Raw genomic sequence first — 248,760 nt, 5'->3', positions numbered from 1 at the left:
TCACTATTTTTATAAAAGTGATTGTTATTGTAAGAATTTCAAGCAATATAAAAGATAAAAAGAAGGAAACAAAAAATTCCTCAAATCCTTAGTTTCCACCCAGAAATGACTCACACCAATATTCAAAAATAAACATAAATGAGAAAAATGTGAAGAAAATGGATATTTGGTTAAAAGTTTGTTTTTTCTAGTAATGTTATGAGTCATTAAAAATAAATTTACAAAATGTTAACAAACTGCTTTTATCATAAGGCAAACTACTGCTATAAGTATTTAAGCTCACCTCTGGTTAGTTTGCAGTATATATTCTTCATATGTAAATACTTTCAGTAGTTTGCAGGCAAACTACTGCTATAAGTATTTAAGCTCACCTCTGGTTAGTTTGCAGTGTATATTCTTCATATGTAAATACTTTCAGTGTTTGCTGGTTTACAGAACCTGAGGTACTCTGGTTTCCTTCCTGATAGTTTGAATGCCACCTTTATTAGATACTATGGTGTGCAAATAGTCTCTTTGAGAACTATAACTGGTAGGCAGCAGACTATGTACAATGAAAATTTGTTCTGTGTTGAAATCAAAGCATAGTATGCCCTTCTTCTGGGATTCACTTATTTGTTCAGCAAGTAAGTGCTGGCTGCACTCTTGAATTTTCCACAAATTCTGCCCTTTAATAATTTACAGTCTAGTTGAGGAGTTAAAAAGTGATCATTACAATAATAACAAAGGCATTAATGAAATGTGATGAAGATTTAAAAGAATAAAAAAAAAATCACAGAGGCAGAGTGAAATCAGGAATAGGTTGAAGAAAGGTGAATTTCGAGTAAGGCCGGAAATAAAGATAAGATTTTGACGGGTAGATGTTGTTGGGAAGGCTTCTGTTTTCTTATATGTTATATGGAAGTAATAATTGTACCCAACTTCTAGAGATGAGAGACTTACGTGAAATAATGCATGTTAGTCACTTCACACATTACACTGGCATGGTAGAAGGGTCCTATAAATGCTTTTTCATTGTTATTAATGAGGAAAACGTATAAAACGAAAAGAATCACTGAAGGAAAATTGATATTTCTGATTGTGGTTTTAAGGGTTAGTTTTCCAGAAACTTAAAAAAAAAAAAGATTTCTGAGGAGATGGCTGTCTAGGCATGCTCTTCCAAAGCCAGTTGTTTGCACAAAAAGTTGTAATCAGAACTTTTTCTTTTAATCTTTTCTGCTAGCAGCAAAAGGGAAGAGGCAAATAACTTTTAATGACTGATTAGAATGTGGAAACCAGAAAAACACTGGGTAGAGGGCCCCGAGGGGAGAAAACTGGGGAGATAGTTGCCTTAATGCATGTTGAAGCTTCTTTTTGGCTGTCTGTTTAGGGTGTGCTAGAATTGATCTTTCTTCAAAGTATACCTTAGACAGGTGCAACTGTAGCATCTGTATCTGCTTTTTAAAACACTACGTATTACTGAGATATTTACAAAAAAAATTAGCTAGTTTTATGGGATACTTATTATGAGTTAGTGCTGGGATTAACAAATAATAAGTCAAGCCCTGTCAATTTCCAAAACAACTCTGTAAGGTGAAAAATACATTACTTACATATAAAAAGCTGAGACTTAGAAAGGTCCCATATCTTGTCACTATGTTCTTTGGCTTATCTTTAACGATCTGTATTATGTGTCGGACACTATTCTAGGAGCTACAAATACATGAGTGAATAAAACAAAAGATCTCTGCTATCCTGAAGCTAATACTCAAATAGAGGGAGGCAGACTATAATCAGAATATTAGTAAGATTATTAACAAGAAAATATCACCTAGTGAAAAGGGCTATGAAGAAATAAAATAGTACTATAATAGTGAATAACTGGAGGTGCACGGTGCTGGCTTCATGGATGAAAGGTTAGTGCAGTCACACAGTGCCCTGGGATTACAGGGGCCCTGCTCTTAGTTTAATGCTCTACTATCACTGTCTTAAAATACTTAATAATTTTGTCTTTAGATTTGCATTTTGTGAGGGAAGTCTGATAAAACACTGGCACATGTGAGTTAGTAGAGGACATAGGGCAATATCCATGTCCTTCATTCCTTGTCACACCATTGTTATATAACTTTTGTGAGGCCCTGTGAACATAGACTTCTGGTTGAGCCACAATGTGTGGCAGTTCAGCGAGATTCAAAGCCAGTGGGAATATGAGGTAAATGTGCTGTGTGTGACTAAGCAGGGATGTTGACACCTGGAGAGGCTATGCTTCCCTCAAACCAGAACTTGCTTCAAATAAAAAAGAAAGCAATGGCATTCTAAGAAACACACTACCAAAGAACTCTATCTTACCCTTTCTTAGTCATCACTTCCCTGTAGTTAACCACTAATGATGATGTAAAAGGAAAGGCAAAGACAGGGAAAGGTGGTTCCTCTTCCTTTCAGTTCTTCCTTACTCATCTGTAAGCCAAAGGTAGAAAGTGTTAGTAATATGTAGATGAATCAAGAAGTGAATTAAAAAAAGTTGAGTTAGTTTTGTGCAGTTTTTTCACAGTTAAGAGTGAAATTCACATGCATATATGTATTACACAGTAGGAATTATATCATTTCGATAATTCCACATGAGTTAATTGTTCTTTATTCATATTTAAAACTGGCATGCACAATTTAAAGATGAGTGGTAAAACTAATGCTAATAATTAAAAATTTTAATTTTTCTTAATGGAAAATAACACTAAATAGCAAATAAAAAACATCATGACAAGTTGAGTGAGAGAGTTTAGAATCTGAAAAGCTTTATATTTTAGCATCTTTAACAGGATTTTTATACGGCTTTCCTTTTTCTTTTTCTTTTCTCTTTTTTATATTACTTTTCTAACAAGACACCCTGCATTTTCATTTTGCACAGGGCATGCAAATCATGCAGCTGGCCCTTGCAGGGGTGCTGCCTCAGACTGAATGATCAGGAGAGACCTCTCTGAGGAGAGGAGAGGAATTTAAGTTGATACCTAAAAGACCAAGGGGAGCCCAACATGGAAAAACTGGGGGAAAGAGCATTCCAGGGAGAGGCAATGGCTAGTACAAAGTCCCTAAGGCAGGAAAGAAAAGAACTTTTGTGTGTTTAAGAAATAGAATGAAGGCCAGTATCACCACAAAGTAGTGGTTAAGACTTAGAGTAGCAAAAGATAAGGCTAGGAGTGCCTAGGAGGCTCAGTAAGTAGAGCATGAGATTCTTGATCTCAGGGGTTGTGAGTTCAGAGCTCCATGTTGGGCATAGAGATTACTTAAAAAACAAAACAGAACAAATGAAAAACAACAACCAATTAAAAAAAAAAAAAGTTTAGAATCTGGAGAGGCCAGAGTGTGAAGTATCCTAAAGTCTAGGAGAATTTACTCCATTTCTGTTAGGTAGCTATTGGAAGGTTTCAGTCAGAGGAATGATATAAATGACTTAGGTTTTAAAATTGTACTCTTGTTACAATTTCAATTGTAACTCTTGTTACAATTTCAATTATTGCACTAATGGATTTCTAAATTTGTCATCTTGAACTATACTGTAAGCTCCTTGTAGACCCTGACAGCCTTAATTCTCTCCACATCACTAGTGTCCAACATTGCTGGTATATAGCAGTCATTTATTAAATATTTGTTGACTGAATAATTGCAGTAGGATTTAAATGACTCTTCTGATAAAACGCTCTTCCCTTGCAGTTTTCTTCAGCTTAAGATAACTAATTCGGTAAGCTGAAAGGAAAGGGGTTATAGCAGCTATAAAAGAATCTGAAGTGAATACAAAATAGACAATTAATTTACAAATTTTGAAACTTGGCAGAAAACTACTTAGTCATCAGAGGAAATCTGAATTTTTACACAGTTTTCCCCTGAAATCACATACAAAGCCACAGCTATTATTGGTACTAATGTTTTGGTCAGAAATTTCAACCCATGGCTTGGAACTGAAGCTGGGTGGATACATATTTTGATTGGTTTGCATGCTATGTAAATGTGGTGCTGAATTAGTTGTTGATGCTGTCAACTAAGGAGTTTTCACATAAAGGTCTGATTTTTCTCTATCTCTTGAGAAATAACAAACATACAAACAAAAAGCTTGGCAGCAATGGGTCTGCATTCCAGTGAGCCAAAGCTGAGGATGGCCACTGCCTTTGTAAGGGGCTGCGTGTTCTGTTTTATCTTTCCTCACTCTGCCTGCTCAGACACACTTAAGTGACCTGCCTGGTTGTTGCCTGGTAGCATTTGTGTTCCTGACATCTCCTACTGAGACATATAGATACTGGTGCTATTTTATTTTTTTTTTTTTTTTTTTTTTTTTTTTTAAAGATTTTATTTATTTATTTGACAGAGAGAGAGAGAGATCACAAGTAGGTGGAGAGGCAGGCAGAGAGAGAGGAGGAAGCAAGCTCCCTGCTGAGCAGAGAGCCCGATGTGGGCCTTGATCCCAGGACCCCGAGATCATGACCTGAGCTGAAGGCAGAGGATTATCCCACTGAGCCACCCAGGCGCCCACTGGTGCTATTTTAAATAAGATTTTTTTTAAAAGGTCTTAAATTATATATATTTCACTTTAGTTTTCTTGATAAATTTGCTTGGCTTTACTTGCCTTCCTGGCAGCTTTTATCAATCCAAGAAGGAAGGAGGCCCATCCAGAGCCACCCAGTTAGGGCTGGAAGAAATGGTGCTGATTTATTCCTAGATAAATACTGAGGGGAGGCTCTCTAGGGGGCGGCCAGACAGTTTGGCCACTAATTTGGTCTACAGAAGGATACTCACCGTCTCTGCTCTCTTTATCTCTTGGTCACATGTCTGTTGAGACCCAGGAGTATGGGGTTCAGGGACAAGAAACTTTTAAAAGAATATAATTATATATCACACTGGCCTCCATTTAAGACCATTAAACACTTCTTGTTTGTCCCAGAGTGTGCCGCCTCCTCCGACCCACTCTGCTGGATCTCTGCTGTTTAGAACGCTTAGGTGTGCACATGTAGGATGTCAGTACCTGGGGGCCTGTGTCTTTATTTGGATGGTGCCATTTAATCTATCCTGTTTTGTATGAACCCACATGTTTATTTAGAGAAATGTATGTGGCACTCCACAAAAGATACTCTGTGGTGAAACTCATAAAGGCTGTTGCCACAGAGCTGTCTAAAGGCATGTGGAAGCACAATAGTCACAAGCAGACACCACAATGGTTCGATGTTGATAGAATCCCGGGATCGGGAGGTGCCTTCTGAAGGCCAGGAAGGAAAAAAAAAAATCCGTTTGTGAGGATTTACTACAGAGCAGGTCTTGGTGGATATTCAGTGCTGGGAACGCTTGGCAGTACCAGGGTGCAGTTCATTTACCAGTGTACAAAATGACTTCACAGAAACGCATTCAGGAGCCTCGGAGTAAATCGTTTCCATGTTCTGTGTGGGCTGGTAAACGGGCGATGCACCGCTGAACAGCCCAGCTGCCCGGACAGTGGCCAAACCAGGGAGCCGGCTTAGCACGACTGACTGACTCCAGGGAGGGAGGGCGATCAGCCGGGGGGCTGGGGAAGGGGGTCAAAGTCCACGCTGGAGAGAGGACAACAATCCCAAGGGTGGAGACAAAGCCGAACCACAGTGGCAGCGGACTGGTTCCTGGCGCTGCGCTCGTGCACCGAGCTCCGATTTTAGAAAGGACGCAGGCAGCAGGGCGAGCACCCGCCGCCGCGTTCTCACAGAAGAACCTGGAAGGGCGCACGGGCTCGCCGCCCTCGGGTGTGGGCAGCCCGCGGCCGGCATCCCTCCCCCTCGCGCCTCCCTGCCCAGCAGCGCCAGGCAGTGCCCGCCGAGGGCAGGGCGGGGCGCCGGCCCGGGGAGGGCGCGCTGGGGCCGGGCTGTGCGGCCGCCGCTGACGCAGTGCGGGGCCGGCAGCCTTGAGTGGAGTGTTCGGCCCGGCAGCCGGCAGGCCGCGTCCCCACCGGAGGGGGCAGGGCGCACTTACCGGCCGTCAGGAAGCCGCGGGCGGCCTGCTGGCTCCGCCGCTGCCGCGGTTGCCATTCAAGCGCGCCTCGTCCCCGCCCCAGATCCTGGGGGGTGAGCGGGGGAGAAGGGGCGGGCGTCCGCCAGTCGTGAATCACCTCCTCCTCCTGCCTCAGCGCCGCCGCCACCTTTCCATTCAGTCGCCCAACATGGCTGGAGCGCGGCGGAGGTGAGCTGGCCGCCCCCTGCCGCTCCAGTCTGCTGAGCCCGAGCGCCGCGCTGCCGGCGGTGCCTCAGCTCTGCGGTGCAGAGGCCCAGCGGCCCCGCTTGTCGCTAGCCGCCAGCATGTGGGGTGCCCCGGACGAGAGCTCGGTGCGGGTGGCTGTCAGGTGAGGACGGACACGGCGGCGGCGGCGGCGGCGGCGGGTGGACTGCGGGCTGGCGGCGGGCTTAGGGCACCGGGAGGACGCGCTCCGGTCGCGAGCGGCGGCTGCTGTGGTGCGGAGATCTGAGGGGGCGGTCGGGCGGGAGGCTGGCGGCTGGGTAAGCTGAGGCAGCGGCTCCCGGCCGGCTTCCGCGCGCGGCCGGGTGCTGCCGGAGAGACCCTGCCGCCCGCCTCCCGGTGGCGTTTGCAGGTAGCGGGCGGCTGCGCGACGCCGGGTCCCCGGGGCGCCCGGACTCCTCGGGGGTGCAAGCGGTCGGCGCCCGCCCCCGCCCGGTCTCGCACCCGAGGAACAATCGCCTCAGGTGGGGCGGCCTTGGGCGATGGCCTGGCCGGCTTTGCCCGGAGGAGCTCTCTCCGTCCTGGGCTGTGGTGTTCTTTCGATTATTTAGAGAGTGTCTGTCATACGTGTACATGCAACTCAGGCCTTCTGAGGCAGGAGACAAAGCATCAGACTGACAGCGCTTCCCAACGCAGCATTCTAGATGCCTGTGCAAATGGAAGTCTCGTGAAGCATCACAGGACAAACGTAGCACAAGCGTATGGGTGTAGGAGACACATCTGGCCTCTTAGGCACTGGGATGGGAATTCGCCTTAAGAATTAGATTCCCTGGTGATAGGTCTGTAGAAGGAAGAAACTCTTCAGCAAGTGGAAGGGTTAAATGGGTGGCTGGGTGAAACATCCTGAGGTTAAGCAGGGTGGATACAATATAAAATTATACATGCCTGGGTGTGAGTTTTGAAATACCGGATACATCAGAATTGTATTTTGGTCAAAGCCAGGTACACGAGTGTTGAATGTAATTTAGGCTGTTTTGATACGTATCAAGAAGCAGCGCTCTGACAGTTGCTTATGGAAAATTGCAACATCATCACTGAAATATTAATGAAGCGTTCATGATAGAATAAGTGCGTTGCTTTCACAGCTCTCTGAGGGTCTACTATGAATCTGCTTCTCTTTATATTTAAGGATTATGAAAACAGTGTCCTTGGAGAAATGTGAAATTAATGAAAAAAAAAATCCTCCACTCATGTAGCCTTTCTCGAAAGGTATTTTAACAATCCTGTCCTGTCAGCATTATTATTTTAGTGGCAAATCTTGATTAGGCATAGAAATGGCATCTTTAATCAGTTTTAAGAATTGTATCTTTAATCAATTTTAAGAATAACGTGAATTTTATTTTATTTTTTTAAAAGTTTATTTATTTAAGTGATGCCTACACCCAACTTTGGGCCCCAACTCACAACCCTCCCCCCCCCCAAGAAGAGTCATGCTTTTCCGACTGAGTCAGCCAGGAGCCACAGAATAAGATGAATTTTAAAGATTTTTTTTTTTTTAACAGATCAGGAAATGATTACCCTTGGAGGTGACAGTTTTATGACTGTTTAGAATCACCTGTTATAAAGCTTTTGAAGTTTTAATTTGGTTAATTTTGGGGGGGGGAGGCTACTTATCCAATTGTTGGATTAGTTTATTTCTCCTAATTACTGCTACTACCTCTCTTTTGGCCTTTTAATACTCTTTAGTAACTGTACCATGGCAGAAACCCAGTAAGTGGTAGTTTTGTTAGTGGGTCCAGTCAAAGAAGGTGCAGAAGGAGCATAAAATAGTAATGAAAATTGAAAATTAGGCTGTGAGAGAAATCATTTTTAAAGATTTAAGATTTTTATTGGTGAATTCTCTAGAATATCATATGCTAGTTTTATTTGCTGTGCTATTAAATCTGATACTGCTTACACTGAAGGTGAGCAGAGTCATGGATGACCCTAAAGTATTGTTGGCACATAAATAATTTCTATTTGATTTATGAATAAAATATATTTATAAATGATTTATACTTGATTATGTTTATACTTTTTAAATAATAGGTGTGGTTCTGTTTGGGAAAGGTTTATAAAAATATTAACAGAACTTGGTAAGCTGCACTGTAAAGGTCCTTTTTTCTTTTTTCATTAAATACACTGAATAGATCCACTCTCTAAACTTATTTTACATAGGGTAATAATAGCTTATGTTTTTATAACACTTTGGATTTAGAAAGTGCTTGGAGACATATATTTTCATTTACAACAAATATTTGTTGAAAGTATAACCTCATCTCTGATTATTCTGATTCTGAGCAGTCATTGTTAGATACATGTCATGTGCTAAGAGTCAGTGCTGTTAAGATGTTTTATATCATGGAAAATCTCATTTATTCCCCATAAGAATCTTTGATTTAGGTTCTGTTATTATGACCATTTTACAGTTGAGACACTGAAATATCAAGTGACCTGCTTAAAGTTAAACTAGTAGCTAGTGATGGAACCAGTGTTCCAACCCAGACAAATTCTTAACCATTAAACCTGCATAGATGAAAGGCAAGAACATACTTCACAAAACTTTATTTAGCTTAAAGTCAGTTGCCTTTTCCTGGTTCTATACTAGTTCAGTTACAAATGAGTGGCTTTGATAATTTATGTATACCTTGATATTGCTAGAAAAGATAAAACTCAGGAAGAGAGGACCTAAACTTTTAAAATTATTTCCTCAGATTCTCTTTAATCTTTACAGTGATCTCCAACCTGACCCTAGTTTGTGACAGGCTTCAGCAGTAGGATAAGTCAATCAACACAGTGAAACAAATCAACAGAGGCATTTGATCTGCTTTCCTCTTCACTGAATAATGTAATAACAGGTATAGGGGATTGACTCCACTGTGAAATGCAGAAAGTGTCCTAAAGGTTCTTGTGTTTTGTTAGATGCAGAGAGTGTTAAGGCTGATGACTCTATTTTAAGATTTCTCAAAATAAGTGCATGGGTCATCTACAACTTTGGGGAATAGAAGTTCAAAAGAAAGTTTCTTATTTAGGGAGAATATATATATATATTTTTAAAGATTTTATTTATTTATTTGACAGAGAGAGATCACAAGTAGTCAGAGAGGCAGGCAGAGAGAGGAGGAAGCAGGCTCCCTGCTGAGCAGAGAGCCCGATGTGGGGCTGATCCCAGGACCCTGAGACCATGACCCGAGCTGAAGGCACAGGCTTTAACCCGCTGAGCTACCCAGGCGCCCCTAGGGAGAATATTTTTAATTCAATTTCTGAAAATGCCTTTTGGCAGGGTATATTTTAGGTATTTTGCAGGGTATCTTTCATTGGGTTGGATATGGATTCAGATAACAACCCTACTATTCAACCCATGTGGCTATGGAGCATTTGAATTTGATTAATGCCACTGAGGAACTAAATTTATCATTTTATTTAACTTTAATCAATTTAATTTTAAACTTAAAAACTGGTCCTTGATTTAGTTTTAGGATAACTTTTTTTGTTTTTTAAAGATTTATTCATTTATTAGAGAGAGAGAGAGAGAGAGAGAGAGAGAGGTGGGGAGGCTGTGGGAGAGGAAGAGCAAGAATATCTAGTAGACTTCCTGCTGAGCAAGGAGCCTGATGAGGGGCTCTATCCCACGACCATAAGATCATGACCCTAGCCAAAATCAACAATCTGATGCCTAACTGACTGAGCCATCCAGGCACCCCATTTCTGGATAATTTTTGAATATTCTTTTTTTTTTTATTTTTAAAATTAAAAAAAATTAAAAAAAAAAGATTTTATTTATTGAGAGATCACAAGTAGGCAGAGAGGAAGGCAGAGAGAGAGAGGGGGAAGCAGTCTCCCTACTGAGCAGAGAGCCTGATGTGGGGCTCGATCCCAGGACCCTAAGATCATGACCTGAGTCGAAGGCAGAGGCTTATCCCACTGAGCCACTCAGGCGCCCCATTTTTGAATATTCTCGAAACAAGTTGGTTATATGGATCTACTTTTTCAGCTGTATAGTTTATATAATCTAGATACTGATAGAGTATTTCTGATGAAAATTTAGCGTCATACTTGACATATATAAGTGTAATATATACATTGAATTTCAAAGATTAAATAAGAAAAATGAATGCAAATATATCAATAATCTTTGTATTGATTGCACATTAAAGTGATATTTTGGTACATTGAGTTAAATAAAATATTATTAAAATTAATTTCACCTATTTTCCTTTTTAAAAATGTGGCTACTAAAAATTGAGAGCCAAATATAATATTGCTTACATTGTTTCTATTGGTTAGTACTGATCTATAATTTAAATATAGAATAAAACTACACTATTTATCAGCAGGATAAGTCAATACATAGAAACAAATCATAGCCACTCCATCATAGATGAACCACACCTTTAGATCAAGAAAATGCCAAAATACTAGGTGTCTTTTTTTAGAATGGTTACACACACACACACACACACACACACACACACACACATAGAAAGCAGCGTTCCCCACCCCCCCCCCCGCCCCCCGGGTATATAGGTTTAGAAAGATAGTGATTATGGCCTCAATACGGTAGCTGAATTCTTAGAAAATGTGGTAAGTTAAATGGATAGCTTAAATAGATGTCATCAACAAAAATGAATGATGAAGTATAGTATATATTCTGTTCTTAATATATAGGTAGGGCACCTGGGTGGCTCAGTGGGTTAAGCTTCTGCCTTCGGCTCAGGTCATGATCCCCGAGTCCTGGGATCGAGTTCTGCATTGGGCTCTCTGCTTGGCGGGGAGCCTGCTTCCTCCTCTCTCTCTCTCTCTCTCTCTCTGCCTACTTGTGATCTCTCTCTGTCAAATAAATAAATAAAATTAAAATATATATAGGTATACTGAATTGAACTGTTCAATTAAAACAATAAGATCAATTAAACATTTGAATTCTAATTTAAGACATTAAGAGGTGATGTGCCTTTTTGCTTTCCAGGCTATGAATGCTGACTTAGCAAATCTGAAATTTTTTCCTTTTAAAAAAATTTATTTACATATTTATTTTTGAAATATTTTATTTGTTTGAGAGAGAGAGAGAAAGAGAGAGAGAGAGAGAACAAGCTGAGGAGAGGGGCAAAGGGAAAGGGAGAAGCAGACTCCCTGTGTATCAGGGAGTCTGACATGAGGCTTGATCCTGGGACCTTGGGATTATGACTTGGGCCAAAGGCAGATGCTTAACTGACTGAGCCGCCCAGGCACCCCCCAAATTTTTCCCTTTCAAGAACTTTAGCTTGCAGAATATGTCAAGAGCTGGACAAAAATGGAGATACAGAGAGGACCATTGTGTTTTTGTGTCATTGTCTATGTGGTTGTGAGCTAAAATGTCTTTGCTTGACTTTGACAGAAAACTGTACATATCCTTGACAATCAGTTTGGATTAGTGTGTAAGGTAGTCTAATTGGGTTTCAGTTTGCTGTGTTTTTACCTTACTAAAGCAATTTTAAATAGTGGCATTGCTCAGTAGGCTTATGACTGGTTGGACAGTCAAAAGGTCAGTTTTAGATCTGTCACTGGCACTGATTTCCATGGTGACCTTTCTGGACATTTCTTTTTCCTCATGCTGATGTGGCAGTGTGAAGGTATTACAAGTTGTAAGAGCTTTGCATATCCAGTCTATTAGATATGTGATTTTGTTGTTAGTGAAACTATTGGCTTTATATTGACAGGAAGGAAGTTTTTAACATTTCAAGCTTGACTTTCCCAACAATCTATTTACTTTGGGTACTCTTGTTACTGAACAGGAAACATTTCGTCTTTTGTGGTTGCTTTTTCCCACTGGTTATAAGACACGTACAATATTTTATTTAATCTACATTAAAACCCTGTGAGGTAGGCTGGCCAGATATTCTTATTCCTATTTTACAGATAAAAAAATGAGTCATAAAGGCACTAGGTGACCTGTTCAAGGTTTCTTAGCTACTAAGTACCAGAACTGGAACTCAAACTCAGGCTTATCTTACCTATTTCTGTGTATTTTGTTTTTGTTCTTTGTTCATTTGTTTTAATTGAGGTATAGTTGACATATAACATGTTAACTTCAGGTGTGCAACATAATGATTTGAAATTTGTGTACATTGCAAAGTGATCAGCACCCTTAGTCTAGTTAACATTTCTTATTTCTGTTCTTAAACATATTTCCAAATGTTTTCAAAAACATTTTATGTATTAAGTTCATGTAATAAGGATCTTTCAGGCTGAAATGCTTATATACATGTGATTTGAATTATTTGAAACAATTTAATGTTTAGAAAATACAGAAGTAGGTAAGTGAGGCTTTTAGAGATATTTATTTATTGAAATAGATGGTTTCCTGGTGTTTGGTCATTTGTTTATTCCTTTTTTCATGCAACAAATATCTATTAAGTGTCTACTATGTGCTGGACACTTTTTTCTTAAAGATTTTATTTATTTTCTTATTTATTAAAGATGTTATTTATTTGAGGGAGAGAGAGATGAGCATGCAAGAGGGGGGAGGGGCAGAAGAAGTGGGAGACAGAGAAGCAGGCTCCCAGCTGAGCGTGGAGCTTGACGTGGGGCTCTATCCCAGGACCCTGAGATCATACCAACTGAGCCACAGCAGCACCCCTTAAAGATTTTATTTTTAAGTGATCTGTACACCCAAAGTGGGCCCTGAGCTTACAATCCTAAGGGAGATCAAGAGTCACATGCTCTATAGACTGAGCCAGCCAGGGACCCCATGACCCCATGCTGGACACTTGTCTACTGCTGAGGATATATACCATGTATGACATGCATGGTCCCTGCTTTTACATCCCTAGCAGATGAGACTCTTTAAATGAACAAAATGTGTTAGAACTAACACAAAATATAATCAATGGTGTGAACTAGAAATGGAAGATAATTGTTTCTAGTTTTTATTTCTCTTTCATATTTATTTATTTATTTATTTATAAAAGAGTTTATTTATTTATTTGACAGATAGAGATCACAAGTAGGCAGAGAGGCAGGCAGAGAGAGAGAGAGAGAGAGAGAGAGAGGAGGAAGCAGGCTCCCTGCCGAGCAGAGAGCCTGATGCGGGGCTCAATCCCAGGACTCTGGGATCATGACCTGAGCTGAAGGCAGAGGCTTTAACCCACTGAGCCATCCAGGCGCCCCTTCTCCTTTATTTTTTTAATAGAATTTTTTAGTTACTATGATTCATTAAGAAGAGTGATTTAAAAAATGAAAAGTGTGCCCTGATTCTAAAGTATTTCAAATAAAAAGTGAACTTCAAAGCTTATGCATTAGGGGGATATTATTTACATCATGTCCTACTTGATAAAATATACATGCCCCACTTTTATGTCTTTGTAGTTGGATTAGGAAGTAAGGGATATGAAAGAAGAGCTGGTACGTGATGTTAGTTGAAAGTCAATGAAATTATTTTATTTACAAAATATGAGTTGATATGTTTTCCTCAGGTATGGTTTATTGAATTTATGAAGTGTGATAGACCTGTTTGTTGTTTGGAACTCTATGAAAGTTCAAGTTTCATGTCTAATTATTACTACCCTTTGAGCTCTTACCATCTTACCTGCTAATTGGTTAATATTTTGATGCATAATTATGGGGTAGAGTGATGCACTAGAAATTCCAGTTTTGTGAAGCCATGAAAGCAGAAATTATCTTGGCAGTTAATACCATAATCTGCCCAATCTTCCAGTTCTCTCAATTTATCTTCAAAGACATGAATTTGGAATATGCATTATTATGGATGTTTTCCCCCAAGATATGTGACAACCCATTTGTGTGACTCTGACTTAAAAATGGTTGTTTTCTGCCAATGTTAGACATAACCTTCATCTCAGCTCCAGATTAGGAAGGAAGACACAGGAATGAAAATGGATGCCAGATGCTAAAAAGTATTTGTGTGCAGTGTATCATTAGAATAATTTTATCCAAAATAAAACAAATTTGTTTGTTATTTTCAATGCTTCTCTCTGGGAAGCGGATTTGTGAATTCTGTCTTTCAGCTTGGTTTCCCAGTGGATTAACTATTTAATCTTCTCAGAGTGTTAAAATAGTTTTCCTGTGGCTCAGGCTTTATTTGAAGCAAATGACAGCCAAGCAAAGGGACAATTTTCATGACACCCTACAATTATTATGGGATCTTTCTGAATTTCAGTTTAAGAATTATATATGAGGTTCCTTTGTCCTTTGTTTTTAGAAATTATCAGACATTTATATATTAAAGATGATTTTTAGTACCTCTGTAATTATTGAAAAAAATAGATTTTAAAATGGAAAGGACCTGGAAGGACTAGCTGGTTAAGGCTCCTTCTTTATGACAGTTTAGACAATAGGTCCCAGAGAAGTTGAGGAAATTGCTTGAGGTCTCACAGCTAGCGGCTCAAGTTTTGTGTTGATTAGTATTGTGGATTTTCTAGGTCTTCATGTTTTTCTGGCAGATGTCCTAGAAATAGAATAAATTTACATTTTATTTATTTATTTATTATTTTATTTATTTATTTGGCAGAGAGAGACACAGCAAGAGAAGGATCACAAGCATGGGTAGCGGGAGAGGGAGAAGCAGCCAATGTGGGGCTTGATCCCAGGATGCTGGGATCATGACCTGAGCCAAAGGCAGACTCCTAACAACTGAGCCATCCAGATCCCTAAATTTACATTTTAAAAACTATAGTTTTAATCCCCTAAGTACTCCTTATAAAAGTTAACTTGACATTTAGATGAGTTTCCCCACTCTTAAGTGCCCATTATTTTTGCTTTATGATGGCCCCAATCTAGGAACCAGGACAGTGATTCTAAAAAGGACCTCTCAGAGACACAGAGTGAAGGACCCCTGGAACAGAAATACAGGTCTATATTTTGGACTTCATGGTATATTTAAATGTGAAGAAATGCCAGAACTGGGTGATAAAAATAATATGGACTGCTCTCAACATTCACAGGTAGCACAGTAATACTTTAATGACAACCACTTAAGTTTCATGTGTGTATAGTCTAATTTGGAAATAATGTTCAACATGAAGATGGGAGCATTTTGTGAATGCTAGGCATATAGCCTTTTCCTCCATCCTTCCCCTTTGTTCTTAAAACTTTTTTTTTTCTTTTTACTCCAACATACTTAAAGATTATAGCACATTCCAGTAATAATGGCAGACTTGCTATGAGCAAGATGGCTGAAGTGGGGGGTAGGGCAGAGGTAGGGTGGAGTCATGTGGGGATGAGATATATATTGAGACCTGGAATTGGTGATAGAAGTAGAAACCTGAGTGGTTTTAAAAAGACCTTCTTTTAGGTAATACTTCACGTGATAGGTGATTTTTTTTAAGCTTTTATTTAAAAAAATTTTTTTTTAAAGATTTTATTTATTTATTTGACAGACAGAGATTACAAGTAGGCAGAAAGGCAGGCAGAGAGAGAGAGGAGGAAGCAGGCTCCCTCCTGAGCAGAGAGCCCGATGTGGGGCTCGATACCAGGACCCTGGGATCATGACCTGAGCCGAAGGCAGAGGCTTTAACCCACTGAGCCACCCAGGCACCCCGATTTTTAAGCTTTTAAATAATATCTTAGTCTTTCCCCTCCTTATTTTAGAAGGAGATAAAGAATACAACACATTTTGACCATAACAGGCCTGTCATCCAACAAAAGTCCTAAATCTCACCTCTACATGAAGCCTTTCTAAACCATTCCCATGCACAGAAATTTCTGTTGTTTGGGGCCATAGATCTTCCTTATATGAGTCTTCTCTCTCTACCGCTACACTTGCAATGAGAGAGATACATACAGTGTGATTTTTCACTGTTCAGCTTGAAATGTTCCCCAAACTCAGAGAATATTTAATGCTTTTTTAAAGAAGGTGTTTGGGGTGCCTGGGTGGCCTAGTCAGTTAAGCATCTGATTCTTGGTTTGGTTCTCCAGTCGTGATTTCAGGGTTGGCGCTGAGTGTAGAGTCCGCTTGAGATTCTTCCCCACCCCCACTTCTTCCTCCTTTGCAGGTGCACACACACTCTTTCTCTCAAATGAATAAATAATATCTTTTAAAAAGTTAAAGAAGGAGCTAACATGTTGATAGCATTATTATACAAGAACATTTGAAGGACATTGTGGTTTTGATATTGAAACAAGCAGATATCTACCTGTCTAGATTGGAGTGAAGGCCTTTCAGGATTTAACCCCATGGTGAATTCTACTTGGGTGACTATTCACCCCTATCAGCATCTTCAGTAAGAGCAAGGAAATAAGAAAATTGTTCAGACTTGGTTGTGTCCCATCATGAACCCAAGCAGGGGCTAAATCAAGGACGGCACTATGGATCTCTTAAGAGTGTAGTAAAATATTAGTTTTTGAAATTGGATTTGACATTATTCTCAGCTTTGGGGAGCTGTGTCTGTCACTTAGGCATGATGAGTTTGTAGTTCTCTGAATATGATGAAGGACATATTTTTTTCAGAGTATATACCCATATTCTTTGACATAGTTACATAGTCATTTTGGAGTTGTTTTAAATGAGAGCCTTTTTCTTTTCTTTCCTTTTCTTCCTTCCTTCCTTCATTTCTTTCTTTCTCTCTTTCTTTCTAGATTTTATTTATTTGAAAGAGAGAGAGAGACAGAGAGACCGAGCAGGGCAGAGGGAAAGGGACAAGCAGACTCCTGGCAGAGTAGGGAGCCTGACGTGTATCTCCATCCCAGTATCCGGGGATCATGACCTGAGCTGAAGGCAGATGCTTAACTGCCTGAACCACCCAGGCACCCTGAGAGACTTTTTCTATCAGCAAGCAAGAACATGAAACTTTGGAGAGGGTCAAGCTATAGTTAATTATTATGATGTAGTATATTGATCACATGGTATAATGAGACATAGGCCATCTCTACCCTCATTTGTATTCTTTCTAATCTTACTAATTTTTTAGATCAAAATTCGTTCATTATATAAATATAAATATCCACTGTGTACTGGAATCACATAACTTGGAGGCAATGTGATATAATAGAATGAATATGAGATGGTTAGAAAATTGTTTTGTTTTGAATTCTTAACCACTGATAAACTTCGCTTTCAGTAAGTAGTTATCTACTTACCTCGGTGGACTTGAAAAAGGATCAAAGAAAGCATTTGGAAAATGGTTTTTATACAACACATAGAGTAATATTATTAGACATGAGTTTGATATAACCAACAATGGACCTTTTGGTTATATTTCAAATGCTAGCAATTGGATTAGTCATTCTCTAATGTGTGATCTGTAACTTGAGTTAGTAAAGTGCTTTATAGGTGTTTGTGTCTGCTCTTTTGCTTTTTGAGTGTGTCTATTACTTACACTGCTATGAACGATACAAAATGTATATAAACACTTCTAAAAACCTTACCCTACCTAACCTTCTAGTTTTTATTTTGTTTTCGATATGTTCCTTTCATACCGTTCTGCTCTAACTTAACAAATTCCTTCTATTACAGTTTACTAAAATTCACCATTTTAGCTTTTTCCTTTCTCTTCCCATATAGACTTTTATTTGGTATGGTTTTTAGTATTTTGTAAAGTTACTATCATATACTTTGTGAGATTAACAATAGTATTGAGTTGTATTTTCTACTAGTTGTTTAACCTAATATAAGAGGATGGTGACTAAATTGATTAATAAAAATGTGACTATTTGAATTGGCTTGCACTAGAGTTTTGAAAATGTTATTAATGCTTTCCTTGCTTCCTTTTGTCAGTCTTGGCAACAACACACTAAACCAGGATATGGATTGAAGAGTGTTATAAGGAGAAAACTGGGGAAAAAACTGGAAGTACTAAAAACACAGAATTTTTAAAGTTTACATTTTCTATAGAATTTTTTCTAGTACCTACAGCTGATGGGGCAATGTGCTTGCAGTATTCACTGACAGAGCTATGTCAAGATTTAGCTGAAAGCATTTTAAAGAAGACTGATAATTAGAAGCAGGAAATAGATCTTGCAGGCCTAGTCTAAGAACCTTCAAATCAGCTTTTCATTTCATAAGTAACTGCTATTTGACTTATTATTATTTTCTTCTTTCTTTTTAAAGTTTATTTATTTATTTTTTTTGGTAATCTCTACATGCAATATGGGGCTCAAACTCACAAACAAGAGATCAGGAGTGGATGTTCCTCTGACTGAGCCAGCCAGGTGCCCAATTTTTTTCTATTATTGAAATAATATATAATCACATTAGAAAAAGTATCCAGGAAAAGATGAGAAAAACAGTCAATCACAGTTCATCACCCTGATCTAATTACTATTAGCATTTTGATATTTTTTTTAGTCTGTTTCATAAATTTTAAAAAATTATTGTAATGTGGATATACTTTTATAGCCTGATGTTTACCATTTTAGAGTATAGCATAAGAATTTTTCCATGTCTTTATATCAGATAAGGGCATTTTGAGTAACTTGCTGCATATTATGTGTCATCTACTTTATATCAGTAGTTAACTCAATATATATTAAATTCCATATTTCAAAAAGTAGTTTAATTGAGAGACTTTTATTGTCTAGTAAGGATCCTAATTTCATTTTTCTAAAAGTTTGCTGTGCTTTATGATTTCTGTAATGTTTTCATTTCCACTGATAAGCAGACTCTACAAATGACCATTTCCTGGAATTGAAGGGGGGATGGTGGCACTGCCCACCCACAGTGTATGGTTAAATGTTATGACATTGAGGATGCTTTTTAGAAAAAGATATCTTGATTTATAATTAAAAAATTTTAAACTATATCTACAACAAGATATAATGTATTAGGGTATTATAGATATTCATTCAACACATTGGTCTAAGCCACTGATGGTTAACCAAACACAGGTCCATAACCATTCCATGTTCCTTGAAAATTAGTGCATTTCTAAAGTGCTTATATTGCTTTTGTTCACCTTGGTTGAATACAAAACACTTGTTTGAGCAGCTTGTTGGCCAACTAGTCTGTATCTGTCCTGCCCTAAAATGGAAGTTGTCAACGGCTGATTAAACCTGAGATTACAGATTTCATTCCTGGTTATTTGGCCTGCCATTTAAGATTCTTTAATCCAAATGTGACATCTGTGACATTATCAAGTCTCAATTTAGTCAATACAGTATGATACTTTTGAATTTCAGTTAGCCAACTTGGCCTTAGATTGGCAACAAATTCCATCTGTCCTTGATTATATTCTTACCTATTTTGTTACATAAGTGTAACTGGACCTTCTGTTACCTTTGTAGCAAATGCAATTCTTGTCTCTGAGTATAGGGTTTCTTTAGTTATCTTTGATTCTTAATTTTGTATTAACTTGGTATAGCCAGTCATAATTTTATTTATCTTGTGTTCTATGACTGCAGCTTTCAAAATAGAGTAACTCAAAGACTTCTGATAATTTCACACTTTTAAATTTGCACATGTTTTGCATCAATTTCGTTGCCTTGTTTTCTATGTTTCAATAGTAAGATTCTACCCCATTCTATTTAAAAATAGGCATATTAAAAAAATAAAAATAAAAATAGGCATAAAGAAATTCTATGTTACTGAGTGCTATGGGTATTGTTAGGTTATAAGTTCAGTTGATTTCAGTGTGATGCTTGTAAGGCCAAGATTGTGAGTTTTATCCCTGGTTGGGCTTATTAGCTTGGCTGCTTTTAAATATAAACTTTACAGTTATGACAAATACAGAAGCAGCAAGTGGATATTAGTGAGGATGAGTCAGTACAAATCAGTTAACATTGATGAAAATGATCTCTAACCATGTTCCAGAATTTTCATCCCCTTTTATTTTATTAGTAGGCAGAGAGGCAGGCAGAGAGAGAGGAAGGGAAGCAAGCTACCTGCTGAACAGAGAGCCCAATATGGGGCTCTATCCCAGGACCCTGGGATCATGATCTGAGCCGAAGGCTGAGGCTTTAACCCACTGAGCCACCCAGGTGCCCCATTTTCATCTCCTTTTAAAGACCATTATGAAGGAAAATATTTTTATATTCAATATCTATAAGAGCTGAATAAATATCATTATATTCAAAGTCTACAGGGGCTCAATAAGAGAAAGCACCTTGCTTATATTTTTGTTATAAAAATTAAATAAGAAATGTATATAAAACTCTTGTACTATTAGCACTTAGAAAATGTTTTGTGAAGAATAGATACTACTGTCATTTTTATTATCATTATTTTCTCTGCTTAGTATCTCTGAGCTTCTGGGTCAGTCCTAAATAAGGCCACAAGTAAATCAAAACAGCGTAGTTTGCCCCACCAGCTGATTGGTCTGAACTCTTTTACCGCTCCAATCTTCCGTGCCTCTGTTTTTGGGGTCAAAGCTTTCCCTGTAGTGTCCTATTTTATTTGTCCAGACCTGACTTATGTCTCAGTTTCCTGATTTGTATCCCTTTCCCCATATCTTGAGTCCAAATTTACTTAAGTGAAATTACTGAAAGCTTTCTTTCTGTAGAGGAGGAGACTTGTCCTGTTTTTTATTCAAGTGAGGTTTCCTTCAACTCATGTGGGCTACTTGAATCCACTTGTATATACACGCTGGCCCTTGATCAAGCCTGTGTTACTTCTGGACCTCACTTCACTTTCATGTCATCTAGGCCTTTGGCCAGGCTAGTTGTCTGATTTTCTCCCTTACCCCATGTGAGCCTGGTGACCCCAGTATATTTTAAGACAGATTTCACTTGAGATCAAGAAGCTGTGATTTTGGGGCACCTGGGTGGTTCAGTGGGTTAAAGCCTCTGCCTTTGGCTCAGGTCATGATCTCAGGGTCCTGGGATTGAGCCCCGCATCAGGCTCTCTGCTCAGCAGGGAGCCTGCTTCCCTCTCCCCCTCTGCCTGCCTCTCTGCCTACTTGTGATCTCTGTCTGTCAAATAAATAAATAAAATCTTAAAAAAAAAAAGAAGCTTTGATTTTATTATGGGATTGACATGAAACACACACACACACACACACACACACACTCATTAAAACATAAAATCCACTAAGTAGTTGATGAATCTGGCTAATGTAGTATAAAATATATTAATAGACAAATTGATATTTGTTTTCTAATATCAGTTGATGAAAAGATTGCCCATATGAAAATATGTCCAAATGACATTTAAGTTAAAAAGGGTATATGAGCTTGTCAAGAAACTTTGAAGTTTTGAGTGGCTTTCTTGATTGTCGTTTTGAAATGGAAAATTTTGGTCACTCCTGAACTATGTCTACCTATGTGTTAATATGAAAATGGTTCTTTTCTGGTAGCTTCTGCTGTGGTCATGTAATGTATGCACAATGACAGCTTAGCATCTCAATTTTGATGAAGCAGCCCATAAACTGTGTGTTGGGCTAGGCCAAATCATTGGTGTCCACTGTAATCGCTCAGTATGGGACTGGCACATCTAGGTGAATTGGCAAGTGGTATTTCTCATGGCAGCTTCACTAACAGTGAGAAGGGATGGGAAGAAGAAGGTGTGAGGGGATCAAGGTAAATCGAGTAGCCATTGTGGTTCCCAGAAGCCCTGCACTGTCAGTTAAAAGCATCAGGATCTATGGCAATAGTGCCTTGTCTTATCCCAATATCTATACAGGAACTTCTAAACACTGGTTGATCTCTCTTTTTCTAGCTTCATTTTCCTTATTAATTTTGTCTTTTCCCTTCCCCCCTCGAACCTGCCTTAATTTTATTGTCCTTTGCAGCACTGCTTATTGAAAAGAGTACGGACTTTAGTGTCACAAAGTTTTGAGTTCAAAATTGTTGGACAACCTCTTAAACTTTATGAATCTTGGTTTTGTCATCTGTAAAATGGAGTTAATATCCATCTTATAGAGCTGTTAAGATTATATGAATGTTGTAAATGCCTTGCCTTTAGTATTGTTTGGGAGATGTTAGATTCTTTCTTCTTTTTTAGTGTTTCCTTTCTCCTTCCTTTTCCTACTACCTTTTTTTTTCTTTCTCTCTCTCCATCTATATCTCTATAAATTTCTATTTTTCCTCTTCTAGGTAAAAGATAACAGTGAATAACCACAATTTCTTTTCTAATCACCTTAAGACAGGAATACTTTCCTTGGTGAGCCCTCTTTCTGCTCTTGGAGAGCTCACCAAGGAAAGTACTTAGGTTTAGTATTTAGTATTTGGGGGTTAGTATTTTAGTATTTGGGGTTTAGAGTACCCCAAAGGGTTGCCCAGTGGGTTAAGCGTGTGACTCTTGGTTTTGGCTGAGGTCATGATCTCAGGTTTGTGGGATTGAACCCTGTGTCAAGCTGCACACCAGGTCCTGTGCTCAGTGGGGAGTCTGCTTTAGATTCTCCCTGTCCCTCTGCCCCTTCCCCACTCCCTCTCTTTCACACGTGCATCCTGTCTCATAAATAATTAAGAAAACCTTTAAAAAACGAAAGCCAAAAAAACCCTCTGCCATCATATTGGTTTCTCTGTGAAATAGAGATAATAAGAGTACTAATCTCTCATAGGGTTGTATTGGATTTAATTGGCATATTTATAAAGTACTCAGAATAATGCTTGGCATATATCAGGCCTCAGTGAATGTTACTTGTATTCATTAACTTGCCAAAATTTATTTCTTGAGCAGAGATACAGGGAGAGGTTAGTAACTTCCAGCTATAAGATGTATTAGGTCCAGAGATTTAATGTATTACAGGGTGACTAGTTGATAACACTATATTGTGTAACTGAAATTTGCTAAGAGAGTAGAACTTGAAAGTTCTCATCAAGGGGAAAAAAGGGCAAATGTGTGGTGATGAATGCCTCAGTTAACTTGATGGGGGAATCCTTTGGAAGTGTGCACATGGTGGGTGCCTGGGTGGCTCAGTTAAGCGTGTGCTTTCTGCTCAGGTCCTGATCTTAGGATCCTGGGATCAAGCCCCACATCAGGCTCCCTGCTCACAGGGAGTCTGCTTCTCCCTCTCACTCTCCCTGTCTTCCCAGCTTCTGCTCTCTTTCTGAAATAAATAAGCAAAAATCTTAAAAAAAAAAAAAGTGTGCCCATATATCAGATCATCACAATGTACACTTTACATATGTTATGATTTTGTCAACTGTATCTAAGTAAAGATGAGTAAAAGAGAAAATAAGAGTACATTTATATTAGATAGTATTGACCTTGATATTACCAGTTGAAGTTATCAGCATTATATTTATATGATAGAATGGATGTCTTAGTTTGTCTTTATGAATACAATGAGTTATGAAAATCAAGGTTGAGATAATTATGCTTTCTTGACTAGGTTGAATACATTTTTTTTTTAATCTTTGTCCTCTTTTGGTATGTATACTAATGGAATGACATTCCTTTCCTGTTTATCTTTAAGGACATGGGAATACTTATTGATTTCCAACTGCTTACCTGGCAAGGTGAGCTGACAGACTTGTTAATCCTTAAACCTCTTAAATATATCTCTTGGTATATCATTAACTCAAGCACAGTTCTACTAATACTAACAGAGTATTTACTAAGACCTCAAAAGTGATTGAACACAACACGTACACGCTTATATATATGTAAGCTCTAAGAAAACATCTCACTATTTCCATATCTAATGTGAAATAATTAATAGATTTGATTGAGGTGACAGAGTTCCTTTGTTAAATTAAAAATTTTTATTAATTTATCCTTTTTAGGGGCACCTGGGTGGCTCAGTGGGTTAAGCCTCTGCCTTTGGCTCAGGTCATGATCTCAAGCCCCGCATTGGGCTCTCTGCTCTGCAGGGAGCCTGCTTCCCCCTCTCTCTCTGCCTGCCTCTCTGCCTACTTGTGATCTCTCTCTCTGTCAAATAAATAAATAGAATTAAAAAAAAATTATCCTTTTTAGAGTCTATGAGACAAGTCATTTGATATTTTAAAAATTTAATTGTCATGATTAAATAAAAAATTAATTTGTGACTCTTTTTTAGACTTTCCTTAACAATTAGGTCTTTCTTGTTTATGCAGTATTAGCTGCTGAAACCTTTATAGTTTTGTTAGCATTCAAAAACCAGTTTCTGAGTGTTTAATGGTACCAACAGTCTGAAACAAACAATTCTGAAAACAAACTTCACTTAAAAAAAAAAAAGCTGTTTAGAAAACAAACACAAAAATAAACACTTTTTTGTCTTTTTCACAAGTTGGTTTACTGTGAAATGGAGTGATGTGGTGACAGATGAACTTAGAAAATCTGTGGTAGAAGTTAAGTGGGGTATTGAAGATGACTAAGACGGTCCTAGTTACTGTTTTTGACAAGCAGAATCCTCCAAATATTAGCTATTAAAAACAATTACAGAGGTAGAAATAGAGTCATATAATGGAAGATGAATATCCTTCAAAATCATCAGATTTCCTCCTATGCAAAAACAGATACTTATATATTTGAGTTAATTTCTGTACATTCTGATGAGAACCATGCTGTCTATTTACATGAAAAAAGAATGCAGTAAAAGGAATTTCTGTTTCCAAAAGCAGTCATCTTCGTCGTTTTTTTTTTGTTTTGTTTTGTTTTTTGGTACTACCAAGTAGGTTTATTTGCACATTACATAATTTCCCTTTTATAATTGAATCTTTTAAATGAACTTTGGTGATGAAAGTAATACTTTTGGACTTTGAGTTCAGCTCTTTTCTATTCCATTGATTCACTGTGAGGTGGCAGTGGTGTAAAAGTGACCTGTGGGAAACTAACGTGGCACCTCTCCATGACTCAGTCTCATTATGTGTAAAGTGAACTAGACTTTGGCTGAGTACATTACATCTTCTTTATAAAGCACCACTAAAAGTGTAGAACAAAAGCTATTGCTCCAAGCTTGTTGTAAATACGGCAGAAGTTACCTAAGTATCTTTTGATATCTAAAATGGAGGAATGAAAATGAATATGTGAAGACAGTACATGACTGCCATTGCTGATCATTCCAATTCAGTTTGGCTCAGATCAGTTCAATATATTTCAGTAGTCCCAATCATGAGTTATTGAATCCCACTAAAATCAAGTGCAATGCAGGCACTTTGTTAGGCACTGGGAAATCCAAGGTGAATCAGGTATGGGTTTTGGCCTTGAGGAATTTGGTCCAGTTAAGAGAGTCTTGCAGATCTGATGGCTCTCTGAAACATGTCAAAAATGGAGGATGAACACATTATGTACAAGTTATTGGAGTGGTCTACTTCTGTAGCCATTGTAATCACAATAGCTCACTTTGTAAGACAGAAAAATGACTCCTATTTTCCAAAATAGTAATGTAAGCTCTTCCTAATAATGTAAGTTCCATGATCTATGTAAGCTCTTCCTAATAATCTAAGCCCCATGATCTTTCCAATTTCTTAATCTTTAACATAACCCTATTGGTTTATTTGCTTTTTTTCTTATCCTCTCTATCTTTTCTTTCTAATCTTTTCCAATTTTCATACTCATTCCACTAAAAAAAAAAAAAGTCCCTCCCATAGATTTCATCCAGTTTTCATCAGATTTTAATTGCAAAGCTTTATTGACATCTAAGGACAGAGAATGCACACATGCCTGCATGTTCACACATATACACATACATTTTCCCACACAGTTAGTTAATAACTAAGTCATTCAGAGAGGCCAGCTTGGATCTAAGTGAGGCAGGAGGCTTCTATGGAAAGTGCCCTAAAATATTCCATTTCTGAGAATATAGTTTGAATAAAATGTTAAATCCCTTAGTTAACTGCCTGTCTTTTCCTTGTGTATCTACATGGATCCTGATGTTCTGTGGCTAATAGACTGTGTTTTTTCTTAGGAGACTGACGATCTGTTTTATCTTTCAAGATTCAAAACCCAAGGCATTTTGAACATTTAATATTGGTGGAATTATAGACTTTTAGGTGTCCTTGACTTCTCTATTATCCAATCGTACTTCTGTTAGATATACCTTTCATAGTAACTAGCTTTCTGTTAGAAGGAATGGGCAGACACAATTTCCTCTGAGAATGGGCTGTGGCATTAAGAGACTTGATTGAACCGGACTTGTTTCCTAGTTTTTAACCTTGAGTAAATTGTTTAAGCTGGCTGTACGTCAATTTCCTCATCTGTAAAAGATATTAACAATATATACCTTATAGAATTCTTCTCTCCTAAGGGTGCCTTTACTGACTAATGCTACTGTATTCACATAGGTAAGTAAAATATATAGTGTATGATAGATTGCTTTGTAAATAGTGGTCTTTATTTTGTATTTATTTATTTATTTAAGATTTCATTTATTTATTTGAGAGAGAGAGAGAGTACAAGCTGGGGAGAGAGGCAGAGGGAGAGGGAGACGCAGACTCCTGTTGAGCAGGGAGCCTGATGCGGGGCTCGATCCTGAGACCCTGAGATCCTGGGATCCCCCTAGTGCCCCAGTAGTGGTTTCTAGTGTCATGGGTTTATGTTGTTTTTTTCCTTCCTGCTCAAATGGATTTTGAATTATTTAAGAACAAAGATAGACTTTATCTCTTTTTGTCCTCTGTGAAGTGCTTAGTACATCAGTAGGCATGTCATATGTGATTCTCAACACCAGAGGAGAAAACATAGTATACTCTTGATTATTGTTATGGAAACTTAAGTCAGTCTGTCAAAAAATATTTGATTGCCATTGGTGTTCCAGGAAGGGTGCTCTGGGATTATGAAGGTGCTCTCGAATTATGAAGGGGTTACCTCCTGATAAACCCATCATAAGTTGAAAATATCATTAAGTTGAAAATGCATTTAATACACCTCACTTACGAGCATCATAGCTTAGCCTGGACTACCTTAAACGTGTACAGAAGACTTACATTAGCCTAAAGTTGGGCAAAATCAACTAACACAAAGCTGTTTTTTAATAATGTGTTGCATATTTCGTATGATTTATTGAAAGTGAAAAACAGAGCAGTCTTAAGCATATTGGTTATTTATGTTTATTGTGGTCACATGGCTGACTGGGAGTTGCAGCTTTCTACAGCTGCCCAGCATCATGAGAGAGTATCACGCTGCATAATACTAACCTGGGAAAAGATCAAAATTCAAAATTCAAAGTACGGTTTCTACTGAATGTGTATGTCTTTTGCAGCAATGAAAAGTTGGAAAATTGTGTCAAACCATGGTAAGTTAGGTACTCTTTGTAGATGTAAGCAAGATAAGGGTTTCCACTTTGAAGGAGCTAACATTGGGTGAGGATAGAGACAATAAACATAAAAATAGTAATTCCAGATATTGATTAGTACTGTGCAGAATGTGCAACAGTATGCTTGATAATAATTGGCCTTGGTTGGGAGGAGACATTAGAGTTGAAACCTGAATACTGACTGAGAAGTGAGCTATGAGAATATCTGAGAGAAGAGAATTCTAAGCAAAAGCAATGACCAAATCCTTGAAAAATAAACTGGCATGTTAGTTGAATGGTAGGAAGAGCAATATAGCCAGGTACAACAAATAAAAAAGAGGATGGAGATAATGCCTGGAGAAGGGCAGGAGCCAGATCATTTAGGGCCTTGTAATCAAGAATAGAAATTTTGAACTTACGTTTTAGTGGGAAAGCTTTAGAGAATTTTAGGAGGAGACCTGACGTGATCTGACTTACACTGTAGAAGGATAAGTGTTTGCTATGTAGAGGGCCAACTGTGTTACAAGAATTCATGGAAGTGGGAGACCAGTGAGAAGCTGTTAATGTGTTCCAGAAAAGAGATGCAGGTGGCTTGGACTAAACAATAGCAGGGCAGATGGTGAGCAGTAGATTTGGGGTATGTTTTGGAGATAGAGCTGTTAGGACTTGCAGATAAAGGGTATGATGAAAAGAGAACTAAGTAGATTCTCGGGTTTGAAACTTAGAGGAGAAACGGATTTTTTGGGAAGGGAGATCAATAGTTCTAATTTGGCTCTATTGCAGTTGCTATACATTGGATATCCTAATAAAGATGTTAAGTTGGTTATTAAATATATGAGTTTGGATCGCAGGCTAGATGTCTGTGTCTTCAACCCACTTCAGGGATTTGAAGTTGCCAAGAATGCTGGTAGAAGTAGTGGTGAGGGGGACCCTGTAGTTTGTAAGTGAGATCAATTGTAAGTGTGACAAGGACAGCAATAAAGGATTTTGAGGGGTGGTAAGGTCTGATGACATGTGCTTCTAGGAAGATGGGATCTTTGGGAGAGAATGAGAAGACACAGGTTGGAAACTGCACTAGGGAGCAAAAAGAAAACTCACCTGGAGGCAATGACTTGTACGGGTGGAAAAAATAGCCTTTCTTGAGGGCATTTCAGTAAGAGCCATGTCCTCAGGGGATAGGCAGGTGAGGTTTTAGGTTGAGGGTATAGGTGGGTTTTCAAGTCAGAATAAATGAACTATTAAGCACTATGTGGCAGAAGCAAATGTTCTAGCTTATAAACACATATTAACTCACATGATATAATAATCCTATAGTATAGGCACTATTATTAGTTGTTTTTTATGAATAAGGAAATGGAGAAGTTAAGCAATTTGCTTAGGGTCACACAGGTGTAAGTGACAGGGCTGGATTTGAATTCTGGTAAACTTGGCTCTAGCTGGTGTTCCAGATGTTAACACTTGCCTATATTGCTGCTGTGGACCATGATTTCCAACACACAGCTAAGGCGTTTAGGAAGGAAGTGAGAGACACGGTGGGGCCAAATTAGAGTCTATACAGCATTGAAATAAAATTTTTATATTGAAGGTTAATCTGGAAAATTTGGACTTCTGATGGTGACTTTAGAGTTTGATGAACTTTTTCTATATTTTAGAGCAAAGAGCATCTTGAAGATTTTAGATGGCTATTTTGCTGTGGTTTGATGTTTTGCTGAGATACGGTGGGTAAGGAGAATTTTGAGGTATCTGGTGACCCCACTGAGAGGAGACGTTGAGCTATATTCTTGGAGCATTGGCCTGCCATGTTACTGCTGTCTTGTAGAGAGCTTGTTTGATGTTCTTGAGCGAACGTTGTATTGCCAGTTTGTTTCTGGCCCTGAAATTCAAGCATTTTTGTAGTTCTCATCATTTGATATTGTTAAGGCAACTGCTTTTGGCTACAAAATTTGGAATAGTACTAATGACACTAAAAAAATGATAGAAGTTGATTTTGATTGTAATGGTAAGAAATTTCATATTTTTTTCACAAGGGTACTTGCAAAATTTTGAGCAGTATATTTTTTCTGATGATAAAAGTATTATCATTTTTGAAAATTTACAAAAATTTCACTACCCTGAGAAATAAAAACATTTTCTCTTATATTTTAATATAATCTCATTCTTTATGTAATATAACAAAAATTGAATCCTATTGCATATACAGTTTTCATCATTTTTTTTCACTCCACATTTTCCATTTCATGAATGTTTTCCTAGATCATTAAGCCCTTCTCTCAAATCTGATGCCTAAAGACTGTGTATAACTGGTTTGTTGAGTGGACTGATTTTGGTAGCACCTAGCGAGGAACCTTTTGCTTTATGCTTCAATCAAAATTTGTTTAACTTTTCTTTCCAACCTCTTGGGTAGGTCCTGTTACTTTCTGGTTATTTTCGTCTGTAGGAATGGTCTCATTTTCAGAAATTAAAGTACTGCCCAGTCTAAACTAAAAACATCCAATTCCCTGTTCTCTTTGCATCTGGTTCAGTCCTGACCACAGACTTAATAACCTACAGTGGAAAAGAGGAACTCCCCTTTGCTTACCTTACTCTGCCTCAATTTGCGCTTCCATTTCTCCTTCCTTGCTCACTCTGCCTCGTCTGGGTCTTCCAGAGAGGGAGTGGGGAGACATTTAAAGAAGAAAAGCAAAATTTCTTTTTCCTTAGTGTTCTGTGAACTCCTTTGCTTGGTGCTTTTTGTAGTGCTCTCTTGGCTTTCACTAGCTGACTATAATATCCTCAAGTTCACTGTAGAGCCTCCTGAGGGCAGTCTTCTTGCCATGTCCGTAATGGGAGCTGCACTCTGTGCATAACCTTTTGTGAATGCTCTAGCTTTTTTCCCTTCCTTACTTTCATATCTTGTGTACCTATAGCCCGTTACAGTGAATGTCCATTTACTGTGGTGGTAGTCAACATTCCTTGGCAAAATTCCATAGGAATGCTGATAGTCTGGCCACCTACTTTTTTGTCTACCTGGGCAATGTGAAATACCACGTATCTGTGACTTGTCAATAACAGAAGTGCCACTTGCTCAGTAACTGTCCTCTTTTTTTTTTTTTTTTTTTTTTTACTTCCTATCTTCAGACTTTATATATTTACACCTGGAATCCAAAGGACATGCATCAGATTTTTCTCAGAGACACTCTCACTTCTTTCTAGAAGTGGTACTACAACATAACATAGAAGTGGTCTACAACATAGACATTTTGAGATGGGACAGTCTGCATTCTGCAGAAATGCAATGCCACAGTCCCCTTCTTATAACTCTTTAGTCTCTATAAGTAAAGAAAAATTTGCCCCCCCCCCAGTTGACTTGATAGAGGAGAGGCATTTTACTTCCCTATACTTTGGAGATGAAATGAGAGAACAGTGTTCTCTATACTTATGAATTTTTTTAAAAAGTATTTTGACCATGAATCTTTAGCCTTATCATGTATAGCCTAAAGATGAGTGGTAAGGACTGCTAGTTGAAGGACCAGTTTGGCCACCTCTTGGTAAATGCTGTGGGGATGTGTTTAGAAACTTTTCTTGAGGTTTTATAGTTGAAATGAGATACCAAGAAAAGTCACATTCCTTATCTTGTTATATTTGCTAGTATTTTATTATACCAATTAGTAGTTCAAGCAACTTCATAGTGAATATTGATGGTCAATATGGCTCCTTCATAGAGGAGCTCCAAATAATCTCCAAGGGAGTGGCAAAAAGGAGGAACTGTTTATCCTATAGGAATGGAATTTGAAGACCTGGGGCTCAGCTCTGCTTCCATTAGTAACTAGATGAATTATGTCAGGCAAATCACATATATTCTCCTGGACTTACCTTTAAAATGAGAAAGTTAGACCAAAGAATCTTCAAGATTCCTTCTCACTCTGAAATTGATGTGTTTCCAAGACACTCTTTCTTTCTTTTTAAAGATTTTATTTATTTATTTGAGAGAGACAGAGAGAGTGAGTGAGAGGAAAAACAAGCAGGGGGAGGGGCAGAGGAAGAAGGAGAAGTGGACTCCTTGCTGAGCAGCGAGCCTGATGTGAGGCTCCATCCCAGGACCCCGGGATAATGACCAGAGCCGAAGGCAGTTGCTTAACTGATTGGGCCACCTACGTACCCCTAAGGTGTTCTTTCTGTTAGAACTACACCACTTTAGGACTTGTTAACAGATTACCCATGGAAGTGGAACTTTTGGATAGAGCCCATACCATATCATCCCATCCCATCCCATCCCATCCCATCCCATCCCATCCCATCCCATTCATTTATTTTTTTCATCAGCTCATTCATTTAACAAATACTACTCTATATACATGAATCCAGTCATTGCACCAAGATAGATAGTCATTTCACACACAAGATAGATAATGTAGCTTCTTCATTAAAGAGGGGAAAACAATCACAGTTTGAGAAACTGTATTAAACAAATAAGTAGAATTGTAGATGTAGATTCCAAATATAGTTCCTGATACATAGTAGTTGCTTAACAAATATTAAGAGCAATTAAACCAGTTGAACCTATCCTGAGGGCTCCACTAATTGTGTCATATTATTGCTAAATTCTTGGTGATTTGTGGGTACTCTTAGTGCTTTATTAATATAACTTAATTATGTAATATCCTCATCATCATCCATTTAGCTACTTGCTCATGTTGCAAAACTAGACCTTTTACTTATTAATGGATAATTCTTACTGGTTCTACTATAGATGCACTTACTCATTGAAGAACATACTGAATTAAATGGCTTTGGTTCACAATTTCTGTTGCTTTTGTAGTTTTCTAGTTTATCTCAAACACCCAATGTACGTTCAGGTGAAGAATCATAGGAAAATATTAGGATCAATAGACAATGAATTCATAGAAAACTCTGGGAAACTCTATAGTGTTTTCATATATCAAATATCCAAACTAAAAGAAGAAGCGTTTGCATTATTGGAGGAGACTGATGAACAATGTTTTTCATCACTCAATATGTCACCTCATATATGTGGGTCATTCCTACTAAGTAGGCAGGCCTCAAAAGTTATAAATCCTCTTTGTCCAGATACAGATTAGATCTTACAAAACTAATGTTTTATGGTTGCTATTCTGTCTACATTTAACCCTTTGTTCGTTTAAATGATAGAATTAGATGTTGCTCAGAAGAGAGGTCAAATTGGATTCCCACTGGGAGGTTGGGAGAGCCCTTGCCATTTCATATGCATGTATAGCTGTGTTGTTCTTACTGTCTTTTATATCTACCCCATCTTTTTTCATTTCCCTTGCCACTACCTTAGTTCAGGTTTTAAGTTATTTAATGCCAGAATGATTATAATTTGTTTTAATTAATGATGAAGATCAGTTTCACCATTCCAGAGAATAAACCTTCCTTCCAAGATGTTCTGACTATGAAATCTAGAGTAATTAAAGATTGTTTTGTTGGCTGTGGCCTTTACGGAATTCAACATGTGACAAGATGAAGGAAGCAGTATTTCTTACTTGTCCACTACATTTGCAAGGTAATACAAAGGAGCTCCACAGCTTTTTCTCCCTTACAAGTTAAAAGCATAGCTAGCTGGTAATTTTTCATGCTTTGTTTCAAAATATAAATAGAAGAAAATTTAGTAAAATCTGTAAAGCTGTGATTGCTGATATTAACAAGTATAATCATGACTGAACAAAATTGTATCCACTTGAGAATTTTATGCCATCTTTACATGGTTTTAGTATTTTTTAATTGCTTTTTTATTAATTTCAGAGGTAGAATTCAGTAATTCATTAGTTGCATATAAGACCCAGTGGTCATTTCATCAAGTGCCCTCTTTAATGCCCATCACCCAATTATCCCTTCCCCTCACCTGCCTCCCCTCCAGCAATCCTCAGTTTGTTTTCTAGAGTTCAGCATCTCTTATGGTTTGTCTCTCAATTTTCATCTTACTTTATTTTTCCTTCCCTTCTCCTATGTTCATCTGTTTTGTTTCTTAAATTCCACATGTGAGTGAAATCATATGGTATTTGTCTTTCTCTGACTGACTTATTTGCTTAACATGATACCCTCTAGCTCCATCTTTTCTTAAGTAGGCAGTGTGGAGCTTGAACTCACAACCCTGAGATCAAGACCTGAGCTCAGAGGTGCGTGGGTGGCTTGGTCAGTTAAGTGGCTGCTTTTGGCTCAGGTTATGATCCCAGGGTCTTGGGATTGAGCCTCGTGTGGGCTCCCTTCTGCCATTCCCCTGGCTTGTGCTTGTGTGCTGTCAAATAAATAAATAAAATCTTAAAAAAGTTAAAAAAAAAAAAAAACCTAAGCTGAGATCAAGGGTTGGATGCTTAATGTACTGAACCATCCCAAGTGCCCCTACATGGCTTTAGTATTGTTAAATATTCATTCTTAATATATATAATTTTTTTTAACAATTTACTGCTTTAATAACTTTTCATCACTCTCCCTCTTAACGGTGTGTCTTCTGGTACTTAAGTTTTTAAAAATTCTCTCCTTTTCATTTGTCCTTACTTGTTGCCAAATCCTACTGTGTCTTTCTCATTAATGCTTCATATTGCACTTTCCTCTTACCCTGCCCCTAGCAATTAACATTGCCTTCCCTCTAGTTTTGGTCTTTACTATTTAATTTACTTTGCTGCAGTTTCTTCACTAATGATGGCAATAAGTAACATTGTTATGGTTCCTTGGGGATGGTGAGAGTGAGTGACTACTCACTCATGTTTTCTTACTTGAGCCTTCTAATCAGTTTCTTGTTATTTCTATTTTAAAGATGACAAGACATAGACTCTGTAAGTATCAGAGAATAATAAGTAAAAGAGCAGGGACTAGAACCAGGTCTTCTGGTTTCCAGTCACATGCTCTTTTTATTATGCCCTCTGCCTTATCTGATATCCCTCTCCAATCTATTTCATTGCTATCAGATTGTTCTGTCCTAAATCATTGCTTTGAACACATCCGTACAGGTCTCTTTGTCTTCTTGCCCTTATGTATCTTAATTGTATTCTTGCCCCTATGTATCTTTATCATTGGGGTTTGGCTACTTAACACTTGCAGATTTATCAAGTTCCCAGATGCTAGGACAGATCCTGTTCTGAAATACTGAGCCATCCTGGAGCACCACAGGCTTAGAAGTTCAGGCCGACTTGTCTTTTTTATGTTTTCATTTCTTATACTCAGCACAGGCATAAACTTTTTTTTTTTTTTTCCTGAATGAATCAAACCCTTTATTACTAGAACTTCCATAGCTTGATTCCAGGAATTAAACTTTTGGCCATGCCTTGTATCACTATTCCAATAATTTGTACTCTGTCTTGTTGCTCCGTGTGCCTTGGTTACCGCCTTTGTTTACCGCTGAGTTCATCATTGAACTTTCCCTTGAACTAACATCAACAACAGAAACAACACTTATATTCACAGATGTTTAGCACAGATCCTTGTATATAGTAAGTAGTCTTTTTTATTTTATTCATAACTGGATCACCAGTATCTGGAACAGTGATTAATTCAGAAGAGGCCTTCAGTAAGTATTTGTTGGCTGACTCTATTTTCTGTGATAAAATAAATCTTTGTGATTGAGTATCTGATATCTGCCAATATATTTTCCCTGATGCTGAGTATATCTGTTTAGATTTCTATTTGCTGCTTGACCTCATACTCCTAATGTTTTCTCCCTACTGCTAGGCCCACTTAAGCTCACCTGCCTTTTTTATAGATTTCTTCCTATTTCATGGTGGTGCTGACACTCCCTGATTGTCAAGACCCTGTGGATCTATTTGGTCTCTAGGTCCTATGCTGAACAGGATCCGATGTTTACCAAGACTGTGTAAAATTCTTTAATAGATAATTAAAATTTATTTAAAAAATAATTTTTATGTTTGCACTACCTAATTGTCAACCAAATATCAGCTAGATTTTTTAACAATAAAGTATGAGAGATAGTGATGTAATAGCAGTTAATGGTCTCATAGTGATCATTTTCCTTCTGATTTTCGTGCAACTGTACTTTTATAATTGAATAATCTGTGGGGGAAGAGAGAATAAAGAGGACAATTTGGTGAAACATAATCTTTATATTACTATCCCTAGCAACAGAAAGAATAATTATATTTAAATCTTCAAACTGAAATGTTTTAAGAATATTGAATGATTTAGAATGTTGCTGTTATGATGTAAAGAAAAAGAAAATGTCAAGTCAGATATCCATGCCTTTTTTTTTTTTTTTTTTATTTGTCAGAGAGAGAGAGGGAGAGAGAGTGAGCAAGCACAGGCAGAGGCAGAGAGAGAAGCAGGCTCCCTGCCAAGCAAGGAGCCCGATGTGGGACTCGATCCCAGGACGCTGGGATCATGACCTGAGCCGAAGGCAGCTGCTTAACCAACTGAGCCACCCAGGCGTCCCATCCATGCTTTTTTTAAAAGGAGGTTGAGCTATCCAAATCAGACCCCAAAAGCAATGCCACATTTTTATTTAAGATGGTACAAAATGATAATCTTATATATTTCAGTCAATTTGTTATATATATATATCTGTTAGTTTTCTTTTAAGGTTCTTACAGAGTAGAGGTTTAATTAAACCCTTTGTAAAATGAAAACATATAGTATGTTTATGCCCATTTTGTGACTGTTGATGTAACACTTTTATTAGCTTCAACAAATACGTTTATTATGTTTGTTTTATGCATTTTGTTGATCTTATTCACCAGGACTATCAAATATTACATCTTCCTCTAGGAAAATACTTCTGTGAGACATTTACATTTTAATATAGTGTTAATTCCATATGTCACATTTAATGGTCGTGTTTATCATTATGGCAAAAGAAAAAAAGGACATGGCTTAGATATATTTTTTATTATTTTTTATTTTTATTTTTAAAAATATTTTATTTATTTATTTGACAGAGAGAGAGACAGCTAGAGAGGGAGCACAAGCAGGGTGAATGGGAGAGGAAGAGAGAAGCAGGCTCCTCGATGAGCAGGGAGCCCAATGCGATGCGGGACTTGATCCCAGGATTCTGGGATCATGACCTGAGCTGAAGGCAGATGCTTAGCGACTTAGCCACCCACGTGCCCTGGCTTGGATATATTTTTGTATCCTATGTTATGTATGTGATTTTATTAGTTTCTATTTCATGATTAGTTTTGAAATAGTTTGAATTAGTGTTTCCTTGTAAGACTTAGAAATTGTTATCTGTCAGAACTGATTTTATTCTCTTAGAACAAGAAGTGAGGTATGACAGTAGGCATCTGTCTGGACCACATTTTCTTCTTGTCCCTAAGGAACCTCTTTTAGAATTCTATGTGTTCAAAAGGACCAAGGATTAGATGTTGATTTTTTTTTATGTGAATAATACTGAATAGGTAGGAACAGGAGGGAAGAATTGACTAATTGTTTCCAAAATGGGAGTAGAAACTGGGCTTGCAGTTTATCTGTTTAAACTAGAAACAAAGATTTTTAGATACTATATGGTCAAAATAATAAAATTTTGTTTATCCTTTTTGGCACCTTCCCAGATGCCATATTAATTTTTTAAAAGAAGTTTAGGGGCACCTGGGTGGCTCAGCGAGTTAAGCCTCTGCCTTTGGCTCAGGTCATGATCTCAGAGTCCTGGGATCGAGCCCCGCATGGGGATCTCTGCTTGGCAGGGAGCCTGCTTCCCCGCCCCCCCTGCCTGCCCCTATGCCTAATTGTGATCTCTCTCTCTGTCAAATAAATAAATAAAAATCTTAAAAAAAAAAAGTTTAGATAGGTCAAGATTGATGTTTGGCCTGAAATATTGGTAAGCATTCCTGAAAGATTTGCCATATTAATGGTCTCAAAACAAAGAAAGGAATACATTTTATAAATATTTGCAAATTTAAATTTCAAAACCATCATATAGGTCTTCCAAAATGATGGAAGGATGAATTCATGTTTATTTTAAATGTGTTAATTTTCCTCATTTTGTAAATTTATGGGCATTTTTCAGCACTCTGGCAAAGAGTATGTATGTAACTGTGTAACACTTATTAAAATCCACAAGTAGTTTTAAGGTAGCATTTTATTTTATTATCATTTTTTAAAAGATTTTCTTTCTTTCTTTTTTTTTTTTTTTTAAAGATTCTATTTATTTATTTCACAGACAGAGATCACAAGTAGGCAGAGAGACAGGCAGAGAGAGAGGGGAGGAAGCAGGCTCCCCGCCGAGCAGAGAGCCTGATGCGGGGCACAATCCCAGGACCCTGGGATCATGACCTGAGCTGAAGGCAGAGGCTTTAACCCACTGAGCCACCCAGGTGCCCCAAAAGATTTTATTTCTTAAGTAATCTCTGTGCCCAGTGTGGGGCTTGAATCCTCAACCCCACGATGAGGAGTTGCCTGCTCCAGCAACGGAGCCACCCAGGCACCTCTAAAGTATATTGTTATAATTGTTCTGTTGTATTGTCCTTGTTAATCACTTACTGTGCCTAACTGATAAATTAAACATTATTATAGGTAGGTATGTGCAAGAAAAAAGATAGTCCACATAGGCTTTGGTACTATCTATGGTTTCAGGTACCCATTGGGTAACTTGGAACTCATCCCCATGGAGAAGAGTCTCCTGTAGGTGAGAAATGATGGAATGCAACCTACAAGTGAGAGATTGACTTTTGATAGGAACAGAAATGAGTATTTCACTTAAATAGTATCGAAAGCAAAGTATGAATATATTTGGGAGTGGAAAGAGAGTTAAGTTTTATTTCCATAGCTTGTATTTTCTCATTGAGGTAAGAAACAAAGGGATTCATTTACAGTGGGGTTGGAAATGGAGGAGAAGCAGTGAAATTGTTATTTTAGATAGTTGATGAATGGACTAAAAAGCGATACGGGTGAGCCGTTTGGTGGTGCTTAGGGTTCATTTGAGGATTGTGATCATAAATTTAAAGTGTGGACTGTGGAGGCAAGAGAGAAAAGGGAGGTAGGGAATTCAACATCTTTGAGAAGGAATAAAAAGTGAATTAACATGGTGATGCCAGAAAAGAATAAAACAGTCTTTTCCCTTGAAAAGCTCAAAGTTTACCTGCTTAGTTAAGTGTTAAACACCTAAAAACATATACAAGTAAGCAAATGATAAATGTTGGGTGATCACTTACACAACAGGCCTTGTTCTTCAAAGGAGGGAGCAAATACCTGGGGGCAGCATGGGAGGTGAGCTTTCGTGGCTTTATTGGGAGGTGAGCATGACTGGGTGTTGAAGTGTGTAGTAGCTGCCAAAAGGATGATCATTTAGCATCTCTTTGGTCTCAATACTGTACTTTTCTAAAAATCCAGTCTTTGAATTCCTTGCCTGTGGGTTCTATTACCTATGTACTTGAGTGGTTAGAGATAAGAATTTGTCTACTTTCTTCTAATGTTACTACTACTTTACAGTCATCCTTAAATGAAGTATAGTCACATTGTAATGATTTTGAATTATCTTCATTTTCTTTTTATACACCAAATATATTGCTTGGAAATTTGTTGAAACTTAGAAATATTGATTTGTAGCTTTTTTAAAAAGATTTTTTATTTATTTAGTTTTTTATTTTATTTGACAGAGATCACAAGTAGGCAGAGAGGTAGACAGAGGAGGAAGCAGGCGCCCTGCTGAGCAGAGAGCCCGATGTGGGGCTGGATCCCACACAACCCGAGCGGAAGGCAGAGGCTTTAACCCAGTGAGCCACCCAGGCGTCCCTGTAGTTGTTTTTGAGAGAGGAGTTGCTGTTATGGAGTGAAGTAATAGTATTATAATTTTTTTTAAAAGATTTTATTTGTTTATTTGACACAGAGAGAGATCACAAGTAGGCAGAGAGGCAGGCAGAGAGATGGGGGAAGCAGGATCCCCGCGGAGCAGAGATCCCGATGCGGGCCTCGATTCCAGGACCCCGAGATCATGACCCCATGACCCCAGCCGAAGGCAGAGGCCCAACCCACTGAGCCACCCAGGCGCCCCTATAATTTTTTTTATAGACTATTCTCTAACTCCAAATTTCTGATACGGGGACACCTGCATGGCTCAGTCAGTTTGGCATCTGCCTTTGGCTTGGGTCATGATCCTGAGGTCCCAGGATCTAGTCCTATGTCGGGCACTATGCTCAGTGAGGAGTCTCTTTCTCCCCTCTTCCTCTGCTCTCCCCTTGATCCCTGCTCATGTTCTCTCTCTCTCTGTCATAAATAAATGATATCTTTAAAAAAATTAAAAAAAAAGAATTTACAGAAGAGGTTTTTGAATATTAAGCTTTCTTTGACTTGAACATGAAGGGTGGTCAGGCAGGACCTAGGTAAAAACATGCTTTACATATGAACTAAAGGGGAGAATTTTATATACTAAATGAAATGTTAATTAGTGACGTATTTGATAAAATGATGGGTTTGCAACTGTCCTGTTACTGTTTTGTCCACTAGTGAGTGAATTTCTTATTTCTCTGATTGCATATTTTTTCTTAGGGCCTAGTTAAGAATGACCAACTCCGTGTTTTCAGTCATTTCAGTGAACAGGCAGCCTTCTGTTTCAAACAGAGAAACGTCTGTTGGTAAGAAACATGCGACAATAATGTGGGGCTTTTCTTAGTAGTTTGTTTTGGAACTTTATATACACTTTTATTAAGCAGCTGCAAGGAAAAGTGTGTGTAGGTTTTTGTTTCTTAAATGTTAATGTAAGGAATATTAAAGAACTGTGTGAAGCTTTTCAACAGTGCTTTATTTGACTATTATGATTTTTTCTGCATTTCAGTTTTATTAAATGGCAACATTTTACATAAAGTTCTCCTTTTTTTACATAAACAAATTTTTAAAAAGATAGACATTATTAAAAATGTTGCAGTTATTTTGGTAAAGTTATTTTTGGACAACTCTGTATAATTTTCTAATTAATCTTTTACTTTTTTAAATAGCATTTAATATTAAAGACAATTTAAAAAGTAAATTCTCAACTATAATTTTATTACAAATAACTTTAAATTCTCCATATATATGTTTTAATGGCATCCACTAAATATTTCTTTAATTTAAAAAAAAGGCCTCATGAAACTCAATTTACGTTGTCAGAATTTCTTTAACAGTGCATTTGAAATTTGTGTCTTCTCAGAAGGGAATGTATAATATTTGGAATAGTATAGGTATTGTTGAAATAGTATGTTGGTATTGCTAATTTTATATTTTATATTTAATTTGCCAAGAAGAACTCTTAAAATTCCACTATTTTTAGACTTATATAAAATTCAGTTTAGGAACATGTAAGAATTCTCATTTATTACTGAATTTATAGAAAAAATACTTGTATACTATTGACCCCATAATTTTATGTTGTTATCTGTATCATGAAACATGATGGTAGTGTCATATCACAAGGGGTAGGTGGGATTTATGCTAAATTGTCTTATCTCAAGGGAAAGAATTTTTTTTAAAGATTTTATTTATTTATTTGGCAGACAGAGATCACAAGTAGGCAGAGAGAGAGAGGAGGAAGCAGACTCCCCACTGAGCAGAGAGCCTGATGTGGGGCTGCATCCCACTACCCTGGGATCATGACCTGAGCTGAAGGCAGAGGCTTCAACCCACTGAGCCCCCCAGGTGCCCCAGGGGAAAGAATTTTTATGTCAATGGCCCCAAATGCTTATTGCATATTTTCCAACTGCTTTGGTTATATTTTTTAGTTATGAAAAAGAGTAACAACTCAGATTATTTTCAGCACTACATAGGGTAGTGAAACTAATACCTAGAGTGTATTATCCTTTCTTAATTAAAAAACATTTAAAAAAAATTATTTATTTATTTATTTATTTATTTGACAGAGATCAGAAGTAGGCAGAGAGGCAGGCAGGGACAGAGAGAGGGGGAAGCATGCTCCCCACTGAGCAGAGAGCCTGATGCAGGGCTCGATCCCAGGACCCTGGGATCATGACCCGAGCTGTAGGCAGAGGCTTTAAACCACTGAGCCATCCAGGCACCCCTAAAAAATATTTTTAAACGACCTGGAAATGCAGTAATAATTCCATGTGATGTTTTATTTTCTGATAAGACACTGTTTTTTTCTTATCTTATTTACTAATAAGGTCAGAAGGGTAAGGTGATCTTTCACTATAGTTAAGTGGTTCTTATATTTTAATGTAAGAGTCTCCTGGGTACTTGAAATATTTGTGGATTCCCGAACTCAGCCCCCTGGAAATTCAGATTTACAAATCAGCTTGTTTAACATACTCCTAGATAATTAGGGTGTATCTGGTCTTTTCAGAAACTTCGGGCAGCTGTCTCTTCTTCAACATTAACTCAATTGCCATTAATGTTAATTCAGTATTAACTTGTTTCTCATTAAATCTTCAACCCTGGTCTTAAAAGGGACTTTGCTATAAAGCTGAGATTGTTTTAAAAACTTACATGAAAATATTGTAGCTATTTTAATAGCTTTGGAAGTTAAAATAATAAGTTCTTATATTTTAGGTTATAACATTGTACATTTGTATAGAGTTCTATAATTTAATAAGTGCTCTTACATCTTTTGCCATTTTATCTTCATACCAAGCCTGTGAAGTAGGTAAAACAGGTATTATTATCTTCATTTTATGTATTGGGAAACAGGCTAATGAAGGTTAGGTGACCTGTCCTAGATTACATAGCTAATAAGCAGCTGAACTTGACTAGAATGTAAGTCAACTCCTAGAGCAGGGCTCTTTCCATATCACACCATATAAGCTATCTAAAATTGAAAATTAAAAAAGAGTATGTGTGTCTGCACTTATTATGTATACATATACATATACATATACGTATACATCTTATACGTATACATCTTATACATCATATACATAAGATGTATACGTATATGTATACATTGTCAGACGTTATTAAAGTTCTCTAATTAGAAAAGTTAGCGTACTGCTTAAATTTTACCATATTCTTAGACAGTACATGTATTTTATCTTACAAATTCTCAACTTTGGATTGGGCAGAGGCCTGGACTGTGTGTTATATATCTTTGTATTCTAATTGCCTAGCCTACTGAGTACCTAGGTGTCTAAGTGATGAATGAATGAGTGGATGAATGAATGACCTTTAGACTTTTGTGTCAAGAGGGAATGTTTGAGGGTTTTTGATGTTTATTCTTGTCTTAAAATGGGAAAGGTTCATTATTGGGCTCTTGATGTTTAAATGGGGATGGCGTACATTCTTGAATCATGAACACCTATGCAGTGCTAATTCTCACAAACAGCTGTCAAATAGTGCTTCATGAAGAAGCACAATAATCATTAGGTGGTAGTGTATTTATTTTTTGTGATTTATTGTGGGATATTTTATAGTTTTTAGGTCATGTATGCAGTTTTTTCCAGTAACATATGTTATCAAGGCAGAACTAAATTTTCAATAGAGGTAAAAAAGGGTTCCTTTTATTTTAGAAATATGTCTCCAAAACCCTTAGAGAATATCTAAAGAAAACATTTCTAAATTGAATGAGCCTTTAAACCACCATTTTAACTTTTCTGTTGCCTTTCTTTCTAGAAAAAAAGTGACCCACTTCTTTTCTTTTCAAGTGGTTCTGATAGTTCAGGAAGCTTTCCAGCATTCTGGTATATGCCTAATAGAGATCCTTTTGTGTTACATATAATGTCTTTAGTGTCTTTCCTAAGTGTATCTCCTGTATCTCCTAAAAGATACAGTCACCTTTCTTTTACTAGAACCAGATTATTCCTTATGCCAGTTATTCAGAATGTCCAAATACAGTTTTTGTGGGCTGCTAGTTTTATTTGACTTTGCTTTTGTTTTATCTATCTATCTATCTTTAATTTTCTGTATATAAGAGTAGTAGGAAGAATGAATGAGTCATATATACTTAGTCTGTTTCTCTGCATATTAAAACAGTTCCATATTTGCAACTCAGTTAGCTTGGGAAAAAAGTATATTGAATCAGTAGTTCAAAAGACATTTTGGATAAACTGTGGTTTTCATGTATTTGTACAGTTCTCCTTTTTTATATTACATACAATTGATATGTGCATTTATTACTAATCCTGAAATCCCATTTCCAAAAGGTAAGTGTCTACCAAAATACCTTCTCTTAAAAAAATATTTAAGAATTTAGGAATAGAAACACTTTAAACACTCCTCAAGAAGACATGCTTTTGATTCATATTCTGGGCACTGGTTTGGTTTAGCATTTGGTGCTTCGCCAAGCGTTCCTCCCATGCACTCCAAGTTCTTTGAGTTGCTTCAGTATTTGTAGAATCATGGGAACTTGGCTTTACTGTTGTTGATAACATTATATTGGGAACACCCTTTAATGCTTGGTGTACTAAACTTTCATCTGAAGCCTTTTTTTTTTTCCAGTATAAGAAATGTTCAGAATTTGTCTTTATAAATAAGGGAATTGAGCAAAGAATTTATTTTGAAAATTTTATTTGTTTAGATCTCTACTGTCTATTATTTTTGTTTCTTTTGACCCTGAAACAAGTTAATTTTCCCATATCATTCTCTAATCTTTTAGTTCTGAAAATTATAGCTTTCTAGTGTTGCAGCTATTCCTTACAAATGTTTTTTCCATTCATACTATACTTTCTGACCTTTTCCGGATTTCTTTTTGACAGTAGTTCCCTTTGTGTTTCTAGAGCATGTTTTTGATTCCCTTTTGCAGTACCTATCATTTTATCTAGCATTTGAAAATAACATCTGAATTCATTGAAATGTCTTATTTATCTTTGTTTCTCACCAGTATCAAACATAGGGCTTTTCAAAAAGTAGGGGCTCAATATTTATTCTTTTGAATTAAATTAATCTTTTAGTCTGGTTTCCATGAATATATTTCTATAAAAACCACTTGTTTCTAGGAGCTTCTGTAAAATCTGTACAGAAGATGGTTTTATCCTTTGGTATCATCAGCCATTTTCTGCTTTAGATTTTTTGGTATGTATGTATGTATGTATTTATTTATTTCTTTTTCTCACTTTCTTTTTCTTCTTTTTACAAATTTTTAACTTTGAGTGTAGTTGATGCTTGTTACATTAATTTCAGGTGTCCAGAGTACTGTTTCAACTTCTCTATACATTATGCTGTGCTCACCACAAGTGTAGCTGCCATCTGTCACTATACAATGCTATTTCAGTACCACTGCCTATATTTCCTATGTTGTACCTTTTATTTCTGTGACTTATTCATTCTATAACTGGAAGCCTGTATCTTCCATTCCCCTCATCTGTTTTGCCCATCCCTCTCCCTCTTCCCCTCTAGCAACTATTGGTTTGTTCTCTGTATTTATAGGTCTGATTCTGCATTTTGTTCATTTGTTTTGTTTTTTTGGACTCCACATACAAGTGAAAGCATATGGTATTTGTCTTTCTTAGTCTGATTTATTTCATTTGGCACAATACCCTCTAGGTTCATCCATTTTATTGCAAATGTTTGATCCTGATTTCTGATGCACCATCAGAACTAAGTGTCTTTGGTTCTTAATTTCTCTCTTTTTTCTTTTAGGGATATGATAGCATTCAGAACTTTATTCCAAATTATCATTTCTCTATATCTGTACCTAGTGATAGTATTTGACACTGTTAGCAAACTGCTATGCAAGAAAGTAGCAGCAGTTGAAGACCCTCTCCTTCTAGCATTTCAAAGAATGCCGGACTCTCCTTCTCCATCACCTCAAGTAGGAGCTGAACATTCAGCCATGGGGTAAAGAAAATTGTGAACAATGAAGGTCAGCTTTAAAGTCTTGGGGCTGCAGGTTTTTACCATAACCAGGAAGAACACTTTGTTGTATGACATTAAATCTGTTTTATTTCTGTATTACTGTTGTTACTTATTAGAAGAAGACCTTTATGTCATTTGTACACAGGAATTACAAATGGAATGCAATGAATACAGAAGTGATAAATGATGCCATTCATCCCTGTTCTTTGCTTTTGATTCCAGTAAGATTTAGAAAAATTGAGGCAGAGTCACATGAGTATATATTTAAAGTCCTTTAACTTCCATTAAATGCTTTTTTCCTTTAGTTGTCAGAAATGTGAACTGTACTTTTCAGAAGGGCCAATTAATTATTTATAGGTGATTTTAAGAAAAATGGTATGATTTTCCTTGCCTTTTATATACCAGTCATCTTTACCTAATTCTGTCCTACTAGAAAATTTGACTTTTTATTGCTGAAGTTATTACGATTTTTAAAAAGATTTTATTTATTTATTTATGCTTATGGAGCATAAGTAGGAAGAACAGCAGAGAGAGAGGGAGAAGCAAGCCCTCCACTGAGGAGAGAGCTTGATGCGGGGCTCAAAACCAGGACTCTGGGATCATGACCTGAGCCAAAGGCAGATGCCCTGAAGTTACTGCAGTTTTTATGAAGGGTATTTCCACATCACAGATAAAATCCTTGCTGGGGTCATGTGACTTGAGATATTACTTCATCTCTCCAAGTTTCTGTATCCTTAGTAGGAGGTACCCAGTTCAGGCTCTTTATAGGACCTGTCTTCTTTTTCTCGCCTGGATTAATTTGCCTATTTGTTGGCTCCAGTGATGCCTCCAAGATTTCTATTTCTATATCTTGTCTCATTCCTCTTGTTCAGAGTAGGTGACAATTAAATCATCCTATGACTTCTAAGTTTCCCTGGAACCTTCCTGTGGACCCTTTGCTCTTTATCAGACCTAGAATTAGGACAGAGTCTGGCTGCCTTTGCAGTCCAAGGACTCAGCGTTCCTTATTGCCCTATCCTGCTTTGTATGTTGTCTTAGGCTGTTCCTGATCCAGGGCCCCGAAGCCAAGCCTGTGTAATGGTGAATATGCATATGTAATTAATCCTCTTGACAACCACTGGAGGTGTAGGTACTTTTATCCTTATTTTAGAGACAAGGAAACTGAGGTACAGGGAGATTTGAGTACTTGCGCAGAGACACTGAACTGTGGAGTGACAGAACCAGGATTCAATTTTGATTATTTGATTTGACACAGGGTCCATGTTCTTCACTACCTCGCTATGCTGACACTGTCTGTGTACAAAGCTCATGTCTTCTTTGGTGCATACATATTGACTCGTCTAGATTTTCTATGGCTTTTCCTTACCTGCTGAATAGAGAATTTAGTGCAGGTCAACGTCTGATTTTGATAGGACGTTTCCTAAGAGAGTCTCCTAAGATAATTAAATTACCTTAATTACCTTTTCAGATAATAGTCTCCATGATTGGAGGGTTTCCTTCTGCACTGACTTTCAAGTGCCCATCTTTGTTGGCCCCATGTAATTGAGGTGCCTCATCTGGAGCTAATGAAGCCAAGATTCCCACCAATTTTTTGTTCTAAGGAACATAGATTATATACAGAAAATGTGCAATATAAGAAATGTGTATTTCTTATAACTTTTGTTTTTATACATATGTATTATAGAATCTTATGAAAATACAAGGAATTAAAAAGGAAGATTAGAAAGTGTCTGTATTCCAGCCCAGAGAATACTACTTTCTGATAAGTATTTTAGACAAACACACATACGTATGTGCCATATATATAATTTCCATTTTTGTATTTTTTTTTTTTTTTTACTCAGGGTAGTTAAGTAGATATATAAATATAGCATATTTTTTTTTAAAGATTTTATTTATTTATTTGACAGAGAGATCACAAGTAGGCAGAGAGGCAGGCAGAGAGAGGGGAGGAAGCAGGCTCCTCGCCAAGCAGAGAGCACGATGCGGGGCTCGATCCCAGGACCCTGAGATCATGACCTGAGCCAAAGGCAGAGGCTTTAACCCACTGAGCTACCCAGGCGCCCCAGCAGATATGTTTTGTCCTGTTCTTTTTTTAAGATTTATTTATTCATTTATTTATTTGACACAAAGAAAGATCACAAGTAGGCAGAGAGGCAGGCAGGGGTGGGGTGTACAGGGTCCCTGCTGAGCAGAGAGCCCAATGTGGTGCTCGATCCCGGGACCCTGAGATCATGACCGGAGCCAAAGACAGAGGTTTAACCCACTGAGCCACCCAGGCACCCCCATCCTGTTCTTTTAAAAAGAAAGTTATTTCCATTTATGTAGATAGTGTGTTAAATGGATTTGATAGTTTCTTATTTGGTTGTGTCATGACTAGACCAAATTTTCCTATTTTAATTTTTATGACATATGTCTTTCCATTCCATATATTCCCTAGTTCCTTAGGACGGTAATCTTGGATTTTCCTTTGTCACATTTCACCTCTAATCTATGAGCTAATTCTGTTGGATTTACCTTCTAAAATATACTGTTTTCAAACAATTTCTCATCACCTCCATTGTTGCTACTCTGGTCCATTTCACTGCCATCTCTTGCTTAAATTATCATAGTACCTTTTTAATTTATCTCCCTGCTTCCTACCCTTTATAGTTCTCTATACAGTGAAACTTTTAAAGTAGAGTTGGATCATGTCACTCTTCTGGTCAAAATCCTACTAAAGCTTCCTGTCTTACTGAGGGTAAAAACCAAAAGCTCTATGATCGCTTACAGCGTTCTATATGATGTAGTCTCTATAGATTTATTGAACTCCTATTCTCTCCTTTCTCTCTCTTATTCTGTCCCTGCCCCATTGGCTTTCAGACTGTCCTTGTAACCCCCGAGGAACACTCAGCTTGAAGGCCTGTTTTTGGGAAAATGGTAGTCTCCAAGTGCAATACCAGGCCATCTATCACAGAAAGGCTCATAGGGCCAATTACGATCTCAAATATATGGTTTATTAAGTCAATTTTATTTATTTTTTTAAGAGAGGGAAGGGGGGAGAGAGAGAGAGAGAGAGAGAAGAGTGGGGGAGGAGCAGAGGGAGATGCAGAGAGAGACTCTTAAGCAGGCTCCATGCCTAGCATAGAACCTGACATGGGGCTTGATCTTACAACCCTGAGATCAGGACCTGAGTTGAAATCAAGAGTCAGACGCTTGGGGTGCCTGAGTGGTTTAGTCATTAAGTGCCTTCGGCTCAGGTCATGATCCCAGGGTCCTGGGATTGAGCCCCACATCAGGCTCCCTGCTCGACAGGAAGCCTACTTCTCCCTCTCCCACTCCCCTTTCTTGTGTTCCCTCTCTTGCTGTGTCTCTCTCTGTCAAATAAATAAATAAAATCTTAAAAAAAAAAAAAAAAGACGCTTAACTGACTGAGCCACCCAGGCACCATCTGTTTATTAAATCAATTTAAAACACACTGTGAGGAGGGAGGGGGGAAAATGGCGTAAAATTAATATACTTATGATAGGGCAAAAGTGAGTGAAGGACCTCATTCCCTGAATCTTGGGGTACACAGTTTTCATGGCTTTTCTCTGTCTGCCTTAACAGGAGAGAAGACCAGAATTGAGGTGAGTGAGAGGCCCAGTCAGATAGCAGATGCTCTTGTAATACCAGTGACATATACTTGGTCTATCAAAGAGGCACTAGGGCAAGCATGCCTGGACTTAGCTGTAGCTGGCCACTTATCCTGCTGAGCAACCATGGGTTTATCTGTGTTTCCTGGGGGGAGAACATGTAGGATAACTGAATTAAGACCTCATGTATATGTAGAGTGCCTCATATGTCTCATGATTATTTACAGTTCATAGATAGTTAATGCACCAGTATCTGATTATATTTCGAGCCTCTTGAATATTAGGGCCTGTTGCATGTTTAGTGCCTCATAAATACAGGTGTCTTGGTCCTTCCATTCCTTTCTCTGTTTAGGGATACATGCTCTACTTATTAGCTACTTCTGCCTATATGTTTAACATTTCTTATGAATTTTGTCTATGTCTCGCAAGCTCCTTACTACTATTCTATGCGTAGTACTTCTTAACACATTTATTCAACTTCTTTTTTTTTTTTTTTTAAGATTTATTTACTTATTTAGAGAGAGAATGTAAGCAAGTGGGGGTAGGGAAAGAGGGAGAGGAAGAGATAATATTAAGCACGCTCCATGCTCGATGTGGGGCTTGATCCCACAACCCTGAGATCATGACCTAAGCCGGAACAAGAACAAGTTCCTATGCACCACATAGGAACCCCCATTTATTCAACTTCTGTAGCAAAATATTCTCAAGACAAGTGCATGTTATAGGACCTATATGCTTGCTATCCTCTCTTTTGTCTATAACAGTGTTCCTCCAGATATCTGCATGACTTCTTCTCTTTCTCAAAGCCTTTGCTTACATTTTATCTCAAAAATCATCTCACAGATTAGGCCTTTCTGACCACCCTGTATAAAATAGCAGCCTGCTTGCTCCCTCAACCCTGACCTTCTATTCCCTTTTCTGCTTTAATTTTCTCTATTGCATTTATCACCATTGCACATAGTATATACTTTCTTCTTCTAGATCCAAGCTACTTGAAGGCACGCATTTCATCTGTCATATTCAGTGTTCTTTCTCTAGTGCTTGGTAATCTAGCATCTCTTCAGTAGGTATCTGTTTAATGAACAAATAAATGAGGAGCCAACTGAATCCTTGGGGAGTCACTTAAAATAATGGGTCTCCTTTTCTTCATTAAAAATAGTGTAGGGATAATGAAAGGTTTTATAAATGCCATGAAACTACTAGCTTGCTTATAAAGGAACATTTTATAATATGAGTTAAGACTATGTATAAAATACCCTTTCTTAAAGTTTACTTGAGAGTAGAAGAATGATTAACTTTAGTCACCATTTTGAAACTGTGGTTCCACATGCTAAATCAAAGAATATTTTTTACAATAGGTACTATGTATTGTGACAAGTATTTATGGAATTTATGCTCTTTCCAAAACAAACACAAGGAATGGATGTGGAGATTAAAGATTTCCTATATGGGAAAAAAGATTCATTCAAGAAGCCAGAAAGGGTAATGTGTGATAAGAGACAATTTTGCATAAAATGAATCATAGAGTCAATAAGTGCTTAGAGAAGGAAAAGGTCAATGTGGGCTAGAGTGCTGAGGAGATCACTGAATGGACTTGGGAGAATGGATTGGATTTGTAGAAAGGGGAAGTGCATATCTAACAGGTAAGGAAAAAAGATGCTGAAATCTTGTGTAACATGAATTTAAGGACTTTGGCTTTTATCTCTCTAATCCTGTTAATGGTGAGTCATTGGAGTTTTTGAAATAAGGGAGTAACATGATCAGATAAATGTTATAGAAATTCAGTAATGGGTGTTCTGTGGAGAATGCAGAAGGGGAGAGATGATGGCTCCAGCAAGAATAGAATTAAGGAAAATAGAGAAGACTGTTGTAGTAATTCAAGAGAGTTGGTTTTCTGAACTCAAGGAGAGTCATTGGGATTCATTTTGGTTAATCTTTGTTAGTATTATTTATGCAATTTATTACTTTCTTCTTTTGGTCACTAATAACTTTCATACAAGTCTCTGGTGTTACGTGTATCACATAGTATTGCAGTTATTTATTTCCATGCCCCTGTCCTCTACTACTTTATAATCATCTTGTGCCCCAGGCATCTAGCTAGTACTCAGAAAACACAGGACAAATAAATGAGTTAAATGAACTCTTAAGCTGTTTGGTTAGCATAGGATGCATTTAAGCTGTTTTCCTTCTTAAATTTAGCTCTCAGAATGAAGATGCTAGTCTTAAATTGGGGGATAGTAAATGGCTATTCACATAAATACATGAAAGTAGTTTGGGTGATTACAGAAAATTTAAAAAACAACAAAAAACGAAAAACAAAAAACTTTGCAGCTTGATAAGGCATATTTGCCCACATTTCAACTCTGTCAAATATGTCTTTTTGCTTTCTTTCTCTTATAGTTCATTTGTGTATAATTCCACTTTTATCTTGGTTGTGATAATGAGATGAATGTCTTTATAGAGAGAGTGCTAAAATAAGCAAAACACAAGATTTGATGTTTAAATATAATGGAATAAAGGTAGGTATCCTGCATAGAGGAAATAATTTTTTAGTGTTTTATCTTGTTTTGTCTTATTCTGTCAAAAATGGTTCTTTGATGGCTTTTACTTATATCATGCATAACCCTTCAGCATAGCAGTTTGGTAAACCCTTCTGATTTCAGAGCAGAGATTAGAGTCATTGCCTATAAGAAGTCTGAAAGGATAGACTACATGTCTATATTATGAGTACAAAATACATATCTATTTAGGCTCTTTGAATACCTTCTAATGATCTCATTTAGCCTCACTATAACTCGAGTAGATAGGCAGACTGGATACTGCTTGTTTCTGTTTGACAGATGAGGACACATGGTACCATCTTGCATCAGCACTCTATTTTTCCTTACTATTTTTTTAAATAGCTCTGTGCATGATCTCTTTTAAAGAACTACTCTGTGAACTATCATTTGACACTAAAGATGGCCACTTTAAACTGAGATTCAGTGACCTTTTCTTGTTATGATGGTTTTTAAAATGTAGAGTATAAATTTTCAGAACACTCGAAAGTACATATTTTGAATAGTATGTATAACGTTGTTGGCACCATAGATAATAGAATTTGTCAGTTGCTTTGAGTTTACAGCTAAATTTCAGTACAATAATCCTTTTTAGTTGTTAATTTGACTTGTGGTTACATAAAAACCCTTTGGGATACAATTTAAAAGCCTGGCTAAGAGTATTGTGTTAAATTTGTGTGGGTGGCTGTGGTTGACTGTGGTTGAGGCAAAATTTTATGTTATACTCCCAAACTGAGAATTTGTTCCTCACTTCATCTAACGTTGTGTTAAGTCTGTAAGCTCAGTACTCAGCTATTTATATTTTTGTGGACAGTCCTTGCCATTAGATTATTTTTGCTACCACTCAGGTTGCTGTGGCCATCTGTGAGGGGTGGGGCTCCCTAACAGCCTGTAGATCCCAAATGTTAATTTGCTGTTGTTTGGGGTAACTGATAAAGATACAGATTCCAGGGCCCCCATGCTAAGGGTCAGTTTAGTAGATCTGCAGTGAGCATCTGCCCAGGAACATAAATTTCACTCATTTAGCAAATATTTGAGTACCTACAGAATGTGCCGGGAACTGTTCTATGTGATAGGGATATGTCAGTATTTTCTTTTCTTTCTTTCTTCCTTCCTTTCTTCCTTCCTTCCTCCCTCCCTTCTTTCCTCCCTCCCTCCCTCCCTTTCTTTCTTTTTTAGATTTATTTATTTGAGAGAGGGAGAGTGCACGTGCACACACATGTGGTGGGGGAAGGGGCAAAGGGAGAGAATTTTTAGGCAGACTCCCGACTGAGTGCTGAGTGCAGAGCCTGCTGTGGGGCTCAATTCCACAATCTGTGAGTTCACGGCCTGAGTGGAAACCAAGAGTGCTCAACCAGCTGAGCCACCCAGAAACCCCCAGTATTTTCTTTCTTGAAGTCTTCTTGCCACAGTTTGTGTATGCATGTGAGTGTAAGGATCACAGATAGGAAAAAGGAAACGACATAAAAAGCAAGTTAATTGCATGGTATAGTTGAGACTGTTCAGTACTCTGGAAAGAATAGAGTTGGTTAAGTGGATTAGCAATGTCTGGAATAGTATGTGTGGTTAGGGATGGGAGATGGAGGTGGGAGTGAGATTTTATTAGTTCTCAGTGTTATTCTGATATGTGTTTGACCACATTTTGTAGAGCACTGTTGTAGACAGTATAATTTAAAATGGTAATTTAATATGATTTTCTATGAATTGTGGTTCTTCACATTAAAAAATAATCTTACTATTAAGCACAAATTGTGAATTATAAAGAACTAAAGCATAAGTTGTTAACGGTTATAGGCCATAAAATTCACCCAACTGAGTGTATATAGTTCAGTAAACTTCAGCAAATTTGTGCAGTTGTGTAACCATTATCACAATCCAATTTTAAAACATTTCCATAACCCCACTTTGTGCCTGTTTATGGTCGTTCGTTCCTCCTACCTCTACTCCCAGGTAATCACTGATCTGCTTTCTGTCTCTGTAGTTTTGCCTTTTCTAGAAATTTTTTTAAAAAGATTTTATTAATTTATTTATTCAAGATAGAGCAAGTGAGCAGGGGAGAAGCAGAGGGAGGGGAACAGATTTTGTGTTGAGTGCAGAGCCTAATGCGCGGCCTGGTCTAGAGATCCTGAGATCATGAACTGAGCTAAAACCAAGAATTGACTGCTTAATTAGCTGAGTCACCCAAATGCCCCTAGAAATTTTTTTATGAAGAGAATCACAATATTTGTCACTGTTTATTTATTTAATTTATTTTTTGTTTATTTAGTTTTATTTATTTGTGTTGAGAGAGAGAGGGTGTGGGCATGGGAGGAGGGGCAGAGGGTGAGAGAGTCTTAAGCAGACTCTGTGCTGAGCACAGAGCCCAACACGGGGCTTGATCTCTTGACCCTGAGATCACAACCTGAGCTGAAACCAAGAGTTAGATGCTTAATGTACTGTGCCTCCCAGGTGCCTCAATATTTTCAATATTTTTCTTTTAAGAATGATGTTTTCACTTAGTTATAGTTTTAAGGGTCACTCACATTGTTATATGTATTAGTAATTCATTCCTTTTTATTGCAGAGTAGTATTGCTTTGTGTGGCTATACTGGATTTTATTTGCCAGTTGGTAGGTATTTGAATTGTTCTTAGTTTTTAGCTATTTTGAATAATGCTGCTATGAATATTTCTATATGTCTTTGTGTGGACATATGCTTTCATTTCTATTGGGTAGATAACAAAGGAGTGGAATTATTGGATCTAGGGTGATTATATGTTTAACTTCTTTTAATTTTAATTTTTACTTATTTGACAGAGAGAGAGAGATCACAAGTAGGCAGAGAGGCAGGCAGGGCAGGAGGTGGTAGAGCAGGCCCCCTGCTGAGCAGAGAGTCTGATGCGGGGCTCAAGCCCAGGACCCTGAGACCACGACCCAAGCTGAAGGCAGAGACTCAACCCACTGAGCGACCCAGCCGCCCCTATATGTTTAACTTTTTAAGATATTGTCAGTTTTCCAGAGTAGCTGTACCATTAAATATTCTCACCAGCGGTATTTGATGATTCCCATTTCCTCACATCCTTGCCAACACTTGGTCTTGTTAGTCTTTTTTTTTTTTTTTAATTTTTTTTTTTAAGATTGTATTTATTTATTTGAGAGAGAATGAGTGAGAGAGAGCATGAGAGAGGAGAAGGTCAGAGGGAGAAGCAGACTCCCCAAGCAGCTGGGATGTGGGACTCGATCCTGGAAGTCTGGGATCATGACCTGAGCCCAAGGCAGCCGCTCAACCAGCTGAGCCACCCAGGCGCCCCTTGTTAGTCTTTTTAAATCAGAGCCTGTCCTGTTGGACATTTAATGGTATCTATTTGTGGTTTGGTTTTAATTTGTGTTTCCCTAATACCAAGGATGTCAAGCATCTTTTCCTATGCTTATTGACCATTTGTATTTCTTCTCTGGAGAAATATTTATTCATATTCTTTGCCCATTTTTATTTTATTTATTTATTCACTCATTCATTTTTTAAAGAGATTTTATTTATTTATTTGAGAGAAGAGAAGGAGATAGAGAAGGAGCAGGGTGGGGGCCAGAGGGGTAGAGGGAGAGGATGACATGGTAGAAGCAGACTCCATGCTGAGCAGGAAGCCTGATGATGTGGGACTCAAACCCAGGACCCTGAGATTATGACCTGAGCTGAAAGCAGATATGTAACTAAATGAGCCACCCAGGCACCCTCTTTGCCCATTTTAATTTTATTTATTTCATTTTTTGTTTCATTTTCTAAAAATGATTTTCTTTATTTATTTGAGAGGGAGAGTGAGAAAGAGAGCACGGGAAGGGGAAGGTCAGAGGGGGAAGCAGACTCCCTGCTGAGCAGGGAGACCAATGCAGGACTCAGTTCTGGGACTCTGATATGACCTGAGCAGAAGGCAGTCGCTTAACCAACTGAGCTACCCAGGTGCCCATCTTTGCCCATTTTTAAATTGGGTTATTTATCTGTCTATTATGAGTTGTAAAGTTCTTTTTATATTCTGGATGTTAGATGCTTATCTGATATATGATTTACAAATATTTTCTCTAATTCTGTAGGTTATCTTTTTACCTTCTTGGTAATGTCCTTTGATGTACAAAATTTTAAAAATTTGGTCAAATGCAATCTATTGATTTCTTCCTTTGTTGCTTGTGCTATATCTAAGAATCTATTGCCAAATCCAAGGTCATGAAGATTTACCCCTATGTGTTTATTATCCATTCATATATCATTGCAAAGGATACATTTTCTAGAAAAGGAAAAAAAGAAATGGGTATGATTAGGCAATATGGACAGTAATTCCTACTTTTCAGTTATGGTGACAGTAAACTAGGATTCTTTCTCCTTGGCATTGGACCCCTCCATGATTCGGCACTTGGGTTGAAAATTTTTCTCAGGATTCCCCCAAATTTATTTCTTGCAGTTAACCAACTCTTAGGATAATTTCAGTAGTCAAAATAGACGGAGATAAATACTTCTTAGGCAGCACGGTCTAAGCATTTCAGCTCTAATGACTTTCTCTTTTGAAGAAGCAAGTAACTTCTATATAGGCTGTTTTATCTACATGAGGAGAGGTCTTAAAATGTCCTCTGGTTCTTCTGTGCCGGACTTTCCTGTTTATATTTGCTAGTAAAATAGAATGATTATTTATGTAGACTGAAATTACTTAATTTTTTTCTTTGATATTCTTTTTTCTATCATTAGAAGTTTACTTGATGTGGAGGAAAAATATATCATATCGTGTTGTGTCATATTGTATCATATTACCCCCCCATGGTAGGCAGAAGAATAGCTTCCCCAAATATCCAAGTCCTAACCTCAGAACCTGTGAATAAGTTGCATAACATGGCAAAGGATAATTAAGGCAGCAGATGGAATATTAAGGTCACTAATCAGCTGATCTTAAAACAGGGAGGTGAACCTGTATTATCTGAGTAGGACCAATGTAATCACAAGAATCCTTAAATGGAGAAGAGGGAGGCAGAAGAGGAGGTCAGAGTGATGTGAAAATGACTGTTAATGATTTTAAAGATGTAGGAAGAGGGCTTTGAGTCAAGGAATATGGGTGGCCTTCAGAAACTCAAAAGGGCAAGGAAATTGGTTCTCCTCTAGAGCCTCCAGAAGGGAATGCAGCTCTACCAGTGCTTAGATTTTAGTTCAGTGAGACACATTTTGGATTTCTGACCTACAAAACTATAAGACAATAAATTTGTGTTGCTTTAAGCCATAGAGTTTGTGTGATTTGTTACATCACCAATAAGAATAAATATACCCCCTATTAGTTGTCTCTAGGATAATGACTTCACAGCTATATGGCAAATATGTATCACCTTTCTAAGAATCTAATTTATAATTTTTAAGTTGTTTTAAAATTATATTTTTATCATATCAACCCTTGCTTATTGTGTTTATTAATTGGAAAAAAAATGTACTCATTTATCTTACTCATACTTAACTAGGAGGCCCTCAATGACATTCTAAATGTAATGAGCACAAATTCCCCCAAACTAGGAGCAAATTACAGAAGTAACCTGTTCCTGAACTAGGATAAGTTTCCAGTTTTGAGATCTTGGGCAAGTCTCTTAGACTCTCCTGGGTTGAATTTTCTTCTCTGTAAAATGAAGGAGTTAGAATAAACTTTCAGGTTCTCTCAAATTCTGTAATATGATAATTTAGTGCACATGTGTATATATGTGTTTATCCATACAGTTGCTCTATTCTTTTACCATTTTAATTCATGATTCAAGAGAAAGTATTGTCTCTCCCTTAGGGATATAAAAGTGTAAAGTTTTGTTTAGTAGGATGAGTTATTGAATTGTTCATTTATTTAATTATTTTTATTGAGTATCGACTATTGCTTTGTACTGAAGATAAAAGATGAAGACCTTTTCTGCTCTTGGGGATCTCATGGTATCATGGAAAAAAGTTACAAAAAAGACAGTTAGCTCTGGTAAAATGCTATGGAAACACAGAGAAAGGGGCCTTAACCCTTAGGACTGACCTCCTAGAGGAAATGATGCTGGTCAAGAAGGGAGTGGGTAGGATGGGTGCCTAAGGATGGGCATTTCAAGCAGAAGACAGAACATCTCTAAAGCAATGGAGAAAGAGAGCCTGAAGCATTGGAGAGTGGAAATAAATGGCTTGGGGATGCTTTTTTTTTTTTTTTAAATTGAAGTATAGTTGACATACAATATTACAGTAGTTTCAGGCTACCAAATTGTGATTGAACAACTCTATATACAGTGCTCACCATGAGTGTATTACTGTCTGTCAGTATACAGAGTTATTACAGTGTCATTGACTGTATTGCCTGTGAGGGACTTTTCACCCCCATGACTTACTTATTTTTACATGGAACTTTATGCCTCTTAATCCCCTTCACCTATTTTGCCCATCCCTCACACCCCACCCTGGTGTGGTGCTATTAAGATATTTTAAATAGGAAAATTGAGCATTTTGCACTGAGGATTTTAAGAGGCAGTCATGTAGAAGACAGTTCAAAGTGTGTAAAAGGCATAGGCTAGGGAGAGGGACTGACTGGGGGCAGTGAGAAGATTGTTGCTATCGTCCAGGTGAGAAATGACATTCACCTCAACAAGACAGGTACAGTTAAAATAGAGATGATGGTTTCAAAGGCTTTATGCAGACAAAATGAACAGAATTTCATAATGGATTAGATGTGAAGTAGGTGTGAGAAGGAAGGAATCTAGGATGACTCTGGAATTTCTCATTAGTAGAAGTAGAGGTTAGTGTCAGAAGAGCAAAGGTGGTGAAAACAGTATGAATAGTATTGGTCATGTTGAGTTTGAGGTGTCTATAGGACATCTGGGTAACTTGATGGGCCTAGAACTCAGGAATGGTAAATCGGGGTCTCCTGATTTCAATGTATGAGCTCTTCTGGTCAACAAACTATATTCCAATGACAAAATCATGGAGGAGATTTAAGTAGTAGTTGGCTGTTGAAGTTACATGTCTTTAAGGTCTTTTCAAGTCTTGAGGTTGAACCAGTTAACAAATGTAAAGCATGTAAAACACTGCCTGGCACATAATATATGTCATGTAAGTGTTTGTGATTCTTCTGTAAATCTGTAGAATCTTTGCAGTTCCGTTAATTTGGATACCAGCACTTTTTAGGTATATCAATACTCTTTGATTGTAGAATGCATACAGACAAAGCACAATTAGCAAATATGCAAGCCAGTATCTTATTTATCTATAATTGTTTGTAAATAGGTTTACTTTACAGGAGGACTGCTTGGATAGAATTCTTGCAATTTCTTTACAGATCTGGTTAAAGAAAATAAAGTTTGAATTTAGCTGAAATTCTACAGTTATTTTGCTTAAAGAAAGGCAAATAGACTGTGACATTTGACATGGAGATGACATCCCTATAGCAGGCTGTGCCACATTTACGGAAAAATTGGCTTAGGAGAAGTGCTCCTTGGCTGCCCCCGCACTTTGATTAGCATCTGAATGGTGAAATGAAAAAAGATGAAACCAAGCATTCAGAGTGAGGAGGCAGGGAGGACTAACGGATTTCCTGCAGATTGGTTACATACTGTAGATACTCCAGAGCTGGACTATGCCAGAACAGGGAACGGATCTGGCTCGCTACTAGACTGAATCCAAGCTGTGATGCTTTTACTGCTGTGCTGGGCTCAGTGTTAACACATTAAAAGCTCAGCCACTGCTGTATTTCCTTGTTTTTCCTTGATAAAGTTGGATGGCATATTGGGAAGATTAAATGAGATTATATGAAATAACATGAAAACTCAGTACAATGCTAGGCACATTGTAAATGCTTAACCTGTATTAGTTCCCTTTTTCTTTCTTCCACTGCAAGTAGAGTGATAGTTAAAATGCTCTGTGTCTTCTCTCATTTCCTTTGGGGAAAGTATCAAAAAGATGCCTCCATTAGTTTAATGCTGCCTATTTTAGCCCGTGTTTCCTAGACAACAGAGCCTGGGGCAAAGTCTAGGAGTTAATGCGCTACCTGGAGTACAATTGAAGAAGAGCAAATGTGAGGAGGAAAAAAAAATGAAGCAGGAGAAAATGGGACAGCAAAATGTGCACGTTATTCAGTTGTAAATATGGTCATGTCACTAGGTTGGTTTGTCTCTGGATAAGCCATATGAAAACACTCTTTTCAGAACAGTCTTCTGGAGTGAGGAATGGAGATTAATTTATCTGTTTCTTCTTCCTGTCTCTTGTCTTTCATTGGTCAGCATTTGCCGCCTGCCCTACTGTGTTTCTGTTGTTCACCCTCTAGGCGGCTGCTGGGAGGCTAGATACATGTAAAGTGTTATGTGAACTATGCAACATTAAACACATGTACATTATTATATTAACTATTTTTCTTCTTGGACATTTAGGAGACATCAATATGTATATAAGTATTTATTGGATAAATATTAAGTAACTAAGTATTGAGTAAAAAAATTAATGTTAACCTGTATCATAGATTTTTTTCATGTGAAGTTAATTTTTTTTAATTGAATGGATTTTAACTCAAATGGTTGAAGTCTTAATTTTTTTTTAAATATTTTATTTATTTATTTGACAGAGAAAGAGATCACACATAGGCAGAGAGGCAGGCAGAGAGAGGGCGGGGAACAGGCTCCCTGCTGAGCAGAGAGCCGGATGTGGGGCTCGATCCCAGGACCCTGAGATCATGACCTGAGCTGAAGGCAGAGGGTTAACTCTCTGAGCCACCCAGGCGCCCCTGAAGTCTTAATTTTAACCAACTCCAAAACACATATGTAGTAATGCAAAATTTACATATTAAGAAATGTCATCTTAATGAATTAGTTTAAAAATTCCCAAATGTTATAATTCAATGTATTCTTACTGTGTTTACAAATTTCCATTAAAGAATGCATTTCATTTCAGTGAGGTTTCAGTATGTTCAGAGTTTTCCTAATTTTTCAAAAATAAGTGGAAATTTAGCATATTTTAACTACTATTTTTTATCTTCTAGCAAGTGGTTTTACAAAACAGAATTACGGAATTCCCATAGTGAGTCACAATCTAAATTAGTCAGCAGTTTAGTTGAAATAGAGTTTTAAAGCTATTCTCTGTGTCTCTACACCTATCTATACATTAATTGAATACATTAATTGAAAAGTTCCTTGTCATAGTTTTATAAGCATGTGTGAGTTAGGATATAGACTTGACTGCTATAACAGAGATCCAAAACATCAGTTGTTTAAATAAGATAGGAATTATTATGCTAATTCAGGGTTAACAAGGACTCTGCACAGTGCTGGGGACCCAGGCTGCTTCTATCTTTTCACTTTGTTATCTAGAGGATATTAGTCTCATGTCTATGGATGGAATCCATCACCTTTAGATTATCCCAGGAAGAAGCAGAAGAGGATGACATACTCCTTCCTTTTAAGGGACTGACCTGAAAGTAGCACTTACCAATTTTTGTTTGTTTGGTTTTTTGTTTTTTGCCTTTTTTTAGTTAGAACTCAATCATATCACCATATGTAGTAGCCTTTGCTACTACGCAAATGGACCAGGCAATGTAGGATGCCATATACTCCAGCTAAAATTCCTATTTCTATGGAAAAAGGAAAACGTGGATTTTTGGGAGATTAGCTAACAGTTTCTGCCACATGCACTCTCTCTCCCAGCTACGAAAAATGTCCACTTCCTCTCCAAGTGTCCTCCATTTCATAGTTTATTATACCTGGATGATGTGAAGTCCTTTCTCTCAAGCTCTCATATTATTTCTTATGGTTGGTGCACATGATCTGAAAGCTAGTTTATCTACCATCTGCTCAGTGTCCAAATGCACGTCTAACATACAATAGTAAAGTCAAGGCAGGGTAACATATCCAGAAGATAGTGGTAGAGGAGAAACAGGATAAGACACTCCATTTGGAAAAGAGGAAGACTGGAAACCCAATAGTCACTCAGCAACAGTTAAATCCTGTGTGTAGTTTGGTAGTAGAAAAAGTTCTTTGTTAGTCCTCCTGGCAAGCTTGTCCCCCTGCCCTTGGGGAGGAAATCACTTGTTCTCCAAGGTTTCTGGCTTTGTCCTTTGAGAGATTCTTTATTGTCTGTTGTTCTTCATGGCCAGATCTAAAGCAGTCATTGAAAAGTAGACCCTTTGCTTGGGGATGGATGGCTTTCCAAGCTGGCTTCCTGCTGGTGAAGGTAAAGAAGCCCAAAGGGTTGTTTTTGGGTAGAGCAATTATAGGATTTTACAGTCCAGGTGTTTATGTGTGTGTAATATATACCCTCAAAAACATATTGGATTTTCTGCCTATTTGCACTGATTAGTTCCAAGTGGAAGTAACTATAGCCAAACATTAATCAAGACATAATTATGTACATTTAGTCTGTTTGTTTGTTTCCTAGCTAAGAATATTAGATTTTAATTGTTGGCTTTTGTGTTCTGTAAATCCTACAGTTTCTAAATCAAATACAGTTACCTTGAGGCTTAGGAAGGTGTGATCCTTAGTATCTTCTTGATTGCTATGCTGGCTCTCATTGTCTGGCTGTAAACTCTTGATTCCTAGGTTTATATCCGCTTAGGCTATATCTTCTAAAACTCATGTTTTATCTGATTTTATTTGGAATATAAAAGAATTTGGCTCTTAAACCCTGGGAAGCCCCACTTTACTACACACTCAGTCAATTTAGATTTTAAGCTACAGGTGGTATGAACTTTCTTTCTTTCTTTTTCTTTTTTCTTTTTTTCAAGAAAGATTTTAGTTATTTATTTGACAGAGAGAGGGGGAGAGAGAAGCAGGTTCCCCGCTGAGCATGGAGCCCGATATGGCACTTGATCGCAAGACCCTGGGCCAAAGGCAGTCACTTAACCAACTGAGCCACCCAGGCGCCTTGTGAACTTTCTTCTGGAGAGCTGAATTGCCTTCCACATATGCTTCGTACTGTGATACTCTGTTGTTTAGGCTGAACTTACATCTCTTGAAGGATTTTGTTGAAAGCAGTAAGACTTAGTACTTACTTACTTTTTCCAGTCATTTCATTCAAGCTAGAGACTTGGTTAGTATTTTTTTTATAGATGTATTTATTTATTATTTGAGAGAGAAAAAGAGAGGGGGAAGAGGGGCAAAGGGAGAAAGAGAGAGAGAATCTCAAGCAGACTCCTCTCTGAGTGCACAGCCCGATGCAGAGCTTGATCCCACGACCCTGATATCATGACCTGAGCCAAAACCAAGTGTCAGACGCTTAACTGAGCCACCCTAGGGCCCCTTGGTAGTACTTTTAAGGTACTAGCCTTGAAGATGGCAGTTTGACTAAATGTTTTGCTGTGGCATAGCAAGAGTTAGCTCCTTTTCTTCTTGCTGTTTCCTTACCATCCGCTGTTCAGCCTCCAGGTCAGTACTATATACCACAGATTCTGCTAGAGTGGCCATCAAGTTCTACATTAGTTAGGACATGGGCTCAGGTGCTCTAACAAAGACCCTGAATTATAAGGGGTTAATCAAAAGAGAGGTTACTTCTCATCCACATTACAGCCTGGGCATAAGCAGACCAAAGCCAAGTTCTGTTGTGTTAGGAATCCAGGATTCTTCTATTTTGTCCTCCACCATCCTTTGAGTGCCCTTCTCCACATGATCCAAGATGGTGCACCACCACCACTTCTGCATTCTAGCCTGTGAGAAAGGAAGAAAAGAAGGGAAGGCCCATCTCTTCCATTTAAGACCCTATTGTTCGCAATAACCAGAACTTACAATCACATCTAGCTGCAAGGATGCAAAGTATCCAGATAAAAATTTCATTAATAGTAAAACAGTTCACTAATAAGGAAAAAGGGGGAGAATAGATTTAGATTGCTGTTAACAGTTTATGCCACAAAACATAGACTATCATTTGGATCTTAAAGAGCAAGTAGAAGACCAAAACCCAAACCAATCAAAAACCAAAAAACCTTTATCACTGTATCAAAAATTAATAGTTGGATAAGGTAATTACTTGGCATCTATACCTAACTGCGTGATATATAAATTTAACTGCCTTTATAACAATTTAGTCTGCAGTTTGCCTTCCAGGGGCTACAGTGGATATGCCCATGTGCATTACATTTGAGACTGTGTGCTTAAAAATTTATTTGTTCACCTGGAGACTTTTTTTCCTTTATTAATACTTGATGAGGTATGAAGCACAGAGTACACCTAAAGTAGCATTGAACATCAAGCATTTCCACCAAGGTTCCCCTAACTTCGGAGAGAGAAAATGTGTCATGTACTTTCATATGGGAGATTTCTTTGAGGGAGTTCTCAAATTTTATGTACAAAATCAGTATAAATATTATATTTTATTCCATTTCATATGCATATTCTAGAAATATGCTTGCTTTTAATATAAAAATGTTTAAATTACTTATTAAGTTTACCAGAGATGATGTTGACACTTCAGGAAGATTGTATTTTTTTCTGTGTCTTTTATATTGATGAATACCTCTGGAGTGTGCATGAAATAGTTGAGGACTTGGGTAGTTGGATTATAAAACTCATACTAAATGCTTTATTTACATTCATTAACAACCAGTGATGAAATTAAAAAAAAATAGGGCTATTGGTACCAGTCATTTTCATGGCTACCTCCTTCCTTGTACTGTCTCCCCTTCCCTATATTTCCAGCAGTTGTCTCCTCAACCTCTGCTTTCACATAACTGATTCCTCATTCTTCAGATCTCTAACCAAATATCATATTTTCTGGGCGGGAACTTTCTTGACCATAGCAGAGAGACTCTAAGATGACACCTAGTGATCCTTGCTTCCCGATGTTCGATGCTCGTGTCTTTCTATAATCCCTTCTGCTTTAGTTTAGTTTAGGCAGTGCCTGTGACTTGCTTCTAAGCAGGAGAATTTGGCGAGAGTGACGGGATGTCACTCCCATGACTACATTATGTTATTTGAGACTCAGTTTTAGCAGACTGGAGTGAGAAATTCACTTGGTGGTTTTGAAGCAATAAGCTGTTATGTTGTGAGACGACCACTTGGCTAGGAACTAAGGGTGGAATGTAGGAGCTGAGAGCTGGTCATCTGCCAGCAAGAAAACAAGAACCTCAGTCCTACATTTGCAAGCAACTGAATTCTGCCAAAAAGTTGAATGAGCTTCAAAGAGGATCCTGAATTCCAGCTGAGAACATTGCCCTGCTGATGGTTTGATTTCAGCTTGGTGTGACTTTGAGCAGAGGCCCCAACTTGGACTTCTGACTGATGGAAACTGTGAGATAATAAATGTGTATCACCTTAGGTCCCTAAATTTATAGTAATTTGTTACATAGCAAAAGGAAATGAAATCTAGATGTTCAGAGTCCTGTGTTGCTTGAGGAAAAAAAAATCCACATTCCACATCCTACCTCCCATCCTGATGGGCATGACTATTAGTGTTTGGAGCACACTTGTCAAGGTTAGTGGAATGGGAAATGCAATCCAGAATCAAATTATAATCTTTGACTTCTGTGAGCTGAAAGCTGTCTGAGATCATCCCATGAACCACTGATTGTAGTACTTAAGTGTGAAGCTACTTGACTTTGCAATGTCTAGAAACCTGTTACTAGGAATGACACTTGAATAGAATTGTGTTGTATCTCTACAGGTAATACAGGATGCCTCTTTGGAAATAATAGATCTAATAATCATTGGTAGGATTTATTTTAAGTGAGAAACATTCTATTAGTAGAAAAGCACATGTTTCTTTGGTTCATTCATTTTACATTTCTTTTTCATTAAAATCCTACCTACTCAAGAGACCCCTTAATACCATATTCTCCCTCCCTGTCATGACTGTCCTTTCTTTCCTTTGCTAACTTGGGTCAATGTCTTCTACCTATTTTACTGTAAGGCTTTGAAACACAAGAGTCCTGCATCAGCATCACTTATAGCTATTAGAAATACAGTCTCATCTCTCACCCACATTTTTAACATCAAAGTCTCTATTTTTATAATTTCCCAATGTAATTCATGTATAAAAATTTGAGAAGTTATGCTGTAAGTCTCTTATGGTATTTGATAGTTTATAATGTTGAATTACAGTTATTTTTGTATTTGCCTCATTTCTTACATTAGGTGGTAAAACCCTAGGTGTCAGAAACCAAGTTTATTCATCTTTATTTCTCCTGCAGTGCCTAGCATGTATCTTATATAGAAAGGTATAGAAAATAATTTACGCTATAAATTATGTTAAATTGAATCAACTCTAGGAGGTTTTCTGTTTTCTGGAAACACTTAATTCTTATAGTTAGCTTCACATCTCTCTTATTTAGGACACCATTTTGTTGATAAAGTGGGAGTCTTCCTAATCTATTTATAGATATTAGACCTTTGCAGAGAGGGGAAATTTAATGGTTTAGAGAGCTAGCTCATTGTGGTTCAAAAATCTCTAACGACATTTTTATTCAATTCCTAACATTTAGATTATTTCCTCAAAATGCACAAATGTAGTTCCCAGCTCGTTTACTATCCATGCTAATGGATGAGATTCAGCTATTTTTTCTGACCTTAAATTCAGGAAGAGGATTAAGTGCATTCTGTGCATCCATCAAAGATACTTTGTTCTCTAATGTGTCTCTATTATATTCATGGGCTAAAATGTCTGAGAGAGAGCCAGGTTTCCTAGACACCTGCCCTTGCCCACTTGCCAGAGATCTTTTCTTTTGGATCTCTTCTATGCCCTCTCGTTTTTCCCATTAAAAAAAATAAAGGTAATAGATAAACTGGTGAAAATTGTGTGGGGGATGCTATTTGCATGCTTCATTGCTGATACTTCATGAAAAAGTATAAAGCTCTATGAATGATCTTCAGCTGGCTTTCCAAAAGACAATCTGTAAAAAGTGAAGCAAACGTATAGAATTTAACTATTAGAAAGACAATTTCATTGATAGGTAATTTCATTCCATGCACTAATGTATTGTGTGTGTGAATGTTTAGAAAACTATGGTTTGTAGGGACACCTGGGTGGCTCAGTTGGTTAAGCGACTGCCTGCGGCTCAGGTCATGATCCCAGCGTCCTGGAATTGAGTCCCACATCCGGCTCCTTGCTCGGCGGGGAGCCTGCTTCTCCCTCTGCCTCTGCCTGCCACTCTGTCTGCCTGTGCTTGCTCTCTCTCTGACAAATAAATAAATAAAAATCTTTAGAAAACTATGGTTTGTTAACTGTTTATTTTGGGGGACTGCTAAAATTACTTTATTTTTTTAATTTTAATTTTTGGATTTTGATTTAAACAATTTTAAAATTTATTTAACTTTTTAAAAATTTAAAAATTAAAATCTTTAAAATTTTATCTTTAAAATTTTATTTGTTTTTTAAAATTAATTAGTTACTTTTACTTAAAAAAAAAAAAAAGGTGTATTTATATCCTGAGTCCCAGTGAGACTCTTTCATGGTCAGTCCTGCCTCATAGGACTTAGCAAGCATGATAACTGAAGATATCAGAGTTATTTCATAGAGTGAATCTGGTGTTTTAGTCAGCTTAGGCTGCTATAACTAGATACGGCAGACTGGGTGGCTTAAATAACAGATGTTTATTTCCCACAGTTCTGGAGGCTGGAAAGCCCAAAACCAAGGTGCTGGTGGAAGTCCCACTTCCTGGCTTTCAGATAGCCATCTTCTCTGTGTCTTCACATGGTCAGCAAAAAGAAAGAGAGCTTTGTTCTTTCTCTTTTTATGAAGGACACTAATCCCATTGTGGGAGCTCCACCTTCATACTTCATTTAAACTTAATTACCTCCAAGGGCCCCACTTCCAAATACCATCATATTAGGGGGTAGGGCTTTGGCATATGAATTTTGGGAAGGACGCGATTCAGTCAATAGGTACAGTATGAAAATAATTTTAAAAATCTAAGGCTGTGCTTGCCATTTGCAACGACGTGGATGGAACTGGAGGGTATTATGCTAAGGGAAATAAGTCAGTCAGAGAAAGACAATTATCATATGATCTCTCTGATATGAGGAATTTGAGAAACAAGATGGAGGATCATAGGGGAAGGGAGGGAAAAACAAAACAAGGTGAAACCAGAGAGGGAGACAAACCATAAGAGATTGTTAATCTTAGGAAACAAACTGAGGGTTGCTGGAGTGGAGCGGGGTGGGAGGGATGGGGTGGCTGGGTGATGGTCACTGGGGAGGGTATGTGCTATGGTGAGTTCTGTGCAGTGTGTAAGACTGATGAATCACAGACCTGTACCCCTGAAACAAATAATACATTATATGTTAATTAAAAGAAAACCTAAATCTGCTGAATCTGATAAAAATTTCTCTTTTGACTATAGTCTTTTTTTTTTTTTTCTTAATTACAGGTGATTAGAAGTTTAGAGACATTGGTAGGCTTGCCCTCTCTCAAGTATGACTCATGTTTTTATTTTATTGGCAATCAGATTACCTGTAATTGTTCTTAGAATCATCACAATATGAAGTTTTATAATTTTAGAGCTGGTGCTTAAGGGAACTTCAGGATTATAATAGTTTATCTCACTATATGCAGGAATTTCCTCTATAACAAAGGTTTTCAAACTTTTTTGAACCCCAACTACCTCTTTCTTTTAAAATAAAGTCTTAAAAATAAGGAGCTGAATATGCTGTGTTTTAAAGAGAGTGATGTTGGGGCGCCTGGGTGGCTCAGTGGGTTAAAGCCTCTGCCTTTGGCTCGGATCGTGATCTCAGGGTCCTGGGATCGAGCCCCACATCGGGCTCTCTGCTCAGCAGGGAGCCTGCTTCCCTTCCTCTCTCTCTCTGCCTGCCTCTCTGCCTACTTGTGATCTCTGTCAAATAAATAAAAAAATAAATAAAAAATAAAAATAAAAATAAATTAAAATAAAATAAAATAAAGAGAGTGATGTTAGGTTCTTCACCCTAATCACCAACTTGAAGTACCCTCAGGCAGAGGACCTGAAACCAAGAAAGGCTATTTATTACAAAGTTGGAAGACAAGGCCAAACTTAATATGTTAGAGACAAACTCAGAATATATATTTTAAAAGATAGTTGTTTTTTAGTAGTGGTAAAAAATGGTGGACACCTTGAAACTATACTTCCAATAATGTGGGGACTTTGTTTTCACAGGCCCATTCTCAGAGGAGCCCTGGAGTTCATGGAGTTCATAGCCCTTAAGGGCTATTGTGGGTGGGGAGCCTAGTGGTGAGGAATCCCTGGGGTACCTCTAGTTGAAGTGAATTTATTTTTTTATGTTTTGGATATTGGGCTTTAAGACTAAGATTGTGTTTGGGAGAAAAGTAGGTGGTAGAAGGAATGACATTATTATGTATGTATATGAGAACCCTAGGGTGAAAGGGTCTACTACCAAATAAAATATAAATATCACTGCTCATCATTGCTCCCAAAGTTTGGTGCTAGGTAAGCATTGTGTTAGAATCATTTGGAAATTTAATTGAAAATACAGATTTTGGGCTACCCCCCTTTGGAAATTCTGATTCAGTAGGTCTTAGATGGGACTTGCAATGTGAATTAAAAACATAACAAAATAAATAAACACAATGAAACATACCAGGTGATTCTCCCATGAACCAGGTTTGAGAACCTGTACTACTTTATCTGTTGTTAGTAGGCAAGGCATCTGTTTTTTGATGGATTAATGCTTAAAAAGACTTTTCCTCATTTTTAAGGCAAAGTATATGTCTATAATTTGACTGAATTCTCTGCTATGAATGTACCTTGACTAGGCTGATCATAAATCTGTTTTCCTACTACAGTCCTAATTTATGAATGTTGTCCTAGTATGATTATTAATAGTACTCCTTTCACTTTCAAAAGTATCCTGGTTTGGACAGTAAGATTTTATGGTCACCCCAACTATGACTCATGTTTTTAGGACTAGACTGTTTATATGAAGCTAAAGGCCCTATACTAGTTTTGTGTTGCTGCTGTAATAAACTACCACAAATGTAGTGGCTGAAAAAAACACAAATGGGGTGCCTGGCTGGCTCAGTTGGTGAAGCATACAACTCTTGATCTCAGGGTTGTGAGTTTGAGCTCCATGTTGGGGTGTAGAGATTACTTAAAAATAAAATCTTAAAAAAACCCACAAATGTATTACCTTATGGTTCTGGAGGTCAGAAGTCCTAAAATGGTTTGGTAGGATTGCATTCTTTCTGAAGGCTCAAGGGGAGACTCTCTGTTTTTTCTAGTGTCTGTGAATTGCTTACATTCTTTGGCTTTTTACCCCTTACTTCTTGTTCAACACCAGCAATGACTGGTCGGTATTTCCCACACTGTGTCATTTTGACATCTCTCTGCTGTAGCAAATCATGCTTTTTATGCCTCTTATAAGGGCACTTGTGATTATATCAGGTCACCTTGATAATCCAGGATAATCTCAACATCCTTAATATAATTGCATCTCTAGTCTCTTTTACCATGTAAGGTTCTGGGAATTTGGACCATTATTCAGCCTGCCATAGGGCATAACCTATTCTCTTTCTCTGTTGCCATAGTTTGTGTCCATAGGCAGCAATGGCCACTACCAGAACAAAAGTATCCCAATTTCGTAGTAGAAAATGTAACAGAAAGAGAATTGTGAGAACTCAGGTTAACTATCATCTAAGAAGCATAGAGAGGGGACGTGGGTGAGGGATGGGATAATTGGGTGATGGGCATTAAGGAGGGCACTTGATGGAACGAGTGCTGGGTGTTATATGCAACTGACAATCACTAATTTCTACCTGTGAAGCTAGTAATATAAATATGATAATTAAACAGAATTTAAGTAAAAAGAAAAAAAGAAGCATAGAGAATATAAAGTCCTTAGTCTTATAATTGCTTGTGAATTGAAGGTCAGAGAATATTATACTTGGAAGGAAGCCATGTTTCTATTTGGAATTATTTTTCCTTATACTTACCAGCATTTATTTTTTTATTTTAAGACTTATAGGAAATACAGGATATTGTCAAACATTTGATTCAGAGATTCTGAAGTAAAAAAATTAAGCTTAAAGAAACATAGTTGGAGATTTGTAACTTAGAAATGGGGTAAGTTCACTTTTTCCCAAAAGAGCAGATAGATTAATGGGATCATGAGTGAGACTTCTTTGACTTATTTATTATTATTATTATAATATGTGGATGTCACCCATCTGACAATTCTGAATTTAAAATTAGCATAAGCAGTAGTTTTAATGATTATGATCCTAAAGCAATAGAATTTAGGGTAAGAAAGAGTATAAGGTATCTTTCTATATTAGTGTTCTGTTGCTATATAACAAATTATTACAGATTTAGCAACTTAAAATAACATATGTTTATTATACCTCAATTTTCATGGATCAAGATTCTAATCACAGCTTAGCTGGATTCTCTGCTCAGGTCTAATTAGGCTATAATGAAGGTGTCAGTCAGGGCTGCAGTCTTCATTTGGGGCTCATGTCTGCTAAGCTCATTCAGGCTGGGACAGAATTCAGTTTTTTGTGGTTGTACTATTGAGGTTCCATTTTCGTGCTAATTGTTGTCTGGTTGCTCACCTCCTAAAAGCATCCTTTTCTATAGATAGTTGATGACCTGATTATTTGCTTTCTTCCTTTGTTCCAGCAGGAGCCTGTCTCTGATGTTTCACCTTCTTTTAAAGGCTCACCTGCCTGGTTAGATCAGACGCACCCATGATGATTTCTCTTTGATTAATTCCATATCAATTAACTAGTAAGTGAATTGGAAATGATATCCCTTCATATTCATAGTTTCCATCACACTTAAGGGATCACTAGGGATCATATTAAATTTCTACCTACTATACTTTCCTTACAAAAATATGTGTTCCTTGTCTTGGCTTTGACCTGTCACTTTGGATTTATTGGGAGATGACAGAATTATGGCTTATTTTAGTGTTTGTGATAGGACTTTTTCTTGATACTAAAAATTGGTATCAGCCACTTATATTCATTAGTTTAGAACCTACATGGGGCTCAAACTTATGATCCTAATGTCAAGAGTTGCATTGTCTACCAACTAAGCCAGCCAGGCACCCCTAAACCAGAATCTTAATTTGTTCCACATTTATGCTTAATAAAATATTATTTCTATTTCTAAGAAGCAGAGCTGAAGTGACAAGTTTTTTCGCCTTCCATTAGAATGATTGTAAACACAAATAATATCCCTTGGATTGAGGATGTATTGCTGTCATTATAGTCATAATATAGTTTATCTCATAGAATACATATACAGTATTATCAATCATAGAAGGAGATCCCCACTTTTCCCCAGAAACAGGTAGGGCTTCATTTGGAAAGAACTTTCTAGTAAGATTCTTGAAGATTCTATATATAACTGGTATGGAATATAATGAGAAAAGAAACCTAATGATCTCAGAATGAGAGTTGAAATATTATCTGGTTATCACAACTCTGATTCTGAGATTGCTTTTTCTCTTCAATCTTACCCTTTTGAGTCATCTTCCACCTTTTCTTCAAGTTTTAAAAACAAAACTGAAGTGTTAATTAAATCTTTTAAATTGAAAGATTAAATTTAAAAAACAAAGTCTGAGAATGCCTGGGTGACTCGGTTAGGTGCCTGCCTTTGTCTCAGGTCATGATCCCAGGGTTGGGGTCCTGGGATCTGAGTCCTGTATCAGGTTCCTTGCTCAGCGGGGAGCCTGCTTCTCCCTCTCTGCCTGTTTTTCTGTCTCTCTGCTGCTCCCCCTGCTTTTGCTCACTCTCTCTGATAAATAAATAAATAAAATCTTAAAAAAAAAACACACACAAAAACCTAATTCTGTAAGATAGCACTCAAAGATAATTCCAAGATAATGCTTTTTAAACTTCGTTACTACTTGTTACATATTTAAAATCCATTACATATATCTCAAACCCCAGCTCTTCCTAGGAAGGAGTTTGCATCAGTGACTTGCTTGTGAAAGGCTGGAGAATCGTAGGGACCTTGAAGGTTCTATATTCTAGGTCAATATTGGTATCAGGACTGGGAGTGAAGGGGATGGTTTCACAGTAGTAGTACTAAAAAAAAAAGTTGTTGCCATTTTCAGGGACTAATCCTGATTTGTCAGGGTCTTGGAATGAAACAGATGATACATTCAGACAAAATGATTAGGCAAATTATGGTGGATAACTACGTTGAGGAGACTCTAAGGGACAGTACTCTGATACGAGCAACAGTAGGGGAGAAACCTACAGATATAGATGTCCTGATAGGAGTTGTGGCCTTTGGTAAAGGGACATGGCCCACCAACAGGACCTGGCAGAAAAAGAACCAGGAGAATGAACACCTTGACCTCGTTCCTGCTGTACAATGTCTTACTGGTACCTCCCACTGCTAGGCCCCACTGGAAACCTAAAGAAAAGAAGGTCATTATTGTAGCTCATGGAAGTTCAGTCTCCTGGGGTACAGGGCATGGTGGAAATGGGTGAAGAAGCAAAAAGAATTTTGGCAGAGATCTAGTATGGCTTTTGTGTGGCATCTTTCATCTTGCAGAGACTACAGTGTGCATTTTAGAGGATAATGTTTTGATTGGAATGCCTACTTGCATGGTGTCATAACATTCATAAAACATTCCTAAGTTCTAGCAACTTTTATTATCCTGGTGCTTCTTCTCAAAGAACTGTGTTACAACCGGGAACAAAATTACTTCATGTATCTTTGCCTTTGCTTTGCCTGAACTGACCTTTACTCTCTTCTCTGCCTGGAAAATTCTAATCACCTTTCAAAATCTAGGTCAAATATAATTTCCTGCTGAAGCTTTTCCTGTAACTATCCCATTCTCCTCTGACTAATCTTTATTCCATTTTTCCTTTGTACATAATATTCTATTGAGCACGTACTTAATTTTCTTCTGGCTTTTTTCGCCCCCCCTCTCCCATGGCTACCTTTCTCAAGATCTTTATTTTTGTTTTTAAAGTCCTTGCTTTACACACTGTTTGACATTTAGTAGGGATTTGTTGACTCAGTGAAATTTTCTGATGGTCTTGGGTTATAGCCATGCCACCATGTATAGCCATCAGCAACAACAGAAATTTGATGGCCACTTTGGACAAGAGGTGGATGAGTCATGTCATCACTTAATATACCCTTCTTCCTTACTCCCTCAGTGTTTTGGAGTAGAAGTTTTTCTATTTTGGGGAGAGAGGCTAAACAAGAAAGCCCAGAGTTTCTAGAAGTATTAATTACAGTGATGTAGAGGATTAGACTTTTCTTTAAATCCAGAATTTGGCTGCTTTCTTTTTTTTTTGGTCAGCTTGTGTGTACTATTTCAATGCAGTTCTCTGCACATCTAGCTGGTTCTTAGCAAAGAAAGTGGCATATAATGCTTCCCCCTATGAAAGGTAGTAGCTTCCTCACTTAAGAGAGAATTTCTTTCAGTGTGCGGTATCCATAGTTGAATCAGGAGGATGCAAATGAAAAAGTATGAGACATGGGAGTGGAAGTCAGAGGAAGTCAGTGTCCTTCGTTCTTTTCCCCTCACTTTATTTCCCTTATTAGCCAGTGGGGAACTGGACTTGAGGGAAACAGATCTTTGTTTTCCTAAGTGGCGTTGCAAGCCAGAGACTGAGTATGTTAGTCTAGGAATCGCAGCACCAAACATTAATGCATATCTTTTGGTGTTCCTGAGTGCTAAGAAACTTGAGTCAGGTGGACCTCACAGAGTTGAGGCAGTAGGATACGTAGCTAATTATACAGATTAGGATAGGATTTCTGAGTAATTTTTAAAAGCGATTCATCATTAATGGATTAAAAAGTGAACTTCTTTCCATCTCTTCCCTTCATAGAAGTGTTTACTTCCTGGTTCCAGGTACACAGTGCTGTGCTTTATTGTTCTTGAGCTTTTTACAGAATTAATCTCTTTAATGGAGTTACTGAGGTTTTTCTTTCTTGAATGTCTTGGAGAGATACCTTTCTTCCCATTAATTATCACTGTAATTAAAGATTCATTTCAGGAAGGGAAATTTCTTTTTGTGGACCTGTGTTACTTATTATTTATGCCACACCTGATCTCTTAGGAAAAGGATTCAGCAAGGCCACAAATGGTGTACAAGTTCCTACAATGTGTCAGAAACTTTTCTTCTAGAACAAAAGATAGAGGATTAAAGTTGGGTAGGTCCTTTCTTAATGTGTGTCTACTAACTGGAATGAACTAGGGGAGAATCAGAAAAAGGACCAGGAACCCTGGTGGCTCATTTGTGGTGGCAGTGTGATAGTTGTACTAATTTTTATTAAAAATTTTTTTAAAAGATTTTTATTCATTTATTTGACAGAGAGAGAGAGAGAGAAAGCATACAAGCAAGGGGAGCTGCAGGCAGAGGGAGAGGGAGAAGCAGGCTCTCTGCTGAGCAGGGAGCCTGATGTGGGGCTCAATCCCAGGACCCTGAGATCATGACCTGAGCCAAAGGCAGATGTTTAACCCATTGAGCCACCCAGGCACCCCAATTGTCCTAATTTTTAAGAAACGGAAGGGAAGAAATTAGTAAAATATAATTAACATTAAGATAGCAAATTGAACAGTAGTAAGTAGCAATCCCATATAATGATCATCCCAAATACTGACAAATAAGAACAAAAAGGGCAAAGGATCTGAACAGGGAACAGATTTATTGGTGTTGTGTAAGAAGAACAAAGATGTTAACAAGGTGCCAAGTGGGCTAGTTACAGATAGCTGTAAGTAAAAGAGCTACACAAAGTGGGAATCAGGTCAGATTAATGAGTTAACTGAAGAGCTACCACAATCTCATGGGGATGAGATCAGAATAACTCAAGCAAAAAAAGAAGAGACCATTTGCAAAGACATTTAGGTAATGGAAAATTTGTCACATTTTTGAAACTGTAGGTTAAGGACAACAGTGTATTCTGACAGAGTAAGGGATTAACAATGGCCAAATGCAAAAAGGGAGACATTTGTGTATTATTTCCTTTCTGTTTATGGGGAAAAATAAAATATCTTGACCAACTAGTAAAAGAAAGGTTTATTTCTTGTGTTGCCTTTAATTGAACAGGGACAGAGGGATAGGAGAATGAGGGTGTAAGAAAAAGTCTGGAAGGTACTAAAACTACATGTGTTTAAAAATACAGGTTTGGATGGAACTAGAGGGTATTATGCTAAGTGAAATAAAGTCAGTCAGAGAAAGAGAAATACCATATGATTTCACTCCTATGTGGAATTTAAGAAACAAAAGAGATGAGCATAAGAATGGGGTGCTTGGTAGCTCAGTTGGTTAAGTGTCTGTCTTCAGCTCAGGTCATGATCCCAGGGTTGGGATCAAGCCCAACATCAGGCTCCCAGCTCATCATGAAGCCTGTGTCTCCCTCTCCCTCTGCTGCTCCTTGTGCTTGTACTCTTTCTCTGTCAAATAAATAAAACCTTAAAAAAACAAAACAAAACATGAACATAGGGGAAGGGAAGGAAAAATACAATAAGATAAAAACAGAGGAAGGCAAACTATAAGAGGCTCTTAACTATAGGGCACCAACTGAAGGTTGTTGGAGGGGTGCTGGTGGGGGATGACTTAAATGGGTAATGAGCATTGGGGGGGCATTTGTTGTGATGAATACTGGGCATTTTATGTGAGTGATGAACCAAGAAATTCTACCCCTGAAACTAATACTACACTATATGTCAACTAACTTGAATTTAAATAAAATACTGAAGGAAAAAAATTACTGGCTTGATTGCCACAATGTTTGGATTTAGGTTAATGAATGGTGTTATTGCTACTCTTATAATTTGGGGGGGGGGAACCCTGGTGACTGCACAAGTCCTAGGAGGGTATAAATTATAATGGCATGTATTTATGTACTTAAAACAATATCCCTTCAGTAACTACAAATCATTGGTTAGTTATTTGTCAACATTCTTGTCACTAGCATTTAATCAAATTTAATTCAAGAGTAAGGACAACGTCTATCATAATGATCTATTTCCCCTTTTTAAAAGAACCTATTACACAGGAACTTCATTCTCTTCCTTTCTGAATGAAATTTCTTTATTGGCTATATGGAGATAGTAAAAATGATGATTGTACTAAAAGGGATAAAAATTCCCGTTTTGGTTGCAGCTGTACTCTGTTAGTATGAATAGAGGGATAATGAGACTTGGTTATTTATTGGTATGAAAAATCGTTAACTTTAGGGTTATGACTTTTCATTTCAAATGGAGGTGTAACATTATTCTGTTTGATGGTCTTTGCATGGCAATATATATTTGTATGTTTGTTGTATACTTATATATCCAGGGTAGTGTTCACTGTTACACGTCCGTTCCTCACATAACAATTCTACATTTGTTCTATAGACTCAGGACATCCAAAGGGTGTTTTGAAAAATGTGGCAATAGTTTTGGGAGCCTGAGAATAAATTATGCATACCATGTTAGAAGGTTCAAGCAGAATTAAGATGATAAAGGTGACTTACAAAGGAACTGATTTGGAGAATTTTCAAGTGGTGCTGTAGCAACAATAGTAACACTGTATTCCTTCATTGCCACATATTAACTCATTTGTTCAACTTTCTGTGATGCAGATATTGTAGATATTGCAGTCATAACATTACCAGTTTATAGCTAAGGAAACAGGCTTAGAGAGTGACTTGCCAAATGTCATAGTTAGTATGTGTTAAGACCTGGGAAGAGGCTGAGATTTTACCTTCTTCTTTTTCTTCTTCTTTTTTTTAAATTTATTTGTCAGAGAGAGAGAGAGAGAGAGCACAGGCAGACAGAGTGGCAGGCAGAGGCAGAGGGAGAAGCAGGCTCCCTGCCGAGCAAGGAGCCCGATGTGGGCCTCGATCCCAGGACGCTGGGATCATGACATGAGCCGAAGGCAGCCGCTTAACCAACTGAGCCACCCAGGCATCCGAGATTTTACCTTCTTTACAAGTTAATAAGCTAGTCTGTTACTGTTTCATGTATAGTGGCAGAAGCCACAAGGTTCTTGAGTTAGAGATAAAGCATTGTAAGCTTCGTGATGATTTGAACTGCTTCCCAATTCCCCTCTTCTCATGGAGGCAATGCACGTAAGCCTATTATATGTGTGCTGTGCAAGCAGTGGAGCATTGAGAAACACCCAACTCAGGGATTCAGTGATTTTATCCTAAACAGAAGCAAGCTAGCCCTTTGTCAGGTAGAAGACATGATCCCTAATGGTTGCTTGCAGCAAATGCAACTTTGAGAAATGATGCTTAAAAAGAGCAGTCAGGGACTTACATTCTTGACATATCCAGTAAGAATGTGTAGGGATGCTCAGGGCTCAAAGTGGAAGGGCTCAAAGTGGATTGCCTCCTTTAACAGTATGGGGCAGAATTAAACTTTAAAATAACTCAATTTTTTTGAGTCTGATGACTAAAACTCTAGCTGAACGGATAGCGGTTATAAACCTCCCACTTCCACCCCCATATATTTATCTTCTTTTTTGGGTCCTCTCCAGGACATCTTGAAACTAGTGCTCTTGGCTTATTTGATATACTTATTTACTAAGACCAGTTATGGTTATTATTCTGAAGGCAGAGAACAGAAAACAGGGCCCAATTTAGGAAAGTTATGGGTGTCAGTCTCTGAATCTCTCCTAATATTCACCAGCTACTGCCACTGCAAAGAGCTGTGGTTATGTTTTTATAAATAAAGTTCCTCGTTCCTATGGCATAGTTACATTTGCTACAAAGACTGAAGGGAATGATAGGAACCATAAAACGTAATGGGAAAAAATAAAGAACAAGTGGTATAACTAATGGTGGGTACAGGAAAAAAAAGGTTGTTTACTGATAATTCTTTTAAGTCAGGATTTTGCTTTCTTAAAGGAATAATTAAGATGAATTTGAATTAGAAAGGACCTTAAGAATATTAAATCCAGGCTCCCCATCTTGTAGATTAGAAAATTGAGACATAGGGTGGTTGAGTAATTGTTCAAAATCAGGTTTCTAGTAACAGAGTAAAGTTGATGGAGCAAAGTTAGATTATTGGGATAATCATATGCCCAGTATTGGAAGGTTCCTGCCCTCCCTTAACTAGAGCAGTAGATAGGATTCAGTCAGCAAATGTTGAATTACTTTATTTTATGATTGAATAGGATCTATTCTCTGTTCTCAAAGAAATCATTTGCTAGTAGAGCAATAAGAATTCAATTTGATAGCTACCATTCTAAAACCATGTACAAATTGCATAGATTAATTCAAGCTTGGGATGGTCAGGGAAAGCATTGTAAAGGTACAGATGTTTGAGTTAGGTCTTGAAAAATTACAGAGGCGTGTCCATGCAAAGAGATGGAGGCTTGGCATTCCAAGCAGAGGGAAAACCATGTGTGTTGGCTGAATGAATGCTGAATGAAAGTATATATAAGGAGATCAAGTATATAAGGAGATCAAGAAATGATCAATCGTTTGGTGTAGCCAGATGTAACTAGATTTGAAAATGGAACAACAAGTAGAAAACAGATTAGGAAAATGTTAGATACCATGTTAAATAATTAGGACATTTGGGGGAGGAAACACTGACATTTAAGGCAAGTTGGTGTATGAGGTCTAAAAGGAAAAGATTGGTTCAGAAATCAGAATTGGTTAAAAGAAAAAAGTGACTTCACGAAAGCCAACTGCAGGTAAAGAATTGAAAAATACGGTGTATGAGAGTAGCAAAATATGCCTCCCCCAAATATACCATTTTGACGTAAGAATTATTTTGCGTGGAAGGCAATTTTTAAAAAGAGCAGATACAAGGAAAGACCTCTCCCTCTTCCTATTTATCTAAAAGAAAGCATAAATTTATAAAGGTGTTTCCCCTCCCCTCTGAACAGGAAGGACAGAAGTTAGTCACTAGAATGGAAATGGAGGAACCTACATAACAAACTTTAGCATTTATCATCCATTAGTTTCTCCTTAAGTTTACTTTCCCACTATTTGCTGTTCTAGAAACTCAGTTCTTTTTCCTTGTGTTATTATGCTGTATAAGTCCAAATTCTAACTATCCTTTGCATTATTCATCACTGAGTATTCCGATGTGTATGCATGATATACATGTGAATAAACTTCTATTTGTTTTTCCTTTGTTAGTCTGCTTTCGTCAGTCTAATTTACAGCACCACTGCCAGTAGAACCTAAGAGGTTAGAGGGAAGAAGTTTTTTCCCTCCTCTACAAGTTGTAAATAGGGTCAAATACTGAAAAGAGGTCAGGTAGGATGAAGACTAAAAAGTGTCCAATTTATTTGGAAATGAGAAGTGTTTCTTTGGCGCCTCTTTCCAAGGGTTTCAGTAGAGTATGAGAGTAGGAGCTAAGTAACTATATGTCAAAGGAAAGATTTAAATGTGAGAAAATGGAGACAGCATTTGTCTTAAAACTGAATAATGAACAGCTTGAATCAAATTGTTTCAAGCCTTTAATCTTTACAAACTAGATACAACAAATTACTTTTCTTTTTTTTGGTATGGCTCTCCATGGGTTTCCCTGTTCAAACCCACCCATTGATCAGTGGTCCACAAAGGATAAAAAGTCTATACCTTATGCTAAGAAAAAAAGCACATTCTCCACCAAAACTGTCACTGTTTTCCATAATGGCCACACCCAGCCTACATTCATTTTTAATGTGACATTTAAAAAAACTAAACGGAGATCATCTCTATTAGCAAATTAATATTATAGGCCATGATTGTTGGCCTTCATCATGTATTATTGCTATGAAATATTGAAATATCTTATCCTAAATATTTATGACATAAGTTTTATGCACAAATATTTTTCTTTAGGAAGCAGTTTCAAATGTGTTTACTTAACATAATTACACATTTTGAAAAATCTGCGAGGTTTTGTTATTATTTCTTAGTGTTAATGTTAACCAAAATGTTAACACTGGTTCTTTCTTAGTGTTGGGATTAGATGAATACATTTAATGTTCTTATTTTTACATAAAAATACTAAGAAAGAAGGTATTTCAAAATATTTAGAGTCATAGATGTCAGATTCCATTTTTATTTTTATTATTTTTTGAGCTAGTTTTAGTTTGTTATTTCCCAGAAGGGCTGATATATTTTGTCTGTATATAATTTCAAATTATAGCTTTGAAATTAAGGTTTGTAGCTGGGTAAATTTCAAATTCTTCACATTATTAAAACAGTTGAGTTGGCTTGGGCTAGAACTTCATGTGAGAATTTTCAAGTATAAATTTAGGGAATTATAGAGTTAAAAATACTAATTTTTGAGGGGTGCCTGGGTGGCTCAGTGGGTTAAAGCATCTGCCTTCGGCTCAGGTTGTGGTCCCAGGGTCCTGGGATTGAGCCCCACATCAGGCTCTCTGCTCTGCGGAGAGCCTGTTTCCCCCTCTCTCCCTGCCTGCCTCCCTTTCTACTTGTGATCTTTGTCTGTCAAATAAATAAGTAATATCTTTAAAAAAAATACTAATTTTTGAAGGTGAATTGTAAAGGTAAATGAATATATCTCTAGCTTTTAAAATATAATCAATCTCCAATTATCTGCCTTTAGAGGAGACCATCCCCTTCTAGTTGGGAGTTTCTCAGACCTGTTGGGAAACTACCATTGCCTGGATCCAGTTGAAGAGGGTTCCACCCATCTTGCTGGTTTGTAAAGCCATTCTCTCTCCCCACCCATGCAAATGGGTGGAATTGCACATGATCCATACTTCAAACACAACCCTCCTTGCCATTAGCAAGGATAATAATCAGATGAATAGAGGTTGTGAGATTAAGTTCTGAATGATGTTGGCATTCTAAAATAGGCTGTCATACCTGCAATGCAAATAGCATCTACTTTGTCATGTTAAAATGAAATTAGAAGTATCTTAATAGCCAAATAAGTTAGCCCATGGTTATAGTAATTTCCTTAAAAATTGAGACACTGATTTCAGATAGTAGACCAGTGCTTATTTTCATTTAGACAGTTTGAGTTTATTTTTATCTGTTTTCTTACATGGGATTTGTTAAGCTTCATGGTGCAGCTCTAAAGAAGGGAGAAAGCAGAATCCTGGGGCCATGCGGTAGAGAGAGAAAGGCCTGGGTTCAGATGTGACTTTATGTTGGAATGCAAAGAGTTAGCTGGAGCTTTTTGAAGAAGTGAAATCTAAACAGACTGAAAACATGAGATGTTCAGGCTGGAAAAGGAATTAGGAAGTGAGAGAGTGGGGAAGACTGTCCAGGGAAAGAGAGCAGTATATTTGAAGAGAGAGCATAGTTTATTAGTAAAACTGGTTAAAAATAAGCCATCATCACTGCCACCATCAACAACGAAAATTCTTTATTTCAAAGATGAAGCATGGCCAGAGGAGAGACTGCAGAGGGATTTAGGGACGTACTGAGGGATTTTAAGCAGGGTAGTGACATGATCAACTTCTTATTTTACAAATATCACTGATATCGCAGTGTATGGAACAGATTGCTGGGGGCAAGAATTGACACAGGCAGGCTAGTGAGGAGACTCGAAATAATCCAAGTAAGAAATAATGGTGGTGTTAATGGGAAAGGAAAGAAATTGGTGGGCTCTTGAGCTATTTCAGAGATAATAGTAGCTCTTGGAGATCAATTAGGTAGATGCAATAGGAAAGAGGGAGTAATTGAGGTTGACTCTCCTGTTTCTAGCTTGGCAGCAGTCTGAATGGTGATTCTCCAAGGAGGATGGGGATTTTTGTTATGGTTTCCACCCCATGACTAAATGAAGTAAGATAGGAAAAAAGTTTGAGAGTTTGAAAGGAAGAGAATACTAATTTTGAGAAAGACCACTCACTCATCCAGAAAACGTGGAGCCAGAAAGCCAGAGCTGCTACTGCCATTAGCTCTTTCTGTAGTCCATGGCTGAGGCTTCTTATAAGAAACCTTTTGTTTTGGGACGCCTGGGTGGCTCAGTTGGTTAAGCGGCTGCCTTCGGCTCAGGTCATGGTCCCGGCGTCCTGGGATCGAGTCCCGCGTCGGGCTCCTTGCTCAGTGGGGAGCCTGCTTCTCCCTCTGCCTCTGCCTGCCACTCTGTCTGCCTGTGTTCACTCTCTCTGACAAATAAATAAATAAAATCTTAAAAAAAAAAAAAAAGAAACCCTTTGTTTTATTTGTTATGATATATTTCTATTTTTATAACAGTATGTAAATATAATTTTCCTTTCCCCCTTTAAAAAATACAGTATCCTGCAGTCAAAATAGTGTAAGATCGAAAAGGACCTTGGAAATTATGGTTTCTTTGCACAGGTGAGAAAATGGGAGCTCTGAGGAAGACTGTGATAGCTGCGGGGTGACAGAGTAGTGAAACCCAGGTCTCCTAATGGCCACTTTATTGCTCTTTCCATGGTACTTAGCCAGCTCCACACTGCTTACTGCATTCTATTAAAACAAATAAGTGTAACTGAAGATTTGATAAAAAGAAAGTATCATTATCACAGAGGAAAGAAAAAATGGCATAAATAAATATGTTGTTTACTTAACACACTTTTTTGTTCATGTAGAATTCCATTTTTGATAGCCAGGGTTGCAGAAATTCAGTCCCTTCTCAGTATTATATTTCCTGTCCTTCCATTGACTTTCCTTCCTGATGAACCTGAAAGGGTTAAAAGTGAGGCAATCTGGTCTTAGGTTTGGTTTTATCTCTAATAAATTGATGAACTCATTCCACTTCTATTGACCCCATTAAAAACAAACAAACAACCTCATATCTCAAAAAATAAGAATTTGGGACCAGATCCTTTTAAAATCCTTTCTTTGGTCTGTCTTTATCATTTTCTGTTTTCTGTCACTGGCTTTCTTTACTTTTGTCCTTAAACTGCTTTTCCTTTTTCATGGCAAATAGGAATCTTTTAAAAAACCTAGGTACAGTAAATCAGTGAGGTATATGTCCAGGATAGTCCTTTTTTGTCTTAAAGTTTTTATTGATTTATTTGAGAGAGAGCACACATGTGCAAACACAAGTGCAAGCGGTGGGGGGTTGGGGCAGAGGGAAAGAATCTCCTTGCCAAGTGTGGAGCCCTATGGGACCATGGGGCTTGGCTCAAAGCAGGGCTAGATGTAGGGCTTGATCTAGTGACCCCAAGATCATGACCTGAGACAAAATCGAGAGTCAGATGCTTAACTTACTGAGCCACCCAGGCACCCCAGGATATTCTTTTTATAGATTAAGTAGAATAGGGCCAGATTTTGGGTTGTTCTATTAGCAATATATCACCATATTTACTTTCCTTCTTTAAAAATAGGCCTTGAAGGGGCTCCTGGGTGGCTCAGTGGGTTAAGTGTCTGCCTTCAGCTCAGGTCATGAACTCAGGGTACTGGGATCAAGCCCTGCTTCGGGCTCTCTGCTCAGTGGGGAGCCTGCTTCCCCAACTCTTTCTGCCTGCTTCTCTGCCTGCTTGTGATCCCTGTCTCTCTGTCAAATAAATACATTTAAAAAAAAATAAAAATAGGTCTTGAAATCAGGAAGAGAAGCAGGAGAGGAAAGTACTAGAATCTGGAGTAGAAGGAGGTTGGATGTAAGGTGGGTATAATGCTGTGGTCTTCCAAGTAGAGAGAGAACACCTAAGAGGTATGCCTGTTGAATCACTGGGTTTTGGAGAGAAAATATTGGAACATCTCTTTGTATTTATTTTTAATTTCCTTCTTTACAAACTTGTGCTTTTGTGCATATCATAATATGGGACACATCAATAGAGTATGTGCATAGCATTTATAATGAATACATGTGCCTATATATTGTGAGAGTGTGCTTTAAGATGTTAAGCTGACAGAAGGATATGGTTAAGTGAGTTTGGAAACCATGGTGAAGAATTTGCAAAAAAGCAAGTTAGGGGCATCAAGATAAATATTATGTACTTAATTTCTCACTTTTGGCTATTGTCTTCCCTCAAAATAAAGAGAAGAAACTTAAAACAAAAATAACAGCAACAAACAGCATTTTGGTGGCAGAATTTATTTTAACTGAGTCTTTAACTTGTCACAGTTGTGGAAAAGCATTCATCCACAAAGTATTTAGTTTTAAGATTAATTGTATTCTTGTTCATGATTTTTTGGGATTGCCAAGTAACTCATACTGAATTTGGCTCAGTATAATTTAATTTATTTAAACTTGCAACTGAAGAAGCAATAGTAGATTATATTTGTGTTTTAAAAAGATTTGGCTAGGAATTTTTAAGTGCTATTTTTCAGGGTTTTTTTCCCCATTCATTTTATTTTATTTTATTTTTTCCTGATTATTTCTCACAGAATAAGACCACAGCTTGCCAAAGAGAAGATTGAAGGATGCCATATTTGTACATCTGTCACACCAGGAGAACCTCAGGTCTTCCTAGGGAAAGATAAAGCTTTTACTTTTGATTATGTGTTTGACATTGAATCTCAGCAAGAGCAGATCTACACTCAATGTATAGAAAAACTAATTGAAGGTTGTTTTGAAGGATACAATGCTACCGTTTTTGCCTATGGACAAGTAAGTGTCTTACTTACTTAACCAAATTAGTTTCTTAGAAGCTGTAACTGTTCAGAAGTGTCATTTCACTTGCACTTTTATTTTTGTTTCTTGAACTTATGTTATTAATATCAAGCATGCATTTTTCTCTGTTCTGTTCTTTTATTCAGACTGGAGCTGGCAAAACATACACAATGGGAACAGGATTTGATGTTAACATCATCGAGGAAGAACAGGGCATTATTTCTCGTGCTGTTAAACACCTTTTCAAGAGTATTGAAGAGAAAAAACACACTGCAATTAAAAATGGGCTTCCTCCTCCAGATTTTAAAGTGAATGCCCAATTCTTAGAGGTAATAGTCTAATTGTGTCATTAGTTTCCTTTATATCCTTCCCTTAAGACCATAACGCTTAACGATTTTATACTCCCAGTTTCTAGTATAGTATTTGGTGCTTAGTGCTTAATAAATAACATTTGAGTAAATTAATTTTAGGTAATAGGTTGTAGTAACAATAGACAATAAGTAATAAATATTCTTGTTGATATCAAAAATTATAAACTCTTGACCAGTGTTCATAGAGTAAAACAATATTGTTTATTTCAGACTCCTTCTTATAATTACTGTTGTAATGTAGGCAGGCTCACGAAGATCTGTGAACCCAGCAGCTAAGAAGGAGGGAAGATGTGCAGAATAATAGGACTTAGGCCGTAGCACTAATGGGGCTGCAGAAGCTGGTATTGCTGCAAGGATAGGCCTGTGTTTTATGTAATGCCCAAAGGTTGTGGCAGGTTTGGATTAATTTAGAGCAGTCTAGTCTAGTCTGGTGGGAGGGACATACAGTTAAGAGAACATCTGGGACTTGAGCAATACTGCAGTTAGGTGGATGGCAACATTATAATTCTGGGTGCTTGATCCAAAGAGTGTTCTAGTCTGGCTCTAGTCTAGATGGCCTGAGCTAATGATTTTGATCATTGATGAAATAGTTTATTCAGCATTATATAGCACAAAATAGAAAATTTAATTCAAATTAACATCCATTATCTTACCGCTCGTTTTAATGGCCATCCCAATTTAGTAAAAACTGAGAATAATATATGTACTTTTTACCAAAGGAAAGGTAATTGATGGTAGAAAAAGAAAAGAAACAGTGTTCTTCTGCCTTCCCTTTCACCATCCAATTGTAGTTAGGTATTGTGACTGTAAGCATATTGATAGAAAAATAGGTGTATGCATCCTCTTCGAAGGTGTAATCTTAGCCACTATTGATACAGAAACACTAATATCATTGCTGACCTTGGAAAAATACTAAGTACTAATTTTTAGATACATTAATAAAGGTTGTAGGGCAATAGGAAATATTTTTAGCTGAGGTAGTAAAAATTCTTAAAGTCTTCCCTAAGCTTAGGATTTGTCTGCATTTGGTATTTCTGAATTTACTTATATTTACAAATAATTGTTTATCTCTTGCAAATGATTAATAGATCATTTTAGCTAGTCTTCAACTCATTAGTCATGATTAAGACATTTACTATTCTTACTCTTATGAAGAAATTTGGCATTTATTTGTATTTGTAATATAATTGTACCGTTCATTTTCATGTGTTATTTTAAAGAAATATATTATTTTGAAGATGTTTTAAGGTATGTTTGAAAGATAATATGCAATATATGTTAATAGCCATGAGGTGATTTCTGCTAAAATTAAGCTTATAATATTTCTTTTTGGTAGCTATATAATGAAGAGGTCCTTGATTTATTTGATACCACTCGTGATATTGATGCAAAAAATAAAAAATCAAATATAAGAATTCATGAAGATTCAACTGGAGGAATTTACACTGTGGGAGTCACAACACGTACTGTGAATACAGAATCAGAGGTGACATTTATGTTAAAGTAGAGCATATTTGACTTTATTTAATAATCAGCTTTACTGATAGTTTGCCCAAGATCAAGAATGAAATTTGTATCCTTATATATAATATGGAGTTAAAATCTTGTCTTTTGCCCATTTTTTATGTCAGGATTATATTATCTACAATGTCCGGGTTATGATAAAGTCAGTACATTTATCATAGCATGAAAAGAATCTATGGCAATGTATGTATAGTTTTTTTTCACAGCTAGAGAAAGAGAGTTAGAGCATTGAAGGTGAAGGATGAGCCCCCAATCCTTTTGTTCCTTTTGCTACCACATATGTAGGAGTGTATCTTGGTTCCTAAAGGGAAATATTAAGAAAAGTTACAGAAAAGTATTTCAAGGGAAGATACAGAAGGGCCTGAGTAATTCAAGTTGTTTCTCAGTTTGTTCCCAAGTGTTCTACTGTAACAGTTTTGGAATGGAAGCTGCAAATGTCAGCAAATGACAGACAATGGAATCTCAGTGTTTTCTCCTATTAAAAAAATAATGCACTATTATACTGAGAAGTTCAGCTCAGAAAGTGCCTGTAACTAAAATAATATGAAAATCCACATATTTTCTATCCCCTAATATGGTAGGTTTTGGCCATTAGATTAGATTTCTGATTGTGTAGTATCTTGTTTAAATATTGTTCAAGTAAAATCTTTCTTTTCCTTTTCCAGATGATGCAGTGTTTGAAGCTGGGTGCTTTATCCCGGACTACTGCTAGTACCCAGATGAATGTTCAGAGCTCTCGTTCACATGCCATTTTTACCATTCATTTGTGTCAAACCAGAATGTGTCCCCAAATAGATGCTGTGAGTTTTTTAGTTCTAATTTCTTTAATTTTTTGAAGATTTTTAAAAAAATTTTCTTGACAGAGAGAGAGAGAGCATAAGCAGAGGGAGCAGCAGGCAGAAGGAGAGGGAGAAACAGGCTCCCCACTGACCAGAGAGCCTGATGTGGGACATGACTCCAGGACGCTGGGATCATGACCTGAGCCAAAGGCAGATGTTTGACCTACTGAGCCACCTAGGAACCCTTTAGTTCTAATTTCTTAAACTTGCAGGCTTTGTTTTCCTAAAAATCCACATAAATCCCAGGAGAATCCATTTAAGTCAAATTTAGTTTGGCTAATCATTCCTTTTCCTAATGAGATGCCTTCGATTGTATTTAAACTGAGGCTGGCCAACTATGTAAGATTTTGAGATAAAAAATGGATATGTGTCTGCAGCAACCAGAAAGCAAGCTGTGGCTTTGTGGTGATGGATGTTGTCATCCGAGACCCCTTGCTTTTGATGACTGTGCATTACAGATTTCTCTTCATCAGTATAAGCAAAGACTCAGTTGATAACATCTGGTTTCTGACTGGCAAGCTTCTTTCTACCTTTGCCTAAGTTTCTAATTGCCGGTACATTTTTTTGCATTTACGTTTATTTGGCTACTTGCCTATTTTTGAGTATTATAGTATTTAATATATACTTATATTTAATTATTTAATGTACATATAATGAGGATAAGGTGAGATCAGAGGATATTTAGCGTCACATTAATAAAATATTTTTTATTATTTCCTCAATTGCAGGAAAATGCGACTGATAATAAGGTGATTTCTGAATCATCACAGCTGAATGAATTTGAAACCTTGACTGCAAAGTTCCATTTTGTTGATCTGGCAGGATCAGAAAGACTGAAGCGTACTGGAGCTACAGGCGAGCGGGCAAAAGAAGGCATTTCCATCAACTGTGGACTTGTAAGACTAAGACCATAGCTTTGTGCTGAGAATATATCAGAACTTTTCTTGTGTCCTTTTCCCTTTTGTAACATATAATACCCAAGTGGAAATCCTTCATGTGCTGAGCTGAAAAATGAAAGTTACAGTAAACTTACAAATTTAGGTGTAAAGCACATTATAGGCTTTTTTCTTTAAAACATTGCCATTTTTTACATGTGTATAGATTTAGTTGGATTAAATTTTATGATATATGCAGAAAATAATATATATAGTAGAAATGATTTTAAAAATTCTTCCTACCTTTAAAAATACATTGTCAAAATCATTTAATATTAAATATTTCATGGGATGACTTTCGAAGTAGATTTTTTGGCTAATTTTTTATGACAGTCATTTTATTTTGGGTATTATAATCAGTTTTTTTAAAAGTAATGATTGTTATAAAATGATAATTTTCCTGTATTAGTGAATTTTAATACCATGCCACCTAGTGGTATTTTTTGATTGCAAAACACCTTGTTTGCTAGTATAAGGCTTGTGTTTATAGAAGAAAAAGTTTTAGGGCAAGTTTTTGTATAATAAATCTTTTCCTGTTGACTTTCATTATAAAATTAGATATTTGTTCCTGCATAGAAGTAATGACATCCCTAAATTTCTGTGATGTAGGTAGCATCAGGGTCTGTTTTCTGCTTTGCTTCCTTCCCTCCCTGCCTACAGCTGGGGATGCCAGTCAGATGGTTCTATTTTACTATTGTCCAGTATTTGTTCCTAGACGATTGTAACTCTTGGTGTGGAAATTAACAACCAAGGCTGGGTAGAGAGAGCCAGACTTCCCAACTGCAACTTCCATCTTGATGTTACACTGTGGTTCAGTGTTGTGTTAAAGGGAATGACTTGGATCCTAGGCTTTGTGTATTGATCTGAATGTCTTAGGAGATAAAATCATGGTGGAATTTCCATTTGTGCTGTCAGGAAAAAACAAAAGCCATTTGTCTGTTTCCTTGTTTAGGCCACTGAAACATGTAGGCATACATCTGGTAAAGTTTCAGCTTCTTTGGAGAAGGGAAACTAAGACACAGTGTGATGCTGATGTCCGTCCCTGCAGGATCCATTGGTCCTGACAAAGACATGGTTATAGCTGTTTGCATTACTGAAGGCGAGTGTGACCAAGGTCAGCTCTAGCTGTCCCTTCATTCTGGTAGGAAGAACAATAGGAGTCTCAGGAGGAGGGACTCAAGAGTTCTGTGATTTGACCTACTTTTTAAATATTGGATGAATAGCACATAGATTCATTATATTTGTAAAGATAACTATACTTGTGTTAAGAACACCTTGTTCAGAGAAATCATACTGATATTTTTATTATGGTTAAAGAAGAGTTTGTTTTTCCATAAGGAAGCTATATTGCAGTAAAAAAGTTTCATGAATCTGTTAAACTACCTAAGCGTTTTATTTCTTCATTGAGTTGAGAAGAATTTGACACATGAATTGACAGTTTTCTGAGGATACAGCCTGATGCTCTAATAATTCTAGGGATGGTTAGATGGTGTCAGTTGTATCACATTTCTATTTTTAAAGAAAATCTCTGAATCGACGTTTAAGTGCTTGTGAGTTACGGGTATATTATAGTACTACATTTGAGTGATGTTAGTTTTTAGTGGTTAACATAGAAAACTTCGAAGTTTACTCCATACTTCAAAATACAAATGTGAAACAAAACCAAACATGTTCTCAATTCTGTTATGTCTCCATGTTATTCTTTGTAAGACTTTTTTATTTCAAAGTGTTATAATTACTACAATTTTATTACTTTCTTCTCTCTCTCTCTCTTAGTTGGCACTTGGCAATGTAATAAGTGCATTGGGAGATAAGAGCAAGAGGGCCACCCATGTCCCCTATAGAGATTCTAAGCTGACAAGACTGCTACAGGATTCCCTTGGGGGTAATAGGTATGCATAAGTGATTATCCTCCATATTCCTGAATTTCACTTAATTAATTTTAAAGTAAATTTGTAAAGTGATTTATAAGAACTGTTTTTATTATAAAACCAATTAATAGAATGAGGAATAATGATTTTTAAGTACCTAAAATGTGTGAGTCCTTTTGTATGTGATTATTTCACAAAATCCTTAATAACATCCCCTACGTAGTTGTTATGTTGTTATTTTACAGATAAGGAAATTGAAATCCAGAGAGGTTAAGTAATTTATTCAAAGTCACTTAGCTTGTAAGTGAATTTCATAGCATGTACTTTTTCTACTATATCATAATTTCTGCTTTGAGTGCTTAGCACGTGGCAGATGCCTAATAAAATTCTGTTGAAAAATGAATGCTATCTTCTAAGTAATTACAAAGTAACTAAATATTGATTTTTTTTTTACAAAGTCTCCTAATTTTTTTAAAAGATTTTTATTTATTTATTTGAGACAGAGAGAGAGTGAGCATGTGTGTGTGCATGCATGGGTAGGGGCAGGAAGGGGCAGAGGGAGAGGGAGAAGCAGGCTCCCTGCTGAGTAAGGAGCCCGCTGAGGGGCTCTATCCCAGGACCCTGGCATCATGACCTCAGCTAAAGGCAGATGCTTAACCAACTGAGCCACACAGGTACCCCAAAGTCTCCTAAAATTTAACATTTTTTCATGTGGAAATACTTTTTTTTTTTAATGTCAGGTGAATGAAATACAAGATGTTTGCTGTTTATTAACTTTGCCAATATCACTAATATTCCTCTTTTTCCATACTTTGCATCATTCTGATATATTTCATCAGCTAAACTCATTCTTTTGGTAATACATTCCTTTTGGTAAACATCAGTATGTTGGTTTTACAAGTGGAAATATTTGTGGCATTTAAATTCAATCAGTGTAATGCAACAAGTTACAGACAATTACAGTGAATCTAATTTACACTGTTTTCAAAGGTCTGACGCATTTATTGGAAAGTTTATTAGATGCCTTAGAATGATCTGATAATTACACTTACAGATTTCCTTTTTGAGCAACTATAATTCAAAGAATTTTGATAATTTTGATAATAATATTAATCTGGGTCTTAGTATAATGAGACCAATTTTTGTTTTTTAAGCCAAATATAAATTTTTCAAGCTTGCTGAATTGTAGTCCTTTCCTACATTTATTTCTTAACTATAAAATAAAGCAGATGATAAATGTCCTCCCCTTACAAGTTTTAATACTTTTGAGTACTTTAATGCTTCTGAAAGTTTTCTTGCCTTATAAGCAGTCTAAGATATTTGCACTGTGAGTCTTGAATTCCTCCGGAGTTTCAGATTGGCTACAGCTAAATACAGATAGGTTATAGTCTCAAGTGTTCCTCACCTATTTCCTTACTGAGCAGTAACTCTTCAGCAGAAAAAACCTTTTCTAATCTCATCCTAAAATGAGATTAGAGCCTGAGCAGAGAGCCTGATGTGGGGCTTGATCCCAGGACCCTGAGATAATGACCTGAGCTGAAGTACTGACTGAGCCACCCAGGCACCTCTTCATGAATTAATTTATTCTAATAAGTAAATATTATGTATATGTGACACAAATCACAATTACTAATAATCTACTAGATTCCAATAAGTAAATATTATGTATATGTGACACAAATCACAATTACTAATAATCTAATAAGTAAATATTATGTATATGTAATAAGTAAATATATAAGTAAATATTATGTAATAAGTAAATATTATGTATATGTAACACAATAATAAGTAAATATTATGTATATGTGACACAAATCACAATTACTAATAATCTACTAGATTCCAATATTGTGTTACACAAAGTGTATTGATGCATAAAACTTGATGATCCTTATCCTCTAGGAGTTTGGGGTCTAAGAGTTGAGGTCTATAAAATTTTAATATAATAATAATAATAATAATAAAATAAAGAATCAACAAAAAAGAGATACACAAAGGATTTGAGGAAAAGAAAGAGAGCAGGCAAATTGATGGTTGAATTCTTGGACTAGATGATACCTGTGTTGAATTTTGACTAATACTATGAGGAAATACAGATGAATAAGCATTAGTAAGGGATGAAGATGGATGGAATGGGACTCCTTTTAAAAGGGTTACTATGAATGCTGTGTTGAGATTATTGGGGGAAGGTGGCAGTGGAAGCAGATGAGGAGGCTACAGATCGGAATTGATAGGCATGAATTTTCTACCGGGGTGGATAAATTAGCTCCTTAACTGTAGTTCCTATATATTTTCCAGTTAGTGTTTAAGTGCTGCTTACAGTCGTCATGTCTGTTTCATTGACAGACAGAATAGCTGGGCATACTAAGCATTTCACTATCCTGTTCTTTGGTTGGCAGAACAATTCATCATGACAATAAAGTACTATTTTCCTTTTTTTTTTTCTTGTGTAATCTGGCTTAAAACTTAGGAACTTTGACCACTCACTCACAAATGAGGTTATATGTTGTAAAACATGTGTATTTACTAAATATTCTTCTTGTTCAGATGATAGGATTTGTTTAAATTTCTTTGCTGACATAAAAAGTCAGGATACAAGTGGGGCACCTGGGTGGCTCATTCAGTTAAGCGTCAGCCTTTTCTGCTCATGTCATGATCCCAGGATCCTGGGATTGAGCCTATCAGGCTCCTTGCTTGGCAGAGAGTCTGATTCTCCCTTTTCCTCTGCCTGCCACTCCCCCGGCTTGTTCTCTCTCTCTCTGTGTCAAACAAATAAAATCTTAAAAAAAAAAAAAAAAAAGAAAAAAACCTAAAATCCTGAAATATTAAGGAGATATGAAAAAGGAGGTATGAAAAATGATTTTTGAATATAATTTGTCATTATTATGGATAGATTAAATTTTGGAATTGTTTGCATTGCTTCAGAAATATTTTGTAGATGTGAGAAGAGAGCACCTGTGCTTTCTCAAAATATTGTGGGTAAAAGAAGGATAACATAATTTCATTTTCCCCAATTTCACCTATGTAAAAATTTTTTTCCTTTAGAGAGTCTTAAAGCAGGGAGACTTTTAAATTTCCTTTTATTTTTAAGTTAGTGGTATCAGTCTTTTAGTAATTTGAAGATAAGATACTATTTAAAAGGCAGGATATTAAAAATGCTTATTTCAGTGTTTTACTTGCTTTTTCCTGTGAACCTAATTATGCTTTTTAACTTTCAGCCAAACAATCATGATAGCATGTGTTAGCCCTTCAGACAGAGATTTTATGGAAACCTTAAATACCCTGAAATATGCCAATCGAGCTAGAAATATCAAGAACAAGGTGATGGTCAATCAGGACAGAGCTAGTCAGCAAATCAATGCACTTCGTAGTGAGATCACACGGCTTCAGATGGAGCTCATGGAATACAAAACAGTGAGTGAATCGGTTTGACTTTGCATTTTGTGGTGCATCTTGTGAAGACATTGATGTCTTGTTATAATAGCTTAGACATATGTGTCTCCAGAGTCTCTCATCTGTCAAAATAGTAGCTTCCTTCCTTTTCGAGATAGAATTCTCTAGTTTTCCTTGTGGGTAACCTTTAATATTGTTCAGTCTATCCACCTGACCAACCTCTTGTTTCAAAAGCCTTCCTTAGTCCCTTTCTTTAGTGAGAAATGCACAGAGGGATGTAGTAGAGGGAAGAAGATCTCTTTTGCCTTGAGGCTACTAAAACAAAAGTGCTCTTTGTTGTAGATGTGTTGTATCCTTAAACAAAACTCTTGTGTATTTAAGGCCCCTTAACAAATAGGGAAATATTTTCTTTTCCTAGGGTAAAAGAATAATTGACGAGGAGGGTGTGGAAAGCATCAATGACATGTTTCATGAGAATGCTATGCTACAGACTGAAAATAATAACCTGCGTGTAAGAATTAAAGCTATGCAAGAGACAGTTGATGCACTGAGGACCAGAATCACACAGCTTGTTAGCGATCAGGCCAACCAGGTTCTTGCCAGAGCAGGTATGTCTGTGAGGTGGGATGAGTGAGGGATTAACTCCTGGAGGGCAGGGAACATTCTTTGTGGTCATTAATTACCTGGAATATTTCAAGTAGAAATATCAGTCTGTGTATATACAGTCTGTGATTTTAAGTACTTAATTTATAAATAATATGTTCTTGAGGAAATAAAATGTGCCCTTTGCTTCCGTAATATTATTTTATTGTCTGCTTATATAACTAAGGGTAGGAAATCTGCTGTATGACTTGTGTTTTAAAACATGATTGTTTCCTTTCCATAACTTTTTTTCTCTGATTCTGTCTTGTTGAAGTTTTAATTTAAAGAAAATTCTTAATTTCATATTTTGTCTTGCAGGTGAAGGGAATGAGGAGATCAGCAATATGATTCACAGTTATATCAAAGAAATCGAAGATCTCAGGTGCAATTCATGTTCTTTAATATGTAATGCATGTGTTTTGGGTTTTGTATATAGTGATATTACTGTTTGTTGAGTTTATTGTTAGTAACTATTCATGGTGATATTTCAGTCCTTTGGTGAGGTTTACTCTAGGGGAATAGGTACTTACCTTTCTCATAATGTCACATTCCAAACTACTTTTCTCCCTCTCTTCCTATTTTATCTTCCTATATTATCCTCCTGCTCTAGTTACTATACCGCTCATTGGGAGCTTACCTAACCTGATGTACAGGACCAGCGTAACTGATATCTATGAGGTTATTTTTGTGCCGTCCCTCCCTGTGCCTCTATCTCCACCATCTGAGAATGGTCAACATCAATTTTTTTTTTTTTAAGATTTAGTTAATACTTTGGAGGGGAAGGGCAAAGGGAAAGGGAGGGAGAGAATCTCAAGCAGACCTTTCTACTGAGTGGGTAGCCCCATGAGGAGTTTGATCTCATGGCCTTGAGATCATCACCTGAGCCAAAATCAAGAGTTGGACACAACCAACTGAGTAATTCAGCCACCGCAAATCCTTTCTAATTTTTAAAATGTCGCATTACTCCTGTTCATTTCTACTTCTCTAGCTGTTCTTTACGTGTGACTCACTGCATCCCTAACAATTTTCCTGGTACGTACAGAGGCTCCTTCCACATTCACATACAACATACTACAAATGCTCACCATATGCCAAACACTGTGCTGTGGACTCAGCAAGTATGACATAAGGAGTTCTCAGTCCAGGTGGGGTGACTTACATTCACAGGTAGGAAATGGAATGACAGAACTTATTTAAAAGAACACCCACACCTGGTGTGGGAATGTGGAGGAGACCACTGAGCCCAGACTGGGGTAACACATATTAGAAAGCAGGTCAGGGACAAAATTCATTTCTGTATTTTCAGATTCTGTGGTCTGCCCTGATGACTGAGCTACTTTCTCTTGAAGTAAAACTATAGTCAGTTCCATGGGAAGCATCTAAGTAGCTCAGATCTCATTTTTGCTACCCATTTGCAGAAAATAACCAAGTGGGAGATCGTCTTTCATAGCCACCCCAACACTTCTCCATCTTGTATTTGTGCTTTTCCTTTCTCCTTTGAGCTGTTTTAGAGATCCCCGGAGATGACTATTGTTTCCATTATTTCTGCTTCCACAAGGCACACTGGATCCCTTAAATGTTTCAAGAAGCAAAGACAAATAAGACATTTGGATAGAGTTACTCAAATAACTGTTACCTTATTTGGTGTATATGTAAGCTTTGCCTTTTTGGTGGAGACTTCTGGGACATGGGGTCCTGGTTCTGGTCAGCAGCCAATCTGGACTTACAGTTTCTATCCTGTGTTGGCAGTGGTCTTTCCTATCTGCTGCCAAACACTTATTATCTGACCTTACTCCATAGATCCTAATTACCATTCCTTAAGACATAACTGGTATATCTATTTTTGAATTCTTAAAGGTCGTCTTCCTCCTCCTGGACTGCTTCTCTCTATCTCTTTTATTTCTTTGGCACTAGTCAATTTTTTTTTTTTAAAGATTTTATTTATTTATTTGACAGACAGAGATCACGAGCAGGCAGAGAGGCAGGCAGAGAGAGAGGGGGGAAGCAGGCTCCCCTCTGAGCAGAGAACCCAATGCAGGGCTCTATCCCAGGATCCTGAGATCATGACCTGAGCCGAAGGCAGAGGCTTAACTCACTGAGCCACCCAGGCGCCCTGGCACTAGTCAACTTTTAAGGCTCATTCTAAATTCTGGTTCTTATGCTTAATTTCTTCTCTTCTAAGACCATATCTAAGCCTGATCTCACTATAAGACAAATGGCTTGGCTAGTGTCATTATTTTCTACAAAAGAGAATCATTTTTACTCCTTATAATGGCTAAACAGAACATCTAATATTTTTCTTTTTCAAGTTCTTGATCTAATACCATTCTTTAATCCACTTAGAAAATAGAGGTGACTCTTGGGCCCTGAGTTCAATCAGTGATCAAATCTTCCTTGGTGTAAATTAATGGCTTGTTCTACTTGTCTAAAACTTCTTTGATGGTTCTTTCATTAGGTGTGCCCCACTTCTGAGGGTAGTGTTCTAGAATCTCAAGACTGCAATTTACAATATAAAAATAATGTATATATGGAATGAGTGTAAATGAGCTTTGAATTTAAATTGGATTACCTTGATTGAAATTAAATTTTCTACTTATTAATAAGTATGTGACCTTGGGCAAGATTCTTAACATTTCTGAGCTTTAGTTTGTTCATGTCTAAGAATGAGGTAATACCTGATAGTCTCAAGGAGTTATTATGGGGCTCAATGAAAGAATAAGATGTCACAGCCTAATGTGGTATTATTAGATCCACATTCTTATATAGTTTTTTGTCTACTAAATCCTACTCCAATCTATACTTCTATCAAAACTTCTTCTGGGGCGCCTGGGTGGCTCAGTGGGTTAAAGCCTCTGCCTTCGGCTCAGGTCGTGATCTCAGGGTCTTGGGATCGAGCCCCATGTCGGGCTCTCTGCTCAGCAGGGAGCCTGCTTCCTCCTCTCTCTCTCTCTGCCTGCTTCTCTGCCTACTTGTGATTTCTGACTGTCAAAAAAACAAACAAACAAACAAACGAAAAAAACCTTCATCTTTGGAAGGCATTTATTTGTAGCTCTTTTAACATAATGCACATTTATATTGATTTATTGCCACTTGGGAATGTTTAAACTTGAGTTTTATTCTAATTGTAAAATAGTACTAGTTTCCTTTTAATAAATTTACATAATGCATTAGTTGTAAAATAATAGTGGACACTAATTAGTTAATTAATTCTTGTTTTTTTAGGTGTAGCTTAAAATTTTTATAGAAAATTTTAAAAAGATAGGAAAGTATAAAAAATTAAAGTAATCCATATTGCTGCTATTGCTAGAACCAATGTTAATATTTTGATAAACCTCTTCAATGTTTTTTCAATGCATACTTTAGCAATTGGTATGGATGTATATATTACTTTACTATCTTTTCTTTGAAATGTGACAAGATATTATGAGCATTTTTAAATGTTATTAAGTATTTTTATAACATAATTTTTGCATGATTCCATGTGGTACTATCTCGTAGTTGTAACTGTTTCATTTAACTAATCACTCACTGCTTGATAATTGTATCATTTCCAACTTTTTGCAAAGAATGGTTATTATTCATTACATATATTATCAGTCTGGTGAATTTTAAATTTGTTATGTCATTGATCCTCATAACAATCATAGGGAAATGTATATTTTCATCTTATTCTACTGAGGAAAGAGTAGAGGCTTGTAAAGACTAATAACCCAAGATCAAGTGAGTGACAGAGCTAAGATGCAAAGCTTCAGTCTGCTCCTTCCCAGGGAAGTTGGTATTCTTCCCCTAATGACTCACTGGTTGGTCTCCTATTAAATGAAATGCAGGCGGCAGGGTGGGTTGGCGAGTGGGAAGAGAAAGAGAGCGTTGTTATCAAAAAAGCCCAAAAAGCAATTTCTGCTAATGTATCTTCAGCTTTGTGGAGCTGATCCCTAAAGGTTTCAGCTTTTATTAGCACCAGCATTGAAGAGCATTGAATATACCCCTTATGAAATTCAAACTTAAATCAGGTAATAAAAAAAGAACTTATCTGGTTATTATATAAATGAACCAATATGAAACAGGCCATTATTGATAGCTAATTTATTATATTTTTGTTTATTCTTGACATTCATTATTATGTATCCAGGCTATATTGAAAATATAGAAAAATGTGAATTTTGACTTTGAGGGTTTTTTTAAATGATTTTATTTATTTATGACAGAGAGATCACAAGTAGGCAGAGAGGCAGGCGGGGGTGGGAGGGCAGGAAACAGGCTCCCCGCTGCGCAGGGAGTCTGATGCGGGGCTCTATCCCAGGACCCTGATATCATGATGTGAGCCAAAGGCAGAGGCTTAACCCACTGAGACACTCAGGCGCCCCTGACTTTGAGTTTTTGTAGTTAATCTGAGTTTTTATACTTAGGTTATGCTCTTGTTGAACAAAATGACAGCATTATATTCAGAAGTTTCTTTAAAATAATTTTGAAATCATTTAACCTGGAAGTTTGTACACAGCTACTTAAACATTTCAAATTACTCTAATTGTTATTCTGCTTACATATGATACCAGACATATAATAAAATAATTTCATAAAAGAGTGTATAAGACCCTGACTTGAAACATATATTCACTGACTTATATATATTGTTTCTAGCTGATTCCAACAGTGTCATGAATAATTTTGGTAGTGAAAAAAAAAAAAAACAGAGCTGACTGCATCTTCTCGAGCTTATAAGTTGCAAATTAATCTAGCATCTTTCTCTGAAATACTTGGACATATGGCAGAAGTCCTGTGCAATATAGTTTTGAGACAGATCTAGTTAAAGTAGTACTTTCTCCTTATGGCCCTGTCTCAATCACCCTTCTGCCAAATTGACCTTGGAAATCTATTATACTGAAGTAGGTAATTGTGTTCTTGATGATTTTAAATCAAGTAGAAATAAAGGACTAGTCTAGGGGACTCTGAATCCCTTTTTGTTTCAAGAGTCCCCTCTTTCAGAATCTCATCATTCTATGTTTTTTGCATATTACTGACAGTACATACATTTTCCTCCTGTCATTATTAGGACTGCTTGAGCAAACAAAAGAATGTTTTCAATTATTAAACTCAGGTTTCCTTGGAGATACCATCTTTTCCCACGCCATGCTTGGGAGCCAGATGTCTTTTAGCCAGTTAGGGGCATGTTTAACTAACTACTCCTTACAAAGATTTGGAAATGCTATTATAGCATGATGAATGAAGCACTGAAAGAAAGGGGACCATGCTGCCTGTAGATTTTAAGTTTAAATGATGGGTTTACAAAGCAACATCAGTAATGCCTACTGGCCAGAATGCAACTAATCTAATTACCCATTGGCACTTCTAAGCACTAAAAATGTGATTTCAAATTTATAATTATTTAATCAGAGAATTAAAAAAAATCCTAAACATTAATGTTTGTGAGCCTGTTTATTTAAAAAAAACAAACAAACAACAATCCTACCTTGTAGCAACACTGAGATACATTTTGAATAACCTTTTAGCATACGAAACACTATATTTAAAATGTTCCCTATTTATTGCTAGAGTGGTCAGAGTGTAGAGACAGAATGTATCATGGTGGTTGCTAGGAGCTGGGAGCAGAGGGAAATGAGTTCATATTTAATGGGTGCAGAATTTTAGTTGGAGAAAATGAAAAATTTCTGGAGGTGGACAGTGGCTGTGGTCGCACCATAGTCTGGATCCACTTTGTGGTGCCGAGTTATATGCTTAAAAATGGTTAGGGTGGTAAATTGTATGCTATAAATTATTTGCTATACTAAAAAATGTTTCCTGTTTAAACATTTTTTATTCACTAGGGCAAAATTATTAGAAAGTGAAGCAGTGAATGAGAACCTTCGAAAAAACCTGACAAGAGCCACAGCAAGATCACCGTATTTCAGTGGATCATCAGCTTTCTCCCCTACTATACTGTCCTCAGACAAAGAGACCATTGAAATTATAGATCTAGCTAAGAAAGATTTAGAGAAGCTGAAAAGGAAAGAAAAGAAGAAGAAAAAAAGGTAGTGTTATGAAGTCACTGCTATATGAATCCTTGTTTTTCTTTCTTTGCAGGATATCTTAATTTGCAATTACAGTGAGTATACATAGTCTCACAGTATATTAATAAGGAAAATGTCATTTAAATTAGCTGAAAATTATAATGATATATGTTTACTGGTTTATCTCTACCTGTATGTAAGAAAAATAAGTTAATTATAATAATATGATAGTAGATTTTATTTAGACTATGACAAGGTAAAATTGTATTTGAAATTATTTTATTATTTTTCAAATAGCTGCTTTTGCATTCCATTCATCTTTTCTGCAAAGCTTGCTCTACCATTACAACTCACTGTTTTCATTTCTTTCCCATTTTCTAATGCAATTAAGTAGTCTCATGAATATAATCTGATTCCTGTCTAGATTAGTTTAACTAAAGGCTAAACTAATCCATCAGACTGTCATTTAATGTCATTTGGTCTCTTCAGTATTTTCTGCAGGGCTTCCAATTTGATTATGTCAGAGTTATTTATGTTAGTTTAGGCTTTTTGAATCAACAAGGAGTTATTCAGCTTTTCACCACTGTTCTAGGCTTTCTTTTTCTTGCATCCTGATAATATCTTCTTCTAAAATCAACTGGGTGCCAAGAAGAAGAAAGTAAAAATTTGACCACTGGTAATGTGTGAGTGGTTAAATATTCACAAATTCTTTACATGTCTACCTACTGATTCTGTGGTGCAGTCACAATAGTTACTAAATATATTTTGAACATGCCAGTCAAATTAATTTTAAGCGTTTTGGCTAGATATTCAAAAGGGGGCACAGCTGTCAAATGGTTTGTTGCAAGAAGCTTGCTTTGTAGAATTATTGACATTTAGTCTACCTGCTGCTTTGCTCAGTTTATTTAGAAGTTTATGTAGGCGACCACGCATTTCTTCCTTGAACAGTCCAGTTGACTTAAATAACTGTAGGTTTAAATTTTTCAAGTTAATTCTGCTGTGTGTCCTTGAGTTAAGAAGGAACAATTAGAATAATTAAAACAAGGAGTTACACATTTATGGTTAGGAGGCATTGCAACTGAAATTACATTCTTAAGATACTAGTGTCTTAATAGGTGTTTTTCATGGATGGCTGATTATGGCAGCAGTAAGATATGTAATGATTAGCTTTTATGCAGAGTAGTTAACTCTGAAACAGTGATCACAGAATTATATGTGATCCAACATACTGCTTGAATGAAAATGAGACTTTTGCCCATGACTTAACTATTCTCTTATAATATTAGTTTTGTAGTTGGTCAAAATACCAAACAGTCTGACTTGTTTTTAAAGGTCTTGGTTTCGTTCATGAATAATAAGTATAAGGAAGGGTATATTTCTCAAGGTCATGAACTGATTCTGCTGTTTCATTTTGAGGTAAATTTAGAGATGTTATCATAATCACCTGTTTGGTCTGAATAATGAAAAAAAGGGATACCTAGACTGTTTTGACATTTTTATAGTGAGCTTAGGTACCCTAAAATAATACTTCTGATGGAGGTTATTTTTGTGACAATGCAGGGAGAGAAGCATTTTGATTGGTAAATAGTACTAAAGGAAAAATATATTATTATTAACATTTTTCCCTGGTGCTTTTTTAAAGTAAAAAAATTAAATAGCTGTCATTTCAAAGTGAAAAATTGATTATTTCAGTGATTATGTTGGATGTAATAATTGTTGTGATAAAAAATAATAGCAGATGTTAATGCTAGGAAGACCTTACCAAACAACTGTATTTAAACATAAGAACCCAAGTGAAAAAAGTTATTTTTTAACAAAAAATGGTATGAAATAAAAAAATAAAATTGGTGAAGAAAAAACCAAACTAGATAAGGTAAATTTAGAGATATTACCTTAACCATCTTGAAAAAAGTCAATGATAGTCTAAAATGAGAAAAATTAATGCATTGTAAAAATTAATAATCATATATGATACTTTAAAACATACTTTTTTAGCATTTTCACCTACATGCTATATATCATGTCTTTGTAGAATTGAAACCTATGCAATATAGTGTGAACCTGGAAAAAAAATTTGTTTGTGTGCCATAAACCGCACGAATGCCTTTAGAACCAGTTTATGAGTCTATATTACTCCATATATAAATTTGTAGAATTTAATACAATTTTTCTTACCACATTCTATTCAAACCTTGTTGTGGATTTGAACATGAGAACCAATACTGTTTCACTCAGCTTGATTAAAGCATTTCTTTAATCATTGTTAACTTTTTGCTGTAGATCCTAATAACTTTTAGACTGGATGTAATGTAAATTCCTATTTTAAAAATGTAAGTAAGCTGTCATTTTAGCCAAAGGGTTTGCTACAGGTTGAAGCAAACAAATAACAAACAAAGAGTTCCACAAGTATTTTGAGTGCCTACAGTTTGTCTGGTCTTCTCCTGGAACTCTTTGGAGGCAAGAGCTCCTGTTTAGGTACATTGATTCTGGTTGAGTTGTTTTATAGCCCTCATTTTTGTTTATTTTATTCATCAGAGAGGGCATTGCAAAATCTGGGTTCTGCCTCAACCTTACATACACAGTAAGTTCATTTAAAAAATTCTTTGGAAAAAAAATTTAAAAAAATTATTTGAAAATTTGGGACTAATTTTCTCTGGAAAATATTACAAATATATATTGTCCAGGTTTCCCAGCTGACTCACATGAAATGATTTCTTTTACCCATTTTGTAGTGTGGTAAGAGCAATTCAAAAGGGAAGAGGAAAAGGAAAAAAGGGAAAGGAAACTTTCTTTCCTTTCATGAGTGTAACCAGCCTTCAGGGAGAAGTGTGAATTTCTGCCTTAGGCATCCTTTTCATTCTGTCTTCTGACCCCCTATGTCCTTATACCTGTTATGGTCCATTCCTCCCATGAGAGGTCAGTTCTCATGTAATTCACCCTATTCCAAAGTATTCCTGATTTCAAAATCATCTACTTCCTTTTTTTCCCTCTCTTTAAATTCAAATTTGGGACCAAAACTATCTATGGCTAAAGGAATCCATGCTATATATATCCACATTATAACTTATAACCACTAACCCTCCTTTCTAAGGATGTTTGTAATTTTGAAAGAGGAAGCATTAATTCAAATACTGAGCAACAGCAACCTCATGAAGGAAAAAAAAAATCAAGTTTATGTAGGAAAGATATTTACCTTCTTTTAGCTGAGAGTTTCTAAGATCTATCTGGGGTTTCACTTTTGGGTTCAGATTTCCTAAGCTGTCCTCATTCTCATAGTTGCTTTCGTTCCTCTCCACTAAAGCCACAAATCAGAAGCTCTTTTTCTTTTAATTTACTTTGTTTTGTGTTTGTTAGTTTTTGGCTGTAGTGGTTACGGGGCCTCTAACAAAGTAAGCGTTGGTAGCAAAAGTATCAGGTGGGTCATTTTTATGTTACAAACTGCTTTTATGTTCAAGGAGGACATCATAATTCCTGTTTTTGTTTTTGTTTTTTAAAGATTTTATTTATTTGATAGAGATCACAAGCAGGCAGAAAGGCAGACAGAGAGAGGAGGAAGCAGGCTCCCCGCTGAGTAGAGAGCCCGATGCAGGGCTCGATCCCAGAACCCTAAGATCATGACCTGAGCCGAAGGCAGAGGCTTTAACCCACTGAGCCACCCAGGCACCCCATAATTCCTGTTTTACATGAAAGTTGAAACTTTTTCTGCATCAGAGTCTTTATCAGAGCTACAAAAATTAGTTAATGTGTGGGGGTTTAAGGTTTATTCTTATCTGTGCTTATTTTCTACTGAGTTGTAAAATCATCCATAGTTTTAGATAGGAAAATAGGGGAGTATAACAAAATAAAGTGGAATAATTGAAGAGGCTGTATTACCTCTTTTTCAGTAACAGAAATATTAAAATTGTTGGCAAGATTTGTCATTCTCTCTCCTCTTTATAGGAGAAGTATCCTTTCTCCATGTAATGGAACTAAATGGAATGAAAACTTTTAAGTTATGGGGAATTATCAGATTATTAGTTTTTTTTTTTTCTGCCCTCCACGGTTTTTGAACTACTTGTTGCAATGTTGTTTAGAGAAACCACTGAAAAGTCATCTAATGTTTATCTACTTATTAGCTTATAGCATCCATATGTTTTTGTTTTAAAGATTTTATTTATTTATTTGACAGACAGAGATCACAAGTAGGCAGAGAGGCAGGCAGAGAGAGAGGAGGAAGCAGGCTCCCTGCTGAGGAGAGAGCCTGATGTGGGGCTTGATCCCAGGACCCTGGGATCATGACCTGAGCTGAAGGCAGAGGCTTTAACCCACTGAGCCACCCAGGTGCCCCCAATCCATACATTTTAATAGAGCTCTCTTGTGTTAGATAAACAAAAACTCTGCATTTCGGACATAGAAAATTTGGGCTCTTTGCCAGGGAACCATATCCTTTGAGCTACTGTAGCTCATTTTCATTAGTGTAAGCCTAGATTAGGCATTACTCCCCATGTTTTTTGGATATCTAGCTTTAAATGACTTGAATTATAAAAAACTTTACTAATTCATCAGACTGCATTATACTTGTGTTTAGTGGTGTCAGGTTGAAACTCTAGAAACACATAGATTTCTTAGGTGATGGCTTTATGTTCCTTTTTCTAGCCATTATACAGGACCTTTTGATCCCTGGTGAATATCACTCTAGAATATTTTTTTCCCCAGAAAGAATGCTAGTCTCTTCTTGTAATAGCAATATATAAGTTGATTAGGAAAAACAATTGCAGGCCAACAAATAAAAATCACATGCCAGCACAAGAAAATAACGGGCTTGAAATAATTTATACTTAAGACCCAATCTCTTCATTTAAAAATATTGATGATTCTGAAATATATTTATGGAATTCTGGTCAGAAGTGTGCTCTATCAAGATTTCTATATGCTTAATTGGAGCCTAGCACATCTGTCTTTTTGTTTATTTGACAAATAATGGTATTCAGTACATTCCATTGAGTAAAGATCCCCAATTCTGTGTATTGAATATTGTTTCAATTATACTTCAAAGTCTTTAAGTATATGTCTTTAGTTTTTCTTATATATTTCTGGTTGAAGATCAGTCTTACTAATGGAAAGTACTGCATTTCCCATTTTATTGCCCCCTTTGCCTTTGTCCTTTTAATAATTTCTAATTATTAGTACAGTGATATTATGAGATTTTATTTTCAATTAATAAAATTATAGTTTTTCGCTGATATAACAACCATACTCATTTTATTGTAATACCATTTCATATATAATTTTGAAATAGAACATTTTTTTTTTTTTTTAGATTTAGTGATGTTCACATGTAGTGTATTAAGAATAAAAAACAAGTTTTAAAAGTAGCATTCTAGTATGTAGTATTAATGGTATTTTCATATTATGGTATAAAGGCATTACTTTTTGACGTTCTTTTGATGATGCCATAAAAATATCTTTTGGGAAGGCTTAAAAGGAAGAAGATATCATTGAAAGTGGTCTTTTTTGGGGAAACTGAGAAAGTGGAAACATTTCAGATTTTAAAAAGCAATGGCATCCAAACACTCTTACTACTGATCAAGTTATATAAACTAAGACTCTACATTTTACTGCTAAATAATTGCAACTGAAAGTCTATATACTCTTCTTAGATATAATGCTGCTTGTTTTTCTACTTACTTTTTATTCATACAAAATGTATTGCCTTTTTACTGTGTATTGTCCTTTGATGATATCTTTTAAAATTTATTTTAAAGTCTTCAAGCTCATGTATCATTTTTACCTTCTTATCACTTTCGCTTTTTACTGTCTGGTTTGTCCTTCATTGGCTTGGCCTTCCAATACTGTGCCTCGTGATTTTGAAGGCTACAGAAACTTGAGGAAAGCAATCGAGAAGAAAGAAGGTTGGAATATTTCCCAGGTTTTTTATTAAAATGTCATTTAAATATTTAGTTGCCATTCACAAAGAAATGTGTTATAGAATTATAGATTGTTTCAGACTAGATTAGCTTGGTGCTCCTAAAATTAACGATGATTTTACAAAATTGACAAATACATCAAATATATTTCCAGAAACTACTTTTACAGAATAAAATGCTCACTAGTTACCTGGATTAAAATTCATGTGATTTTTGAATAAACTGTCATAGTCATGATAGTGAATTCCCTTTTTTAGGCAAAAAAATGACCCTTCAAAACCCACCATTGACTTTCAGAATGTATCTTTCAAAAATTTGTGAACAGTGGGAATTTTTAATTGGGTGGGAACTGAGATTTTGTCATAGCCCATGCTAAATCACAGGTGGGTTTTTCTCCTCTCTTCCTTATTTGGTGTAATATTTGGAATATTATATTTGCAATGCAAATGTATTTGTATATACAAATATTTGTAATAGTTGTTGGAAAGCAACATTAAACAGCAACAAACCAATAGGAAACTGTGGCCTTTACAGATAAGATTTACAAGACATTTTTTTAAAAGATTTTATTTATTTTTTTGACAGACAGAGATCACAAGTAGGCAGAGAGGCAGGCAGAGGTTGGGGGAGGGGGGGGAACAGACTCCCTGCTGAGCAGAGAGCCAGATGTGGGGCTCCATCCCGGGACCCTGGGGTCATGACCTGAGCTGAAGGCAGAGGCTCAACCCACTGAGCCACCCAGGCACCCCTTAAAACACATTTTTAAGGTTGGATTAGAAATATAATTGTTGCTTTTAAGATGTATTTGAGGTGAGTGTCAGAAACAGGATATTTTCTTTTTTTCACTTAAAATTTAAGCTAGATTTAGAAGCACATTTTTGAACTCTCCATATAATCAATATTTGCAATTTAGTCACTCAGAATTATAGTTATTTAAATCAAGATCAAGTGGTATTTTACTTTTCATCAGGACTTCTCTTCATAGATTTTTCTAAATAAGCCCCCAGATTATATAATCAAAATGATTAAGAAAATAATATTTAAATATTTTAGAAGCACCGCTTTAGAAATTTCAACTCTTACTTAAAATAAGCCTTTTGGGAACTTTCACTATGCAGTAATTAGTTACAGTAATAACTTATTTTAAGTATGAAAGCTTAAAAATTATATATTTTTTAAAATTATTTAATAATTTACATTCCATAATTATATTCCACACATTCTATAGTAGTCTGTAGTATCTGTAATTTTATTCTATAATTCTATAACTTATTTAAAGTATTCTACAATGAGAATGTAATTCTAATTGTCTGTAAGTTGCACTAGAGCTCATCTAACTAGTATATATTTAGAACATTATATTTATCATAAGAATTAAATTATAGCATTAAAAATGTGAGATTTCTTCTATTTCAGAAGGTCAAAATAAAATACATAGTTAAAATAATGTATGGAAGCATCCTTCCACCTTAACATTTTCAAGTCCTTTAAGCGTCTTCAGTGAGTAAAGTTTGCTTCCAGTTTTTATATCATCCCCTAGAGGACAGCAAAAGCAGAGCAGTTTTATGTCCCTGGATAGGGCTTTTTGAACATGAATATGAGTACAGATCACCTGAGTAGTCTTATAAAATGAAGATTCCAATTCAGCAAAACTGAGGTGGAGTCTAAGATTTTGCTTATCTATCTAGCTTCTGGGTAATGCCAATGCTTCCATGTCTGTGAACTGAACTTAAAGTGTAAGATTCTAGAATACCCACCTGGTAGTCAAGACACTTGGTTCTAGTACTCTTGAGTGGATTAACTTCTCCGGGCCAGTTTCTTTTTAGGTTTTCACCAAAAATGTTGACATTGGTAGTCCAATGTCAAAGGGGTTAAACCACATGATCACTAGTGTTCCTTCCAACTCCAAGATTCTGATTCTTTGTAACATGCAAATGTAAATATCTTTCATTGCTGCTTAGTTATTTTAGATATCAATTTTCTCACTTTATTGAGAAGAACTTGACTATTTGAGATACAATTATTATTAAGTATCAACTTGTATTTTTAAAAAGCTTCAGTCATAAGTGATTTATAAAGGGAAATTAATGTAAAGTTACAACTGCTGATCTTTCTACATCAGAATTGACATGAACAGTTTATAATATATGAGTTAATTTTATATATAAGTGAAAAGTAACATTTGCTGGATACTGGTGACTTGGAGAAAGTAGGAGGGTTAGAATAAAGTGGTTATTTAGCTATAAACTAGAGTGAGAGGGAATTTGGGCTGGAGCTTAAATAATGAAACAATCAACAATAACAAAAATTGTGTGCTGCAACAGTTTACAGGTGAGAAAGACTGCATAGGGGAAAGACTGGGGAATGCTGATGGGGAATATCTTTCCAAACATATTCACCTGTCTTAGCCTTAACCTTAGTCCTAAACTTCAAGTATAGTCTGTTTGAGTGCCCAGTACTGTCCTTTGAGTGGGATGATGGATGAAGGGAATTTCTTTTTAGAGTTGCAGTTGGAACTGCATGATGGAAATCAACAGCCCTAGTATAACACAAGTGATGTAAGAGAGGCATTCAGTATAATCAAAAATTTTCTCTAACAAAATGAGTTAAGAACAATCATGCAACCCTGTTAGAATTTTCTTGATTTCTTTCCTGTTAAGATTGTTTTATTGGTATTGCTACTGGTTGTTCCTTCTCACTCTAGAGATATGCCATCTTCTATGCATCTTTATGCATCTTTCAGCCTGTGCCATTAGACTCCAACATAATTCGTGCATGAGACCCATAGAGGTGACAAACAGATGCTCATGCACAGTCATAGAGATTAGTGTATTTAATAAACACTTACTGCCCATTTATTATGTACATCCCCTGGGTACTGGGGACATAATGCTGAGTCAAACAGGCATGATCCCTGCCTTCTTAAGGCTTACAGTTTAGTAGGAAAGACAGAAATTAAAGAAATAATGACAAAAAGAACATGAATTAAGAATTCTGAAAAGTGCTTAAAAGGGAAAAATGTTTATATTGTTCTGAGTACAAAAGTATCTGTGAGAACTGGGACCTAGGGTTAAACATTACAGTTTAATAATAACAGAGCTTAAATAAGATTAAAATTTTATCCTAGAAACTCAAAACAGGTCTAGGTTTTAGGGCAGTTTTTTAATGTAACAGAGTAGCTGAAAGAAATGATAGCTGTTATAAAAGTATTTAGATAAAGTCTTTAAGCTCTTTGTAGGAGAATTTTATTTGGAGAATATCTGAGTACTTTTTTTTTATCCTTGATGATTTCAAAATGTTACAGTGGCACAAGAAGAAATCTTTCACATACAGATTTATTTGAAGTTCACTTTCTTAATATTATTTAGTATAATTGAATGTATGAGTCTAGTGAGCAGATGCATAACTTCTGTGCATAGTTGATTATGGTTGCTGGACCCTAAAAGAGTCACAGTGAATTAAGTGTGAAAGACTTTGCTTGCTGTACTGTGCACTGTCTTCATCTCAAGGCCATTGGGGCTGAGTTAGGTTGGCTATAAGCATTACCTGACATCAGTATGTGGTTAGAGCTGTTAGTGCCAGATGACCGAACAGGAGGCTTCTATTTGGTATGGCCAATCTTGGGGCAGATCCTGAAATTTCCTATTCAGTCAAAGGTCAGGTTGAACCTCAGACAGTTTTGATGTGCCAAGACCCTTTTCTGTGAGAACAGTTTAAGAAAAGTCCTGTGTCACAGTTATGGCCTAGGAAAAAAGCCTGTGCTATTACTAGAGAAGATCTAACCACTATAATGGATAGAGCCAGTGTAGACAAACTTACTGTGAGCAGGTTTATTCTGGATCTCTAAATTTATCCTTAAATGTATTAGGACATCAATTAAATTTCAACTTCTGTATCTTTGTATTTATGATGGGAAAAGCCATATGTTTAGATGAGAAAAGAAAAATATGTGATTTCCTTTGAATTTAAATCACCTATGTTCTAGAATTGGCTGTCACTGTGACTAGTTCAGAGCTGTTTCATCAGATCTCATGCCCTCAGGTATAATCTATTCTTCAGTGTTTCTAGAAAATAAGCTGTTCTCCAATGACGTAATTCCCTATTGTTTGAATGGCAATTTCTGTTTTCCTCTGAAGCATCAGACATAACTTTGCTCAGTCAAATGATAAACTCTAAGTTTGTTTTCACAAATAATTGATGATTTTTAAGATCATCAATTTTTAAGATTTGGGAGACAAAAGTGAAAAATTTTCCTCTCTATTTTAATACTGTCCCCTTTTGTTCCTTTTTTTTTTTTTTAAGTGTGGCTGGTAAAGAGGATAATACAGATACTGATCAAGAGAAGAAAGAAGAAAAAGGTATTACAGAAAGAGAAAACAACGAATTAGAAGTGGTAAGTATGAAGGAATGAACTTCTACATTTCAGTGCCTGAATTTAGCTTGTTTATGGTTGCTGGTAACTATACTAACTTTTCTATGTAGAAAAGAGAAATGGTTATCATGCATCCATTTTAAACTATGCGCTTGAGGACTTCTTTTCTTCAGAAATATGAGCTATCTAATACTAGCAACTCTCAATCTTGTATAACGTGAAAGCCTTGTGTGTGTGGTGGGGGGAGGGTAGAATACTAGGATAGATGAAGTACTATTTTATTTATTTAAGATAAAATTATGTAAAAAGCCTAAAATTGTGGAATGATTTTTGTACTTGATGAAAGGTGAAATTTGTGTACTTCTGTATTTAGTACTCCAGCAATCTCTCTTAATGAAGTAATCAGTTTGTTTTGTTGATACTGTGCTATTAATGGTCATAAATTACATTTTAGGAAGAGAGTCAAGAAGTGAGTGATCACGAGGAAGAAGAGGAGGAGGAGGAGGAGGAAGAAGATGACATTGAAGGGGGTGAAAGCTCCGATGAATCAGATTCCGAATCAGATGAGAAAGGTACTTGCTGTTTAGTACAAGGACAAAAATTAATTTGGGCAATTTTTTAAAAATATGGGCAGGAAACATTCTCCATTTCATTCTTGATGAGGGCAGCTTTTATAACTGCCGCCTTGTGTATCCCCTCCCAGCCTCATGTTTCTGCCCCTCCTGGATTCAGTCATTGTGTGATTTCCATTCTTAGCACAAATAGTGTCTGTTGTCACTGATCAATGTGAACAGTCTATCTTGTTCACCTCTCTTTTAGTTTTTGGTTTATTCAGGACATTTTCCTTATAGCTGCTAAGTGAATACCTGGATATAGATGATGGTTTTCATGCTTTTGCTTGCAAGTTAGAATTATGATATTGTGGCCTATTACAGTGTGTTTATTTTTTCTTTTATAAATAGCCAATTATCAAGCAGACTTAGCAAACATTACTTGTGAAATTGCAATCAAGCAGAAGCTGATTGATGAACTAGAAAACAGCCAGAAAAGACTGCAGACACTGAAAAAGCAATATGAGGAGAAGCTAATGATGCTACAACATAAAATTCGGGACACTCAGCTTGAGAGAGACCAGGTGCTGCAGAACTTAGGTAAGAATTACATTTACCTCTAATTAAAGTTCCAACTAAATTGCAAAAATAGGTTTTTATCATTTCTGCCTTTAGAGGAAAGAAATTACATTAGAAGCCACATTATATGTGAGTTTGTCTCATTATGTCAAATATTGCTTATTTTTTCATTCTGGTACCTATCTAGGCTATTTAATTATTTTGTGCAAAGTTGTGGCTAATTGTTTTTACTGTCTTGATTTATGCTAGGAATATTTTTTAAATTAAAAAAAAAAAAAAAAAACTTAAGGGCACCTGGGTGGCTCAGTGGGTTAAGCCTCTGCCTTCGGCTCAGGTCATGATCTCAGGGTCCTTTGGTCGAGGCCTGGAGGCTGGCTGCTCAGCAGGAAGCCTGCTTCCTCCTCTCTCTCTACCTGCCTCTCTGCCTACTTGTGATCTCTCTCTCTGTCAAATAGATAAGTAAAATCTTAAAAAAAAAAAATCTTAAAAAAAAAAATTAAATAATTGTTAAACAAGCTGAGAGTAGCTAATAAAAGAGAGAGTGATTCACATTCACAGATGCCCTGGCCTCCTGAGGTTTGTGTTTGGAAGGTAGTTCTTCTCTGAGCTCATGAGTGGTAAATCTACAAAATGAGAATCTGTATCTCATAGAAATAAATACAAATACCCTTTGGTTGTTTAGGTTCAGTGGAATCTTACTCAGAAGAAAAGGCAAAAAAAGTTAGGTCTGAATATGAAAAGAAACTCCAAGCCATGAATAAAGAACTACAAAGACTTCAGACAGCCCAAAAAGAGCATGCAAGACTGCTTAAAAACCAGTCTCAGTATGAAAAGCAATTGAAGAAATTGCAGCAGGATGTGATGGAAATGAAAAAAACAAAGGTATTGATTATATTTTGCATTAAAGTCTGATGTTGAGGATATTTGTGTCATTTGGGACAAAAAAATTATTGTGGTTCTTTCTATATTCAATAAAAGGTAACCCAGTCTTACAAATGATGCACTCCCTTTTGGTAATTAGAAGTTGTTTCCTATACTCATCCACTATCAAAGCCTTTCTTCAGAGTAGCTGAAAATCATGTCAAAAACGGGGCTTCTTTGACTGATGGATATAGCTCTCTTCCTGAAACACATAATATATCTTGAACATGCAAAAAATTAATGATAATTATGTAATGAGCACTATATTTCTATTTAAGATATTAAACATTACAGTATACACAAAACTTCCTATGTATGAAGTTTTGCCCCCAGAGATAACTACTGTCTTTGCCCCCAGAGGTAACAACTATCTTGAATTTAGTGTTTATCCTTCCCATGCCCAGAGAAATATAAATTGTCTTCTTAATAAAAGAGAGTATGTGAATCCTTATCTGTTCTGTGTTTTTGTTGTGTGATTAATTATTCTTATTAACATTCGGCATGACAGTCAATGTCAAATAGCAAAAGTGAAAATGATTTAGGAAGTTTTAGATCATAATGTGTCTTTCCTGAAGACAGCAATAGCTAAAATTATTATGTGCTTACTATACACCAGACATTGTTATAAGCACTCTATAGGTATTACTCAATAAATTCTCATAATAGTCCAGTAATGCCATAGAGCTGTTATCTCTATTTTATATAAGAGAAATGAAAACTTAGAGAGGTTAAGTCATTTGTTCAAGGTCATATAGCTACTGGTAATAAGTACCAAAAATTCCTTCAAGTTATAGAACAATTGAACATGAATATAAAATGGATACAGCACTAAGCAATTGATAGAAACATATTAGAAAAGTATTAGAAATATAGAAATTCTATGTTTCTATTTCTAAATAGAAATTTTAAATAGAATTTCTAATTCTATTTCTGTGATCAGCATTGACCATTTAAAATGTGCATCAAAGCTCCATTTTTTCCTTGTTAAGTATTCAGAATTCTAACTGCTTATTTCCATATGTGTGATTAATTTAACAAATGTTGTGATAGGAAAACTCCAATAGCTGTATTTACCTAATTTTTTTAGGTTCGGCTAATGAAACAAATGAAAGAAGAACAAGAAAAAGCCAGATTGACAGAGTCTAGAAGAAACAGAGAGATTGCTCAGTTGAAAAAAGATCAACGTAAAAGAGATGTGAGTGGACTTTAACTTTCAGTTACATACAAATACTGTATATTGAACAAGCTTGTTTAGTAAATGGAAGAAAATTTTCTGATAACTGTAACTATTAAGTGCAGGTTAAGAATCATAAGCAAGCATTAATTTTAAATATGGCATTTATTATAATATACGGATTATAGTAACTCAATATACAAGCTCATAAAAACACTATCATATTATTATAAGTTTTATTAGAGGCTTGCTTATTTCCTAGATGATGAAATGCAAGAAAATGGCAAAGAATAATTGATGATCTCTAAGGAGATCAGGGAACTACTTGCAGTATTATGTAAAGTAGTGATTTTAGGATGGTTCCAGACAGTTTCACCACTAGAGATTCTTAGCAATGTTCCTGGAATAATAACCCACTTTCTCTGAGGCAGCTTTACTAAGAGCTATAAAACTTTTCACATTCTTTCACTTAGGAGTCCTACTTCTCCCATGAACTTAGAGTAAGAAAATAATCTAAAATCAGAAAATTTGTTGTGTGTTAAAATCTTTACTTTAGGGTTGTTTGTAATAGTGAAAAATGTAAAAACAATCAAGATGCTTGATGGTAAGGGGAATGGTTAATTATTGTCCGTCTCATTTAATAGGTTATTATGCAGCCATTAAAGATTAGGATTTGGAAACTGCATAGTAAAATGAAAAATGACTGTGATTTAACATTAAGTGTAAAGTAGCATTTTTTTTAGAAGATTTTATTTATTTATTTGAGACAGAGAGAGAACATGAGTGGGATGGAGAGGGGCAGGATAGAGGGAGAAGCAGACTCCCTGCTGTGCAGTGAGCCCACTGTGGGGCTTCATCCCAGGACCCTGAGATCATGACCTGAGCCGAAGGCAGATGCTTAACTGACTGAGCCATCCAGGCACCCCATAAAGTAGCATTTCATATACGCATGCTTGATTAAAATGAGGGAAAAAGTTTTAAGGATATATACCAACATGCTAACTGTAATTGTGTTAAGGTTTTAGTTATAGTTAGTTTGTTTTTTCTTCTTTCCAAATTTCTGGCAAAATGGTTATTTCATTTATGATTTTTTTTTTTCCTCAAAAGAAGAAGCCATCATGGTCCTTTCCCCATTGTTGGTTAGGTTTCAGCCTCTGTTCTTTTTTCTTGCTCAACTTGTTCTAAATCCTCCCTGGAGAAAATGTGAGCAAACAGCATATTTTAGAAAGTAGACATGTACTTTGGGAAGTAAAGAGAAAATTTAAGGGGATAGAAGGGAATAATGAGAAAAATAGATTATTCTTATGAGATGACTGCTGTATTAAGGCTATGCTTCTTTCTTTTTTCCTATTTATAAAAATTGACATATATTAACAAGCCATAAAATTCCCTCCTTTAAACTGTACAATTCAAGGATTTAGTATATTCACAGGATTGTGCAAGGATTACTACTATTTTATTCCAGAATATTTTTTTATCACTCCAGAAAGAAACTCCATACCCATTAGCAGTCACTCCCATTCTTCCCCCTCCCTGGCCTCTGACAGCAATTCTACTATATTTTCTGTTTCCGTGGATTTGCCCACTGTGGATGTTTCATATCAATGGAATATACAATATATAGCCTTTTTTATCTGGCTTTTTAAATTTAGCATGATGTTTTCAAGGTTCATCTACGATATTGCATGTACTGGTAGTTCATTCCTTTTCATGACTGTGGATAGAGCACATTTTGTTTAACCATTCCTTAATTGGTGGATATTTGGGTTATTTCCACTTTGGCTGTTTATTTATTTATTTATTTAGAAGCTTTTATTCAAATTCCAGTCCGTTAACATACAGTGTAATATTAGATTCAGGCATATAATATAGTGATTCAGCTGTTCCATACAACACCCAGGGCTCATCACAGCAAATGCCCTCCTTACTCCCATCACCTATTTCATAGATCCCCGCACCCCAACCTCACCTGTGGTAACCGTCAGTTTGTTCTCCGTAGTTAAGAGTCTGTTTCTTGGTTTGCACCTCTCTTTTTTTCCCTTTGCTCATTTATTTTGTTTCTTAAATTCTACATATTACTCAGCCATAAGAAAGAATGAAATCTTACCATTTGCAATGATATGGGTAAAGCTGGAGAGTATTATGCTAAATGAAATAAGTCAGAGAAAGGCAAATACCATGTTTATTTTGTTTTTAATCCAAACTTTTGGATGACAAGTATAACTTCCTTACAATATTCACTACTTGGGATGCCTGGGTGGCTCAGTTGGTTAAGATGCTGCCTTCGGCTCAGGTCATGATCCCAGAGTCCTGGGATCGAGTCCCACATTGGGCTCCTTGCTCAGCAGGGAGCCTGCTTCTCTCGCTGCCTCTGCCTGCCTCTCTGCCTGCTTGTGTGTACTCTCTCTCTCTGACAAATAAATAAATAAAATCTTTAAAAAAAAAAAATTCACTACTTATTTCTTTGTAACTAACTCTTATGAGACATAGAGGTCAATATTGAACAACTAACTCCTGGGAGGGAATTTTGAATCTTATTCCACAACATAGGATCATATATGATATAATATTCTGTTATAAAGATGTAAGGCTGAATAATCACACACAAAGCTAACATTCAGACTCTTTTATCCTTTTACTTATTGCCTTGTGTGCATATTGAACCCCTTTCTTTATCAATTGTTTCATGTCATATTCATCTTTTAACCCTTTGTATATTTGTACACCATACAAAGAATATGAATGAACTTGAGATTTGACTTAGAGTAGAAAAAAACTTAATGTAGCAGTAACAAGTTTCAAACTATATGTTAATTTTAATTTTTGGTAGTTCATTCATTTAAAAAGATTTGTTAACTTTACCTCTATTCAATCATTGCTGTAGGCAATGACGATATGAGAGTGATAAGATAGAATCTGTTTCTCCAAGAATTCTCATCTGATGACATAGGAATGAATTTACATAAACATGAGATGAATTACCTGTTTAAATTAGTGATGCAAAACATGAAGGGTTATTTGGTATATCACAGAATTTAAGTCCCAGAAGGCGTATCTGTGATTAAGCCCAATTCCTAAGCCTTGCCCAGGGTCACAGAGTTGAATAAATGACAACTACAATTAGGATCTCTGTTCTTTTTAAGCCCAAAATTGTTTCCTAAATTTTAGCCATATAAAATGGCTTAAAGTAACTTATAATGAATTGTCTTTATCATATAAAGTACCTAGAAACAAATTGGCAGCCAATACTGACATGTTTTATTGTTTATTTACTTTATCCAACATAATAATATTTTCAAAGTTATTATAAAGTGTTAATATAATTAATATATGTTTTCCTTATATTTAAAAGAGAGTTAATAATTACTGCATATATTGTAAAATGACTTTATTGAAAGTATTCTAAGCTGTGTTTCATCCTGTTCATGCTTCAGCTAGCAAAACAGATGTCTAGCAAAAATGAAATGATATAATACTTACAAAGCACTTAGAAAAGTACTTGTGTATAGTAAGCATTGTATAGTGTTTCTTAGATAAAAGTATATCACAGAGATAACTTCATTTTTTAGAAAAAGGTGGCTACATCAGTATGCATTTTTGTTTATTGCAATAAAATATCCTTATTTGTAGCAATGAATGCAAGGTTGTTGTAAGCTCAGATTCTGCTAAGAATTATTATAGTTCCCAAAGGGACTATGTTAATACAGGAGTAGGAAGCGTTGTATCTTTCAGTTTACCACTTTAATTTGTTTGTTATTATCTTATAGCATCAACTTAGACTTCTGGAAGCCCAAAAAAGAAACCAAGAAGTGGTTCTTCGTCGCAAAACTGAAGAGGCAAGTCAGTCATTTGGAGGAAACGCTCTGGCTTTGAGGTAAATGATGTATGTCTGTAGACTAGAGGACGAGTCAGTCTCTCTTGCTCCTTCAGGTTACAGCTCTTCGCAGGCAAGTGAGGCCCATGTCCGACAGAGTGGCTGGGAAGGTCACGCGGAAGCTGAGCTCATCTGATGCCCCTGTTCAGGACGCGGGTTCCAGTGCAGCTGCTGTGGAAGCAGATGTATCAAGGGCAGGAGCCCAGCAGAAAATGAGAATTCCTGTGGCAAGAGTCCAGGCCTTACCAACGCCCACAACAAATGGAACCAGGTCAGTACAATTCTCCTGTTCCTTCTGATATAATCTTTGTGGTATTATGACTAAATGTTGGACTTTGGTGGAAAACAGTTCATTATTTGGCAGTGTACAGTCAAATCAGCACCTAAGTAATTACATGTGTTTTTGTATGATTATAGAAAAAAATATCAGAGGAAAGGATTGACTGGCCGAGTGTTCACTTCCAAGACAGCTCGCATGAAGTGGCAGCTTCTTGAACGCAGGGTCACAGACATCATCATGCAGAAAATGACTATTTCCAATATGGAGGCGGATATGAATAGACTCCTCAAGGTGTGGGAAACAGAACGTAGATATGTTCTTCCTTAGCTGGCTCTTACTTTTCGTTTTCCAAATTTGATCTCTGGGTAAATGAATACTTACCAATTTTTTTTCTTCCCTTTTTTTGGGTGAGTTTTGATTGCATTATGTGTGACTAGGTGAACATCATTTCTTTTTTTGTTTTGCTTTGTTTTAATTGTGGTAAGAACAGACAGCATGAGATCGACCTTCTTAACACATTTTTAAGTGTACAGCACATTGTTAATTATAGGCACCTGTTGTACAACAGGTCTCTAGAACTTACTCATCTTGCATACCTGAAACTTCAGACCCATCAAATGACACCTCCCCCCATCCCCTGGCAACTGCCATTTTATTTAGAGCATCTATGAGTTTGACTGTTTTGGATACCACATATAAATGAAATCTTGCAGTATTTGTCCTTCTGTGACTCATTTATCTCACTTAGCCTAATGTTCTTATGGTCCCGGATCAATATTATTTCTTGAAATCCAATCTGTTTTCTCATTAGCAACGGGAAGAACTCACAAAAAGACGAGAGAAACTTTCAAAAAGACGGGAAAAGATCGTTAAGGAGAGTGGAGAGGGAGATAAAAGTGTGGTTAACATCAATGAGGAGATGGAGTCATTAACTGCTAATATAGATTACATCAATGACAGTATCTCTGATTGTCAAGCCAACATCATGCAGATGGAAGAAGCAAAGGTTTGTAATTGTAAAAAAATGCTGAATCGCTTAAGGAAGGTATTTTCATATTTATCATTAAAAGCACTTTGAATTTTTTTATCAAGGAATTTTTAAATTATTGGTTTAATATGATTCTTAGGTTTTACGTGGATATCACTCCTTGCTTGCTCTCCAGATTTCTTTGTTGATTTTGTGATATTATTTATTGTTTGTAAAATCAAAAATGTTTAAAAATGTGTATCATTTGTTGAGCCACCCTGGATTCTTAACTGCTCAGGTGTGTTTTTTCTTTTCAACGGGCGCACATGTTTCTTGGGGTAGAGGTCATATTTTACGTTTTCCTCAAGAGTCTTATTAACTAACCCGATACTACCAAATAAATAAATGAAATAATGGGCTTTTGCTTCTGTTTGAATACATTCAGCTCAAAGTAATGTTCATCATATGCTGGTTTGTTGTAGGAAGAAGGAGAAACATTGGATGTCAGTGCAGTCATTAATGCGTGCACGCTTACAGAAGCCCGATATCTGCTAGATCACTTCTTGTCAATGGGTATCAATAAGGTATGCTCTCACTACCCCATTACTGAAAACCCAAGTTTTAATTAATTCATTTTGTTTATCTTTCTCCAGTGACACTTTCCTCTGTAATAAGTAAGATTTATTTTAATTGAAAAACATTCTTTTATCTTTCTTCAGAGTTAAGAAAAGGCAGCGCTGTTTAGATCAATTCCATTAGCTTGTCATCCATTGTACTTGTGTATTAGAAGAGATAAAAGCTTAAACAAGAAACAATTCACCTTTCGCTTTACCAAAGGAAAAATGAAAAGAAAAATCTCTTGGGGGGTGCAGACAAATTTGGTATCATAATTTTGGTTTAATACTGATTCTTTACAGTTCAAAAGAAGATCAGAAAGGAAAAAAATACAGTGACACTTTCCTCCTCTTTGAATGTAAATGCATTAACCTGTCAGCTATAAGAAAGTTATGCCTAAATGTTGAAGGTGATGATGATTTCTAAGTCACTTTTTTTCTTTTTTAACACCACTTTGGGACTGTGCTAGACCCTTTATTTTATATTCTCCTGCTTAATCTTTACAGTGTGCTAGGAGGTAGGTATTTGTCATATCATTTTGCATATGAGGAAACGGAATCAGGAAGATGAGGTAATTAGCTTAAGATCACCAGGCTAGTAAGTGGAAGAGCTTCCATGAATCAAGGTCTATCTGATGTCAAAGTCCATGTATCATATATATTTGCTATTTGATACAGATCTTTGTGTAATAGATTCTGTTTCGTACGACCTAAGATAATTGTTGTTGTTGTTTTTGTTGTTATTATGTTTCTGTGTAATTACAGGGTCTTCAGGCTGCCCAGAAAGAGGCTCAAATTAAAGTACTTGAAGGTCGGCTTAAACAAACTGAAATAACCAGTGCTACACAAAACCAGCTCCTATTCCATATGTTGAAAGAGAAAGCAGAGTTAAATCCTGAGCTAGATGCTTTACTAGGCCATGCTTTACAAGGTAATTTGGACTAAATTTCAGTTAAATGAATTGCATGGTAGCTTTGCTCTTTGAGAATGCTATACTATACCTCTTTGCCTTGTTTGACTGAATAGATGCTATATTTACTTATGCTTTTGATAATTACTCCTTCTTTAATTTGCATGTATAAATTTGGGGGATGTAATTATTGTCATTCCAAGAAATGATTACCAACTTAAAAAGGCTTATTTAACCTTATTAAGCAATTAGTTTTTGTGGATCAACCAAGTTTCTGAATTGGTTGTTTAAAATATTAACCAAGTTTTATTACTTTACTCTGCATATCTAACAGCCTTGAAAAATAATAAGTGTTTTTTATGGCATCTATTCTACATATCTTATAAATGGTGCATAATCTTGTTTTATGTGGGAGTTCTTAACATTGGATCTGTTTTGATTGGAGTATTGCTTTTTGTTTCCTTTTTGCTGTTATTTACACAGATCTAGATAGCGTACCTTTAGGTAAGTATGTTTAGCTTTCTGTGTACCCTACAGCTGCATGAATTACTAATTGTTCATGTACACTAATTGTGGTACATCTTATGTTTAAAATTTTTATTGGCAGCTAGTTGGTTTTTGCATGCTCTTTTTTGAAATGTATCCATGACCACAAACAACTAAGTCTTTTGTCTTTCCTATACATTCCTAATTTAAAAATATTAGATATTTAAAGAAGTAGGCTTTAGTTAATTTTCTCTTGTATTTTTTGACCTCCAGCTGTGGCTCCAGTTTCACAAGCCCTTCTTTCTCTTTCTTGTAGGGAAAAAATGGAGTACACATTTCTTAAATTTTTAAATATATCTGTTAACTTGCATCTGTTTTAACCTTATAATTAACTTTCTTTAGCATATATCTTTGGTATCTATTTGATAGGGCCTCAACTATTCTTAATTTTTATAAAATTCAACACATATATTTTAATATAAATTGAATAAAACTATTCAAAGCATTTTATATGAACAGATTGAAACAATATTTATAATATTTTCAGATTAGAATGGGCATTAGAGATAAACAAGTACAGAAATTTTCAACCTCTTTCTCCTGCCACTACAATATTCACATCAACTATACCCAGTCCTCTTAGTGATTATACACATGAAGGACCAGGAGTATCAGGGCAATTTTATTACTTTTGATTTCTCCGAATGGTTATTTTGGAACAGTTTTTATTTAATTAAAATTATTTCAAAATCTGATCTGAACTTTTCTTTTTCTAAGTACACAGCTGCCAAAAGTTTTTATACTTAAAGGAAAGGAATGTAACTGAAAGAGTAAATATACTTACCTGTCTGTGTCATTAGAATAAACATAATCTATACATCTGAATTTGTTTTAAATAAGATGTTACACAAATAAAATACATGAGCTATTTGATTAGATGTTTATACCACGTGTTAATCTCAACGTCGTATTTCCTTGAGATCAACTACATAATTTAGTTATAGAAAAGCTACTATTTTTAATCTGATCAAGCTATAACAAATACAGGTAGAAAAGGTAGGATTGTTTATCTCCTAATCAAGACTGCCCAAATTCCTGGATCATAACTGGAATTTTTTGACATTCCACGTGTTTTGAGGCACGTTTCTGCTCTTGCTGTTCCTCCTCCCTCTCCTGCTCCTTGTCTTTGTTCCTTGTGGCCCAGCCCCTAGTAATAGTTGAACTTTTATTTAAGTCCATTGTCGCTTTTAAACTTGGAAGAAAATGCACATGTCCTTCTTAATGTCCTTTTGTGCAGAAGATATGAAACTGCTAATTTGATGGGCAGTGCTACTTTTTCATAACTTTCAAACAATTTTCATTTATCTATGGCTGAAAAAGGGTCAGAACCAGAGAGTGGAAACCCGTTCAGCTGATGTAACCTGTGTCTCTGTGACTGAAGTCTGTGCTCTAGATGGGGGCCATAATCTAGCCTAGAGGTGCTTTGGAGGAAAAGCATGGAAAGAGGAAAAAAAAAATGGAAGTTTAAGTTCACAGAAGCTAGAGAACTGCACTTAGCTGTAATTTTACCTCAGGCCTTGGGCTGAGTGCTGGGATCCACGTAAGACACAAAGTCTTGCCCTCATTGACTTGATGCCTTGCTGAGGGTGACAGACCATGAAGAGTAGGATACATTCAGTGAGGGCAGTGATTGAGATCTATATTAGGGAGTTAATAGGAACACAGAGTGGGGCCACCCAATAGGAAGGGAGTAGTTGATAAAGCTTTTTGGAAGAGGTGATATTTGAGCTGAAACACAAAAGAAGAACAAAAGTTAGCTAGTTGAAAGATAAGGTGGAAGAGGAAGAGAGAAGAGTCACTCCAGGCAATGACTAAACTAAAAGGCAGAGACTCAGCCACAGTATTGTACACATGGGGCCTTCAGGCAGGTTGGTGCCCTGAGCAACAAGTACGTGGCCTAGAATGATGGAACGAACATAAGGCTAGAAGGTGGGCCTTGCTAATGTGTGGGTACTTTTGTAGCCTTTGAAGAACATCTTTATTATCCTTTTCTTTTTTCCCTAACTATGTTAGGGTCCCTAAGATCATCCCTACCTTTGGAGACTTGCTATGAGGACTCATGGGGCTCAGCGTATGGTTGTATTCATGGCAAAGATTCATGTAGGAAGGATACACAGCTGAATCATAAGACAGAAAAAAAACCACAGATGTAGTCTAGAGGAATCCATGTCTGGTTTTCCTTATGCTCTCTCCCTCCTGGGGAGATAACACAGAATGTTCCTTTCCCTTTGGAATGAAAATGCAGCAGCATGTGTACAACGTTTTTGCCCAGGGAAGTCCATACACTCAGAACCTGAAGTTTTTCCTGGGGACTGGTCACATATGTACTGTCTATGTAGTAGGTACCAGGACTCGAGACTCCCAGAAGGAAGGCAGGAGTTTAGCATAGACCATACAAACATTCTAAGTACCTTCAGTACCTTCAGTAGTTAACTAGTGACTGGGACACTCTGAGAGTCAAGTTTCCAGATGCCAGGCAAAGTCCAACTTTGCAAGCAGGCCTTTCTAAGGATAGTGGTTTTGGGCTGCTGTGCTAACCGTTTTCTATATACTATTTTTATTACTTTTCTTTTTTTTTAAACTTAAAGACTTAAAAATACTTGGTTAACTTCCAGTGATGTGAGACTGTGCAACTTTAACTGATAAAGATGAGCTTTAAGGCATTCTGGAGTTGCGAGTCTCTCTGCCTTAAGCTTTAATTCTGTGGTGATGAGAAAAGAAGCTGATAGTGGCCTGGATGTGTGTTCTCAGAGTTAAGAGTACAACAGTGGGGTGGTGGTGTGACCGGTTGCCTGAAGACTGTAGTGCTCAGACCAAGTTCAGTCCTGAAGAGGAGTTTGACGTGGTGACTTTCTGGGTGGGGGCCTCTCTCCTTTTGCCAGGTTGGTTATGTCAAACCATAATTATCTCTAATTATGCATACATGCATCAGCAGGAGTTATGTTTTTACTAAGCACTCACATGATGTTTAACATACTAACTGGTTTCATACTAACTGGTTTCTACAAGAAAAATACTAGCCAATCTTAGCCCGCTTTTATACATGGGAAACTGAAGACTAGCTTGTCATTTCTTTATAACCTCATGTTCTATATTATCAACGAAGGCAGTCACCTTGGCACTCAGTTATCCTGTTCCTGGAACAAGTCCTCGAGCCTCCCTCTAATGGTGGGCTTTCAGATAACACATTGCCTTCAAGACCACGGTTTTCTTCACCCCAGAAAATAAATTCCCTTTGTGTGGGTCCTTGATGGGCTCCATTTTAGATAATACTATCACGTATCAATTATTACTGAATTTCTAACAAAGTGTCTGGTAACCAGGAAGAAGAAAGGGAGGATCCGAGAAAGGAATTAGTTGCCCGCAATCCACATGTATAGAACTAAAAGTGAAAAGAGGATGAATCGTACATATTTTTCATTAATATAAGTAATTTATAATGTTGTTACTTTTGTGGATTGGTTTTATAATAAAATGTGTATGTTTTAAAAACCTGCATCTTTGTAGGGGCTCACTGACATTTTACATAGTTTGCTTTCAGTGGCTGTTTAATTTGTTGACTTCCTCCTAGTTTCCTTGTTTGCTTTTTCTCCTTTCTTCTACCATTCTGTTACAGTTGTTCTGAAATAGTGGTGATTTACTTGTATTCAGTTACAAAACCCTTGCATGCAAACCTACTGTTTTTGTCTTTTATGTACATGTAAAGGAGCTGCATGAGGATGTTTAACTTCTCGATACCTTCACACAGGCACACATGCTTACCCTCCACTTGAAAACAAAAATAAAAATAAAGGAAGATATTGAAGTCGGGGGCGTACTGATTAAATATAGAAAGTATGTTTACATGTACATAGTTTTTGAAATTGGCTTAGTACATTAATAGGAGCTCATGCAACATTTATTTTAATTTTATATTTTATTCAGTGGTTTTTCATATGTTTGGAGGGCTTGGCATAAGTATATACTCTGGAAAGTATACACAGTTACACATACTCTGATAAATACATGATCTCATTTCCATCCTTTGAATGTTGTTCTTTGTTTTATGATTCGAACTTGCAATTTTTTCTTATTTTGAACACCTTTTCTCATTTTAGGACACATAATCAGAGGGGTTTCTTAGAAATATTTTTCTACATTTCTATTCGGATTCAGTAACTAAAACCGAACTGCCTATGTTGAGACATTGGGCTGATGTTTATTATGGCATGGGGATTTTTATCATTCAAATTATGACATGTGGATAATACTTAGCTTTTGGACATTTTTTTTTTGTTTTAGAAAATGTAGAGGATAGTACTGATGAAGAGGCACCCTTAAACAGCCCAGGATCAGAAGGAAGGTAAGAAAGCTTAGAAACTTAAAGATTTTACTTGTTTCTATAATGTTTTAAATACTTTTATCTTGTTGCTTCAAACAATTGCCATAAAACAACTAATATGAACTTTATGGCTAAGTGAGTAGCACTAGAAACAGTGTTATGGAAACCAAACTAAGCCATATTTAACCACCACAAATTTTAAAATAAAATTTACTGGGATATTTAAGGAAAGAAAATGAATTATTTTTTAATTAGTTCATTTTGATTTTAAATATTGTCTTTCCTTCCCCATAGACATGTAAGATGCTTTCTATATTTATAATCATAGAGGACATACAGTTTTCTCTAAGTTCCCCTTTAATCTGTGGTTAATTATTTATTTGTGCATAGCACGCTATCTTCAGACCTTATGAAACTTTGTGGTGAAGTGAAACCTAAAAGCAAGGTAAGGAGAACTGAAAATAGCAGGTAAGCATCCTTTCCCACTGTTTTTTGTTATCACTATTAAACACATGAGTTTTAGGGGTGCCTGGGTGGCTCAGTTGGTTAAATGTCTGACTCTTGATTTTGGCTCAGGTCATGATCTCAGGGTCATGAGATCGAGCCCTGTGTCTGGCTCTGTGATGGGCGTGGAGCCTGCTTAACATTTCCTCTCTCTCTCTGCCCCTCCACCCCTCTTCCCCACCTCCTACGCTTGCACGTTCTCTCTCAAAAATAAACACACACATAGGCTTCAGACCCTTAGTAGGTTAGCAAATTGGCATACTTTTACCAGAGCTCCCCTGTATAAGAAATTTAGTTCTATAATTACCATATTCTCCTTTGGAAAAAAAGTATATTGAAACATTCTGCTTTTTGGAACTTGTGCCTTAGCACATTATGGCACTTTTTCTACTAGACAAGATATAACTGTGGAGACCAATTCTTTTTTTCTTCCAGGTTTTACCTAAAAGTTTATTACCTGTTAAGGAAGTAATGTGCTAATTTATTAAAGTCACTGAAATTTCCTAATAATATAGGAGATGATAGACACTGTAGTGGCATACAGCATGAATTTGCAAAATTTGTAAATTAGCAGGAAATTTTTGAAATTTTAACATTCTAGAATGTTAAAATTCTAGATTGAGAATTGGTAGCATTTGATAGATGAATTAATTAACCATCTTAAGATGTTTAAAAACAAAGAATTCTTGTAGTGCTTAGTAAATACTTGTTAAATGAGTGGAGAGAATCAGATCCTGAAAGAATAACACTGTGCAAATGCATTAGGACAGATTGAAGGGCCGTAGTGAACAGTCAGATAATGTAAATGAGTAATTTGGCTGGCTGTAAAGTAATGAGTAGAGGTCATTGTGATTCCCTGAAGAGGACAGTCCACTTCTAAGCAAATAACCACCACTTAACTCTGGCTTATTTTTGTCATGAGGAATATAGGCCTGAGACTACTAGATATTGTTTTTTCCAAAGAAGCCTTAAATATAGATTTTTATGTAGGATTTACTAATCTTTAAAACACTGGTCAAGGGGCACCTGGGTGGGTCAGTGGGTTGAAGCCTCTGCCTTTGGCTCAGGTCATGATCCCAGGGTCCTGGGATCGAGCCCCACATCGGGCTCTCTGCTTACCAGGGAGCCTGCTTCTTCCTCTCTCTCTGCCTACTTGTGATCTCTGTCTGTCAAATAAATAAATAAAAATCTTTAAAAAAAAGTTAAAACACTGGTCAAGCCAATTAAAAAAAAAAAAAGTCTCCAGGCTCTATGTATGATCCTTGGCAACATGTGGTTTGTATTTTATTTTTCTAAGTGACTAAGCAGAAGTTACCCAAACTCAGAGAAAACATCCTACTATGGTTTGGATTCCATCTTAAGTAGAGGAGAGAATCTCTTAAGGTCCTGAATGTCTTTCAGGCTCCCTGAAAGCCTAGTTATTCATGCCCTGCTGGGATGCCGGAGAGGTGAGAAGTGGGGCCCTAAGGTCATCTGCTGAAGGATCCACTGTGGTTAGGGATTCCTAAGAACGTATTCCTCTCTGCCTTGGGCTATTGGCAGTGAGGAGAACTGACCAGGTAAAAAACTGTTTGGAAGGCTTTCCTTTTTCCCAGAAATTTTCTGAGGTGCTACTACTACTTTTGAACCTCAAAGATACCTTAAATGATCTCATATCATCTATTTTTCATCACTGAAAAAGTAAAATTGACTGTGTATGTTAAATAGGTATGTACCAGCACTGTGCTCAGTGCAGGGGATATAAAGTTGAATAAAACAGGGTGTTTGCTCTTTAGAGGCTTATAATCTGATAAACACCTTGCTTACCCTTTAATGCCTTAGTGATAATAACAACTGAGCAACAACAGGATAGTCAGTTAGTTTTCAAGAACGAGGAAAGGAATGTGTAGAGTGAGTTTAGATTCTAGAAAAATAACCCTCCCCTGCCTCACCATGATGCAAGAGCTGGTGCAGGCTGGTGTTGAATTACTTAGCAAGCAGGTTAAAACACAGCTAAGGCATCAGGAGGACAAGGTTGCAAATCTGAGAAGCAGATTTAAAAAGCGATATCAAAAATTTAAAACTAAAAGTGATATTAAAAAAAGCATTTAAACGGAGGAATTTAGAATTTAGTTGAGCTTCCCTGCAGTTAACTTTTGGTTTAATTTCTTTCTTCTTTCTCTTTTTTAAAAAATTCTATGTTGGGAGACCTGGCCATGAGTGGCAGGGATAGCAGTCATATTGGTGGCAAGTTGCTTATTTTTGAATCTGGCTTTGCCACTTAATAGCTGTGTGACTTTGGGTCAATTACTTAGCTTCTCTGTGCCTTAGTTTGCTCATTGGGATAATGGTAGTACATGCTAATATAATAAGGTATTTGATCAATGCCTGGCATACAGTAAGTACAATAGAAATGTTGGCTGTTATTATGGCCTCTCAAGGTCTTATCTGGCTGTAGCTCTGGCTTGTTTTACTATCTTACATGCTGTTTGACACACTTGCTAGGAAATGACATGCTCAATGTTTTTACCTATTTCAAACTAATATTAAATCTCTATTCCCTAATCATTTCTGCAAAAGTTTGCTCCTGATTGCTTTTCCTTCCATTCTCTGACTAGGCCCGAAGGAGAACCACCACTCAAATGGAATTGCTGTATGCAGATAGCAGTGAACTAGCTTCAGACACTAGTACAGGAGATGCCTCCTTGCCTGGCCCTCTTACACCTGTTGCAGAAGGGCAAGAGATTGGAATGAATACAGAGACAAGTGGTACTTCTGCTAGGGAAAAAGAGCTCCCTCCCCCATCTGGCTTCCCTTCTAAGATAGGCAGCATGTAAGTCTGGCCCAGCTACACTAACTTCCTTTCTTTTGGCTTTTCTTTTTTGTTTTCTTTCTTTTTTAATTTTTTATATGCATGTTGCTAATTTCTTATTTCTATTTTTAAAAATTATGTAAATAAGATCTCTGGTTTTCGAAAGAATTTCTGTTAGGTTTATCTCCCCTAATTTTTTTGACATTTGAAATCATTTAAGATGAAATATTCTCTGTTCAGTTGCATTGCTTGTTTCTAAGATTGAAGGTCATTTTTAAGGGTCATAATTTTCACAAAGGCTGAGTTATGAATTATAGACAAAATTTATTTAGGAACATCACAATCAGGTATTTATGTCTATAAAACCATTATATAAAACAGAAGCTTTAAAGTTTCAGATTTGCTCTAAATTGATGTCTGTTCTCATTTTAAGTGTCTGGTCAGGATAGCAAACCTTTGCTAACCCTATAAAGAAAAAGAAATATCAATTACAAACAATCACTTTAAGCTTTCCTAATTTTTTGCCTTGAAGCACATTGCAGTGCATGTCTGGGATAAAGGTATACACAAGATGTTTTTATTGGTATTATTAGAGATTTGCAGGAGGGAATATTCTCTCTCCCATTTATGATGATATGAATGAAAGACATTCTGTTCAAAACAAAACTTATTTAGAATTTTCACTGCTGTCTTGAGCACAAAGAGCTCTCTACCCGTAGTGTGTGTATGCTATGTGTGTTTGTGTTTTTTGATAATTATATTAAAATTAGATCAGTCATTCACTGGTAAAGATTTTTAATGACTTTTTTTCCCGGTAACCCTCACATATGATCTAGCAGATGATTTATGGAATGAATACATTACGCGTTGAGGAATATTGACCAAAAAATGGCACATACTACAGGACTCAGCAAATAATAAAATATAACAAACTTTCCCCTTTGAGTATCTGTTTCCCATAACTCCCTTCTTTTTTTAAAACTTTTTAAAAACTTCTTTCATTTTGTGAAGATATTTCTGTCGTCTTTCACTCAGTAAGCCCATCTGCTACCTTTCCATCCAATTTAATTTTAATGATGGCAACTTTCTTGCATGTGCTTAATGTAGCCTATGTAATTAACTAAATTAACTATGGGATTTGCTGATAGAGAATGCTAACCAGTATAGCTTATGGCTTCAGTGCTTTTTTGATAAGATGACTGTTGAAGAAATGCTTTTGGTGAAGGTAGTGATATAAACAGAATAGATTTTAGGAACAGATTTAAGTTGAGACTTTTGGGACTTCAAGACTAAATCTGTGGCCTGGAAACCACATTCAGGTAATACCTTCTTTTTGCCCTCCCCCCACTTTTTTCATTTTTAAAGTGTGTCCTTATTGACAGGTTGAGGAATATATGTTTTGGACTCTGTCATTTCACATGATCTGTTTTCAGGTTTTCATAAATTCAGATGCTTGTGTCATCCTGTAAAAATTTAAGAGTTGGACATGGTTGGTGTGGTAACTCTTAGTAAGTCATTACTGCATGACTTACTGCATGATGTAAAATAATTTACTGAGGTGGCCCCTATGATTTAGCTTGATGAAGGGTTTTTGAAATGTGATTTCTTTTGATTAGAAAAGTCAGGTACATGAAGTTTAAATATTTAGCTTTCCGTTTCAAATGGGAATCATGTAAGCCCATTCTGGTTCTGGTAATATTGCTTTATAATTCCTTAGTATGTTTTCTTATTAATATAACTAGCCAACAATGGCAAAAATTCATTTTTTAATCAAAATTCATTACCATCATACACAAAAATAAGAGTTTTAAGTTGTTATTACATAGCCACTATTCAGCATTTAAAGTTTATAATAAGAATGTTTTTATTATTAAAATTTATATAGCTACTAATATCTAAATACTAGTTAGGTAAAATTATTGTGTTATTTGTGTGTCTGTTTTTGACTGTGTCTTCATATTAATTCATTAAATCTCATTGTTTTTCATATTCTGATATTCTAATATTTTTGTTTTTATTAAACTATAAAGACAACTTTTTTCAACTGAAACAATTCTAAGCAACGTAATTATCTATGTTTCAAATAAACGATTGATTTGAGCTATTTGGCAGTCTAGGTTTGATATTTATATTCAAACATAATGGGTTTGCATATACTTAATAAGATTGCCAGTTTACAAGTTAAACATATAGGTGTCAGGCTTCTGTGAACTAATTACGCATATAATATATTCCTATCCTAGTTTTATTTCTTGTTCCCAAGTAATAGTTTCTCAAGTTCCAGTTATTAATCTATTAAAATTTTTGGGTTGAATATCTGACAAAGTTGTATGTATATCTTTAAAATTTGATAATTAAGGAGTCTTTTTCTCTTTTAGTTCCAGACAGTCATCTCTATCAGAAAAAAAACTACCAGAGCCTTCCCCTATAAGCAGAAGAAAAGCATACGAAAAAACAGAAAAATCAAAGTCCAAGGAACAAAAACAGTAAGTTATGCATTCTTTCTGTCAACTAGATTGCATAAAATGTCTATTACACTTAAATGCTAAAGGACTATAGTGAAGTTATTTTCCAAGTGTAGGCTGGTTCTATGGTTATGACTGATTTGACTAATCAAGTCAGCTCTTGGCTTGGCTAAATGCCTTTTGCTCACACACACACCTGTAAAAATATTTGAACGCTTGCCCCGAATCATGTATTCTTATTTATTTTTCAATTATTTGTTCATATCATTGTAAAAGTTCATACACAGTTGAGATGAAGGTTAGTGAATCTGTATTTCAGATAGTCTTGTAGAAAAATTTGAAATTGCTCTTGACTGATCAAACTGCCACTGATTTTACCTCTTTAAAGTAGCTGACAAAACTAGTGTTAGTCATAGGATGTGTTAGTTGTACCATTCTCTTGCTGTTCTTTTATTTTTAAATTGTTTTTTGCTGAAATCTTTAAAAAAAACTTCGTGTGTTTTGTGAGGGTTATTTACTTAATAGCACGTAATATAATCTGATGATCTACTTAACTTGGGCATTTGTCAATTGCAATATGGCAACCTGTGGAAAGTTGAATGGAGGGGTGTGAGCCCCTTGTCACCTCTCTACCTTTTGCCACATCCACTCCTCCCTCAGGTCACCTGAGGTGCTGCATGTGACACGTAGAACCCTGACATGGTCTCGAGGGAGAGTATCAGTGCCAGTCTACATTTAAATATTAGTAAAGCGAATTTTTTTAAACATAAACATAAAAAGGAGTTTGCATATATTTTCTGTACCCACGTGGACAATCTTATACCATCCGTCCCCTGTGCCAACACACTCTACTTGGACCACTGCTTTGGCTGACGTGAATGTCATGGAAATTATCTTTCTGATCATCCTTGTTTCCTGAATTTAAAGATGTAATTTCCCTCTTTCTACTGGATTGAATGTTTCAAGGATAATTGGGAGGTGGGGTTCGGAGCAAGTAAGTAGTATAAAAATAAAAGTATGTGAATCGTTGAAAAAGCAAATTGCTCTTAAACACTCTGGCTCTCTTTCCCCATCTGTCAAGTGAGTATCTTGGTTTTAACTCTAAAATAAATTTGGCTTGCTCTTTTTGTAATGACTTCAGATTTGAGCAGACTGAACTTTTTCTTTAGTGCCATCTTGTGGACAATGTAACAAAATCCAGTGAAAAAGTTTTGGGTTTTTTTTGTTTGTTTGTTTTGTTTTAGTTGATCAGTGTTGTATTTTATCTTACAAACAAGGAAGAGAAAGGATGGAAGGAATTCTCTAATAGAAAGCTTTTTTTTAAAAAAAGCATGTTTCTTATAACATTCCTAACAAATAATAACCAATTAAAGCCACCTATTTTAATGTTCTTTTTTTCTTGTAGCTCAGATTCTGGAACTTCAGAGGCTAGTCTTTCACCTCCTTCTTCCCCACCAAGCCGGCCCCGTAATGAACTGAATGTTTTTAACCGTCTTACTGTTTCTCAGGGAAACACATCCGTTCAGCAGGATAAGTAAGTCTTTATGGAAAAGAGCCCCTCTGTTTATTACAGTATTCTGAACCTTTCAATACAGTCTGTAGAAAACATTTAGCCATCTCTGTGTGGGAGATGAAGTCTGACTTGTGAACTCTTGCCATATTTGATATGTTTCTCTAATGGGAAATGAAGCACACAGGAAAGATGAGAGAAAATTATTTTCCTGCTGAACATTACTCCCTGTTGTAGATTTGCATTGCTATACTTTCAGCACTTGTCTTGCCTTTTCTTTTCTAAGTAAATTAGAATAGAAATATCTTTGAGGCCACTTGAAATTTACATTTCTTGGGATTCTTCAGCTTCTCTGAACCCACAAAAGCCTCTAATCCAGATAGCCTGAGTTGAAAAGAGGTAAATCATTTTACATTCCATGCATATAACAGCTTACAAAGACCATTGTCATATGTTGTTACCATTTGCTTGTTTGACACAAATCCATCACAAAACTTTAGTAATAAAATAAAAGAATAAAAGACAGTTCCTTTATAGGTGGAGGGGGTTAGGACTGAAAGTGGGTTGTGGAGGAAGAGAAGTTAGAGGTGTGTGAGAAATACAATTTGCCTTAAATTTGAAGTGAAAAAACGTTCCCACGTTGAGCCAGAATCTCTCTTGCAAGAATTCGGTACTAACAATCCCGCCGTAAGATATTTATTAACTCTGACTTACCTGCTTTGATTTTGAATGGTAACATTGTGGATGTATGTATTTCATATACAGTCTCCCACCCCTATTATTTGTTTTCTATGCTATAATCTCCCTGTGTACATCAACAGCTTCTGAGATTTATAGGATGTTGTTTAAGATCTGTCTGGCATGTTTAGATCATGCTAGATGGCTCTGTAGATTTAGAGAAGCACACATTTTGAAAGAATTTTTTATCTGCTTAACTTGTAGATAAAGTTCCTGATTAGATTTTAATATAGGTTAATCAGTAGATGACATGTTCTTTAAAATAATCTAGATAGATGAATATCATGTGTTATTGAAAAAACCTCTTTATCATTGTTAAGTCACAGCTCCCATTTGATTGAGAAAACAGTAGAAGAACATTAGGAATGTCTTTGGGAAGTCTATTTTCACTAGTGATAAGAATGACTAAATTTTGTCTGCCTTACATTCACAGGCATAACATTTTCCATCAGTCTTTTGATAATTTTAACAATCTAGTCACAGTTTTATACTTTCTACAGACATATTTTATAAGCTACCAATTTGACTCTGTCATCATCTCTATAAGCTAAAACTCAGAATAACTGACTACACGTTCAAACCTTTTGAATCATTTTCTTTCAAACTCTTTTTTGAGAGTAGCATATTTCAGTTAGAAGCAGATCCCACGTATTGTTTCTGGTTATAGTCCTTGTCAGCATTCACTGTCCTCCTTGCCAAGCCTATTGTACAAACTGGATAGATTTTCACGATAACCAGACTTATTGCCAGTCTTGGAAGTTTCAGGGTTGGACTGACAGGAGTGGCTCACCTATTTTTAAAATCCTACTAAAGTCCCGTATTACTGAGGTATTCCCTTGTCAGGAGAACTCCCATGTTTTTGAGATAAGTTAAAATTAAAAGTTATTGCTTTTTGGGTAATTTGCTTTGCATGTAAACATATAAAATGTATTTGTGCAACTTCCACATTAAAATCTAAATCCAAAGTAATTATCAAGATGGATAAAATTCATTAATAGCTGTTTAAATGAGAAGAATTTTCTAGTACTAATCAAATTAAATAGGAGGAATCTTGAACTGATGTTTTTACCTACTCGATATTGTTCCTCTTCAGGGCCTAAATTTTAGAAGTGAAGATTGATAGGTTTTCTGTAGATTACTAATAGCAAGTTTTTGTCCACAAAGTCTTAGTAGATAACATAAGAATAAAATATTTTACCAAACGTAGCTATACATTGAATTTGCAGATATCCAGTGCAAATAGAAAAGTAGGGCATTCGCTAAATAAAGGAAATGTTTGCTATATTTCTATTATTCACACTGTTGGTTTTCAGTTCAATCTCAGTGTCTTTACCTATTGACCTCTGTGTTCTTTCTCCTCATAATTCTAACTCTTTCACTGTAGGTCTGATGAAAGTGATTCCTCTCTGTCGGAGGTACACAGGTACTTTCTCTCTTTCCTACATTCTGGCATTTCATTGATATTCTAAGATGCCTTCCTAGAAACTATCAGCATATCTCACTTTTGTACGTGTAATTTGTTGTAAACCATATAAACACACTAATATTTTTAAACATATTAATTTTAATATGTTTTTGTCATACCTTTTAGACAAAGCAGTGGCAAACTTTTTTTTGTATAATAGCACAGAAGGTTGTGATGTTTCTTTTCTATGAATCTTTTATTTGAAAGAAATTAAGTTCTATGAATATTGATTTCATTGTTCCTCAGTGATTAAATGTTTTTAATCCTTCAAAGTGTGGGAGGTAAATAAGGTATTTTTTTGGTTGGTTTACTGATTATAAGTAAAGAGTTTATGGAGGGTTTTGTGAAAACCTGAAAAAAAGATAGGCTGGGGGGAAAAGATACTCTGATACCTAAAATATAAGAAGAAATAGAAAGTAAAGGAGTTTTTCTAAAATAATAAATATTTTCTACTGATAGATGCTGCTTTAAAAATAACAATGTTGAATTTTTTCATGTTCTGGGTTGTTTTGTTTTTTTTTTTTTTTTTGGACCCTTAATTTCTCTCTTTCTATCATTTCCTCTTTCCACTTATCATTTTGTCTCCTCTCTTTTTGCACTTGTTTCCCCTGTTTATGGCCATTTTGCCGATCATCAGTAGATCCTCCAGAAGGTAGGCAGAGGAAATTAATCTCATTTATAGTATTACAAGATTTTACTGATTTGCATGGAAAAAAATAAACATTTTTTTCCCTTTAGACCAGTTTGTTGTACAACTTTATAATATTTGACCTTAAACAATTTTTAAGTTGATTTCTATATTTCAGAATGTGAACAGATTAATTTTAATATTGAAAGAAATACCATGTATGTATGTTTTCAATTTCTGTATTTTAAAAATTGTCTTTGGTATAAGGTAATCTCTATAAAATATTAGTCATAATGTTGTGAATACTGGAGAGTATTTTTCAGTATCTTAGTAAAATGCTATATTTAATGTTGAGATTATTTTTCTTCGGAAGTCTGAATAATCAAGGATATTAAAACACATAAAAATGAAAAAGAGGCATCTTTTCATTGTGTGCCTCACACAAGTCACTGGAGGCAAATATTCACTTTGGTAATATTACAACCTTTGACGTGACAGACTGTACGTCTTAGACTGTTAACCTGAGTTTTGTTCTTTATGATCAGCTTGTTGGAATATGTATGCATATTTTCTGTTTGAGAGGTAATGGTAGCAGTTGACTGTGCATTAGATCACCCTCTTGAACATTTGAAGCTATAGTTCTAATTCTATGGCTTCGGTTCATAGATGTAACCTCACATCAACTGGATTTCAAAATGGAGATTCAGACTTTTGGGGGAGGTTTGGCTTCCATTTCGGTTTTAATTTGGTTAACTTCTTAGATTACAAACAATTACTGAGCATTAATTTCAAGAATCTCCATTGACACATATCTGCAAATAATACTTTGGACTTTGTAATTATATATCCAGTGATAATAATTTCTGATGTCACCTCTAGTGATGATGAACAACTTCCACACTTTGAAATCATTATAACTAGACCCTAAAAATAAAGTTTGTTTGTTTTTTCAGACCTGAGCTTAAATTTACGTTTTTATTCATCAGCCCTCCTAGGCTCTGCCAGAAATAATCTTCTGGGATTAATTAATTGAATTAATCCACATACCTCTTTTTGTGTGTATATGACTTTAAATATTCAGCCCTTAACCTGCTCTTGTATGCTCTCTCCAATGAATATTTTCTTGTCCGCTCAGTAGGTCTACTATCATCATCTGCTCCTTACATGATGTAGTCTATAGATCCTTCATTCTGCTTCCTCTGCTTTGGAAAGTCTCCAATTTTTCAGTGTTCCTAAAGTCCAGCATCTAGAACTCAACCTCCTTCCAGATGTGGTCTTGGCAGAATATAGTAGTTCTATTACATTCTTTCTCCTGAAATATTTACTTCTATTGAACAAGTTATTGAAAGTGTTGGTAGAGGAACCATAAATTGTTAATTCATTGATCTTGTATTCAATTAAAATATCTCTTTAGCTATTTATGTATTTATTTTGATTTATTTAAACTAAAATAAACACAGAAAACAATTCAGTCATTTCTCCTATCCTCTACCCCCATCTCTGGCACTTGCCAGTCTGTTCTCTGTTATCTGTGAGCTTTTTTTTTTTTTTAAGATTTTATTTATTTATTTGACAGACAGAGATCACAAGTAGGCAGAGAGGCAGGCAGAGAGAGAGAGGAAGGGTAGCAGGCTCCCTGCTGTGCAGAGAGCCCGATGTGGGGCTCGATCCCAGGACCCTGAGATCATGATCTGAGCCGAAGGCAAAGGCTTTAACCCACTAAGCCACCCAGGTGCCCCTGTGAGCTTTTTTTTTTTAATACATATTTTTTTAGATTGCACATATAAAGGAGTTCATATGGCATTTATCTTTCTCTGTCTTATTTCACTTAGCATAATGACCTCTTTAGCTTTTTAAATCTAGGCTACTACTTTTTTTTTTTTAAGATTTTATTTGTTTATTTGAGAGAGAGAGAGCACACAAATAGGGGGAAGGGGCAAGGAGACTCTGGGTTGAGCACAGAGCCCCACGTGGGTCTCGATCCCAAGATCCTGGGATCATGACCTGAGGCAAAGGTAGATGCTTAGCAGACTGTGTCACCCAAGCCCCCCTAAATCTAAGATACTATTAAGTCTTTAATTATTTGGAGCATTCTGTTTTATATTCTATTTAAATTTTATCTTTAAATTATATCCAGGGATTATTTTAGTGTTAAGTAGGTATTTAAAGTAAATAAATTTTGTTTGTTGTTTTCCTAGGCAATACAATACAGTATCTAGCTCTTTAACATATCAGTTTAATAAATATGCCATCTCTGTCTTTAGTGCTAAGGAAACATTCACTAGGTATTGACAATGTCCTTCCATATTAACAGGAACATTGACTGCTTAGGTGTGCCTCTTCAGCCACTGATGGAACTACCTTGCTACAACAGTTCTGTACTTACCTACCATATCCACAAGGATATCATTTGAAAAATCTATTGTATGGATCTTTTTGGAGTTAACAAGTATTGTGAATATGACATCCCCTTAATTTGCTATTAAGCCTACAAAGAACTTCCCCCATGACATTAGTGTTATCTCTTACTGCTGAACATTTATTTTTAAGTGTTTATAATGATTTGTTTGATACTTTCCTTTGTGAGACTCCTCAAGAAGTTTTACCCATCTATAATTCTGAAATCCACTATTTCCCTCCGCTTTTTAGAAATTTGGGTCTCCATGTTTTGTCCCCTTTATCAGTCTTAGTGACCCAACAATGATTTTTACCTCCACAATGGTGTATCCTTTTAAAACCTGTGATATAATGACTTAAAAACAAAAATACTTGAATTCATTGGATAACTCTCTATTGTCAGTTCTAACTTATCTTGGGCTTACATTTCTTCTTAATCATTTCTGCCCATTACATATTGAAGATTGTTCTTTTTCATTAAGAAGATAGAAGGGCTCCTGGTGGCTCAGTTGGTTAAACATCCAATTCTTGATTTCGGCTCAGGTCATGATCTCAGGGTTGGGAGATTGAGCCCCACGTTGGGCTCTGCACTGGGCGTGGAGCCTGCTTAAGATTCTCCCTCTCCTCTCTGATTGCCCCCCCACCCCCACCAAAGAATATAGAAATGTGTTTTTTTAAATCCCTGTTATTTGTTTAGATATTATTGCCATCTGTCATGTATATAACAGACATAATTCAACATAACTTTTCTTCCTGCTGTGAGCAGTGATACATGGACTTAGTCTTCTGGACAAAACTATTTCAATTCAGATCCTGTCTTAAATTCCTATATATTTCCATAGTATGTAGTCTAATGGCATAAAGCAGAAACTCTAGAAATATTAAACTTATGAGAAAGCTCCCCAAGGAGCCTCACTGTACTTTTAAAGTCTCATTTTTTTTTAATCTTCTTTGAGACTGTTAAGAGTTTTGTCTTTAATTTTTTGATAGTTTGGGGCTACTCTCACTTTAGAATTTCTGTGTACTCTATCATTCCTATCTCTTTCCAAATTCATTTGAAAATTTTTTTTTCAGTATTTTAGGTGATACGTGTTATAATTTATCCAGAATGTTCTTTCTGACTTAGAGTCACATTCCAGCATGACAGAGTGTCACACCTTCCAGTTGTCCATTATTTATCCTTTCTTATTTGTCAGAATTCAGTATAATCAACTAGCTCCCAATATTGCTACATTAAACTTTCAGGAGAAGGACTTGTTAGTGAGAAGGTCTCATGGACTGTGGGCTTTGCTCTTTGTAGAACGCACCTGCTGGCTGATGCCTGACTAGTTGATGGACTCCATCACTACTATTACGCTTTCACATTTTGTCTCTGTGTCCTTTTCCTTTAAAAAGAGACAAGGGAGCAGTCTGAATTTTATTAATTACTTAGACTTTTTAAAGTCAGGGTGGAAATACAGTCAGTCCCATGATGGAGTTACTGAAGTAAGTCTTTTTCTTTCCCGCATCTCAGGGGCATAATCAACCCATTTCCTGCTTCAAAAGGAATCAGAACTTCTCCACTGCAGTGTCTTCACATCGCTGAAGGGCACACAAAAGCTGTGCTCTGTGTGGATTCTACTGATGATCTCCTCTTCACTGGATCAAAAGGTGCCAGTAACTGCTTCATGTGGATAGTTAGCAGATTTTTAAAAAGATGATTACATTTTTAACAGGCTTTAAAAAAGACAAACTGCTTAAGACCCATAAGAACCTGAGAGATAATCTGGTTCACCTCCTGAATTATATAAAATCATTGCATAGTTGGGAAGAAAGTAAGATCTCTGTTGATGTTTTATGAATAAAATGTTGAGAGGATACATCTCCCTTCAGTAACTGAGTACTTAATGCATGCAGGGTGCTAAACTTAGAAATCCAGGTCATATAAAAATTGACAAAAGGGGTGCCTGGGTGGCTCAGTGGGTTAAGCCTCTGCCTTTGGCTCAGGTCATGATCTCAGGGTCCTGGGATTGAGCCCCACATTGGGCTCTTTGCTCAGCAGGGACCCTGCTTCCTCTTCTCTCTCTGCCTGCCTCTCTGCCTACTTGTGATCTCTGTCTGTCAAATAAATAAATAAAATCTTAAAAAAAAAATTGACAAAGGTCATTACAATGTACACTGTGGTAAAGAGAATCAGATATAGCAACCACCATTTCTTGAGCACTTAACTATATGTCAGAGACTATGCTAAACACTATCCAGATTACATCTCATTTAATTCTTGTGGTAACCCCAGTGAAATGCATGTCACATCCCAATTTTACAGATAAAGAAACTGAGGATTTGAGAAATGAAATAATTTTCCCAGGTAAACTTAGTAGTAAGTGGAAGAACCATGATTGGAAACCCATGTCTACTCATCTCCAAACCTGCGGTCTTAACCCTTTTGGTATAATTGCAGGCAACTAGAGATCAACTGTAAATACTTGAAGAATTAAGGACTAAGAGTTTTGGGGTTTCAGAAAAGGGAGCTGTTATGCCAGCCTGTGAGAAATAAGCAAGGCTTTCACATGGAGACATTTAGGATGAACCTTATAGGATGGTTTGGATAGTGACAGGTAATGACTGACAACCAAGATAATGGAACAACATAAGCAGAGACATAGAGCTTAAAATGGGGTATGTTTGGAAACTAAATCCAATTGGATTGAAAAAAGAATGCTGTTGACCTTCAACAACATGGGGGTTAGGAGTGCTGACCCCTGCATAGTCGAAAATCTGTATATAGGGGCGCCTGGGTAGCTTAGTTGGTTAAGCCTCTGCCTTCAGCTCAGGTCATGATCCCAGGGTTGTGGGATCAAGCCCCATATCTGGCTCTCTGCTCAGCAGGAGCCTGCTTCTCCCTTTCCCTATCACTCCCCTTGCTTATACTCTATCAAATAAATAAAGTCTTAAAAAAAGAAAATCTACATATAATTTTTGACTTCCCCAAAACTGAACTAGAAATAACTTTCCCCCCAAAGTGAACTATTAATAGCCTTACCAATAATATAGTCCATTAACACATATCATGTGTGTTATAAGTATTACATACTGTGTTCTTATAATAAAGTAAGCTGGAGAAAAAAATATTACTAAGAAAATCATAAGGAAGAAAAATAAATTTTTAGTACTGTACGACTGTACTTTATCAAAAAATTTGCATGTAAGTAGACCCATCCAAACCCATGTTGTTCAAGGGTCAACTGTAATTTTAAGATAAGTGATGGGCAGTAGGGCTAGAAAGGTAGGAAGGTAGCATGTTTAGGAATTTGGGGAGCTGGTGAAAGCTTTTTAGCAGTGAGGGACATTGCAGGACTTGGTTTAATCAAGAAGCATTTACTGCTCATTGTATATAATGGAATATAGCAGTCTAGCTAGAATATATGAATTGTGAATGACAAGCCATCCAATATCCAATTAAAGAATTTGCACTGTGAAAATGTACTTTTCTAATTCAAATTAAATTTATCTCCAGGATAGTTATGTATTTGACATGTCAAAAAAAAACCCCAAATAATTAGTTTATAATTATGTTGTGTGGTCAAAAATAAACTCCATCAATCAGTGACACTGGAAAAGAAAAGGGTATGTGTTTGTAAGTGTGGAGTGCTTTGAGGAGATAGGAGTAATCAAAGCAGAATATTTTGAAGAGGCTGATTTGGGAATGCCATTTTAAATCTAGGGGCAATTTGAGGCAAGATTCTTGTGATATGACTATTACAAAATTTTATATAATTATTTTTTTAATACCACATTATACATACACCAGACATCCCTGGCTTTCATTTGATCCTTTATATGTACTTTGCCCTTGAACCTGAAGCAGAGGGTAAAGGATGGAGGTAGGATGTCTGTTTCAGGTTAGTGGAATAATTACTTTTTTCTTATTTCATTTCATTTTCATAGGAGAAAAACTGTTTACATAATTTTTATTGTTAAGAGAAACTAATGTAGTTCATATTGACAGTATTTTTCTTTTCTTGTTTGTCATAGATCGTACTTGTAAAGTATGGAATCTGGTGACTGGGCAGGAGATAATGTCATTGGGGGGCCATCCCAACAACGTCGTATCTGTAAAATATTGTAATTATACAAGCTTGGTCTTCACTGTGTCCACATCTTATATTAAGGTGTGGGATATCAGAGATTCGGCAAAGTGCATTCGAACGCTGACGTAAGTAATTTAAAGATAAATAGCATAAGGGACAAATAGTTCATATGTACAACATATATGAAAAGATAGGACTGTGAATGTACTTTTATTTATACCTGTCTGCTTCCAAAAGGATGTTAAAGTAAGAATGTAGATAATATAAGGGGGAGAAACTATTGAGAAAATGTAATATAAGAGCCTGGTAGAAATGTAAGGAGGAGGGAAGATGGGGGAAGAGTAGGAGACTTCAATTTATCTGGTCCCTTGAATTTAGCTAGGTATCTATCAAATCATTCTGAACACCTGTGAATTCAACCTGAGATCTAAGAAAAGAATTGCAGCAATTCTACAAATAGAAAAGCAACCACTTTTTGCAAAGTAGGAGGTGTGGAGAAGTGAATCTGAGGGGATATATCAGAAGATAAACCAAGTGAATCTGAGAAGATATATCAGAAGATAAACCAAGTGAATCTGAGGGGATATATCAGAAGATAAACCAAGTGATCTGAGAGGATATATCAGAAGATAAACCAAGTGAATCTGAGGGGATATATCAGAAGATAAACCACAGTGAGCCTCCATAAACCAGCTACAGAGCACACAAAGTCAGAATGATTAGAAGTCTGCTCCCCTGAGCGATGTCCTAGCCTGAAAGGTGCTCAGGTGGTGAAGTTGGGCAGAATCCTATGTGGGACAGTGTGGTCTCAGGATATCTGGGGTCATAGAAAGAGTGAGGGTGCCTGAGTTGGCAGAATTTCCAAGCATTGGAGCAGAGAAGCTAGCAACAGTCGGGGAGCCCAGGAGCAGGCTTTCCATTGAGTTTGCCATAAACTGTGAACCACAGCACAATCGAGTGACCGCTCTTCTAGAAGGGGCCCTGCAAGCGGCAGAACATGGGTGACCCTCCTTTTTCCCCTGGGAGGACCTGTGAGAGTACGCAACACAGAAACCTACAGAGTTTGATGCACACAAAAGTGACTGACTGCTTTTCTCTGAGGGTTCACTGACAAGTGGGGGCAATGATCTTTCAGCTTCAGGGACTGGAGATCAGGCTCCTGCCATTTTAATTTTCATCTACTAACATGGTGCAGAAAGTTGTCAGGGAACAAAAGGCACATAGAGCAGCCTGAAGTAGCTTACACTGAGGCCAGACCCCTGGCCAGGGTGGTGCAACTCCGCCCAGGCAAAGACACCTGAGAATCAATGCAGCAGGCCCCTCCCCCAGAAGACCAGCAGGAACAACAGGCTAAAAACAAGTTTATGGATCACACAGAACTGAAAAACTCTAGTACTAGGGGAAAATAGTATGTAGAATTCGAGGTCTTTGAACTTGGCCACAGCAACTTTTTGTAAGACACGTCTCTAAAGGCAAGGGAATCAAAAGCAAAAATGAACTACTGGGACTTCAGCAAGATAAAAAGCTTCTGCACAGCAAAGGAGATAGTCAACAAAAAAAGGCAGTCTACAGAATGAAAGAAGATATTTGCAAATGACATACCAGATAAAGGCTAGTATCCAAGATCTATAAAGAACTTATCAAATTCAACACTCCAAAAACCAATAATCCGGTCAAGAAATGGCCAGAAGACATGAACAAACATTTCTGTAAAGAAGATATACAAATGGCCAACAAACACAGGAAAAAATGCTCAACATCACTTGGCATTAGGGAAATACAAGTCAAAACCACAGTAAGATACTACCTCACACCAGTCAGAAAGGCTATAATTAACAAATCAGGAAACAACAAATGTTGGTGGGGATGCAAAAAAAGGGGAACCCTCCTACACTGTTGGTGGGAATGCAAGCTGGTGCAGCCACTCTGGAAGACAGTATGGAGGTTCCTCAAGAAGTTAAAAATAGAGCTATCCTATGACCCAGCAATTGTACTACTGGGTATTTACCCCAATGATACAAATGTAATGATCTGAAGGGGCACATACACTCCAATGTTTATAGCAGCAATGTCCACAATAGCCAAACTATGGAAAGAAATGAGATGTCCATTGACAGATGAATGGATAAAGAAGATGTGGTCCATGTATACAAGGCAATATTGCTCAGCCATCAGAAAGGATGAATACTTACCATTTACATGGACATGGGTGGAGCTAGATAGTATTATGCTGAGCAAAATAGGTCAATCAAAGAAAGACAATTATCCTATGGTTTCACTCATGTGGAATATAAGATATAAGAAACAATGCAGAGGATCATAGGGGAAGGGAGGGCCAACTGAATGCGAAGTAACTGGGAGACAAACCATGAGAAACTCAACTATAGAAAATAAACTGAGGGTTGCTGGAGGGGAGGTGCGGGGGGGAGATGGGATAATTGGGTGACGGGCATTAAGGAGGGCATGTGATGTGATGAAAACTGGGTGTTGAATGCAACTGATGAATTATTGACCTCTACATCTAAAACTAATAATGTACCATATGTTGGCTAATTGAATTTAAATAAAAAAGAGAGCCTGGTATTAAATACGAAAGAATGAATTATATTTGGTCTGTGACTAAGTATACATTTCATATTTCCTCCCTCCTAAATACTAAGGTATTACATATTCATAGTATTTATTACTTGATGTAGTTAAATGATTTACATTTCTTGCTTCAAATGAATACCAGTCCTTGGAAAAATGGCTAATATCACCATAGTAGACAGTTAAGAAGTACTTGTAGCTTTTAATTAGCAGTTATTGAATAATTGAGAGTTTTTTTGTTTGTTTTAGGACCTACTGCTTTTGTGTGAACACCAGTTTCATAACTGTGGGTTAGGTTGGACAATTGGAGGATGAGTTGGTTTTCTGTGTTATCATATATGTCTTTAAAATATAAACCAAATAATGATTCTTCTTGCTATAAGTTGGATAAACTGTTTTACATAATTAAAACAGGGGTGAACTCTTATTCTAAATAAGCAAAGGGAACATAGGAAATGTTATATTTTATAATTCGTAGAGTAAGGATTATTAACATAAGTCCTAGTTTGTATTTTGAGAACTACTCATTATTTACTGTACTGAATACAAGTCTCTTAACGGAAATTTTATAGAAAAAGGAACACTGTATCTTAGAAATCTGCCAGTCCAGCTGACTCACTAAAGTCAAATTTAAAATAATTAATTATAACTTAATATTTTGGATGTTAACTGAGAAAATGTTTCAAACTTTAAGAATATATTTATCACTTAGAATTTGTTTGAGGAAATAGAAATAAGTTATGTTTAAGTCTCTAGCACATGGTAAATACTCCATGTATGACTGAGTTAGAGTAAACTAAAACTGAAAATGGCTTGAAAAATCCTCAGTGTCTTTAATTCAAAAGGCAATTCTTATGGACAAAAAGGGGTATTGGAAGGCCTGGCTCCTCAGGGGGCTTCTGGAAGCTGCAGAAAAAAGAATTACCTTTGTAGCACTATATCATTTGTTGAGCCTTTTTTTTTTTTTTTAAGTGTTTGACATTTAATCTTTTTTGAATGATGTTCTGGTCATCCCTAACTCAGGGCCTGGAATCCCTAGCATTATATGAGACTTACAAATTAAGAATTTTAAGCCACATCATCTTGTTTTAGTCATTCGTTTATTCAGTTCCTCATTAAATGTGTTTTTAAGTGCCAGATATGTGTGTGTGAGGTTCTGTGCTCCGTATGCTTGACGTAGTGACCAAAGGACACAGAGCTTGTTGTGCCTACAGCCAGTTTCCTAGGAGTTCAAGGAACCCTAAGCTGAACTCTTGCCCAGAAATGTGACTTTTTTCCTTTGTTTTGTCTCTGTTAAGATCTTCAGGTCAAGTTACTCTTGGAGATGCCTGTTCTGCAAGTACCAGCCGGACAGTAGCTATTCCTTCTGGAGAAAACCAGATAAATCAAATTGCTCTAAACCCAACTGGCACTTTCCTCTATGCAGCTTCTGGAAATGCTGTCAGAATGTGGGATCTTAAAAGGTAGAATTTTTAAGGAAATGTATTTCTTATATATGGCAAATATAGTTTTCAGATATTAATAATACATTGGTGAATATGAAGTCTAATTTTTATAACCCTAGAAGTTAATATAAAATCATAGGCTCTTCTGTTTGGCCCAATACCCTTAAATGTCGCTTCTGTCCTCATTAGCAAGCTCACAGTTTTCCTTTCTTTTAATCTCCATTGATTAAAAAAAAAAGTTTATGAAGGAAAATAGCCTTTCTTAATAATTGTCTACAATTTGTTTTCTTTACTAGGAAGAGATCAAGATTCTCCTTCTAGTTCTACCAGGACCTTTGAAAGAGTTATTTGGGGGGCAGCAGCACTTAAACATCTTGTATGTCAGAATTTTTAGTTTATAAACCTGATTTTAAAAATTTGGGCATAAATCCTTATAGGGTTTTTGTGAATATAAAATAAATAGAAAAGATAAAGTATTAAGATCAAAATGGGTAAAAAATGATAAGTTGAAATCTAAAGCATTACATCTCTGATTTTGTTTTTATTTGCCATGAAATATGGCAATTATCCTTCAGTTGAGTGGTTTTTTTTTTTTAGCTTCTTTTCTAGTTCTTAAAATTTTGGTAGCAAGGGAATATTGGTAGCAAGGGCATAAATCCTTATAGGGTTTTTGTGAATATAAAATAAATAGAAAAGATAAAGTATTAAGATCAAAATGGGTAAAAAAAATGATAAGTTGAAATCCAAAGCATTACATCTCTGATTTTGTTTTTATTTGCCATGAAATATGGCAATTATCCTTCAGTTGAGTGGTTTTTTTTTTAGCTTCTTTTCTAGTTCTTAAAATTTTGGTAGCGAGGGAATATTCATTTGTTAGTTAAGTATTTTTTCAACATCAATTCTGCGAGGCAGTGCACCAAGACGGTGGTAGGTGCTGGGAATAAAGACTGAGCAAGACAAATGTGGTATCTACCTTCTTAGGGCTCCTGTTGTAATGGAGGATAATGACCACTAAATAGGCAATTACAGGATACAGAGTGACGGATATTTTGGAAACTGAAAATAACTAGTTATAACTTGTAACATTTTAACACATGACTGAGATTTAATAAAGAAAATATACAGGTAAATAGATGAGAGAGAAAGAGAAGAAACACAGTCTTGAGTACTCTTTTTTAGAAATAGAATGTAGAAAATTGAACGCAGTGCTTGTTTAAGAAAATGAGAAAAGAGGTGAGTACTTGGTTCATTCCTGAAGATGTTAAAACTTGACTCATGGAGCACCATGGAGGAAGACACTCAAAGTCCTGACATGAGGCAGAAAAAATACCAGCTTGAAAATCTTTACACTTTGTATTTTTGCTTAAAAGTTAGCTCTTTTGAAACCTGCTTGATTTCAGCAACATGATTAAATGTATATTTATTGTAACAAAGTAACTAAGACAATAGTCTTCAAAAAACTAACATTCTGCAAGTTAAATATATCTGTATATTCTAGCAGCTTGATTGAAGTCGGACTGTGAGACAAAGGTTCATTGTAACCCCCTGACAATTGTTGTCATACATTTTTCTACCAGTTAACTATATATCCTGGTCATTTTCAGTCTTTATGATAACTGATGAAATAGACCGCCTACTTTCTGATACACATATACACATATTTATATATGTAGGTGTATATATGAGTGTGTGTACATGTGTATATTATGGGTGTACATACATGTGTATGTGTATATGTGAGTATATATGTGTTTTTTATAAAGTAATCCTTTTCCATGTTGTTATTGATTGTATAGTTATATAAGTGATAACAGTTGTTTTAATCAAATTCCAAGCTGGACCTTGGTCATATATTTATAACATATTTGGACATTTAACAGATTAAGGTTTACCTGGACTGGGTTGGATTTAAAATTAGTCTTTAGCAAGTTTCGCTGCATTTTTGTTTACTGTCTGAATGACATTGGTCACTTTGGAATAACTTATTCAGGACTCCTCACACTTCAATCATAGAATAGGTTAGGTTGTCATTTTTGGACTCTGAATATAAGGAGAGTTGCAAAGAGGTGGAGCTAAAATAAAAAAGAAAATTAGTGAACAGTTTCATCAAAGAATATAGGTTATTTATGTGGAGTCTTAGCCTCAGCACATTAAGAAATATTTCAAACAAAATTATTTTCTTTCTTTTTAAAGGTTTCAGTCTACAGGAAAGTTAACAGGACACCTAGGCCCTGTTATGTGCCTTACCGTAGATCAGATTTCTAATGGACAAGATCTAATCGTCACTGGCTCCAAGGATCATTACATCAAAGTGTGTATGACAGAGTTGAAGTATATCCTCTTATTAAGTGATAGATTTGAAGTATTCAGATGCACCTGGAACCCTTTTCTCTTAATCAGTTTTCTTTTTTTCCATTTCTATCCTTTACTTTTTCTTGGTGATCTTTTCCTCACTCATAGTTTCTGATTTTACTGTTTTATTATTCAATCATGTATTCTCATTTTTCATAGAAGATAGGGAGGGATTTTAAAGATCTTTGTCTCAGTCATCCAACTAATGCATAAGTCTCACTGTCACCGTCTTTTATACTGATTTTATTAAGGTATTTGGATCTTATGAAATTAGCAGATAAGGGAAGATGCACAGTTTGATTCTGGAAATGTTAAATTTGAAATACTAAGTAATAGAAGTCATCCTCATGTGTGCGAGTAGGCCATTTGAAAGGCAAGTCTAGAGCTCAGTGTAAGTTATGACTAGACATGCAGGTTTGGGAGCCATTCGAATAGAAGCAGATGTTTGAGGGGTTAGAATAGCTGACATGACCAAAGGAGAGAGAGGTTGCCAGGACTTAGCCTTGGGAATTCCTGTAAGAACCAGTTTAGGAATAAAAAGAGGATACGGTAACAGAGAGATAGGAAGAGAATAAATACTCTTTCTAGAATCTGAGATTAAGGGATGAAAAATGGGTTGGCTACATGAAAACATAATGGTTAAAGGAAAAGGATTTGGATTTGGTAGACTTGGGGTATGCCTGTCTGCTTAGAAAGCAGGCCCAAGTGGAGAGGGAAAGTGTGAAGAGGGAAGTGGTGGTAATTGATGAAGGTGGTTAGAACAGTTAGAGCCACATCAGTGATGTGAACCTTTTGGGAAGCAGTAAGCACACTTTAGCATTCGAAAAGAAAGGAAGGGTAAGAGAATGTTTGAAGATAAAAGGAAACTTTTGGAATGGAGGGAAGAGTCCAAAAAGTTTATTTTTGATCATGCTAGCCTTTCCAAGAAATCACAAGGTCACCCACTAAAAGAGATGAGGGCAACTGAGGGGGGTGGGAGGTTTTGAAAAGCAACTTGGAGAAATTTGAGATGACCACTGGGATTGCAGAACTAGCTAATAGTGTTCAAATAATAGTTGTATCATTTTTATGACTTTCAAGTGGACTGATTCATAGTATTTGTATTACTGAGCATATCATTTGTACACTCAGACGTGAAAAAATTGGTCGCCTTTCTTAAAAGCCTACAGACACATAACTATGTGACATGTAAGCAAAAGTAATGTGAAAATAGGACACGGGTTCATCCTGAGTCATTCATACCAGATTAATTTAATTAATTTAGTAAACTATTGTAACAAAACAAGTCACATCTGGTTAATATACATGTGTATGTGTTTCTGGTATGAAACATATAGGTGTGTATTTGGAAGTTAAATAGGATGTCTGCTTTCTCTCTGTTTCTTTTTTAGATGTTTGATGTAACTGAAGGGGCTCTGGGAACTGTGAGTCCCACCCACAATTTTGAGCCCCCTCATTATGATGGCATTGAAGCACTGACCATACAAGGGGATAACCTATTTAGTGGGTCCAGAGATAATGGAATCAAGAAATGGGACTTAGCTCAAAAAGACCTTCTACAGGTAATGCAAAACCTTTCACGGGATGGAGTGGGTACTTCAGAGCCACCAGTAGTCTATGTAAGAACCTGAAGAACCTCTTAAAGAGTATTTCGTCTTCAGTCACCAGAGTTACTAATTATGAGAAGGGCAACATTCAATATTTAATAATACCTTCTGGATAAAAATAGATGAAAACAAAATGAACAAGTAGCATGCATGTCAATAGAACACACTTGGCAATAGATGCATTTATTGCATTCAGAATCTTTTATATACATTCCTGGCTGTGACTTTTATACTATTCATTTAAATATATTTACACTCAAGTATAGTTATATAGTTTGAGCTTATAATTACTGTTCACTCATTATGAAGTATATGTTAGCTCTGGTCTTCTCCAAAAAGCCTTAAACCTCCATGTTTTCTATCAAAGGTCGAAAGCAGGGATTTTATGAGGCATTCTTTATAGTCTACATACCAGGTTGTACTTTTCAAACTTGTTGAATTAAATTCATTTTGGATAAAGGTGAGATAGTTAACTCCCATGGAGAGAATGTGATGTGAAAAATTCTGTATGCTTTCTGCATCTTTTAGATCTGTAAGATTTTTAACATTAGAGGTCTCTAATATTGATAACCCTGATAATAATTGAGGCAAATTGGAAACAAACTGCAGATTTATTTCTTTAAATCGCTAAGAATGATTGCATAGAAAATGATCTTTATAGTTTCCAGGCCATTCAGTGTTCCAGATATTGTTTTGTCAACAAAAATGTTCTATAAGTTACTTTGGTGTGAAAATGTCATTTTGGAAGGCTCCTCTTAAGCTGCTGATTTCTTATTTTCTCTCAGCAAGTTCCAAATGCACATAAGGATTGGGTCTGTGCCCTAGGAGTGGTACCAGGGCACCCGGTTCTGCTCAGTGGCTGCAGAGGGGGCATTCTGAAGCTTTGGAACGTGGATACTTTTGTGCCAGTTGGAGAAATGAAGGGTCATGATAGTCCTATCAATGCCATATGTGTTAATTCCACCCACATTTTTACTGCAGCCGAGTAAGTTTTTCCATATGATTTTTCTCTGTATTGGTTGTTTGTGTTCAGATTTAATAAATATTATAAACTGTAAATGTCTGGAAACATAAAATATATAAAACCCTTCTTTTGGGGCACCTGGGTGGCTCAGTGGGTTAAGCCTCTGCCTTCGGCTTAGGTCATGATCCCAGGGTCCTGGGATCGAGCCCCGCATCGGGTTCTCTGCTCAGCAGGGAGCCTGCTTCCCCCCCCCCCCCCCGCCCTCTCTGCCTGCCTCTCTGCCTACTTGTGATCTCTCCCTGTGTGTGAAATAAATTAAAAAAAAAAAATAATAATAATAAAACCCTTCTTTTATTACAGTCATTCTATTTATGATCTCTTATTTATATTTTCTGATGTACACTTTGGGCACTGAATTTAATCCCCAGAATACATGAGACTAGTGTTACTTCTGTATTAGCACTCTGCTTATCCTAGAAACTCTGCAGCCAGATCTTCCCCCGGTGATTCTAATTAAAAAAAAAAAAAAATTATAGGTGAGTAATTTTTAAAGATTTTCTTTCCAGAAAGACTGAACTTGCCATTCTTTACACTAAGAATAAATCATTTAAAAAATCTCTTTGTTCCTCTTCTACCTCTCTGTAAAGTACAGTTGACATTTAGACCATGCAGGCTTAAGGGCACTGACCCTTGAATAGTCAAAAACCAGATATAAATTTGACTCCCCCCAAATTAAACTGCTAATAGCTTACTGTTGACTGGAAGCCTTACTGATAATATACTTAGTCAATTAGCACATATTTTGTGTGTTATATGTTTTATATACTATTTTCTTATAATAAGGGAATCTAGAAGAAAGAAAATGTTATTAAGAAAATCATAAGGAAGAGAAAATACTTTACAGTGCTGTGCTGTTTATTGAAAAAATCCATGGGAAAGTGGACCCTCATAGTTCAAACCCATGTTGTTCAAGGGTCAGCTGTATAAGTGCTTAAAAATAATAATATCTGCTTCTTCCCTTTTAGGGAGGCTGGATTGATGGATTCATTTGCTTATTTTTTCATTCATGAAAAAATATGTCAGGCACTATTCCAGACTCTTGGGAAGAGCTGTGAACAAAATAGATCAGTGCCCCCCCGCCACCGTTTCATTCTAAGGAGAAGAAAACAGATTACATAGTGATAGGTGCTGTAGAGAAAAATAAAGCAGGGACCAGGGAAGAGACTATCATGGGGAGGAGGTCACACAGGAGGGTGTTTGGTGAGGGCCTCACTGAGGAAGTGCTGTTTAAGACGCTTGAAGAAGTGGAGACATGTTGTGACCATAAAATGACACAATGTATATATAAGTACTTTGGCAAGAAAGCATATACACCCTAATGTGAGGTGTTAGTCTCATTCAAATAGAGTATGTCTCATGAGAATCTATCTTGAAAATCTCCTTTTGTCATTTTTATATTTAATTTAATCAGAGCACATTCTTGATTCATCTATCCTAAATGCATGATTACCCTGACTTTATTTTGAAACCTCTGCTATATTTCTGTGATATCTCTTATTATTCGTGCTATTTTCATTGAATCCCTCTTCTCGCTGAGATTTACTTTCTTGTATCTCCTACTTTCTCTTTTCACTTAGATTTTTACTATTGCGTACTTCAAGGCTGATTTATTTTTGTGTTTTTCTAAAGTGCTTACCTTTGGTGCTTCATTGATGTTATTTCCAAGATATATTACTTTCTTAAGACTCACCACTTTTGTTTATTCTCTTGGAAACTTGCTGTGTCGTTGGTAATTTACTGGAAATAACTTAATACCCCTCAAAGCTGTGGGACACTCAATATAAGACTCAAAGTATTGAATGTCACAGAGATCTGGTGGGTGAATTATGATGTTACTGTAATACCTCTCTTCCACAGTGTAGTCTTATTTTTGAAGAACTGAACTTTTTCTCATTTTACCCATGGTGCACCAGATGCAAATGTATTTACTATGTAACTTAAAAATCAGGAAAATGGCCAATAAAATCAGAAGGCTATTTTCTTTTCTTTTTTATAAGGTTTTATTTATTTATTTGATAGAGATCACAAGTAGGCAGAGAGGCAGGCAGAGAGAGAGAGGGAGGGAAGAGAGCCTGATGTGGGGCTTGATCCCAGGACCCTGAGATCCTGACCTGAGCCGAAGGCAGAGGCTTAACCCACTGAGCAACCCAGGTGCCCCAAGAAGGCTATTTTCAAACTAGTTCCACTTATTTATTTGTCATTTAGCACACACTTGCATGGTGCTTAGTATTTGCCAGGTGTTGTTCTAAGTGCTTTCAAGGCACTGTCTTCTCTTGTTAGATTGTATAATCTACAATGGAAGAAGGTTTTGTTATTTATTTGTTTGTTTGTTTTTAAATTGTCTTGAACTTCTGAATAGTGCCTGGAACACAGCAAGTTCTCAGTAAACATTTGTTGACTGGATGGTTGAATAAATGAGTGGGTGGATGAGCAGGTGATGAATGAACATATCCCCTTGCTGTTATCAGCTGTTACACTGTGCGGGTTTGGGAGACAATTACTACTTTTCCCCAGTTTTATTGAGATATAACTGACATATAGTATTGTGGAAGTTACAGATACACAGAATAATGATTTGACTTACATATATTGTGAAATGATTACCACAATAAGTTTAGTTAACATCTGTCATCTCATATAGATACAAAAAAAGAAAAAGAGCTTTCTTGTTTGCTTGTGATAGGAGCTCTTAGGGACAATAGAGATTACTGGTTAGAGACTAAAAAGCCTAGATTCTAGGCTCACCTCTGCCCTTTAGTATGTTACACTGGACACATAACTAAATTCTCTTTATCCTTGAAATGGACTGCATAATCTCTGAAGTGCCTTTTAGCTATGAAATTCTATGGGAACTCTTGGCTTTGAGTTATTAGGTAATTAATACTCCCTTAAAGCATGAGAAACACAGTAAGAAATATGATGGTTTAATAACTACTCCCCAGTACCCACATGCTGGGTGAACAAAAACAAGTTTTCTCAGAAACACTTTAAATCTTCTGTGTTCCATTATAGTGGAGTATCAGTCCACTTCTCAGCCCCCTGCTTTTCCTGGGAGCTTAGGCTGATTTCACCTGAGCGTAACGCTTCCTGACTGTTGCCAGACTTACCAACTCCCTGGAATCCCTGCCCCGATCTCTTCCCCTCCCAGAAGCCTTACTGTAACCTTACTGTAGGCTTTTGTGCCTGAAGATCTCTGACTGACAATGTCTCATGTGCTGTTTTTTGAAACAATGAGTGCAGATCCAGTGTAGTGATTAGGAGGTGGGGCCAAAGAACCAGACTGCCTAGGTTGAAATCTTGGTTCTATCACTTATTTTGTGATATTGAGCAAGTCATTAACCTCTCTGGATCTCACTTTGCTCATCCATACAAAGGGATAATAGCATTATCTATCTCTATGGTAGTTAAAGAGAATTGAATATATTTATATTTAAAGGGCACATAGTAATAGTGCCTGCCATATAGTAAGCCCTTGACAATATTAACTATTTTTAATATCATTATTAAGGGTATCTGTTTGATATATGGATGGGACAATGTATATTTTTACTTACCTCTATTGAAGTCCTCTTCAGAAAATGTTTTCACAATAAATAATGCTAAGAGCTATTTCTTTGTCTTTCTGCCTCTTTTCACATGTTCATTTTTAATTTGTTTTGTAGTGATCGAACTGTGAGAATTTGGAAGGCTCGCAATTTGCAAGATGGCCAGATCTCTGACATAGGAGATCTGGGGGAAGATATTGCCAGTAATTAAACATGAATGAAGATAGTCATAAACTGAATACTGTGATAAAGTCTGTATGTTCGTTATGAAATGGTGCCCTGTATTTATTAAGCAAAATCTTATGAATGGGATTAACTGGAAAATCTATCTGAATCCAACTGCTGAATATAAATGGTATTCTAATAAAATTGTGTACTAGCCTGTGTGCTTAATTTTAATATCTGCCAATACATATATATCCTTTAATTGGTATACTGCTTGATTCACACTTTTATTGTGGCTGGATTTTTGTGCCTAGCTATAAAAAACACCTTAAAATTATTTGAATTATAAGATATCTGTTTTTGTGAGAGTCAGAAAACACCTGGAATACAATGCAAGCCATTGGTAACTCATCTTATCGTCTGTTCAGATGATTTACATATTTAAACATATTGGGAATGTTAGTCAAATTGTGGTCCGTTTGTCTGGTATTTATATCAGTCTGTAGAAGCTTTCTAAATTCTAAAGTTCTTTAAATAGAATGGAAAAAAATAAGATAGGATAATATTATTGATGATTTTTCCTAAGGTGGAATTGACCTTCATTTATTAACAAAGAGTGTTAAACAGTTTGTGTTAAATGTTGATGTTTACTTGTATTGACCAAAGTTTTACAGCTGTGCTATATTCTGTGCTCAGGACTAAAATGCTGTTAAATTGTTTTATTAGTGCTGTGCATACATTCTGTCATGGGAAACATTTTTGATGTCCTAACAGAAATATATTTTGATCTATTTTCCTATGGAGTTGTTTCTATTATCACCTTTTAATTTCATTTTTATTTAATAGTAGTATTTCCTTCCCTTTTATCTAATTTTTTTATATGCTGCTAAATATATTTTAAATATACTATGTTTGCAAACCTTGGTAGTTATGATAAGAACTATATCATTTGCCGTGGGAAAAGCTATGTAAATAAGTAGATTGTAAAAAGAGAATGTCTTACATTGTAACTGTATGAATTTTTAACTGCTATAGACTGGATTTTGCAAAAGGATGTATGATTTATCTGTCTGCTCAGAATATTAATTTGTAAATTCCGCAAGTTTAATTTTTATGTAGATGGTATAACATTTGAATATATTGTCTTGTGATTTTTTTCCCGAGTACATTTGCTTGTAAATGAAAGCTTAGCAACTGCTTCAATAAATGTGTTGCTCTCAATTGTTTTCATTCTCTTGTTATTTTTCTAATTGTATGAAAATGGCTAATGTTTGTTAAGCTTTATCTGTGTGTGATATAAGTAAAGATTTTTTTTTTTTTTGTTATCCAGCACTTCATATTGTTGTGCCTGAGTTTTCACGTCTGAGAGACCACCAAGGAGCCAAGCACCGATGCAATCACACGAGGGTTTATTTGACAAGCTTAAGCTTGGGCCCAACTATACCCAACACAGGGGAGTAGGGACTTGGACCCTGAGCTTAGTTGAGGCAGGGGTATTTATGGGTTCCTGTTACTAAAGCAGGGTGGGGCTTCCTGATACTAAAGTAGGGGTGGGGCTTCCTAAAGTAGGGTGGGGGTCCTTAGAACTAAAGTAGGGGAAAGTTCAGCCCTTGGGCACAGGGGTCTGAGATGGCTGTACTTATGCTAAGGCTAAACCTAAGGTGGGATGGCCTTGATTTTCTCGGCCTCCACATTTCCCCCTGAACAATTTTGACCTTTAAATCTTTAAGGTTGTTGAAGGTGGAAGGTCTCATCTTCTGTAACTTCTTCCTGCTGAGTAGGGGCGTCGTAGAGTTGTCCCTACCTATTCGGGTCAACATTGATCAGTTGGGGAATGTATAGGGGAGTTATGAAAGACAGAGGCAGCTGAGTCCAGGGGTTTAAATCAATCATTAAAGGAGAGAGGGACTGTTTAAAGTGATAACCTGAGTAGGTCAGAACCCAAGAAATATTTTGTGATAATCTGAAACATCAAGATGGCTGCACTTATGTCAGGGCTAGACTCGAGATGGGTACATCTTGTTTTTCTTGGCCTCCACAATATGCATTCCTTTTTTTGCTCACTAGACATGAAATATTCTTGAGAAGTTTGAATCATAATCTAATCTTGATAAACCAAAGAAGCTCACTTAGGGAATTAAATTAAACCTTATAGTTTAGGCATTTACCACATAGGTGGTAAAACAAAAATTATCCCTACAAATGTTAGGACAATAGTGACCTTGGTTACAGTAGAGGGGTGGTAATTGGCAGATGTTGGCAGGAGGTGGGTTGAGAGTGTAGAGGGGGTGTGGCCATGCTTCTGGGTCCTAGTGATGAAGTTTTAGAATGTAGGTGAGGTTCAGTGGGGTGGGTCCAGAGCCAATGACCAAGAAAGAATTCTTGAGACATCTTTGGTGCAAAATAGTGGTTTATTAAAGCACAGGGACAGGACCCATGGGCAGAAAGAGCTGTTGCCCCAGGGTTGTGACGGGTGGCAGGTTATGTAGGATAGAGTTGGGGGAGGTAAGGAAAAAGGGAGGTTTCAAAAGAACTTTCATATGCTAAAGAGGACTTACAAGATACTGGATGCCTTGAGGCCTTGTCATTGTCAAGGTTTTTCCCTCTAGCAAGGTATTAACATTAAGATAGTTGGGAGATTCCTAAAGAATGTCACAATCTGTCCCACCCAGGAGTGGGGGTGGGGGAAGGTTGCAGGATGTCAGCTGTTATTGTGTCCACAGCCAGCCTTCTGTTCCGTCACCACTAGGAATGTTCTAATTCTCCACCTGGGTCATAAGTTCATAATTCCTCTTACTTTATGTGTGCTTTATTTCACAATGAAATATGTATTTCTTTAATTTTAAAGAAGGGGTTTTCCTGTAAAGAGGAATTTAGCTGTTTTTAATTTTGCCTCCTTTCCTGGAGGAAAATACTATGACAAGACCTGAGAGACATTTTTATGGCAATTTTGAATTTCAGTACTCCTGGAGTGTTTCTTTTCACAGGACTATTGCTCAACCACTCATTTGATAATTAATTTATTTTATAAATGTTTCTTGAGCATGCCCAACGCCAGGTACTAGGTACAAAAAAAGTAACAAGCCTGAGTTTACACTTGCCCTCTGAGTGGAGAGAGAGAATAAATCCGGCACTTACATTACGGATTGGTCAATGCTCTGGGAAGATCTGGGAGTCTTCACCCTCATTGGAAGCATCTGACCCAGACTGTGAATTCAATCAGAGGTCTGTTAATACCGTCCTGAGCACTGCTTGCACAGAACACAAAGCCCAGTGTCCCTAACTTTTTATTTTTTATTATTTTTTTAAAGATCTTATTTATTTACTTGGCAGACGGAGATCAGAAGTAGGCAGAGAGGCAGGCAGAGAGAGAAGAGGAAGCAGGCTCCCTGCTGAGCAGAGAGCCTGATGTGGGCCTCGATCCCAGGACCCTGGGATCATGACCTGAGCCAAAGGCAGAGGCTTTAACCCACTGAGCCACCCAGGCGTCTCTGTCTCTAACTTTTTAAAAGGCTGGAGGCTCAGCTAGAGCTGATCTGATGTAAATAATTCAAATGGGTATATAAAAGAGGCAGTCCTCTTGAAAGACTTACATTTTTAAAGATGCTGGGGGAAGTCATTGAGAGGACGTGACCTCCAGTTGACCGGGAGCTAGGTCCAGGCAATCCGGGCAATCCAGGCACTCCGAGGCTGCTCACCAGCTCCCCAGCCCTAGGAATGTATGTTGTAACCACGCTCTCACAGCCAGAGCTATTTTTCTGTTTCCAGGACGTACCCTTGAGGGAGTAATGTGTTGTTGAGACTATCTACATGGTATTGGAGACCGAACCCAGGTAAGGCCTCTGCGTAAACTTTAAAGATTCTGGCAGGCAGGTTTGGAGATCTACTTGCCTCGTGGCCCTGGGACAGAAGCCTCGTAATAAATCCCCTTGGTTATTAAACAAAACTGCCACCAGCCAACCTGGAGTGGCCTTTCTCTTCTGTCTCTCCTTGCTCTCCTTGTATGGAGGGTAGTTTGCCAACCAGTAAAAAAAAATACTGTTCATCTCTAAAGATCCCATCCAGAAAGGTTTACAGTGACTCATTCTTCTTTTTTTTTTTTTTTTCTTAAGTAGGCTCCACACCCAGTGGAGCCCAATGTAGGGCTTGAACTCACAACTGGAGGTCAACACCTGAGCTGAGATCAAGAGTCTGACGCTTAAGTGGCTGAGCCTCAGGCACCCCAATCATAACTCTTAAAACAGTTAAAATAGTGCTTCTAAAATTTAAAAATGGATTACTCCTCACTATGTATTAAATATATGCCGTGTCCTCTGAGAATGATGTCTTCTACTTTTGGAAGATAACATTTCTTCTTTCACATCCAAACCTTTGCATTTTACCTAAAGAGTAATGACAATGCTTTGTATATTAATTATGTCCACATTTGTTTATTTCCAAGCTGATATGGAATCTTCTGTAAAAACTTAAAAGTCATCAACATGTAACCCATTTTTCTGTGCTGTTTGTAATTTTGTTTGTAAAATTGTTTGTAATTTTGTTTTTGTAATTTTTCCTAAGCAGTGCTGTGCCTTACGTCAAAATCAGTTCAACTTCTCTTTTTAGCCTCAGAATAGGTTGTATTATTGCTAAGTTAGGATTTGGTTTACCAGTTACTGTGCGGATACTGATGACTGGGAGTTGGGTATTTGCAAATCACAGATATAAAATGTACAGACTGCTCTCCATGAGCATCATGGTACAAAAATGAGTTATCCCTCCTATTTTTTAACCATAATGAGATGCTGAACCAATTGTAAAATTGTTAGGTCCCCCCAAAAATGTGTCCGTGATTAAAGGAGTGAGACTGATATAAAGCAAAGGTCAAGCAAAGCTTTATTCCGGGGGCACCTGGGTGGCTCAGTGGGTTAAGGCTCTGCCTTCGGCTCAGGTCATGATCTCAGGGTCCTGGAATCGAGCCCCGCATCGGGCTCTCTGCTCTGCGGGGAGCCTGCTTCCTCCTCTCTCTCTGTCTGCCTCTCTGCCTACTTGCGATCTCTGTCAAATAAATAAATAAATAATCTTAAAAAAAAAAAAAAAAAAAAAAGCTTTATTCCGTGCCAAGCACCAAGAATCAGACCGAACTTTCGAGACCGCACCTCTTACAAGAGAGGGTGACCTCTCTCTGTTTCACAGACTAGCTTTTATAGAGCAAAGGCCATGTGGTTGGGCCTGGCCACACACAGGTGGCCAACGAAATTGTAACAAACAGAGAAAGCTGCACAGTCATGTTAGGTTACACATAAGTGACCAATTGAATTACAATTTACCTAGTAGACATTTGAACCAGTCTATCACCTTGGTAAGAATTGGCGCCCAAAAGGTACCCAAAGGGCGGGGCCCATTCTCCTTGGTAGCTAGGAGACAGTATGCGCCCCCCACTGATTGAATACCTCCACCTGGCCTGACCCACCCTTGTATTTGGACTTTGTTACGTGGGACGTGGGACTTGTTCTTAAGTAAGTTCCCCAGGGGGCAAGGTCAATTCAAGTTTTACAACAAAATGGCAGTTCAACCAGGGTGGGGCCGCTTTGGCTGAATAGGCCCTTACAAAATGTCACAGCTGCCATTAATCTCCCCTCTTTTGAATGAAGTGAGTGATTGTAATAGCCAGCCTTTACTGAGCATCTACTTTCCCCTTTGGGCGTCTCTGAAATGGGGGGCATCTAAGAAGCCTGTGAGCATCTGATTTCAGTGATATTTAATTGTGAAAAGCAGTGTGCATCCTAGAATTCGTGAAGTACAGTGTTGTGGGGGATTTTTGCCAGACAGAAAAACCAGTGACAAATGTGCACTATATCATTTGTGGCTGATAATAGGACTCCGAACCCCTTTTAGTATTTTTTGTGTATGTTGGATTTGGGAAAAGCAATATCCACATTTCTCAGACTTTCTTTCAGCTTGGGTTCCACATTTAGCGTGGCTCCCACCAAGCATGTGAACCCAGGCACGAGCGGAGTGAGGAGGAATTGGTGCTTCTGCAGCCGAGTCCTAGAAACCCTTATTTTCCAGTGGCAGCTGTGAGGGGGCCCAGCCTCAGGCATGAACTATGGGTGTGGAAGGGCAGGGCACGGGGCACTATCTTTGCTGCCTCCGGCTGAGGTGGTTTCTGGTGTCTGCAGTCGGGGCAGGAGATCCCCCATTCGATTCCTTATGTTCCAAACTGTGGCAGAGGCCAAAGTGGGTGGGCTGGTTCTGGGGTGGGGGCTGGGGAATCTAGCACTACTCATGATTTTGTAAGCAGCTGCTTCTGGCTCTGAAATCCTTTTCTGCTTAAACGAGTTCCAGTGGTTTCTGTCTTTGCTACTGTATTCTAATAGACTCTTTTTCTTCGTGATTGGTGTTTTATTTTATCCATTTATTTTTTTTTCTGGACACGAATTCTCAAAAATGACCATACCCTTTTCTCCTTAAGCTATGCCATTGTTTTTACTTTGAAAACAATACTTTTTGATTACCGAGAAGCTTTATGTTTTAAGGGAATCTCCTCAGGAGCTATTGTCTGAGCTGCCCCAGGTGTGCAAGGCCTGGAAGATTTCGTGCCTCCTGGGGCTGCAGGCATTCACCGAGGTTGCTCTTTCTTGGGGGGAATCCCAGTTCTCCTGTCTCTGAAAAACCCCGTTAGACAGACGGGCTTTTCAGGCTTTCAGAGCCGCCTGGTGTTTTACTTGAGAACAGAAGCAGAGTATCCGAGAGGCTGTTTTGTGCGTCTTCACCTGTTGTAAACATGTAACACCATCACTAAAAAATACCCGAGAAATAAACACAGGATGATGGTGATGAAGTTCTGGAACATAGGTGAGGTTCGGTGGGGTGAGGTCCAGAGCTGATGACCAAGAAAGAATTCTTGAGACATCTTTGGTGCAAAATGGTGGTTTATTAAAGCACGGGGACAGGACCCGTGGGCAGGAAGAGCTGCTGCCCCGCTATCCTGAGGAGTGGCTGATTATATACGCAGGAGTTGGGTAGGTGAGGACAAAGGGGATGATGTTAGTCTCTAAGGAATTTTGGAAGCAAGGTCTCCAGGACCTTGAGGGGCTAGCTATTGTTGAGAGAAAGGTTATTTATTACTAGTAGTAAAAATCTTCTTGTGAGACCCTTTAGATGTATGTCAGTGGGCCATATGCTTGGGAATGATTCTCGACACTATCTTGGAGATCTAGAGATAAAGTTTTACATTTCTCCGCTCAAGTGTCCTTGTTAGTGAGATTTGGGTTTAGAAGAAATTTAACTTTATTTAGGGCTTGAGGAACTGAGTTATTTGCCTCTGGAAATTGTGCTATTGTTAAGATAGCTTCTTTGTTGTAAATCTCTAGGACATTGGTAAACCAAGGGAGACTCCTGTCTTGCAGGATTGTGATCTCTGCAAGTTAACTATTTGTTTTTCTTTTAGGGCAGTCAGGGGTGCCTGAGGAATGTCACACATATTACCCAGGGGAGTGGGTGGAGAGGGGGTGCAAGGTGCCAGCTTTTGCTTTGTCTTTAGCCAGCCTCCTGCTCCCTCATCAATGGGAAGCTCAAGGTCCGCAAGACCTGGATTCACCTGTTCAAATCCGGAAACTGACTGCTGTTTATTACCTCAGATTAGACAAGGAGACAGTTTTTGTATTTAGTAGTCTTCTGCCAGGCAACTGGGGTTGTCTCAGGGAAGACAGGAAGTAGCTGAGGACTGTTTAATTTTAGCTACTTTGGCCATTAACTGGAAGATCCTGATACACCTACCTTCTTATCTGATGAGTGCCTTATCCCATCCTGTTCCTGTCTCCTTTTTCCTAGGCCTTTGTCTCCTACTTCTTCCCTCGCCTTTACTTATCTGTGTTTTTGTGTGTGTGCGTGAGAGAGAGAGAGAGAGAGAGGAGAAAGCTGTGTTGATTGTTATCAGGAATCCCCACCGTGGAAAATTGCTCCATGGGAATTATTCTGATACGTGGTGTGGGCAAGATGGGAGATCTTAGCCTTTTGAAATAGCTCAGCACCAACCAAGGAGATCAAGAGGACTCTGGGCAGTATATGTGGCACAGATTTCTAATTTCTCCTAGTCCCAGTCACTCCCCTCTTACTCTTAGTAATAAAAACCTGAGGATTTTGGCTGAGCACGCAGCTGCCCCACCAGGGATTACATTTCCCACCTGATCTTGCAGTTCTCCATGACAATATGCTATGGGTCTGTCTTGTGATCTCAAAGGAAGTGATGTACTTGAGATTTTTAAAAAATAGAAGTGCTTGGCCTTCACTTTGGCTTTCCTCTTCCCACCGACTAGGATGTGGACATGATGATGATGAGCCAACCTTGACTGTGCAGATGAAGTCAACGCCCTGGGTGAGTGATGGTAGAACAACATGATAGAATGAACCTGTGTCCTTGATGGCCTTGTGGCACAGAGCTTCACTCCTGTCTTGGACCATGATTAGCATTTATACCAGGGGTTGGCAAATTTTTTTTTGTTAAAGAAATAATAATATTTCAGGCTTTTCAGGCCACATATTGTCCCTGTCACACATTCTTTCTTTTTTTAAACAACCATTTAAATTTCTAAGAACCTTTCCTAACTTGAGGACCAATGCAAAACAGGCTGGGCACTGAATTTGACCCAAAGAGTGTAATTTGCTAAACCCTACTTGAGACTGTTACATAGGAGAAAGATAATTTTTTTTTTTTTGGGCCACTGAACTTTAAGATCTTTTGTTAAAGCTGTCTCTCTGTATGGCATATATCCATGTACTTAATGATTTTACAAAATATGCACTAGAAAAGATTTTCTGCAGAGAGGGTTTGCTGTCAGGGCTGTCATGCATAGTTGTGTGTGTTGTGTACTGCACAACCCAAAAAGATAACATTCACTTTTAGACATAAATTTACATATATGTTACAACACATTTAGGGTAGAGGGCAGTAAATCATATTGTTCTTAAGAATATAAGAATACGATGATCATTTTCAGCATTTGGAAGTAAAAAATATATTTAGGAAGACAGGTTTTCTAATTTGAGCAAGGGTTTCTGTGACCTAGTAGCAGCCTGCCCTGGTGGTTAACTATTCGATCTCCATTGCCCAAGGTTAATACATTTCTTATTAAGTAAGTTCAATTTAAAAAATAATTTCTGGGGCGCGTGTGTGGCTCACTCAGGTAAGTGTCTGACTCTTGATTTTGGCTCAGGTCACGATCTTGGAGTTGTGAGATAAAGCCTCACGTTGGGTTTCACACTGGACATGGAGCCTGCTAAAGATTCTCTCTCCCTCTTCCTCTGTCCCTCCCCCCACCCCACTCTCTCTCTCTAAAAAAGAAAAAAACAAGTGAATTTCTTCCCTTAAAAATACTGTTTGCGGGGTGCCTGGGTGGCTCAGTGGGTTAAGCCTCTGCCTTCGGCTCAGGTCATGATCCCAGGGTCCTGGGATCGAGCCCCGCATCGGGCTCTCTGCTCAGCAGGGAGCCTGCTTCCCCCCCCTCCCCCCCCCCCCCGCAATCTGCCTGTCTCTCTGCCTACTTGTGATCTCTGTCTGTCAAATAAATAAATAAAATCTTTATAAGAAAATATTGTTTGCTCAGGAAACTCGGCTTCATATAATTTTTCATTAAATTTCCAAATTTTAAGTGCCACAATATTTTCTGTCAGATGTGCCTTTTTAAAAATAAATAAATGTGGGGCACCTGGGTGGCTCAGTGGGTTAAAGCCTCTGCCTTTGGCTCAGATCATGATCCCAGGGTCCCGGGATCGGGCCCCGCATCAGGCTCTCTGCTGAGCAGGGAGCCTGCTTCCTCCTCTCTCTCTGCCTGCCTCTCTGCCTGCTTGTGATCTGTCTGTCAAATAAATGAATAAAATCTTAAATAAATAAATAAATAAATGTGATAAAATGTAGTCAGCTTATTTAAATGGAAGGATTTGGACAAGATGATGTATTCATATATTTCTCTAGGACTAATAACCCATTATTTTACGAATAACTGAGATCTCTGTTAAGAATTTTGCTGTTACAGAGATTTTCTTATGTTGTCCTGGGTCCAGTGGGGAAGCCTGGCAGCACTGGGCACAGCACTGTCATGGGGCTTGCTCTCTATCATTTCCATCCACTAAGATGGTAAGAAGTCTACAATGTGCACTTGGACAGTGTGTCACTGCTGTACTTATTTGCCTGCTCTACCCATAACTGATGGCAAAAAGTAAAAGGAAAGCAGAGTGCAAACATATAAAGCATCCTAAGTCTGGATCTAGTGGCTATTTCCTTTTTTTTTTTTTTTTTTTTTTGACTTCTTGGTACCTTTGAACAATTTTCTGTGTTAGCATATTCCCACCTTATGAATTCCTTCTCACTTTAGATACCTACTAGTAGCTCATTCCCCTTACCTCCCTTTGTGACTTAGACTTGGCCGCTTAGAGCCACTAGCAAAAGACTTTTAATTGGAAGCTAGTACCCGAAAAAGTCGGCACCTCCCTGAATCCCTGTGCTGGAGGTAGTGGGGGCTGATGCCATTTTCCATGGAAGCAGTGGAAGAGGTTTGAGAATCACTGTCCATGGTACAAGGCATGGGGTTTGTGCCCACTAGAGAGAGAAGCAACCAGTTGTGAAGTATGATTCTGGACATTGTTCCTGGTTGCATAGCCTCCAAACCTTCTCTGACTCCCCTGGGAATTATACACCTTACGTAATAATCTCCAGTACATCCCTTTTATGTTTAACTAGCAGAGTTGGTTGTGATGATTTGCAGCTAAGAACCCCTACTTAAAAATGAGATCATAGCCCAAAACAAATGATGGTCTCTTGGAAACAGTTTCTACTCTCTGGAATTGACACAAATGTCAGTAACAGAGAACAAATAACTATAGACCATTTTCCTTTTCCTGACAAATTCACTTTTAGCATCTCTCTGATTCAAGTAGCCTTCTCTATTTCATATTCCAATGAGAGACTCACAAAAATCTCCAAACAGGGTCTGAGATTCTATGTCCTTCAATAATAAATGTTTTTACACCTCATGGATTATTAATACATTTTGACTATTTTCTTTAAGCAAAGCACGTCAAGATCACTGTGTCCTTTCCTAGATGACTAGCTGTGGAGTTTGAGAATAAATCCATTTATGATCTCTTTATTTAGTATTGTTGCTTGTATGCAGTAGTTGATATTCAGTTTTCCATAAATAGGTCAGGAAAATCTTTTCCTTTTGTATCCCAAGTAAACCAAAAGTTGTAACTGGATTTCTCCTTGAGCATGTCGTTTCTGCTTTACGGAAAGTGTTTCACAGGCTGAGACTCTTCTGTTTACTGGAAAAAGTTCTGGTCCATGTAGGGGCTGGCTATGGGGTAGGGTGAGAAATAGCCAACTGCCCCCATCACTGTGTGAGCAACAGTTATCATGACAGCTCATATGAATAATTCATCATTCCCACCTTCAGATAGGAAAAAAAATGTAGTATCTAGAAATTGTTGTACATTGGATTTGATAAAGAATCATGGGCACTTGAAAACTACTTGGCTGGTCTCTCAGTGTCCTGAAAAGTTTGTTTTATTAAGTCAAAAAAATTTTTTAAGGTGGCACCTGGGTGGCTCAGTGGGTTAAATCCTCTGCCTTCAGCTCAGTCGTGGTCCCAAGGTTCTGGGATCGAGCCCCACATCGGGTTCTCCGCTCAGCAGAGAGTCTGCTTCCTCTTCTCTTTCTTTGCCTGCCTCTCCGCCTACTTGTGATGTCTCTCTGTCAAATAAACAAATAAAATCTAAAAAAAAAAAAAAAATTTTTTTAAAAATACAGCCTAACTTAGAGGGGAGAGGTCGTCTCAAACTGGGCAGACTCTAGGATATACACGTTTTCCTCAAACTCTAACTCAGAAGTTCACTTCACCCTGTAGACATCAGGTGATTCAGGAAAACCTTGTGACTTGTTCTGGTTAGTCTGAGCGGATGGTAGGGCTGCTTTAACATGCGCCGATCAGAATCACCTGGAGGGCTTATTAAGGCACAGATTGCTGGTCCCACCCGCAGAGTTTCTGATGCAAAAGAATCTGCATTTCTAAGAAGTTCACAGAAGATACTGATGCTGCTGGTGAAGGGCTCACACTTCGAGAAGCACAGGCCTAAGTGGATTCTACTTTTTGTAGTGGTTCAGGAACCTGGGTTAGACCGTGCAAAACCAGGCATTCCCCTGGCAATGGCCATGGGTATAGGTAAGGACTGCTGACCTGGTTCCTGGGTCTGTTGAGGGGAAGGACCAAGATGCCATGACTGCAGAAGCTCTCTGCACACTCCCGCTGGTGCCTTTAACAAGCCTATCACTTGACATGTGCTGGAAGCCTCCTCTGAGCGTGAGGGAATCAGGCTTTGGGAATGACTGCGGTGTTATGAATGTCAGAGCAGGCTGACCTCAGGCCTGCCCAAACCTGGGGATCCCTGCCCCCCCACATTGTGTGAGATGAGAAATCCTCTTATCGATTGATTGATTGATTGATAAATACGTGTTTGAGCAGGGGTTTCTTTCCCAGCCCTTGAAAACACCCTAATTGAAAGAGTGCTGTCCAGGAGAGAGGTTTTCATACATCTTAATTTAGAGTTAATTAACAGACAGTTTGAAGGAATTTGCAGAGGGGTCCAGTAGAAACTCCTTCCTCGTGTGTCCTTTCTGCTCTTGCAGCCTGTCCCTCATACCTCAATGTCCCTCTGTCTCTGCCACTGTGACCCACCCTCATCTCTCGGACCCACGTTTCTGCATATCCTGCTCTTTGGTTTCTCCTCCACTCTGAAAAACCCTCCAGATTGCTCTCCAGAGTCATGTTTTCCAAATAGGATTTGCTTCGGTCAGATTCTGCTTAGAGTAGTTAAGCGGATTTCCATGATTCTCTAGACAACGACCAAGGGATTTGGGGCTCTCAATGACGAGGTCTCCAGACACGTTGGCCTTTGTTCGGCCAGGCACCAAATCTTTGCACATGGTGTGTCCTCCGTTTGCTCCATTAATTCCATTCCAGTTTATTCACCAAATTTTATTTCATGCTTGAATTCATGATTCCTGAAGGCAGAACAAATTCCTTTATAACAAAGAACTGTACCCCTTTCTTCACATAACTTATGTGAGTTTGTATTTACCTATTGTGTTTATTTGATTTGGGTGCCTTCCCTTCTTGATTTCCAACTTTTTTGAGAGAAAGATCTACCTGATCTTGTTCACCCTGTATCTTCCAGATTTAACCCAGTGCTTGCCACATAATTGGAGCTCAATAAATATTTGTTGGATGAAAGACTGAACTCATTTTGGGAGAAGAGTATGGGTTTTCTTTTGGATATGAAGAGTCTGAGATACCTGCAGGAAACCCAAAGTCATATCTAGTAGATAGTTTTTATAAGAGGGCAGATTTAAAATGTCAAAAAATGAGGGAAAATGTTGATAATGTTCTATTAAGTATTTGAAATTGGGCTTCATAACTTTACTCACAAATGGCCAGTTAGCTGTTAGGCTAATCGGCCGAGATTTTTTTTTAATTGAAGTAATGAAAGCATCAAGATTAATTGAATATTTTACTCAGAAACATGCTGATAAAGTTGTCAGATATTTCATACTTCTTCACATAAAGGGGAGGTTTAAACACTATACTTCTGTTTAAAAATACGATAAGGAAAAAGTCGTATTTGCAAAGAATTGCATAAATGATTTCAAAACATGATAAGCCAAACAGTAAAGAAGAAAAAAATAACCTTATCTTCTATACTAGAAGTTATTAGTGCAATGATGGGAAGAACTTCAAATGAATTAATTTCTTCTATTCCATTAAATTTAGTTTTGTTTTGAGAAGCCTCAAGGAGAGGATGACGATGTCAAATATCAAGAGAATGATTACCGCAGGATACAAGGATCATGAAAAAGACGTTTTCCTGTTTGCTCATGTAATATAAGAAATTAAAAAGCCAGAAAGGAAATGTTATTGTAACATTATGGACTGTGGCTATCAAAGAGTTGTCAACATTTGGGGGCGCCTGGGTGGCTCAGTGGGTTGAAGCCTCTGCCTTTGGCTCAGGTCATGATCCCAGGTCATGATCCCAGGGTCCTGGGATCGAGCCCCGCATGGGGCTCTCTGCTCAGCAGGGAGCCTGCTTCCCTTCCTCTCTCTCCCTGCCTCTCTGCCTACTTGTGATCTCTGTCTGTCAAATTAATTAATTAATTAATTAATTAAAAAAAAGAGTTGTCAACATTTGAAATCTTCATTTTAGAAAAAAATGTTTCCTTTGTCAAACTCATGGCTTGCACAACATAAGGAGCACTAGGTAAGGTTGGCAATGGGATTGTCAACAGTTAATCATCAAGGATTTTAATGGGATTTCCACAAATCAGCGAATATTATTTTAGCAGTCCTGTTAATACACTTTACAGTGACAGTGAAGAACTAATATTCTCACAGGTGACTCGTGTGCTACTAATTAGTGCCAAAATAGTTTCCTGTATTATAAAGTAGAATGGCTAATGATGAAATAGTACAGAAAACATAACCACCAGATGCGAGTCTCACCATGTGATGAAGTATATATTCAATCTGAAATTCTTTAAGTTTTGGAGATCGGGGGTGTGTGGGTGGCTCAGTCAGTTAAGCGTCTGCCTTTGGCCCAGGTCATGATCCCAGGGTCCTAGGACTGGGTCCCACATTTGGATCCTTGCCCAGTGGGCAGCCTGCTTCTCCCTCTGCCCCTCCCGACCCTGCTAGTGCTCTCTCTCTCTTTCTTGCTCTGTCTTAAATAAAAAAATAAAATTTAAAAAAATTTTGGAGATCATATACTTTGCTAAATAATGGGGGATAGAAAATGGATTAAAAAAAGGTGATCTGGAGAAGTTACATGGTAGATCTGTAAGGACTGAAAGATTAAAAATAAACAAGTAACTAAGATTTTAAAAAATCAGTATGTAATTTTAACAATGTGAATCTATGTAATTCTGCCTAAAAATGTACACACTTACAAGATGGCAATTCTATAAAATATTTTTATTGAAATATAGTTGACATACAATATTATATTAGTTTCAGGTTTACAACATAGTGATTTGACATTTATATCCATTAGGAAATGTTCAAGTCTAGTTACCATCTGTCACCGTATATAGTTATCACAGTATTATTGGCTATATTGCCTACGCTTTAAGTTACACCCTCATGACTAACTTATTTTATAACTGGAAATTTGTACCTCTTGATCTCCTTCACCCATCCCTCCACCTCCCTCCCCTGTGGCAGCCACCAATTTTTTCTCTGTATTTATGAGTCTGTTCCTGTTTTGTTTGTTTTGTGTTTTAGATTCTACATATAAGTGAAATGATAGGGTATTTGTCTTCCTTGCCTGATTTATTTCACTTAGCATAATACCCTCGAGGTCCATCCCTGTTGTCACAAATGGCAAGATTTCATTCTTTTTAATAGCTGAGTAATATTCCACTGTGTGTGTGTGTGTCCCACATCTTCCCTCTCCATTCGTCTATCAGCAGACACTTAGGTTGCTTCCATATTGTGGCTATTGTAAATAACACTGCACTGAACAGAGGGGTGCATCTGTTTTTTCAGATTAGTGCTTTTGTTCTGTTTGCTTCACCCATTCCACCCAGAACAGGAATCGTTCGATCGTATGCTAGCACAGTTTCGAATGTGTTGGGGAACCTCCTTAGTACTTTCCACAGGGGCTGCACCATTTTACATCCTTACCAATGGTGCGCAACATTCCCTTTTCTCCACATCTTTGCCAATACTTGTAATTTTTGTTTCTGTTTCTGTTTATTAGTGGCCATATGAATTTTTTGATGTTCTACAAAATTGCACAGTGAAAAAATAGAACTGAAGGGTGAGACAGACTACTTTAAACTTATGGGGCTTTGTAACCAAAGCAATAACAAACACAATTATAATACTTATAATCCTAGTAGCCAACGGATTGGCTACCAGAAGCCCAAGGACCTTTTTTTTTTGAAGCGTTGCTCCCAGCATTCCCCTTAATCAAACATTTGCAACATTATACTCTGGTGCTCTTGACTCCTCTTTTGAGAGGTGTGAACTTGAGGGCTTTTGCTTTTAATAGAGAGCAACTTCATCAAAACTAAAAAAAAAACCTGATTCACAATGAAGCTTTCTCATCATGTTTTAAAAATAGCATGGAGAGTGTCCTGGTAACATTTAATGCCTCCAGCTTCATCTGGTTGCCAGTGAAAAGGGTTCTGATTCTCGAAGCCAGAAAATCAGCCACTATTTACACCAAAGGAAGGCGCTGCTGAAGAGTGTGCAGTTTTTACCTTAAGCCTTCGTATATTGGTATAGTCTGTTTTTCATTGTGGGAAATTTACTGTAAAATATATGTGTGGACCAACACCACTTCCTTGTTACACTGTCACCATTCTCCACGGCCCACCTGATAGGAGGTAATGCACATTTATGGAAAACAAGCTGTAGCGGAACAGGCTGCAATTGGTATTTTCGATTGATTTTATTACTTTTCTCTTAATTGCACTACTTTACTGAAGGCCTTTGCAACTACAGTAGGTAGTTATTAATGCTGTAAAAAGTAATTGGACTTCCTTCCAAACAAAGTCTAAATTCGATGCAAAATCTTCTATAATGATAATCATAGTGTGCTTTGGCCTCAAGATTATTAAACCTTCCTGCGAATATTGTCTAGGATTTTGAATATTGGTTTCAAATGAGTTTATTATGCTATTGGATTTTTAAAAATTTTTACTGTTTTTTTCATTGTAATTCCAGTATAGTTAACATACAGTGCCATATTAGATTCAGGTGTAAAGTACAGTGATTCAATAATTCTATACATTACTCAGTGCCCATCAGGGAAGTGTACTCTTAATCCCCATCACCTATTTCATCCATCCCTCCTCACCGCCCCCAGCCAAACTCCCCTCTGGTAACTATCAGTCTCTTCTCTATAGTTAAGTGTCTATTCTTGGTTTCTCTCTGTTTTCTTTCTTTCTCTCTCTCTCTCTCCCTCTTTCCCCTTTCTCTTTGTTCGTTTGCTTTATTTCTTAAATTCCGCATAGGAGTGAAGTCATACGGTGTTTGTCTTTCTCTGACTGACTTATTTCACTTATATGTTATTTGGCTTTTTAAAGTTCATATAGATCTCAGGGCGATAGTGTGGTTCAGTAGGTTGAGCGTCTGTCTTCAGCCTAGGTCATGATCTCAGGGTCCTGGGATCAAGTCCCCTTTCGAGCTCTCTGTTCAGCAGGGATCTGCTTTTCCTTCTGGCCCTCCCCTGCTTGTGTACTTTCTCTCTTTCTCAAATAAATAAATAAAATCTTAAAAAAAATGAAGTTCATATAGATCGTTAAATCTAATCATCTTATTTAATATGATCCAAATGAGAATGATAGATTTTTAAAACAGTGTCTTTAAACTAATGTTAAGCTAAATACTATAGAGGAACACTAAAAATCCTTAGTGAACACTTACAATAAAAATTATAGGTTTGTGGTCTTTCCTTTCCAAACTTTATGATTAATTTAATTTTTTTTGCAGTTTAAGCAAGAACTCACTTAAATTTTCAAATATATCTGAAAAATACACATCCTATCGTGAGATTAATGTAAGTTTTCATATTTAATTGGTTGACAAGATTAATAATAGTATCAAATAGTGAACAAGGTATTTTTAAACAGTATTCTTTGGACAGCTATCTTATTCTATGTTCAAAAATTCTCTTGGCTATTGGGGTAGTCCAGAAGAATCTAGAGTTGGGATTTTCAAACAGTGGATTCCAACATTTAGTGGGTTCTGCAGTGGCTTGAAACAGTTTTGTTTTGTTTTTTTAAATTTATTTTTTTAAAGAAACTGTATACCATATACTAGTAGAGAAAACACCAGAGAGCATCTTTCTTAATAAAGGTAATTTTTTTTTTTTTTTAGTAAAGTATGATGTATGTGTGTGTGTGTGTGTCTGGGTAGAGGTGATATGTGAAAGGTATTTCTTTTTTTTTTTTTTTAAAGACTTTATTTATTTAAGAGAGAGAGAGAGAGAGAGCGATCATGAGAGTGGGGTGACAGGGAGGGAGAAGCAGACTTCCCGCTGAGCGGGGAACCCAACACGGGACTTTATCTTGGGACTCGCTCCCAGGACTCCGGGATCATGACCCCAGCCCAAGGCAGACACTCAACTGACTGAGCCACCCAGGCTCCCTGTGAAAGGTATTTCTTAAAGTGGGTCATAATCAGAAATTTTGTTGAACTCTGGGCTAGAGGATACTGTGGATAGAACCAAGGATAGAAATCAGATTACCTGAGAGAAGTGGGAAATCACATCAGGGGACTTATTGTTGATAGATCTGGGAAATGAGGGTTCTCAGCTGTCTGTCTTAGAGACTTAGCCACCGGAGGCTCAGGTCATGACCTTCAGATCTGTGGGAGCTGAGTTGAGAACACCTGTTTTTACAAGATTTCCCACTATAATTTGCACCAGTGAGGATATTAATGCAAAGTCGTATGATATCTATGCCACTGGGCAATAATGAAAATAACTCTCACTAAACCACACTTTAAAAATGGTTTGTTAGTTGGGGCGCCTGGGTGGCTCAGTGGGTTAAAGCCTCTGCCTTCGGCTCAGGTCATGATCCCAGGGTCCTGGGATAGAGCCCCGCATCGGGTTCTCTGCTCAGCAGGGAGCCTGCTTCCTCCTCCCTCTCTCTCTGCCTGCCTCTCTGCCTACTTGTGATCTCTGTCTGTCAAATAAATAAATAAAGTCTTAAAAAAAAATGGTTTGTTAGCTTACAGTCTCATCTTATTTAACAAGGAGACTATTCAGTATCTAAAGCAATGAAACCTTGATTTATGAAGTCATCAAAATATTAAAATGTCAACATGCAAGGAAATTACTAGTGACATAATTTGATTAACATTATCCAGAAAATGTACTTGACATTCACCTGTGAAATTTGATACCCTTGAGAGACATCTAGCACAGAAATATATATTCTTACCAATTTTCTTTTTAACAAAATCAAATAGTCCCTTGGCAAAATCTACCAATTATATCTATTTTATAGTTTTTCTGTTTTTAAAGATAGTAAAGAGGGGCACCTGGGTGGTTCAGTCTGTTCAGCATCTGCCTTTGGCCCAGGTCATGATCCCAGAATCCTGGGATTGAGCTCTGAGTCCCTCAGGCTCCCTGCTCAGTGGGGAGTCTCCTTATCCCTCTCCCTCTACCCACCCCCCTGCTCATGTGCACTCTCTCTCTGTCTCCCTCTCTCTTTCAAAAATAAATAAATAAAATCTTTAAAAAAATAAAAAGACAGTACAGAATGCTGTTGTTTTGTTGCTGAATAAAGATCATGACACAAGATGACTAGAGGGATAACATGGCATCTCTGTATATAGGACAGACTTTATTATTAATTTAGGATTTGTATATGGTTTGTACATTTGAGAGTTTATATTAACACTCATATTAACATTTGAGAATACCAAGTATTTACCTGTTAAATTCTGCCACTAAGGTGATGTAGGCATTGCCTTATTCTATCTGTAGGGAAATAACCGCAGGAGATCCTTCCTCAGAACTACTTTTTTTACTTGAGACATCTTATTCTTTCCCGTGTTATAGCCCTGCTACTTATATTCGATAAGGACATTAACTGTACATATATACCTCAGGAGAACTCTGATGCTGATGGCAAACTGAGGCCAGTTGGACAGATCTGAGTTCTTCTGGGGTGGGGTCAAGTGGGGATGTGGGTAAAGTATGAGAGAGGTGTGGCTTAACTCATTCATCTTTTAGAGATTCTTCTAAGCCAATGCTGTCTGTTAGAACTGTGCGGTGAGCACATAAGTAATACAAAATTTTCTAGTAGCCACATTAAAAAAGTAAAAAGAAAAAGGTAAGATTAAGTTTAATAATGTATTTTACTTAGCACAGTGTATCCAAAATATTGTTTTACTATATTATCATTATGAAAATTAATGAGATACATTGCATTTCTTTTTTAGGCTGTTTTAAAAATCTGGCAAATATTTATACCAACAGCACATTGCAATTCAGATTTTATATTATCATTGGAAATATTTTATGTGCATTTAGATTTCATAAAACTTACAGTTGAAAAAGTAAATTCACATATGCAAGTTGTTCCAAACATACTTAAAAGTTTTCCACTGAATTCAGTATCAGTTTTTTGGTTTAAATTTAAATTAACTAAAAAAAAAAAAAAATGCAGTTCCTCAGTTGTACTTACCATATTTCAAGGGTTCAACACACCCAGCTAGTGGTTCTGGTATCAGGACAGTATAATTATAAGTAGTGGTGACTTTGAATTTACTCCTCTGGGAGTAGATTCCTCACTTAGAAGCCCAGAAATGGGAATTTATATCTTATGATTTTTTTTTTTAACAAACTAACCTAAAAAGATGAGAGATGAAGCTTTCTACTCCTTTTGACATGAAGAAGGCGGTGGAATCAGAGGGAATTTGGTCTGACGTGGGCCACTGGGGCCACTGGTCCATGGATCTATACCACTGTAGGGAGAATAGTGGTCCTACCTCACAGGTGCTTGTGCAGAGGGTCAGCAGGTGCGCCCCATACACGATTTTGTTTTGTTTTTTAATTAAACAGACAGCTTTGTACTTCAAAGTCAGTTAGTTGGGCATATAAATATTCTTCCTTCTTCCCTATTTCCATTTTTTCTTCTTTGTAACTGAAATCTAGATGTATCATAGAAAGTGGAAATTATAAGATTTATTATTGAAGCTATTTTAGGAATAGGAAGAGCAGAGAAATATTCCAGTTGTGGATGGAGAAAAACAACTGTGTTTTCTGCCTGCCTCTGTGATCTTCCCACCCCTCTGCAAGGGAGAGAGGGCTATTAAACTTGTCTTGATACACTTCTTAATTATTGCAATATACCTTACTGCCAAAGACTGATTACCTAAAGGATGAAAAACAGAATTTATCTTTTTAATAATGAGCACACATGTATGCAACTATATGTCAATATAAATGCAGGGGCACCTTGGTGGCTCAGTTGGTTAGGTGTCTGCCTTCGGCTCACGTCATGATCCCAGGGTCCTGGGATGGAGCTCTGCATCGCATCCAGCTCCCTGCTCAGCAGGGAGCCTACTTCTCCCTCTCCCACTCCCCCTGCTTCTGTTCCCTCTCTCTCTGTCAAATAAGTAAATAAAATCTTAAAAAAAAAATATATATATGTATATATATATATATATACACATATATATGCATTATGTTCCCATGTATTTAGGAAACTGAGAGGGCAAAGTTTATTATTATTAGAGTAGTAATAGTATGATTATTTGATGTTGAATGCTCAAAAATATTTATTTTGATTCTTAACAGTTCCTTTTTAGAATAGTATAGGTTTATAAACAAAATTAATTTACCCCGTCAGAGCGTCATGTGACAGTTATCATTAAACAGCAAAATATAATTGTGATACAATTAAATGATATATTGGTGATTTATTAGTTGATGATTAAATTTACTCAGAGCTTGAGGTAAATCAAGCTCCTACAGAACCTGAGGGCTTTTGCGTGTTAGGCAGGGAAACTAGACTTTTATCATGCTAGGGAGTAAGAAGATCTGACTGGTGTCTAGAAATACCACTCTGAAAGTAGAGGAGAAGAAGGATGGGAAATATATCTGTTCCCGTAACGTGCCATGCCCACTGCAACAGTCCAAGCACAAGGGGATGGAGGTGTAGGAGTGATAGTAGTAGCAATTAGGGAAGAAAAAAGGGAGTTAATTTTTAGCATCAGTTATGTAAGAAATACAAGACATCTTTTTTCAAAAATTTAAAGTTTATTTAGTGACTTCACTCACTCATGAAAAGTTTGGTTCTCCATTCTCTGAAATCCCTATTCAGTAAGTATGGATAGTGCCTGCAATCTGTATTGGGCAGTAGCTACAACAGACTTTCCAGATGATTCTGAAGAGTAGCCAGGATCGGCATCCACAGGCCTAAAAAAAAGTTCTTGAAGTTCAGAGAAGGAGCATATCAGAGTCGTTATAGGAGCTTCCGTGCAAGTAGTTCTTCTCCTTTTCCCTTTATGTCCACCTGGCACAGGGAAGTAAGGGCCCTGAGGCTCTCAGGAAGGAAGGAGGTGAGGTACAGTTTGGCTAAATTTATGCAGACACCAGCTTTTTGTAGGTCCGTGAATTAGAGTGCCCATACAATTCTAATAGTGTGCTAATTTTACTTTACAGCTACAAACTTTTGCCTTGTCCTAAAGTGAACAGTGATGTTTTGTCTAAGCCCATATGAACTGAGAAATTTCAGTCTTTCAGGGTTACTCTCCTGAAGACCATCTGAGGAGGAATTCTAGGTGCCTGAGGCTGTTTGAGCCAGGGGTTGAGAGGATTGATTAGGGAGGGGGAATGAAGTAGGATAATAACGCAGGCACCAGATCCCATGACCTTTTAACTTGCAGGTTTCTAGGGAGTTAGCTTTTTGCCTGATAAGCTTGCACAATGTTCTCGTCCTGTGGAGATTTTCTTCTTAACTACATCATTCTCAGAAATAGTTTTTAGTATTTCCACCAGGGGGCAGTGGTGTCCTCTATAATGTTGGTGACTGCTGTTAAGAAAATTTATCATTCTTTTTTGGGACTTGAAGTGGGTGTGAGTAGGAAGAACTGATTAATTCTGACTGCCCATGGTCATTAGGGTGTATTTGAAGCCAAATTCCAGCAGAATATAGAGCAGGGAGGTTAAATAGCATTCGCAGAACTACAGAGTCTTTTAAACCAGAGTGACTACTTGATTAAATCAGTTGCCACACTTGGTTAAATTGAGTAGCTATCTTCAAGACTCTGCAAATTCATAATTCTTGAAGCTCCTGTCTAGTAGCCTTAGGACTCAGCTTTGGCAAGAATTATGGGTCCCATAAAACCACAAGGAACAAATGTTTAACAACAGAGGACAGGGGAAAATTGCTTCTGAAGAACTCATACTCTTGATGAATTCAGGCTGTCACTAATTCCATCTTAGCTTGTAGGAGAGATTCAGCAGCTGGAAGAATAAAGCTGTGTTTCCACTGGGGTCAGGTTTATGGGCCTGGCCTTCAGTAAGACCGAGGAGTGATCACAGGGTTATGGTAGAAAAAGCGCTGGACTCAGAATCAAGGGGTAAATATTTGAATCCTGGTGAGGCCCTCTTAGTGTTAGAGGACCATCATTTACTTAACAGGTGTGGATTTGGATCCTACAATCTGTGTGGGGGTTTTTGTTTATTTTTTGTTTTTTTTTGTTTTTGTTTTTGTTTTTCCTGGCTCTACCACTAACTGTGTAATCTTTTTTTTTTTTTTTTTTAATTTTTTTTATTTTAACAAACATATAATGTATTTTTATCCCCAGGGGTACAGGTCTGTGAATCGTCTGGTTTACACATTTCACAGCACTCATCATAGCACATACCCTCCCCAATGTCCATTTCCCCACCACCCTCTCCCATCCCCCTTCCCCCCCGCAACCCTCAGTCTGTTTCTTGAGATTGAGTCTTTTATGGTTTGTCTCCCTCCCAATCCCATCTTTTCATTTTTTCTTTTCCTACCTCCCCCCAAACCCCCCCACCTTGCATCTCCACTTCCTCATATCAAAGAGATCATATGATAGTTATATTTCTCCGATTGACTTATTTCGCTAAGCATGATACCCTCTAGTTCCATCCACGTCGTCGCAAATGGCAAGATTTCATGTCTTTTGATGGCTGCATAGTATTCCATTGTGTATATATACCACATCTTCTTTATCCATTCATCTGTTGATGGACATCTAGGCGCTTTCCACAGTTTGGCTATTGTGGACATTGCTGCTATAAACATTCGGGTGCACGTGCCCCTTCGGAGCACCACGTTTGTATCTTTAGGATATATACCCAGGAGTGCAATTGCTGGGTAGTAGGGTAGCTCTATTTTCAGTTTTTTGAGGAACCTCCACACTGTTTTCCAGAGTGGTTGCACCAGCTTGCATTCCCACCAACAGTGTAGGAGGGTTCCCCTCTCTCCGCATCCTCGCCAGCATCTGTCATTTCTTGACTTGTTAATTTTAGCCATTCTGACTGGTGTGAGGTGGTATCTCATTGTGGTTTTGATTTGTATTTCCCTGATGCCGAGTGATGTGGAGCATTTTTTCATGTGTCTGTTGGCCATCTGGATGTCTTCCTTGCAGAAATGTCTGTTCATGTCCTCTGCCCATTTCTTGACTGGATTATTTGTTCTTTGGGTATTGAGTTTGATAAGCTCTTTATAGATTTTGGATACGAGCCCTTTATCTGATATGTCGTTTGCAAATATCTTCTCCCATTCTGTCAGTTGTCTTTTGGTTTTGTTAACTGTTTCCTTTGCTGTGCAAAAGCTTTTGATCTTGATGAAATCCCAATAGTTCATTTTTGCCCTTGCTTCTGTTGCCTTTGGCGATGTTCCTAGGAAGAAGTTGCTGCGGTGGAGGTCAAAGAGGTTGCTGCCTGCATTGTCCTCAAGGATTTTGATAGATTCCTTTCGCACATTGAGGTCCTTCATCCACTTTGAGTCTATTTTCGTGTGTGGTGTAAGGAAATAGTCCAATTTCATTTTTCTGCATGTGGCTGTCCAATTTTCCCAGCACCATTTGTTGAAGAGGCTGTCTTTTTTCCATTGGATATTCTTTCCTGCTTTGTCGAAGATTAGTTGACCATAGAGTTGAGGGTCTATTTCTGGGCTCTCTATTCTGTTCCATTGGTCTATATGTCTGTTTTTGTGCCAGTACCATACTGTCTTGATGATGACAGCTTTGTAATAGAGCTTGAAGTCTGGAATTGTGATACCACCGACTTTGGCTTTCTTTTTCAATATTCCTTTGGCTATTCGAGGTCTTTTCTGGTTCCATATAAATTTTAGGATTATTTGTTCTATTTCTTTAAAAAAAATGGATGGGATTTTGATAGGGATTGCATTAAATGTGTAGATTGCTTTAGGTAAAATAGACATTTTCACAATATTTGTTCTTCCAATCCATGAGCATGGAATATTTTTCCATTTCTTTGTGTCTTCCTCAATTTCTTTCATGAGTACTTTATAGTTTTCTGAGTATAGATTCTTTACCTCTTTGGTTAGATTTATTCCTAGGTATCTTATGGTTTTGGGTACGATTGTAAATGGGACTGACTCCTCAATTTCTCTTTCTTCTGTCTTGTTGTTAGTGTAAAGAAATGCGACTGATTTCTGTGCATTGACTTTATATCCTGACACTTTACTGAATTCCTGTATAAGTTCTAGCAGTTTTGGAGTGGAGCCTTTTGGGTTTTCCACATATAGTATCATATCATCTGCAAAGAGTGATAGTTTGACTTCTTCTTTGCCGATTTGGATGCCTTTAATTTCTTTTTGTTGTCTGATTGCTGAGGCTAGGACTTCTAGTACTATATTGAACAGCAGTGGTGATAACGGACATCCCTGCCGTGTTCCTGACCTTAGCGGAAAAGCTTTCAGTTTTTCTCCATTGAGAATGATATTTGCGGTGGGTTTTTCATAGATGGCTTTGATAATGTTGAGGTATGTGCCTTCTATCCCTACACTTTGAAGAGTTTTAATCAGGAAGGGATGCTGCACTTTGTCAAACGCTTTTTCAGCATCTATTGAGAGTATCATATGGTTCTTACTCTTTCTTTTATTAATGTATTGTATCACATTGATGGATTTGCGGATGTTGAACCAACCTTGCAGCCCTGGAATAAATCCCACTTGGTCGTGGTGAATAATCCTTTTAATGTACTGTTGGATCCTATTGGCCAGTATTTTGGTGAGAATTTTCGCATCTGTGTTCATCAAGGATATTGGTCTGTAATTCTCTTTTTTGGTGGGATCCTTGTCTGGTTTTGGGATCAAGGTGATGCTGGCCTCATAGAATGAGTTTGGAAGTTTTCCTTCCATTTCTATTTTTTGGAACAGTTTCAGGAGAATAGGAATTAATTCTTCTTTAAATGTTTGGTAGAATTCCCCTGGGAAGCCGTCTGGTCCTGGACTTTTGTTTGTTTGGAGATTTTTGATGACTGTTTCAATCTCCTTACTGGTTATGGGTCTGTTCAGGTTATCTATTTCTTCCTGGTTCAGTTGTGGTAGTTTATACATCTCTAGAAATGTATCCATTTCTTCCAGGTTGTCAAATTTGTTGCCATAGAGTTGCTCGTAGTATGTTCTTATAATTGTTTGTATTTCTTTGGTGTTGGTTGTGATCTCTCCTCTTTCATTCATGATTTTATTTATTTGCGTCCTTTCTCTTTTCTTTTTGATAAGTCTGGCCAGGGGCTTATCAATCTTATTAATTCTTTCAAAGAACCAGCTCCTAGTTTTGTTGATTTGTTCTATTGTTTTTTTAGTTTCTATTTCATTGATTTCTGCTCTGATCTTTATGATTTCTCTTCTCCTGCTGGGTTTAGGCTTTCTTTGTTGTTCTCTCTCCAGCTCCTTTAGGTGTAGGGTTAGGTTGTGTATTTGAGACCTTTCTTGTTTCTTGAGAAAGGCTTGCACTGCTATATATTTTCCTCTCAGGACTGCCTTTGTTGTGTCCCACAGATTTTGAACTGTTGTGTTTTCATTATCATTTGTTTCCATGAATTTTTTCAATTCTTCTTTAATTTCCTGGTTGACCCATTCATTTTTTAGAAGGATGCTGTTTAGTCTCCATGTATTTGCGTTCTTTCCAAATTTCCTCTTGTGATTGAGTTCGAGCTTCAGAGCATTGTGGTCTGAAAATATGCAGGGAATGATCTCGATCTTTTGGTACCGATTGAGACCTGATTTATGACCCAGGATGTGGTCTATTCTGGAGAATGTTCCATGTGCACTAGAGAAGAATGTATATTCTGTTGCTTTGGGATGGAATGTTCTGAAGATATCTGTGATGTCCATCTGGTCCAGTGTGTCATTTAAGGCCTTTATTTCCTTGTTGATCTTTTGCTTAGATGATCTGTCCATTTCAGTGAGGGGAGTGTTAAAGTCCCCTGCTATTATTGTATTACTGTCGATGTATTTCTTTGATTTTGTTATTAATTGGTTTATATAGTTGGCTGCTCCCATGTTAGGGGCATAGATATTTAAGATTGTTAGATCTTCTTGTTGGACAGACCCTTTGAGTATGATATAGTGTCCTTCCTCATCTCTTATTATAGTCTTTGGCTTAAAATCTAATTGATCTGATCTAAGGATTGCCACCCCAGCTTTCTTCTGATGTCCATTAGCATGGTACATTGTTTTCCACCCCCTCACTTTAAATCTGGAGGTGTCTTCGGGTCTAAAATGAGTTTCTTGTAGGCAGCATATGGATGGGTTTTGTTTTTTTATCCATTCTGATACCCTGTGTCTTTTGATTGGGGCATTTAGCCCATTAACATTCAGGGTAACTATTGAGAGATATGAATTTAGTGCCATTGTATTGCCTGTAAGATGATTGTTACTGTATATTGTTTCTGTTTCTTTCTGATCTACTACTTTTAGGGTCTCTCTTTGCTTAGAGGACCCCTTTCAATATTTCCTGTAGAGCTGGTTTGGTGTTTGCAAATTCTTTCAGCTTTTGTTTGTCCTGGAAGCTCTTTATCTCTCCTTCTATTTTCAGTGATAGCCTAGCCGGATATAGTATTCTTGGCTGCATGTTTTTCTCGTTTAGTGCTCTGAATATATCATGCCAGTTCTTTCTGGCCTGCCAGGTCTCTGTGGATAGGTCCGCTGCCAATCTAATGTTTTTACCCTTGTATGTTACAGACTTCTTTTCCCGGGCTGCTTTCAGGATTTTCTCTTTGTCGCTAAGACTTGTAAATTTTACTATCAGGTGACGAGGTGTGGACCTATTTTTATTGATTTTGAGGGGCGTTCTTAGCATCTCCTGGATTTTGATGTTTGTTCCCTTTGCCATATTAGGGAAATTCTCTCCAATAATTGTCTCCAATATACCTTCTGCTCCCCTCTCTCTTTCTTCTTCTTCTGGAATCCCAATTATTCTAATGTTGTGTCGTCTTATGGTGTCACTTATCTCTCGAATCCTCTCCTCGTGTTCCAGTAGTTGTTTGTCTCTCTTTTGCTCAGCTTCTTTATTCTCTGTCATTTGGTCTTCTATGTCACTAATTCTTTCTTCTGCCTCATTTATCCTGGCAGTGAGAGCTTCCATTTTTGATTGCACCTCATGAATAGCTTTTTTGATTTCAACTTGGTTAGATTTTAGTTCTTTTATTTCTCCAGAAAGGGCTTTTATCTCTCCGGAGAGGGTTTCTCTAATATCTTCTATGCCTTTTTCGAGCCCGGCTAGAACCTTGAGAATTGTCATTCTGAACTCTAGATCTGTCATGCTACCTATGTCTGTATTGATTAGGTCTCCAGCCTTCGGTATGGCCTCTTGTTCTTTTTTTTGAGGTGAGTTTTTCCGCCTTGTCATTTTGTCCAGGTAGGATTTGCTTTCTCCTGCTGTGGAATTCCGCTGTTCTTGGTGACTGAAGTTGGTTTTGGATGGTTTCTTGTTGATCTTCTGGGGGAGGGGCCTGTTGTAGTGATTCTCAAGTGTCTTTGCCGCAGGCGGAATTGCACCGCCCTTGCCAGGGGCCGGGCTAAGGAATCCGCTCGGGTTCGCTTTCGGGAGCTTTTGTTCCCTGAGCGCTTTCCGTAGAGTTCCGGAGGACGGGAATGAAGATGGCGGCCTCCCAATCTCTCGGCCCAGAGGAGCCGAGAGCTTGGGGTTCCGCTCCTCAGTGCGCTCTCAGAGCAAAGCGCCCAATAGCCCCGCCTCCCTGGCTTGCGGTCGCGCCTCGAGGAAAGCAGTCAATTGTTGGAGCTGGAGAAAAGCGCCGGGTCGCTTTTGTCTCCGTGGCCTCCGGCCGCGCTCCGAGCCCACCCAGCCTGCGACCGGCACAAGGTAACCCCGGGCTTAGAGCTCACTCCTCGGCTTTGTCGCTATAGCCGGCTTCCCCGCTCTAATACCTGCGAGCTCTGCGGCACTCAGACACCCCCAGTCCTTCTGTGACCCCGCGGGTCCTGGGGTTATGCTGACCCCGCCTGGGTTTCCCCCCAGTTTAGCCTCTGGAGCGATGTCTCCCAGTGGAGCCGACTTTTAAAAGTCCCGATTTTGTGCTCCGTCGCTCCGCCGCTTGCCGGGTGCCGGCCCCTCCCCCCGGGGTCTATCTTCCCGTCGCTTTCGATTCACTTCTCCGCAGGTCCTACCTTTCAGAAAGTGATTGATTTTCTGTTTCTGGGATTGTTGCTCTTCTTCTCTTCAATTTCCCGTTGGATTTATAGGTGTTCACAATGGTTAGATAAGCTATCTAGCTGATCTCCTGCTACCCGATGTCGTCTCAGCCTGCTACTTCTCCGCCATCTTGACTCCTCCCTTAACCGTGTAATCTTGACTAAATCACTTGGCTTCTCTGGTCTTCATAGTCCATATCTATAAAATAAATTGGTTGGTCCAGGTAAATTTTTAGAATCATCACAAGTATAGAATTTTAAATTTTATGAAAAGACAAATCCATTCCTACTTTAGGACTTAGCTACCATCTGGACAGCTCAGAGTAGCTCTGTGGGAGAGATTTTTCAGTTTGGATGTGAAGGGGAGACCCTGTACCAACTTTATGGAGCAGGACGGGTGATGAATTTTAGTCATTAAAAAAAAGGAGGCTCTTTGCTGTATTCAACGGGCAAAGAGCTGGGAGAAATGGATAATACAAAGGTTCATCTAGAACATTTATTTCCACCCCATTACTTTACAAGGGAAGAAGAGGAGTTGTGCCAAGAGCCTTCAAGATTCATTCATGCAGACATTCTTCCGGATGGAGATACAGAAGTAAACAAACCAGACAGAGTTCCTGCTCTCTGGGGCTTAAATTTGAGCTGGAGAAGAGCTAAGCATACAGTGTTGTGGGTAGAGAGAAATCGGAGGGCAAAGTAGAAGGGCAAGGGGAGAGCAAGAGTTCCATTTCATCTAGGTGTTCTGGGAAGACCTCTCAATTTGAAGACATTTGAGCAGAACCCTGAGGAAGACACCTGGGGAAAGATTGTTTTACGTACAGAGAACAGTGAGTGCAAAGACTTGGAGGCAACCCAGGAATAATGGGCAGAGCCTGGATTTGCTCGTTCACGGACGCATTTGTTCACTCATTGAACAAATCCCCAGTGCTGGCTCTGTGCAGCACACTGTGTCTGCTTCACAAGTACAGTCTTGAATTAGAATTCTAAAGCCTTTGTGTTCAACCACTCCCAGCACTGCCTCCCGGTATAGGGCACTTTTGTTGAGCACCTGCTCTTTGACAGGCACCTTGTAGGCATCTTACTGAAATTAATCTTCAGAACAATTCCTTGAGACCATTTCATAAAGAATAAAAATAGATATGCTAAGGAATGAAAGAAAATGAAACCTAATGTCATTTATTTCAGTATTTACTAAATGAGGTGGAAAGACTCAGTCCATTGTCTTGTGAATAACTGCTAGAAGTTATCAGAGCGACTGCACCGATACTACTCAGATGATTCACGTGAACATTTATTGGGCTCCTACCTTTGCCTGGTGTGCTGTTAGAGAGATGAATAAAGTATGCAGTCACACCATGAATTGCAGTAGAGCTGATAAATCTTCTAAATGTCAGGGTGAACTAAGAATGAGCACGATGGCAGGGGGACCTGAACAAAAGATCTGGGTCTTCTGGAGGAGGGCAGGAAAAGCTTTATGAATCAAGGAAGGCTTGGGCAGGAAATTGAAGGTATTGTGCTAAGCAGTCATGGACACAACACCTGTAGCACTGCACGAAGCAGTTATCTTACAGGCTTTTTTGCCCGAAGACTTACAAGCAGAGAATTCGTAAAGCACACACACTATCCTGCTCTCTCACTCACCGCCCCCCCCTTTTAGTTCAATGCTAGGCTGTATACATCATGGCCAATATTCCAGTTGGAAGGGGTTCTAGACCTGTAACTCTACATATTTGTAGGGTCAGAGGAACAGGGGACATGCCTGTGACTATGTAACAATGGGTAGAAAAAGGATACTTTAGAAAGGGCAAAGACCATGAAGCTTAGCCGCTGGTATCATCCAGATTTTTTTTTATGTTCGCTCAGCCCTGCTGAGCCAGTTTTCTGTTAATCTATCCGAAGGGGCAGAAGTGAGCCTGCAGGCTCATCTGGATCTGTCTGTTTCTGGATGAATGAGCAGGAGTGTAAAGGGGCTTAGGGGCATTCCTGATAGAGGGAACAGTGTACATAACTGGGGGGGGGGGCAGAGATCATGGTGTGTTTAGAGAACGCAGCTATAGTGTTGTGATTATACAGTGTGAGGTTGGTGGGAGGGGGGCCTCAGAAGGTGAGGGGCATCCGGAAGGGGAGGATTCCAGAAAAGTCGCCCACAGGAGCATATCCAGATGGCTTTATAGGTCACATTATGGAATTTAATGTTTACCCTTTAGGCCAGCAGAACCTGTCATACAGCCGACGTGAGTGTTATGAGCAGTGGTGGGTGGTGGAATGTGGTGGTTCCCAGTCCAGGACATCCCCACTCCCCAGGAAGTAGGTGGGATTCAGCTCCATGTGGTTGCCGCCGAATGTGGAACTTTGTACCCAGTGTTACCAGAGTTTTGCATTTTTCAAGCTGAGCTGTGAAGTTAAATTTGTATATAAAATATTCCTATTTTAATCTTGAAAACAAATTCAAATTTACTTAAATAAGTGGGCCAATCATCTGGATTGGTCTCTGGCTTCTGATTCCTGTGGGGAGTGAAAGGGGCCACAGGAAATCTTAATAGAGTTGCTGATCGGTCTTGCTTTTTAAAAGGATTATTCTGGAAACAATAAGCAGGATAAATTGAAGGAAGATAATAGAGTCAAGAAGAGTAATTATGAGGCTTTTTTTTTTTTTTTAACAATTTGCTGTTTTTTTTTTTTTTTAATATTTTATTTATTTGTCAGAGAGAGAGAGAGGGAGAGAGAGCGAGCGAGCACAGGCAGACAGAGTGGCAGGCAGAGGCAGAGGGAGAAGCAGGCTCCCCGCTGAGCAAGGAGCCCGATGTGGGACTCGATCCCAGGACGCTGGGATCATGACCTGAGCCGAAGGCAGCCGCTTAACCAACTGAGCCACCCAGGCGTCCCAATTATGAGGCTTTTAAAATAAAAACTGAGGAGCTGAAGAAAAGCAAAGGTATCAGAGATGAAGCTGATGGACATTTAGAGGAATTGGCAAGATTTGGTGACCAATAGGTATAGGTACAAAAGAAAAAGGAGTTTAGGATGACTTCCAGATTGCTGATTTTGGATGGCTAAGTAAATAATTTTTCCATTCATTGAAATGAGGGGCTAACACTGGTCTATAAAGCAATTATCAGGAATTCTAACTGCATATATTGAATTTGAGGTGTCGGTAGAACATCTAAATGACAACCTTATGACCAGTTTGGTGAATTCTGAAGTTTGCAAAGAAATCAGATTGGGATGACATAGCAGGGGGTCATCATCGAGTGGCTTATATGCATTCCTTCAACAAATATAAATATTTTCCTTCAATATTTCCATCCTTGTGCAAGGTGCTGGGGTTAACAACACACTGGTCTGTGTGCTCATGATAGGTTTAGTATATGAAGCAAGCAGATCGTACGTACAACTTTAAACAAAAAGGTATACAAGTACAACAGATACAAATTGTGTAAGTGTTATAGAGGAAATGTAGCTCATATGAAGATCAAAGATGGTATGGGAAGGAAATAGAAGTCACATTGGTCACCGAAGAAGCCTGTGGCTGGGAGGAAGTCAAGTTGAAAGGAGAAATAGATGGTCCTGTGTTCAAAGGAACTCAGTCCTTGGTGCTGGAGAAGAGAGTGAGAATAATCTGGGCATCGTCCTTGCATAGTAGATTGATAAAAGGAGAAGAACTTTAAACGCTAGTGACCCAGAGCTCAGTTTTGGAGTGTTTCTCTTCTCTTCTCTCTCTCTCTCTCTCTTTTTTTTTTTTTTTTTAAAGATTTTATTTATTTATTTGACAGACAAGATCACAAGTAGGCAGAAAGGAAGCAGGTTCCTTGCTGAGCAGAGAGCCCGACACGGGGCTCGATCCCAGAACCCTGGGATCATGACCTGAGCCGATCTCTTCTCTATCTTTACTTACTTTGTGATCATCCAGTTTCATAGTTTGAAATACCATGTATGTCTTATGAACCCCAAATGTATATCTCTAGCTCAGACCTCCTCCTTGAATTTCAGACTCATGACTCTGCCCTACTGCCTGTCACCCAACTGCCATGCACACAAGGGTGCCTGATAATCATCTGGTGTTGAACATGACCAAAAGCAAGCTTCTGACATTCTGTGATGCTCTCTGACTTCATTCTACCTTTCCTGAGTCTTCCCCACCCCAGGAAATGAAAACTCCATTCTTCCAGTTGCCATGACCAAAAATCAGTTAGGTCTTGCCAACACCATCTACAAAAACACAACTAGAATTTAATGACTTCTTACGGCCTCACTGCTACCACTTTGATCAAGACTGCTAACATTTTTCGTCTGGAGTATTACAGTGGCCTCCTAACTGGCTTTCTTGCTTTAATCCATGAACTCCATTCTATTTCTGTAGAGAAGCCAGAGTTGTCCTATTAAAATACAAGTTTTGTCATGTCACTTCTTTGCTGAAACACCTCAATGGGTTTTCGCCTCAGTCGGGGTAAAAGCCACGTTCCTTCCAATGGTGTACCAAGTCCTCTGTGATCTGTGCCCAGTTACTTCTCTTTAGTCAGTTTCTACTTCTCTCCCCCATGATCATGTGGCACCAGTCACCCTGGTCTTCTACTGGGTTCTTCTAATACACCCTGCAGACTCCTGCTTTGGGGCCTTTGAAATTACAATTCCCTCTTCTTGGATTGATAACCACCCCCTCCCCCGAGCAGAAATCCTCATGGTTTACTCCCTTACTTCCTTTAGGTTTTTATTCGATAGCCAATATCAATTTTTCTGGCTACTTTCTCTAAAATTATAACCCAAACTGCTTTAACTCCTTATCTCACCTTCCTTGCTTTATTTTTCTTTTTCATAGCAGTTGTTTTCCAGTATTCCAAATATTTTACTTGTTTTTCTTTGTCCCCCTTTATTATGTAAATTCTGTAAGATTAGGATTAACTGTTTTATTTACCGTTGTATCCGCAAAGCTTGTAAGACTGCCTGACACATAATAGACCTGTAATAGCCATCTCCCAAAGGAATGAACGTAAGAGTTAGGGGGCCAGCATGAGAAACCATTTCAAGGAAAATTCATTTTCAAGGAAAGAATGGCTGATAATCTCAAGTGAACAGAAATATCAACTAAGAAAAGGACTGAAATGTAGATTTTAGGGTTTGTCCAGCAAGAGGCCACTAGGAAACTTAATGAGAGTGGAGAGGGTGAAGGTTATTCGAGTACCAGAATGAACTAACCAGAAAGAGCGTGAGGAAGTAGAGGCAAGGCATACAGATCTTGGCTGTGAATCAAGCTGGGCAGTTGGGGCAGTTGCTAGAGCTTGTTGACTAGAACAAAACAGAGACTTAAGGTCTTCGTGTTTTCTGGGTGTGTGAGATGTGGTTTCTCGGTCCCGAGCGTGCTGAATTTTTTTTTTAAGATTTTACTTACTTATTTGAGAATGAGAGAGCACTTGAGCACAGGTTGGGGGAGGGGCAGAGGGACAAAGCGCCCTCCTGCTGAGCATGGAGCCCTGTGAGTGGCTAGATCCCAGGACCCTGAAATCAGGACCTCAGCCTAAGTCAGATGCTTAAACAACTCAGCCACCCAGGTGCTCTCAGTGCGCTGGTTTTTATCATTGTGCAAAATCTTCAACGTTTTACGTGTGCTAAGATGAGGTGGGGTGGAATCCCTGAGGGCTTTCAGGGCCCATCACACTCCTATATCTTGTTGAGTATTTCAGAAATATATTCATGTGCCCCAGGCATTTTGAGGCTTGTGTTCATTTCAGTATTTTAGTCTTTGAGTGTCCTTCAGTTTTGTCAGCATGTAAGTATCATCTTTTCAATAATGTTGTTAGCTTCTCAAGCTCCTTCTCATGCTCGCTTGGTGTTTCCCTCGGTCAGGGCTCAAGTGAATTGCTCCTAGAAATCTTTGTTGGACTGACTTGACTTGGACTGATTAAAAACCTAAATTTTTTAAAATATAAAATCCATTACTTTTTTTTAATAAAGATTTTATTTATTTTTATTTGACAGAGAGAGACACAGTGAGAGAGGGAACACAAGCAGGGGAAGTGGCAGAGGGATAAGCGGGCCTCCTGCCAAGCAGGGAGCCCGATGCGGGGCTCCATCCCAGGATCCTGGGATCATGCCCTGAGCCGAAAGCAGATGCTTAATGTCTGAGCCACCCAGACACCCCTAAAATCCATTTTGACAGTTGCTTTTCAGTACCTTGTGCCAGAACATAACTGCCCCTCCCTCCATATTGGTCGTAAAAGTAATTTTCTAAACCTTGATGTATCAAGATGCATACTAAAATACAATCAGACTGCTTTTGTGGTCTATAATACGTTCACTGCAGTTTAATTGACTTTTATCTTTTTTGTTCATTCTTTTATTTTTTTAATATGTTTCTAATATCCCATCTCTGTGCACTGTGCTAGAGCTTCATAACATGCTCTAGAATACTAGAAATCCATTACGTCCCTCAAAGGAAATTAAAAAAGCTGTTCTCCAAGGAGTAGAGGGAAACCCAAGTAGGAATTCAATCTCTGACTAAAAATCAGTGTGTATTTTTTTTTTTTAATTTTCCAAAGAAAGAAAGAAGAAAATAAATAAAGGTAGAAAGCTAGACCTCAGAATTGTAGTTTCATGCTGCTGCATGAAATGAAACCCATATGGGAGAAGAAAGGCTGTCAATAATCCTACGGAGCCAAAGGATTTCGTTCTTTCAGTGAAAAAAAGAACCTGCATCGTTATTCCCAAAATATCTTGAAGTTGAAGTAAGCAAGTTTATTTTCATCATCATCATTTTTCACTTCAGACTGATACTTCTAACAATCACTAGAAATCAGCAGCAAGCTCTAAAGGAAATTAGCATTAAATGCAAAAACTGTGTTATCTTCTTCATAGGAAACACATATATTTAAAAAGTCCATTTACCTTTGGTTTGCTCATTTATTTCCACAAATTTTTTTTAATTTTAATTAAAATTTTTTATTTCTTTTCAGCATAACAGTATTCATTGTTTTTTCACCACACCCAGTGCTCCATGCAATCTGTGCCCTCCCTAATACCCACCACCTGCTTCCCCCGACCTCCCACCCCCCCCCCCCGCCCCGCCCCTTCAAAACCCTCAGGTTGTTTTTCAGAGTCCATAGTCTCATGGTTCACCTCCCCTTCCAATTTCCCTCAACTCCCTTCTCCTCTCCATCTCCCCTTGTCCTCCATGTTATTTGTTATACTCCACAAATAAGTGAAACCATATGACACTTGACTCTCTCTGCTTGACTTATTTCACTCAGCATAATCTCTTCCAGTCACAATTTATTTCCGTTTTCTTTTTTCCTTTTGACTGATTTAAGAATTCCTTAAAAATTTTTTTTCAGTGTTCCAATATTCATTGTTTAAGAATTATCAAATAATGAAAAGCAATAAACTCTTGTTTGCCTTGCCTATGCTTTAAACATATACCCTAGAGGCAAATACTTTTGGATAATTTCTCTTTTTATCTTTTGGTAACTACTTCAACAAGTCAGAAAGTATGGTTACATCTCAATTTTTCCTTTATCAGTAGATATTGATCAGTTTAGATAAAAGTGTAAATTGATAACAAGGACTGGGTCTCCCCTGTGAAAGTTGAGGCTTTGGCTCATTTGTTCCAGTCTACCTTTTCTTCCTGCCTCTGTCCGATGGCTGTATTTCTCTTAGTTCCTTAATTCCTTAACTTTGTTAACTTTATTATTATTTTTTTTTAAGATTGTGTTTATTTATTTGAGGGAGGGAGAGAGAGAGAGGGAGAGAGAGAGTGAGAGCACACAAGTGGGAGGGGGGCGGTAGAGGAGTGGGGAGATGGGGGCTCCCTGCTCTATCCCAGGACCTTGGAATCACCACTGGAGCCCAAGGCAGTCCCTTAACTGACTGAGCCACCCAGGTGCTCAATTTTGTAACTTTAAATAGTAACTTTAATTTGCTGTTTCCTGCTCTGTTTACCTTACATAGGATATCTTGATGTCCCACTAGGTAGGATGAAAACATCAGCCTCCTCCTCCTTTTGTCTGATCTTCCTTCCTCCTCTGTGGTCTACTTTGTATCAAGTAGGATTTTGCTTTTATGTTGTCAAGGTAATTAAAATTTACTTTCTGTTCAGAAACTACACCCAAGTCTTCCATGTTTTGTCCTTATGTTAAATCTAATGCTGGACAATGATGCAGAACATATTTATAATGACATAAAATTAATTCATGGCTACAGGTTGTTAAGAATTACATTTCTTCTCTTCTATTACAAAGATGTGGTCCCAAGTATTTGAAATAATGTATTTTAACTTTGTTTTGCATTTGGACCTTGATATTTTTGTAGTGCATCCCCCTCCCCCCCCCCCATATTTTGGTGGTGTTTCTAAATGTTCTTTTTCTCTCCCATTTCCCTTTGTCATATGCTTAATAGTGTCCAGCCTCTCAGTTATATTTTATGGCAACTGTTTTTTCCTAGAATCCTCCCTCTCAGAGCCCTCTCACGTCCTCCCCCAAATAGACTGGCATCTCTCTAGGTGTCTTGTTATCTTGGGACTTTCCCTCTCTAGCCTTCCTATTTGCTTCCAGTTTTGTTGCATCCTGTATCTTTTCATTTATTGCTTTCCTATCTTTGTTGGCTAGAGTATATCCTCAAGTAACTTTTTTAAAAAGATGGATAGAAAGTAAATTTTCTGAGTCTGTTCTAACCATGGCTGTCAAGTGCCATGACACTTGATTATTGAATGAACTTGGTATAGAAGTTTTAGTTGAAATTTTTTGTTCTCAGAATTTTGAAAGTACTGTCTTACTTTCTTTCTGTTTTATTGCTGACAAGAAATATAATGTCTTTTTAGTTTCTGTCAGGGGAGACAACTTGTATTTACTTTGAATGTTCACTTTATCCTTGATGCTCTGAAATGCCTTTTAAAATGTATTTTATATGCTTCCATTTCTTTTTTTTTTTTCCCGTAAAGATTTTATTTATTTATTTGACAGACAGAGATCACAAGTAGGTAGAGAGGCAGGTAGAGGGGGGCGGGAAGCAGGCTTCCCGCTGAGCAGAGAGCCCGATGTGGGGCTTGATCCCAGGACTGTGAGATCATGACCTGAGCTGAAGGCAGAGGTTTAACCTGCTGAGCCACCCAGGTGCCCCTATGCTCTTCCATTTCTAATCAGAGTCTATTGTAGAGTAGAAGTGTCTGTTGTCTTTACTTCTGGAATATTCCTGTTCTCTCTCTCTCTCTCTTTTTAAGATCTACTTATCTCTTTGAGAGAGAGAGAGAGTGCGTGCGGGAGCAGGGCAGTGGTGAGGGGGGAGAGAATCTCAAGCAGACTCCCTGCTGAGTGTAGAGTCTGTTGTGGGGCTCAGTCCCACAACCTTGAGATCTTGACCTAAGCCAGAATCCAGAGCCTGGTGCTTTAACAACTGAGTCACCCAGGAACCCCATTCCTATTATATCTTTGAAAAGTCTCTCCCCTTCATTTTGTTGTTCTCTTTTTCTGGGACTTCCCTTAGTCAGTGTTTGGAAATTCTTGCCAAATCCTGTATCTGTTTTCTTCTATTACCTGTCATTTTGTCTTATTGCTATGTTTCTTAGAAAATTTCTTGGACTCTATTATCCAATCTTTGTTTTTAATTTTTTACTTGTTTCTTTGTGGAACTGTAGTGTCCAAGAATCATAATCAGTTGGATGTCAAGGAGGATACTAAAATTAGAGACCACATTCAAATCCCTTCCTTCACAAACTGCACTGTTTAGGGACATTCCTTCTTATACTCAAACTATGAAATATTAAGGTTCCTGGTTCTGTGAGAGGGAGGACTTTCATAGATAGTCAGGGAGGAATCTAAATTTATCCATTAATAAATGTAATATCTCTCTAAAAGCATTCATACTGTATACCATGTCTTCTCTCCGTTGAAAAATAACTTTTCTAAAGCCCAAAGAACAAAATGAGCATCATTTATCATTTGTTTTTTTAAACATGCTGTGTTTTTCTGATTATGGCTTGTATTTGCTAAGTATTAAACTTTCACAGAAGAGAGGGGGGTGGTGGGATGGTGTTAACAGGGTGACGGGTATTAAGAAGGGCATGTGGGGTGATGAGCACTGGGTGTCATAAGCAACTAATGAATTGTTGAACACTGCATCAAAAACTAATGATGTATTATATGTTGGCTAATTGATCATAATAAAAACGAACAATGTAAAAAAAAGACATTAAAATAAATATAAAAAGGTTTTTATATTTACTCACATGGTTATCATCTCAAATTTATGTAGACCCAGATTTCCATCTGTTATCATTTTCCTTCTGCCTGTAGAACTTCCTTTAGCATGCTGTAGTGCATGTCTATTGACAACATATGCACTTAGTTTTCATTTTCTGGAAAAGAGTTCATTTCACCTTTATTTTTGAAGAATATTTTTGCTGAGTAAAGAATTTTGGGTCAGGGTGTTCTCCCTCCTCCACTCCCTTCATTACTTTAAAGATGGTTTCTCCAGGGGTACCTGGGTGGGTCAGTGGGGTAAGCCTCTGCCTTCGGCTCAGGTCATGATCTCAGGGTCCTGGGATCGAGCCCTGTGTCAGGCTCTCTGCTCAGCAGGGAGCCTGCTTCTTCCTTTCTCTCTCTGCCTGCCTCTCTGCCTGCTTGTGATCTCTCTCCCTCTGTGAAATAAATAAATAAAATCTTAAAAAAAAAAAAAAAGCTGGTGTCTCCAGTGTACTCTGGGTGGCATGGTTTCTGGGCAGATGTGTGCTATCATTCTGGTCTTTATTCTTATTCCTTTTTGTTCTCTAGCGATTACTGAGGTTTCTCTTTATCACTACTTTCAACAATTTATTATGATGCATTATTATTATTATTATTATTATTATTTATTTATTTATTTTTTGGTATGTTTTGCTTGGATTTCCTTGAGGTTTTGCACTGTGGGCTTATAATTTTTATCAAATTTGGAAAAAATTCCAGCATTATTTTCTTCAAATATTTTTCTGCCCCTCCAGTCCTGGAACTTTACTTTCTGTGCTTTAGTTCAGATAGTTTCTACTGACATGGCTTAATGCTCACTGATCTTTTTATCTGCACTGTCTGATATGCTGTTAATTCATCCAGTGCTCTTTTCACTTCACATATCTTCTTCCCATATCCAGAAAGGACCTTTGGGTCTATTTTATAACTTTTGTTTATCTTCTTATGCTTAGGTTTTCCTTTACCTTTTTTTGAAAACAGGGATCATATAATAGCTCTTTTAACATCCCTCTCAGCTAATTTCATAATTACTGTAATTTCTGGATATATTTCTGTTGATTGATCCCCCATTTATGTATCGGCCATACTTTTTTATTTTTAACTTTATAATCATTTTTAAATTGAACGGTAGATGTTGTGGGTTTTAATGTATTGACTGCTGTATTTTGTTGTATTCTATTAAATATAGTGTTGGGTTTTTTAAAATGTTTGTTTCCACACCCTGCCCCAAGAGCAATTTAAGTGAATGAGAATCAATTATATCCTGTCAAGACTTTAAAGCTTTGTTAAGGTAAGTCTGGAGAATTCTTTAGTCTAGGGCCAATTTAGCACCATTACTAAAGCTATGTAATTTTAAGGATTATACCAACATCTGGTCCTGTACAGGCTCCTAGAAATGTTCTGACAACGCCTTTTTAGCGATTCTCTCCTTGGCTTCAGGTCGTTTCTGCTTATGCACATGCAGGTCAGATGAAGACTTGGGGGGCCCTCTGCAGGTCTCCAGGTCTTCTTCCCTGAGGTTCTCTCTCTGTTTCATTGTCCACAAATTCTACCTGCCTGGAGTCTCTGAACTCTGCTGTCTCTCTCCTCAATTCAGTAAGATTTCCAGGGCTCTGTTTGACTTTCTTCCTTTTGATCCGTGGCTTGTAACCCGAGGCTAGGAGTCTGCTGATACAGTTGTAGGGCTCCCCTTGTGGCTTTCCCTCCTCAGCGGTTGTCTGTGCTTCTAGACTGTTTTAGGTGGGAGCATATGTTTGATCTCTGTCCTTTCACCACAGCCAGAGCAGAGGACTTTTATTCCCTCTTCTTAAAGTTAATGTGGACAATAGAGATTGTGTTTTACCCCCAATTTTTATCTCAAGCCACACTTACTAACCACCCAGTTAGAAATTGTTGCTGCTCTTTACCTAAACTTCTAGAAAGTCCTTGATACTTTGACGTGATTGATGAATAGAGCAATCGTCTCCAAACAAACTAAGGGTTACTCTGAACCAGAAACACACAAAGCTGCCTGGAAAAGACTGCTGTGTGACAATTATATGTTCCATTTGTGTTTTTCTGTCAGTTCAAAGGAAAGGTGGTGGATACCAGTAGATTTTCCTCACAGAAGTGTGCTCATTAGCATCCTAATCTAGGAGCCTGTCAAAAACAGGCGCAGTTAGAGACCATCGTTAAGTGCTAGCCAGTGGGTCTCAGGGCTTCTTCCCAGCAGACGGCCAGAACGACTCCCTGCAAGGGCCAGCCCTGCAAGACTGCAAATGAATTGTTTTCAGAATTTGTGTAAATGATTTTTTTCCTTGTAACATTTATGGTGTCAGCCTGTGTTGTATTCACATAATTTTGTTCTCCTTTGTATTTTTATTTCTGTTGTGGTCACTCACAGCAAAAAGGAAAAAAAAAAAAGTGTTTTTTCCTCCACTCTTTCATTTTTGTATCTTAATCACTTGATCAAAATTCAACAGTTGAAGAGAAGGTTACATCTATTTTTTTTCTCCATCAATTGTAAGGTCTCCTGCCCGATATACTTATCATTTTGTCCAGTGAGGTGTTTCACTGCAAACCAGAAATAAGTAAAAGTCCTATTGGAAAAATAAAAAAAAGTCCAGATTCCAAAAATATACAGGTACATAAAATTAATATAAACAGAAAGTGCTATCTAATTTATGACCCTGGTGTTCATTTAAGGAATCTTACAGAAGAATCAATGTATTTCCTATATGATATATATGATTGATACTTGATTCATTCTGGGGGCTCTGATTCACCTCCAAGGGTGTGGCAAAGGCTCCAAACAGTATCCCTACCTGCCACTGGCATATTGAGCACCATTGCCTCTGGGGATCACGTGGCCTTAGTGGCTGGGCTTGCTGTGTGCTAGCCTGCACCTGTCACAGAGCCTCTTCTTGTTTGGGCCCCATTCAAAACTAACAGCTCGGTGACAAAACCTTGTTTGGAAATAACCAATCTCTAATTGCTGTGCACAAAAATAGCTCAAGGACAGATTCTGTTTTAAAAGTGTGTACAATCAGTGACTTCGGTAATTTTCATAAATACAGTGCTCATTAATGGCAAGCTCAAATTGTCATAGTATTTGTTGACTAAACACCTCTTAATTTCTTGTTCTAAAGTTAAATACAATTCTCATTTCACTGAACAGCAGGTTTAGAGTCTTGTCATATCAATGAATTCAAAATATAACTTCCTATTTGTGTTAGATTTGTATTCTCATGATCGGTGATTTGAAATTCCATTTATTTATTTACTCTTCTAAAAAAGATTTTATTTATTTGTTTGACAGGGAGAGAAATCACAAGTAGGCAGAGAGGTGGGCAGAGAGAGAGAGGGAAGCAGGCTCCCTGCTGAGCAGAGAGCCCGATGCGGGGCTCGATCCCAGGACCCTGAGATCATGACCTGAGCCGAAGGCAGAGGCTTAACCCACTGAGCCACCCAGGCACCCTGAAATTCCATTTAAAATTTCCTTCAGTTGCAGCCACTGACCCCAAAGAAGAGGTGGTTTTTTTTTTCCTATTCTTTTCGTTAGTTGAAAAATAATTGGCATACAATATTGTATTCGTTCCAGGTGTACAATATAGTAATTTAATATTTATATACATTACAAAATGGTCACTGCAAGTAAATCTAGTTATCATCTGTCAGGGTGCAAAGTTGTTACAATATTATTGATAATCTGTATGCTGTACTTTACATCCCTGGGTCTTATTTGTTTTATAATTGGTAGATTCTACCTCTTAATTCTCGACACCTATTTCATACATCCGGCCAACCCCTCTCCTCTGGGAGCCATCAGTCTGTTCTCTATTATCTGTGAGGCTGTTTCTGTTTCTGTTTTGTTTTGTTTGTTTTGTTTTTTATGTTTCACATGTAAGTGAAGTCATACAGTATTTATCTTTCTCTGTCTGACTTATTTTATTTATCATAATACCCTCTAGGTTCACCCAAATTGTCAGAAATGGCAAGATTCCATTCTTTTTTATGGCTGAGTAATACTCCTCTCTCTCTCTCTCTCTCTGTGTGTGTATCCAGATCCTCTGCTTGTTTTTTAACTGGATTATTTATTTTTTTGAATTGACTTATATGAATTCTTTATATATTTTGGAGATATAATCCAAATACTTACCAGATATGTCATTTTCTATTATCTTCTCTCATTCAGTAGGGTGCCTTTTCATTTTATTGATGGAGTTTCCTTTACTGTGCAAAAGCTTTTTAGTTTGATATAGTCCCGTTTGTTTATTTTTGCCTTTGTTATCCTTACCTAATTAGATGGACCCCAAAAAACATTGCTAAGAAAAATGTCAAAGACCTTACTGTCTGTGTTTTCTTATAGGAGTTTTATAGTTTCAGGTCTTATATTTCAGTCTAAAATCCATTTTGGGTTTATTTGTGTACATGGTATAAGAAAGTGGTCCAGTTACTTTATTTTGCATGTAGTTGTCCAATTTTCCCAATACCATTTGTTGAAGAGACTTTTTCCCATTGTATATTCTTGCCTCCTTTGTCATAGATTAATTGACCATATAAATGTGGGTTTATTTCTGGACTCTCTCTTCTGCTCCATTGATCTATGTGTTTTTGTGCCAGACAGTGAGTTTTTAAATGGCTTATTTCATCAACTGAGAATTGGAAGTAATAACTGAAGAATAATGTTGTGCATTTAAATTATTCTTTCTTTCTTTAAAATATCTACATTATTATGTTCTTGATTTGGCCATTGGCTGTATCATATGTCTGGAGAAACATATCAGAATAACAGAGCCATTAAAATATGCATTTTATATTTCAATTAGGTTAAATTAGTAGAACTTTTTAAGTCAGCTCTATGTATGCAGATGGTTTGGGTTGTGGCAATTTTTCTTTCTGAAATCTTAATTAAAATGAGTGTGTTAATATTTTCATTGCTATTTGAGAAACTTAAGTGGGTATTTTACCCCATATTACTAAATATCCTAACATCCAAAAGCTATCATAACAGTAATATCATTAATGTAAAAATGGCTAGATTAAGATTACTCATTCTATAGTGCCTTTTATAATGTAATATCTATTCATTTGTTCATTCTTTTTTGTCCATCTATGCCTCATTTATTGTCTGCTTACTTTTATTAACCTGGGCTAAGGAAAATCTGTTTAAGAGAACTGACATCATTTGCCAAATTTCAGTTGCTTCCAGGCTGGTCAGATAAATACAAGATATCTAGTTAGATTTGAATTTCAGACAAACAACGAATAATTTTTTAGTATAAATGTTTCCCAAATATTACACAGGACATAGTTATTCTAAAAATTATTTATTGTTTCTCTGAAATTCAAATTTAATTCAATATTCCGTATTTTTATGGTTAATTCTGACAACCCTAGTTGGTATAATTATTTAGGTCATCAGCTGCCTTTAGAGAATGATCGCATCTGGGAGGCAGGACGCTCAGTGATTTGGAGTTTGGATCATGCTTGATTCAGATTCCAGTAATGTCTTGGAATTTTGAGTTATGGTAACTTGCAGGAAATTATTTTTTTCATGTATATCAAAAACAAAAATAAAGATGATTTTATAGAGTTGTTGTAATGGTAAAATGATATCATTTACATAAGAAGCTCATCACAGTGAATTCAATAACTGATGATTCTGCTATGGTTGTTTTAGGCTTATGATGTGAATCTATTGAAACACATACACATGTACATATATATAACAAAAGTAAATCTAAGCAATCTTTAATAATTGCCTCTTTGTTTCCCTTCCGTTTCATTCTCTGGTTTTTCTCTTGGCAGTCTCCTTGCTTCCATTCTCATTCCTCTATAGCTCACCCCTAAACTGTATCTTAAGCTCCAGCTTAATAATTTCAGTCCAATATTCTCAGCTCCTTATTAGATATGTTGCAGGATTTTTTAAAAAAAGGATTTTAGATGCATCAGATCTGAACTCTAGTTACCCTAATCCGCACTCCCCCTCCCCCACGGAACCTATCCCTTATCAAATTTGTAGCCTGTTACTTCTACTTACATATCTTATACTCTAATAAAACTCATCCATCTACAGTACATGTCCTATCCTTCCAGAATTGTTTCATCTTTATAAACCATTTAAACTCCAACTTTTCCATTAAGGGTTCCCCATCTGCTCAGTTGGAAGTTATCTCTCCCCACACTGAACTCCCATATACTTTGTATATGTTTTCATTATGGCTCATCATTTATCATTTTGTATTACATTTATTGATCTGTTTGTGCCCCTGCTCGGTCTATAAGCTGTCTGTGGGACAGAATCTATGTTTATTTAATCTTTTTATCCACAAAAAAGCTAACAGAGTGTCTTGCATATTAGATATTTAATAGATGTTTTTAATACACACGTAGCTATTATCAGATATTCATTTACAATGCTAAAGAACAACAGATATATAATTGAGATGCAAGTTGTAGGAACTCCACTTCAAGGGTAAAAAGCAACAACTGTAGGACACGAGCACTGTCACACCTTCTCTCCCCTCTCTATCCCCTTGGACTGAGATAAGAAAGCTGGCAATATCTTTAATTTCAGGCCATTTGTTCTATTAAGATGTCTGGAGGGGAGAGAAAATTTGGAACTTTTAATTTTTTATTTTTTTTAAAAGATTTTATTTATTTATTTGATAGATAGCAAGAAAGGGAACACAAGCAGGGGGAGTGAGAGAGGGAGAAGCAGGCCTCCCAGTGAGCAGGGAGCCCGACACGGGGCCCCGGGATCATGACCCGAGCTGAAGGTAGACACTCAATGACTGAGCCACCCAGGAACCCAAAAATTTGGAACTTGATTCCTCCTTGGGCTTAACAGAGACTGAGGGACTAATAATGTGGGGGGAAGAGACTCAGGAGAAAACCTGAATTACATGGTACCTACCATGTAGTAAGTGCCACCACACTGTTTTTTCAATTGAATTTCCACCTCCTTCATTCTTTCAAATTCCTAGGACCAATTATTCCTATTCCTGTAGATAGGTCAGTACAGTAGCACAAAACACCCACCTGCTTTCTCCAGTGATATGGGCTTCCTTTTGTAATAGCTACCTTCTTTCTTTGCTTAGCATTAAAGATAGCTGGAAAAGCAGACTTATACTCCATACTCAAACTCACAGAGGGACATGTCTGCATCATCAGCTTTATGAAGCTTGCTTTCTCCACTGCTGAACTTAGAAAATCACTCTTTATAGAGAAAAGGGAAATAACCTCCCAGTAGGAATTACCAGTTGTTGACTTAGGTTTTACTTGATATTTGTGTCCTTTGGTCTGCATGGCAGCCAGCACTTGGATGTAGAACCTATAGTTAACAAAAAACCCTTCATTTATAGCAGAGACATTATTTATTGGGAAAACTAGAATTTTTCAAGAGCAATTCAATATTTCAATAGAAGTATGGGTTTATAATAGAGCTAAAGAACTATTCCGCCACAATGCAGCTGTAAATTATAAGCTATATATTATTATTGATTAAGTTTCTTTCTCCGTCATTCTAAAGTTCAAGATGATTTCCTTTATAGAACAATCTGAAAATAGAGAATGAGATAAAAACATCCTTGCTTACCATTTGATAACTCGGTGTTTGAACTGAGTTTCTAGTCCACACTGTGTTGCTTGACTGTATGTGTTAGAGCCTTAGAATCATAGAGAATTAGCTCCCTTTAGAGACCATCTCATTCAGCCATCTTGGGTTGCAGATATAAACATCTGGCCCCAGGAACACGAAAAGAACTGGTCCAATTAGTGAACTGTTGAAACAAGTCTAGGATTGCAGCCGCCTAACTTCCAGTATTGAAAGAACTTCTATATGACCTCAGCTGCCGTATGACCTTCGGAGAACATCCTAGTTGAGCACATGTGTGTATTTTAGCCGCCAGGTGCTGCCAACTTCTTCGGTAAATGGGGCTTGAGCCATGATTGTACTGGGGTTGAGTGTTCTTGTGCTGTCAAGGTGTTCAAGAGCAAATGTCAGAAATATTGTCATCACCGTCCCCTTCCAAACTGTAAGATTTGGAGGCTTTCTCCCCTCTGTTTGTGATTACCCACATACCACAATGATAGATGGAGGAACTGTGCTTCTGATACACTGCAGATCAGTCTGTCCTCATGGAAGTAACCTCATTAATACTGGTTGTGTCTTAAATTCCATCAGATGTGGAAAGAAAGATTAGATTCAGGGACATGAACTGAGTGCTTGCTGTGAAGAATAAGGTTCAAAGCCTACATACGGTTCCTGCTCTCAAAAAGCTAATTCTAACATGGGATAGAGTTAAGAAGCTTCAGGTAGAGGATGTATAATGTGCTTTGATGGCATGGAAGAAGGAAAAAAGGATTCACTGTGAAGAGAAGATCAAGAAAACCTTCAGGGTGGTGGAGGTGTTGGAGCTGGGAGGCCCTCAAGTTTGAAAATGGTTTTGAAGGTTAAATGGAGCTCATTTCCATTTGGGGAAATATTCCATTAAACAGAAAGTTGCATTTTTTTGAGAAAACAGCAATAAGGCCAGTGTGGCAAGTTGGGGGAGGAATTCAAAAAATAGTTTTATAACACACACACACACACACACACACACACACACAACTACATAACGTCCCCTGTATCAGCTCACAAATACTTCTGAAGTTATTTGCATCTGTCATGTCTATCTGGTGGAAGCACTGTGTGATGGTATGTCATGGTGCACCTCTTCCCAATTTTCCATGATAGATGTTGGGAGCTTAAAATCCACCATGGAAACTGGCAAAGTTAAAATCAGGGCTTGATTTATTGTTTTTGTTGATCTAGACTTAAGAATGTCATAGATAAAATGTTACTCATTGCAGATTAAACATAAAAGTGTGTTGTGTCTATATCTACTGTTGTGTTGTGAATAGCCCCCAAATGGAGGAGATATTCTCACAGTTTTTGAAAACTATAGTTCAATTCAGCAAAGAAGCAAATATAAGCTAGCTATGGAATCGGCATTTTAGCAAAAGTCAACAAGAACATTCTCTGAGTATCAAATGGCCATATAGAATTTATAAACAAATTGTACAACTTATTATTTGCAAATTGTGTATTATATCCCTTTATACCAGTAGACTTTAAAATAAACTGTATGTAGATTTATATATACATTTTTGTTTTAGAGAGCTAGTTAAACATTTACCAGTATACTACTGGCAAACAGTGTGATTTAGAAGATGTAACCTTTCAGACTTTACATGGGTCAATCAAACATATCAAATACTGGCAGAAATTTCTCTCAAGATATAGTTTTAAGTCATTCACTAATTGGTCCACAGTATTTGGCTTGGTTTATTAAAGACTGAGAAAATTTTCATTTATTTTATGAAGAAAATATGAAATCAGATTATTTTAATAAGATTCTTGCTAGTATTTAGAAATGGCTTGTTCTTTGTGAAGAGTAGAGAACTCTTCAGTAAAGAAAATGGAGTCTTGCAAATGACGATATACTGTCGCAGCATTTCGTAGTCACATGTGCACGTTTTTGGAGGCATCTGCTGATTTTGGTAAGAAAGTTTAATTTCTTAAACATTGTCTTATCGTTCGTGAAATTACCAGTAGAACTGATTTGGCAGATAAGACCACCGAACACTGATTTTTAGGGAAAAAATACTTAAAAAATTAAAAAAAATTTTTTTTATAAACATATAATGTATTTTTATCCCCAGGGGTACAGATCTGTGAATCGCCAGGTTTACACATTTCACAGCACTCACCATAGCACATACCCTCCCCAATGTTCATAACCCCAACACCCTCTCCTGACCCTCCTCCCCCCAGCAACCCTCAGTTTGTTTTGTGAGATTAAGAGTCACTTATGGTTTGTCTCCCTCCCGATCCCATCTTGTTTCATTTATTCTTTTCCTACCCCCCCCAACCCCCCATGTTGCATCTCCACTTCCTCATATCAGGGAGATCATATGATAGTTGTCTTTCTCTGATTGACTTATTTCACTAAGCATGATACCCTCTAGTTCCATCCATGTCATCGCAGATGGCAAGATTTCATTTCTTTTGATGGCTGCATAGTATTCCATGGTATATGTATATATATTACATCTTCTTTATCCATTCATCTATTGATGGACATCTAGGTTCTTTCCATAGTTTGGCTATTGTAGACATTGCTGCTATAAACATTCGGGTGCACATGCCCCTTCAGATCACTATGTTTGTATCTTTAGGGTAAATACCCAGTAGTGCAATTGCTGGGTCATAGGGTAGTTCTATTTTCAACTTTTTGAGGAACCTCCATGCTGTTTTTCAGAGTGGTTGCACCAGCTTGCATTCCCACCAACAGTGTAGGAGGGTTCCCCTTTCTCCACATCCTCGCCAGAATCTGTCATTTCCTGACTTGTTAATTTTAGCCATTCTGACTGGTGTGAGGTGGTATCTCATTGTGGTTTTGATTTGTATTTCCCTGATGCCGAGGGATGTGGAGCACTTTTTCATGTGTCTGTTGGCCATCTGGATGTCTTCTTTGCAGAAATGTCTGTTCATGTCCTCTGCCCATTTCTTGATTGGATTGTTTGTTCTTTGGGTGTTGAGTTTGCTAGGTTCTTTATAGATTTTGGACACTAGCCCTTTATCTGATATGTCGTTTGCAAATACCTTCTCCCATTCTGTCAGTTGTCTTTCGGTTTTGTTAACTGTTTCCTTTGCTGTGCAAAAGCTTTTGATCTTGATGAAGTCCCAATAGTTCATTTTTTCAGGAAAAAATACTTTTAATAAAAAATTTAAATATATACAAAGCGAGGCAGAGCAACACAATTATTCCACTACCTTCATTATCCAGCCTCAACAATTATAAAACTCACAGGTAATATTGTCTCTTCTCTACCCTACCCTCTATATTAGAATGGAAGTGTAGAAAACCATGGATCTCTTCTAGCATCTTACCAGAGCATAATGGAGCATTGTTCAAAGTTGGCGATATTTGATACACATAAAAGGGATCTTAAAATGCTTTCTGATATATCTCCAACTTTTTAAACAAGCCAATGTAAAATTATGTAGCTTAGCAAATAGTTTTAGACAGATCTTTGGATTTCAGAATGAAGAGTAGCATTTAAGAGACATGAAGAATAAAATACTCTAATTTTGTAGGTGCTGCATCCACACTTAAGGGTCAAAATTGGCCCATTTTCCTCTTCATAAATATTTTTTCATCACATTTTGGGCAAAAGTTTAATACAGGCATATCTCATTTTATTGAGCTTTGCTTTCTTGTGACTCACAAATACTGTGGCTTTTACAAATTGAAGGTTTGTGGGATGCCTGGTTAAGCAAGTCTATCGGCATCATTTTCTCTAAGAGCATTTGCTTACTTCATGTCTCTGAGTCTTGTTTTAGTAATTCTAGCAGTATTTCAAGCTTTCTCATTCTTGCTCTATTTGTTATAGTGATATATGATCAGTGATCTCTCATGTTACTATTACAACATCATGATTGTTTTGGGGTGCCATGAACCACACCCATACACAGCAGCAGTTTCAGTTAGGCCAGTTAATAACCCTACAATGGCCTCTAAGTGTTCAAGTGAAAGGAAGAGTGGCACATCTTTCTTTCTAAATCAAAAGCTAGAAATGTTTAAGCTTAGCAAGGAAGGCATGTTGAAAGCTGAGACAGGCCGAAAGCCAGGCCTCTTGCACCAGTTAGCCAAGATGTGATACAAAGGAAAAAGTTCTTGAAGGAAACAAAGTGCTACTCCAGTGAATATATGAATGATAAGAAAGCCAAACAACCTTGTTGCTGATAAGGAGAAAGTTTCCATGGTCTGGATAGAAGACCAAACCAGCCACAGCATTCCCTTAAGCTGGAGCCTAATCCACAGCAAGGCCTTGACTCTCTTTAATTCCATGAAGTCTGAGAGAGGTGAGGAAGCTGAGAAAAGTTTGAAGCAAACAGATGGTGATTCATGAAGTTTAAGGAAAGAAGCCATCCCCATAACATAAAGTGAAATGTGAAGCTGTGCATTATCCAGTAGATCTAGTTAAGATAATTAATGAAGGAGGCTAGCTACACTACACAACACATTTTTAATGTAGGCAAATCAGCCTTCTATTGGAGGAAGATGCCCTAGAGGACTTTCATAGGTTGAGAGGAGAAGTCTATACCTGGTGTTAAAGCTTCGAAGGACAGGCTGACTCTCTTCTTAGGATTTTATTTTTTTAATTTTTTTAAAGATTTTATTTGTTTATTTGACAGACAGAGATCACAAGTAGGCAGAGAGGCAGGCAGAGAGAGAGGAGGAAGCAGGCTTCCCGCTAAGCAGAGAGCCTGATGCAGGGCTTGATCCCAGGACCCCGAGACCATGACCTGAGCTGAAGGCAGAGGCTTTAACCCACTGAGCCACCCAGGCATCCCTCTTATTAGGATTTTAAAGCATTTGCTGCCTTGAAGTTGAAGCCAATGCTCATGGACTGTTCCAAAAATCCTAGGACCCCTTGGGGCACCTGGTTGGCTCAGTCAGTTAAGCATCCAACTCTTGATTTCAGTTCAGGTCACGATCTCAGGTTCATGAGCTAGAGTCCCACATCAGGCTCCACACTGGGCATGAAGCCTGCTTAAGATTCTCTCTCTCCCTCTCCCTCTGCCTCTCCTAAAACTTGCCTGATCTTTTTTCCTCTCTAAATAAATAAATAAAATCTTAAAAAAAAAATCCTAGGACCCTTAAAAATTATGTCAAATTTACTCTGCCTGGGCTTATCCATATGGAAAAAGGCCTGGATAACAGAGCATCTGTTTACCACATGGTTTAATGAATATAATAAACCCATCATTGAGACCTTTCAGAAGAAAATATTTCTTTTGGGGCATCTGGGTGGCTCAGTGGGTTAAAGCATCTGCCTTTGGCTCACGTCGTGATCCCAGGGTCCTGGGATCGAGCCCTGTGTCAGGCTCTCTACTCAGTAGGGAGCCTGCTTCCTCCTCTCTGCCTGCCTCTCTGCCTACTTGTGATCTCTGTCTGTCAAATAAATAGATAAAATCTTTAAAAAAATTAAAAAAATTAAAAAAAATTTCTTTCAAAATATTACTGCTCATTGATAATGCATTCGATAACCCGAGAGCTCTGATGAAGGTGTACAATGAGATTAATGCAGTTTCCATGTTTGCTAACAACACCCATTCGGCAGCCCATGGATCAGAGTAATCTTGGCTTTCAAGAATTATTATTTAAAATTGTCTTTCATAAGGCGATAGCTGCCATAGATAGTGATACCTCTGCTAGATCTGGGCAAAGAACATTGATAATCTTCCAGAAAGGCATCACCATTGTCAATGACCTTAAGAACATTCTTGATTCATAGAAAGAGGTCAAAAGTATCAACATGAATAGGAGCTTGGAAGAAGTGGCTTCCAGCCCTCAGGGATGAGGAAGGAAGTGGAGGAGGTAACTGCAGGTGTGAAGAGAGCTGGAGAACCAGAACTAGAAGTGGAGCCTGAGGTTGCGACCTACTTGCTGCGATCTCGTGATAAAACTTTAAGAGACAGGGATTTGTTTCTTATGGATGAGCAAAGAAAGTGGTTTCTTGAGATGGGATCTGTTCTTGGTGAAGATACTGTGGAGACTGTGGAAATGACATCAAAGGATTTAGAATATTACACCAACTTAGTTGATAAAACAGTGGTAGGGTTTGAGAGGATTGACTCCAATTTTAAAGGAAGTTCTCTTGTGGGTAAAATGCTATCAAACAACATCACATGCTACGGAGAAACTGTTAGTGAAAGGAAGAGTCGGTTGATGCAGCAAACTTCCTTACCTTATTCTAAGAAATTGCCCCAGCCACCTCAGCCTTCAGCCACTGCCGTCCTGCCTGGTCAGCAGCCATGAACACTGAGGCAGGCTCCTGCACAAGCAAGAGATTATGACTCACTGAAAGCTCAGATAATGTTAGCAGATTTTATAAATAAGGTGTTTTTAAATTAAGGGATGCACATTGTATTTTTTAGGCATAATTCTATTGCACACTTAATAGACCATGGCTAGTGTAAACATAAATTTTATATGAACTGGGAAACTGAAAAATTAATTTGACCCACTTTGTTGTTATATTCACTTTCTGGTGGTGGTATGGAACTAAACCCACAATACCTCTGCGATTTGCCTGTGTTGACATTGAGCTAAATTAGTAATGGAATACTGTAATCACTTAATGCTCTGTCTTTGTGGTATAATTCATAGTAATGGCTAGTGGCTATATGGCATCTTTTAAATAACTATCAAGGAGCAGTAAGTGCAGGTTTGGAAAATCTGAGAAGTCATAAGAAACCCTTTCAATAATCAAAGGGAAAAAAATTAAACAAGTCTGAACATCTATTTATATTTTTAACAAGTTGATAAAAATCCAAGGGGGAAATGTAAATACAATTTTTTTTGATTGGGTTGATGGAAAATGTCGATACAGAAAGCAAGTAGATATGATAAATTTAGAATGATAAATACTAAACACAGTGAGAACTTACTGGTTCAAGGAAGGTTTCTCTGACCCCACATCCTTGGGGCTAGGCTGGATTTCATCCTTTTTTGTGTGGGTATTCCCAAGACACATCTCTGCTTGCTAGACTGTGATCTTTGAAAGTGAAGGTACCTTTTCTTATTCAGCTAGGTATGTGCCCAAAATGTTAGAGGATGGAAAGATGAGTGTAGTATTGGAGGATTTGTTCACTGTGCTAATAAATGATTGTCATTTTCCCCACATAGTCTGACTTGCTCAGTCTAGTTCTATTTTCCTGGGTACAGTACTACTTCTTAGCAGCAAATACCTCCTTGAAATGGATGAAGTTCTCCAACATACACACTAGAACCATGGCTTCTCCTGAGTGGGAGGACTGGATTTGGGAAGGCTATAAAGGCTATGGAAGGGGCAATTCAGTACTTACATCCAGCAGGCACACATTCTCATCCCCATCACTTTGGATTTCCCTTTTCTCTCAAGTGATCCTTTTGATTACAGTCCTCAAAGTGTGGTCTCTGGACCAGTAGCATTATTATCACCTGAGAGCTTGTTGGAAATGCAAATTCTCAGGCCCCTTCCCAGACCCACCAAACTAGAAGCTCTGAGAATGGGACTGAGCAATCAGTCTTTAATAAACCAAGTGATTTTGATGCTTGCTACAGTTGAGATCTGCTAGTTCTCAATGTTCTAAAATGGCTACCATGACCAGATAGGTTTGAGTAATGCTACAAATGTATATCCCACTGAAAAACTACAGAGTTCATTAGCAAGTTAAAGGCAAACCAATCTGTGAGAAGGAGGCTGATAAACTGGGCATTTCTGTTTCTTAACATTATTTGGCCAAAGAAACCACATAGGAGTTGATGTTACCTTGCCATCCTGGAGTGAGTTTTGACCATGTGACTGGGTTAATCCAGTGACATGTTGGTGGAAGTGGTATGTATCACTCACAGGCCTGGTGCCCCAAACCTTTTACAGAAGATCTTCCCTGCTTTTTCCCCTTTTGGCCAGTGACTGGAGCAGCTTTGGAAGCCCCATGTTAAAGATTGTATTATTTCTGTAAGCCTGGGTCTTCAAATGACTCTGGAGATCCCATCCCATCACCCCCACTGGAATTGCCCTGGAGTGTTTGAGTGAGAAATGGACTTCTATTATGTTTGACCCATAAGTGGGAAAATTTCCATCTATAATAGTACTTGCCAAGAGATGTAAAACTAACTGCTTTGTTTCATTGCCAGTAGTTCTAACTTGATAAAAGATGATGAACTCTTAGACAGAAGGAAGGAAGACTCTTACTGGGCCTGAGGACTCTTTCCTGATCCGTAAGTAATGGATCTTATTTTAACCAACTACATACAGACTTAAAGATTTATTCTCTCCTATCTAGAGTGCTAGGTTTCATGCTTAATTACTCTCGCTATCATGAATCCCCTTTCTAGATGTCAAAACTTCCTGACTTTTCTCCCTGAATGAACTATTCAGCAAATTTTTTTACTGGCATGTTAATTACTTGCTTGGTAAGTTAGCAGACTCAATTTTGGGTGTATTTATTCTAAGTCAGCTTGTTTATTTATAGTTCTGGTGATCTTTGTTTTATTCTCTGGAGAGGCCATTATACAATTTTCGGTTGATTTGTTACAAACTCTAATAGACTTGTTATCTTCTTATCAAGACTTACAAAAGAAACACAGCTCTAGCTACTGCAACCTTTACATATGTAATTGGGGTAGGGTAGCAGATAGAAAACTCGGTTTGAGCTCTTGCTTCATATTTTTTTTTAAAGATTTTATTTATTTATTTGACAGACAGAGATCGCAAGTAAGCAGAGAGGCCCATAGAGAGAGAGGAAGGGAAGCAGGCTCCCTGCTGAACAGAGAGCCTGATGTGGGCGGGGCTTGATCCCAGCATCCTGGGATCATGATCTGAGCCGAAAGCAGAGGCTTTAACCCACTGAGCCACCCAGGCACCCCTCTTGCTTCATATTTATTAATGTTCTTGCATAAGTTACTTAATATTTCTGAACCTTAGTTTTCTTTTTTACAAAAAGAGATACTACTAGTTCATTGGATTATGATGAGGATTAAAAAAGTACCACATGTTAAGAGCAAAACACAGGGGTGCCTGGGTGGCTCAGTGGGTTAAGCCTCTGCCTTTAGCTCAGGTCATGATCTCAGGGCCCTGGGGGAGAGCCCCATGTTGAGCCCCATGTCAGGCTTCCTTTTCAGTGGGGTATCTGCTTCTCCCTCTCCCTCTGTTCATGCTCGCTCTGTCTCTCACTTTCTCAAATAAATAAGCAAAATCTAAAAAAAAAAAAAAAAAAAAAAGCCAAACACAGTAACTAGTGATGGAAGGTGCTCAAAATTCTAGTTCTCTTTCTATTCATCTCTCCGATTATCTGTTTAAAAGGGATTTTTTTTGAACCAAGGCTAGTGTTCTCAAACTTGACTGATCTAGGTATTTACTTTAGGACTGGTGTGTCTCAAGATTCATTTTTGAGATTCACATTATCAGTTATTGTGTCGGCACTTGGTTTATTTATTGGATGATTTTTTATGGGAATTTGATGAACATTATTGTTTAGTATTTAAGCAAACTATGGATCTTATTAGATGTAGAATTTTCAGCAATTAATCACCCATTGTTATGTGTTTAGTAGAGAGCTTTGTATTGGAACTCTACTTTTCAAATTTCACTTTTAACAAGAGCAAATATGGCATATATCATTGTTTATTCACCCAGCAGCATTACTGTTTTCCTCCTTGTGCAGAGAACTCTATTTTGTTTGAGTGGTAGTAGGCCAATCTCATTCCTCTTTGCCAGTGACCAAAAGGGGTGGGCATGTGACCATGTTTGAGCCTGTAATCTGTCAGAGGAAGCTTACTAAGTACTTCTGAGAAAGATTTTTTTCTTTCCTCACTACAGGTATAAGCTGTGCAAGGTCAAGTCCCTTTGCCCTTGTCTTGTCCTTCCTGCCTGGGATGCTGTGATTTGAGGACATTTTTATCTTCACGTTCAGTGAACATTTTGCTATTACAGCACAACAGTCAACAAGGTTAAAAGTGGCAGAATAGAAAAATAGAAAGAACTAATATTTCCTTAAGCCATGGAATCACCTGCAGAACCAATAACCTCCAGATTTCTCAAACAATAAGAGTGCTTGTAGTTCTAGCCATCTTTGACCAGTTTTCTCTCTCTTGATGCAAAAGCAAAACAGACGAACTGCATACAGCATGAATGATCGAAATGTGTTCAGAGAAGGTGCCAGGACTTTAATGCCAGGAGGCATTTTGCTGAAGTGTATTTGAATTTAATTCAGCCATGGTAAAAATTTTAGAAATTCCACTAATGTTTTCCACTGGTCTGTCCTTTACTCAGGCCATACAGTTGTGCTCTTCATGTTCTACTAAGAGCTGGTACTCAAATAGAGGCTTTCAGGTTTTGGAACTGATACTGGATCTTATTTGGATGGATATTTACATGATAATAAACCCTCAGGTAATATCTCATATAGGTGCTGCAGACATTTGATACCTCTTTCACTTTATATGCGTGTAAGAGAGATTTTAATATGCATGTGTTCTTCTCTTGAACAGCAATACCAAGGGATATAATTGCCTTGTAAAAATGTAAAAAGAAAGCAAATTTATATGTTAATTTTAACTTTTCTTCATCTATAGTTTTTATTAATTAGAAACAGAAATTTGAAATTATTTCTAGGTTGCCTTTCATTTTGAAAAGGAGAGTTCTGGCTAAAATACAGACTTCTAGCTGAAATAACCAAGGGAAGAAGAGCAAAGACAGAAATTATAATATCATAAATGAAAGAGACCCATTATTACTGATCTCATTGCCATTAAAAGGATGATAAAGAAATGTTATGAACAACTCTAGGCCCACAGTCTTGATAACTTACATGAAATGGACCAATTCCTTAAAAAGAACCGAAGACTCGGAAAAATAGCTCACAGTTTCCCTTTCTACCTATCCCTTCGGAAGCACACAGTAATTCAGTATTTGTCCCTACTTTAATATTTGGTGCCTAACCAGCGAGGTTGCTGTGGCCACACATTTGTGTTAACATAACATTTGAATCTGTGACGTGACTAGAACGGGCCTTCATATAATTTATTTCCTTTGTAGGTTTTCTTAGCTGTGCTTGGCAGAGCTTCGTATGCTTACACGTGTGGCATTGTGTAAACATACAAGATGATTTCTTCTTTTTTTTTTAAGATTTTATTTATTTATTTGTTAGAGAGAGAGAGAGAGAGCGCACAAGCAGGCAGAGTGGCTGGCAGAGGCAGGGAGAGAAGCAGGCTCCCTGCCGAGCAAGGAGCCCAATGCGGGACTTGATTCCAGGACCCTGGGATCATGACCTGAGCCGAAGGCGGTGGCTTAACTGACTGAGCCACCCAGGTGTCCCCAGGATGATTTCTAATATCTAATTTCATAAGCCATGTATAAGTGACTCAGTGAAATCCTTTGGGAGAAAATCTTTAACATTACTGTACTGTCAAGTATCAGTAAGATTCCTGGACACCAGAGATGTTGGGATTGGTATTCAGTGTTAGTAGACCAATCATTAGCTAATGTGAATAATAGAGAACTTAAAATACTGTGAGTTAGTGTTACTGATTATTTGTACTTGTATTTAGATTACTTTTTACTGTCACCACTATCTGTCCATGCTTTCCTTTGACCTTTCTGACTATCAAAGAAGTCTTTGTCTCTTACATGTTTTGTGGTATCTAATCTGAAAGTATTGTCCAGCAATGCATACATGTAAATATATCTATGTAATTAGAGTTTAAATTGTCCTCATGCTGCTAACGTGTCCCATTACATTAAAATATAGAGTAAGAGGGGACACTTTGCAAATTCACAAATTGTGTTCTAGACCTCAAGTTAATCTTTCCCCTAGTTTGTTGAGCTGTAGTTGACATGTAGCATTGTGTAAGTTTGTGATGGAGAATGTGACCATATGATACATGTATATATTGCAAAATTATTACCACAGTAAGATCAGTTAACACATCCATCACCTCACATAGTTACCAGTGTGTGCATGGTGAGAACTTTTAAGACCTACTCTTTTAGCAACTTTGAATTATACAACACAGTGCGGTTAACTGTAATCATCATGGTGTACATCAGATCCCTAGAACTTATTCATCTTGTAACTGAAGTTTGTACCACCTTTACCCATTTGCCCAAATCCTTGCCCCTGGCAACCAGCAATTTATTATCTCTTTCTATGAGTACAATTTTTTAGATTCCACATACAAGTGAGAGTGTGTAGTATTTGTTTTTCTCTGCCTGACTTATTTCACTTAGCATAATACCCTCAAGATTCACTGCTGGTGTCACAAATGTTAGGATTTCCTCCTTTTTAATGGCCAAATAACATGTGTGTCTGTGTATACACACGTGCATACATATGTACATACATGCATACACACCACATTTTCTTTTCTATTCATCCACCCCCCTGATGAATACATAGGTTGTTTCCATGTCTTGGCTATCATAAATAAGGCTTCAGTGAACATGGAGGTACAGATATCTCTTTGAGATCATGATTTCATTTCCTTTCCTCTCTCTCTAAAATAAATAAACAAATCTTTTTAAAAAGGAAGAATATGGGGAAAGAAAATGAATGCTTTGTTAGAACAGTGATTCTTAAAATGTGGTCTCTAGACAAGCAACATTGGCATCACCTAGGAACTTTTAAAAAACAGATTCTTGGTGCCATAATAGACCTACTGAATCATAAACTCTGGGGATGAGCTCAGTAATCTCAGTTTTAACAGGCCTTCCTCGTGATTCTGAGACACCCTCAGATTGAGAACCACCATACTGGAATAATCTATGGTTCACGCATATATATATATATATACACACACACACACACACACACACACACACACACACACACACATATACATACATACATATATATACTTACACATATATACATACATGTATATATTTACTTATTTATTTTTATTAACATATAGTGTATTATTTGTTTCAGGGGTACAGGTCTGTGATTCATCAGTCTTATACAATTCACAGCACTCACCACAGCACATACCCTCCCCAGTGTCCATCCCCCAGCCACCCCATCCCTTCCACCCCTCTCCCCTCCAGCATCCTTCAGTTTGTTTCCTGAGATTAAAAGTCTCTTATGGTTTGTTTCCCTTTCTGGTTTTGTCTTTTTCATTTTCCCCTCCCTTCCCTATGATCTTCTGTCTTATTTCTCAAATTCCTCATATCAGTGAGATCATATGATAGTTGTCATTCTCTGATTGACTTATTTCCCTTAGCATAATACTCTCTAGTTCCATCCATGTCATTGCAAATGGCAAGATTTTTTTTTTCAAGATTTTATTAATTATATGACAGAGAGAGACACAGTGGGAGAGGGAACACAAGCAGGGGGATTGGGAGAGGGAGAAGCAGGCTTCCCGCCCAGCAGGGAGCCTAATGCAGAGCTCGATCCCAGGATCCTAAGATCATGACCTGAGACGAAGGCAGACAGTTAATGACTGAGGACCCAGGCGCTCCAGCAAGATATTTTTTGATGGTTACATAATATTCCATTGTGTATATATACCACATACACCACATCTTCTTTATCCATTCATCTGTTGATAGACATCTAGGCTCTATCCATACTTTGGCTGTTGTGGACATTGCTGCTATAAACATTGGGGTGCATGTGACCCTTCGGATCACTACATTTGTATCTTTGGGGCAAATACCCAATAGTGCAACTGCTGGGTCATAGGGTAGCTCTATTTTTAAATTTTTGTGGTATCTCCATACTGTTTTCCAGAGCGGCTGCACCAGCTTGCATTCCCACAAACAGTGTAGGAGGGTTCCCCTTTCTCCGCATCCTTGCCAACACCTGTTGTTTCCTGACTTGTTAATTTTAGCCATTCTGACAAGTGTGAGGTGGTATCTCACCATAGTTTTGATTTGTATTTCCCTGATGCAGAGGGATGTTGAGCACTTTTTCATGTGTCTGTTGGCCATTTGGATGTCTTCTTTGTAGAAATGTCTGTTCATGTCTTCTGCCCATTTCTTGATTGGATTATTTGTTCTTTGGGTGTTGAGTTTGATAAGTTCTTTATAGATTTTGGATACTAGCCCTTCATCTGATATGTCATTTGCAAATATCTTCTCCCATTCTGTCTGTTGTCTTTTGGTTTTGTTGACTCTTTCCTTTGCTGTCTGAAAGCTTTTGACCTTGATGGAGTCCCAATAGTTCATTTTTGCCCTTGCTTCCCTTGCCTTTGGTGATGTTTCTAGGGAGACGTTGCTGTGGCTGAGGTCGAAGAGATTGCTGCCTCTGTTCTCCTCAAGGATTTTGATGGATTCCTATCTCACATTGGGGTCTTTCATCCATTTTGAGACTATTTTTGTGTGTGGTGTAAGGAAATGGTCCGGTTTCATTCCTCTGCTTGTGGCTGTCCAATTTCCCCAACACCATTTGTTGAAGAGACTCTCTTTTTTCCATCGGACATTCTTTCTTGCTTTGTCGATGATTAGTTGACCATAGAGTTGAGGGCCCATTTCTGGGTTCTCTAATCTGTTCCATTGGTCTATGTGTCTGTTTTTGTGCCAGTACCATGTTGTCTTGATGATTACAGCTTTGTAGTAGAGCTTGAAATCTGGAATTGTGATACCACCAACTTTGGTTTTCTTTTTCAACATTCCTCTGGCTATTCGGTGTCTTTTCTGGTTCCATATAAATTTTAGGATTATTTGTTCCATTTCTTTGAAAAAAGTTGATGGTGTTTTGATAGGAATTGCATTAAATGTGTAGATTGCTCTAGGTAGCATAGACATTTTCACAATATTTGTTCTTCTAATCCATGAGCATGAAACATTTTTCCATTTCTTTGTGTCTTTCTCAATTTCTTTTATGATTATTCTATAGTTTTCTGAGTATAGATTCTTTGCCTCTTTGGTTAGATTTATTCCTAGGTATCTTAGGGTTTTGGGTGCAATTGTAAGTGGGATGGACTCCTTAATTTCTCTTTCTTTTGTTGCATTGTTGCTATATAAAAATGCAACTGATTTCTGTGCATTGATTTTATATCCTGACACTTTACTGAATTCCTGTACAAGTTCTAGCAGTTTTGGAGTGGATTCTTTTGGGTTTTCCACATAAAGTATCATATCATCTGCAAAGAATGAGAGTTTGACTTCTTTGCTGATTTGGATGCCTTTTTCTTCTTTCTGTTGTCTGATTGCTGAGGCTAGGACTTCTAGTATTATGTTGAATAGCAGTGGTGATAATGGACAGTCCTGCTGTGTTTCTGATGTTACGGGAAAAGCTCTCATTATTTCCCCATTGAGAATGATATTCGCTGTGGGTTTTTCATAGATAACTCTTACGATATTGAGGTATGTACACTCTATCCCTACACTGTGAAGAGTTTTGATCAAAAAAGGATGCTGTACTTTGTCAAATGTTTTTTTAGCATCTATTGAGAGTATCATATGTTTTTTTTTTTTAATTAATGTATCACATCGATTGATTTGCAGATGTTGAACCAGCCTTACAGCCCAGGAATAAATCCCACTTGGTCGCGGTGATTAATCTTTTTAATGTACTGTTGGATCCTATTGGCTAGTATTTTGGTGAGAATTTTTGCAACCATGTTCATCAGGGATATTCATCAGGATATCTGTAATTCTCCTCTTTGATGGGGTCTTGGTCTGGTTTTGGGATCAAGGTAATGCTGGCCTCATAAAATGAGTTTGGAAGTTTTCCTTCCATTTCTATTTTTTGGAACAGTTTCAGGAGAATAGGTATTAATTCTTCTTTAAATGTTTGGTAAAATTCCCCTAGGAGGCCATCTGGCCCTGGGCTCTTGTTCGTTGGGAGATTTTTGATGACTGCTTCAATCTGCTTACTGATTATGGGTCTGTTCAGGTTTTCTATTTCTCCCTGGTTCACTTTTGGTAGTTTATATGCCTCTAGGTATGCATCCATTTCTTCCAGATTGCCTAATTTGCTGGTATATAGTTGCTCATAATATGTTCATATAATTGTATTTCTTTGGTGTTGGTTGTGATCTCTCCTCTTCCATTCATGGTTTTATTAATTTAGGTCCTTTCTCTTTTCTTTTTGATAAGTCTGGCCAGGGGTTTATCAATCTTATTAATTCTTTCAAAGAACCAGCTCCTAGTTTTGTTGATCCTTGAGTTCTGCTTGGGTATTTATTATTTCTCTTCTCCTGCTCGGTTTAGGCTTTGTTTGCTGTTGTTTTTTCTCTAGCTCCTTTTGGTGTAGGGTTAGGCTGTGTTCTTGAGACCTTTCTTGTTTCTTGAGAAAGTCTTGTATTGTTATATACTTTTCTCTCAGGACTGCCTTTGCAGCTCTCAAAGATTTTGAACAGTTGTGTTTTCATTTTCATTTGTTTCCATGAATTTTTTCAATTCTTCTTTAATATCCTGGAGACCCTTTCATTCTTTAGTAGGATGTTCTTTAGCCTTCATGTATTTGAGTTCTTTTCTACTTTCCTTTGTGGTTGAGTTCTAGTTTCAAAGCATTGTGGTCTGAAAATATTCAGGGATATATACTGCTACATTTGGTACCAGTTGAGATCTGATTTGTGACCCGGGATGTGCTCTGTTCTGGAGAATATTCCATGTGCACTAGAGAAGAAAGTGTATTGTGTTGGTTTGAGGTAGAATGTTCTGAATATATCTGTGATGTCCATCTGTTCCAGTATGTCATTTAAAGCCTTTATTTCCTTGTTGATCTTTTGCTTAGATGATCTTTCCATTTCAGTGAGACGGTATTAACGTTCCCTATTATTATTGTATTATTGTTGATGTGTTTCTTTGATATTGTTATTAATTGGTTTATATAATTGGTTTTCCAGTGTTAGGGGCATAGATATTTAAAATTGTTAGATCTTCGCTGTACAGATCCTTTAAGTATGGTATAGTGTCCTTCCTCATTTCTTATTATAGTCTTCTTTGGCTTAAAATCTAATTTATCTGATATAAGGATTGCCACCTCAGCTTCCTTTTGATGTCCATTAGCATGGTATATTGTTTCCCACTCCCTCACTTTTAATCTGGAGGTGTCTTTGGGTCTAAAATGAGTCTCTTGTAGACAACATATTGATAGGTCTTGTTTTTTTTTTTTTTTTTTAATCCATTCTGATACTCTGTGTCTTTTGATTGGGATGTTTAGCGCATTTACATTTAGAGTAACTATCGAAAGATATGAATTTAGTGCCATTGTATTGCCTGTAAGTTGACTGTTACTGTATATTGTCTCTGATCCTTTCTGGTCTACTACTTTTAGGCTCCTTCTTTGCTTAGAGGACCCCTTTCAGTATTTCCTATAGGGCTGGTTTGGTGTTTGCAAATTCTTTTACTTTTTGTTTTTCCTGGAAGCTTTTTATCTCCCCTTCTATTTTCAGTGACAGCCTAACTGGATGTAGTATTCTTGGCTGCATATTTTTCTCATTTAGTGCTCTGAATATATCATGCCAGTCTCTGGCCTGCCAGGTCTCTGTGGATAGGTCTGCTGCCAATCTAATATTTCTATGATTGTAGGTTACAGACCTCAGCTGCTTTCAGAATTTTCTTTGTCTCTGAGACTTTTAAGTTTTACTATTAGATGATGGGGTGTTGACCTGTTTTTATTGATTTTGAGGGGGCATATATACATTTTTGGTAGTTTGTTGAAAGTAAAGGTTTAGAGCACTGGAGCAAGGCTTATGTGGGAGATTTTAGAGTGACCAGCACATGGGTGGTAGCTGAAGCCATAGAGGTCAGTGAGATTGTCTGGAGATAGTATCTAGGATGAGAGTACCAAGTACTCTCTTGGTACTCGAGTACCAAGACTAGGTATTAAAACTGTCTTAGTACAAAAACAGTTAAGGGTGGATGAAGTGAAGTTATTTCTACACCAGAGCTGGACAGTGATGCCAAAATTTCTATCTAGTATCCTTTGGGGTCTAGCCTTCCTAGTCTTTTATTTATTGTTAAAATTTTGCTTAGTTAACATACAGTGCAGTATTGGTTTCTAGAGTAGAATTCAGTGATTTGTCACTTACATATGACACCTAGTGCTCATCACAACAAGTGCCCTTTTTAATACCCATCACCCATTTCACCCATCCCCCACCCAGCTCCCTCCATCAACCCTCAGTTTGTTCTCTGTCATTAAGAGTCTCCTATGGTTTGTTTCTCTCTCTCCATTTTTTCCTCCCTTTCCATATGTTCATCTCTTCCTTCTAAAATTCCACATATGAATGAAATCATATAGTATTTGTCTTTCTCTTATTTCACTTAGCATAATACACTTCAGCTCCTCCCATGTTTTTACAAATGGTTGAGTAATATTCCATTATATAAAACACCCCCCCCCCCACATCTTCTTTATCCATTCATCAGTTGATGGACATTTGGGTTCTTTCCATAGTTTGGCTATTGTTAATAATGCTGTTGTAAACATTGTGGTGTATGTACCCCCTCAAATCTGCATTTTTGTATCCTTTGGGTAAATACTTAGTAGTGCAATTGCTGGGTCATAAGAGAATTCTATATTTTAACTTTTTGAGGAACCTCCATACTGTTCTCCAGAGTGGCTGCACCAGTTTGCATTCCCACCAATAGCGTAAGAGTGTTCCCCTTTCTCTGCATCCTTGCCAACATCTGTTGTTTCTTGTGTTGTTAATTTTAGCCATTCTGACAAGTGTGAGGTGCTATCTCATTGTGGTTTTGATTTGAATTTCTCTGATGATGAGTGACATTGAGCATCTTTTCATGTGTCTGCTGGCCATCTGGATGTCTTCTTTTATCTTCCCTAGTCTTATTGCAGCCTTACCTCTTAGACCCTAGAATCTAAGACACTACAAATAAAATAGTAATGAAATGAACATATTTATATGGAAAGTTTTTTCCATCCTGGAAAATTAGATATGAGAAATAGATTATGGTTGATACAGGGAGAAGAAAACTAGATTTTTATTTCTTTGGATTTACCCACATGACGAAGCTTTTATTATCTTGGATATACTTTTCAAGCCTAGTTTTGTTGGTTTGTTTTGTTTCTATGGTAATGTTTTGAAGCCTCCTGAAGCTGAACTATTTTTCATTACTTTTCTAAAACTGTCAAGCCAATAAATAGACCAAGTAGAAGACAACTGTGAAGAAATGTAAATAATTATGCCTTAATCATTCTTCACTCATTTTTCTTGTGTTCACTCTCTAGCCATTTAATACACTTGTTATACTTGAGTTTCTTATATACTGAGACCATATTTTAGTCATGTTATGTGAAGAACATTTACTTTAAAAATAAATTTATGTTTTTATAAATATGTATGTGATATAAATATTCCAGATTATTTAAAGTGAGTTCACTGAGCTTGTTCTGTTGCTATTTATGCCAGTCTTTTTCAAAATTTAATTTTCATAGGAATCAAATAGAGATATATTAAAATGCAGACTTTTCATTTTTTTTAAAAAGATTTTATTTATTTATTTGACAGACAGAGATCACAAGTAGGCAGAGAGGCAGAGAGAGAGAGAGGAAGAAGCAGGCTCCCTTCTGAGCCGAGAGCCCGATGCAGGGCTCGATCCCAGCACCCTGGAATCATGACCTGAGCCGAAGGCAGAGGCTTTAACCCACTGAGCCACCCACGCGCCCACAGACTTTTCATTTCTAACAAACTTCTAGGTGATCCAGATGTTGAGTCCATGGACCACACTTTGATTAGCAAGGCTTCAGATAAAGTAGATTAAATTGAGATACAACAATTCAATTGAATATTTTGGATCCATGAAAAGAATGAGGTCAGAAATGGGGAAATCAGCAAGATATGCTGTTTAAAAAAAAAAAAGCAAAGTGAAGAACTGTGTATAATATCACTTCATTTGCATGTTTTCAAAGAAATGTATTTATATGAAGAAAATTTCTGAGTGTATGAGGAACTTAATTAGAGATTACATCTGAGGAGGGGTGGTGAGTATCTGAGGTGGGAGGGATGCTTTCTTTTATGGCATATAACAACATTTGTTTTCATTATAATCAAGAAATATGTAAAGTATACAGAATCGGATGGAGCATATTATAAAGATAATGAAACTCATATATAAAAAGGGTTTTTTGGGGGGCATATTTGCTTCAGATTTTTTCCCTTAGCATACATCATTTTGATGAAACAATTGAACCTCCTTTTAAACTCCTTTTTAATCCCAGTCCTGAGGTACCAGTCTCCTGAGACTGGTATGAATTTTTTCCATCCATATTTTTATAGGTTCATTGCACAGGGAACCTTAAAATATATGTTGGTTTTGTTTTACGATTTTATATAAATGAGGTCACATATTTATTTTTGAATTGTTTCTCATGTGAACCATAACTCTTTTAATAAGAGCTATACTAAAAGGAACAAAATAAAAATCAACAAAATAGGACTATCAGAATCATATGATATAGCTATACTGTAGGACATGCCCTGGATCAGAAATCTGAGAGTTACAACCCTAAGATAAATCACCACTAAGCACCCTGTGACATTGGGTGAATTACTAGAACTTTCTGGACCACAAGTTTCTAATAATGTAACCAAATGCTTCCAGGTCCCTCTAACATTGAATAGCCCTGTTAGAGAATATTCTAATATGTACTTTCTCTGCTCTCATGTTACAACTGACTGAGATCTCAAACTGTCATTCAGATTCTGGGGAGCCAGTTGAGTGCTGATTTGGCTTCAAGGATTGTAGATTTTGGCTGAAGATCTGAGCTCTATGTTGATCCTAGTCAGGTGACAATCAGAGGTTAGCAAGCAGAGGACACAAATGTGAGTGACAAATCCAGCTGACAGGAAGTGTTGGGAGATGTCTTCCAGTCTATACTCTTTTGTTTAATACCCATAGATTATTATTATTTTTCTTTAAGATTGAGCTGTGACAGATTTTAGCAATGACAGTGAGAAATTTGGTTATCATTGGTTTTATCACTATCACCATCACCTTTGTGCATGTTTTCTTGGCTTAAATATGTTGAGAGTGTGAGACATAGGGATGTAGTAACCCACTCAGGGGGACCTCCTGCCTGTCTTGGCTGGAGAGATGAGAAGAGTGATTAGAGGGTCTGCAGTGGCTTCTCCCCTGATATCAGTATTCATTTGAAAGCTGTGAAAACTGAGAAATGGTCAAATCGAAGACTGAGATCAATAAAGGAGTTAAGTGAATGTTCTGGAGGGCAGTTTGCGATTCTGAAAAGGATTGATGCCATTTATTACTTTCTGAAATGCAGATCTTAGAGTAAAGCTTGCTTAAAATATTAGCTATGGAAGAGAGAGTATTTTATAATGTTTTTGCTAGAAAGAACTAGATGGACTTTGCCTCCCATCAAAATAGAAGAGTGAGACTATCAAGATGGAGAATATATTTTCTTGAGTAAAAGATTAAGAGTAACACTCATTTTATGGATATGGTATATCTATAAAGACTGACTTCTTTGAAACATAAATGTCAATTTAATGATGCCAGATACTTTCCTTGCCTTTTTGATTTAAAGAAAATAAAAGCAATTGTTTAATTTATTCATTACTGTGATACAAATTGTCCCCAAACCTAGCTTCCTAAAAAGGAAAAAAATGAAACCAAACAAGAAACACAACTCCAAACATTTATTATCTCATGTAGTTTCTGAGAATCAGGAATCTGAGAGAGGCTTATCCAGGTAGTCTGATTCTGCATTTCTCATGAGGTTACACTCAAGACATTGGCCAAGATGGCAGTCATCTGAGGCTTGATGGAGATCGGCAGATTTACTTCTAGGATGGCTCATTCATGTGTCTGTTGGGCAGAAGACATGAGTTCCTTGATGGTTACTGGCAAGAACTCCACTTCCTTACCACATGGATCTCTCTATCATACTGTTAGAAAGTTCTCATGGCATGGCAACAAGGCTTCTAAGAGCAAGTGCTCCACAGGGGAGGGAGAGAGCAAGGAGGGCATCTCAATACCTTTTACAGTTTAGTCTTGCAAGTCATAGACTGTCACTTCTGCCATACCGTATTCATAGAAGCCAGTCACTAAGTAAAGCCAACACTCAAGGAGAGGTGAATTTAGCTCCCTCTTTTGAGGGAGGAATTTTAAGGAACCTGTGGACATATTTTTAAAGTACCACAGTGACATATTACTCAGCCATAAAAAAGAATGAAATCTTGTCATTTGCAACAACATGAATGGAACTGTGCCAAAATAGATAAGTTGGCCAGAGAAAGACAAATACCATATGATTTCACTCATATGTGGAATTTAAGAAACAAAACGAATGAGCAAAGGGAAAGAAGAGAGAGAGAGGCAAAACGAGAAACAGACTGTTAATTAAAGAGAACAATCTGATGGCTACCAGAGGGGAGGTGGGTGGGAGGGGGAATGGGTGAAATAGGTGATGGGGATTAAGGAGTGCACTTGTGATGAGCGCTGGGTGTTGTATGGAAATGTTAAATCACAGGGCTCCTGGGTGGCTCAGTGGGTTGGGCCTCTGCCTTCTGCTCCAGTCATGGTCTCAGGGTCCTGGGATCAAGCCCCGCATCGGGCTCTCTGCTCAGCAGGGAGCATGCTTCCCCTTCTCTCTCTCTACCTGCCTCTCTGCCTGCTTGTGATCTCTGTCTGTCAAATAAATAAATAAAATCTTAAAAAAAAAATAAAAGAAATGTTAAATCACTATATTGTACACCTGAAACTAATGTCACACTGTATGTTAACTAACTGGAATTTAAAAAAGAACTTAAATAAAAACTTTAAAAAAAAGTACCATAATAATCAAATTAAAGAGGTCCCAGTATTGTAAAATCAATTTCAACATTGTAAGGAAACATAAATTTGTTAAGCTGCCCTTTAATTTATATTAATTTCCATAGAAAATCACAGATAATAACTAATACTGGTTTAGGACTTCATGTACTAGGTCCTGCACTTGGCCTTTCACATCATCTGTTTTCTCCTTAGCACAATCCTCATAGAGCCTCCTATTAACCAGTGTCAAAATTAAAATGCCATAAATTATAACCTGCATCCTTATTTTATGTATCATTAAGAAAGAAACAAAAATGCCAATTAAACCACATCACAGTGCCTTGTTGTTTTGAATTTGTACTTTGTACTTCTTGGAAGTACAGATCTAGGCTTATTTAGACCCCCCCCACCCCCCGCCACCGCCTTTGGTCATATGTCACTCGTGCGCACATAAAAATTGGAAAACATAAGTGAAATAAATTGGTGTTCCTAAAATGTTTTCATAGGCATAGTCCAGTTCTTCTGAAACATTGACACTGTTGCTTCCTACCAGAGGACCCAGCCTTGCCTTGATTCTGGGTCCCATGCATGCAGGGTGAGCGTAATCCAGCCTTTGAGTTATAGGCATCATATCAACCATCCCCTTTAGGTCAAGTAAGTGTAGGATCTTGGATTATATATCCCATGTCCTGTTCAGATACATATTTAGTAGTCTCAGGCTTTTTTGGGGAGGGGTCTTAGATCCTATATAATTAGCCTATATACATATTGTGCCTTATTGGATAAAAAACAAATTTTCATTTAATCTATTCTGATTTATTTTATGGGATATCATCAAATTTTTCCCTAACATTATATCAATAAATGTATAGGAAATTCTTATTTTCATACTATATGTTTGTTATTTTCTAACCTGGGGCTTTTTCCTCCTTATCAAATACATTTTCTTTGCTCCAAACACCTTTGTTAGGTTCCTTCACCTTCTACCTTTGCTAATTTTGCTTTAAGAAAGAAAAGCTCCAGATGCTTTATTTATGTTTAATTTGGTCTCTTTATGGTGGGCATTTCCCAGTACATCTCTTTCAGCTGAGGAATTATTCTATTTTTAAAGACTAGAATAGAGCAGGGAATTAACTCTTCCCGACATTACATTAAGGATGACTCCTAGATGACTAACTTTGTCTAATCAACCAGTAGGCCTGCTCAGCTTCTTATTCCTCCAAATCTTGCTATTTCTACAACTAATCGAATTCAAAGACATTTACTGCAAGATGTAAAAAGTCATGGTCATCAAATAGAGAAATAAAAATTCTCATGCAAATAAAGAGAGGTTTCTCCTTGTAAAATTGTTTTCACCATTTAGTTTGAGTAATTACAGCTCTTTACATTTCCCAAGTAATTACAACCATTTGCATGTGCAGTGATTCAGTTCCCACTGAATCATGATGAAATGGAAAGCAAAAATGAAAAGAACAGAAGTAAAATTCTAAAAATGGTAAGCCCTCATGTGTCTCTCAGGCTTTTGGAGACCCGAGGATGCTCATGTCTTCTCATCAGATGGCACTGGGCAACAGCAAATGGGATATAAAATCTATACTGTGCCTTCCCAAAGCAAATCATTATGGAGAGTACAGAGCATTGGAAATGAGGGCCTGTAGAGATGAAAAGTCAGCTTCACTCTCTAAAGCAATGTGCTTACACTCCCTGGGGAGGATGGAGATTTACCAGGTAACTACAGCACCCTTCTAGGAAGAAGCTTCCTGTAGGAGGGTGGAGAGCGGCATAAGGAATAAAGGAAAAAGCACAGGCTTTGGAGACAGACATGTGGGTTAAGTTTTTGCCTCAGTCATTTCCCAGGTGTTTGAGGTAGAAAAGCCTTCTCAAAATTTAAAGGATACACATCACTTGCGGACATGGTTAAAATGCAGATTCTGACTCAGTAGGTCTGTGGGTGGGGCTCAGCATTTCACATTTCTAATAAGGTCCTGAAAATGCCAATACTGCTGATTAGTCAACAACTTGAGAAACAAGGGGCTAGAGTGAGCAGCTTTATTTCCAAGTTTCGGGTACCTGATTACACACTTGTGGCTTTGATTATAAATAGCATGCGTAAAGGATACAGCACAGTGCTTGGCTCATCATAGGGGTTCAATAAACGGTGCTGTTCTACCCCATTTAATCAGCTTCAAACATTTTGCCAACTTTTTTTTTTTAAGATTTTTTTTATTTATTTGACAGAGATCACAAGTAGGCAGAGAGGCAGGCAGAGAGAGAGGAGGAAGCAGGCTCCCCGTTGAGCAGAGAGCCAGATGTGGGGCTCGATCCCAGGACCCTGAGATCATGACCCGAGGCGAAGGCAGAGGCTTAACCCACTGAGCCACCCAGGCACCCCATTTTGCCAACTTTTAAATGAGCAATTATACCAGAGACATTTCTAGGTGTAATAATATGAGATTTAGCTAAGGAAGCTTGCATTTTCATATATATCATTGGATCCATCTAAGAACGAGTGATTGTTTAGCTACCTGAAGGGTTTTGGCTTGCTTGCTTTTCCTTCCTTCCTTCCTTCCTTCCTTCCTTCTTTCATCTAAGAATTTAACATAGAGTCAGAGAGAAAAGTACGAATCAAACAAAAGAGAGAATTTTAACCATTAATATCCCTTGGGCACTTTTTAAAAATTTTTTTAGACTTTATTTATTTGATGGATAGAGACAGCAAGAGAGGGAACACAAGCAGGGGGAATGGGATAGGGAGAAGCAGGCCTCCTGCCAAGCCGGGAGCCCGATGTGGGACTGATCCCAGGACCCTGGGATCATGACCTGAGTCGAAGGCAAACGCTCAATGACTGAGCCACCCAGGAGCCCCGACCTTGGGTACTTTTTTTAAGAGGAAAAAAATAAAAGTGGCTAGGATTTCAGATATTCTTCCAATGACTCAATATACAATGCACTAGAGAAATTAACTTGCCATCAGACAGTGGTGCTGATATCCTGAGAAACAGACACAGTGAACCAACAGAAGAGTTTCCAGATTCTCAAGGCTGTTTTTCCCCGTTAACAAAAATTCTTTGTATCTCTTTTGCATTTCAACAGTCTAAGGTTTATCACTTTGTGAAATTTCTTTGGCAACTCTTTCTGATTTTATAAAGTTAGGCTTTTGACATAATTAGGAGTTCTATTCTGGTTGAAGTACAGGAGTCCTGCAATTACCCACTGCATTCCATGGTAATTATCTACACTTGTGCCTTTCTCCCCTGTGCAGAGAGCCGGCCGGCCTTACGATGATATAGTGCTTGAAATGTTTTCTCAGGACGAAGTGGCTGTGATGAAGCCTGCTCCTGTTCTCTACAGGGGATGGAAGATAAATGCAAAATGTTCAAATTACTCCGGCATTGTTTGCCATTTTTTTGCACCTCCTGCAGGTGGCTTTAACTTGAGTTGAAGATTTTGTGAGCAGGTGAAAATTTTAGTTAAAAAAAAGGACACATATGATAAAGTCAAAAGGCACAGTGTTTCACACTTAAAAAATGTGTTATATTTCTTTGAGTGGGTAGTTTTGAAAACTAAATAGGTTAAACTTTGATTTTTCAGAAACAACGTCTCTTAAAAATCTAGTTAGAGCAACCCATTTTCTTTGCAGAAAATCTTGAAGTAGTTTCCGTAGAGTTTGCAATTAACATGACAACACTCCTTCCCAAAGTAGTTCAAAGCAATTAACTTTAAAACCTGTTCGGGACACAACTGGAGAAATTCCATTATTATCTCAAATTTGAATGTGTAGAAGGAGAAAAAATTTACTCCAGATTCAGACTCGATTTAGACGCATTTTTGCCCTGGATCCTTCTGGTTATCTCACTTCTTTTAAAGGATGTTGGTACAACTAAGGTGAGGGTTTGTTTTGTTTTGTTTTGTTTTGTTTTAAGAAGGCATTAGCTCTCTTGATCCTATAAGATTGTCCAGAAGTTGGGGTGCTTGTTTGGCTCAGATGGTTAAGCATCTGCCTTCGGCTCAGGTCATGATCCCAGTATGCTGGGATGGGCTCCCTGCTCAGTGGGGAGTCTGCTGCTTCCTCTGCCTCTGCCTCTCTCCCCTTCTCATGCTCTCTCTCTCTCTCTGTCTCTCTCTGACTCAAATGAATAAATTAAAAAATCTTTTAAAAAAAGATTATCAAGAAGTTTAATAAATTAACCAAAAAATATTAAATAAGCATCTTCTATTTTCAGGCATTGCATTGGTATTGGGGTAAAGTGGGCAAGCAGGAAACCAGTCTGGTCCTCATTCTCATGGACCTTGTGATCTGGCAGGACAAGAGATGCCAAATTATCATAGATTGGAGCTTTTTCAGTTTTGGAGTTAATACAAATAGTAAATGAAGCTCTGGGTATGAATGAAATTAGCTGGAGCAGAAGTCCTCAACCTTTAGTTGCATGTTGCACATTAGAATAATTTAGGGAACTTTAAAAAATTCTGAAGCTTAGGCCTTAACCTCAGGCCATCTCCTGGGGGTGGACGTTGATGTTAGTATTTTAAAAAAGATCCCCGATGATGCTAATGTGCAGCCAGAATTTATAACCCTTAATCTAGAAAGAAGTTAAAAAAAAAAGCATATAAAAGAGAAGTTATGGGAAAGCACAAATCCCAGTTATTAAGGAGATTTTCAAAAACCATTTTGAAGGAGTTGACATATCAAGTCTTAAGCGTTGAGAAAAATGATTTGATCTGTAGGATAAAGGAAGGGTTCCATGCTGTCTTGTCTTCTACTTCGCATTATATGTGTAATTTAGAATTTTTTAAAAGTTTTATTTATTTATTTAAGACAGCATGAGAATGCATGGGGTGGGGGAAGGAGCAGAGGGGGAGGGAGAAAGAGAATCTCAAACTCCCTTGTGAGGGGAGCCCAACATGGGTCTTGATCCCAGGAACCTGAGATCATGACCTGAGCCAAAATCAAGAGGCTGATGCTTAACCAACTTAAAGAGTTGGACTGAGCCACACAGGCACCCCTGTAACGTAAAACTTTGACACTCTTCTTCAAGCATCAGAATGACAGATCATTCTCATAGTTCCCAGCATCGGCACCATTTAGACAGCTGTGGGGCTGGCACCAGGTACTGTTGAGTTTTGATCAGTATAGGGGTCCAAATAGCCATGGAAGCATCACGAGAAAAAAATGTGTAACCATGGATGATAATGGATGTTAACTAGACTTACAGTGGTCCTCTTGTAATATATACAGATGTCAAATCATTATGTTTTATACCTGAGCTAATAAAATGTTGTATGTCAGCTGTACCTCGGTAAAAAATATAGCCCTGGAAGGACATGTCTGTGCTTGACTCTTCCTGCTCTTCTGATTTTATACCCATATTATACCCATATACATATTTTAAATCTGCTCTTCAGATTTCATACCCATCCAGGAAGGACTTTCCTGGTATTTTATTTCTGGATTAATAGGTGTTATTACCCATGAACAAAATCCACAGTGGGACATAACTTGTGTCTGAATTTAAAGAACTCCATGTTCAACTTGATAGGTATCTTTTCATTCTGAGTGTTTACTACTGTAATAAGTTTGAGAAGTACAGAGGGCAGGGGGAAGGGAGGGGAACATTCTGACTCCCACTCTCAAGTATGGATTAAATAGCAAATATATACTGCGTGTTAGAGCAAATCGTGTTAAAGAGTTCCAACGTCTGTGAAGAAGGCATTTTCCCCTATACTGTGGAAGCAAGCACCTCAATCGAGAAGGGCAGAGATGAGTGTCTGCCTTTCCCTTTGAGCACGACTAAGGGCTTAACACTCCATTTTATCTTCCCAAGTCATCTGCTGTTTTTCCTCCTCTGTGTACCCGTTTTGCTTTATCCAGCAATGACGGACTCTGCCTATTGCCGCCCAGGGTCCCATCATTTTGATAAAGCATCTCTTCAGTCTGTTTGTTCCAAGGCAGAATGAGTCTCTTGCTTGGGATTCTACCTCACCGAAGTCCCAGAACATCATGTAAACTCAGTTGAGTGTTTATTTGTTCTTCTCAGTCGCTTTTCTGTCCACAACAGGTCTTGACCTGTTCCTGGCTAAATGTGATTAGCAGCTTTGCTTGGAGATGTGAGTAGACCGGCTCCAGGTGGTCAGGTGAGCTGGAGGACAGAGCCAGGGCCCTGAAGGTGGCTAGGCCTGACGTTCACAGTGCAGTTCCGACAGACGAGTCCAGGAAAAGCTGCTACCTCCGTCTTTTTGTCCATGTTACCAGGCATCATGCTAAGTAGTTTATATACATGGTGCCATCAAATCCTCTCATTTATGAGAAAGGGTCTCTGACAAACTCCACCTTGATCGTGAGCAACATAAAGATCAAGAGGCATAAGGTCCCATAGCTACTCTGTGGCAGCGTCAGGATTTGAATCGAAGTCTGACTCCAGAGTACACCCTACATCCTACAGTTAGAGGGTGTGTCAGGTCAGTGTCTGGAAACCTAGGCTGGGTAAAGGAAGCAGGGTGTACGGCTGGTGCTCGTATTGCAAAATCCAGTGGACTTTATACAGTTAAAGCATATTTGTCTTCTACTTAACACAAAAATTTATTTTCCCCTTACAAATTGAGAGCTTCTCTTAAATATTACCTTTTCACTCAAACATTTTAGGAAAAAGCAGGACAGACACTATGCATCCTAATCACACAGCCCTTGGTGTATTTAGGCTAGCACTACGTACAACCTGAGGCACACAAAGAATATGATCTTCAAAAAATAGTGACATTTATCTCTAAATTTAAATAAGGATAAAAAGAGTTGTCCTAAATAATTATTTTTGTGATGACTCTGAGAAGCCAGTTTATGGGAAGCTTGCCTTTGTGATAATCAGTCAACATTTCACTACTCTTTAAATCTTGAACATTTCTGTGACTATTTTAGCTTATGAAGTTTACTTCAAACACTAAACCAAATATGGGTGTCTTCTCTGGTGATGACTAGAATATATCATCATCAATAAATACAGCCTAGTTAAGTTGCAAAATGTTGGGACCTGTTTATCCATAGGTCTGACGTAGACAGAAATTATTTGGTCACATTAGCCTTTACAGTCGTGTCCTCGTTAGTTGGGGGGTGCACTGAGTTCCATGACAATGTCCTTTAGAATATCCTGCGTCCTTCTACGACAGTCTCTACTGTGACGTCTCATAGGGAAATAATGAAATAAAAGTCATTGATTATTTTACTCTGGTTATGATCCAGTTACGTATGCCCATAATAACTCAGCAATTTTAGACCATTGCCAGTTATGTTCTCTAACCCTCAAGGGCTTCCTGGAGGTTTTTTTCCCTGCCAAGCCATGGCAGACCTGTAAATTGCTTTTATCTGTTTTGTAAAGTGGAATTTCATTATAAGATTTTACTTAAGAGAAAAATCTACAGTAGGAAAATTGAAATCCACTAGTATAGCTCATACTTCCCCATATCATTATAGTATTTCACATGAAACACATTTTAAAAAATATTTGGCATAGGGCACCTGGGTGGCTCAGTGGGTTAAAGCCTCTGCCTTTGGCTCAGGTCATGATCCCAGGGTCCTGGGATCGATCCCTGCATCAGGCTCCCTGCTCAGCGGGGAACCCGCTTCCTCCTCTCTCTCTGCCTACTTGTGATCTCTGTCTGTCAAATAAATAAATAAAATCTTAAAAAAATAAATAAAATAAAATAAAAATAAAAATATTTGGCATAGACAGAAGACAGTAGTTATTTCCTGTTTACCCAGAAGTTTCATTTTGTCATTAAAAAGAGATTGTTATTGTTCCAGTAATTAATACTATGGATTCATATGAAAGAAGTAAAAGAGTTTCTGTTCTTTATGAGTATACATACAAACTAATAATTTTTGCTGTAATGTATGCTCTTAAAACAGAAGTCAGCATTTTTAAAAAGATTTATTCATTTGAGAGAGAGAGCAGGGAAAGGAGCAGAGGGAGAGGAACGAGGTGACCCTGCCGAGTCTGGAGTGAACGCAAGACTTGATCCCATGACCCTGAGATCATGACCTGAGCCAAAATCAAGAGTCGGAGGCCAATTGAGCTATCCAGGCACCCCAGGAATCAGCACTTTTTTATGTAAAGGACCAGATAATAAATATATTAGTCTTTGTAGCTCATATGGTCTTTGTCACAACTACTCACTTCTGCTGTAGTTGTACAAGAATTATTTTTTAGACAATAGTAAGCAAATAGGAATGGTCAGAATTGGTGTGCAAGCTGTAAGTTGCCAAGGTCTGTTCTAGAAAGTCAGTGTGAATGGAATATACATGGGATAGAATAGAAATGAGTAGCCATATTTAGTGATGCTATCTTTTAAAAAAAATGCTAGAAGGCTGATTTTAATGATTACACTTAGAATTTTAGAGGATAGTTTACAGTTAATGTTTGGTAATCTTGTGATTTTAGGTTTTATACTTTTAAGATTTCAAAGATGTTTTTCATGTCTGTATAATACTTTGCATACTAATTTACACAGTTGAAAATTTTTGAAATGGGTATTTACTTTCATTTCATCCTTAGCTATCACTGATAAATATTTGTCTGCACAGACATTATGTGGAAGGTTAAGAAACTTTTTAAATTGTTCTAGTCACAGACAAAACTGTTTTCTAGAGTGTAGTCCTTATAATTTAGCTTCAATATATTTTGACTATTTTAGTTACTTTATTTTTTTTTTAATTTTTTTTTTTAAAGATTTTATTTATTTATTTATTTGACAGACAGAGATCACAAGTAGGCAGAGAGGCAGGCAGAGAGAGAGGGAGAAGCAGGCTCCCCGCTGAGCAGAGAGCCCAATGCGGGGCTCGATCCCAGGACCCTGGAATCATGACCTGAGCCGAAGGCAGAGGCTTTAACCCACTGAGCCACCCAGGCGCCCTAGTTACTTTATTTTTGATGGTGGACAGAGAAGTGGTAATTTATTGCTTTTAGATAGATATCAAATTTTCTTATATTTTTCTGTGTGAAATTCACAAGGTCAAAGGAAAATGATTTTCTTCTCCAATATTTTACCTTATTTACTACATTATACATATTGCCTGTGACTCTTAAGTATTTTCAACAACTAGCAGCAACATTTCAGAAGCATATTAAAATGACCTTACTAGAGGATTTAAAAGCTTATCTATGATTATAGAAGATAAAATCTTGCTTTTTAGTAAATGTCAGAATTACTGGGAAGAAGTATACCAAGGAGCAAAATTATCAGTGACCTCTTCAGTTATTAAAAGGTATTCAGTAGTGCTTGGAATATTAAAAAATACTGTGCTTTAAAAATTTAAAAATTACTCTGTGTCCCCCTCTGTAATACCATCAACTTCATATAGAGCTATTCTTATGCACCAATAAATAAGAGGATATGTTATAATTCTTCCCACAGACAGTGACAAGAAATGACCTGGGCACAGTATTTTTCCTAAGTGCTATACAGAGCAAGACTGTGGATATGATCTCTGCTGGAAATCATGTATCCTCAGATTCTGGTAACTAGGGAGCTGGGACACATAGCCGAAGATGGGCTTTGTTTGGCTTGCATAATGTTTTGTAAATTTGTTATGACTTCAAGTCAGATGATGTGAAAATCGGGTGATCTAAAAAATAGGTTAATCTGGCACAGATGGGTTGTATTTCTGCATTGTCGCAACACATTGTAGCTGAGAAGTTTCTGTTCATTTCGGGCAACGTCTGTTTTCACAGGCCCTGTTGTTCACACAGAGCTTGCCTTCACTCCAACATCCCTCCCTCTCAATCCAGCAAACCTTCCACATGACCCCTGTAGGCGTATACATTATCAGCCTCTCACCCAGGTCCAAAGTCAATGACCTGATTAGATCAGCAGCAGGGGGCTGTCTTCCCGTGCCCCAGCAAGATGCAGGGATCTGTGTGTTGCGTCACTGTCTTTGGATGATTACTGCGTGTCGGCACCATGTAAGGATCCTTATACCAACCCCATCAGATGAACTTTGTCATTGTCCCCATTTTATAGAGGCAGACTGAGGTACCTAGAGATAAAACAACTGGCCCAAGGTCACTGCGAAGTATGTGGGGTGGGCAGTCTAGGTCTGAGGCCACATAATAGTCTTAGCAGTGGTGAAAATAGTTTCTGTTTTTCAATCATTTCTTTCCAGAAACCTACCTTCTCAAGTTCTAACTACCTCAGATGATGCAGTCGTACTTTCTGTTAGCACTGATGCCATACGAATTGTTGTTTATAGAATTGATTTTTCTACTAATCAAATTAATGTATACATAGAGCTTAAAAATAAAATTTCCAGTTCATACTAGTGAATGGAAGTTGTCTAGGATATTTACATTTCTGAATCATTTGGCTTCCTTTCTGGTGATTGAGGATTTAACCTCTTAATGGATTTCACTCTCATTTCCTTCTTCCCAGTTTCCCGAAATAATTATATCATATTTTTAATTATAATGTTTACCTTTTTGTGATTGTAAACATTGCTCATTGATAACTTAGCACTGTACTGTGATCACACTTCTGTGCTCTTACAATATCTTTTTTCCCTTCCCCTCAGGTAATTATGCCTACTGTTTATTTGATTATTTTCCTATATACTTGGGTTTTTTTTTTCTTTTTTAGTGCTCCACCAAACATTTACACATTTATTAACTTTTTTTCAAATGCTCAAACACACCAAATAACCTATCATCCCCTAGCGCTACAACCAGAAGCCTCTTTCCTGGAACCCGGTGTCTGCTCTGATCTAGATGCATTGCTCTGTTGTCTGTGCAGAATTCTCAAACTCAGTCCTGCTCTGCACAACTTTCTGTTTGGTCTCTTTGACCTGGATCCCATGTCCTCCCCTTGGTTCATTTCCTCATCTTGCTGAAGCACAGCTCTTTGTAGCTTCCTAGAAAAGTATGCATGGGAATACATTTTTTTGAGATCTTGACTGTTTGAAAATACCATTATTGTGTCCTCACACTTTTTAGTCTTGATAGAGTTGTAAATTGGAAAATGTTCTCTTAGAGTTTTGCAGTTATTGTCTTTACCATCTTCTGATGTTCAATGTTGGTGTTAGACATCTGCTGCCATTATAATTCCTGTTTCTTTGTATATGAATCTCTCTCCCTGCCTGCGTTGTGGACCTTTTCTTTAACCTTGTTCTGAAATTCAGATCATGTTTGTATGGGTCTTTTTTCATCAAAGAAGTGGGCATTCAGTAGACTTTTCAATATGAGGACTTACATCTTTTGGCCCTGGAAAATTATTCTTGTTTCTTATTTTTATAACTTTTCCCCTTTTATTCCTACTCTGGAATTCTTATTTAGATGTTGCCCCTCTTGTATAATTTTCTAATTTTCCTTACTTTTCTCTGTTGGTGATTTTCTTGATCTTACATTTTAATCTTTCTATTGAAATATTTTTTGTTTATCATATTTTACAAAACCACTGCTCTTTCTTGCCTGTTTCTTTTTCATTAATCCCTGTTCTGGTTTTATGGGAATGATACCTTCTCTTATTTCTCCAAAGCTATGATTATAGGCTTTTCTCTTCTTGAAATGTCCTTCTCCTATATTCATTGTTATCATTTCCTTCAGGTCCTTTTTTCCCCCCTTCTTTGTTTTGGCCCTTCTTCCTTAAGCTAAAGTCTTGCCTCAACTGTCTGGTGGTTCCTTGGCTATCCACTCATATTTAAGAATGAAATCTTAAAAAGCACTGTGGAAGGCCTGGGAGTGGAGATAGTGTTTGTTGACTGGCAGCGCTTCTTTGCAGGGTGGCCAAGAAGCTTGCCAACCTTGGGAGACTAGCTTCTCTCTGAGGTTCATTTTCTCCAAAAAATAAAACAAGATGAAATCAGAGAGAGAGACAAACTATAAGAGACTCTTAATCATAGGAAACAAACTGAGGGTTGCTAGAGGGGAGCAAGGGGTGGGATAACTGGGTGATGAATGTTAAGGAGGGGATGTGATGTAATGAGCACTGGGTATAATATAAGACTGATGAGTCACTGACCTCTACCTCTGAAACTCATAATGCACTCTATGTTAATTCATTGAATTTGAATAAAAACAAAACAAAAAAAAACTATCCAGTCTCCTGCACTCAGTTACAGTTGTTCTGGGAGCAGGTCTGAGAAAGGAGGCTGAGACACTTACTGTTCATTATGGAAATATTCTCTCAATGCCCTTGTTTTTAGCTTGCCACTTCAGTCCTATTATAAATGTTCCCTGGAGTCCCTGGGCATAAACATCTGATCTCATGTGAGGGCTGTGGGGATCAAATGTGGATGGAGGAGGCTTTCTCCAGCTAGATGCCTTAACATAGCTGAGTAGCATGTGGTGGATAGAGTTAGACATTTTCATTGTCATACAGAGGGAACCACAAATATTGGTTGTGGTGCCATATTAGTGAGTTACAGTAATTAAGATGGAATTGATTTGGGGCATACCATTTAGAATTCATTGTTACACAATCATGACTTTTGTGTAGAACCATATATCTTTTTTTTTTTTAAAGATTTTATTTATTTATTTGACAGATAGAGATCACGTGTAGGCAGAGAGGCAGGCAGAGAGAGAGAGGAGGGAGCAGGCTCCCCGCTGAGCAGAGAGCCCGACGTGGGGCTCGATCCCAGGACCCTGGGATCATGACCGGAGCCGAAGGCAGAGGCTTTAACCCACTGAGCCACCCAGGCGCCCCTGGAACCATATATCTAAAGTAATATGTTTGGAAAACTTAAAAAACTCACTTTGTAAAAATCAGCATAAAAGAGAAATGGAGTGTGATACATGATCACGGAAACTGACTGCCATACCTATCACTAAATTTTTAAACAGTTTTATATTTTATTTTGTTTCATTTATTTGGCTTTGATTTGTCTGGAGACAGAATGATTATAAACTTATTAAATAATATTCTGAATAGTCAAAACAAAAAAATATATACCTCTAGAAATAGATCTATCAGCTGTAGTTTTTGGAATGAAAATGATTTTATTTATTTGAAAGATTTGTCAATTAGAATTAAATTAAAACTTCTATGCTATTCACATAAAACACAAAAAAGCTATAACATCCCAAATTATTTCAATATTACTCTATTAATAGGCTGTCTCCCATTTTGCAATAAAAGTACAATCATTCTATTTTTAGTTCCAACTCAGCATTGAAAAGCCTGCCTTTAGACACCACCACCCACATCTATGCTCTCCAAGAACTTGCTAATTGCATCTGAATTATGTTGCCAGTTGGAGTCCTTAAATAAGAATAAAAAGTTTCTTTAGATATAGCGTTTTTTTTTTAATATGAAGAAGTATAATTCCAAGTTTTTTCATAACTTAGGGGTAAGAATAACACTACTTTCAAAATATGAACTTAATGAAATTAAAACTATGAAAATTGCTTATTGGAAGACATAAAAATTGGATCCATCTTCAAAAAACAGAAAAATCTTTACCAAGTATATTCACTTGCTAGAGCTGCCCTAACAAAGTACCACAGATTGCGTAGCTTAAGAACAAAAATTTATTTTGTCACTGTTCTGTAGGCTGCAAGTCTGAGAGCAATGCGTTTACAGAGATGGTTTCTCCTGAGGCCCTTCTCCTTGGCTTGCAGATGGCCATCTTCTCCCTGTATCATCACATTGTCTTCTTTCTATTTTTTTTTTAAGATTTTATTTATTTATTTGACAGACAGAGATCACAACTAGGCAGAGAGGCAGGCAGAGAGGGAGAGAAGAGGGAAGCAGGCTCCCCGCTGAGCAGAGAGCCCGATGCGGGGCTCGATCCCAGAACCCTGAGATCATGACCTGAGCCGAAGGCAGAGGCTTTAACCCACTGAGCCACCCAGGCGCCCCCACATTGTCTTCTTTCTATATGTGCCAGTGTCTTCCTCTTATGAGGACACCAAGCATATTGGATTAGGACTCAACCTAAGACTTCATTTACATTTAATTACCTTAATAATTTAATTAACCAAATAAAGACTGCTTCCTTTATTTGGCTGTTGTAAATAAGGCTGCTGTAAACATAGGAATGCATGTATCTCTTTGAATTAGTGTTTTTATTTTGGGTGTAAATATCCAGTACTGTGATTCCTGGTAGTAGAGTAGTTCCATTTTTAACTTTTTTTTTTTTTTAAAGACTTTATTTATTTATTTGACAGACAGAGATCACGAGTAGGCAGAGAGGCAGGCAGAGAAAGAGGAGAAAGCAGGCTCTCCACGGAGCAGAGAGCCCAATGTGGGGCTCGGTCAGGACCTGAGCTGAAGGCAGAGGCGCCCCCATTTTTAACTTTTTGAGGAAACTCCATACTCTTTTCCTCAGTGGTTACACCAGTTTGTACTCCCATCAACATTACACAATGGTTTCTGTTTCTCCATATCCTCTCTAACACTCATTGTTTCTTGTGTTTTCGATTTCAGCCATTCTGACAGTTGTGAGGTGATACCTCATTGTACTTTTGATTTGCTATTCCCTAATGATGGTGACGTTGAGCATCTTTTCATGTATCTGTTGGCCATCTGGATGTCTTCTTCGGAGAAACATCTGTTCATGTCTTCTGTCTAATTTTTAATTAGATTATTTGTTTTTTGGGTGTTGAGTTGTACAAAGTTAGTATTTTGTATACTAACCTTTTATCGAATATGTCATTTGCAAATATCTTCCCCCATTCAGTAGGTTGCCTTTCGTTTTGTTGATTATCTCCTTTGCTGTGCAAAAGCTTTTTATTTTTATTTAATTCCAATACTTTATTTTTACTTCTGTTTGCCTTGCCTGTATAGTTACTTTTGTATTACTCTCTCATGACATCACTGTTGTGTGGTAGTGATAAGTTTCTGATTTGTTAAGTATTTGGAAACACATGACCAAAAGGAAGAATTACTTATTCTGAGGATATTAAGTTTTCCATAAAATTTTAAGGAAAAATCAGGCATCTTTACTACAAAAGTACTGAAGGATTCATTCTTTATCCTGCCCTAGTGCTTCTGTGAATGCTATGTAAGAGGCCTAGCATTTATCTTGAATAGTATTACATCAATTAGGAGAAAGAAATACTTACTAGCTTGTGTTAGCTTTACTCTGGAGGAAATGCATACATCAAACATTGGACTTCCATATGTAATCTTTCTTACACATTTCATAACCATCTACATATGTTTTAAATACCATTTTTTTAATTTCTGGGAAGATAAATAGAATTATGTATTTTTTTCAGTACAGTATAAAAATCTGGCATTCTCCATTATATGTGTAGAAATAAATTTATAAAATCCTAGCAATTTCCTTATGAAACAGCAATTTTCTTATGATTTCTTTAGAAATGTCCTTAGCCTGTGGAGGTCACAGGAGTATTGCAATTACCTTGAAATGCATTGGTTTTTTTTAAAAGGTGAAGTGAAACAATTGGTCATGATAAATTAGGACACAGGATGGGGAAAAGATGGAACAGATTATTTCCTCTGTCAACAGCTAGTCACAATCAAAAGACCTTCTCAGAATTTAGTGTGAGGAAAAGAAAGGAATTTTGGATGGAGAGGGTAAAATTCACAATAGAGACTTAGTTATCTGTTTTGAAGTATGGGGGTAGAATTTAAATTACCAAAGGTAAAAGAGCCCTGTTCTCTTTTTGCTGAAGTCTTGTGATTAAAGGCAAAAAACAATAAAACCCCGTAACATGTATTTACAAAATATATGGTGGTACATTAATAATTTAGGAAGTATTGCTGATATATTGCATTTTGTTATTTTTACCAAAGATACATGATAAAACTAATTTGTGTTAGCAACTGCAACTGTGATATGCTACTAGTATTAAAGTTAAATGCATGTAAGAATTATAAAAATAAATATGAATATGTTCCTCATATGAACTTACAGCATAATTGTGGCAATTAGGTTGTTTCAGTAATAATGAAGTTTTCATTATATACTACATTAGAGAATGGCATCTATATTTATACTAATAAGAGTGAAATTGTTATGTGATATAGCGTGATATTTATGTAAGTAAATATGACTATTTGAGTTTAGGGGTTATATACAAAGTTTCCTTAGGGATATTGCACTGGATTCATCCCATGGCATTTTATCCCTTTTTCAGGTATCAAAATGTGAAATAGGTTTCATGTCAAGTAAAAAAAATCCCTTTGAAATTATGAAAGATTATCACCATATTTTCTTAATGAGAGAATAATTATACACACATACACACACACAGAGACTTACATAGAAATATAAAGAGTTGAAATCGAATGTATTTTTAAATTCAACTAGGAAAAATAACCATGTTTAGTTTTCTGTTATTATCAGAAGCTGCAGAAAATGACAAAAATAATAAACAAAATTATTAAAGAAGGATGTTTCCTAAGTTGTGTGTAGATACAAATTTTGTGTGACTCCTAAAATGGAAATTGGTCTGTAAGCCCATTTTTAGCAAAGTATATGGCAGCAGCAGACAAACCATATTATATTTAACAATTCTACATAGGCATCTACCCAGGCTACCAAATGTTGAATTTGTGTACTGTTAGTTTATAGTAAGGACCAGTAAGAAGTTCTCACTCTCCTTGGCTGAAACAGAGCTAGCTGTGATGTCACCAAGCAGCCCACCTAGACTTTGTTGTCTAACCCTATCAGGGAAGGAAAAACAGGCTATGGAAATTATCAGCCTTCTTGAAATAATCTGAAGTATTTCTGGGATTCCTTGGCATATGGATGGATTGTCCACTGTAATTCAACAGCTTTATGGACCTTATTTAAATGAGAGTACTTTCTAGTCCTGCAGTGATGCAAAAGAATTGTTAGTAATGCCATTGTTGCCATCTAATATTTTTTGCAACAATCCACTATTGTGTCAGTAGTTAAAATATGTAGAGAAAAATATTTAACAATTGTATGCTTCAGAAAAAAAATGACATGATAAATTTCACTTCAGCCAATGAAGTCTCCCATATAAATATTTCAAAAAGTCCTTCCTTTTAAAAGGAACAAGAGAGGTTGCTATTATATCTCATTCAGTACTAGACATTAAAAACTCTGATACTTTATTCTGCCACTTTTATGGACCTAGTAATAGAAGAGTTTATTTATGTCTGAGTAAGTGTCCTATTGATTTCATTCTAGCGCCTTTGGCTTTCTAGAAAATAGATCTGGATGGACTTGATTAATCTATACAGTCATTTGAAGATGGTACACAGGCCAATTAGAAGACATTTATTTGTGAAAATGACTAAATATACTTCACAATGAATGAGCACTTATTGAGTAATAATACTATGAAAAACAATATGGCAAGATAAAATAAAAGTATTAGATAGTCTAAAATAAACAAAATGGAGAAATTAAAATAACATGAAGAATTGGAAACTAATATTGAACAGTATAGCTAAATTATAAATCACTAATACAGACAGGAAATAGTGTAGAAATTCACAGAAGGGAGAGATCACTGGAGGCTGAAATGGGGAATATTGAGACAGAAAGCAGACTAGAACTGGATCTGAAAGCTGTTTAGAATACAATTTGGTAGAGAAAAAAAAAATAATCAATTTAATTATCCAGCACACTGTTTTGACCAGATGTAAAAATAAAAATTTATATGTTGTCAGAAAAATGAACTGTCAAAGAAAAATATAGTATTATGAAATAATCTCAACTGATACTCATTCTCAGACATTATCTGGCAAAATCAGCAAAAATAGAATCCAAAATATTGGCATTAAAGCAGCAATTATTCCTGCATATAGTGTCACATGTATGTTCCTGAATGTATTTTTCATGTCACTTAACATAGTAACTTTGTGGAAACTGTGAACATAAATGTACAGAACCAGTTTCTTTATAAAGTCTTAACATTATGCAAAAGATAAATTTAGCTTGAGATATAATTTCCAGTGATGGCAACACATACCAATTCTAAAATGATTTTCTTCTAACAACTTACAAGGAAATGAAAATATATATTCTGGGCAACTGTGTTGGATGTCTCAAAAAGTTTATTTGGTAATCATTAAGGCATGATATCAAAAGTGCCTGTTTTAAGTAAAATGATTTGATAAAATGGGAAGGTGAAAAAAAAGTGATACCAGTTAATATTGTGTTAAATATTCTGTATAAATTGGGGCACCTTGGGTGGCTCAGTGGTTTAAAGCCTCTGCCTTCCTCTCAGGTCATGGTCTTGGGGTCCTGGGATTAAGCCCCGCATCGGGCTCTCTGCTGAGCAGGGAGCCTGCTTCCCTCTCCCCCTCTGCCTGCCTCTCTGCCTACTTGTGATCTCTGTCTGTCAAATAAATAAATAAAATCTTTTAAAAAATATTCTGTATAAATTAATACATGTTTCAAGTAAACATTTATTTTATTTAATTCCAATGGGACAGCATAACTTTTTTTTGAAGTAGCTCTTCTAGTGGGGAACATGGACAATCTTCTATTCAGTATTGTATTCCATTAGGGTTTATGTAGTATTTTGTAGGCGACCCCAATAAATGTCACTAGATCACTTCCATGATGAAACCAGTGGCTATGGAACAATGAGTTCTCATGTTTAATACCAGTTTATTTAATTAATGATTACTTATTATTACCAAAACATTTATTGCACCCCATGTAATTCCACCTTTTTGTCTAGTTGGCTTCAATTCTTGTTGGGCAGCATGAATATGCTTAAGAGGGGCTAATTAGGAAGGTATGTGCTATGGTGAGTGCTGTGAAGTGTGTAAACCTGGCGATTCACAGACCTGTACCCCTGGGGCTAATAATACATTATATGTTAATAAAAAAATTAAAAAAAAAGAGGAGCTAGTTAAGGTTATGTCCACAAAATATTTTATTAAAATCAGTGATTTCTCACATTCAAAACTAGATTTGCTTAAGATCCTTAGAATTATGGAATAGATTAAACATGACTTTGGGGAAGTGCAAAAGCATCAAAGAAGAAGCAAATTCTATATTTTGATGCTGCAGTGATAGGGCTTTATCTTTTAGAGCAGTTTAAATTTATTTTCATTTCATACTTAAAATGAATGCAGAGATATCATGGCTAAATTCACTTTTTATACTTGATACTCACTTTAGAAGAGGTCTATTTCTGTAATTATATTTTACTTCTTCCTATGATCAGCAAATCCAAATAGACTAAAAATATGTTTGAGTTCTGAAATAACCACAAAATAATTTTAAAGAAGTAACATTCTGTATCAAGGAATAAATACCGACAGGTCATTTGGATTATATTATATCTTAAAGCAAAAGAAAGCCACCTCTGCAAATGTTTCAGCTGCTTCATCTGGTCTTTTCTGAGCAAATCTTGAACAACCCTGGCTCAAATCTACTTGGTTTTCCGGCTGCTTATAACCGTTTTAGAGGCCTTTAAAAGGAATTTAGGTGACAGTGTAAATGCAGTCTGTGTGTGGGGCTATTAATGATGCAAAAAATGTGTGCAAATGAATACACACCCTTTGTACTATTAATGTCCCCCTGCCCACCCCACCATTGCCCCCAAAATAGAGAGAAAAGTTTTACAAGTCTGAGCCGCTGACAGATCTATAAAGACTTTGGTGAGTAAGTGTTAGAATTCCCTGAAGCTCTAAAAAATATTTTCATGGCTGAATTGCCATAGAATCTTTTTGCAATCCACTTTGTTTTGAAAAAGCTTATCAATTCTGACATCCTGGATCAGGCCTCTGGTAGGGGCCGGGTACAACCAGTTTCATGTGTCTGATGTTAATGCTGACTCTCGTCTTCAGGAGCTAGGGTGATTTGAACTGTTGGTTGTAGTCTACAGCCATACCACCGTGAATGTGCCCGATCTCATCTGATCTTGGAAGCTAAGCAGGGTTGGGTCTGGTTAGTACTTGGATGGGAGAACTGTTGGTTGTTTACATCAATCATGCTGTGAAAGACAGGACCTGTGTCCCAAAGAGTAAACTGTTTTTAAAGGAACTGACCAGTAAATGCTTAACTACGGACAATGCTGATTTAACACTCTCATCAAAACTTTTAGTGAAAATAATCAAATGTGGGGCGCCTGGGTGGCTCAGTGGGTTAAGGACTCTGCCTTCCGCTCGGGTCCTGATCCCAGGGTCCTGGGATGGAGCCCCAGGTCGGGCTCTCTGCTCAGCGGGGAGCCTGCTTCCTCCTCTGTCTCTCTCTTTCTGCCTCTCTGCCTACTTGTGATCTGTCTGTCAAATAAATAAATAAAATCTTAAAAAAAAAAAGAATCAAATGTATTTTCATGGCGTTTGCATTTACAGAGCTCTTACCATGTACATTATGCTGTCAAATCTGTATATTTTCCCTGAGGAAAGTATTGGTACTTCTAGGGATTATTTTCAAAATATTTCACCAGCAGTACAGCAAGAGTAGAGGGCCGCATGCCAGGCCGATGAAAAGATGAGGAGGAATGAGATGGTGGGTGTGTGTCCAAATGTGAAGCAGTAGGAGATAAACTCGCGTGGAAGGGCCAGATGTGGAGCGGCGGTCCCGCCATGCCGTGTGACTTGGCAGCGATGAAACCTTTTGAGAGTACAAGTGGACGATTCTGTCCTAGAAAAGTTATTCAGGCATCGGTATTAAGAATGATTTTTAAAAGTCCAGTAATGGAAGTGATTTTTGTTATCCAGGTCAGAAATGAAGGCCAGAGTCTAGTGATCAAGGAGGATAGAGTGCTCCGTATTTACACAAGACTCACTCGAGAAATATTAAGGAGGTAGAGTTACCACATGTTGGTAATGGCTTTTGGATAAGTGGAGTAAAGGAAAAGGACGAGTCAAAGCCAGCTTCCAGGTTTCTGGGCAGCTGGATGGATGGTTGTGTAACTCATGAAGCTATGAAATAGGGATGAGACACCAGGTTAGAGGTAAAACAAGTTCAGGGGTGACGTGTTGAATTTATAGGCATATAAACATGGGTCAAAATAACAATGTCTACCAGACAGTTCTTAATGAAGACCCGTTTCATAAGAGGGAGATTGGAGGTATAGCTTTGACGGTTTCAGAGGAGCACAGGTAGCTGAAACCACAAGAGTGATTTGGATAGTGAAAAAACATACGGAATAAGAAACAAAAAAGTCCAGTGAAGAAGACCTAGTGAGTACTACTATTTAATAGTCTCTTAATATACTTACAAATATGTTAATTATTACTGGTTAGAAATGTCCATTTTAATTTTTTAATCCCTTGAACGTTAATTATTTTTCTCATAAGCTCATTGACATCCTAAGAGTAATTTCTTGATTTGCCCCATGTGGAAAAGCTTGATAAACTTTCTGAAAATGAGTTACTAATTATTTAATTTCATGATGACAAGTTGGTATTAAAAATATCATTGAAATACATTCAGTAAATGTAGGTTATCAATTAATTACTCGATCCAAGCAGTTTAGAAAACCTGCTCTGTCCTTTTTCCAGCACTCGTTCTGATCTGCTGTCTGCCTTTCACACTCTCTGGAAGCACCTCTTATTGGGGTCACTGGCGGCTTTCATGTCTCCAAAGCTAATGCGTGCTTTGCCATCATCAACTGACTCTCCTGCAGCAGCACTGGCACTTTTACTCTTCTCTTCTTGAAACCCTTTCATGTACAAGTCTGTAAATTCAGGGATTACCTCTGGAGAAGGATGCTCAGGAAACTGGTAACATTGGTCGATTCTGGAGAGTGACATGCCAGGCAGGGAGAGTTACTTTTTACCGGGAAGTCTTGTATACCTTCTGCATTTTGACCATCTGTGTGGAGCATCTGTTTAAGAAAACAGTACAATTTTGTGAAAACAGCAAAGTCGTCTAAGAAGATGTAATTGCCTGAATTTCTATATACATTTAATTTCCATATAATATGTACGTTAGTCACATTATGGCAGAAATAAAATATAAGTATAATCCCAAGATATATTTGGCGTCGCTCTCACTGTGTTTTAAATGATTCTGCTGTTGTTATGGGTATAATAATTTAGGTCTTTTGATTCTAGGTTGACAGTTTCTGTTCAGAGTGTCTTATCTTTCTCTAAGCATTAGACCTCGTCTCACAAAGCAGGAGGTCCTAAGATGGGTGGTCCAGGGTTGATTTGGTGGCTAAACAATAACATCAGAGACCCAAGCTCTTTCCATGTGTTTATGCCAATATTTTTAATGCAAAGTGTTCTGTTACTATGTTTATTGTCTTATAAACACAAGATGGCTGGCTGGTCCATCTCCAGGCCTTGTCTGCAGGAAGAGAGAAGAAGAGCAAATGGTAAAACATACTGACGAGTGGGTGTCTTTAAAAAGTTTACCGGTAAGCATCACTGAGTAACTTCCATTTATAACTCTTTGCTGTGACAGTGTCACTCAGTTTTGTTATGGCTTTGTTAATTAACATTTGTTAAGTGGAGCACAAGGTGTCAGAGGCCGAGCCATGGTTCAACAACGCATCATAAGAGAAATTGAAACAGGGAAGTTTGTTACTCACAGGGCCTGGAAGAAGTACCTGACATACCTCAAGGGGCCACATAGCAGGTCATAGCAGAGTACAGAAAAGGGAGAGAGGGGCAAGACCTGGGTCACTGCCTTTATTAGAGTCTGGGGTTGGAGTGCTTTTGGGTTTCCAGGCCAAGGCCAGATTGGCCAGTTCAGACCAGAAGAGTGCGGTTTTGATGAGACCCACAGAAGGTCTTATCCAAGGAGAGCGTAAAGCAGACAGGCCCTGAAAGGTAGGGGACACTGTGATCACAAAGCCATTGGGAATTCGTATCAGGAACGTGCATTTGCCCATGAGTCTGCGCGCTGTCTAGGGCGTGCACTAGCAGCAGGGGCTGGTGTCCGTGGAAGGTCTCTGCAGCCCGCTTAGCCACACAAGATGGATGCCGAGGCAGCAATACCATGAGATAGCTCAGCTAAACTCTCAGCAGGCTTTCACTTGGTACAAAGATGATTGGGGAGCGAAGTGCTTTTACTGGACACACTTTTGTCCCCAGATTCTCCCTTCCAAATGAGGACCCAGATATTAAGCAGGAAGAACGTTAGGTAGGCAATAGCCACAAAATGGAGTGGGCTCATTATTCATTAATTCATTATTCATCAAATATATATTAAGAGTCTATCACATAACACCAATTTTTCCAGATCCTGGAAATAGGGCAGAAAACAAAACAAGACCAATCTTTGTTCTCAAGGAGATACAATTGATATAACATCATATTAGTTTCAGGTGTACAATGTAATGAGTGGCTATTTGTATATATTACAAAACAATCATTACATATCTCATTATTGAAGAATGATATATTGTTATTAGGAATCCATATAATCAGTTTTATGCATTAGAGTTCCATGTATCATTGTTGTGTAATGAGTATTCGAGAAGGTGAAAACCTAGAGGAGTGAACATAGTTGTAAAGCTGACTTTTACCTTGGAGCATTTTCTGAAACTGGGTGGAGTTTAACTTCACTTAGCCTGGTAGTCATGAAGGAAACAAAACAAAGATGTAAATTCACCCACTTACAGAGGATCAATATTCAAGACTCCCTTGCACATGTAGGACTTGAAATGACTATATGCCTTGTATAAAACTGGACTGGAATTAAATCTGCTAACCCCAATCTCCAAGTAACTGAAAGCAAAAAGACCTGTTTTGAAACTTGACACCAAGATAAATGGGGAAAAATTACCTCTGAGAATGCATAATTATAACTCCTTCTTAGTTGGGTTTGCTGCAAACAATTCATACTATTTGAGGGGTTAAAAAACATTAAGAATACCTTAAAACTTGGGGTTCCTGGGTGGCTCAGTCAATTAAGTGTCTGACTCTTGATTTTGGTTCAGGTCATGATCTCAGGGTCATGAGATCAATCCCTGTGATGGGTTCCACTCAGTACTGGAGTCTGTTTGGGATTCTCTCCCTCTGCCCCTCCCCCAACTTGGGCATACTTTCTCTTTCTCAAATAAATAAATGAAGAAAATCTCAAAAAAAAAAAAAAAAAGAAAGAAAAGAAAAAAGAATACCTTAAAACTAGAGTTTGTGTTTGGTAGAGACTGCCAGTCACCTAGCAGAAGCAAATATATATCTTCTCTGAAGAAATTCCAAATATTTGGGGGGAGGGGAGGGGCAGAGGAGGAGGGGCAGAGGAGGAGGGAAATAGAGAATCTTCAGCAGGTTTCATGCTGGAGCCCAACGTGGAGCTCGATCTCACAACCTTGAGATCATTACCTGAGCCGAAATCAAGAGTCCAATGCTTAACTGACAGAGCCACTCAAGCACCCCTGAAGAAATTCCAGCTTTAAATCAGGCCTCAACCAATTCTCATAGACAATAAAGACTTTCAAGAAATACAAGGTTACGGAAAAACATCACATAGCATGCAAGGAAACAAGACACTATGAATGAGAAAAAGAAAAAGACTGAAGAATCAAATTGACCAAGACTTCAGAAACTGGAATCATATTTGATATATTTGAAGAAATAAAAGAAGGGAATCAAAATATGAGTATGAAGCAAAAGGCAATTTCAAATCTATGAAGATTTGAATGAAAATGAACTTGTAGAAAAGAAGACATATTAAATAGCATAGGAGTCCCACGTGAAGATCAAAATTACAGAAGTGGAGAATAGACCTGTACCAGATACCCAGACTGTGGCACAAAGAGACAATGGAATGGAGAGTGTGAACAGGAGCTTAAAAGGTATGGAGGGTGAAAAGAGGGGAGGGGAGTCCATACCAGGTAGGGAGCAGAGGGGGGATAAAGGGGGAATGGAGGATGGAGTAGGCTCGTCCAACATACATTAAATGATGCTTCAGAAGAAGAGAAGAGGGATAAGAGGGAAGATGCATTATTTGAAAAGATAATG

The 248,760-nt window shown here is 37.4% G+C and overlaps 1 protein-coding gene across 10 annotated transcripts; it reads left to right on the top strand.

Annotated features, from left to right (window-relative positions):
* The first annotated feature begins 5,575 nt into the window (after window positions 1-5,575).
* On the top strand, window positions 5,576-155,504 carry KIF21A (kinesin family member 21A). 10 transcript variants are annotated; one of them, XM_080809957.1, is made up of 38 exons: window positions 5,576-6,325; window positions 84,160-84,382; window positions 84,532-84,714; window positions 86,093-86,242; window positions 86,946-87,080; window positions 87,848-88,015; window positions 89,831-89,946; window positions 93,147-93,342; window positions 93,740-93,929; window positions 94,282-94,345; window positions 99,786-99,989; window positions 105,821-105,859; window positions 110,177-110,267; window positions 110,701-110,818; window positions 111,209-111,397; window positions 112,059-112,258; window positions 113,385-113,492; window positions 117,239-117,307; window positions 117,402-117,616; window positions 117,763-117,916; window positions 118,437-118,631; window positions 119,075-119,176; window positions 119,972-120,137; window positions 120,600-120,620; window positions 124,944-125,004; window positions 125,374-125,428; window positions 128,085-128,299; window positions 130,657-130,764; window positions 132,149-132,277; window positions 134,376-134,414; window positions 135,094-135,108; window positions 138,995-139,131; window positions 141,496-141,676; window positions 145,439-145,603; window positions 147,779-147,896; window positions 149,329-149,499; window positions 150,330-150,529; window positions 154,231-155,499. In XM_080809957.1, the coding sequence occupies exons 1-38, from the start codon at window positions 6,282-6,284 to the stop codon at window positions 154,322-154,324; spliced, it is 5,028 nt and encodes a 1,675-aa protein (XP_080666083.1). In that variant the 5' UTR covers window positions 5,576-6,281; the 3' UTR covers window positions 154,325-155,499. The 10 variants fall into 10 exon arrangements, with proteins under 10 accessions (XP_080666083.1, XP_080666086.1, XP_080666085.1 ...); XM_080809960.1 differs by lacking the exon at window positions 105,821-105,859; XM_080809959.1 differs by lacking the exon at window positions 120,600-120,620.
* Window positions 155,505-248,760: the final 93,256 nt, after the last annotated feature.

Source organism: Martes martes, assembly GCF_963455335.1.
Source record: "Martes martes genome assembly, chromosome: 8".
Classification (NCBI taxonomy): Eukaryota; Metazoa; Chordata; class Mammalia; order Carnivora; family Mustelidae; genus Martes; species Martes martes.
Note: the sequence above shows the minus strand (reverse complement) of the source record. Positions and strands in the feature narration are given on the sequence as shown.

Coding starts and splice junctions, on each gene's coding strand:
- KIF21A (XM_080809957.1), top strand. CDS start 6,282: ATGTGGGGTGCCCCGGACGAGAGCTCGGTGCGGGTGGCTGTCAG. Junction 84,715..86,092: donor TGAATGCCCAATTCTTAGAG/GTAATAGTCTAA, acceptor TCTTTTTGGTAG/CTATATAATGAAGAGGTCCT. Junction 130,765..132,148: donor AAGTCCAAGGAACAAAAACA/GTAAGTTATGCA, acceptor TTTTTCTTGTAG/CTCAGATTCTGGAACTTCAG.